This window comes from Dermochelys coriacea, chromosome 1 (genome assembly GCF_009764565.3).
Source record: "Dermochelys coriacea isolate rDerCor1 chromosome 1, rDerCor1.pri.v4, whole genome shotgun sequence".
Lineage (NCBI taxonomy): Eukaryota > Metazoa > Chordata > Testudines > Dermochelyidae > Dermochelys > Dermochelys coriacea.
Genome location: NC_050068.2, coordinates 210,078,586 through 210,366,943, shown reverse-complemented (window position 1 = coordinate 210,366,943; position 288,358 = coordinate 210,078,586). Strand labels below are relative to the sequence as shown.

The 288,358-nt window shown below is 44.1% G+C and overlaps 3 protein-coding genes, 5 long non-coding RNA genes and 1 pseudogene across 18 annotated transcripts; 4 read left to right on the top strand and 5 right to left on the bottom strand.

Annotated features, from left to right (window-relative positions):
- Nucleotides 1–5,735: 5,735 nt before the first annotated feature.
- LOC122457296 lies at nucleotides 5,736–18,884 on the bottom strand. Its single transcript, XR_006276782.1, has 3 exons — nucleotides 18,717–18,884; nucleotides 17,132–17,249; nucleotides 5,736–5,755 (listed from the first exon to the last, which is right to left on the bottom strand). It is a non-coding gene; the product is annotated as an uncharacterized LOC122457296 (long non-coding RNA).
- Nucleotides 18,885–39,749: 20,865 nt separating this feature from the next.
- Nucleotides 39,750–65,725, bottom strand: FBXO40 (F-box protein 40). Its single transcript, XM_043506067.1, has 5 exons — nucleotides 65,656–65,725; nucleotides 65,048–65,142; nucleotides 46,705–46,734; nucleotides 43,732–45,618; nucleotides 39,750–42,044 (listed from the first exon to the last, which is right to left on the bottom strand). The coding sequence occupies exons 1-5, from the start codon at nucleotides 65,723–65,725 to the stop codon at nucleotides 41,847–41,849; spliced, it is 2,280 nt and encodes a 759-aa protein (XP_043362002.1). The 3' UTR covers nucleotides 39,750–41,846.
- A 20,572-nt stretch (nucleotides 65,726–86,297) lies between these two features.
- LOC119847229 lies at nucleotides 86,298–87,494 on the top strand. The gene is made up of 3 exons (XR_005290074.2): nucleotides 86,298–86,447; nucleotides 86,911–87,014; nucleotides 87,205–87,494. It is a non-coding gene; the product is annotated as an uncharacterized LOC119847229 (long non-coding RNA).
- Nucleotides 87,495–88,854: 1,360 nt separating this feature from the next.
- Nucleotides 88,855–92,550, top strand: LOC122458271 (annotated as a pseudogene).
- Nucleotides 92,551–106,211: 13,661 nt separating this feature from the next.
- KPNA1 (karyopherin subunit alpha 1) lies at nucleotides 106,212–240,357 on the top strand. Of its 11 annotated transcripts, none has more exons than XR_006276698.1 (17): nucleotides 106,216–106,351; nucleotides 125,601–125,724; nucleotides 126,789–126,839; nucleotides 128,639–128,780; nucleotides 138,475–138,582; nucleotides 142,844–142,943; nucleotides 151,908–152,002; nucleotides 167,264–167,395; nucleotides 182,727–182,815; nucleotides 198,461–198,560; nucleotides 200,181–200,344; nucleotides 203,954–204,032; nucleotides 204,791–204,916; nucleotides 226,137–226,264; nucleotides 227,675–227,853; nucleotides 229,567–230,165; nucleotides 231,343–232,000. XR_006276698.1 is itself a non-coding variant. In XM_038387433.2 (16 exons), the coding sequence occupies exons 2-16, from the start codon at nucleotides 125,663–125,665 to the stop codon at nucleotides 238,752–238,754; spliced, it is 1,743 nt and encodes a 580-aa protein (XP_038243361.1). In that variant the 5' UTR covers nucleotides 106,218–106,351; nucleotides 125,601–125,662; the 3' UTR covers nucleotides 238,755–240,357. The 11 variants fall into 11 exon arrangements, 8 of the variants coding, with proteins under 8 accessions (XP_043356964.1, XP_038243378.1, XP_038243361.1 ...); XR_006276699.1 differs by having other exon boundaries at nucleotides 106,217–106,351; nucleotides 229,973–230,165; XM_038387433.2 differs by lacking the exons at nucleotides 229,567–230,165; nucleotides 231,343–232,000 and adding an exon at nucleotides 238,567–240,357 and having other exon boundaries at nucleotides 106,218–106,351.
- LOC122457236 lies at nucleotides 184,387–192,095 on the top strand. Its single transcript, XR_006276711.1, has 3 exons — nucleotides 184,387–184,397; nucleotides 184,616–184,617; nucleotides 191,883–192,095. It is a non-coding gene; the product is annotated as an uncharacterized LOC122457236 (long non-coding RNA).
- LOC122457235 lies at nucleotides 218,143–220,639 on the bottom strand. Its single transcript, XR_006276704.1, has 2 exons — nucleotides 219,806–220,639; nucleotides 218,143–219,071 (listed from the first exon to the last, which is right to left on the bottom strand). It is a non-coding gene; the product is annotated as an uncharacterized LOC122457235 (long non-coding RNA).
- A 21,129-nt stretch (nucleotides 240,358–261,486) lies between the features above and the next one.
- On the bottom strand, nucleotides 261,487–285,969 carry LOC119849997. The gene is given in 7 exon segments (XM_038387545.2): nucleotides 261,487–261,741; nucleotides 267,316–267,424; nucleotides 270,134–270,242; nucleotides 273,804–273,935; nucleotides 282,973–283,072; nucleotides 283,075–283,317; nucleotides 285,661–285,969. Coding segments are annotated over 7 exon segments (1,098 nt in total). The 3' UTR covers nucleotides 261,487–261,645.
- LOC122459817 lies at nucleotides 280,990–282,861 on the bottom strand. Its single transcript, XR_006280761.1, has 2 exons — nucleotides 282,551–282,861; nucleotides 280,990–282,461 (listed from the first exon to the last, which is right to left on the bottom strand). It is a non-coding gene; the product is annotated as an uncharacterized LOC122459817 (long non-coding RNA).
- Nucleotides 285,970–288,358: the final 2,389 nt, after the last annotated feature.

Below are 288,358 nucleotides of genomic sequence, written 5' to 3'. Positions count from 1 at the left end.
TGACATAGAGATGCCAACAAAACCTGCAGTATAAACACAGCTATGCTGACAGAAGGCTTCTGTCAATATTGTGTAAGCCTGTAAGGGACATATAGAACAGTTATGGCTTGAATGATTAATAACTACTGATTCTTTCTGGCCCTCAAAAATTGGAAAATATATCCACTGGAAACCTACTGACCGCTATTCCTACCTACATGCCTTCAGCTTTCATCCAGACCACACCACACGATCCATTGTCCTCAGCCAAGCTCTACGATACAACTGCATTTGCTCCAACCCCTCAGACAGAGACAAACACCTACAAGATCTCTATCAAGCATTCTTACAACTACAATACTCACCTGCTGTAGTGAAGAAACAGATTGACAAAGCCAGAAGAGTACCCAGAAGTCACCTACTACAGGACAGGCCCAACAAAGAAAATAACAGAACACCACTAGCCATCACCTTCAGCCCCCAACTAAAACCTCTCCAACGCATCATCAAGGATCTACAACCTATCCTGACGGGTGACCCATCACTCTCACAGATCTTGGGAGACAGGCCAGTCCTTGCTTACATACAGCCCCCCAACCTGAAGCAAATACTCACCAGCAACCACACACCACACAACAGAACCACTAACCAGGAACCTATCCTTGCAACAAAGCCCGTTGCCAACTCTGTCCACATATCTATTCAAGGGATACCATCAGAGGACCTAACCACATCAGCCCCACCATCAGGGGCTCGTTCACCTGCACATCTACCAATGTGATATATGCCATCATGTGCCAGCAATGCCCCTCTGTCATGTACATTGGCCAAACTGGACAGTCTCTACGTAAAAGAATAAATGGACACAAATCAGACGTCAAGAATTATAACATTCAAAAACCAGTTGGAGAACACTTCAATGTCTTTGGTCACTCGATTACAGACCTAAAAGTTGCAATTCTTCAACAAAAAAACTTCAAAAACAGACTCCAACGAGAGACTGCTGAATTGGAATTAATTTGCAAACTGGATACAATTAACTTAGGCTTGAATAGAGACTGGGAGTGGATGGGTCATTACACAAAGTAAAACTATTTCCCCATGTTTATTTCCCCCCCCCCCACTGTTCCTCAGATGTTCTTGTCAACTGTTGGAAATGGCCCACCTTGATTATCACTACAAAAGGCCTCCCCCCTGCTCTTCTGCTGGTAATAGCTCACCTTAAGTGATCACTCTCGTTACAGTGTGTATGGTAACACCCATTGTTTCATGTTCTCTATGTATATAAATCTCCCCACTGTATTTTCCACTGAATGCATCCGATGAAGTGAGCTGTAGCTCACGAAAGCTTATGCTCAAATAAATTCGTTAGTCTTTAAGGTGCCACAAGTAGTCCCTTTCTTTTTGCGAATACAGACTAACACGGTTGCTACTCTGAAACATATCCACTGCTGTTTGTGCCAAAATAGGATCCACTCAGGAAGTCAAGACAATAAAAAAATGGGTCACATCATGCCAGACATTTTGTCTAAGGACCCAGAGATCAGCCAAGGTTGGGAGTTCCTCTCTCCACTAATAGAAACTAAAATGGCTAAATGAGAGTATTGTTAATCATATCACCTACACAAGAATCTCTCATAATTTGCATATAGATAGACTGTCTTTTTCCCTCCCAGTCTAGCTAAAAAGAACTACAAGTTACCAAGGAAAGGTGACATCCAGCTTTGCTATGCAAACATTGCATAGTGTTCCTTGTGAGTGGATCAAGAGATGGGTGAGGAAGCTGCAAGTTAAGCGAATTAGAAAAGTAAGTTTGAAGGTCAAATTGGGCAAACTACCTATTACACCAAGAAATCTAAGCCACATGTTTTCACCCCAAATTGTAAGATATATATTGTTTTTCTTGTAAATCAAATATACCATGGATAATCTATCTTTCATCCCAAATTAGAAGCTGCATATTTGCCTTGTGAGTCAGATCTACATCCTTCTGTATGTAAATACCGCTTGTACTGTTGGAAGGCCTAAATAATGTGAAATGCTTATGTACAATCAATGAATGTATGGAGTACGTCCTCCAAATTTAGAAGACTATAAGAGATTTTATTGGTTTCATTACAAACAATTGTTGCACTCCAGAAGTAATAGGAATTTCCTGGTACAAGGAAGAAGGAATGTTGAAAGATATAAACCAGGGTGTAACTTTGAAATATGAAGAGAAATTACTTGAAACCAGGGATCCCAACTGATATTAGGGGCTAATAATGAAATACAGTCCTTGAAATGACTCTCATGAAAAAAGCCTCTGATAAGAAAAAGAACTGTAGATATTTGCAGTATACCACCTGCTGGATACCAATAGAAGCAGCAGACAAACAGAGCTGAAATCTGAACAATCACTTGGCACGTGTCCAGTAGAAATCAGAGGCTGGCCCCTTACAATGAGACCTGAAATTAGGGTACTGTATATAAAACCGAGTTCACCATGTGCAACTGGAGAGCTGACTGTCACTGAACTTAATAAGAAACCGCAGCCTCCCAAGTGCGACAGATTCCTGGACCAGCCATGTGAAAAGGACTCTCCCCCATCCCAGTGTTAAGAGGATAAGAAGTGGTAAGATCATATTTCAAATACTGTATTTCCCCTTCTATTAGTTAATATAAATAACTATAGGTTCTTCTTTGAGTAGCGTCCCTATGGGTACTCCACTTCAAGTGCCCATGTGCCCTTGATGGGAGATTTTCAGTAGCAGTGCCCATTAGACCTACTCATGTGCCATACACATCTTTGTACCCCTTATTGAGGTATATAGGGCGTCATGTGTAAGCTGTCCTCAGTTCCTTCTCAATCACCTTTGGCCTGCACAACCTGCCTGTTTCACTTTTATCTAGTTGTAGTTTAGATTATTTTAGTTGTAATTAGTTTAGTGGATTTGTTTGTTTGTTCCTTCCCCTCTGAGGGATTGTTCTGGACTTTATTATCTGGGGTATGCCGAGATCCCCAGGCTTTAAGCATTGTCTTTCCTACCAGGAGCCATTTCCTGATGGACATTCTCAGTGTTTGCAGTGTTTGGGAGACACCCATGTACAGATCAAGTGTAAGACCTGCTCCTCATTCAAGAGCAGATTTTGTAAAAACAGGGAAATAAAGTTCAAACTGTTCATGATTGATCAAGCCCTACAACAGGCTTCCAAACCAGGCTCCAAGAACCCCCTTGTACACTGGGCTGTGAGCACATTCAGTGCCCTGCCTGCATCAGGATCCTGGTCACTGAGACCCTTGAGGGATGCAATGGCTGGTACCCTGTCCACCTTCAGGTCACACTCACCGAAAGCCTTGGGAGATGCAGCACCTATTGCAGCCATACCCATGGTACCAAGAGCCCCGCGCATTAAGTCTGTGTGTACCAATAAAAGGAGCAGAAGTGTTAGATCTCCTTTCAAGAAGTATTTGTCACTGACTGCAAAGAAGGTTCTGGAGACCTCAGGTCCCAAAAGGAATACTATTGAGGTTCTGAGTCAGTCCGGTACCGAGAAAATGTCTCAGGTTTCCTCTAAGAGCCATGCTTCTTCTAAATAAGACTTGGTACTGAAGAGCCCTTCTGCTTCAAGAACTCATGTCAATATGAGCAGAAATTCCTCTTCAAAAAGGTTGGCAGCATCAGATTAATCAGTAGCCTCTGTACCTATATTGGTGCCCCGGATCACTACATTGGTACCATCTGAGTCAGTCTGGATGTACTCACTGAAAGTATTTAGTGTCTGCTACACTGGCACATTCTGGATAGGTCCGTACCTCAGTACCGACACAGCTCTCCACAGAATTGCAGCCAGCTCACATTTACATGGCAGTACCATTGGTGTTTAGATATTCAAAGGTTCTTGTTGTGTCGAATCAGCCAGACTCTCCATTACTTACTGGTACTGGACAGCTCTCCATACCAAAATCTTCTGGGTCACTGACTCTGAGTTTTTCATTGAGACCTCCTTCTACCCAGACATCAACCATCCAGGGTGAACACTTATCTTTCCCTGCAGAATATGCTGGCAATGAGTCTTCTTATAGTATTGTGATTCAGGTGTCTCCTGTCTATTCTGCAGGACACCATTCTTCTACCTATTCTGAGATAATGGAAGACAGATAAATTTGTCCCCCAGCTATCTGGGGTGACCAACAGCAGATGCCTCCTCCTTTGCCATCTGGGCTGTCCTCCCCCCCTTCCGCCCAGTGGACTTATTGGGACCCCTGGGCCTTGCACCACCAACAGTTCCTGAAGGCGGTAAGCCATTCCTACAGGGAGTATAGAAAGATCCATTATCACAAGCCCTCATTCCCACCTCCCCAGCCAGAGCTGGTAGCAGAGACCTTTGAGGAATATGAGGCAAGGGCTCACTTCATACAAATATTTCTTTGTCATCGCTGGGTGAGGCTGTAAATGCCTTCACTGCCTTTCATGGCAGATGACTTTAGACAATTCCAGGAGCTGATGAAGCGCGTTGCTGATACATTTCAAATCCTTTTAGAAAAGGCCCAGGACTCCTCAACATTTTACATACTTCAGCTTCTGCGTGGGTGGCCATTCCTGTAAATGAGGCTTTACTAGAGCCTGCTAAGACCATTTGGCAGAGTCTAGCTAGGGCAGAGGTGGGCAAACTATGGCCCGCGGGCCACATTCGGCCTGTGGGACCATCCTGCCCTGCCCCTGAGCTCCTGGCTGGGGAGGCTAGCCCTGGCTCCTCCCTCTCTGTCCCCCCACCCCCGCAGTCACACCACCATGCAGGCAGCAGGGCTGCGAGCTCCTGTCGCTCTGAGCAGCATGGTAAGCGGGTGGCGGGGGTGCGCGCGTGGAGTGGTGGGGGGGTTGGGTAGGGGGTCCCGGGGGGCAGTCAGGGGACAGAGAGCAGTTGGATGAGGCGGAGGTTCTGGGTGGAGTCAGGGAACGGGGGGTTGGATAGGGCGTGGGAGTCCTGGGGAGCCTGTTGGGGGAGGTGGCTAGGGGCCAGGGGAAGTCAGGGGACAGGGGGCAGGGCGAGTTGGATAGGACGGGGGCTCTGAGGGGGGCAGTCAGTGGGTCGGAAGTGGGAGGGGGCAGATGGGGGCAGGGGCCAGGCTGTTTGGGGGGCACAGCCTTCCCTACCCAGCCCTCCATACCATTTCGCACCCCAATGTGGCCCTTGGGCCAAAAAGTTTGTCCACCCCTGAGGGCATCTCCTGCTTGAAAACATGCTGACAAAAAATATTATGGTCTGGCCAAGGATTTGGAGTTTTTATTTTCACACCTATCACCCAATTCTCTGGTTGTAGAAGCAGCAAGAGTGTGGTAGACAGCACAGTACAAAACTTATCCCATTCAGCAAGGACCAGAAGCGACTCAATCTCTTCAGTTTCAAGAGTTACTGCTCTGCAATGTTGCAATTCAGAATAGCAAACCACCAAGCGGTCAGGTCAAAGTATGACTAAAAGAATTATAATAAATTCAGCACCTTTATTGAGCATTTGCCAGAGGAACACTGCAGACAATTTAAGGGCAACTCTTAGTGAGAACATCATACTGGGCTCCTTAGATGCAGCCAATACTACAGTCTGGTCCATTTCCACTGTGATCATGATGTGATGAGCATCTTGGCTCCAGCTGTCCAGCTTCCCAAGGGAAGCTCAGAGTACTGTTGAGGACCTCTCTTTTGATGTCACAAGTTGTACCTTAGTCAAATGATGAGTCACTTCACACTTTGAAGGACTCGAGGGCTACGCTTAGCTCCCTCGGGATTTATATCCCTGTGAATAAAAGAAAATTTAGCAGGTCTCAAACAGCTCAGAAATCTTGCTTGTTCCATTTCTTGAATTTTCATAGGCTGCTTGAACCATTGGGCAGGAGACCAAAATACTAATAAAGAAGTCAACAATTGTCACAGATATTTAATCCCAGCCATCCCCATCGTCTAAATCAGTGGTTTTCAAACTGCAAGTTGCGACCCAGTACTGGGTCATGGAATGTAAGGCACTGGATCACAGCAGCTCTGGTCAGCATCGCCAACCAGGCTGTTCAAAGCCCCATTGGCGGTGCTGCCCGGCTAAGGCAGGCTAGTCCCTACCTGTTCCGACACCACACTGCACCCTGGAAGTGGTCAGCAGCAGGTCTGGCTCCTAAGTGGGGGGCCACGGGGCTCCGCATGCTGTCTCCACCCTGAGCACCGGCTCCGCACATCCATTTGCCAGGAACCAGCCAATGGGAGCTGGGGGGGTGGTGCCTGCGGGTGAGAGCCGTGTGGAGCTGGTTGTGCACCTCAGCCGAGGAGTCAGACCTGCTGCTGCTGCTTCCGGGGAGCAGCGTGATCCGCAGTGCCAGGATAGGCAGGAAGTCTGCCTTAGCACCCCCACTGACCGGGAGCTGCCCAAGGTAAGCCCGCGCCCTAAACCAGCACCCTAATCCCCTGCCCCAGCCCTGAGCCCCCCAAACCCAGAGCCCCTTCCTGCACCCCAAACCCATCATCCCTGGCCCCACCCCAGAGCCTGCAACCCCAGCCCAGAGCCCTGACCCCCTCCCACACCCTAACCCTGTATCCCAGCTCTGAGCCCTCCCACACCCCAAACCCTTCATCCCCAGCTCTACTGGGTCGTGGGCATCAACAATTTTCTTCAACTGGGTCGCCAGAAAAAATGTTTGAAAATCACTGGTCTAAATACCAGTCCTGATAGCTTTGTTGAGGGTTGAATCATCTGCTCCACAGGAATCTACTGTTGCACTATCCCTCCAACCTCCCTTTGGATACTGTCTTTCCCATTTCCAATGGGCATGGGAGAGAATAGCCTCTGCCAAATGGGTTTTGGAGGTCATAACATCCAGTTATTCCATTCATTTCACTTCCATCCCTGCCTCTTACCCACTTTCTCATCTCTTTTCAGGGACCCATCTCATGATCAGTTGCTGAGACAGGAAGTTGCCTCTCTTCTGCTTTTAGGGGGCATAGCACCAGTTCCAGTGCAGCAAAAGGGAAAGGGTTTCTATCCCAAGTAATTTCTGGTCCCCGAAAAGAAGGGGGGATGGAGACTAATATTAGATTTCAGATATCTGTGTGAAACAGCAGATAATCAGTCTGATGACCCTTGCAGCTATAATTCCCTCCCTAGATTCTGGGAATTTGTTTGTGGCTCTTGCCATTCAGGATGTGTATTTCTATGTCATGATTTTTCCTTCTTTACGAGAGATTGCTTTGTTTTACAGTTGACCACGATCACTTCCAATACTGCGTGCTCCCTTTTGGCATCTCCTGTGCCCCAAGGATATTCTCACAGATCATGACTGTCATAGTTGCACACCTATGTCAGCTAGGGATAATTGTCTTCCCTTATCTTGACAATTAGCTATTCAGAGGTCAATCTTACCAGGAGTCCTATTGGCAATACAAGCAACAAGATCTCTGTTTTACAATTTGGGCCTCCAACTCAATCTCAAAAAGTTTGCTTTGACTCAAATTTTATAGGAACTTCTCTGGATGCTGTGACAGCCAAGGTTTACCTGCCTACGAGTAGGCTTGTGAGCCTAAGAAATCTAATTTTAAGGATTCAGATAAATCCTCAAATCTTGGCAAGAAATTGTCTTTGAGTGCTATGTCATAAGGCAGCATGTATCTTCATAACCCAACACACCAGATTACATCTTCAGTTCTTCCAGGGAGATTCAGGACAGTTTATGTACCAAACAAGCACAATCTGGAAAAGCAGGTGTCTGTTCCATGTAGGGTTCTGGAGTCATTCAGTTAGCAGAAGGACCCCTCCAGAATTTGTTCAAGCCCTTCCCACCATCACTATGAGTTCTGTCAAGGTGCACTTGGCAGCTATAACAACTTTTCATTCACCTGTTGAAGGCTTTACATTTTTTTCCCACCCCATAATGTCAGGATTCTTCAGAGGACTGATGAATCTTTTCCCACAGATTAGAGAACCTACTCAAATATGAGACTTGAACTCTTTCCTTAATTGCCTTAGGAAATACTCTTTCGAGTCATTAGCTCCGTGTTCATTGCTGCATCAGCTGTCCATGAAAACAGCTTTCTTGGGAGCCACCACTTCTGCCAGAAGAGTTGGAGAGCTGGGGGCTTTAATAGCAGATTCCCCCCTTTAAAATGTTTTTCAAGGAAAAAGTCTCATTATGACTCACATCCTAAATTTATGCCTAAGATATCTTCTGAATTTCATATTAACCAGACCATTCATCTTCCAGTTTTTTCCCCCCAAACCATATTAGACTAGGCAGGAAGCTGTCTTGTTACCAGATGTGCCCGTTACTTTGGGGTATGCTCATTTATTAGGGTTACTCTTCTGGGTGGCAGGGGGTGTTCTGTAATTCTATTAATGTCCTTCTTATGTCACTTGTGTGTTCATATGGAGCGCTACTCCTTCCTTCTGCAAGTCCCCACCCAATGGAGCTATCCTGCAAGACCTAGGTTCCCCGGGACTGGGTTCCTCCAGGCCTAGGACTAGATGAACACGCGTACACACACACACCACTAACAGAGCAAGTCTGAGCAGACCGGGTCAATCAGCACTCTCAAGCTGATCCCCTTATATGTCCCTGTACTCAATGGGCTGGTTAAGCAGCACTTTCAAGCTGTCACCCTTATTACCCCTGGTCTCAATAGGCTGGGCTGAACAGCACTTTCAGCTGCACTCCCCCTGATATGCCACAGGTTTAATATATCCCTATCCCACTTTCACATCACAATTGTACTGGTAGTAACCCACTTGATGAGCAAACCCCACAGTATTTTTGGGTGCTACAGGGATCTTTAGCTTATGTAAAAGAAGCATTGCTGCAGAGTAAATGAGGGAAGAAACACAAAAGAGTAAAGTTCAGAGAGAGAGAGAGAAGCTTAACCATAAAAGTTATTTGTTGAATAATAGTGATAACTACACAAGGAGAGCTAAACAAACATAACAGTTACATTATTAAAGGTTAATACCTGAGGTAGAAAAGAAAACAGAGAGAGAGAAGAGAGAGAGGAATCTCACCCACTCCATGAAGCTTGAACTGGTTGGGGTTCCCAGGTGATGGTGGTAGCTCAAGGTGCTGAGTGCTGGAGACAGGAAGAGCCCCCAGCACCATCAGTTAGGAGATGGAGTCCCAGTGAAACTGATGCAGTTTGGATCCATGCATCAGAACACTGACTGGAGGGTGAGCAGGGATTTTTGTAGAGAAAATACAATGGTTCAAGGGCGAACACTAGATTTTGTTTATAGGTAAACTGATGACTTAAGGGTTTTCTTTAGGCTAGACAATAGGAGCTGATCACTCTTGGCTATGGGTGGTGTTTTCTTCCAGGGAGCTCATAATGCAACTAGGCTGCTTCAGCATTTTGGATATCAGTCAAGAATTTGTTACTAGAATTGGTCTGATAATTGCTGAACTGGGTGTGTGCAGGCATAGGTTCTTTAACATCTGGAACAGATACCCATGATGCAGTGCTTCCCTGCTTTTCTGGTCCTAGAGTTCAGTGCGGTTCTGTTCTTCATTCTTTAGGCTAATCCCTGTCCCATCTTTCATGCAGATGAGGCTAGGGGAGTTGTCTCTGTTCTTCATTCTGTATGCTAATGGAGCTGTCTTATCTTGTCACCCTTGTCAGGGGGGGTCTAGGTGTGTCTCCCAGTGCTCTTCACTGCTCTCTGCAAGCCTTTTCTCTGATCGGTTTTGGTTCAAGCAGAGACTGGTGGTGGTGGGGTGTCTTTCATGAGTCAGAAAGGCTAGATACTGTGCCCTGGTTCCCCAAAAACACAGAGCTGACTGGTATCAGTCTTCCATAACTTGGATGTAAAAAGGGTGTTAACCTTCTATCTGGACAGAACCAAACAATTCAGAAAGTCTCCCAGACTCTTGATTTCAATTGCTAACAGATCCAAAGGATCACAATCTCCACCCAAAGACTCTTGAGGTGGATCTCTGGGTCTATTATCGTGTATTATGAGTCTGTCAACATTCAACCTCCTCCTAGAGTATTAGATTGAGATCTTGTAGAATGGGCTACTTCTATGGCACTACTCAAGAATCTTCCATCATGGAAACTTGCAGAGCTGCAACCTAGACTTCAGTACATAGTTTCTCTAAGCACTGAGCTATGGTTTATGCCTCTAGATCAGATGCTTCAGTTTTCAGTGCAATTCTGTCTTCATATTACACTCTGCTCTGAAGCTTCCTCTTCCCTGTGAGCACACTGTTCAGGAGTCACCTGAAGAGGAGTGCCCATAGGGACACTATACAAAAAAGGAGAGGTTGCACGCCATGTGCAATAACTGGAGTTCTTTGAGATATGTGTCCCTATAGGTGCTCCACTACCCACCCTCTGCTTTGAAGTTTCCTCTGCAGGGCTTTTCTGTAGAGAAGGAAATGAGGGTGAATCGCCTGTGCATCCCTATATAGCCTCAGTATGGGACATGAGGATGTGTAGGGCATATGCATGGGCCACACAGGCACCACCATTGAAACTCTCTGATCAAAGGTGCATGGGGGTACATGAGTACCTAAAGTGGAGCACCCATAGGGACACACATCTTGAAAAACTGCAATTATTGCACAAAATATAGGTGCCGACTCTGTGGGTGCTCCAGGGCTGAAGCACCCACAGAAAAAAATCAGCACCCAACAGCAGCCGGCTCCCCCCTCCCCCGAGCGCCTCCTGTCTGCCCCACCAATCAATTCCTCTCCCTCCCTCCCAGCACCTCCCGCCCACTGTGATCAGCTGTTTCACAGCGTGCTGGTGGCATGGGGTAGGAGTGGGGACGGGGCACACCCGAGCGGAACTGGGCAGGAAGAGACAGGACGGAGGTGGGGACTTGGGAGAAGGGGTCAAGGGGCCTGAGGCGGAGAGAATGTTTGAGCACTCCAGGGGCCCAGAGGAAGCTAGCGCCTGGAAACCACTCCTTCTTTGTGTAAAGTATCAGAGGGGTAGCCGTGTTAGTCTGAATATGTAAAAGCGGCAAAGAGTCCTGTGGCACCTTATAGACTAACAGATGTATTGGAGCATAAGCTTTCGTGGGTGAATACCCACTTCATCGGATACACGTGACATGCATCCGACAAAGCGGGTATTCACCCACAAAAGCTTATGCTCCAATATGTCTAAGTCTATAAGGTTCCACAGGACTCTTTGCCTTCTTTGTGTAGTGTCCTTATAGGTATATCCTCTTTATCTTACCTCCCTTGTCTTGCTAAGTCTACACTTTCTAGTGAGACCTCAAGTAACCACATTTTAGATTTTAACTCCCTTATCAGTCCAAGCAAGTTGGCCTAATAGAGATTGTAAACAATAACTTTAAGAGATTGCTTTTGATATTCTAAACATGTGCCTTTTGGATCAGTCCATTCTAACACTCCTAAAAGTGCTTTACAGACAAGTGCACCTTTCGCAGCATGATAAATGTGTTAGGTATTAAAGAATTAAGAATCGATGATCATAAGTAAATGTAATAAGAACTCTTGGTAATTTGTATTGTTCCTTGATATAACTTCTGAGTCTTAACTCTAGTCTGTGAAAATTTGCCCGCCAGACTTCTCTTATGTGAGTCCTCCTTTCCTGGAAATTTAGGGTGGATACAGCCACCTAGGACCAGTTCTGGGTTCCTCTTCTCCTGCTCCTGCAGCTCCTTGGCCTACAGGGAGGACACCCAATTATACAAAAGGAGTAAGCAGCAAGCACCCAGAAAGAAAAAGCCCCACCTAATTAGGTTCAGCTGAGGGGTTCATGCTGGGGGTAGTTGCCAGCTTCTCCCCATCTGGGGCCTTGGTAGGGCTGGGTTAAAACAATGTATTAATGTTTAACTGTGTGCTTTGACAATGTGTTGTTAAATCTCCAACTGAGGTAGGTCCCACCCCCTTTGGTAATTCCACATGCCTGGGCAATGGGCCCAGGAAATGCTGTTCATTTTATCTCTCATTTGCTCAGCTCTGCAGTGGGTGCAGTTCTCATTCACTGGAGATACAAGGCAGAGATTATGTCGAAGTGAAAGGGAAATATTCACGCCTTAAAGGGACAAATTCAACTATACATCCCCCAGTTTCTACTTTCCCCTTCAGAGCTGTAGCCCCCTTGACTGGCTCAACAGAAAAGGGATGGTGTTGAAAAATTTCAGACTAAATTTATGTAGCTTTTCCTCAGCTATTAAGGGTTAAAAATGGTACATGAAATCTTTCATCTCTACAACACTGTTCCAATACAGCTCCAGGTTGGAGGGCAGGAAACAGGATGGGCTGGCTTAGCTAGCTAGAGAATGGGACATGAGCTCTTCACTTCTAGGACAATGGCTCCAGGTTGGATTTTACTGGTTGATTCAGGGAGTTTAAGGCCAGAAGGGACCATCAGATTATCTAGTCTGACCTCCTGCATATCACAGGCCATCAGATGTCACCAATTTCTCCCTGTGTTGAGCCCAATAACTTGTATAATTGTAGCATACCTTCCTGAAAGGCATCCAATCCTGATTTGAAGATATCAAGAGAGGGAGAATCCACCACTTCTCTTGGTACTTTGTTGCAATGGTTAATCACCCTCGCTGTTAACAATTTGTGCCTTATTTCTCATTTGAATTTTTCTGGCTTCAGCTTCCACCCATAAATTCCTGTTCTGCTGGATTAAATAGCCCTTTAGCATTGAGTATTTTCTCCCTGTGAAGGTATTATACACCTTAAGCAAGCCACATCTCAATATTCTTTCTGATAAACTGATTGAGCTCTTGAAGGGAATGTCTACACTGCAGTTGGAATGTTGCTTCCCACTGCGGGTAGACAGACACGTGTTAGCTCTGCTCAAGCTGGTGCACTGAAATAGCAGTATGGTGGCCACAGAAGCACAGGCTAGCCACCTAAACACATAGCCAGGGAGCTTGGGGTGATTCTTTGTGGGCAGCTAGCCCAAGCCACAACCTGAGTGGCTGCAGTTGTACTGCTATTTTTAGCATACTAGCTAGAGCAGAGCTAGCACGTCTGTCTACCACACTGGAAGCATGCGCTCACCCAGCTGCACTGTAATCATACCCACGCTCTCTCACAGTACGGCATTTTCTCCAGCCTGCAAATAATTTTTGTGGCTCTTCTCTGTACCCTCTCCAGTTTTTCAACATCCTTTTTGAAATACAAACACCAGAACTGGATGCAGCATTCCAGTATTGGACTCTCCAATCCCATATACAGAGGTAAAATCACTTCCCTACTGCTATATACTACTCCCCTGTTTGTACATCCAAGAATGTCATTAGTTCTTTTTGCTACAGCATCACATTGGGAGATCATGTTCCATTGCTTGTCCCCTATGACTCCTAAAATCTTTCTCAGTCACTGCTGTCCAGGATACAGGTCCCCCTCTCCATAAGTATGGCCTGCATTTTTTCTTCCTATAGATATAACTTTTTATTTGGCGGTATTAAAACACATTTTGTTTGAATGGGTCCATCTTACCAAGTGATCCAGGTTGCTCTGCGTGACTGTCCTGTCCTCATCATAATTTACAACTCTGGCAATTTTTAGCTACGCATTTTATCAGTGATGAATATATATTTACTTCCAGATCATTGATGAAAATATTGAACAGCATCAAGCTTAATATTGATCCCTGTGGAACCCCAGTAGAAGCATTCCAATTCAATGACGATTCCCCACTGACAACTACATTTTGAGATCTGTCAGCTAGTTCTTAATCCATTGAATGTGTGCTCTATTGATATTGTATAGTACTAATTTTTTAATCAAAATGCCGTGCAGTACTAAGTAAAACACCTTACAAAAGTCTAAATCTGTTACATCTACACAAAAAGAAAAGGAGTACTTGTGGCACCTTAGAGACTAACAAATTTATTAGAGCATAAGCTTTCGTGAGCTACAGCTCACTTCATCGGATGCATTTGGTGGAAAAAACAGAGGAGAGATTTATATACACACACACAGAGAACATGAAACAATGGGTTTATCATACACACTGTAAGGAGAGTGATCACTTAAGATAAGCCATCACCAGCAGCAGGGGGGGGAAAGGAGGAAAACCTTTCATGGTGACAAGCAAGGTAGGCTAATTCCAGCAGTTAACAAGAATATCAGAGGAACAGTGGGGGGTGGGGTGGGAGGGAGAAATACCATGGGGAAATAGTTTTACTTTGTGTAATGACTCATCCATTCCCAGTCTCTATTCAAGCCTAAGTTAATTGTATCCAGTTTGCAAATTAATTCCAATTCAGCAGTCTCTCGTTGGAGTCTGTTTTTTGAAGCTTTTTTGTTGAAGTATAGCCACTCTTAGGTCTGTGATCGAGTGACCAGAGAGATTGAAGTGTTCTCCAACTGGTTTTTGAATGTTATAATTCTTGACGTCTGATTTGTGTCCATTCATTCTTTTACGTAGAGACTGTCCAGTTTGGCCAATGTACATGGCAGAGGGGCATTGCTGGCACATGATGGCATATATCACATTGGTAGATGCGCAGGTGAACGAGCCTCTGATAGTGTGGCTGATGTGATTAGGCCCTATGATGGTATCCCCTGAATAGATATGTGGACAGAGTTGGCAACGGGCTTTGTTGCAAGGATAGGTTCCTGGGTTAGTGGTTCTGTTGTGTGGCCATTTACACTCATTTACCCTCTGATCCCACTGAGAGTTACCAAAAGAAACTACAGCATTTGCTCAAGAAACTCCCTGAAAAAGCACAAGAACAAATCCGCACAGACACACCCCTGGAGCCCCGACCTGGGGTATTCTATCTGCTACCCAAGATCCATAAACCTGGAAATCCTGGACACCCCATCATCTCAGGCATTGGCACCCTGACAGCAGGATTGTCTGGCTATGTAGACTCCCTCCTCAGGCCCTTCGTTACCAGCACTCCCAGCTATCTTCGAGACACCACCGATTTCCTGAGGAAACTACAGTCCATTGGTGATCTTCCTAAAAACACCATCCTAGCCACTATGGATGTAGAAGCCCTCTACACCAACATTCCACACAAAGATGGACTACAAGCCGTCAGGAACAGTATCCCCGATACTGTCACGGCTAACCTGGTGGCTGAACTTTGTGACTTTGTCCTGACCCATAACTATTTCACATTTGGTGACAATGTATACCTTCAAATCAGCGGCACTGCGATGGGTACCCGCATGGCCCCACAGTATGCCAACATTTTTATGGCTGACTTAGAACGACGCTTCCTCAGCTCTCGTCCCCTAATGCCCCTACTCTACTTGCGCTACATTGATGACATCTTCATCATCTGGACCCAGGGAAAAGAAGCTCTTGAGGAATTCCACCATGATTTCAACAATTTCCATCCCACCATCAACCTCAGCCTGGACCAGTCCACACAAGAGATCCACTTCCTGGACACTACGGTGCTAATAAGCGATGGTCACATAAACACCACCCTGTATCGGAAACCTACTGACCGCTATTCCTACCTACATGCCTCTAGCTTTCATCCAGATCATACCACTCGATCTATTGTCTATAGCCAAGCGCTACGATATAACCGCATTTGCTCCAACCCCTCAGACAGAGACAAACACCTACAAGATCTCTATCATGCATTCCTACAACTACAATACCCACCTGCTGAAGTGAAGAAACAGATTGACAGAGCCAGAAGAGTACCCAGAAGTCATCTACTACAGGACAGGCCCAACAAAGAAAACAACAGAACGCCACTAGCCATCACCTTCAGCCCCCAACTAAAACCTCTCCAACGCATCATCAAGGATCTACAACCTATCCTGAAGGACGAGCCATCGCTCTCTCAGATCTTGGGAGACAGACCAGTCCTTGCTTACAGACAGCCCCCCATCTGAAGCAAATACTCACCAGCAACCACACACCACACAACAGAACCACTAACCCAGGAACCTATCCTTGCAACAAAGCCCGTGCCAACTCTGTCCACATATCTATTCAGGAGATACCATCATAGGGCCTAATCACATCAGCCACACTATCAGAGGCTCGTTCACCTGCGCATCTACCAATGTGATATATGCCATCATGTGCCAGCAATGCCCCTCTGCCATGTACATTGTCCAAACTGGACAGTCTCTACGTAAAAGAATGAATGGACACCAATCAGACGTCAAGAATTAAAACATTCAAAAACCAGTTGGAGAACACTTCAATCTCTCTGGTCACTCGATCACAGACCTAGAGTGGCTATACTTCAACAAAAAAGCTTCAAAAACAGACTCCAACGAGAGACTGCTGAATTGGAATTAATTTGCAAACTGGATACAATTAACTTAGGCTTGATAGAGACTGGGAATGGATGAGTCATTACACAAAGTAAAACTATTTCCCCATGGTATTTCTCCCTCCCACCCCACCCCCCCACTGTTCCTCTGATATTCTTGTTAACTGCTGGAATTAGCCTACCTTGCTTGTCACCATGAAAGGTTTTCCTCCTTTCCCCCCCCCTGCTGCTGGTGATGGCTTATCTTAAGTGATCACTCTCCTCACAGTGTGTATGATAAACCCATTGTTTCATGTTCTCTGTGTGTGTGTATATAAATCTCTCCTCTGTTTTTTCCACCAAATGCATCCGATGAAGTGAGCTGTAGCTCACGAAAGCTTATGCTCTAATAAATTTGTTAGTCTCTAAGGTGCCACAAGTACTCCTTTTCTTTTTGCGAATACAGACTAACACGGCTGCTACTCTGAAACCTACATCTACACAGTTTCCTTTCTCAATCAAACTTGTAATCTCATGAAAGAATGAAATTGGGTTTGTCAGACAAGACCTTTTTTTAGTAAAGCCAAAGAAATTAATTATACTCCTATCCTTTCGTTCTTTACCAACTTAATCCCATGTCAACTTTTCCATTATTTTGACCAGAATTGATGTCAGGCTAGCCTGTGTCATAGGATGCTGCCCTCCAGCATGCCACCCTGTCACCCCTCATGGTCCTGCAACTGGGGTAATTGACAGAACCACTCATCATCATGCTCGGGTTCTTTCAATTACCCCAACTAGCCTTGTTCAAAACATGCAACCCCTTTGTGGTATCTGAATTATTATGACTTTCTACAAAGTGTAACTCACTTCATTTATTGCCCCAGTTCTCGCCCACTCTGGGTCCACATAAAAGTCTGGGTCAGTTTTCTTTCCCCTGTTCAAGAGACACCCAGCTCCCTTGGGCTGTACCTTCAAATGGTCACTCTATCAAAACAGTAGTCCCCAGCTCTCCTCCTTGGAATTGCATTGTAGGACTGTAGCCAGTTTCTTTTTCAGCTGGCTCTGTGACAATCAGGCTCCAGGCACCCTGAGGTTTAAACCCCCAAAATTAGTAGTTGAACCAACTGATTGTATACTGTATTATTGTACTATAAAAGTATATCGAGTAAGGTCTTTTATGAAAGATTGTAATGTTATAAACTGGATGGTCATTATGAGCTATCTATATAGACTGTGGTTATGAATTTTTCTTTATGCATACAGAAAACTGGTGCTGATAACCTTTACTGTAACTTCAACTACACTGTACAGCAGAGAGGAACATCTCCCAAGCCCATTGTGCAGTCCAGGAAAAGACAATGATGGGCCAGTAGAATTAATTGGAAAACATTGAGCCATCAAGTCAAAAGGGAATTTCTCCCACTCTGAATAATGAGTGGTCACCATGCAGCAGCAGAAAAAGGGGGGAAGGGCGGGGAGAGAGGAAAAAGCCTTTTTAAAAGGAGGTTTGAAACTGGGGTTTTCACCCAGAAACTTAGGGACAGTCTCTGGGCAAGAAGCTGCCTATGAATGCTCGGTCCACCCGTGTGGCTAGGTGATATGCTGGGAAACTCTTCAAAGGCAATAGGTAACTTGTGTTAGACAAGGGATTTTTATCTAGTTTGGAAGTGTAAAGCCTGAGGTTGTATCTTTATGTTTATTTTCTGTGTAACTTGTAGGTATTTGCTTTCCCTTCCTATGTCATCTTTCAGAGTAGCAGCCGTGTTAGTCTGTATTCGCAAAAAGAAAAGGAGTACTTGTGGCACCTTAGAGACTAACAAATTTATTAGAGCATAAGCTTTCCAATGAAGTGAGCTGTAGCTCACGAAAGCTTATGCTCTAATAAATTTGTTAGTCTCTAAGGTGCCACAAGTACTCCTTTTCTTTATGTCATCTTTGAATCTGTGGGTTTTCTATTAAATAAACCTTTTTTATTATATAAACCTTTTTAATTTTTATCCCAAGCAGGTCTCCGGTGTGCAGTCCGTGAATGGCAAAGTGAACTGAATACTGGGTGCCTGGGTTCACGGCATTGGGGGGTGACACATCTGATGGGAACAGTCCAAGTGTCTGGTAATTAAGAACTCAGGGAGGACAGATTTGGGGAGACTTGGAACTGGAGGGGCTGTTGGTGTCACAAGTAGTGACTTAGCTGGTGAGAACCAAGGTGAGACCTTATACTTGTGGGCTGGCTGCTGGCATGAGGGCTCTGAACTATACCTGCCTGGCACCAAGACACCTCAAAGTTACAGGTAGGGTTGCCAACTGTCTAATCGAGCAAACCCAAAGACCCCCGTCCTGCCACCTTCACTCACTTTCACCAGGCTGGGGCAGGGAGTTGGGGTGCAGGAGGGGGTGTGGTATTGGGCTCTGGGAGGGAGTTTAGGTGTGGGGAGTGGGCTCTGGGGTGGGGATTGGGTATGGGGGGGTTGAGGTGCAGGCTCTGGGAGGGAGCTTGGGTGAAGGCTCTAGGCTGGGGCAGGGGGTTGGGATGCAGGAGGGGATCAGCACTTACTTTGGGCAGGTCCCGAAAGCGACTGGCACATCTCTCTGGCAGCAGCTCCTAGGTGGGATGGCCATGGGGTCTCTGGTCACCACTCACCACAGGCACCACCCCCGCAGCTCCCATTGGCCACAGTTGGGAGCTGTGGAGCCAATGGGAGCTGTGGAGTCGGTGCTCAGGATGGGGGCAAAATGCGGAGACCCTCTGTCCCTCCCTCCCCTGCAGGGGCCGCAGGGATGGTGCTGGCTGCTTCTGGGAGCGGCACAGAGCCAAGGCAGGTAAGGGAGCCTGCCTTAGCTATGCTGCTGCGCCAGATGGTTAGTGCCAAAAATCTCCTGGTTTGGCTAAAGTAGCCTCCGCGAGATAGAGCGTGATTCCAGGAGACTCCCAGCAAAAGTGGCAGGGTTGGCAACCCTAGTTACAGGGCAGTTGGTGACAGAACCTCTTATTAGTCTCCCAAAGGTGACACAGGCTCCTTTTCTCCAGTTAGTCCTCAGAGGGTTCAGCAGCCAGCTTCTCCTGCTGTGGTGGGTGTCTGCCCCCTCCTCCCAATTGGTTGGGTGAGGGGAATCTTGCCATGCCCTCTCTGCAAGGCTCCTGGCCTCAGGCCTTAAAGAAACAGGGATGGGATTTCCTCCCCAGCACCATAAGTGCTTTTTAGTTATCATCTCTTTTCCCCATTCTAGTTCTTAGTGACCTGGTGTTTCTGCACCCACTGTCACACAGCTCTTATCCTCAGCTAATTGACGTATCCCCAACAGTTGGATATGGGACACTAGATGCGGAGGGTTAGGACTGGGGCAAGTAGGGCTCCCTTTGCTAGGGTTGGGGTTGCAGCAGGTATGGTACCCTAATTTAGGGTTAGATTTAGGGGAGAAAGGGCAACCAATGCTAGGCTTAGGGTTGGGGCAGGTGGGACCCTCTTAGGATTCAGGTTAGGAGAGTTGGAGCACCCTTGTTCATGTTAGGTTTGTAGCAGATATGTCCCACTAACAGTTAGGTTTGGGGCACCTAGAGCCCCCTTGTTAGGGTTAAGGTTGTTGCAGGAAGGGCCAGCTGACTTTGGGTTAGGATAAGAGGATGTAGGGTACCCTGTTCTAGGCTTTGGGTTGAGGGAGGTAGGGCCCAATGATTTAGCATTAGGGTTAGGGGAGATAGGGCACCTGGTGCTCGGGTTAGGGTTGTGGGAGGTAGCCACTCTTCGTCATGGATCCACATGTCCCGTGCTCTGGAACAGCTCTGCAACCATCCCTGGGAGGACCTCCTCAGCGTGCCACACCCTATTAGTGTCTCACTCATTCATTCAGCTTCACCACCTCCTTGGACCGAACCTTGGAGTCTTCGGCACCCCTGCTTCACAATCTGAGCTCCCTTCAGCAAATCCACCTGAGATGGGCACCTGCGGGAGACTAATATGCCCAAAGAAAGCAATGCGCCCACACATTCAGCATCTGCAGTGGCACTCAGCCACATTGAAATAACATGAGGGTTTATCAGATGTCTGGAAAACAGCATAGAAAGTCCTTGGTGCGCAATGAGAAAAGAAAGTGACAGCATGGTCCATTCTGGTTAGTCAGAGCCCCAGCCAAGCTGTGTGTCCTCCCTTGATTCTCACTCGGTCTCTGAGTCCTCTTTGTTTAACTTCCTGGGGCAGTTTCACTTGGCCCCTCCTCAGTCCTTTGTTGTCTAACTGGTCAAATGCGCCTGGCTGCCTGTGGTGGGCTGGTTAACATGATTGTTAGTTGCTAGGTACCAAATGTCCCAGAGATTGGATTTGCCATTGTCTTCAGGGACTCACCATTGACCTGGGCCCCAAACCCAAGACAGTTCACTCCTGTATCTCTGGGCCTTTGCGGAGAATTAACAGCCCTTTTCCATCCCTAGGTGACAATACATCATATGGGGAAACTGAGGCACGCAAAATATTCATACAAAATATTTACAGAAAATTCCCATTCTATCAGACACCCTTGCTAGGCTTAAGGTTATGGCAGGGAGCGGCCCCTGACTTTGCGTTTGGTTTCTGGGCAGGGGTCCTGGAACTGGGAGGGTCAGGGGTGCTCTGGCCCCCATCCCACTTTTAACAGGGGCATAGTTTGGTGGACAGGGAACCGCATTCCCCCCAAACTGCAAGCCTGTAATATTTTGTATGAATATTGTGCGTGCCTCAATTTCTCCTGTGTGCTGGATTGTTAACTAGATGGTGGGGAAAGGCTGTTTGCTCTTGGGCAGGCTATGACAAAGGTGTGAATGGCACCCAGTTGCCTTGGCTTTCGGGCCCAGGTCAGTGGAGGGTCCATGAAGACAATGGCAAATCCAGTCACCGGGACATTTGGTACCTAGCAACTAATGACCATGAATGGCCCATCCTGCCACAGGAAGCCAGCCAAGTTTGACCAGCTGGGAACAAAGGACTGAGGAGGGGCCGGTGTCACTCACCTGGGAATTTGGACAAAGGGGCACAGAGGGACAGAGGAGGGAGCCAAAGGTGGACACCACTTGGTTGGAGTTCTGGACTAACCAGAATGGACCATGTTGTAACTTTCTTTTCTCTATGCTAACCAAGGACTTTATACGCTGTATTCCAGACATTTAATAAACCCTTCTGCTTTTACAACGTTGGTTGAGACTCATTGCAGATGGTGAAGGTTGGGGGGGGCATTGCTCCCTTAGGTACCCATCTCAGGTGAACTTGCTGAAGGGAGCTCAGGATGTGTAGCAGGGTTGCTGGTAGCTTAGAGGTTCGGTGCAAGGAGGTGGTGAAGCCGAATGGCTTACCCTAGTGAACAAATGTGACTATACAGGCTCTGGCACACTGAAGAGATCCTCCCAAGAACTGTTCTTAAGCTGTTCTAGAGCATCAGACCTGTGGATCCATGACACATGGCAGCTGAGGATGGTTCCTGAACGCACCAAGAGGATGGTTGGCTGCTGAATGTACCATGAGTATTTTGCAGTAAGTGACTGGCAGCGGTAAAACTAGGGTAGTTAAAGGAAGCAGCAAGAACATGGCATATAACCATTTTCCTATGAAGCACATTACAAGCCTGTGCAGAGAAGAAGGGCTAAGCATTGAGAAGCTCAACAAAGAGCAACTGATTGGCCAGCTGGACAGAGATGACTAGTCCAAGAAGCAGGTTTTAACCCCAAATGGGGAGTCAAGAAGGTTCAAGAGCAGCAGAGGCAGCAGCAGGGCATCCACAAGATCCTGTTCCCCATCCAGCAGGAAGGTCTTCACAACCTGGCTCCCAATCGACAGATTTGAAGCAATGGGACTTGGCGATGAGAGCGAAGGAGCTAGAGGACTATGAACAGCAAAAACACATGGAAGAATAGATTCATAGATACTAAGGTCAGAAGGGACCATTCTGATCATCTAGTCCGACCTCCTGCACAACGCAGGCCACAGAATCTCACCCACCCACTCCTACGAAAAACCTCACCTATGTCTGAGCATTGAAGTCCTCAAATTGTGGTTTAAAGACTTCAAGGAGCAGAGAATCCTCCCTCAAGTGACCCGTGCCCCATGCTACAGAGGAAGGCGAAAAACCTCCAGGGCCTCTCCAATCTGCCCTGGAGGAAAATTCCTTCCCGACCCCAAATATGGCAAATCAGCTAACCCTGAGCATATGGGCAAGATTCACCAGCCAGATACTACAGAAAATTCTTTCCTGCGTAACTGAGATCCCATCCATCTAATATCCCATCTCAGGGGATTAGGCCTATTTACCCTGAATATTTAAAGATCAATTAATTACCAAAATCACATTATCCCATCATACCATCTCCTCCATAAACTTATCGAGTAGAATCTTAAAGCCAGATTGATCTTTTGCCCCCACTGCTTCCCTTGGAAGGCTATTCCAAAACTTCACTCCTCTGATGGTTCAAAACCTTCATCTAATTTCAAGTCTAAACTTCCTGGTGGCCAGCTTATACCCATTTGTTCTTGTGTCCACATTGGTGCTGAGCTGAAATAATTCCTCTCCCTCTCCTGTATTTATCCCTCTGATATATTTATAGAGAGCAATCATATCTCCCCTCAACCTTCTTTTAGTTAGGCTAAACAAGCCAAGCTCCTTAAGTCTCCTTTCATAAGACAAGTTTTCCATTCCTCGGATCATCCTAGTAGCCCTTTTCTGTACCTGCTCCAGTTTGAATTCATCCTTTTTAAACATGGGAGACCAGAACTGCACACAGTATTCTTGGTGAGGTCTCACCAGTGCCTTGTATAATGGTACTAAAACCTCCTGCCTCTCCTGATGCATCCCAAAACCGCATTAGCTTTTTTCACAGCCATATCACATTGGCAACTCATAGTCATCCTATGATCAACCAATACTCCAAGGTCCTTCTCCTCCTCCATTACTTCTAATTGATGCGTCCCCAACTTATAACTAAAATTCTTGTTATTAATCCCTAAATGCATAACCTTACACTTCTCACTATTAAATTTCATCCTATTACTATTACTCTAGTTTACAAGGTCATCCAGATCCTCCTGTATAATATCCCGAATTGGCAATACCTCCCAGCTTTGTATCATCTGCAAACTTTATTAGCACACTCCCACTTTTTGTGCCAAGGTCAGTAATAAAAAGATTAAATAAGATTGGTCCCAAAACCGATCCCTGAGGAACTCCACTGGTAACCTCCCTCCAGCCTGACAGTTCGCCATTCAGTAGGACCCATTGCAGTCTCCCCTTTAACCAATTCCTTATCCACCTTTTGATGTTCATATTGATCCCCATCTTCTCCAATTTAACTAATAATTCCCCATGTGGCACGGTATCAAACGCTTTACTGAAATCTAGGTAAATTAGATCCACTGCCTTGCATAATGACAGGTTTCAGAGTTCAGCCGTGTTAGTCTGTATTCGCAAAAAGAAAAGGAGTACTTGTGGCACCTTAGAGACTAACAAATTTATTTGAGCATAAGCTTTTATCGGATGAAGTGAGCTGTAGCTCACGAAAGCTTATGCTCAAATAAATTTGTTAGTCTCTAAGGTGCCACAAGTATTCCTTTTCTTTTTAGATCCACTGCGTTTCCTTTATCTAAAAATCTGTTACTTTTTCAAAGAAGGAGATCAGGTTGGTTTGGCACAATCTACCTTTTGTAAAACCATGTTGTATTTTGTCCCATTTACCATTGACTTCAATGTCCTTAACTAATTTCTCCTTCAACATTTTTTCCAGGACCTTGCATACTACACATGTCAAACTAACTGGCCTGTAGTTACCCAAATCACTTTTTTTTCCTTTCTTAAAAATAGGAACTATATTAGCAATTCTCCAATTATTCGGTACAACTCCTGAGTTTACAGATTCATTAAAAATTCTTGCTAATGGGCTTGCAATTTCAGGTGCCAATTCCTTTAATATTCTTGGATGAAGATTGTCTGGGCCCCCCGATTTAGTCCCATTAAGCTGTTTGAGTTTCGCTTCTACCTCAGATATAGTAATATCTATCTCCATATCCTCATTCCCATTTGTCATGCTACCATTATCCCTAAGATCCTCTTTAGCCTTATTAAAGACTGAGGCAAAGTATTTGTTTAGATATTGGGCCATGCCCAGATTATCTTTAACCTCCACTCCATCCTCAGTGTTTAGCGGCCCCACTTCTCCTTTCTTAGTTTTCTTCTTATTTATATGGCTATAGAACCTTTTACTATTGGTTTTAATTCCCTTTGCAAGATCCAACTTGGCTCGACTTTTAGCCTGTCTCACTTTATCCCTACATGTTCTGACCTCAATAAGGTAGCTTTCCTTGCTGATCCCTCCCATCTTCTACTCCCTGTATGCTTTCTGCTTCTTCTTAATCACTTCTCTAAGATGCTTGCTCATCCAGCTTGGTCTACAACTCCTGCCTATGAATTTTTTCCCCTTTCTTGGGAAACAGGCTTCCGATAGCTTCTGCAGCTTTGATTTAAAGTAATCCCAGGCCTCCTCTACCTTTAGATCCATAAATTCTTCAATCCAATCCACTTCCCTAACTAATTGCCTTAATTTTTGAAAGTCAGCCCTTTTGAAATCAAAAAATCTAATTGCAAATTTATTTTTGTTAATCCTTCCGTTCAGTTTGAACTGAATTAGCTCATGATCACTTGAGCCAAGATTATCCCCTACAACCATTTCTTCTATGAGGTCCTCGCTACTCACCAAAATTAAATCTAAAATGGCATGCCCTCTAGTCGGTTCAGCAACTATTTGATGAAGGAATCCATCAGCTATCGCATCTAGAAAAATCTGAGCCCTATTATTATTACTAGCACTGGTCCTCCAGTCTATATCTGGGAAGTTAAAGTCTCCCATGATCACGCAGTTTCCATTAGTATTTACTTTATTAAAAACATTAAAAAGGGCTCTATCCATATCCAAATTAGATCCCGGAGGTCTATAGCACACCCCAAGCACTATCGTAGGAGAGGCTTTACTAGTTATCTTCCCCAATGTAATTTTTGCCCAGACGGACTCTGTCTTATCCATTGCATCGCTTCTTATTTCTTTACATTCTACCTCATCATTGATATACAATGCTACTCCACCACCTTTACCTTTATTTCTGTCTTTCCTAAACAGCACATACCCTTCAATAGCTGTAGTCCAGTCATGACTACTATTCCACCATGTTTCTGTTATTCCTATAATATCTGGTTTCACTTCCTGTACCAGTAGCTCTAGTTCCTCCATTTTGTTACCTAGGCTCCTCGCATTGGTGTACAAACATCTTAATTTTTGCTGTTTGGCCTCGCTCACATTTTGTACCCTATTAGGCACAGTCATTTTACACCCAGTATAACCTATTAGACTAGTATCCACACTGCCCTCGCCCCTTATATACATTCTCCTACCCACGGCTGTATCCTTTCTTACTTCATCTTCATCCCTCTCAGTGCTAAAATCTGGCATGGAGATTACCTGGACATCTCCCAACCATCTCCCCCAAATTCCTGGTTTAAAGCTCTCTTTATCAGTTGTGCCAGCCTCCATCCTAGAAGTCTATTTCCTTCCCTACTCAGATGAAGTCCATCCCGAGAGAACTGCCCTCTGTCCATGAATGACTCCCAGTGGCCATACATCCCAAAGCCCTCCTTATAGCACCACTACCTAAGCCGTCTGTTGACAGTGATAATCTTGTCACACCTTTGTTGCCCTTCTCTAGGAACAGGCAGGATCCCACTAAAGATCACCTGAGCCTCAATTTACTTAAGCGTCTTCCCCAGCCTAGCGTAGTCTCCCTTAATACTTTCCAGCGAGAATCTAGCTGTATCATTTGTTCCCACATGAAGGATAATTAGGGGATTCTTTCCTGCTCCCTTTAGGATCCTTTTCAACCTCAGGTCTACATCCCGTATCTTAGCACCCGGAAGACAGCACACCCTTCTATTCTCTGGATCTGCTCTGGTTACAGGCCTGTCTATTCTTCTCAGTAAAGAGTCCCCTATCACAAAGACCTGCCTTTTCCTGGTGACAGTGCTATTCTCCAGTCTCTCCCCTGTTCCCTCTGGCTGCAAGTTCTTTCCATTTCTATTTTCCCTTATAATCCTCTTCAACCCATCCTGTATCCTCCTGGGGCTCATATTTGGTGTAGTCTCCCTTGACTGTTCCCCTTTTCCTATAGGGCTAGCCTCTCTTCTCTTCTTCCTTACCCTTCCACCTTCAGCAGCTACCTGATGAGCCCCTTCTTCATTTTCCAACTCTGCAAACCTGTTCCTAAGCTCTATTTCTCCTTCACTAGCCCGTCTTTTCCTCTGCCTGGTTCTTTTAGTCACATACTTCCACTGACCACTTTCCTCACTCAGTCTCCCCTCAAAATTCCCTAGCCCTGCTTCCATCTGTAAGTCTGAGCTTTTCCCTTCAGATACCTCATGTCTTTGCTCCATCATCTGCTCAAACCCCTTCCTAACCTCAACCAGACTTTCCACTTGCATCTCCAAACCTCGGATCTTTTCCTCCATCAGCTCTATCAGATGGCATTTCATGCAGAAAAAACTCTTACCAGGTCCCCCCTCCAGGATCATGTACATACCACAGCTTCCACATCCAGTCATCCTCATTGTGTCTTCCACTACAGGAGTCACTCCCACAGCTGCCTCCGTATCCATCATAGCCTTCCCACCTAAATCCTGTTAATCTGGGAAACACAAGCCACACCAAAAAGACCACCCCCCACAGCAAAACCAAACCCTAAACAAGCACCACAATACAAACTCCCCTTTCAAACTCCCACTCAAACTCCCCTGTTTACAGCTCTGTTAGCTAGAATAGCAGGAGAAGCAGAAAAAGCATGAACTGGAGATGGAGAAGCTATGGGGCAAGAGGACCCCCCAAGTGATAAGTGGGGAAAGACCCAGCATGCTAATTCCACAAGGAACTTAGATACCAAATTGCTACCCTAGTTTAAGGAGGGGGAATATAGATGCCTACCTCACTGCCTTTGATAAGGCTTGCAATTTGAACCAGGTTGACCTTGTCAATCAGCTCCTCTGTCTCATCCCCTTATGTGATCTCAAAGTCAGAGGCTTACAGCCAAATGAATGGAATTGATAGCAGAGACTATGAGCTATTTAAAAAGGCTTTACTGCTTACATTGAAGCTGACTCCTGAGGCTTATAGGAAAAGGTTTCAGGGGGTGCAAAAGACTTGGGGTGTGACCTATATGGAACTCACCATGGTGATAGATGAATATTTCCATAGATGGCGTAAGGGAGCTAAGGCCACTACCCTGGAGGATTTGTGTAACCGGGTTGGGTCGGAGAAACTTTATGAAATCTGTCCCCAGGACCTTAAAATGTGGTTAGTGGACAGGAAGCCCATGGATTTGCATAGTGCAGGCTGGCTGGCTGATGAATTTGTGGACAGCAGGTTCTGGTATGAAAAGAGACCCTAAGGGGACTGGCCTAAGCATGGGGCTGGGGAAAGAGACCCACTCCATGGTGATATCCCAGAAGTGGAACTCAGGGAAACCCAAAGCTGCTCAGTGGGACTCAGAGACCTGAGATGTAATATCTGCAGATGGACAAAACATAAGTGAGCAGAATGCCCAAGGCTTGCTGAAATAAGGTATGTCTGCGACAGAGAGGCTGTCATACACTGTCCAGCCAGGAAGGCAGCCTGTAACTCAGGCTCCAGAGTGAACTACATGACTGAACTTTCAGAGGAAAGTAGTTACACAGCTCAGGGACACCAGCGCTGATGACTAAGGGTATGTCTACACGGCGAAGAAAAACTCATGGCTGGCCCACACCTGCCAACTCCTGCTTGTGGGGCTTGGGCTGCAAGGCTGTTGCACTACTGTGTAGACCGAGCTGCAGCTTGATCTCTGGCACCCTCCCACCCCGCAGGGTTCTAGAGCCTGGGCTCCACCCCAAGTTCGGAAGTCTACATAGCAACGAAACAGCCCCACAGCCTGCGCCTCATGAGCATGAGTCAGCTGGCACAGGCCAGCCCTGGGTGTCTAGCCCAGAGGGGTTCCAACTCCAGGCATCAATATACATGTCCTGTTGAACTCAGACACATCTGATCCCCAGGGGAGTGGAAGGTTAATGGGAAGACATTCATGGGGTGGAGAGATTCTGGTAGAGAGAGAGAATCCTTGTCAGGTCTTGGGTGGTACAACCCCATCAAATGCTGAAGGGCTTTGTAACTTGGGTGAAAGTTCCAAATGTGAAGCCATTTGCCCTGCTTATGTCTCAGATCCCTGTGCAGAAACAGGAGGGAGCAGGGTGGCTGGTAGTTGGGGTTCTCCAGGACATTAGCTTTGTTGTCCTTTTGGGAAATAACTGTGTCACATTAAAGAGATAAGGTGGGTGAGGCGACATCTTTAATTGGACCAACTTCTGTTGGTGAGGGTCCCATCTTGTCTATCTAATATCCTGGCACAGACATGGCTACAACTGCACTGCATGTGTCACTTTAAGAGAGGATCCAGTCCCTGGGCCTGTAACAGCCAAGGATTTGAATCCAGGGAGCCAGAAGGCTGAGAATGCAGGTTTCAGTGAACATGCAAATAGGTAGGCTGGCAGGGAGGAGGGGGGTTTCCCATGGCTAGTAACAAGGCTGGTAACAGCACAAGACACCTGGCTGTAATCAGACACCTGTAGCTGAATGGGATGGAGGGATGGTCCCTGCCCATCTCCACACAGGAGATGACTCACACTGTCTTTGATGCTGTCATAAAGGCAGTCAGTGCTCACTGCCTACACCCTCACTGGGAAAGCAAAGACAGAACTGAGCACAGTGGTAGCTGACCCCAGCTGAGTATTGGGAGACAGTGACACTAGCAGGGCAGGACGATTGCCAAACATGCTTGCCTTGTCCAGTGGTGAGAGAGGCCCAGAGAAAGGTGAAGCAGCTGGAAGGTTGCTGCTTGTAACAGACACACCTGGTCAGAGTGGTATGGTGTGTTTTCTTCACCGAGACCCCCAATCATGACCCTCCAGGAAGAGGGACTTGGAGGTGACTGTGTCCTGGGGTTGAGGGCAACAGATTGGGAGATGGGATGGGAGATGGGCTCCTTGCATGTACACAGCACTGGGGTTGAGACACAACTACAGAGGGGGCCTGCCAATGTGCAGGAGCACCCTGCATCATTTGACAGGTGTTGGGATACCAGAGCCCCAGAGATGTGACTGGGTTAAAAACCAGTGCTCACCAAACCACTCCCTGTTCCAACCAAGGGTAAGGACACCCCAGGCTACAGCCAAGATGGCTGACACATGGAGGAATGTGGGGTCACTGTGCTGCTCACTCCCTGGGCACACGGGGGGGAGAAGGAAGTGGCAGGACCTCAGCCCAGTTTGAAACCCAAAGGTTTTGGGGTGGCAAAAGGGCTGAGAGCTCTTCATGGGCACCCTCCGAGTGCCATCGAACAGACCAATCCTAAGGGAGGATGTAAAACTGCTCTGAGCTGGGTATTGGGAACAGTAAGTGCCATAGATTAGTAGGGTGCTAAATGGATCATGGATGTGCCTTATAGAACAACCACCAAGGAACTTGGAAAGATGCTGTGGCACCTATGGGTAGCATTGGTGGGTTTGAACTTCCCCAGGTCACTGGATAAAGTGACCCCTCTCAATTCAGTCTCAAGGGGGAAGAGATGTGGTGGGGGAAGTGATGTGATGTAGTGGGAATTTTCTGTAGTATTTTATGAATACTGTGGGTGCCTCAGTTTCCCCTATGTGCTGCATGGTTAGCTAGGTGATTGGAAAAGGCTGTTTATGCTTGGGCAGGCTATGACAAAGGAGTGAATGGCACCTAGTTGCCTCAGGTTTGGAGTCCAGATTAATGGAGGTTCCATGAAGACAATGGCAAACAAATCACTGGGGCATTTGGTACCTAGCAACTGATGACATGAATGGTCCACCCCTCTGCAGGAAGCCAGCCGAGTCTGACCAGATAGACAACAAAAGACTGAGGAGGGGCCAGGTGTGACTCACCTGGGAATTGGGACAGAGGGGCACAGAGGGACAGAGGGGGAGCCAAGCGGTCTAATCAGAGAGGCTCTGGCCTAATTAGAATGGACCATGCTGTAACTTTTTGGTCTATGTGCTAACCAAGGACTTTCTATGCTGTGTTGCAGACATCTAATAAACCCTACTGCTTTTACAACACTGGCTGAGAGTCATTGCAGATTGAGAAGGTCACAGGTGTCATGTATTGCTCCCCTTGGGGGTACTGGTCTCCCTCAGATGCCCATCTCAGGTGGACTTGCTGAAGGGAGTTCAGGATGTGAAGCAGGAGTGCTGGAGTCTTGGTCCAAGGAGGTGGTGAAGCTGAGTGCCTTAGCTAGTGAAAGAGTGAGACCTAAGGGTGTCTGGCACACTGAAGAGGTCCTCCCACGGACTGTTCCAAAGTTGTCATAGAGTACCGGACCTATGGATCCGTGACAACAGTCCCCTGACCAAGGGCTAGGGTTGTGGCAGGTAGGGTCCCCTAACTTAGGGTTAGGGGAGGTAATGAATCCATTACTATGATTAGGGCTATGGCAGGTAGGGTCCCCTCAATTAGGGATAAGGTTGGGTTAAGAAGGGCCCTCTGTACTAGGGTTACAGTTGGGAAAGACAGGGCCCCATCACATAAAGTTGGGTTAGGAGAGGTAGAACATCTGGTCCTAGGGTGAGGGTTGTGGCAAAAAGGACCCCTGACTTAGGTTTAGGAAGGATCTGCTGTTCTAGGGTTAGGGATGTGGCAGGTAGGGCCCCTTGACTTAGGGTTAGGGGAGGTAAGGTACCTAGTGCCAGGGTTAGTGTTGTTGCAGATGTTGCCCCCTGACCTAGGGTACAGGTTGTTGCAGTCAGGTCTTCTAGTCCAAACATTAAGATATACAGAGAATACCCAGTGGCCTCATTTCACGTACTGTTGTAAGCATGTACAAGATGGCTAACATGTTGGCTCCATCTAGAATTCTGTTTGAGATTTAAGGTTGCCAACATATTAAGCAGGGTCCAATTAAAATATTCAGACTGTGGATCTCCCTGTGGATGATAGGCTATTGTCCTAGGTTTTTGATGGTTTTTTTTTTTACACCTACCATAGTTACAAGTTCCTGAATTAATCGGCTCTTGAAGTCCTGTGCATCCACTTGGGTTGCCCATAATGCACACAGTAGTTTTCCGAAAGAGTTTTAGACATCGTAGCAGGCTTTTTGGTCTGGAGTGGGGAAAAGCCTGTGCCTACCTTGTGAAATGATCAGTTACAACTAATACAAGTATTTCTGCTATTGGATTAGTTGTGAGAAAATCCATATCAACTAAATCCACACGGCCTTCACTGTGAAGATGAAACAGTGGACCAGCTCTTGTGGGTAGAATCTTCCACTGTGTATACTGGGCACAGGTCTTACAATACTGCTCCCCCTCAATCTTCATCCATCGCCAGCAGAATCTGGCTCATACATGCCCATAGGTCTTATCCAACCCAAGATGCCCGAGGTTGTCATGTTTCATTTTAATACAACATTGTGAAATTGTTGAGGTAAAATGAATTGCTTTTTGATGTGTTGTTTGTGCTGGTACTAATTCTATACAAAAGTCAGTACTCCAGGGAAAGTCGCCAAAATTAATTTCTTTATAACGCTGTGAGGTGGCTTCAGGATTCCCGCCTATCCAACATTAGCACTGGGATACTGAGGATCTCTTTCACTGTTGACAACATCAGGTACTTGGGACACCAGGTGAGTGTTGCCCACTCCCGAGTAGCTCAGGAAGGAAAGGGGAATTGGATTACATTTTGGAGGCACCGCTGGATTCCCTCTGCCACCCCAACTTCTGCAGCAAGAAAGCATTCATATCTAATTTTGATGTGATTGAAGTTCTGATTATTTGTCTGAGCCCTACTGGACTTTAAAGGAGCATTGTAAGCTAATTGTTCTATGTAAACCCAACCAAGCCCTTATACCGGCTAAGGTGCCCATAGACACTGAGGATGCTACTATCTATCTGGAGTTGGGAACCATGAAAATCTTCAGGAATACCGTAATTTACAGATGGTGAGATGACCCCCCAACAAACAGAGTGTCTATATTTGTGAGAGTAGCTAATGACTCACAATGTATTCCCAAGGAAGTTGGTACTCTGGGTGAAATTGGCTGCTGGCATGTGTTTCTGGCTGGCGGTTACCCAAAGGAGGTGACTACACTAGCTGGGACCCGACTTTACAGCTAAATTGAATGCTTTGTTGAAACGGAAGGCAAGACATAACTAGAAGATATAAAAGCCATTGTTACACTAACATCTACTCCCTCAACTGCTACTAATGAGGTCTGATAACTGCACTAGGACAATTGGTAGAATGCAGTAGTTGGTCACCCTATGAGAGAGCTGGGTACCATAAACTCTTCTCTGGGATAAAACCTACCCCTTTTGGGAGTGACTGGGATCCACCCCAACATCCATGAGGCTTAGAAACACTTTTAGGGAGGAGCATCCCCACCTCTGATAAAGATGCTGATAGACGCGGCACCGTTTGGTATACACAGAGAAGGACCATCACTTAACTCCCTGGAGGTGTTTGTCAAGTAACTGGGATCCCTAAGTTCCCTCTTTGCTCTATAGATCAACTGTTCCTAGGAAATAGTCCCGTAGGAAATCTATTTCTGCATTAAAAAAATAGGACAAATATTTTTTTGAAAAAATTCAATATGTACACAATCAAAAATTAAAAAAGAAAAAGATACTGATATTTTTTTTTGCAAAAGATAGAAAAATGGTGTCTTTTTGCAAAAACTGTTTGAAAAAATAACTTTTGGAATAAAAATAAATACATATATATTTAGATATAAAATTGATTTCTGTTAGAAGTCATAAGACGAAAGTATTTTTTGAAAAAAAAATAGAAAAAGAAATTCTTTATAAAAAACTTAAAAAAATACTTTCTGCATTAAAAACAAATTTTGTTTTTCAAAAAATTGTGCAAAAAAAGAATAATTTATATTTTAGTCATGTAAAAGAAAAAAATGTTTTCTGCCATGTTAAAAATATATTTTTTTCCATCATATTAAAAATTCCATCAGTTAAAAAAAATTCCATCATATAAAACAAATTTTTCTTGTGGTTTATCAAAAAAAAATTCCTTCTTGTGTTAAAAATGATTTCCTGATCATGTTAAAAATAATATTCTGTCATGTTAAAAAAAATCTTCCATAGTTAAACAATTTTTCCTCCCTAATTTTTCTTTTACATAATATTTCCCCCTCATATAAAGAAAAAGATTTTTTCTCTTATTCTAAAACAAAAAAAATTTCTCCCTCATGCAAAAATATTTTTCCCTCATGTACAAGGTGAACAATTTTTTCCTTCATATTAAAAAATATATATTTTTCTCTCAAGTTAAAAAAATTAAATGTCCGTCCATTGTAAGAAGCTTACAAGAAGTGGAAGATTGGACAAATGACCAGGGAAGAGTAGAAAAATATTGCTCGGGCATGCAGGAGTGAAATCAGGAAGGCCAAATCACACCTGGAGTTGCAGCTAGCAAGAGATGTTAAGAGTAACAAGAAGGGTTTCTTCAGGTATGTTAGCTACAAGAAGAAAGTCAAGGAACGTGTGGGCCCCTTACTGAATGAGGAAGGGAGGCAACCTAGTGACAGAGGATGTGGAAAAAGCTAATATACTCAATGCTTTTTTTGCCTCTGTCTTCACGAACAAGGTCAGCTCCCAGACTACTCCACTGGGCAGCACAGCATGGGGAGGAGGTGACCAGCCCTCTGTGGAGAAAGAAGTGGTTCAGGATTATTTAGAAAAGCTGGACGAGCACAATTGCATAGGGCCGGATGCGCTGCATCCGAGAGTGCTAAAGGAGTTGGCGGATGTGATTGCAGAGCCATTGGCCATTATCTTTGAAAACTCATGGTGATCGGGAGAAGTCCCGGACTACTGGAAAAAGGCTAATGTAGTGCCCATCTTTAAAAAAGGGAAGGAGGAGGATCCTGGGAACTACAGGCCAGTCAGTCTCACCTCAGTCCCTGGAAAAATCATGGAGCAGGTCCTCAAGGAATCAATTCTGAAGCACTTAGAGGAGAGGAAAGTGATCAGGAACAGTCAGCATGGATCCACCAAGGGCAAATCATGCCTGACTAATCTAATTGCCTTCTACAACGAGATAACTGGCTCTGTGGATGAGGGGAAAGCAGTGGACATGTTGTTCCTTGACTTTAGCAAAGCTTTTGACACTGTCTCCCACAGTATTCTTGCCAGCAAGTTAAAGAAGTATGGGCTGGATGAATGGACTATAAGGTGGATAGAAAGTTGGCTAGATTGTTGGGCTCAACGGGTAGTGATCAATGTCCAGTAGGCAGCCGGTGTCAAGTGGAGTGCCCCAAGGGTTGGTCCTCGGGCCGGTTCTGTTCAATATCTTCATAAATGATCTGGAGGATGGTGTGGATTGCACCCTCAGCAAGTTTGCAGATGACACTAAACTGGGAGGAGAGGTAGATACACTGGAGGGTAGGGATAGGATACAGAGGGCCCTAGACAAATTAGAGGATTGGGCCAAAAGAAATCTGATGAGGTTAAACAAGGACAGGTGCAGAGTCCTGCACTTAGGACAGAAGAATCCCATGCACCGCTACAGACTAGGGACCGAATGGCTCGGCAGCAGTTCTGCAGAAAAGGACCTAGGGGTTACAGTGGATGAGAAGCTGGATATGAGTCAACAGTGTGCTGTTGTTGCCAAGAAGGCCAATGGCATTTTGGGATGTATAAGTAGGGGCATTGCCAGCAGATCGAGGGACGTGATCGTTCCCCTCTATTCGACATTGGTGAGGCCTCATCTGGAGTACTGTGTCCAGTTTTGGCCCCACACTACAAGAAGGATGTGGAAAAATTGGAAAGAGTCTAGCGGAGGGCAACAAAAATGATTAGGGACTGGAACACATGACTTATGAGGAGAGGCTGAGGGAACTGGGATTGTTTAGTCTGTGAAAGAATGAGGGGGGATTTGATAGCTGCTTTCAACTACCTGAAAGGGGGTTCCAAAGAGGATGGATCTAGACTATTCTCAGTGGTAGCAGATGACAGAACAAGGAGTAATGGTCTCAAGTTGCAGTGGGGGAGGTTTAGGTTGGATATTAGGAAAAACTTTTTCACTAGGAGGGTGGTGAAACACTGGAATGCATTACCAAGGGAGGTGGTGGAATCTCCTTCCTTAGAAGTTTTTAAGGTCAGGCTTGACAAAGCTCTGTCTGGAATGATTTAGTTGGGGATTGGTCCTGCTTTGAGCAGGGGGTTGGACTAGATAACCTCCTGAAGTCCCCCCCACCCTGATATTCTATGATTCTGTGATTCTGTGATCCAAAAAAATTACACTCTTCCACCCCCCTCTCCCCACTCGCATTCAGCCCCAGCCCCCCCTCTGCTCAGCCTCCCCCCTACTTGCTCCATGGGTTTCCTCCTTGCGCCCCCACCCCCCACTTGTTCCCCCAGCTCAGCTGCTGCTCCCAGGGAGCGGGGGGAAGGGGTATGGAAGGAAGGCGGGGAGGGACACAGTGGTGGAGAGGAGACATAGAATAAGACACTCAACTGTTTTTAGAGGATGGGGGATTGCATCTGCCTGGTGACCAGTTTCTCATGAGAATGGGGCTACCTGGGCATTTGGTTTCTTCATCTCTGGAGATATAGAGTCTGGTACATAAAAGTGGCACCACCATGTTGCCTCAATGGGACTTTTTGCCTTCTTGGTTTTGTGAGGGGGTAGTAGTGTTGTTAAAGTGGCCTTTATTTTACTGCCAGGATTAATGTCTAGCTGCAGCAGCCACTCTTCTTGGTAGTTTATTTATTGCCTGTGGTGCTTACTGCTGTTGAAACAACAAGCATAGGAAGCTCAAGCTTTGTTTGTGTGAAGAAATGAAACTGAGGTGGCAGCTTTTGCAGTCTGATTCTAGCCATTTTCTTCCTGTCAGGGTGCAAACGCCAGCTGAGAGTGAGGCCTGACACCTTGTTTTCTTGTGTGAAGAAAGGAGGAGAGAGATTTGTTAGTCTCTAAAGTGCCACAAGGACTCCTCGTTCTTTTTACTGATACAGACTAACACAGCTACCACTCTGAAAAGAGATTTCTCAATTAGCTTTAACTGCTGCTTGCCATTATATGTTTCCCAGGATCAATGAGATGGGGGGGGGCACTTGAAAAGGCCATTTTGCAGGATGCCTGCATGTCAGCTATCAGGGTATCAAAAAATCTGTGACTGGCATAATTTATTCCCAAATTTAGTGCTTTTAATTCGGTACCTTGTACATGTCCAGTCTTCACAAACACAGTTTGGCACACAGTGGAAAACATGCTCCATTTTCTTTAGAAAGAAATTGCAGAAAAATGGAGTTTTCTTCAAATGTCATTTGCTTGGTTTCAGGGATTTGGCTAGAAGGGAGTGCGCATGTGGTGAGCTGAGGGGCAGTGAACAGGGAGGGGGAGGAAAGTGAGGCGGGAGACATGCATGGCAGGAGAGCGGGCCAAGTGGGGAGGGGAAGGGGTCTGGACGGAGTGGGGTGGAGTGTGGGCAGGGCCATGGGCAGAAGAGGCAAGTCGAGGAGCTAGCGTCCCCAAGTGAAAGCTTCACCCATCGCCAATGCATGGGAGCGAGGCCATGGGGATAATTGCTGATGAGTGAGATCACAAGGCCAGTGCAGAGGAGAAGCATGAGACCAGACTGCTGATTCAAGATTTGTTTGGCACTCTGGACCATGACCAGGAGACCCTGAAAGATTCAAATGGAGGGTTCTACAGAGACTAGTCACAGATAAGTTATATGTAAGAATGTTTAAGGGATTGGAGTAAAAGCAGTAGAAGAATACCAGCCCCATACATGTGCATGGTTTCAGAGTAGCAGCCGTGTTAGTCTATATCTGCAAAAAGAAAAGGAGTACTTGTGGCACCTTAGAGACTAACAAATTTATTTGAGCATAAACTTTCGTGCGCTACAGCTCACTTCATCGGATGCATTCAGTGGAAAATACAGTGGGGAGATTTATATACACAGAGAACATGAAACAATGGAAGTTACCATACACACTGTAATGAGAGTGATCAGGTAAGGTGAGCTATTACTAGCAGGAGACCGGGGTGTGGGGGGGAACCTTTTGTAGTGATAATCAAGGTGGGCCATTTACATGCCTCCAGATTTCATCCAGATCACACCACACGATCCATTGTCTACAGCCAAGCTCTACGAAATAACCGCATTTGCTCCAACCCCTCAGACAGAGACAAACACCTACAAGATCTCTATCAAGCATTCTTACAACTACAATACCCACCTGCTGAAGTGAAGAAACAGATTGACAGAGCCAGAAGAGTACCCAGAAGTCACCTACTACAGGACAGGCCCAACAAAGAAAATAACAGAACGCCACTAGCCATCACCTTCAGCCCCCAACCTCTCCAACGCATCATCAAGGATCTACAACCTATCCTGAAGGACGACCCATCACTCTCACAGATCTTGGGAGACAGGCCAGTCCTTGCTTACAGACAGCCCCCCAACCTGTAGCAAATACTCACCAGCAACCACACACCACAAAACAGAACCCCTAACCCAGGAACCTATCCTTGCAACAAAGCCCGTTGCCAACTGTGTCCACATATCTATTCGGGGACACCATCTTAGGGTCTAATCACATCAGCCACACTATCACAGGCTCGTTCACCTGCACATCTACCAATGTGATATATGCCATCATGTGCCAGCAATGCCCCTCTTCCATGTACATTGGCCAAACTGGACAGTCTCTACGTAAAAGAATAAATGGACACAAATCAGATATCAAGAACTATAACATTCAAAAACCAGTCGGAGAACACTTCAATCTTTGGTAACTCGATTACAGACCTAAAAGTTGCAATTCTTCAACAAAAACACTTCAAAAACAGACTCCAATGAGAGACTGCGGAATTGGAATTAATTTGCAAACTGGATACAATTAACTTAGGTTGAATAAAGACTGGGAGTGGATAGGTCATTACACAAAATAAAACTATTTCCCCGTGTTTATTCCCAACCTTCCCCCCCCCGTTCCTCAGACTTTCTTGTCAACTGTTGGAAATGGCCCACCTTACCTGATCACTTACCGCTCTCCTGCGTGTAATAGCTCACCTTACCTGATCACTCTCATTACAGTGTGTATGGTAACACCCATTGTTTCATGTTCTCTGTGTATATAAATCTCCCCACTGTATTTTCCACTGAATGCATCCGATGAAGTGAGCTGTAGCGCACGAAAGTTTATGCTCAAATAAATTTGTTAGTCTCTAAGGTGCCACAAGTACTCCTTTTCTTTTTGCGAATACAGACTAACACGGCTGCTACTCTGAAATCTACGCTAGATGTTTCTGTGGCACAGCTACAGCACCATAGCAGTAGCTGCTGTAGCATCTGTAATGTAGATATAGCCTATATTGCAGTGGTTCCCAAACTGTGGGTCACAGTGAAGTAGCGCTATCAGCAGATGGGGTTGTGGCAGTCCTGAGTATGCAAAGGAGGCCATGACATCCTCCACACAGCATGACATTACACACACCATATGTGTGAGGTCAAGCCACACAGAGGATGCTATTTTGCTCTATAAAATGGTGCCATCCATACAGTGTGACCTTGCATGCAGCATACATGTGCAAGTTCATGCTGCACAGAGGATGCCATTTTGTAAAGCAAAATGGCATCTTCTGTGTGATGTAACCATGCACAGATGGTGCATGCAAGGTCACATAGAATGGAGGATGTCATTTTTAATGGCATTTTCCATGCTATCTGCGATCATGGGAAGCAATACATCTGAAGATCTGAAGATGGGGTCATGCAGGGAAAATGTTTCCAGCACTTACAGAGAAAACATACATAAAACAATAAAAGAACCAACATACACACTAAAAGCTTACCAGAGGTCATCATAGAATCATAGAATATCAGAGTTGGAAGGGACCTCAGGAGATCATCTAGTCCAACCCCTAAATCCTCAGGGCTTTGGTAAAGGTCAGTCTATTAAACCCCATAGCTAGGTTTGCCCCCTTGGTTACAAGTTCATGTCAATTTTTAGATCAGGCACCAGAACCCCACTTGGACAGTTCAGCTGTTTTTTTATACAGGTTGGGCCTTTGATCACCAGTCTCCGGGAACAGTTAATCACCAGTTGATGGCCCTCTCCTCGGGGGTAGCTTGAAAAGGCAGAATTTTGCATAACTGCAGTAGTTGAATTTATATTAACCACTTCTAGCTAACACCTAGAAAAGTGGGTTTGTTACAGCAATGGAAAAAACCCTCTTCTATTGTTGTAGTAAATATCTATACTAGACGCTACAGTGGGATAGATGCAGCTAACACCTAGAAAAGTGGGTTTGTTACAGCAACGGAAAAAACCCTCTTCTATTGTTGTAGTAAATATCTATACTAGACGCTACAGTGGGACAGATGCAGCGCCGTGGCTGTGCCACTGTAGCACCTGAACCATAGACAAAGCCTGCATTGCCAGCAGTTACAAATCACCACACAGCTCTTTCTAAGCAAGCACATTTATTTTTAAGGTAAAAAGCATTACAGAGAAAACATACAAAAGAATAAAAGTACCTACATGCATATAAATAACTTATTAGTGGTCACCCTAATTCCAGTTGGGGGCTCTGGTAGGGGTCAGTCTCGCAAAACTCACAGCTGGGTTTGCCCCCTTGGTTACATGTTCATGTCAGTTTTTAGATCAGGCACCAGAATCCCAAATGGAAGGTTCAGCTGCTTCTGTATACAGCTTGGGCCTTTGATCTCCAGTCTCTGAGAACAGGCAATCACCAGTTTATGGCCCACTCCTCAGGGCATAGTTTGAAAGGACTAGGCTTTTGCATAATTCATGTAGTGGAGTTTACATTAACCACTCCCCAGGGATTCCTCAAGAAACCCACTTAACACTTATTGTTCCAAAAGTCCATGCTTGTCTCATGCGTTTAAATATATTTCTTATACTTCCCAGGTCTCAGCTATGCCATAATTTCAGTGTAGGGTACTGGGACTGACACATAGTCTGTCAGTCAAGACCCAGAGTAGAATGTGACTTTTACTCTTTGGAAATAATATAGGCAACTAAAATGGGGCCCGGCCATGAAATTCAAGTATGAGATCTGGATCCAAATATCCTCAGTATTAGAGAAGGTTTGGATTCAGTCTTCCAATTTGAGCTTCTCTGTAGCAGACAAGTTGTTTTACAAAAGCAACAGGTACCCAGCTTCTCCTAGCCAACCCCCTCAGTATCCATCTTTAAAATGTATCCATGTTGTGTTCATTAAGATAAATAGGGCAGGATCTAGCTCAGACGAGTTCAGTTATCAAATCAGTTAAAGAAAGGAGGCTTCCAGGTTAGACCAGCTCAGCATATCTCTTCTGATTAATTAAATCCTAGCTAGTGCCTGGTCACCAGTTAACAGGGACAACATCCTGCAGCATCAAATGAAGGGAAGGGAAAGGGACCACTGTCAAGATGATCTCTTCTCTAATTCATACCCTGAACTGCCAAAATTAAAAATGTTGCCCTTTCTCTCCAGTCTGATTCCAGGACCTGCTTTCACGGACAGAATAAAGGAAGAGTCAAGATGACAGGTATGGAGGGGGGGTGAAACTGATGTCATAATATCTCTTTCTATATAAAGAGAGCTAGAGGAGCAATTTTCTCTGGACTTGACGGAAGCAGACCAGAGCACCATTGGGACAGGTACTAATTGTAAAATGGGCCAGATCCTCAGCTGGTATAAACTGCCTTTCATGGTGCTATTCCACTTTGCATCAGCTGGCCAATGAGAATTGTTTAGAAGTTTGAGTTTGAAGCCAATAATGTTTCTGACTCACTACATGACATTGAAAACAGTGTCATTTAGGGCAAATTTGTCAAAAAATGGTCTTTAATTTTGGCTGTCATTTTTGACAAAGAATTTTTTTATTTGAACTGTTTCAACGATCTCTACTTTAAGCATGCACTTAAATGCGGTCCAGAATAGAGATACTTTCATGAATCAGGGCCTAAAGCCCTTTTCCCTCAAATACCAGTTTGTTACTGTTTGATGCATTCCTGTTTCCTTGATAAAACATCTATATAACTGTAACTCATCCACCAATTTGGGGCTTGTTCTCCTGTGCCTATGTACACCACTACCCTTGCTATCTCCACATCTGTCAGTTTTCAAGTAATCTAGCAAATGCACACTCTAGGAATTTTTCTGTGTGCTAGTAGTTGTCGATGATTCTGCTTACTGACAGGGATAAGATTCATCTAAACTCGGTACTCTAGCTGCTCTTTCCTCCCTCAGGGAAAAAGTATGGTGACAGTAGCTTTTCCCTGATTTCCAGATTGCCAAGCTGGCTGCTATAAACCAATACTCTTATAATTGCTTTTTCCAGGTGGCTCTAATTATGAGCAGGCATGATACACAAAAAATAAACAGAAAGCCTGTGATATCAGCAATCAGCTGAATGAAGTACTGATTTTTTTATTTTTTTTTAGTATTGCTAAAATACTGAAGGAAAATGATGCAACATATTCCAAACAAAACAGCAAAAGGTTGATTTTGTGTTTCCAAAGGGAATTTTCTTATGGGGTGCCCACATAATAATCTCTACAACCCAAATCCCAGTACTCCTCTGAGAGACCTGGGGGAGGAAGCTGGGGGATGTATTCAGGATCCATGCCTGAAGGTTGAGACCAAGCTATCTTGAGCCCGCTTTCGGGGTCCACACATGCTGGCAAGCAAGAATGGATCCTTCTTGTGCTCCACATCGTAGAACGGACAAATCTTCAGGTGTTCAGACATGGAGGGAACATCACCGAACTGCCAGTTGTTAACAGGGGAGAACAGGCTGCTAAACTGCCAGATCTAGTATGTGGGAATAAAGAAGAGAAGACTGGAACGTTAATTAAAATGCAAAGAGGTTTTACAAACACATCAATGTTCTGATATTACAATGGACTGTCATTACTCTTAATTGATTGGACTGACTAGTGGATAGCATAGGATGCATCCGATGAAGTGAGCTGCAGCTCACGAAAGCTTATGCTCTAATAAATTTGTTAGTCTCTAAGGTGCCATAAGTACTGCTTTTAAGATGCAGTCCTCCATCCTGTATGACACACACTCTTTGTCTCTGCGTGTATGACCTTGTATATGTAGTCATATTAAAGAGCTTGTCTGCACAATGTGTTAATGTGCACCAGGGGGGCATAAATTCTACTGTGCACCAGCATGTTTGCACACTGACTGGCTCATGTGGACGCTGTTGGGACACACTAAAGTTCTCTAGGGCACACTGATGTAATCCCATTTCAAACAGTAATATATTAATGCACATGAGAGAACTTTTAATGCACACCAGCAGGGGCAAAAGACATATCTGGCTTCAAGACTAAGCTTGATAAGTTTATGGAGGAGATGGTATGATGGGATAGCCTAATTTTGGCAATTAATTGATCTTCGACTATTAGCGGTAGATATGCCCAATGGCCTGTGATGGGATGTTAGATGGGGTGGGATCTGAGTTACTACAGAGAATTCTTTCCTGGGTGTCTGGATGGTGAGTCTTGCCCACATACTCAGGGTTTAACTGAGCGCCATATTTGGGGTCGGGAAGGAATTTTCCTCCAGGGCAGATTGGCAGAGGCCCTGGGAGGTTTTTGCCTTCCTCTGCAGCGTGGGGCATGGGTCACTTGCTGGAGGATTCTCTGCACCTCAAAGTCTTTAAACCATGATTTGAGGACTTCAATAGCTCAGACATAGGTTAGGGGTTTGTTACAGGAGTGGGTGAGTGAGATTCTGTGGCCTGTGTTGTGCAGGGGGTCAGACTGGATGATCATAATGATCCCTTCTGACCTTAAAGTCTATGATTCTATGATTCACACTGGCCAGTTAGTGTGCAACAAGCTGGTGCCCATTAGAATTTCCATCCCAGCTGGTGTGCACTAACATACCATGTAGACAAGCCCAAAGTCTCCGAAAACCATTCAGTTCTTGACTTCTTGTGAGAGTAACAGCAAAATCAGTGTCAGTTGTGATGATGAATGTGTAATGCTGACACCCACTGACTCAGAGCTGGAGTTAGACCTGTCAACACATTTCACTTAGACCACCAAAAGTCGCCAGCATATGTAAGTAATTTTCAGTCATTACCAACCTGGCTAGTTTTAAACTTAGAGGTGAAGGGCTTCCTATCCCATGCCTGGTACCTTAAGCAGCCAAGTCCCAACAAAGCAAATTTTCATGAATACCATGTAAATTACCAATCAGTGAACATCAGGAGTTGATGTGAAAATCTGGGCTCCCTTCACAGTCACAGTTATTTGCAAGTATTTCACTTTTGCCTGACAAAATAGGATGTGGTAGTTTCAGGCTATCTTTAAGCACTGTACAATACAAAGAGATACAAGTCCAATTTCTAAAAAGTTCTGTGTGTGACCTTTAAGTGTCAGGAAAGCTCAGTTCACATCAAACAGAGTCAAGTCTTGTATTATATTTTTAATTTGATGATCCTGCAAATACCTTTTGTTTTCCAAACACCACTGTCACTTGCCTTTTTGCGAGCTCTCCATGAAGTACCTCCATGGGAATATCTTTTTTTCTCCCACAGCAGGAGGACCATCCCTCTCTCTTGAAGTAGAGTGGCACAGATATCCCTCATCAGTACAGATACTTGGGACAGCTGAGACAAGCTGAAGCTGTCCAAGAACCCAGCAATATACTGTAAAAGTTCCAATGGAAGGCTGCTCAGGGATTCTTTACTTTTTCCTTGATTACTTGTTGTAAAATTGCATTTCTGTATTTCAGAGAGCACAGGGTCAACTTCTGGTTTGATAGCAAATGTATCAAGATGCTGACTGTAGATAATCTTTGCTTTATGACTAGCAGGGTAGAAGCGGTTTTGAACAAAAGTACATCCCAAGTAGGCAAGTGGACAACGATGTTGGAACCATCCATTTAGAGAGGACTGGATATCAGCATGAACATTCTTGAAATGTGAAGGAAACTCATCCCTCCTGAAGAAGTGATTGCAAGTGAATGTGAAGGCTGAGCAGCTTTTGTTATGTCTTCTAGTCACACACTCAGTATGAAGCTCTACATGGAGTTCTGGTGGGCTTTTTATATCCAGAACATCCGCTAGAACAGCTCTAGAGGAGAAGGGTTCCACCTGAAAGCTGTATGTCTGTGTCCCAAAATCCATGAACAGTCCATCAATATTCTTTGCTTCCGAGATCTCATGACCTTTCAGTTCCTTTTCCAATGCACACAATAGTGTACTTCTGGCTGTATCTGATTTAGGAAATTCCTCAAGGCTTATTTGCAAATCTGAAGTATCCACTGACTTGTCCATCATTGCTATTTTGTATGCCAAGGCATCTCGAAGTTGTGCTCTTTTGCCACGATAGCTAACTGGCACTCTGAAGGTGCACACAGTCTTCACCTCATGAGCCTCCAAATTCCCATACACAAAATCTTTCTCTCTTGGTGTGCAAGCAGCTAGCTGACCAAAATGGATGAGCATTCTCCCATGATGCACCAGGTACATGTTATAATCCCCTACGTTAACTTCTTTTTTCAACCTCTCCAGGATCCCATCTTGCCAAGGAGCCAGACCTGTCTTTTCTGCACCTGTAATCACTTGATTATTTTTGTTTTCTTTTGGCTCTTCCACAATAGCTGCTTCCTTTGTCTTCTCTTTGGGATTGCCATCACAAAGAATCTGTCCTGTTTTCTTGTAGCGATCTCCTTCCTTTTTTTCTGAGTTTGCTGAAACGTCTGTTGCCTTCAATGCTGAAAGCTCTTTGCTAAACATGTTCTCCCAGGCTTTGTAACTTACTAGATCCATTCCCTTCTTATCCTTTGCCAAATCCTCACGCTCCTGTTGGGTAAGCTCAGCAACTTGGCCATCAGCTTCTTTAGAATCACATGCTATTCCTCCAACGGCTCCTTCTTCCAAACCTGCTATTGGCTCTTCTGTGTTATCATCTTCTCTCCATTCTGGAAATAGCTCAACCATTTTCAGAGTCCTAAAAAGAATCTTCTGATCTCTGAGGGCTAGGGCTGTATCTAGACACTGCTCATTATGTGGCTCCTTCATAATGTTCTTATGTAAAATGGTTTCTGAGTCTACATTTGGCCAGCGATTCCATTCCATAGAGCAGTGGACAACACTGGCTGGACAGACCTGAAGGTGCTTTGCCAGCTTAAAACGGGCCATGGAAAAAGGGCAGCCATAAACTGAGTTGAGACATGAGACCTGCTCTAGGGGACATAAGAGTTGGTGGTCTTCCTGTTTACACATATGAAAGGCAGCCCCACAGCGTGAATGGCAGTTGATCACTACACAGGAGATGGTGAGCTCGACTGGGACTTGGCATTGCCGGTTGAAACATTTCTCACAGTGCTTGTGCTGTCCAGGACTGGTTTTCTGAGCCCTACCCTATGAACATCATAGATAAGAGAAAACAAAAAGAAAATACAGTTATTGCCTAAAGAAGCATATTGACCACAGGTGGAAGTTGCTTGACTCCTACATGCCAAGTCTAAAATGTCATTTTAGTCTGAAAAAGTGATTACATAAAAATGACACCTGCTTACATATCAGAGCTGGTCCTTGTGTTTATCAGAGTCATATCTGTTAATAATGGTGATATAAATAAGCCATTACTGCTCTTTACTCTTCTTATTCCAGCGGAGCAGCACAGTTCTGAAAGAGTGAGTCGGATTCTAGTCTTCCTTGTGCATCAGTAACAGAGTTGTTTATTAAATTCCAATCAGCTGGAGGTAAGGTGTGAGAAAGTTCACAGTACACATTTGAGCTCTACAATAAATCTTCCAGCGAAACCAAGGAAGGCCATATTTGACATTTCCGAAACGGCTAATCATGGCTGCTTTTGCTCAGGCTTGCTTTATTTTTTAGAACTTACAAACACCAAGCAGGTTACTAGGCTGCTAGTTTTGTATTAAATGAACTGCTTACCTACCTTTCTTTTATGATTGTGGTTTCAATTAATCTCTTAGCTGTAAATTAAATGAGTTTAGTCATAAATAATGATTTGTATTTGCGTAAGACCTTTCCAGAACAGTTTTCAAAGTGTCTTGAAAACAATTAATGGAGCATGAAAATAATTCTGGGAGTCACCTATTATTATGCCCTTTTACAGATGGGGCAACTGAAGCACAAAGATTAATGCTAAGCACAAACAGGCTCCATTGATGTCAGTGACTTGTCCCAAGGAAGTTGCTGAGACAGGAAGAGAATGCAGGACTTCCCTGCTCTAGCCACAAGACTACATTTCAACCTGGTTCAGCCCCATATTTCATTTGTGGAGGGAAAAAGCCAATGATCAGAAGGAACTGTAGTTAAATCTATAAACAGTTCCCTTCTCCTTTTCCTTTGATATACAAGAAAAAAAGATACAAAGTGGGGGGACCTTTTATGTTGTCAGGATGAAGAAAAGGATATGGACAATTTTACTGGTAGCGTCTTACAAGGAAATCACACTTCCTTCCCAAAAGCACCTACCATAATTCCAGCAGACGGTCTTGTTTGTCTCTGAGGAAAAAATGCAAATAATTAATAAAATAATGAAGACTCCTGGGTTTCAGTAAACTAAAAAATACAATGGTGATAGTGCCCCTCAAGAGTAGTGCTAGCCTTTTGGCTGTCCAGGGGGGAAAATGTTTTCAGCATCCAGAAACCGAGCCATAATAAACAAATAAATAAATAAATACAAATTATGAAAACTGAGCAGCACAGAGGTCCACTGCCCCCTGGAAATTTGGGCCCAGGGCAACCACGGTGGTTGATCACCTATACAACCAGTGCTGGTGCTGAGATGTTAGTGTTTTGCATTGCTATGCAAGAAACTCAGTTTCTACCATCCTATCCCCAAGAACAGCAAGATGCCTCACAGAAAGTAAGCTCAGGCCCTGTGGGAAGAAATGATACATATTGCTTCTTCACTCACATTCTTTGAATCCTGTAGTTGTGTCCTTCCCCATGAAGAAGTGACATTTTCACAATTAGCAAGAGGGTATCAGTAATACTACTAAGGGAAGGAAATTGATCTAGATAGGACACTACTTGGTGGGATCTCTAGTCACTACAGTACATATCTACAGTAAAATTTGGCATACATTGGTCCCTCAACACCTCTTCGGCTTAGATTCTCAACTCTCATGGGATCTGCAGCACTGAACTAGTCCGTTGTCTCTGGCAGTGACTAATACCTGTTGATTCAGAGAAGTGAAACCGACACTGCATGCTAGGAGAAAAAATTCCTTTCTGACCCTCTGCCTTGTAATCAACTTACAATCTGAATCATTAGTCTTGTTTACCCAATCTGTATCAGCACACAGGGAAAGAGCCAGTTTTAGCAGATTTATAAATTTATGTATAGCTTATTAATATCTTTTCAGTCCTACAAAAGTAAAGATAAAATATTTCCCTCATTGGCAGATGTCACGGAGCCAATGGCCCTTCAGGAGAATTAGGGCCTAACTGGCGCATGACAACCCTGTGGGCTACAACTGGAAGCCATCAGGTGCTCCACGTGGTGCCCCTTTAGCTAATTAGTAATGGAGCAGCTGAGCTAGAAGCAGAGGCAGCTAGAACAGTATAAAGGAAAAGTTGCTGAGAAGGAAAGGGGAGAGAAAGGAGCTCTGTTTGGAGAAGTGTTGTAGCTACTGCAGGCTGGAAGCGAGCCATTATGTAAGTGGGGGAATGGTCCTGCTATTGTGGGGAACTTTCTTGGCTTATGCACTACCTTGGTGAAATGGGCTAGCAAAAGGATCTGAGTCCTCGCTCCCACTCCCTTTACCCAGAGGCCTGCCCGACCTCAAGGGCTCCCCTTCCACTCTCCTGTGTGGCAGAGTCCTCGTAACCCCAACAAGGCTGGCCCAGGATTCTGGGGGGGCTTGACCCCCAACTTTGTTGTGGTCACTTAGCGCAGGGGCTAGGGTGTCTCCACTCTGGGGTGCTCTCTCTGCACTGGACGCTTCCCTGACCCACTGATCATTACATATAGTTTAAAGCAAATACAATTTATTAAACAGCAATTAAAAAAAAATAAGGAAAAAATGGGAAAGGTTAAAGGAAAACACATAACCTGCCATAGGTGCTGGAACTAGGAGTGCGGAGGCTGCTGCAGCACTCCCTGGCTGGAAGTGGTTTCCATTACATACAGGGTTTACAATTAGGTTCAATGGTTCTCAGCACCCCTGGCATTCTCAGAGACACTGGTTGTGGTTCTCCTGTGCCCATAAAGTGGGCACAGGAGAACCACAACCAGTGTCTCTGGAATGTCAGGGCAGTTCACAGTCTGTTCCTTGTAAGTCCCAGGCCTTCTTCTCAGGCCCTGGCTGTGCTGTAGGGATGCTGCGGCTTGGACACTTGCTCTGGCGGTGGCCACACACTCTCAGGCTCTAGGTGGCAGGACCTTTCTTCTCAGCGTCACCCCTGCCCCGTCGTGGTTACGATCCCCCTCCAAGTCTGGCCTGCATGGCATCTTGGCTGGGGGCAACTCCCGGTGCTAGGCCCACTGCCCAGGGTCCTCCCTCACTCTCTCCAGCTGCTCACCACATCTGGCTCTGGACTGCTCCAGCTCCTGCCTCAGCACTGCTGCTGCTCTGCCTCCAGCTGCCTGGGCTGCTCCTCTGACTCCTCTGGCTCTGGTTGCTGCAGCTCTTCTCCCAGCACTGACCCAGGGCTGCTTCCCTGGCTCTCTCTGTCTGGCATGGCTCTGCTCCCCAGCTCATCTTGGGCTCCTGCTCTGTCCTTAGCTTGGACCCTCTCTGTTCCAGACAATTCCAGCTCACACAGAGGACAGGACCCCCCTGACCTCCTGACTCTATCATTAGCCTGCCACCCTGTCAATCAGGCTGACCTGGAGCATTGGCCTCCACTATTGGTAAAGATTTTCCATCAACCCTTCCCCCTTTCTTTTGGTACTGGGAGCTAGCCAATCAAATCCCCTCCCCCCCGCCACTGAATTTTAGTAAGGGGCCAACAGTCCCCTTACACATAGTAAGCAGGGTAGGCTGCTGTGGGGTCAAGCCCTGAAGGATGGCTTGGAACTGACAGTGCGAACCCCAAGAGAATTGTCAAGATCCCTGGAAAATGGAGACAGTGGCAGAGCTCTTCTCACTAGCCTCTGGGAAAAGAGCTGGCATAAGCTTCCAGACCAGAGTCCTACAGGTGGAAACTGGCTTTGGGGAAGGGAGCAAGACAGATAGAGAAAGATCTGGTAAAGAAACCCCAGGGGACCAGAGTAGACTCCTCTGGAGGAAGCCCTGAGTTAAGGCCCATGATGGATAGAAGAAACCCACAGGGAGCAGGTTAGTCTCCTGGGGGAGAAATCCTGAGATAGAGCTTGTAAGTGGGAACAACGAGACCCCCCTTAGGTAAACTGCCAGAGTCCCTGGAGGAGGTAGGCAGTATGGGGAATCCTGCTGTGAAAGAACTAGCCATTAGTTTGGCCCAAGAGGGGCTGAAAAAGAATCATCACTTTGGATTTGTTAGGATTTTTGTTTGGACCTTTTTGTTACCATGGAAGGAGACTGAACTTGGCTGGAGGGCTGAGCCCCAGAAAACATGGTGAGAGAGAGATGGCCTCCAGGAGGTGCAAGAGACAAGGGCTCCTTGCAACATCACAGCCTGACACAAGGGGGTACTACAGGTGGTGCGCAGACCACTTTACAGCTGATTATTCTGTAATTGTCCATTATGGAGTTTCCTCCACCTTCCTTTGAAGCATCTGGTACTGGAACAGGTGGACCACTGGTCTGAACCAGTTTGGCAGTTCCTATATTCATATATTATAGAAGATGAGATCTTTCTTTCTTGGAATTTAGTTTTATCTACATTTGAAGTACTCACAGGAGCAAGAGACACCAACCCATTTATATCTTACTGGCAGCTGCACTGCTGTGCTAATTCTTGTCGTATTTCGCTGCAACTGTAATCTCTGAAAATAGTCTCAGCCATGACTTGCGTAAGGTCACAGGAGGACAGGTGTTGTTATACACCAATAAAAACAAACATATGAACAATGCTTTCCACTGGGAGACTAAATCCAGGACAGAAATAATTGATAGATACATATATAACTGAATGGGGACCAAAGCACATAAGCATCTATGTCAGTAATAACCTATGCAGGTCTCATCCTGTCCCCCACCAACACAGAAAGTTCTTTTTGAAACATTTCTGGGCCTGATCTTGCTCTTACTAATACTAGGGCAAATCACAACTCCATCAAAGACACTGGTGTGAAAAATTGATGTAAGATGTTTTCATTAGAAGAAGTGGAACTGAATCAGATCTGTGTTTTAATTTGGGCCCATCCCTAATTTTTGTGCTTTTCTATCAGAAAAATTATTTTACATATCTTTCAGTGAATATCAATTGTTTTTCAATTTACAAGACAAAAAAGGATTTTTTTTATAATTTAGCCGCAAACTCCACCAGGGACTTTCAAGGTTTTTTTTCTCCCTGTCCTTGGACATCATTTTATTAGTAATAAGAAGCTCCATATGCAGACGTTAGCTGATGATGTTATTGCTGATACCCAAGGCACAATAGATCTCAGCTCATTCTCCAGTAGCTATATGAGCTCTGAAATGCTAACAGGAGATAAAACTTTTTTTGTCAGTAAAGTCCAAAGATAAAATTATAAGGCAAACATAAAGCACCAACCCAGGAACCAAACCCTGCAACAAATCCCGGTGCCAACTCTGTCCACATCTCTATTCAAGGGACACCATCAGAGGACCTAACCACATCAGCCACACCATCGGGCTCGTTCACCTGCACGTCTACCAATGTGATATGTGCCAGCAATGCCTCTCTGCCATGTACATTGGCCAAACCGAACAGTCTCTATGCAAAAGAATAAATGGACACACATCTGACATCAGGAATCATAACATTCAAAAACCAGTCGGAGAACACTTCAATCTCCCTGGTCACTCAATAACAGATCTAAAAGTTGCAATTCTTCAACAAAAAAACTTCAAAAACATACTCCAGCATGAAACTGCAGAACTGGAATTAATTTGCAAACTGGACACCATCAGATTAGGCCTGAATAAAGACTGGGAGAGTTGGGTCATTACAAAACCTAAACCTAATTTCCCCAAACTAATTTCCCCCTACTGCTACTCACACCTTCTTGTCAACTGTCTGAAATGGGCCACTCTCATTACCCCTTCAAAAGTTATTTTTCCTCCCTTGGTATCCTGCTGTTAATTGAATTGTCTCCTTTTGTTGCTGCCAGAAATTTTGGGTTCAGTTAAAGGTTCTGGAGAGGAGTGTTCTCTTTAATGTTATATACCCTTTTGCCTCTATACCCCAGCTTCCATCCCTGTTTCTATTCCTCCTTATTCCTCTCCTTTGACTCCTGTTCTTCCTTGGTTCCTATTTCCTATCCCCAGCTTTTGTTCATGTTACCATAGCCCCTATTATCCATTCCCCTCAGCTTATGCCCTGTTTCCCTTCTACTACTATTATTTCCAGCCCTACCTCTGTTCCTCACTTCTCATTAGAGACAGGCTGTGCGCTCCTTGTCTTCCATGCTGCTTGGGCATTGCCAGGATACTGAGAGCACAGAAGAGATAGGTCTCAGTTCAGGTGCCTGAGTAGTAAAGACCTCCGTACGTTCCACCACCATATAAATTGACAGGTTTCCCTGCTCCCTTTTTGGTTTATGTCCTGTCCTCTGATCTCATTTCTGGACATTTACACATTTGATGTGGTGACCATTTTGAAAATGTTTTTTATTTTTTAATAGGAAACATTAGGACTGCTTGGGTGTTTTTCACATTTCGAGACATTTTAAAGGTTAGAATAAAAGACTCTTTTTTTAAGGAGAAAAGCTTTTTACACATTTTTAAATAGTTTAGCAAACAGAAATAAAGTGTAAAGACAAATATGTTAACAGGCCTTTTTAGAGAAAAATATTTTTATACAGTGTAACAATGCTGGTTCTGGCAGGACCCAACTGAGAGTGCCAGTTCAGGACAAATTGCTTAAAGCAGGGCAGTTACAGCCCAAGGCTGGGGTTTCTTTGCACACCAAGGCAAACCAAACCAGCCAAACAGAGAAGACTTTGGTTTTACCCCACTGGCTAACCACAGTCACACAAGCAATTCCCTTAGACATTCCAGTTTCCCAGTATCACCACCAGTGCCACTCATTATGGGGACAAATGGTTATGAAAACCAATACCCTAGTAAAAAAAAAAAAGGTTCTCTTGATCCCAAAGGACCAAGCCCCAGACCCAGGTCAATATACAAATCAGATCTTCCCCACAAATCACACTGTTGCCAATCCTTTAGAATCTAAAATCTAAAGGTTTATTCATAAAAGGAAAAATATATAGATGAGAGCAAGAATTGGTTAAATGGAATCAATTACATAAAGTAATGGCAAAGTTCTTGGTTCAGGCTTGCAGCAGTGATTGAATAAACTGCAGGTTCAAATCAAGTCTCTGGAGTACATCCACAGCTGGGATGGGTCTTTCAGTCCTTGGTTCAAAGCTTCTGTGTAGCAAAGTTCCTCCAGAGGTATGAACCAGGACTGAAGACCAGATGGAGGAGCTGCAGCAGCTTTTTATATTCTCTTGCCATGTGGTCTCTTTCTTTGTCCCAAGGACAAGCTGTCCATCACATACATGGAAAAACCTCAGAGTTCTCTCCATAGGCATGTCCCTGCATACCTTGCTGAGTCTCAAGGCATGTCTGCCTTCTTTCAGTGGATCAGTTGTATAGCTGATGGCCCTTAATGGGCCATCAAGCAGGCTAGGCAGAGCTGACACCAACTTGTCTGTGATGTCACCCAGAAGCATAGCATAAGTTTGAAATACAGACAGTATAGAGCCAATACTTATATCTTTAAATACAAAAATGATACATGCAAACAGATAGCATAATCATAACCAGCAAACCATAACCTTGTCTTAGACACCTTATTTGACCCCCTTTATAAAAAATTTGGTGCCACTACAGAACCTTGGTTGCAACAATGTTCTATACAATCTCAGTTCAAGTCAATAGCGTCACATACAGTTTTTGAAATAAAGGCTTTAAATTAGTTATAGAACATGTATTTTTAGAAAAAATAAAGTTGGGTTGGATTAAACAGCACAAAGTGAGAGAGGCTGTAGAACAGCCGAGAAAAGCAAAAGCCTTTCAGCCTGTTACAGAAAGAGAGAGAAAATCAAGTGAGAGAGGCTGCAGAGAGTCTTAAAATTACAGGAAAGGAAGAAAAGCCTGTGTCCCTGACCAAGCGCCAGAGACAAGAGAAAATCAGTTTACCCCTTTAGCTGCCCCTAGTCAAATGCTAGGTTTCAGAGTAGCAGCCGTGTTAGTCTGTATTCACAAAAAGAAAAGGAGTACTTGTGGAACCTTAGAGACTAACAAATTTATTTGAGCATAAGCTTTCGTGAGCTACAGCTCACTTCATCGGATGCATTTGGTGGAAAAATTTTCCACCAAAATTTTCCACCAAATGCATCCGATGAAGTGAGCTGTAGCTCACGAAAGCTTATGCTCAAATAAATTTGTTAGTCTCTAAGGTGCCACAAGTACTCCTTTTCTTTTAGTCAAATGCTAGTAATTTCAGGACAGTCAGCCTTGGACAAGCCACACCCCTTGCCTGAGTCAATCAGAAGCTATTCTTTAGACATGTTCCAAAACTGTATTTTTCTGAACCAATTACAATGCACCAAGGGGTGGGGCTATGGACCATTGGCCTGTTTTAAAAAAAAAAGCATCTCTTTAAAGCAGTGGTTCCCAAACTTGTTCCACCGCTTGTGCAGGGAAAGCCCCTGCCGGGCCGGGCCGATTTGTTTACCTGCCGTGTCTGCAGGTTCGGCCGATCGCAGCTCCCAGTGGCAAAGGTTCGATGCTCCAGGCCAATGGGAGCTGCTGGAAGTGGCATGGGCCGAGGGACGTACTGGCCGCTGCTTCCATCAGCTCCCATTGGCCTGGAGCAGCAAACCGCGGCCAGTGGGAGCCGCTATCGGGCTGAACCTGCGGAGGGGGCAGGTAAACAAACCAGCCTGGCCCGGCAGGCGCTTTCCCTGCACAAGCAGTGGAACAAGTTTGGGAACAACTGCTTTAAATGAATGAATGAAAAGCCTGACACAGTACAAAACAGAACTTTTTGTAGAAAGATACTAGCCTTTTAAAAAAAAAAAGTGTTAAAGTTTTGCCTAAAAGAAAACTACTCTAAAACTTATTACTTGTAAACTGTAAAGAAAGCTTTAAATACTTTCTAGAATATGTACACCCAGGCTAACTTAAAAGAAAAAAACCTGCTTATGTGAAACAGTTGATAACACTTTTTACCAGAGATAAGAAGGCTATTTCTTCCCCACACCCTTTCTTTCCTAAATTTTTAAAAATCAAAATGCTGTTAAACTAGGCAAAGTTTTTGTCATAAACATACAGCTAAGAGTAGCATAAAATCCCTCCTTTACCTGTAAGGGGTTAAGAAGCTCAAATAACCTGGTTGGCACCTGATCAAAAGGACCAATAAGGGAAGGTGATCCTTTCAAATCTGTTGGGGGAGGTTTTGTTTGTGCTCTCTTTGTTCTTTCTCAGGACAGAGAGCGGGACCAGGCAGGAAAAAAACCCTCTCCTAAAACCCTACCTGAAATAAACATCTAGAATTACAAAAATTGTAAGGTTTCAGAGTAGCAGCCGTGTTAGTCTGTATTCACAAAAAGAAAATCCGATAAAATGAGCTGTAGCTCACGAAAGCTTATGCTCAAATAAATTTGTTAGTCTCTAAGTGCCAAAAATTGTAAGTAAAGGCAAGGAAATGCGTTAGATTATCTTTTGTTTCAGTTTGTGAATTTTCCCTATGCTAAGAAGGAGGTTTATTCCTGTTTTTATAACTTTGAAGTTGAGCCTAGAGGGGAATCCTCTGTGTTTTAAATCTTTTTATTACCCTGTAAAATTACCTTCCATCCAGAGATGCTTCTTTTACTTGTTTCTTTATAATAAAATTCTTCTTTTAAGAACCTGATTGGGTTTTAGTGTCCTAAAAACCCAAGGATCTGCTCTGTGCTCACTTTGTTAACCTATTGGTTGGAATATTATTCTCAAGCCTCCCCAGGAAAGGGGGTGTAGGGGTTTGGGGGGATATTTTGGGGAAACAGGAATTCCAAGTGGTCCTTTTCCTGAATCTTTGTCTAAATCACTTGGTGGTAGCAGCAATACCATCCAAGGACAAGGAAAGGAAGTTTGCCATTCCCATTTTGCCTTGGGGAAGTTTTTAACCTACCCTGGTAGAAATAAGCTTAGGGGGTCTTTCATGTGGGTCCCCACATCTGTACCTCAGAGTGAGGAGGGAACCCTGACACTTTTAACAAACTTTTAAAAGTTTAACATGGAAAAAAACTGCATTGGTCATTTTTGACTGAGATGAAAAACCCTGCGACATGACATAAAGATCTGTCTTTATAATCTAAGGGATGTTTTGTGGAGATTTAGTAGAAAAAATATTTAAGATACACTACCCTAGCCTTTCAAAAATAGTGTTTGCTTAGTTTTAAAATGATGCATTTTAATCGTAGGACTGGAAGGGATCTCGAGAGGTCATCTAGTCCAATCCCCTGCACTCATGGCAGGACTAAGTATTCTAAGTAAGGACCAGTGGTTCTCAAAGCCAGTCCACCACTTGTTCAGGGAAAGCCCCTGGCGCACTGGACCGGTTTGTTTACCTGCCGCGTCCACAGGTTCAGCCGATTGCAGCTCCCACTGGCCGCAGTTCGCTGCTCCAGGCCAATGGGGGCTGCTGGAAGGGCCGCCAACATGTCCCTTGGCCTGCGCCACTTCTAACCTGCTCTTAAAAATCTCCAACGATGGCGATTCCACAACCTCCCTAGGCAATTTATTCCAGTGTTTAACCACCCTGATAGTTAGGAAGTTTTTCCTGAGGTCCAAACTAAACTGTTCTTGTTGCAATTTAAGCTTACTGCGTCTTGTCCCATTCTCAGAGATTAAGGAGAACAATTTTTCTCCCTCCTCCTTATAACAACCTTTCAACAACAATCAAACAAAAATTGTTCAACTTGTAAATTGTAAAGAAAGCTTTATATACTAAAGCATAATACAGAAATCCTCCCCTGAGTGGGCTTATAACAACATATTTTTTAAAACAGTGGGGGAAATTTTGCTGTCTGGAGTGGCTTACGACTATGAATGCCTATCTCAGGGCAGGCTGTCAAAAACAGGGCAGACACCCCAGACTGGTAGTCTGTTCTGTAATTAGATTTCACCAAGCCAGTAACAAAAGTGAACTCTTGGATGTACTCTATCAGTCTCACCTTAGAGTCACAGACAAAGTAAAACTATTTCCCCATGATTATTCCCCTCCTCCCCCTACGGTTCCTCATACGTTCTTGTCAACCACTGGAAATGGCTCACCTTAATTATCACTACAAAAGGTTTTCCCCCCCCCCGCACCCCTGCTGGTAATAGCTCACCTTACCTGATCACTCTCTTTACAGTGTGTATGGTAACACCCATTGTTTCATGTGCTCTGTGTATATAAAATCTCCCCACTGTATTTTCCACTGCATGCATCTGATGAAGTGAGCTGTAGCTCACGAAAGCTTATGCTCAAATAAATATGTTAGTCTCTAAGGTGCCACAAGTCCTCCTTTTCTTTGCATGTAGCATTTTCAAGGTGTAATAGGGCCATTAACCAATCCTTTGTATTATGATTTACCTTGATGGCCCATCTGATTTTGATAGTCTTTCTGGATGGGGAGGGGGATGATTCCCATGCCTGAGCTCACAAATTCAGAGCAAACATTTTCAAAGCAAAATTTACATATTTTCTTATAGCTTGGAATACCACCATTATAAGTGAGATTAATGCATGCAGCAACTTACAAACCATAGAGTACAAACACTAAATACATTCTTATAAGACTATTTTGAGCAAAACTAACATCCAGGTGAACTGGGCTGGTCTCTAGCTATGAATTTGTTAGTTCTTAGCTAATGCCTGCAATCTTGGCAAAAGCAGACACCTGGTCTGTCAGTGTCACAGTTATGATAGATAACCCACATTTACATACGTCTTCCAAAAAAAAAAGTAAAGTTTAAAAAGACAAAAGCCACATGTCAGCATGAAGGACTGAATGCCACTGGTAAGGAGAGAGATGAGCATGTTTTCCCACAGTTCCTCTTGCTTTTTTCAAAAACTGTTCACTTTTGCAACAACATTTTTATTAGAAATAAAACTATATTAGCATGCTTTTATAGTGGATCTACACATGACACTAAGGAAACAGCATTTTGCCACAAAAAAGCACCCATTTTTCATGAAGCTATACTTTTGTAACTGCATGAAGAAGTAAGATAAAGACTTACGCAGCTTACCCTGGTTATCAGAAGAAACATATCCCCCACACTCTCTCCCCATCTTTTTTTAAAAAACCTGTGAACTTTTGCAACACAAGAATTTTTTAAAAATAAATATATGGTTTTAAACATCACACTAAGAAAGAAGCATTTTGTAACACAGAGGCATTCTTTGGTTTCAAGTCAGAGAATTTTTAGTGATTTTTTTGAACAAATGAATATCAGTTTCATTTACAAATATGTGCATTATCTGAAAACCCACAGATGCCCAACTATGAGAGAGAGCCTAGCATCTTCACCAGGAGTTGGAGTTTTCAGACCAAAAAACAATTGGCTTCACTGATGTGAGGTCTTTTGAAAAGCATTTAGACATGAGTATTAAAGTAGTGTATCATGTAAGACTGACACTGTACATAACAGAAGTTTTTGTAGACGTATACTAGCCTTTTTTTTTAAAAAAAAAAGTTTTTATTTACTTTTTAAACTTTTGCCTTTTATTATATGACAGGTCAGGAACGGTGCCCGAAAATCCTGTTTTTTTTGTTACATGACAGACATTACAGCGTCCAAAATATCAAAGTGTTTATAGGAGCACTGTATTTGTGTAAGTACTGGCATGCCACATACAGCCACAAAAATTAGCATGCCTGTAAAACCACTGGTGTACATGTATTAGTGAAGAATGCCTTGAAGTGTATGGGGAAAGAATGAGATGTCCCAGCTGTAAACTGTTTTGCAGGTTGAATGCCTGTTTAGAAAGACACAGAGCTCTGTCAGCAGACAGTAAAATTGACTGAAACTAGAAGTCTTTTTGATAAGTATGGTTTCTATGATGTTAAAAGTCATAGGTGCAAAAGCAAGAAGTGCCCCCAGTGTTATCAGAAGACAGACAGCATATATAGCCACAAATGTTATATGTGTAACAATTGTTCTCCAGAACAGGGGGAGGATTATGTCTTTTATGATTTTGAATGCATGCAAGAACGGGGTACACGTACCAAATTATGTCTTCACCATGCATTTAAATAAAGAATCCAGATGGGAATTTAAAGGGGACAAATGTATCAACAAGTTTGTTCAAACTTTTGTAGACAAACATTTTAAGGGTTTGACTTTTATTGCTCATAATGCTAAAGGTTACGACAGTTGTTTCATACTTAGACAACTGATTAAGGAAAAAAATGACCTTCAGCACTGTCATGCAGGGTAGAAAACTGTGTGATGGGGTGGGGGAGACGTAGAAATCAGATATATAGATTCTTTAAATTTTCTGCCCATGAAACTCAGCAAGTTACCTAAGGCTCTGGTGTTCGAAGGAGACAAGGGGTACTTTCAACATTTTTTAACACCACTGAAAATCAGAATTATGTGGGCCCTTTATGCAGGGTAGAACACTTTGTGGGTAGAACACATGATGTCTAGAGAGAGGGAGAGAGAAATTTCTGAACTGGTACCAACACACTCACCAGAATGAATTTGATCTCCAGAAAGAACTGAGCTATTATTGCCAGAAAGAGGTTGACATTTTGTGAGAGGCTTGTGATCAGTTCAGAAAAAAAGTCTTGAAAATGACAAGGATGCAGCTTGTTAACAAATTGAGGTAGGACAGTGAGGAGGTGGTGACTAAGTGTACAGACCCCTTTAAATACACTACAGTAGAGTCAATATGCATGGCCATGTTCTGGTTTAATTTTTTAAAACTGAGAACCCTTTTGCCACCATAAGCAGCACAAGAGAGATTCCACGCCTGCCATTCAATAACTGATGTAAATGGCCCACATAGAGAACATCCATATCCAGCATGTTTTGCAGGGTGGGGAATTTAAAGTAGGGTCCTATTTTTTAGATCGTTATGGTGTCATAGCTGGTAAGCCTACAAACTTTGAATGGCTGCTTTTTTCACAGCTGTCCCAACTACTGCTGGGAGAATGACTGCAAGCTGCTGCTTAATGCAACATATGGACATCTGTACAGTTGAACCCTCATTAAGTCTAATTTCTTAGAAATCAGGAGTATGAGGTGAGGATGATATGGAACATGGATGGAAAGCCTCGTTAGCTAGTAATAATCAGGCTGGGGATTTATTACTTTGAAAAAAAAACATGTCACAGCCTTTGGTTCCTAGACACACCCTTTACAGAGGAAGTCTGTCTTGCAGTGTCCATTTATGCCTGCTGGATGCTGCAAGCTTATATGAGTTCATCAATTTAACAAAGAAATTGATCTGTACCAGGCTTGTTATCACAAGGGGAGTCTCTGACACACTTCAAACCAAATGCACTGCTTCAGGTGGAATAAACAAACAGATTTATTAAGTATAAAGATAGATTTTAAGTGATGAGAGAGAGGAGAGGTAGATACGCTGGAGGGTAAGGATAAGATACAGAGAGCCCTAGACAAATTAGAGGATTGGGCCAAAAGAAATCTGATGAGGTTCAACAAGGACAAGTGCAGAGTCCTGCACTTAGGACGGAAGAATCCCATGCACCGCTACAGACTAGGGACCAAATGGCTCGGCGGCAGTTCTGCAGAAAAGGACCTGGGGTTACAGTGGACGAGAAGCTGGATATGAGTCAACAATGTGCCGTTGTTGCCAAGAAGGCCAATGGCATTTTGGGATGTATAAGTAGGGGCATTGCCAGCAGATTGAGGGACGTGATCATTCCCCTCTATTTGACATTGGTGAGGCCTTATCTGGAGTACTGTGTCCAGTTTTAGGCCCCACACTACAAGAAGGATGTGGAAAAATTGGAAAGAGTCCAGCGGAGGGCAACAAAAATGATTAGGGGACTGGAACATGTGACTTATGAGGAGAGGCTGAGGGAACTGGGATTGTTTAGTCTGCGGAAGAGAAGAACGAGGGGGGATTTGATAGCTGCTTTCAACTACCTGAAAGGGGGTTCCGAAGAGGATGGATCTAGACTGTTCTCAGTGGTATTAGATGACAGAACAAGGAGTAATGGTCTCAAGTTGCAGTTGGAGAGGTTTAGGTTGGATATTAGGAAAAACTTTTTCACTAGGAGGGTGGTGAAACACTGGAATGCGTTACCTAGGGAGGTGGTGGAATCTCTTTCCTTAGAAGTTTTTAAGGTCAGGTTTGACAAAGCCCTGGCTGGGATGATTTAGTTGGGGATTGGTCCTGCTTTGAGCAGGGGGTTGGACTAGATGACCTCCTGAGGTCCCTTCCAACCCTGATATTCTATGATTCTATGATTATAAGTCAAAATATAACAAGTCATATTGGTCAAATGAAATAAAAGTAAAACGCATTCTACGCTGATCTTAACCCTTTCAATGCCCTTACAAACTTAGATGCGTCTCACCACAGGCTGGCTGGTTGCTCTTCAGCCAGGCTCTCCCCTTTGATCAGTGCTTCAGTCGCTTGGTGTGGTGTCTGTAGATGTAGGTAGAAGAGAGAAGTAGAGTGTGGCAAACGTCTCTCCCTTTTATCATTTTCTTTCTCCCCTCTTGGCTTTGCCCCTCCCACTTCAAAGTCAGGTGAACATTACCACATTGCAGTCTCAAACTGACCAAAGGAAGGGGAGTGACTCACTCAAAAGTCCAACAGATCCTTTTGTTATTGCCTTTTGTTGCTGCTAGAGTGTTGGCTCTGAGATGGGGCGGGGGATGAGGGGCTCAGGGATGGAGCAGAGGGTTGGGTGCAGGGGGTGAGGGCTCTGGCTGGGAGTGTGGGTTTTGTAGTGGGGCCAGGGATGAAGGGTTTGAGATGAAGGAGGGTGCTTCAGGGCCACAGTGGGGAGAGAGGACTCCTTCCAGCTCTCTCTCCCTGCAACAGTACCTGGGATGGGGTGGGGGGAGGTGCCACTCCCCACCTCAGCAGCTCCAGGGCTAGGGCTGCAGAATAGGTGCCCCTTCCCCGGCCCCAGCAAGTCTGGGATGTGCCTCTCTGGCAGTGCCTGGGGCTGGGCTGCTCTGGCTGTGCCTGGGGCCTGGCCAGGCCACTCCGGCTGTGCTGCACCGGCTGCACCTGGGTCTGAGCCACGCCGCCCCGGCCACAGCTGGGTTGGCCATGGCAGGTCCGGGCCACAGCAGAGTTGGGGCTGATGGAGTGGTGCCCTGGCCACGGCAGGTCCCGGCTGCCCTAGCTGCAGCAGGTTGGGGGCCAGGCTAGCTTGGGGCCGGGGAAGAGGGCACCCCTCCTGTAGCTAGTCCCCGTTTGGTTCCCTGAGCCCCTGTGGGGTGCTAAATAGGCTGCTGCACAGCTGTGCAGCTTACAGGGAAATTAGGTGTTGTCTGTACTATGATACTGATTCTGTGATTTTTGTGAGTAAGGAAGGGGAGTGGAACCCACGCCTAGGGGATTATTTAGGTGATCTGACTGGCAAGATACCACTAGATGAACACATTGTGGACTATGTATCTGCAGGGCCTAAAATATACAGATACACACATGCCAGAGGTAAGTCCTGTACAAAAGTAAAAGGCAGCATGCTGAACTTGGGGAATATTGAGAAAATTAATTTGGGGTGTTTAAAGCTCTCATCCAGGACTACTGTTTGAACCCTGAAGGGGAGGACCTAAAAGAGCTTGTGATACAGCAGCATGGGATTCTGGGGTGAAAAAATACTGGTTGATAGAGACAAGAATTCTTTAAAATACCCAGAAAGTAATTTACGATAAAAGAACCCTGAAGACAGATTTTACAACCTTGCCATATTGATGTAAGATGCCCCCATACTTCCCCCCAGGCTAGGAGGTAAACTCTGCATATGAACTTCTGAACTCTTGGGGCTGCACTGACCAAGGCATTTATTATTATGCAGAATCACACACACCTAATTTGTCCATCCTTTTTTCCTATTTGCTTTGTGACCCTTCAGAAAATTGTTAGAAAATAGTAATAGGCAGTTTTGCATGCCTGAAATGCCTGTGAGGAGTTAAGAGTTGTTGGCAACAGTTGTATAAAGAGTTGTTACATGTATTTCCATATATCAAATTTTGTAAGGTTTACCTGATACTTTTAAGAATGAATGCTTATTTCCTAGTGTAACCTTTCTGCCTGTTAGAGTTGGCAGCAACAGGGCTGGGTTCAGTATCTAGGGGTTCCATTTTAATAACACAATGCAAAACCGGCTCAAGCCCCCACCCAGTGACCTGGAACAATTACATACCACCCCTGTGGATGCCTCTAAGAGTCAATACTTCCCCTCTCACAAGCACAGGGTCTGAGTGTAGCAAAAGCCTTTTAATAAAGAAAGGAAGCAATGCGGCATTCTGTTGGGGAAACATCACAAACAGGATTCATAACACAAACCATGAGCAAAAGACCCACCCCCAAGTAAGTTTGGCAGTGTCCTTTTCCCCTCAGGGTCTTAAGTCCAGCAACCCAACAGTCACCCCGCCCACAGTTTCTGTCTTTGGTCAGTGTAGCCCCAAGAGTTCAGAAGTTCATCTGCAGAGTTTATCTCCTAGCCTGGGTGGAAGAGGGGGGAAGTATGGGGGCATCTTACATGCTCTGCTGCTCGGGTTGACAGCTTATTGCCATGCCTCTCTGTGGGGTTCTGCTGCAGTCTTCACCGCCAGCTGTCCTCCTGGATGCTCCTCTCCGCTAGCCATCCTGCTAGCTGCTTACCAACATGTCTTCAGTCTCCCCCTCAACTTAACACAGATCTCAGTGATTTCAGCTCTTAGTAACTTCAGCTCTTTAACAAGGAGTCTGGTGGCACCTTAAAGACTAACAGATTTATTTGGGCATAAGCTTTCATGGGCTAGAACCATTTAATTAGATGCATGGAGTGAAAATTACAGATGCAGGCATTATTATACTTTCATTCCAGGTATCCAGTGAAGTGGGTTCTAACCCACAAAAGCTTATGCCCAAATAAATGTTAGTCTATAAGGTGCCACCAGACTCCTTGTTCTTTTTGTGGATACAGACTAACACAGCTACCCCCTGATAGTCAGCTCTTCAGTGATTTCAGCTGTTAACAGGAGAGCACCAGTGCTGGCACACTCAGAACCCCTAGCCCAAAGTAGGTCTAATACTTAGACCTAGAAATCAGTAATTTCAGCTCTGCAGTATATAACAAGACTCCCCATAGAGTCAAAATTAGCTCTGCTATTACACAATAGAAAAAGCCAGGATCAAAGTGACACTAAAAAGCAAGAACACACACACACTCTCACTGGGCTTTGGAACTCATGTCCCTTGCCTAGCAAGTTCTAGGTGGTTGAGGGCAAGTCTGTCCATCATAAAATGCCAAGTACAGTTCGATTGTCCTTGATTCACATAACCAGGATAACAACACTTTATAACTCTTGCCCCAGTAACAAAGAGACTGGGGATCCTACAGCAGCCAAAGTGACCATTTGGGCAAGCAGTCCCATCATGCTAGGCATGGTGGGTGTGCCCATGCAAACAAGATCGGCCCCTGAAGTCCTTTTTCACAACTCACCACCAGATGTCAGGGTAGAGCTCATTCTGACTCTGCTTACACTAGTAATAAAGTGAACATGGTGATTATAGATGTCCTGTTGGAATCTGCTTCCGAAAGCAATGAAATCAAGAAAGCCTTTACAAAATACATAAGCCACAGGAACCTAAATATTATGTACATTGTGCAAAATGTGTTTTTCCAGGGAAAAGAGAGCCATACAATTAATTGAAATATAAAATACATGGTTCTCTTAAAAAATCCACTAAATAAACAGCAAATTGCCATGTTGGCATGTCAAATGTACCCTGGGTAAGGCACATTCTTTTCGGAGGCTTTTAAGGATGCTACTAAAAAACCGTAAGGGGACATATTGGTGGATATAAATGCTTCAACCGTCAAATCCTACAGTTTGAAAATAGGCCTTCACCCTCCCGAGTAGCCCTGTGTAAACATTTTGAAAACAGCACATAAAAAGTAATATTTTTTATCAAGCCCCTACCATTTTAAGAAAGGTCATATGCCTTACAAGTATGTTTCGCCATGTGCGGAGAAAGCTGGCACTTTTAAAACTGCTTATCAAAGCCAGACTGTCAATCTTCAAACTCCCAACATGAAAGACAGGTCTGGTCACATTGAAACGTGTTTAGGGCACCTCTGGACATGCCTGACTTTTTTCCTTTTGCAAACTACACCATGCTATGGTCATTTTCTGGTAAGTCATCTGTATATAATTTTAAAATCTGATCAACTGGTAACCCCTTATTATATTTCTTTAAAAATATATATACAGTGACAACCACCAGTTACCATGAGGGGGTCTATAGGTGTTTCTGGCGAAACACAATATTATCAGAGTTATAATTCTAAAAAAAGTCATGGTAGTTTTAGGAAAGAAACTACTGTCTGGGGAAAATCCATAGGAGTCAAAAAAACTTGCCTGGCCTGTGTTTTGGTACATAGAGAGCCAGCCAGTGTTCCCCTGGTAAGTTGTGGGTATGTGTGTTCATAGGCACCACAGGGAAAAATTAGTGCGTGCTCTGCACCCACTGGCAGCCAAGCTTCCTGCCCCATACCCCTGTCCCACCTCACCTCCTCCTCCTTCACCTCCTCCCCTGAGCGCGCTGTGTCCCAGGTCCTCCACCTACCTCTCAGCACTTGCTGCCGCCAAACAACTGTAGCAAGCTCTGGGAGAGAGGGGGGAGAAGCAGGGACACAGCGCACTCAGGGGAGGAGGTGGGGAAGAGGCGAGGCTGGGGCGGGGATTTGGGGAAGGAGTTGAATAGGGGTAGGAAAGGGGAGGAGTTGGGGGGAACTTTGGGGAAGAGGTTGGAATGGAAGCAGGAGGGGGCGGGGCAGGGGTGGAGTCAGGGCAGGGCTGGGGGCAGTGGGGGGTTGAGCAGAAGTCGGCGCCTATGTGTGTGTTAACATATGTGTGCGTTAACAATCAGCCCCATGGGTCTGGTGGCCACAGAACCCTTCAGGAGTAGGTTTCTAGCAAAAACATCTAAAAATGAAGCATCCTTTGGTAAAATATGTGCTAACTGCACAGTGTTCATAATCACATATACAGTCGAACATCAAAAATAAAAACACCAGAGTTATGGACTGACCAGTCAACCGGACACCAAGTGAAACTGGAAGTAACCAATCAAGCAACAGCAGAGACACGCTCCCGCTCCCAAAAGCAAAAACTGTACTGTGCCCGTATTGCACCTTAAAGGTAGGCACATCTACCTTTGTAGATAGGAAGAGGCTGCCTGTCCCCATCCGCGATCCCCATCCCCACTCATGGGGCAGCCATGTACAGTAAGACGCTGGAGCCGGAGCCAGCTAGCAGAGCTGGGGTCTGCACCACTTTCACCCCTCCCATTCCAGGAGGGAGACATCACACACACACTCAGACACAAAAAGAAAAGGAGGACTTGTGGCACCTTAGAGACTAACAAATTTTTCTTCTGAAAAAAATCTTTTTTCTTCCAACCTTTAAAATGTTTCTAAATATGAAAAAACCCAAACTCAAGCAGTTCTAATGTTCTCTATAAAAAATAAAAAAAGCTTCAAAATGGCCACTGCATCAAATGTGTATATGTCCAAAAATGAGACCAGAGGGTGAGACATAACCCAAAAAGCGGATATGGAAACCTGTCAAAATGTATATGGTGATGAAAGGTATAGAGGTCTTTACTACTTGTCTGGCACCACAACAGACCCCCCAGCTTGCAAGGACCAGTTGCAGAAAAAGTCCTGGTCAGTTACTGGTCAGCCCCAGTAACCCATAGGATACAACATGCTCAATTGCTATGTGGGACTATCACATGTACGGCACATTAGGAGCTTTGTGGGGATAGAGTATGCTCAGTGTAGATAGAATCTTTGGCAAATAATGCTCCCAAACTCTAACAAACACCTGAGGCCTGGTCTGCAGTACAAAGTTAGGTTGACTTAATTACATTGCTCAGGACTGTGAAAAATTTTGTCCTGTGAAATGTAGTTAAGCCGACTTAATCCTCAGTGTAGACACCACTAGATTGATGGAAGAATTCTTCTGTTGACCAAGCTACAGCCTCTTGGACAGGTGGATTTACTATAGCAATGGAAGACACCCTTCTGACACTATAGTACGTGTCTACACTACCGCTGCATCTGTGCCACTATAGTGTTTCTAGTGTAGTCATAACCCCAGTGTGTGCAAACTGCTTTTTTTTCAGAGGCTTATAACTTGACCAAGTTTTGGCAGATTTTATAGGGATGACAGAAGGCAGACCTCTTATACCAGGGTGACCCCCTCTGTCAAATGTAAAATTCCTGTTCTACAGCATTCAGGGACTTGAGCTTCTCAACAAAACAGCAATAAGAATTTTTTATTAACATTTATATGAATCTAACAAGAACATCACCAAGAATTTTTTTAACCTTGTTCTAGGGAAGGGCTGACTGGTTTTGGCTGAAACAAAGAAAAAACAAAAACAACTTAGCCTAAGCCAGATACCAACATGGAAAAGTTTGATACAAACAGTTAAAGTTTGGCAAAGTTATTAACAACTTAAGAAGGTCTTACAATGGAGAGTGCACTGTTAACCAACCCTAACTATAGGTGGTGCTACTGGCTTTGCCTATATTTATTATGTTACCTTTAGAATCACATTTGAAGTTGGGCTACAAATGTGAGGCTTTGCATTATGGATATAGAAATGTCTCCCAGACAGAAAATAACTAAAATGGATAAATCGTATGAACAGCTTGCTCCAGGGCATCACAAAGCTACTCCTACAGAGGAGCCAGCCAGAGTCTGTACCTGATAGGACTAGAAGCAGCCAAAGCAGGGATTGCTGCTCTGTGAGGAAGGGGTAAAATGGGCCCAGCCGGTGCTATCCATCCCCAAAACACCCTCCTGGACTCAAAACTGTGCAGGGGAGACCTCCCTTTCCACTGTGGGGGCACTAGGACCCAGGCAGTGCCTCCCTTCCCCAGCACCATGTGAGCTGCAAAGAGGGGTCAACCAAAGACTCTGTCCTGTAGGGGCAGTAGCAGCCAAAGCAGAGACTTTTGGTCCCCTGGACATTCCAGTCAAAACCGCAGAATGTTCTGACTTTCTCTGTCCTGTGCTGATTGGCTGTTTGCTCCAGCCCTCCCCTTGAGTCTGTTCACTCCACATCTTTCCCTCTTACTCTCCCCTCCCTTTCCTTTCAGCTGACCCCTTCTGAAGTAAAATCACCCCATCCCCTAAAAAATCATGGAAGTGACATGATTTTTGCTGCCATCGCATTGCTCACTCTGCTTGTGTGTTATACCCTTCTCCCATTCTGTGTCGGCCTTGTCTATTTAAATATTATTGTCTTACTGTTTCTTTGTACTCCACCATCAGTCAGTATCCATCTGTTTTCTCTTGTCTTACACCTAGACTTTAAGTGCTTTGGGACAGGGTCTGTCTTTTTGTTCTATATGTACAGAGCATAGCACAATGGGGTCCTGGCACTACAATAATACAAATAAATAATAATAACATTCCTGATGCTTCTCCAGCTCCTCATGTATCTGGATGTTTTCTAAAATTACTTTTGCAAAACCTTTTGAAAATTACAATGCTTGAAACTCCAATGGACCCTTCATCCGTCTGCTTCTGCAACTTCATATGAAAATTCGAATTTAGAGAGGGTTTGGGGGTTTTTTAAATCTCAATTATTGTTGTAACTCCAGAGTAACTCTACTGACTTAAACTGAGCTAATCTCAATTTACACCAAGGTAACTGAATTCAGAATCTGACCCTTTAGAAAGGAAAAGTGTTTTGCCATACACAGCTGTTCCACTATCCAGCACTGTTCAAGAAATGGTGCAATTGTTCTGATCCCTTAAAAATATTCAAAATTTGTACAGATCATGAGAAAAAAACAATAAAACTTAAGACCAATATTTTCAGAAGTGTTCACTGATACTGGGTGACTCTATAATGTGAAATCCAACTTGAGCCATCTTATACTTGATTTTCAGAGGTATAAGAAATCAAGCACAAGGAGCTAGATTCACAAAGGAATGCCTAAATCCAACATTTAGGCACCACTGAGATCCTCAACCCCCCTGCTCAGCTGCCACCTAAACTTGGAGGCAACAAATCAATTTGTTAGTCTCTAAGGTGCCACAAGTACTCCTTTTCTTTTTGCAAATACAGACTAACACGGCTGCTACTCTAAATTCCCTAGGTGTCACTATTTCTGTGATAAAGTTCCCTAGGTGCCTCAACTTCCACAGGTGGTTCTCAGAATATGCTTACTGGTTCAGGCCCCACACTAAAGATGGCTTGAGGCAGCCAGAGCAGGAATATTGGCAACAAAGTGTGTGTCCCAGAATACCCAAAAGCTCAGGTTTACGGCGCTCACCCAGGACATGGGAGACCTGTTTTCAAATCCCTGCTCTGTCTGGTTTGGAGCAGGGACTTAATGGGTCCCTGGGACCCACCCAGGTGAGTGCCCTAACCACCAGGCTCCTGGGAGTAGATCTCTCTCCTCTGTTGCAGCTGTTCCACTTTGTGTTAAAGAGTTAAAATATTCATTGGGCCAAAGAGAAAGAGACTGACTCAATATCCAGATGGCTAGGGCACTCAGGTGGGCCATGGGAGACTCAAGTCCTTGCTCTAATGAATTATTTAATTATTTATACAAAGTGGAACAGCTTGAACAGGAGAGACTGAGAATAACCTGGTGGCTAGGGCCTGGGGATATAGGGGACCCCAGTTCAAGTCTCTGCTCCAAATCAGGTAAAGCAAGTATTTGAAAACAGGTTTCCTACATCCCAGGTGAGTACTCTAATCATCAGGCTACTGGCTATGACAGCAAGGAAATCTCTCTCTGTTTATTCTTGAGAAAGAGATGGCCTGGCTTAGGTGCCTATCTCCAGGAGAGGGTTCTTGGCTGTGAATCCTGGCAGAAGTAGGCACCCAAAGACCTATGTTGTATCTAACACTGATTAGGCCTAATCCCTCTCCTCAGTATTTTCTACTGGCTATCTGAGGTAGCTACCCACTCAGCTTGCTGGCTGCTGTGAATCCCATTCTTAAGCACCTAACTCTCCTCATACACTGTGTAGGGAGCCTGCACCTCTCATGCAGGGCAAGAAGTCCACTAACCAGCAAATTACCTAAAAGTTAGGCACTGAGCTTTGCAGTGCCTAAGTCTTTGTGGATCTAGCCCAAGGTACCTCACATTAATCATCCAAAAACTGGGACAGAAAAGCATTAGTGAACACTTTTGAAAAATTTGGCTGTGAGGGTTTTTTGTTGTTTTTCTTTTTTTAACTCTAGTCACTGAGATTGTTTTGTAGATTTCAACCTTGATTTAGGCTTGGCTGTGTAGATATTAGCATAAGCTTTGATTAATAAAAAAACAAGACTCTTTCCTATTTGTAAAGCCTTACCTTGATCATACAGTCGCTGTGATTGTATCCAAGACACTTGTTCTCTTGGTTTTTCTCAGCTGGGTTGAAGTGAGGTGATTAGGGATAAGTAGAAGGCGAGAATGGGGGACGAAAGAGCAAGCCCAAGTAGAAAGGTATATCAAGTGATTTTGAATGTTAAAAATAAAACCAGCACACTGAGCAATGTGACCACATGGCTCAGCTTACAGAGCTGTCCTTCCACTGTATTTATTAACAGTGTCATTGCTGGAGTGAAATTTAATAAAGAAAACAGGAGAAGAGCTGACTCATTTCTTCAGTACTGGTTGCTTAGAGAAATGGACAATAACTTTCTCGGAGCTTTCTAAAACACTGTACTGTAACTGTTTCATGTTTCCTGGAATTCTTCAATGAAGATCCCTACTCCTACACCTTTAGAGCTTGACTTCCTACTGCCCATATGATACTGTGCCTTTTACTGGCCTAGTTATCACTATATCCTCTGATCCTATTGCCATGAACTCCAGTAATAGACACTAAAGGGCTTGTCTACACTACACAGTTTTGTCGACACAAGTTACACCAACAATCAAAAACTGGTATAATTACATCCCTTATGCATGTTCACACAATGCTCCTTCTGTCAGCAGAGCACGTCCATAGTTGGTACTCTAGCATTGACAGTGAGCGCAGTGCATTGTGGGTAGCTATTCCAGGGTGCTACTCGCCACCTTCTGCCGCTAGGAGTTGTGGGAAGGCGGAGTGGATGACAATGCATCATGGGTGCAGGATCAATGTCCCATGATGCAGTTTTTTCCATCCCATCATTCCATGGGCTTCCGACTGTATGTCATGGCATTTTTCAGCAAGCCATCTCTGTCTGAAAGGATGGATCCCACATGGCTCTCTATTGTTGTGGTCCCTGTTATGAACACATTGTGGGTGGTCATGCAGTATATCATGAACTCCCAATCTGAACAGGAATCAGAGTTGCCTGCTCTGCTGTGAGTCATGGAAAGAAACAACACCAGATTACTTCTGGTATTCACCAAGCAACTGAACATGGTGGATTGTCAGTTCTGGGCTCAGGAAACAAGCACTAAGCGGTGGGATCACATTGTTATCCAGGTCTGGGATGACAAGGAGTGGCTACAGAACTTTCGGATGTGGAAAGCCACCTTCCTGGAACTGTGTACGGAGCTTGCCCCAGCACTGTGGTGCAAGGACACCAAAATGAGAGCTGCCCTCTCAGTGGAGAAGCGCATGGCGATTGCAGTGTGGACCCTGTGACTCAAGACTGCTACCAGTCAGTCACAAATCAATTTTGAGTCCAGAAATCCACTGTTGAGGCTGCGTTAACACAAGTGTGCAGGGGCATTAATTGCATCCTGCTATGAAGAACTGTGACTCTTCTCAATGTGCATGAAATAGTGGATGACTTTGTGGCAATGGGATTCCCTAACTGCAGAGGGGCAATAGATGACACGCATATTCCAATTTTGGCTCTGGACCATCTTGCAACCGAGTACATCATTAGAAAAGGGTACTACTCCATGGTATTGTAGGTGCTTGTGGATCACTGTGGGTGTTTCACTGACTCCAACGCAGGGTGGTCCAGGAAGGAGCATATGACACTCATTTTCAGGAACACTGGCCTGTACAAAAAGCTGCAAGCATGGACTTTCTTTCCAGACCAGAAGATTTCGGTGGGGGATGCTGAAATCCTCATAGTGATCCTGGGAGACCCAGTATACCCCTTACTCCCATGGCTCATGAAGCCTTACATGGGAAACCTGGACAGAAGCAAGGAACACTTCAACAATAGGCTGAGCAGGTGCAGAATGACCATAGGATGTGCTTTTGGCAGATTAAAAACATGCCGGCACTGCCTTTATGGCAGGTTAGACCTAAATGAGGAAAATATTCTCATGGTCATAGCAGCATGCTCTGCACTCCATAATATTTGTGAGGCTAAGGGTGAAAAGTTTCCCTCAGGGTGGAGCTCGGAGGTGGATCGCTGGGCAGCTGATTTTGAGCAACCAGATACCAGGGCAATTAAAGAGGCACAATGGGGGGCTATTTGAATCAGGGAAGCTTTGAGGCAACATTTTGACAATGAGCACCAGGAATGTGCCATGCTTTGTTAACTTGCCACCTTGCATGAAAATTGTGATTATTCCTGACTGGGATTTGTAGTCAGCAAATGATCAAATTGCCACTATGTATTACTACCAGCAGCAACCACCATTTGTAGGAGACAAATAAGTTGGTTATCTTTCAGAGAGTTTGTTTTTATTCAGTTCCAATTAACAACACATACAAAAGGCTTGGTGGGAAGGGAGATAAGAGTGCAGGGCAGTGTAGGCTCTCATAGCTGTGTGTAAGTTTAGCTATCATTTTGGAAACTATCCAAAGGGTTGGAGTGAATGGGGTACCGAGACATTTCAGGAAGTTGCAAGGAATATGAGGGAGGAGTTTGGGGAGAGAATGTAAAGCAGTTCTGTATGGATTGAGGTGGGGAGATGGGGGACGAGCAGGTATGTGTTCTGCCTGGAGCATGATCAGGGACTTCAGCTTCTGTGCATCTACTCCTGGTCCTTTACAACAGAGGTTCTCAACCTTTTTCTTTCTGAGCCTCCGCCCCCCCCCGCCCACATGCTATAAAAACTTCATGGCCCACCTGTGTCACAACAATTGTTTTTCTGCATATAAAAGCCAGGCCAATGTTAGGGGGTAGCAAGTACGGCAATTGCCCAGGCTCCATGCCACAAGGGGCTCCGAGAAGCTAAGTTGCTCAGGCTTTGGCTTCAGCCCCAGGTGGCAGGGGTTGGGACTCTGGGCTTCAGCCCCATGTGGTGAGGCTTCGGCTTTCTGCCCTGGGCCCCAGCAACTCTAATGCCGGCCCTCCTCACGGCCCCCCAGGGCCACCATTGCTTTACTGTGCACTCCTTGCTCTCCTTTCTGCCCTGCCTGTCTATTTTAAATTTTTCCTTATGGGTCTCTCTCCACTCCGTGTTCTCTTTTTTCAGCCTCTGAGGATTGGAACACCTCTCGGAACATGTCCTTCTTGCTCCACCTTGGTTGCTTCCTTATTTGGCAGAGGTGCTCTGCCAGTGTTTAGGGGGTTCCTCCAAAGGCTACATCTGCAGAAGTGCAAGAAACAATAAACAGAAGCATGATTGTTAGTTCACACACAGCATTGAATCATTAAAGTAAAATATACCTTTTCTGACATACAAATCACTTTCTCACTGTCCTTTGGCAAGCACACATTTTGGCGAACACCCTAAACATGGGGAGTTCAGCCCCGGGGGGAGGATGTTTGTGTGCTCAAGAGGGGGCAAAGTGTCTAGGGTTTTTTTTAAGGGGATCAGTGAAGGCGACTAAGGACAATAATATAAATTCCTCCACCATTTTCCACAGGTGGGGGGTCATTGAAGCTGATATATCACTCCTGAGGGGAAACAAGGATGCAAGGGTGCATCTCTTGCATGAATGTAGCTTCTGACCTGGTCCCTATGCTGCTCACCTGTGTGCCACTTGCATAAGTGATTGCCGATTGGCACAGGAAAGTTTCCTACAATGGTGAAGGAACAAAGCAGCTCTGCCAAGGACCCTTCGGCACAGGATTTGTGAGTACCTCCAGGAAAGTTTCATAGAGCTCTCTCTGGAGGACTCCTGTTGGGGCTTATTCCTTCACCCACTTACTTCCCTGGTCCTTCTCGCATGAACAGAGAGCAACAATACCCGAAGTCCAAAGGTGCAAACAATTCGATGTTTATTGGGGTGAACTTCCAGCAAGCATGATTCCAGTTTCCTTCCTTAGTGTTCCCCTTCCCAGCTCTGACACCACAGAACCTTACCTGTGTCCCTGTTCCCATTCCCCTCCCTTAGCAAAACATGATTCCAATTTCCCCATCCGCATTCCCTGCTCCCATTTCCCCCTTTAGCAAAACATGATTCCAATTTCCCCACCCCTATTCCCTGTTCCCATTCCTCTCCCCACTCACTCACTTCCTGATTGACTGCAGACTATATAATAAAACTTGGGTTCTGCTTAGCTATACCTTAACCAATCATTTTACTGCAATTTAACTAACCAATCCTAACATATTGTAACATGATTATTTAACCAATTATATCCCACCACCTTAATTAGTTTACACCGAGCAAAATTAATTATACAGCAGACAGGAACAATCACAGAACCAGACAGAAATTATGCGGACAAACAATAGGGAAATGGGGACTACAGTGATAGAACAACAAAGAAATGAGGATTTCACATCCCAGCTATTGATAAGTGAGTTCTTGCCAGACAGGATGCTATCAGACTAAGTTTCCTTTTACATCTTCTAGGCACCTCCCTTTCTCTGGAGGCGATAGGCATTATCAGGACAGGATTTTATTTCTAACAGCCCAATAGCACCTTATTTCAATGTGACTAGTTTGGAATGTGAGGAGGTGAGCGGTCACTTCCCAGCTTATGGCTGCCTCTGTTGCTTAGCCAAAGGCCTTAGCCTAAGAACAGGGCCTCAGACTGTCACAGTAAGAGAAGGCCCTTACACCAGCAGACAGTGATTTTGATTCTTTCTTTTATACCTCTATAACTAGCTAAGTGATAAGAATACACCTACATTCTTAGAGTATAGGCCTTTACAGACAGGCCTGAATATCTATATCCTAACAACTCCTGTCAAATCTCAGTGTGCATCAACACACTGTTCTGCCACACTGCTTAGCTGTACAGGGGAAAGTGAAGCACATGCAAACACAGTTAGTCTTGTACATTTCTATCCTTTCACCCAGTTCTAGAATATACAGAGGAGAGTATAGCTTTACCTCATATAATTGAGCAGCATCAACTCAAAAAGATCGCTTACCAGGGCTCTCCTCTCCTGCATCATGCGTGCCAGAGATGGACTGCTGGGACTGGCTAGACCTCTCTCAAGTGGAAAAGAGGTCCTGAGTGGCCATGTCACCAGATGACCCTGCTGTGTGCTCCACATCGTCCTCATACTCAACCTCCTTGTCCACAACTTCATCCTCAGGGTTGAGTCCACTGTCCGCCATCTCCAGCCCCACCGAAGTATCCAAAGGGCTCTTGGTGGTAGAGGTGGTGTTGCTGTTGAGGATGGTGTCCAGCTCTTTATAGAAGTGGCAGGTCTTCAATACAACACCAAAGCAATGGTTTGCCTTCCTTGCCTTCTGGTATGCCTGCCTCAGCTCCTTTATCTTTGCATGCCACTGATGTGTGTCCTGTTCATAGCCCTCATCCAACATGCCATGAGAAATCTGACCATAGGTACTGAAGTTCCTATGGTTGGAGTGGAGCTGGGATTGCACAGCCCCCTCTGCCCACAGTGCTAGCAGATCCAACAACTCAGGTGTGCTCCAAGTTTGGTGCATGGAGCTGCCATGGTCAGCTGGGAAGATGCGATGTGAACTGTCCATGCCAAGCAAACAGGGAGTGGAATTTCAAAAATTCCTGGGCCTTTAAAGGGGGAAGGGCAGATGCCTGTGTACCTGGGTGCAGGGCAGCAGAGTTTGAATTGCTGACCACTATGGTCAGGATGGGCATTGTGGGACAGCTCCTGGAGGCCATTTACAGCAATATAACCAAGCACAGTATCTACACTACCACTTTGCCAGAAAAAGCTCTACGCCTCTCGTTGAGGTGGTTTTATTTTGTTGGGAAAGCTGGAGAGTTTTGTCAGAAGAAGGAGCATTGAAGTGTGTACAACTCCACTGTTTTTTGATGAAACCTGACTTTTGTTGACAAAACTGAGTAGTGTAGACAAGGTCTAATAGTGATTGTTTGTGTCTGATCCACTGCAGACTAGTCTTATCGCTGCACTGAAGAGATCCCTCCCATTCCTAGAAGGGAGATGCCAGATTGGTGGTGAACCAGAAACATTCTGTTAAAATCCAGGTAAAGAAGGCCTATATACCTATTTTCAAAAACCAAGTGTTACTATTAAAACTGGCTTAGCAAAACAAATAGTTAATAGATAGGTGCCAATAGATGATGCACATGAAGATGCAATATTATTTCTGGGTTTTGTATGATGAATACAACTTCTTGTGTCCAGGACTGCAAAAGGAATAAAGAAACAAGAACCAGGCAACTGTTCTCTAAAGTTCATAAGTGTCACATGAAACTGGCCAAAACCGTGAGGCATTTTAACTGTACTGTCTATGGGTCAGATCCTTGTAGGTTTCACTCAGGCAAAACTCCCATTAAATCAGCCTTAGTTTGCCTGAGTAAACACTGCAGGATCAGATTCTGTATCTTGAGTTTGTCTGTTCTCTGTTCTGTATAGTATACTTTACTTATTCATACAGTTAGACTGTAAGATCTTCCAGGTATGGATATGTTATGGATATATCATATATGATATGACAGCACACACACCATGTTACAGATCACCATTGCACAGCTGACTAATTTCGTGCAGCTCCATGTGCCATTATTTGCGAATGTATAAATAAGTGCAAGAAATAATACATATGTTTGCAAATAATTTGCATATGGCCACAAACTTCATCCAAGGTCCATACACCTTGTCCTAGGCAGCAACAAGAGTAAGTCCTGGAGCTGCACAAACCTTGGTAGCTATGGGAGGTGGGTGGGTGCTAACGAGTGTCTGGGGAGTTAGTGTGTGCTGGGAAGCTTTGTTTGTGGGAGTGTCTGGATGATAGATAGGTGTGGCTGGGGGGCTACTGGAAGGACTACATGGGTGGAGGTGGCTGTGGGAAGTTGGACAAAAGGTAATGGAAGTTGATTTTGTGGGGGTGTCAGAGGAAGATGGGGATGACTTTGTGGGAGATTGAGCGGGTGTTTTGGAAAAGATGGAGGCAGTTGAGTGGGGTGATAGGCAGCTAGGAGTTAGGAGAAAGCCTTGTGCCAGTACTAGGCCCCCCCACCTCACTTTTTGTCTATTGCCTCCACTGCTTGCTTTTCCAGCAGGGGAAGCAATGAAACAGAGGCCACTTGTCTGCCTACTCAGCGGGCACCACAGTGGCTTCTGGTGGTTTCTGCAATCCAGTTGAATGTATTCAGTGTGATCTGCTGGAATGCATAAGGGATGGCCTGCATGCATGAATGTCACATGAAATGCGTGACATTTGGCAAGTTTATGAGTGACTAGGAGAGTTAAGATTGTTAATTGGTTTCTAGTACTGTTATGCCAGGAGCCACCAGATGACGCTATTATATACAGTCTTACAAGTTCTTTTTCTTAAAGTGCAAGTAGCGTACAGTCTTTGAAAAAAAATGTATAGGGCACTCCCCTATAGTTAAGGTTGAGAAGCCCTTTTTGTTTAAAGGACAACTCCTCTAAGCCCTCTAAAATCCATACTGTTATTCAAATTGCCTTGAAATTTGGATTGCTGCATGGGCTATAGTTAGTGAAAAAACCAGACACCTGACTAACATAGCTATGCCAACCTAACTTTATGTGTAGACCAAGCCTCAGTGTTTGAGCATAATGCAAGTACAGGTACCATCTGTCCATTACAGTGAAAAGGCAGAGTATGAGTACATGCGTTATGGGTGTTGTGGAGCATTGCTCAAAGAGGGGTAGAGTTAAGATTGCATGGGCCTTAGCTTAACTGTGCCTTTCCTAGTTTCAGAAGTTTGAGTTTTGCTGAACTCAACATTCTGAAAGGGTACAAGCTACCACCAGGCACTCTTAACTCTGTGTTAATGAAGTTTTTTGCCATTTAATTAATTTTGTGACGCAGATTCATTTGGGAAAACCTATTGCAAAACAGCAGAAACACTCGTATACTATTTTTTCATTTTTCTCTGAAGTAAAACATTTAGCAGATATTTCCATTCTTATCCTCTGTTATACACAATTCCTTAACTATGGCTTTGGTGTTACCACTCCATTATAATGTTAGGTTTCAGAGTAGCAGCCGTGTTAGTCTGTATTCGCAAAAAGAAAAGGAGTACTTGTGGCACCTTAGAGACTAACAAATTTATTTGAGCATAAGCTTTCCACCAAATGCATCCGATGAAGTGAGCTGTAGCTCACGAAAGCTTATGCTCAAATAAATTTGTTAGTCTCTAAGGTGCCACAAGTACTCCTTTTCTTTTTCCATTATAATGTTGTAAGTAGTAAGTTGACAGATATGGAACCAGTAGATAGCACTCATGAAGATTCAGTATTGTTCTTGGATTTGGTAGAACCAATAACATTTCTTGTTATTGTGCATGGCAAATCATTTCTTGTTTGCAGAACATAGTGCCAGAAGTAAAAGTATTTTTACTGCTTTATTCTTCTTTGTAGCTGACCAGAGGCATTGAGGGCTAGTTTCACAAAAGTATTTAGGCATTATAACTAAAATACAGAAAATATAAAGTAAAAACACAGTTGCAGAAAAATCCAAAGGTGTTACAGACAAGTATGGTAACAACGTACAAAGGTATTTAGAGACTGAAAAATCTCAGAGATGGGATGGAGACATATCACACAGGCCTCAAATGAACAGTGACATTGAGGAAGCTGTTAAGGCTTGTTGCATGTGCCAAACATACAGGCCAAATTGAGCAAAACTGCTCATGTTGGTGGCAAAGAAAAAAATTAGCCCCTGTAGCAAAGTAGGCATAGATTGATTTACATTGACTGATTATGTATTTGTCCTAAACTATTATTCTCACTTCCCTAAAATAGCTTTATCAGAAGATACTACAGCGAATCTATTTTTGCAACACATAGCATACTTGACATAGCAATGTGTGACAATAGGCCACAATTTAGTGGGCATGAATTAAAGCATTTTGCAATGAAGTACAGGTTCAGGCATGTAATTGTTAGTTTCCATTATCCCCAATCCAAGCAGCTGGTGGAAAACTGTGTGAAAATAATGAAGTATCTACTAAAAAAGGCTGCAGATTTAGACTCTGATCTGTATTTAGCACAGTAGAATTACAGAATGGACAACCCCATACATCATTGGTGCACCTGCTGACATTTTCTTCAACAGACAACTGAAAATAAGAATACCAGCAGTGTTAGAAACTGATGTCACAGTCACCGGGGACTTCCAGATGTATAAAGGGACAGACAAGATAAACAATAAAATAAGATAATAATAATATGATTTGGTGTCCTGCGAGCTGCCACTACTTCATGAAAATGATGCTGTGTGTATCTATGATCGGAAACAAACAGCAGTAGTATTAGAAAAGATAGCCCTGTGGTCATTAGAGGTTATCATTCCCAGATTGACACATGCAAAGAAGGAACAGATGACAAATCCCAGAATGGAGGGGGCTAAGGGGCACTGAGTCAGCTGTTTTGCCAGAGCCAGTCTCAGACAAGCAACAATTGCATGACATTGAGATAATTGAGTCCGAGGACATGAAATAATGAAAACAAGTAGATTTGCCACCTCCTGACAGCAGTAGTGCTGATGCTCCTGAGGAGCCCCACAGATCCAAATGACAGTGCAAGGCACCTCAAAAACAAACTGAATATTTTAGTAAGCTTAGCTATTAGGTTGGTAATAAGTATTTGTGTGTGTTATATTAATTTTTTTTGTTATTAAATTTTGTGTTGGAAGGCAAGATGTGATATTGGGGATTGTTGCTTTAAGAGCTGAGCTTTTCAGACAGGGAGTCTGGGCAAGGTGCTGTGAAGCTCTTGCTGCTATACACAGCCAGCTGGAATCTGACTCAGGATAAAGAAATGTTCTTGCAAGCACGTAAAGTGCTTTGTGATAATAACTGAATACCATAGGACATGAGTTATTCCCAGAGATTCTCAGCTTTAATTATTTAAAAAAAAAAGTTTCTAGCCCTTTGTGATTGTAGAGAAAAGCTTGAATATGTGAATCCTAAGCATGCCGACATTAAAAGGCAAATAAAGAAAAGCCAACATTTAATTTTTAAATCTCGTTTTAAGGCAATATCATGATTTTTTTGAGGGCTTGACTCATGATTTTTGAACGCTGGGGTTTGCTATACTCCTGCATGCAAGCTACCCTCATGAGTTTCTGCAGACCTTAATATCAGCTGATCAGCTGGACTGCAGAAATGACCTGCACTTGTAGTTCATAGCCACCAGAGGCCGCTGTGTTTCCTGCAGAGCAGACAGCCCACTAGTCTCCAGATCACTCATTTTTGGTTTCAAACAACTTTTTGTTTAGAAATTTAAGCAAATTATAGTAAAAAATTAAAAATGGTATAAAGTCAAAATCTAAATAAAATATTTCAATCAACTTGAATCAAAACAGTTTTTGGACTGTTAGTTTGTGAAATTTTTCAAGATTTTGACTTTAATCTCAGTTCAGACTAGGACAATTTTTCAAAATCTCAAACATTTCCCTGAGATGGGAAAACCATTTCCTACCCAGTTATACTCCAGGCTGACCCAGCCAGCAACCAGCCCACCTCAGGACACTCCTGTCCACCCAACAATCCCAGCTACCCGGAGCTCCCATCCAGCTGCCTCTATAGCCTTGTCCCTATGTGCATCTTCTCCTGGACACAATCTCCGAACCCAGCCATCCCTAGCCTCTCCACAAAGCTATCCAGCTACCCCTGGACATCCCCACAAACCTAGGCACCCTCCAGCTGCCCCTCTGGACATGTGTGCAATCCCAGCCTCTAACCATGCCCCTCTTCTCCCTTAGACATGCCTACAAAACAGTTCCTCCCCCAACTATCTCATGATTACCCTACAAACCTAGCTTTCCCGCAGCAATCCCCCCAGATAGCCACACACTCAGCCCCTCTGATAGCCACCAGCTATTTCCAGTTTCCACTCCCCCCAAACCCAACTCCCTCAATTACTCCCCTGGATACTCTTGCAAACCCATATTCCCTCACCTTTCACCCAACTTCCCCCAGCCAAAGAACATGTGTCAGACCTCAAAATATCATAAGGTTGGTTTATAAATCCTGAGAATTTTTTAAAATGTGCGTGTTTTTCATTTGAATTCTCCTTTTTTATCTTTAAAGTTCATGTTTTCTAGCTTTTCTCTTAAACCATGAGAGCTAGAAACTTTTTTTAAATGAAAGTTGAGATTTTCCCATAGTTCAGGAACTGAGGCTATAAGAAAAAAAAAGCAAGACTTGTGAGAAAATCATGAGAGACAGCAACATTATATGTGTAGTCCTATTAAATTCAATGGGACTACTCAGGTATATGTTTTTGGAGGGCTGGGGCTTTCTCATTCTACATACTCAACTGTTGATATAGACAAGCTACGCAGGTATAAATTTTTTTATTAAAGCTAATGTTAAAAATATATATTACACAGCTTAAGGAAAGAGTGTCTGTAACTCTGGGTAAAAGGCTTAAATTATGCAAAAGTACAAAGTTTCGTTTAAAAATCATACAATACATATAGTACATAATCTGCAATAACCCAAATTTATGTGAGGTTTTTCGTAGGAGTGGGTGGGTGAGATTCTGTGGCCTGAGTTGGGCAGGAGGTCGGACTAGATGATCAGAACGGTCCCTTCTGACCTTAGTATCTATGAATCTATGAAATTTAGATTAATACATTTAATGATACAGTTTAGATATTAGCATCCAAATTCTCGGGTACATCACTAATAAAAGTTTATACTTGGAGTTGGTTGTGGAAAGCAAATATTGCAATGAGTGTAGATAGTCCCTCAGTAATTGAGCATTTAGGATAGGTTGTCCCTCAGTTGATACAATCCATCAGAGAAGCATTCCAGTTACTTTTCCAACTTTGCTTCTCAACGGCACTCCAACTCATCTCTTCTGGTATTGCTGATGTCCGGTAATGTGTTGTAAATAGATGTCCCTTGACCACCTGATGTGATATCGACAAGTCCAGGCAGTGCTCTTCTTAACATTTCACCAAAAGGGGTCACGTGGGGTCTCTGCTGAAAGCTAAGAACTAGCTGGTTATCATGGTTCTTGTGGGATGTTTGTGTGGGAAACAATCTGAGAGTTTTGGAACATGTACAATATTGTGTTCCAAAACTGTTGGAGGTAAAACATGTCACGTGAGGTAGGGTGAATCTCAGCTGATTCAATCAACACTGAGAACAACTGACATACTTTGACCAATTCCAATCCTGTGTTTACAGTCTGGACAAGATGCAGGCTCAAGCATTTACAAAGACAAAAGAACCCCAGGAAACGACTGAATCGGGGACCCCCAGGGTTGAGCTAACATTAACAAATCACCATGATGATGAAATGAGACAAAAGTCTGGGACCACATAAGAGAAGGAGAAAGGGCATAAGATGTTATCCATTATGGAGGAGATGCTCTGCCAGTGAAAAGTATCAGGGGGTAGCTGTTTTAGTCTGTATCCACAAAAACAATAAGGAGTCCAGTGGCACCTTAAAGACTAACAGATTTATTTGGGCATAAGCTTTCGTGGGTAAAAAACCAGTTCTTCAGATGCATGAAAGCTTATGCCCAAATAAATCTGTTAGTCTTTAAGGTGCCACTGGACTCCTTGTTTTTGCCAGTGAAAGTGTATCATGGACCAGCGCTGCATGGACTGACCATTGGGTGAGAAACACCTTATTAGACAGGAAAATAACTTGTTAGTAAATACAGGCTATAGATAGTTTTATGTGTTTCTTTTATCTGTAATCTCATTTCCAAATCATTAAACTTATTTTATCTGAATCTTTATCTCAAGCTCAATTAAATAAACTTCAACTTGGTTTTACTGTATCTACATCTAAGAGCCTTGTGCTAAGAAGAATGTTGAACTGAAGAGAAATTAATGAATGGGGGTGCACTGCTTCCACAGAGGCAGTGGATCGGTGTACACGGTGATTGATCAGAAGACAAGGGACTGGGTAGCTGAGTTTAACAAAGCGAGGAGTATAAATTGCTAACCTACAAAGGGAAAGAGTGGAGCATGCAGTAGCCCAGAGTGGAGTGCTTGTGTTGCCTGCAGACAGTAACTTTGGGAGAATTTCCTCTGGTGGCACAACATTCCCTCATGCTGTAAGAAGGTGGCAGCGACTTTATGCCGGACACCTCAGTTAATCCCGAAAGTGTCACAGAGACTATCATTTTTCAAGGAGGCACAGAGCTCCCCAAATTCACACATCTGACCTTTAGAACTTTCAAAGTCAGTCTTTTGCCTTTGACTACAAAACTTTGAAATACCTCTCATAAGTAAGATTTTTTCTAGAGTAACCAGAGTTGGTTCAAGCAAAACTGTTTTTTTTCCCCCAACAAGACATTTGACTGGGGGCTACTTTGTCTTTCTTTATCCGCTACTTATAAGAGCTGGCAAATTAGGATGCAGTCCTTATCCACTCTGATAGCCATGCTTTCTTTGTCCAATCTTGCAGCTACTTCATAGTTTGTCCATGAAGCCCAGAAGAAACTCCATGTGTTAGATATCCCTGCGTGTTTGCAATACAGCAGGGATTGGCGTGTTACTCGCTGCCATTGTTGGAGTGACTCAGGCTAGATTCACAAGGGTACTTAGATGCCTAAGTCCAACATTCAAGTGCCAGTGACATTCTCAAAACCACTTCCCAGCTGCTGCCTAATCCTGTCAGTACCTACATTTCCACCAGCAGGCCATGTACAAAGACACCTAAGTCCTCACACTTGCCCACAGCTAAATAAGCTACTCAGAGCCCCAGCTGAAGCCAAAGCCTAGGCACCCCTTGCCTGTTTCTCCAGTGGGGCGCAATTCTGTAAGCGTGCTCAGAGTAAGCCTACAGGATTGGAGCTCTGCAGAAAAGATAAGTGGGGGCAAGAAATCTGAGTGTGTCCTGCTACTATGGGGTTCAGAAAGGACAAGTGCAGAGTCCTGCACTTAGGACGGAAGAATCCCATGCACCGCTACAGACTAGGGACCAAATGGCTCGGCGGCAGTTCTGCAGAAAAGGACCTAGGGGTTACCGAGGACGAGAAGCTGGATATGAATCAACAGTGTGCCCTTGTTGCCAAGAAGGCCAATGGCATTTTGGGATGTAAAAGTAGGGGCATTGCCAGCAGATTGGGGGACGTGATTGTTCCCCTCTATTCGACATTGCTGAGGCCTCATCTGGAGTACTGTGTCCAGTTTTGGGCCCCACACTACAAGAAGGATGTGAAAAAATTGGAAAGAGTCCAGCGGAGGGCAACAATAATGATTAGGGGGCTGGAGTACATGACTTATGAGGAGAGGCTGAGGGAACTGGGATTATTTAGTCTGCAGAAGAGAAGAATGAGGGGGGATTTGATAGCTGCTTTCAATTACCTGAAACGGGATTCCAAAGAGGATGGATCTAGACTGTTCTCACTGGTGGCAGATGACAGAACAAGGAGTAATAGTCTCAAGTTGCAGTGGGGGAGGTTTAGGTTGGATATTAGGAAAAAATGTTTCACTAGGAGGGTGGTGAAGCACTGGAATGCATTACCTAGGGAGGTGGTGGAATCTCCTTCCTTTGAGGTTTTTAAGGTCCGGTTTGACAAAGTCCTGACTGTGATAATTTAGTTGCGGATTGGTCCTGCTTTGAGCACAGGGTTGGACTAGATGACCTCCTGAAGTCCCTTCCAACCCTGATATTCTATGATTCTATGACTCACATATTCAGTGTTGGAAACCCTGAGTTCAAATCCCTTATCTGGAGCAGGGACTTTAACCCAGATTTTCCCCATCCCAGGTGAGTACTCTGAGCACCAGGCTATTTGTTATTCTGGTGCAAATGTGATGCTTCCTCAGAGTTGTGAGACACCTCGCTACCACCTGTCCTTAGCGTGAGAAAGCTTTGTCTATGCCTGCCATGAGTCAGCTCTCCAACTCCTCCTGCCATGGACAACACAAGCACTTACAGGCCCCACTGTCCCTCTACAGGTTAGTGATAGGCACACCCCAATCCTCAAACCCTCTAAACATCCCTCTGGAGTGTCCAGCCCTTGATCCTTGATCCACTGGACACTCACCGCATTCACATTTTCACTGCTTCCAAAGAAAAAGAACACCTCAGTTTACCACTTCTGCCTCAGATCACTGCTCTGCTTAACAGACAGCACTCAGATATGTTTATAATGAAAACAAGAAGTGCATTTAACAAAGAACAGGGATTCAAATAGGAGCAAGTGAAAGTATTGGAAATAAACTTGTACATATAAAGTAAAATCATAATACACATTCTATAGCCTAGACCAAGGGTTCTCAAACTTCATTGCACCGCGACCCCTTTCTAACAACAAAAACTACTTCATGACCCCAGGAGGGGGGACCGAAGCCTGAGCCCGCCCGAGACCCACTGCAAGCAGTGTGGGGGCCAAAGTCCTGTCTCACTGCTCTGAGCAAGGGAGCCAAAGCTGAAGCTCAGGGGCTTCAGCCCTCAGGCAGCCCTCAGGCTTTAGCTTTGGCCCTGGGCAATGGGGCTCGGATTTTGGCCCTGGGTCCCAGCAGGTCTAAGCCAGCCCTGGCGACCCCCATTAAAAGGGAGTCGTGACCCACTTTGGGGTACAGACCCACAGTTTGAGAACTGCTGGCTCAGACAATTAAGAAGATACCCTCATGTCTAATAAATAGAGCTCACCCTATGTATTTGCAGTGTTTTTCAACTTGCCTGGCTATGACCCTTTTTCATAAGACAAGACGCTGTTAGCTTGCCTCCTCTGTGACAGATCCAGTGTGTACGTCCGCATCCCCAAACTATCCACTGTCTTCACTCATAAACAGGATCCCCTCCTGCTGTTTACTTCTTCCTGTAAATTTCCTTTCTTGAAGATTTCATAATCTCTTGATTAGCAATTGGCTTAGTATGTACACAGGCATCCACTGTGCAGCATATCATACACAAATCGCTGGACATGGAGATACATTTCTGTTACTTCCTGGTGACTTGCCTTAAGCCCCAGTCCTTAAGAACATAATTTTCAGTACAGATACATAACTTCTTAAATATTATCCGTACATATATTTCACAGTGATCATGATGACTAGTGGGCTACTGGATCTCAAAAGAGACCTCACATGCCACAGTTTGGTGAAATATTATACAGCTATTTGATCCATGGGATTCCTGTAAAACTCTATGCATCTCCTGTTGCACCAGTTGGCACCAAGGGGTTGCTGGGTCACAGTAGGTCTTTTTCAATCTGCTTAAGATGTTCCACTTTGTATGAATACTTACATCATCATTGGGCCACAGAAAGCAAGAGGTTGACACAATATCCCAGTAGTTAGGTCCCACACCTGTGATGTGGGACACACAAGTTCAAGTCTCTATCTCAAATTAGGCAGAGCAGGGACTTGAAAACAGGGCTCCCACATCCCAGGTGAGCACATGCCAATGGTTACAGTTAATATAAAAAGATAAAAAATATATTGTACCATCCTGGTGTCTTAAAACAAAATCCCATGTAATCCTATGAGCACCTTGCTAAATCGATAATAGGGGTTGAGTATAGGCTGCCCTAGACAACCTATGATAATAGCCTTAATTACTTTCTGCAGACTCTCATCCTGAGCAGCAGCTCTGGCAATCACCGTCCACATTTCATCTGAGACTGGACAGTTTTTAAAAAAAAAATGAGATTGACGTATACAAAAATCTAGCTTTGGACTTTCCACCCCTGATTTTAGTCAAATGCTTTAGAGAATGTCTGAAAGCATCAAATCTCTCCCAGGTTTGTATTCAATTTGCAAATCATACATTTGTAGCTGCAAAAATAATCTGTGTATTCTTGGGGTGGGGGTGTTTTCCAGGCTTCTTTTGGCAATGGCAGTAAGTGGTTGTGACTGAATGCACGCTTGTAGTCACACCCAACATACTATTGCAATAATTGTTGTGCAAAATATGCCTTTTGAGGTATCATTTGAAAACTAACAACTTGCTGGTCAATAATATTATGGTCAAATTTTGGGATATGTAAGGGTTAAGTAAAGACCTGGGTAACTGCTAGCATGGTATTAGGGAGGAAGGCACGGGCAGGCACTCTCTCTTCATTTGATAGATAAAGTGCTATATCTCTCCCATCCCTTCTGCTTGTTAAGGATTGATAAGTATTGCGGCTGCATAAGGAATGTGGGGGTCTAAAGGATACTCTTTGTGTAAAGCAGTGTTATCTCCCCCCTCCCTTCTTTTCCCAGCTACATAAACGAGCTCAGGGTTATGGCCCCTTCCTTCCTACCCTGTGAACTGCTGATTAAGGGAACTTGTGGCTACAATTACTGCAAAGAAATGTATCTTCAAGGTAAAAATGTCTGCAGAATATGCTTAATGCTGTAAACATTAAACAGGAGCAGGGATAATTATATTCAGTATATGGGCGTTCATATTACTAAATAAGGGTTTTGCGGGTGTTTCAGTAAATGTAGGTATTTACATATTAACTTAGATAAAAGAGTGTGATGTGATTAACTCAGTGCTTACTCAACAATTAGGTCGAGGGGAACAAGTACCGCAATAAAGAAGCCTATTTACTTAATCCGCCTCTGGGTCCTCCTGCTCCTTCTCTAACAGAAATGTATGTAGCAACATTATATATAATGTTATGAAATCCCCCTGTATGATGTTATTAGCACAAAAGTTGTTTAACAGGTCTATCCTAAACAAAGGAATGTGTGTTTATCTCAATTTACATATTAGTAGTAAACAGGGTCCTTGAGACAGCAAAAGGGGGAAATGGTAGGAGAGAAGGCAAATCTACATTTCAGCATATACAGGGGAGGAGAAACAGCATGGAACTGTTGGGGATACCGGGCATGGCCACTAGGTAACTCAAGGGGATGGAAGACCTAGTATGCTAAAGAATGAATGTATAAAATATGTGTAACTGCTTGCACTGGTGTGCAGGATTTGAGATTGTTGTCTCCCTGTACCGCTTGAAGCTTCAAATAAACTTTTCTACTTCTCCACCCCGTTGTGATTATTGGGCGACGCACACCGGGCAACGAATCCAGCTGTTGTCTGCCTCAGGCATTTTGTGCCAGCAACAGTTTTTGGCGTCCCTGGGTGGGCAAGAGGCTACAACACAAGCCTTGCCTGGATCCTTTGCGGGGACCGGCGGGTGAGGACTCCGACCAACGCCCAGTGCACACCGGTGTGATTCCCGGGGGCCTCGGAGGGGCATAGCCCAACCGGCCCTGTAGGGCACAACGGTGCAACGCGCCTGATAAGTGGAGAAGTGCCACGGGCGATGGTGGGGAACCGGCCCTTCAGATAATGTAGGAACTTTTTGAAATCCGGATTGTCTGCTCTGTTTTGAACCTGGGGACGCCCAGAGTTACCCTCTAGGCATGGGACAGGGACAGAGCTCGGGAGGGAGGGCACAGTGTACGCCCCAGAGTATATCCTAGCAAATTGGAAGGTATTTGGATCAGATCCGATGACTAAGAATAAATTAAAATGATACTGTACAGTTGACTGGCCTCAATATCAACTAGAGGACTAGGAGCGGTGGCCACCAGAAGGGTCAATTAATTACAATACGATCCTCCAGTTACTTTTGTTCTGTCAGCGAACGGGGAAATGGAATGAACATCTGTATGCGCACTTGTTTTTGGCTTTGTGTAATCGATCAGATGTCTTACAGCAATGTAATTTGACTCTGACTGGTTCGGTAGTGGCTAATGTTAGTCCCCAGACCCCCACCCCAACTATGATGGCAGGTCCGGTGTCCCCTTCGGCCCCCATATCCCCACCTGATAGGGCCCCTACAGTGGGCTTATATCCTTTACTTACTGAAACTAAGATCTCCCATACTGGCACGGGTGAGCGTCCGGCCACGACTATGCAGGTCTATACCCATGTGCCCTTTAACCCTATGGATTTGGCTGCTTTCAAAGTACAAGCAGGGGAGTTTTCCACCAACCTGAGTAGGTTTATTTCAGTTTTTGAGGGCTATCTTAGCAGCTATAAGCTGGATTGGGACGATTGCAATGTCCTCCTTTGCACCTTATTGTCTGAGGTCGAACGACAACAGGTCGTGTCCAAGGCAAGGGAGGAGGCACAGAGACGGTATGAGCAGGATCGTAATAATGTCCCTGACCCGGATGAGCAGGTCCCCCGAGTAGACCCCAGGTGGAACCCGAATGATCCTGCAGGTATGACCTGGCTTACCACCTATAAGCAGTTGCTTTTGCATGGACTCCATCACTTGGCTGTCCGACATAATAATTGGGCAAAACCCAGGGGCCTTCCTACACTGTATTCGGGACGCTATTCGACAGAACACCAATGCAGACCCCGATGATCAGGAAACTGAGGCAATCATTAAGAGAATTTTCACGAGCAGAGCAGCCCCTGATATTAAGAGAAAGTTACAGAAAAAAGAGGATCTAATGGGCATGACCATGGCACAAATCTTAGAGACTGCAAACCGAGCTTATAGTCTAAGGGAGGCAGAAAAGGAGAAAAAGCAAGTTAAAATGATGGTAGCGGTCCAGGCCGGCACTACGGGAAGTGGCCGGGGAGGAAGGGGCCGTAGATGCGGATGTCCGTCCCGCAGGAGAGACGACTGGGTCGCAACCAGTGTGCCTTGTGTAGACAAGAGGGACACTGGAAGAATGAGTGCCCAGAGAGGAATGGAAAGGGGGCACCCCTATGATGGCAATGGAGGAACAGGAATAGGGGTATCGGGGGGACGGACCGCCCTGCCCCTGGAACCCCGAGTAAAGATGCGGGTGGGAAGTTCGGAAATAGACTTTTTAGTGGACTCTGGAGCGGCACGAACTGCCGTGAATCGACCCCTTCAGTTGCCGGTAGCAGACTCCCTTATCGTGGCGGGTGCCACAGGCAGAGGCACCAAGTGCCCAGTGTATGCTCCAGCGGATGCGCTTTGGGAAACAGGACTATATCTCACAAGCTGGTCTATGTCCCCGAGTGCCCGACGCCTCTGCTGGGACGGGATCTGCTTTGTCGCCTAGGCGCCACCTAGCAGTTTACTCAAGACGAAATAACCCTTATCCTACCCCCTGAGAATGCATGGATCATGACCCTTACAGTTGAGCCCTCAGCTATGCAAGCCCCAGAATGGAGCCTGTGGGAAGACCGGGTGTACCCTCTAGTGTGGGCAGCGGGGGTCCCAGGAAAAGCTACCCATCAAGTCCCTGTTAAGGTTCAGCTCCTGCCAGGAAAAGGACTGGTGAGAGTTAAACAGTATCCAATTGCGAGGGAAGCCAGAGAAGGTTTACAGGACACTATAGATCGGTTCTTAACATATGGAATCCTCCGGGAATGCCAGTCAGCCTGGAACACTCCCATCCTGCCCGTATGAAAACCTGATGGCACGTATCGCTTGGTACAGGATCTGAGGGCAGTTAATGAACGGGTTAAAACTCTGCACCCCCTGGTTCCGAATCCGTATACCTTACTGGCTTCTGTAGGAGGCCAGTATACCCATTTTTCGGTCCTCGATTTGAAAGATGCGTTCTGCGCTATTCCCGTAGAAACCTCATCCCAAGAAATCTTTTCTTTTGAGTGGGAGGACATGAAAAGGGTTAAAAAGTAACTATGCTGGACAGTATTGGCCCAGGGATTTAAAAATTCCCCCACCCTTTTTTGGCCAGGCTTTGGCCAGGGATCTGGAAGAGTGGAACAACGAGGAGGTGGCTCTTCTTCTTTAATATGTAGATGATTTGTTAATTGCTACAGTGGGCCTAACCCCATGCCTCAAAGCCACTGTGGGTCTCCTGAATTTTATTGACCTCCGAGGATATCGGGTATCGAGAAGCAAGGCTCAAATTGCCCTCCCGATGGTACAATTCCTGGGGTTCCACATAAGGCAGGGGGAGTGTCAGCTTTCCACTGAAAGGAAGGAGGCTGTCTGCCAGGTTCCCGTTCCCATTAATCGTAAACGCCTCAGAGCCTTCCTGGGCATGGCGGGGTTCTGTCAGATATGGATCCCGGAATTTGGGTTGTGGGCTAGACCCCTGTATGATTGTGTAAAAGGAGCAGATCATGACCCCTTCTATTGGACCCCAGAGGCTGACAAGGCATTTAAAATCTTGAAAAGGAAGCTGAAAGCTCCTGGAAGCTCCGGCTCTGAGCCTCCCGGATCTCACTATGCCATTTCAGCTGTATGTATGAATGAAATGCATGAATGAAAGGGGGTGGCCCTAGGAGTGCTCACACAGTTGTTGGGAGCATGGAAACATCCCGTGGTCTATTTCTCTAAGCAGCTGGACCAAGTGGCAAAGGGATGGCCAGCGTGCCTGCGGGCAGTTGCAGCCACAGCCCTGATGCTGGCTGAAGTTGAGAAACTAACTTTGGGAGGGACAATACAGATATATACCCCTCATATGGTCCCAGCCTTATTGGATGCAAAGGGAGGCCTTTGGCTCACCCAGGCTCGGATGGCTAAGTACCAGGCTAAACTTCTAGAGAACTCTGAAGTCACCTTACAGTCTTGCCCCTCCCTTAACCCCACCACCCTCTTACCGGAGACTGAGGAACAGGAACATGATTGTTTAGAGATCATAGATGCCCAATACTCTAGCCGTTCGGACTTAAAAGATATACCCCTCCTAAATGCAGATCATGAGTGGTATACTGATGGTAGCAGCACTGTGATAAATAGGCAAAGGAGGGCGGGCTATGCTGTCATAACCCTCCATGACACTATGGAAGCCAAGGGTTTGCCCACTGGGACCTCTGCCCAGCTGGCTGAACTAGTTGCTCTCACCCGTGCGCTTGAACTGTCAAAAGGAAAGCGAATCAATGTTTTTACCAATTCAAAATATGCCTTTGGAGTGCTACATGCTCACGCTGGCTTATGGAAGCAAAGGAGAATGCTGACAGCTCAAGGCTCCCCAGTTAAGTACGGGCCCCAAATCCTCCGGCTCCTAGAAGCCGTACAACTCCCCTCGGAAGTGGCGGTGGTACACTGTAAAGCCCATCAAAGGGAAGATCAAGATGTGACCAGGGGTAATGCCCGGGCAGATAGAGAGGCTAAGCATGCTGCCACTCTGATATCCCCTCAGACTGAGAATGCCCATATGCATGCCCTTATCCCATATGTGGGGGAGCTTCCAACCCCCCAGTACTCTGGAGAGGAGAGACAGCTAACCGACAAACTTGGTCTCCAGGAAAAGGAGGGATGGCTCCATTTCCCGGAAGGGAAGGTCCTTCTACCGAAGGGCCTGATCCAGCCAGTGTTACAGAAATTACATCAAACCACTCATGCTGGCAGGGAAGCACTTATCCAACTGATGGGAAAATACTTTATAACTTCTAGACTCCGACCCCTGGCTACCCAGGTACAGGCGGACTGCTTAGTCTGTCAAAAGAATAACCCCCGACCAGAACATCCAGGGCCACCCGTTGCTCTGGAACCCACTCCGGGCCCCAGGCAGGTGTGGCAAATAGATTTTACTGAGTTTCCTCGGACCCAAGGGTACAAATATCTCCTTGTCTTAGTGGATTGATTCAGCGGATGGCCAGAAGCCTTCCCATGCCACAATTGCACTGCCAGGACGGTGGCCCTTAAGTTTGTTAAGGAGGTCATTCCTCGCTTCGGACTTCCCCAGTGGATGGAATCTGACAAAGGGACACACTTCATATCAAAGATCGTCCAAAGCATCTCGAATACCTTGCAGATCCCCTGGAAACTCCATACGCCCTGGAGACCACAAGCCAGCGGCATAGTAGAGCATACCAATCAGACCCTTAAACGACATCTTTCAAAAGTGTGCCAAGAAGCCTCCCTGCGATGGCCTGATGCCTTACCCCTCGTCCTGCTCCGCATCCGCGCTCTCCCAAAGGGTAGATTAGGGCTTAGTCTCTTTGAAATTATGTTTGGGAGGGTATGGCCTATGAATGGCACACCGGTTCTGTCAGGGGAGTGGGAGCTGGGTAATGGTTTTTTTTCTCAGTATATGTGTTCCCTGTCTGCTGTTCTCTTGTCTCTTCACAGGTATACTAAAGACTCCCAGCCTCTTCCCTTGGACTCTCCCATCCACTCCTTACAGCCCGGCGACTCTGTGCTTGTTCGCACCTGGAAAGACGAGCCTCTCCAGGAAAAGTGGAAAGGACCCTACATCGTCCTGCTGATCTCCCATACGGCGACAAAGGTCGAGGGACACAAGAACTGGATCCATCACTCACCTTTGAAGGCAGTACCCACCCCTTCATCAGCAGAGCAGTGGACCGTCCATCCCGTTGACTCCTCATCTAGTGATGATCTCGGGCTAAAGTTACTGTTTAAGAGACACAAACAGCGGGCACCTTAGCAACAAAATGGGCCCACTCAAAAACTGAAAACCCTGGACCGGGAGGACCCCAGTAATAATTAATCGTGTAACCCCGTTATTTTCTATGCTGTTATTTCTAAACTGTGCACATCGGGAACATAATTCCTTTGTTTTACTTGCGCACCATGTTGCTACTTTAACAAACCAAACTGATTGCTGGGTGTGTGCTCCGACTCCACTTTCCCCCAGAACAGGAGTGCCCCTTGTCCTGCTGTCCTTAACCCTAGCAGAATTAGCCGCCACCAAAGAGCAGGAAAGTAGAAATCGAACGGACTCACCGTTCTGGGATAAGATCTCTTTGCAGCAAGCTACCTACCAGGATCAGGAGTATTCAGTTGCAGTGCTCACTGAGGGAGTGTTTTGTTTTACCCGAAACCAATCTGATCACTATAGGCGTCCTGTGGGAAGGAGCTCCTGTGTTATTACACAGTGGGCCGATGGATATTGGATAAAAACCGAGAGGGGAGGTCAACAGTGTGGATGTAATGGTTCCTCCCCTTTTGGGGAAACTCTTACAAATGATCCTTCCACAAAAAGACGGTCAGGAAATATAAATTACCGTTCAGTTAATATTTCCACTATAGCAGGCCAATGGTGGGTTTGCAGCGGTCCTTATGGTGAGTGCAATTTGAACGGCACAATTAGGAATACCCCCCCTTGTATCCACTCGGGAGGATGGAAAGCCCCCCTGGGAGCATATGAATTGTTTGGAAAAGCAGCCTTAAATATCTCAGGAATCCCTCTAAGAAACAGTCCTTACTGAGCCCTACAGGGTCAGTATTTTGTTTGTGGCCGAAAGGCTCACAAGGAATTGCCAGCCAATTGGACAGGTAGCTGTTATATAGCTTATGGAGTTCCTCATCTTTCAATAACCACCACACTGCCCAAAGGAAAGATTAGGAATACCCGAGATACCTTTGTTGAGTCACAAGAAGAAACCCTGCGGGGACTCAATGCGGCCTTGGAGGGCAATGCTAAGAATCCCCTCACAACTGAAAAGCTTACAGAGTGCTCCATACTGGGAATTGTGCCACTGATTACCGGGCCAGCCATAGCATGCATAGGCCACTATATTGTAAGGCTTCAAATGGTGCTTGAAAAAGCAGCCTTAGAATTAGAGGACTCGATTCGTGATCTAGGGTCAGCAGTAGTAACATTAAATAAAGAGGTACAGCAGCTCAGAACGTATTCCCTCCAAAACAGGCTAGCCTTGGACTAGCTTTTGGCATCACAAGGGGGTGTTTGTGCCCTTGTCGGGTCCCGATGTTGTGTATATGTAAATGACAGTAGTTATGAGATTTATGATAAGGTAGTACAGGCTGAGGCCCATGCCTGAGCCGGAGCACAGGCTGCTTATACTACCCACGAGAGTGATTGGTTGCAAACCTTGTTTTCAGGCTGGGGTTTGTCATCTTGGCTTGGTGGTTTATTTATTCTGTTGTTGAAAAGTTTTCTTCCTGTCTTAATCGTACTAATGGTGTTATGTTTTGCAATATCATGTGTCAGAGCCCTTGTAAAAAACATGGTAATGCATTCCCTTCAGGGCTACCACAAAGTGCTTATGCAAAGTCCCCTTATAAAAAGATAAGAGCCCAAGTGAGAAAACTCAGAGACAAGGCTGTTGAGTATTCTCAAAGGAGGGAGTTGTTGGGGACACTGGGCTTGGCCACTAGGTAACTCAAGGGGATGGAAGACCACGAGTGTCGATGAAGCCCCCTCGCTCTAGGCCCAGATGGCTCCCCCTTCCCTTTTCTGCCTGGAGACACTCACAGCGGTCATGCTGAGAAATTTGAAACAGTGTACTGCAGGCACAGACTGGCTGGAGCAAGATTAGGTCAAGCAGGACAGGAATGTTAGATAGCAAACAACTCCATATATGGGGGAATAGATGATAAGAGGAAAAAGGGGAACTGGCTGGTATATCGGATTGGCTATATGGATACTTAGGGCAGCTTGCTATTGGATAAGTATGCTAAAGAATGAATGTATAAAATATGTGTAACTGCTTGCACTGGTGTGCAGGATTTGAGATTGTTGTCTCCCTGTACCGCATGAAGATTATTGGGCGACGCACACCGGGCAATGAATCCAGCTGTTGCCTGCCTCGGGGAACATTTTGTGCCAGCAACAGAACCTCCTTCATCCCCAGACTCCAGGCCTCCTTCTTTACTTTTTGCATAAACTTTGCTTTCAAGGGTTACTCCTCAGAAGAATCCACTTCAAAGGGTGACTGGACTTTAAAAGCCAGGCAAAAACACCCCAATGCATCTCTCCCTCTCTTTTTCACTGAAGAAGACAAAAGAAACACCCATGGGACTTTGGGGGGGTGGATCCTGACCTGAGAATTTGGTCAGCCATATTGCTGGGAACCAGGGATGTACATATCCTTTAAAAAGTTAACCGTTTAAACTATTAAAATTATATCATTTAAATGGTTAATTGATTAAAGGGAGAGGTTGCTCCGGCTGGCGAGGCGGGGGCTGCGGTCTGTCGTCCGGCTGGGGTGGGGGCTGGGGTCAGCCAGCTGAGGTTGGGGCAGGGGTCCAGCCAGCATGAGTGGGGCGGAGGCCCGGCCAATGCGGTCAGGGCCTGGGTCCAGCTGATGCGGCCGGGGTCTGTCGTGGCACGACTGGGGCCTGGCGTGGCTGGGTCCATTGTGGCATGGCTGGGGCTGGGGTCTGGCCCGTGCGGTGCTGCACAGCCAGGGGTTAACGGTTAAGGTTGGTTAACCAGTAAGCCTAATGTTTACCGGTTAACATTTTACATCCCTACTGGAAACATGTGGTAAAGATCTTACCTTCAACTAAGTCTAGCTTGTTAAGTTTTAGCTACTAGGAAGCATTTTATCTTTATTTCTCTTGTAAACGTTTCTGTCTTTAATTCCCCATACTTGTACCCACTTAAAACCTCTCTCTTTGTAGTTACATAAATTTGTTCTATTTTAATCTACACAAATCCAGTGCTATGTTTAAATTAAACTGTTTGGTAACTCCATTTAAAGTAGCAGACTGTTGAATATTGACCAAGAGCAACAGACCTTTAATATCTGAACTGTCCGAAGAGAGCTGGACATTGCAGAACACCTGTTTTTAAGGAAATCCAGGACAGGGAGTGTTTTGGGGTCACCCTGCAAGTAGTAACTGTTGCGAATTATACCTGATCGGTCACGCACGGTTCAAGTTTTTAGGCTGAGGCACCAAAAACCAGGTCCAGATCTGCAGAGTTTCCAGTCTATGTTTAATGTATTACGCTCGAGCGTGGTGCCCCCCCGCTAGTCAGGAGGGGACACCGTATACAGTTTATGCAAAGCTTATATACCATCTGACATCGTGTGCTGCCCTCATGCATCGGCACCCTAAACCAATGAATTCCATCCTCACCCCATCCTCAGCCACTCTCTGGTGAGTGCTTTCTCGTGTTCTGAGAATGTCAACAACTTTATCATTAAAACGGAACATGCAGTTACACAACGTGCCTCGCATACCACAAAGACAGGAAGGACAACAGTTTCAAGGCCCGAAACGATTCCCCAAATGTGCTGCGGTCTGTGCTGCACAGACAGTGGCTGGCGCCAAAAGGTGCCAGCTCTGCACATATTAGCTTTTCCCTCAACAGTCCTCCCTTTTTTTTTTGTACGTCAGTTAACACTATATAGGAGCTGAGTAAACCACGATGAAGGACTAATAACTGCGAATAACACATTTTACAACATTGAAGGCATACAAATAACACGGCAAAGAAAACAGCAATCAATATGAACATGTACAGAGCACGTCTTCCCCAGACCCCGAGATCCGGCATCCATGATGTGAGCCAATTCCATACTTCCTGCAATCCAGTACTGGTATTATCAAGACTGATATGATGAAATAAAGTCGCCTGTTGCTTGAGGATATGGATATCAGTTTCTACCCTATGATGTTGATTTATAAAAACACAACAGCTGGAGTTAACTAAAGCGCATACCCCACCCTGATTAGCGAGGAGGTAATCTAATGCTAAGCGATTTTGCAGGGTTGTTTGAGATAATTGTGTGACTTCAGTTTGGAGGGCAGATAAAGCATCTGCAGTGGCATTGGCCATCTGCTCTGAGGCAGCAGAAATATTAACTATAGCTTTTTCTAGCTCACTTACTCCTAACCATGGCAGAAACCAGCGCGCAAAGGAATGAAAACCCGTGGGCCGCTCGATAAGGGAATTAAAAGGGATACTTCGCCGATCCCTCCATACTATATTGCGAATTTCTTTTCGTGTTAGACTCTGATAAACTGTTACAGCAGGGATTATTGCTCCTAGGGTGCAGGTACCATACCATCCTACTGGAAGAACTTTATAGGCTGTGTGGTTACACAACCAATACCACCCTGATCCTTCAGGGATGGGCCAAGGGGCCCTTGAATAATTTGAAACGGTTGCCATCCCCGAACTAATTTTGATAGTACGATTGCACCCCATAAAAGTTCCTACAAAATTCCCATTTTCAGGATTCCAATTTCTTCTAACACAGATTGCATAATTGCCCTGGGCCACCATGTCAATAGACCATGTTTGAATAGTGATATTCCAATGAAAGGTAGTATTAGCCCATAATGTAGACAACCGCGTTTCATTAGTAGGGATAGGGACCCCCACCAATGGAATTCCCTGACTAATATATGTGGGGGTATGGATACATATCCAACATTGTGTTTGATTTATATTCTGCGTAATAGCCTGAGTCAAATTCAAAAAACTATTACCTGCCCACCCTTGTACTGGACTTGGGAGTAGGGGGAAAAGCCCCCGGGCCAACCATACCAATAATAACATCCGCCCCGGTACCATACAAAAACCCCTATTCCCAATATACAAGTCCAAAAGAGAAATACAAGAAGTCCTGGTGGGCTGTGAAGATTCCAGTAATTGGAGGGTTCGGTCCACGGTTTGGTTGTAATATTCATCCGTGGAATGGCTCGTACGCTGGATCACTCGGGTCCTGGGGAGGCGCTGTCGCTGCTTTAACGTAGTTGTGGTGGATCCACGAGCTCTTTCCTGCAACCTTTAAAGCAGAATAAGTACATAACAGAACTTGATATGGCCCCTCCCACCTAGGTTCCAAGGGGTCTGTGCGGGGAATCCTTTTTACCATAACCCAATCCCCTGGCTTAAATGAGTGAATTTGCAATCCCAACGGTGCAGTTTGACACAATTGAGCTTTAAATTGATTATCAATTAGCTCCTTTTGTAACCTAGCAACATATTTGGCCAGAGTTTCGTCACCATCCAAGAGACTAGCATGTGCTGGAACGTAGGTTCCTGGAATTAAAGCGGGTCTACCAAATAACACCTCAAATGGGGACAGGCCCAGGGGCATGCGCAGTGTCCGCCTTATATGCCATAAGACGATTGGCAGGATTTCCGGCCATTTAAGTCCAGTTTCCTTGCAGAACTTTGCTATCATTGTCTTTACTGTTCGGTTCATGCGTTCCACCTGACCAGCAGACTGAGGGTGATACGGAGTATGTAATTGTCGAGTGATTCCCAAACATTTATACAGTTCCTCCAAAATTTTCGCAGTAAAGTGCGAGCCTCAATCTGTATCTATAACTTCAGGAACACCAAACCTAGGTACAATATCCTTCATTAGAAACTTAACTACAGACCTCGCATCTGCTTTCCTCGTCGGTACCGCTTCAGGCCACCCAGATAGCTGGTCCACTATAACGAGAAGGTGATGGAATCCTGAACACTTAGGCATGTCTGCATAATCCATTTGCAGACGCTGAAACGGAAAATTCGCCCAAAATTCGCTCCCCCCCCGCGAACTGGCATCAGACCGAGTCATAGCAGAGAATGCCAAACAAGTTGAACAGGATCCAAGAATACGCTTCACCGCAGGATAAATGTGTGGTGCCGCCCAGGATTGGAGTATGGCAGCCACTGTGCCTTGAATACCAGCATGGCCCAGGGAATGAAAATAATGAGCAGCTGCCAGTAAATAACGACGGGGAAGAATAGGTTTGCCCCCGATTCGCCAAATTTTGTCCGCGCCCTCCACACCCTCCCAACGTTTCCACTCGCCCAATTCTTCCAAGGATACATCAGTGTACATTAATGTCCAATCCGCAGGTGGGAAAGACCCATCCAAAGGGAGGGTAACCGACACAGAAAGAGGTTGTAGAGCTGCCACTTTTGCGGCTGAATCAGCTAACGCGTTACCTTGAGAAACAGCACTATCGGAGTGCTTGTGTGCATAGCAATGTACCACTGCCACCTGGCGTGGAACTAAAATAGCTTCTAGCAACGCGGCAATCAAGGGACCATTAGCTATTTTTGCACCTGATGAAGTTAGAAATCCACGCTGTTTCCAAAGCTGGCCTGTAGCATGACAAACTCCGAAAGCATATCTTGAGTCTGTGTAAATGGTAGCAGTTTTTCCCGTGGACAATAAGCAAGCTCTCGTGAGCGCATACAACTCTGCACCCTGGGCACTAAATGATGGTGGTAAAGGAACGGCTTCTATAACATCGGTCTGGGAAGTCACTGAATACCCCGAAACCCGATAGCCATCTAAATAATATGAGGACCCATCTGTGAAGAGAAGCAGATCGGACTCCATTAAAGGAGAATCTGTTAGATCTGGGCGGGGCTTACCATTCTGGGTGACGACGTCCATACACACATGATGAGGGGTGCCATCCTCTGGGAGGGGTAACAAAGTCGCTGGATTAAGAGTGTTGCAGCGGCGTAGAGTGATGTTATCAGCGGCCAACAAAATTAGTTCATATTTATGAGCTCGTTGTGGAGACAACGCCTGGGTAGAATGCTGTTTTAAAAGAATTTCAACCTCGTGGGGGACCCAAACAGTCAGGGGATGTCCCAGAACTATGGGTCGCGAACGCTCAACCATGATTGCCGCTGCGGCAATCGACCGCACACAGGAAACAGAGCCCCGGACAACAGGATCCAGCTGTACTGAATAATAAGCTATGGGGCGTGGGCGGTCTCCAAGATATTGTAGGAGGACTCCACTAGCCACTCCCTGTTGTTCATGACTAAAAAGAAAAAATGGTTTACCGTAGTCCGGGAATCCCAAGGCGGGTGCCGTAACCAAAGCCTTTTTAACCGCTGTAAAGGCAGTCTCCCTCTCCATAGTCCAGGAAATTGGGTCGAGGGTTGATGACGTGGTAGCTTGGACCAGGGGTTTTACCAGTTCTCCAAACCCCACGATCCAAGGTCGACAAAAGCCGGCAGCCCCTAAGAAAGCCCGTAACTGTCTTTTTGTTGTCGGGCGCGGGTAATCCTGGATTGCCCGCACTCTATCGGGAGATAATAAACGCTCCCCAGGCCGAATTACAAAACCCAGATATATTACCTGATTTAGGCACAGCTGTAACTTGGATGGGGACGCACGATGACCTTTATTCGCTAATGCAGTAAGTAAAACGACAGAATCAGTTAAACATGTGCTATAGTCCAAAGAGGCAATCAACAAATCATCTACCTACAGAACCAAAACCGAAGAACCGGGCAAAACAATGTCCTTCAAATCTGCTATGAGAATGCGAGAAAAGATAGTAGGGGATCCAGAGAATCCCTGGGGGAGCCGCGTCCATGTTAATTGCTGACCTTTCCAGGTAAAGGCAAATAGATATTGGGAATTCGGGTGCAAAGGGATACTAAAAAACGCGGCACACAAATCGACTACAGTAAAACAAGTGGCCAAGTGAGGAGTTAATGTCAAAATAGTACTCGGGTCAGGAACAACTGGATGCGGGGCTATAACGTAGTCATTAATAGCGCGTAAATCCTGAACAAACCGATAAACCGGGTGCCCGTCAATTCCTGGTTTAGGTTTTCTTACCGGAAGGATGGGCGTATTACAGGGTGAACTACAAGGAACCAGAATTCCTTGTGCCAAGTAGCTGTCAATAACACGTGAGATATTCTCCTCCGCTTCCCTTGGCAAGGGATACTGCTTCACGGAAGGGGGCGGCCCATCTTTAGTTGTTAGACTCACCGGAACCGCAGATTTAAGGAGACCCACATCAGTGGAATTTGTACTCCATAAAAAATGGGGAACACTAGACAATTCAAAGGGTACACTGGGAACAGACGTAGTCAATGTCATAAGAGAGGCAACTGTCGAATCTGGAACAATCAGACGAAGCCCCTCAGGGGCATAATATATATGTGCTCCTAATTTGCCCAGCACATCTCGTCCCAGAAGGTTTGCTGGGCCCTCCGGCATTATAACAAACCTATGGGATAGCTTTAGAGAACCAAGCTTAATGGGGATAGGGTAAGATAACCGAGCCGGGCAGGGGTTTCCTTCTATACCTTGCACCCACACCTTAGTATTAGACACGGGCCCTGGCACAAACGTTATAGTGGAAAGGGTAGCTCCTGTATCTACCAAGAAAGGCACTAAACGTTCCCCAATTTGCAGGTAAATTTGTGACTGCATTCCCAGGTCCCACTCCAACTCTCCGAAAATTCCCAAAATCTCTGCCTCCAGTCACTGGGGGTCAATTTGATTCAAAGGGTTGGTGGGAGGATATCCTTGAGAAGTCTGGGAAAAACCGGACAGGCCATTGTGCACTGGCTCCTGCCAAGGGGCCCCCTTGGGCGGAGGGGACATTCCCTTTTCCAGTGTCCTGGTTGTTTGCAGTAGTTACAAGTGCCAAATTTCGTATTTACCCAATTTCCTCTGGCTCTGTTCGTCCCCGCCCCCTGCCTCTCGCCCCGCCATGCTCCCGCCAATTCTGACTCCCAACTGGGACCTGCAACGCGGCTGCCAACATACTTACGTCTTCCTTCTTTTGTTTACGCTTTCCTTAGCTTTCTCCTCGTCCCTGCCATTAAACACGAAAGTGGCCAAGCGGACTACTTCCTGGAGAGGTTTCCCTGGCCAATCAGGCACATGTTTAGAGAAATATTTTCTAATGTCTGGGGCTGCTTGATCGACATAAAAGGAAACCATCATTGGACGGTTTGTCTCTGCTTCTGGGTCGACGCCGCCGCCGTATATGCGGGCTCGTTTCGACAAGCGGGCTAGGAAGGCAGAGGGATGCTCAGTGACCTCCTGCTGACATTCACGAATTTTAGACCAATTAGCTGACTTACTACCTGCTTTACACACCGCCTCTAAGAGACCGTCCCTGCCTGCTTTAAGGAGGTCCATTTGGGCAGAAACATTAGGGTTCCAACCAGGATCAACAAGGGGCCAGGCAGTATGGACATTATCCTCTCCTGCCCAGCGCCTATTGGCATCCAAGATGGAATACTTCTAATCGGGAGTAAAAAGTGTGTCCAAAATTACCTGAACATCCCCCCAGGCAGGATTAAAAGCAGTAAACACAGATCGAATCGTTTGTAATACCTGTTCCGGATCATCACGCAGGCGAGGCATCTGCTGTTGCCATGTTATCAAGTCGCCTGGGCCAAAGGGGCGGTGCACATAGGGGGAAAACAACTTGTTCACCTCCGTCCACCGTATGGGAGACAAGAGGTTGCTGAATAAGAGGGGCTTGCAAAGCAATCGGTGGATCCGGAATGGGTCCACATAAGCAGGGAGGCTGCGACCGGGAGGATTGCGGGCATGAATCAGAAGGCTGAGAATAAGCTGGAGGAAAGGGAGAGGAAGTAGGCAGAGGATAGGGTGGGGCCAAAGACCCCTGGGACAGATAAGAAAAAGAAGAAGTAAGAGGACATCCTTTCGCACGCACATAAGCCCAATTGTCCCATACATACCAGTAATCCATCTGGGCTGGAGCCTTATCTTCCAGCCTCTTTCTCAACGCAGTCAATATTTCCACTGCAAATGACCCGTCAGGTGGCCATTGCATAGATACCTGAGGAAGGGCCTGAATTACTGGCCATTCTACTTTACATAAAACAATAGTTTTCTTCTTCTTTAACCCATGGGTGCCTGAAATATTCTTCCAATTCTCTAGAATTTCCGCCAAAGGGGTCCCCTTCTTGATACTCTGCCCAGAGCCCATAATTGGGCAACCGAGGGACACCTAATGTGCCACCTTATCGTCCGAGCGACTGTTCGTGTTTCCCCCCGTCGGAATTCTCCAAGGTAAATTCACCTTTTGCCGGCTAGAGCTGTCCGCGAGGAGGAACGCGACCTCAGTACGCCTTTCGTGACGAGCCTAAAGTCCCATCTGGGTCGCCAAAACTGTTGCGAATTATACTTGATCGGTCACGCACGGTTCAAGTTTTTAGGCTGAGGCACCAAAAACCAGGTCCAGATCTGCAGAGTTTCCAGTCTGTGTTTAATGTATTACGCTCGAGCGTGGTGCCCCCCCGCTAGTCAGGAGGGGACACCGTATACAGTTTATGCAAAGCTTATATACCATCTGACATCGCGTGCTGCCCTCGTGCATCGGCACCCTTAACCAATGAATTCCATCCTCACCCCATCCTCAGCCACTCTCTGGTGAGTGCTTTCTCGTGTTCTGAGAATGTCAACAACTTTATCATTAAAACGGAACATGCAGTTACACAACGTGCCTCGCATACCACAAAAACAGGAAGGACAACAGTTTCAAGGCCTGAAACGATTCCCCAAATGTGCTGCGGTCTGTGCTGAACAGTTTCAAGGCCCGAAACGATTCCCCAAATGTGCTGCGGTCTGTGCTGCACAGACAGTGGCTGGCGCCAAAAGGTGCCAGCTCTGCACATATTAGCTTTTCCCTCAACATAACCAAGGATGGTGGAAGCCAGAATGTGACTGGAGTGCTGCTAGCAAGTGCAGATATACACAGACATACAGGGTGTTACCTGCATGCTTTCAGGCTGTTTATGAGTGATCCAGGTTGTGAGCTACAACAGCAAAGCATTGTGAGGCACCCCAGATTGAAGGACAGGTAGTGACACAATCCCTCATTAGCCTGGATTGCATCACAGAATGTGACAGTGGTTTATGGTCAATTTCAGACAACACAGGGCTCCTATAAATAAATAACAGAAACTTTTTACACCCATGCACTAAAGCCAAAGCCGCCTCCTATATTTGAGTGTATTGATGGTCAGTTTTAGCACGGTGATGCGTAAGCCACTGGTTTCCAGTAGTGACCATATATTTGTAAGATGACTGCACCAATACTCTCCTTAGTGTCATCCATGGACAACTTCATCCATGGAGAGGAAGGTGATCAGGAACAGTCAACATGGATTCATCAAGGGCAAGTCTGATTGCCTTCTGTGATGAGATAACTAGCTCTGTGTATATGGGGAAAGCGGTGGATATGCTATATCTTGACTTTAGCAAAGCTTCTGATATGGTTTCCCACAGTATTCTTGCCAGCAAGTTAAAAAGGTATGGATTGGATGACTGGACTATAAGGTGCATAGAAAGCTGGCTAGATTGTCGGGCCCAACGGGTAGTGATCAATGGCTCGATGTCTAATTTGCAGCTGGTATCAAGTGGAGTGCCCAAGGGGTTGGTCCTGGGGCCCATTTTGTTCAACATCTTCATTAATGATCTGGATGATGGGATGGATTGCATCCTCAGCAAGTTCGCGGAGGACACTAAGCTAGAAGGAGAGGAGATACACTGGAGGGTAGAAATAGGGTCCAGAGTGACCTAGACAAATTGGGGGATTGGGCCAAAAGAAATCTGATGAGGATCAACAAGGACAAGTGCAGAGTCCTGCACTTGGGACAGAAGAATCCCATGCACCGCTACAGACTAGAGACCGAATGGCTAGGCAGCAGTTCTGCAGAAAAGGACCTGGGGATTACAGTGGATGAGAAGCTGGATATGAGTCAACAGTGTGCCCTTGTTGCCAAGAAGGCTAATGGCATATTGGGCTGCATTAGTAGGACTATTGCCAGAGGATCAAGGGAAGTGATTATTCCCCTCTATTTTGCACTGGTGAGGCCACATCTGGAGTATCGAGTCCAGGTTTAGCCTCTCCCCCCCACTACAGAAAGGATGTGGACAAATTGGAGAGAATCCAGCGGAGGGCAACAAAAATGATTGGGGGCTGGGACACTTGACTTGTGAGGAAAGGCGGAGGGAACTGGGCTTATTTAGTCTGCAGAACAGAAGAGTGAGAGAGAATTTGATAGCAGCCTTCAACCACCTGAAGGGGGGGTTCCAAAGAGGATGGAGCTAGGCTGTTTTTGGTGGTGGTAGATGATAGAACAAGGAGCAGTGGTCTCAAGTTGCAGTGGGTGAGGTCTAGGTTGGATATTAGGAAAAACTATTTCACTAGGACAGTGGTGAAGCACTGGAATGGGTTACCTAGGGAGGTGGTGGAATCTCCATCCTTGGAGGTTTTTAAGGCCCGTCTTGACAAAGCCCTGGCAGGGATGATTTAGTTGGGGTTGGTCCTGCTTTGAGCAGGGGGTTGGACTAGATGACCTCCTGAGATCTCTTGCAACTCTATTCTTTTATGATTCTAAGCCGTCCGGTCTAGACTGTAGTTTGTGGAGGATGGGGCTGTGCCGACACTTTGGGCATAATAAAGGAGGAAAATACTGCAAGAAAAAAGATTATGCAGGTATGCGGAACTCAAAGTTGGGGTGCAGCAAAAAGAGCACAGGGAGCTGCACTCCCTATGGCAAATAACATAAGCCAAGACAATGCCCTTCATATAGGAACAGATGCAAAAAACTTATGGGTTACATTTCTATTGGGGAGTTTGCACACCGCAGCACAGCACACATGGCCTAGACAAAGAGTCTGACCATAGCACCACTAGCTCAGAAGTCTTCATAAAAGCAATAGGCAGCTCTTCAGCAGATGATGTAGAAGCTGAAAGAAATTGAGGCATTTATTGAGTTTAAGTTGGGCATAGGTGCCGGTCAACATGGTGCCAGAAACTGAAAAAACGCTACAGCTAGTACATGTAAATGGGTGGAAGTCAGGGCTTACTGTGGTGAGCTTATCCCCACTAATGAGAGTATTTGAATTAAGTGTATGGGTAAATAACAAATTAGAAGAGATACAATTGTAGTGCCAGGGAAAGCAGCAACCATTATTAGAATACCAGCACGTGAAGCACTTGGCTTCCACTAGAGCAAGGGCGTGTAAACTACAGGCCGCAGGCGCGTTGCATTCTGGGAAGCTAGTTGTCTGGGCCCGGACATTCCGTGCGGCCGCCTTCTGTGGCTCTCGCGGGGTGGGGTTGGCTGGGACTCCCCACCCGGAAAGACTCTATCCCCCAGGGGGCCGTGCGGCGGGGCCGGAAACTACGCGTCGGGAGGACAGGACAGGAGAGGACACGACACCCGCGCGCAGCCGCAGTGAACGCTGCTGCGGCCAGCTCGGGGCGGCGGGAGGGAGGGGCGCCCGCGCGCCTCGGGCCCGAAAGGAGAGACCGCGGGCTGGGCCGGGCAGAAGGTACTGGAGCGGGCAGGGCGTTGGTCCGGAGCGGGGACCCGGCGTCGTGGTTGCGACCCGCTGGCGGGGCGGGGCTGGACCGGCCCGGCCCGGCCCGGCCCGGAACGGGGGAGCGAGGGGACCCCGGGGCGGGGCAGCCGTTGAGTGAGGCAGGGAAGAGCCAGGGAGCGGGGCCTGTCTTGCGGGGCGTGCGGCGGGCAGGTTGGGGCAGGGGCCCTGGAGCAATTTGTGTAGGGGGAGGGGGGGGCTGAGAGCTTTTGAATCAAACAGTAAACCCTGCATAGGATGGGACCCACTGCGCCCCCGGGACCCCTAGTTCCAGCACCTATGGGCTGGCGGGGGGGGGTGATAAAGGGAATGACTCCACCCAGTGTTGCAATGGGGTCATGCTGTGATGGCCCCTAGGGAACCAGCCGCTAAAGACTGGGTAGGCTGTGGGTGCTTAACTTATGCCCCTTTCAGGTACAGCGTGCGCTAGTAGTGGGTTCTGTCAGGTGGGATGTGTGTATGGTGCCATAATAAATGGGGGAGATCTGACATTGTTGGGTAGACAATAGTTGAGGTTGCAGCAATATTCTATGGTAAAGTTTGTGTTTAGCTGCCATATAACTTTGGCTTGCGAAACTATTAAGGACATAACATTGCCAGATTTATATCTAAGTTTGATGAGAAGACTTTTGCTAAATTTGAAGAACGTTGCTTTTAACTACTTTTCAGTTACGGGCCATTAGATGTTTTTACCGTAGGATTGGATACTGAAAGATGGGTTTCAATTCCTTGCTGCCATTTAATTCCAGAATTCCAGTTTTTCACTTTCAGATTATTTAGTTTAACTTTGAAAAGCTGAATCATTTTGGTGAAAGTGAAGGAAATTGACTAAATGCTTTTTCAAATTAAAACTTGCAATTTTTTTTTTAAATGGAATATGTAAAAAAAAAAATGGTTTGGTCCATATATCTGGTGACATGTTCAAACTCTTTCTAGATTGGTAAGGAAAAATAGTCACCATAACTGTCTCACGTTAGTGTGGTTTTCAGGATCTCGCACACATCCGATGAAGTGAGCTGTAGCTCACGAAAGCTTATGCTCAGATAAATTTGTTAGTTTCTAAGGTGCCATCAGTACTCTTTTTTTTTTTTTTTTTTTTTTTTTTGCGAATACAGACTAACACGGCTGCTACTCTGACACCTAGCAAAGGAGCCCACCACGTTCATAATTTACATTTCAAAGTTAAGTTTGAGTTTCTATTTCAGAGCTCACCATAAAGACAAGGTTGCATGGAGAATATTAAGTACAACCGATAGAGTGCATTGAATGAATGCAGGAACTCTAAGATGAAAAGATAAGTGTATGCCATAGAATGGAAATATTTGGCTCAATATTCTGCAGATTTCACAGCTGGTACAGGAGGATTGGGATCAATAGTCTCCCTTACTTTCTTTGCTCAAACTTCAGTTTCCTGGCAACTTTCATAATGAGCAGCATTTCTCTTGCTTTGGTCATTATTGTTAATAATGCGAAGCACCTTTGGAAGTTAGACAATGGGAGGATGCAGTAGCAGGACCCATAATACCATTGAAGAAGGCACGAGTTGAGTATCTCCTGAGAGGTGGCTATCTTAATTCTTGCCTTATCTTTTCACAAAGATTCAGCAATAGTTTATTTCCTAGTGGAAAGCAACAGCTGTCTCTGGGGATTAAGGAGAGCATCTGTTTTCTATTTATTTAGACTTCCTAACAATTGTTTTTCTTTTACCAACCCTGTTTAATATTAAGTGCCTTTTCTTTCCACTAACTATCTACATGTCTTCCATTTGTATTTTGTTGTTACTGCTCTCATTGTAGATGTATTCATGCTCAACCATGCATACTAATTGGTGTCTGCTACAGACCACCAAATCACAGTAGAGAACCAGGATAACCGCCTCCTTATGTACCTATCTGTAATGTGCAGGAAATAAAAACTGTCTGATTATGGGGGTCTTGAATTTGAGTGGCATATGGTGGAGTCTCATGCTGCCAGTACTAGCATATCCTTGGAGTTTCTAAACATTATAGATGACAATTTCCTAACTCCAAAAAGTGTTGCAGTCAACAGCGGGGAATTCTTTATTAGACCTTGTCTTAACGGATAAAGAGGAACTGATCACAGGACTAAAAATTGTTGTTAGCTTAGGTACAAATGATCCTGACTTGAACACATTTATAATGCCCAAGCAGAATGAAGTACCAGAGTTGGTGCTTTAATAGGGCCAATTTCAGGAAGCTGAGAACAAATATGAGCCAAATCAGCTGGGAGGAAGAACTTAATCAGAAACATTTAAATGATAATTGGAAATCATTTAAGAACATCTTACTAGATGCCCCAAAAAATACAATCCCACAATTGAGGAAGGCTGTGCTGGTTAAAAAACCAATCTGGTATAAAATGGAAGTGAAGGCCATAATACAAAAATTTATATATAACAAATGGAAGACAGGGGAAGCTGATAGTAATGAATATAATGGATAGTTATGAATTGTAGAAAATTGACAAGGGATGCAAGAAGAAACCTATGGTCAGCAGAGTTAAGGACAATAAGGAGTATTTAAAATATATTAGGAACAAAAACTATCGTGAGGATGGTGTTGGTCCCTTACTAGATGGAAAAGGTGGAATTATCAGTAGTAATGTGGAAAAGGCAGAAGTGCTCAATAAAAATTTGTTCTATATTTGGGGAAAAACAGAAGATATCATTACCATCTGATGAGACTATAACACTTTCCATTCCACTAGTATCTTTGGAGGGTGTTAAAGTTACATATTTTTAAATCAGAGGGTCCAAAAGTTTTAAAAGAGCTGGGTGAGGAGCTTGCTGGACTGTTAATGTTAATTTTCATAAGAACATAAGAATGGCCATACTGGGTCAGAACAGTGGTCCATCTAGCCTAGTATCCTGTCTTTTGACGGTGGCTGGTGCCAGATGATTTAGAGGGAAAGAACAGAACAGAGTAGTTCTTGACTGATCTATCCCCTGTTGTCTAGTCCCAGCTTCTGGCAGCCAGAGGTTTAGGGACACGCGGAGCATAGGGTTGAGTCCCTGACCATCTTGGCTAATAGCCATTGACTGACCTATCCTACAGGAACTTATCTAATTCTTTTTTCAACTCAGTTATAGTTTTGACCCTCACGCCATCCCCTGGCAATGAGTTACACAGATTGACTCTGCAGTGTGTGAAGAAGTACTTCCTTTTGTTTGTTTTAAACCTGCTGTCTAATAATTTAATTGGATGACCCCTGGTTCTTGTGTTATGAGAGGTGGTAAATAATACTTCCCTGTTCACTTTCTCCACAACACTCATGGTTTTATAGACCTCTATTATATCTGCCCTTAGTTTCCTCTTTTCTAAGCTGAATAGTCCCAGGCTTTTTAATATCTCAGATGGAAGCTGTTCCATGCCACTAATCCTTTTTGTTGCCCTTCTCTGTACTTTTCCCCATTCTTTTATTTTTTTATATATAAAGTTTTTTTTTTTTTTTTTTTTTTGAGATGGGGTGACCAGAACTGCATGCAGTATTCAAGGTGTGGGTGTATGATGGATATATATAGTAGCACTATGGTATTTTCTGTCGTCTTATCTATCCCTTTCCTGATGCTCCCTGGCATTCTGCTAGCTTTGACCTTCGCTGTCCATGGAGCAGATATTTTGGAGAACTCTGCACAATGATTCCAAGATCTGTGTTGAGCGGTAACAGCTAGTTTAGACCCCATCGTTTTGTGTGTATGGTTGGGATTATGTTTTCCAATATGCATTACTTATCCAGTATACATTACAGCAGGGATGGGCAAACTTTTTGGCCCGAGGGCCACAGCGGGGTTGCAAAATGGTATGGAGGGCTGGGTAGGGAAGATTGTGCCTCCTCAAACAGCCTGGCCCTGGCCCCCGCCCCCTATCAGCCCCGTCCCACTTCTCTCCCCCTGACTGCCCCCCTCAGAACCCCTGACCCATCCAACCCCCCTGCTCCTTATCCCCTGACCACCCCCTCCCAGGACCCCCATCCCTAACTGCACCCCGAGACCCCACCCCCTATCCAACCCCCCCTGACTGCCCCAACCCTGATCCACACCCCTGCCCCGACAGACCCCCCTGGGACCCCATACCCAACCCCCCCCACTCCTTGTCCCCCGACCGCCCCCTCCTGGGACCCCCATCCCTAACTGCCCCCCAGGAACCCACCCCCATCCAACCTCCCCCGCTTCCTGTTCCCCCCCCCACCCCCTCCTGGACACCCCAACCCCCTGGGACTCCACCCCCTATCCAACCCTCCCGTCTCCTGACAGCCCCCATCCCAAACCTCCGCCCCCTGACTGCTACCTGGGACTTCCTGCCCCTTATCCAACCTCCCCACCCTGCTCAGAGCAGCTGGACAGGCTTATTGGAAAGCCTGGGAGGGGGACAGGTGCAAGCCACGCTGCCTGCGCGGCGACGTGGCTGCAGGGGAGGGGAGACAGCAGGGGAGGGGCCGGGGGCTAGCCTCCATAGCCGGGAACTCAGGGGCCTGGCAGGACGGTCCCATGGGCCATAGTTTGCCCACCTCTGCATTACACTGAATTTCATATGCCATTTTGTTGTCCAGTCATCCGGTTGAGCGAGATCTCTTTGTAACTCTTTGGAGTCAGATTTGGACTTGACTATCTTGAGTAACTTTGTATTATCTGCATATTTTGCTACCTCATTGTTCACCCACTTTTCCAGGTCATTTATGAATACGTTGAACAGCACGAGACCCAGTACAGATCCTTAGGGGATAGTAAGTCTTGAAGCATTGGGGAAGTTCCAGAAGACTGAAAGAAAGCTAATGTTGTGCCAGTTTTAAAAAAAGGGTAAATGGAATGAGCCAGGTAATTATAGGTCTATCAGCCTGATATCATTCCCATGCAAGATAATGGAGCAGCTGATAAGGGACTCAATTAGTAAAGAATAAAAGGAGGGTAATATAGATAATGCAAACAAACATGAGTTTATGGAAAATAGTTTGACATCATCCAGCTTGATATCTTTGTTTTTGGTTGCTGAAAATAATAGCATTGAGGTAATAGACTTCTGTATGGCGTTTGACTTGGTACCATGTGACATTTTGATTAAAAAAAAAACTAGATTGATATAAAATTAACATGGCACACATTAAATGGATTGAAAACTGGCTAACTAATAGGTCTCAAAATATAATTATAAACAGGGAATGGTCATCAAGCAGTTGTATTTCCGGTGGGATCCTGCAGGCTCTGTTCTTGGCCCTATGCTATTTAACGTTTTTTATCAATGACCTGGAAGAAAACATAAAATCATACTGATAGTTTGTAGATGACACACAAATTGGGGGAGGGGTAAATAATGAAGGGGACAGGTTACTGATTCAGAGTGATCTGGATTGCATGGTGTACTGGGTGCAAGCAAAAATATGTTTGAATATGGCTAAAATGTAAATGTATATACCTAGGAACAAAGAATGTAGGCTGTACTTACAGGATTGGGGAACATTATCCTGGGAATCAGTGACTCTGAAAAAGGTTTTGGTTGATAATCAGCTGAACATGAGCTCCCAGTGAGACACTGGTCAAAAGAGCTAATGTGATCCTAGACTGCTCAAATAGGGAAATCTCAAGTATGAGTACAGAGGTTATTTTACTTCTATATTTGACATTCAAGAAACAGTGCTGGAATACTGTGTCCAGTTCTGTTGTCAACATTTCAAGAAGGATGTTGATAAATTGGAGAGGGTTCAGCGAAGTGACCCGAGAATGATTAAAGGATTAGAAAATGTCTTATAGTGATAGACTAAAGGAGCTCAAATCTATTTAGCTTAATAAAGAGAGGGATAAGGGGTGACTTGATTACTTTCTATAAGAACCTGCATGAGTAACAAATATTTAATTATGAGCAAAATTTCTCGACACTTTAAATGACTGCTTCTTGGAGCAGCTGGTACAGGAACCCACAAGGGGAGAGGCAATTCTCGATCTAGTCCTCAGTGGAGCGCAGGATCTGGTCCAAAAGGTAACTATAACAGGACCGCTTGGAAATAGTGACCATAATATAATAACATTTACCATTCCTGTGGTGGGAAGAACACCTCAGCAGCCCAACACTGTGGCATTTAATTTCAGAAAGAGGAACTATGCAAAAATGAGGAGGTTAGTTAAACAGAAATTAAAAGGTACAGTGACGAGAGTGAAATTCCTGCAAGCTCCCTGGACACTTTTCAAAGACAACATAATAGAGGCCCAACTTAAATGTATGCCCTAAATTAAATAACACGGAAAAAGAACTAAAAAAGAACTACTGTGGCTTAACAACCATGTAAAAGAAGCAGTGAGAGATAAAAAGGCATCTTTTAAAAAGTGAAAGTCAAATTCTAGTGAGGTAAGTAGAAAGGAGCATAAACACTGCCAAATTAAGTGTAAAAATGTAATAAGAAAAGCCAAAAAGGAGTTTGAAGAACAGATACCTTCTGAGTTTTTGGCTAATAAAAAAATGTTTTTTAAATACATCAGAAGCAGGAAGCCTGCTAAACAACCAGTGGGGCCCCTAGATGATCGAGATACAAAAGAAGCACTTAAAGACAATAAAGTCATTGCAGAGAAACTAAATGAATTATTTGCTTCAGTGTTCGCAGCTGAGGATGTTAGGGAGATTCCCAAATCTGAGCTGTCTATTGTAGGTGACAAATCTGAGGAATTGTCACAGATTGAAGTGTCACTAGAGGAGGTTTTGGAATTAATTGAGAAACTTAACAGTAACAAGTCACCGGGACCAGACGGCATTCACCCAAGAGTTTTGAAAGAACTCAAATGTGAAATTGCGGAACTGTTATCTATGGTTTGTAACCTATCCTTTAAATCAGCTTCTATACCCAATGACTGGAAGATAGCTAATGTAACGCCAATATTTAAAAAGGGCTCTAGAGGTGACCTGGCAATTACAGACCGGTAAGTCTAACGTCGGTACCGGACAAATTAGTTGAAACAATAGTAAAAACATAAATTGTTGCGCAAAAGTCAACATGGTTTCTGTAAAGGGAAATCATGTCTTACTAATCTATTAGAGTTCTTTGAAGGGGTCAACAAACATGTTGACAAGGGGGATCCAGTGGACATAGTGTATTTAGATTTCCCAAAAACCTTTGACAAGGTCCCTCACCAAAGGCTCTTACGTATATTAAGTGTCATGGGTTAGAGGGAAGATCCTTTCATGGATTGAGACTGGTTAAAAGACAGGGAACAAAGGATAGGAATAAATGGTAAATTTTCAGAATGGAGAGGGGTAACTAGTGGTGTTTCCCAAGGGTCAGTCCTAGGACCAATCCTATTTAACTTATTCATAAATGATCTGGAGAAAAGAGTGAACAGTGAGGTGGCAAAGTTTGCAGATGATACTAAACTGCTCAAGATAGTTAACACCAAAGCAGACTGTGAAGAACTTCAAAAAGATCTCACAAAACTAAGTGATTGGGCAACAAAATGACAAAGGAAATTTAATGTGGATAATGTAAAGTAATGCACATTGGAAAAAATAACCCCAACGATACATACAATATGATGGGGGTTAACTTAGCTACAACTAGTCAGGAAAGAGATCTTGGAGTCATCATGGATAGTTCTCTGAAGACGTTCATGCAGTGCGCAGCAGTAGTCAAAAAAGCAACCAGGATGTTAGGAATCATTAAAGTGATAGAGAATAAAACGGAGAATATCTTATTGCCCTTCTATAAATCCATGGTACGCCCACATCTTGAATACTGCATACAGATGTGGTTCTCATCTCAAAAAAGATATACTGGCTTAGAAAAGGTTCAGAGAGGGCAACTAAAATGATGAGGGTTTTGGAATGGTCCCATACGAGGAGAGATTAAAGAAGCTAGGACTTTTCATCTTGGGGGAAAAAAGGAGACTAAGGAGGGATATGATAGAGGTATATAAAATCATGAGTGGTGTGGAGAAAGTGAATAAGGAAAAGTTATTGACTTGTTCCCATAATATAAGATCATGGGGCCACCAAATGAAATTAATGGGCAGCAGGTTTAAAACAAGTAAAAGGAAGTTGTTCTTCACACAGCGCACAGTCAACCTGTGGAACTCCTTGCCTATGAGATTGTGAAGGCTAGGATTATAACAGGGTTTAAAAGAGAACTAATAAATTCATGGAGGTTAAGTCCATTAATGGCTATTAGCCAGGATGAGTAAGGAATGGTGTCCCTAGCTTCTGTTTGTCAGAGGGTGGAAATGGATGGCAGGAGAGAGATCACTTGATCATTACCTGTAAGGTTTACTCCCTCTGGGGCACCTGGCATTGACCACTGTCAGCAGACAGGATACTGGGCTGGATGGACCTTTGGTCTGACCCAGTATGGCCATTCTTATGGCTCTTCAGTCTAGCAGAGAAAGGTAAACAGCATCAGGTATAACAGGCTGGAAGTTGAAGTTAGACCAATTCAGACAGGGAATAAGGCATACGTTAACAGCGAAGGTAATTAGCCATTGGAACAATTTTCCAAAGGTTGTGGTAGATTCTCCATCAGTAACAACTTTCAAATCAAGATTGGGTGTTCTTCTAAAAGCTCTGTTCTATGAATGATTTTTAGGAAGTCCTATTGCTTTTAGAAAGGGAGTACTTGTGGCACCGTAGAGACTAACAAATTTATTAGAGCATAAGCTTTCGTGACCTACAGCTCACTTCATCGGATGCATCCGATGAAGTGAGCTGTAGCTCACGAAAGCTTATGCTCTAATAAATTTGTTAGTCTCTAAGGTGCCACAAGTACTCCTTTTCTTTTTGTGAATACAGACTAACACGGCTGCTACTCTGAAACCTACTGCTTTTGTTATACAAGAGGTAAGACTAGATGATTACAGTGGTCCCTTCTGGCCTTAGAATCTTTGAGCTCTGTTGTTTTTCCTTAGATAACTGAGGGATTGTCTACACTGGCCCACTGTTCAGACTGTTTGGGGTGTGAATTATAGAATCATAGAATATCAGTGTTGGAAGGGACCTCAGGAAATCATCTAGTCCAACCCCCTGCTCAAAGCGATGCACATCAAACTGGCGGCGCACAGCAAACTGCTGCACTGTAACTTCCCTGGGTGGAAGCTGCAGGTATGAACAAAAAGGTTCCTAGTTTGTGTTAATGTAGTCCTTGGTAAAAAGCTTAGTTAACACAGAGATAAGGATGCCTGGTGGTAGCTCATGCCCTTCCAGAATGTCAAGTTCAGCAAAACTCAGACTCCTGAAAACCAGGAAATACAGAGTGAAGGTAAAAGCCCATACAGTCTTAACTCTCTCTTCTTTGAGTGATGCCCCACAATGCCCATATCACACACTCTGGCATTCTGCCTTTTCACTGAAATGGACAGGTGCCACCTGTATTATGTCTGTGCACAAACACTAAGCCTACTTCTCCCACAGAATACCACACTTGTAAAATTTAATAACCACTTCATACCCTTTATGACTTCTTCATATTTGCACCCAGGTTACCACTTAGCCCTTTGCTGTCCCCTGCTCATCTTTAAATCCACAGACTTCTCTCATATCATACCTCTCTACTGACAATACCCATTTCAAGATGACTCCAATGCACTGCTACTGACACAACCCACACAATTCCATATTGAAATTACCCAGACTGGAACCTCAAGGTATACAAGCACTTCTTTCTTTTGATAACATGCGGGGGGGCGGGGGCGGGGAGGGAGAGCCTTGGACCCAGATTTCCTCATGACACAATCACAGCTCTTCCAAGCTGCTTCAACTTACTTCTCCATCATTCAATACAGCTACACTTAACACAATGAATGTAGCTGGAATGCATGCAGATAGTTCCGAGTGGATATTGGCAGCTCCAGGATGGGCAAGTTACGATTGTGTGGGTGTTTACTTTAACACTGTATTTCCTGTTTTTTCAGAAGTCTGTTATGCTGAATTTGGTGTTCTGAAAGGACATGCACTATCACTGGGCAACCTTATCTCTGCATTAATGAAACTTTTTCTATTTAATGTAAATAGCTAAGCCCTCAACTAGGATACTGTTGGAAGTTCTAGTTGCCCCAGCTGTGAAAGATGTAACAGAAATAGAAGTGGGTCCAGAGACAGATGAGTAGTGACTGACAAGATTGAGACTGGTTAGAAGGAAGGCTAGTTAAAAGGAATATGATAAAGGAATATAAAATTGTGTGTCCATGTTTACCCTTTGTCAAAATACAAGAAAAAGGTGGAATTCAATGGAATTGAAAAGCAACACATTTAAAATTCAGAGAAAGGGAAATACTTCTTTACATAATTAATAATATATTTATAGAACTTGGAGTCACAAGAGAGGGAGACCAAGATTCAAACAATAGGATTAGACACTTATTCAGAATAAGATTGTCATGGAAGTCATGGATTCCGTGACTTTCAGAGACGTCCGTGACATTTTCTGCTTCAGCCTTGAGGTGTCGGGACTGGAGCTGTCAGCCATCAGGGACCCTGGAGCTGTCTGGTGGTGGTGGTGAGGGCTTGAGGCATGGTGCGAGTGCTGACCCCCTTCTTTCCTCCCCCCCCCCCCGCTCTCTTCCCCAGCTCAGGCTTCTGTCATCCCTTGTCAGCCCCTTTCCCCCCTTATTTTAGTAAAAGTCAGGTCATGGTTTCCATGAATTTTTGTTTGTGATTTTTACCTAAAAGTAACTGTGACAAAGTCTTAGCTTTAGCATTTATAGGGAAATTTATACAGATAAATATAAACAATGTTTTTAAGTAAGCCCTGAATGCAAGGAGATTTTGCTGACTTCTAACTGCTAAGAGTTCTTCTGTGAGCAGGTTATTTTATAATTTTCCCTTTCCTCTGAAACACCTGGTACTGGCCAGTACCAGAGACAAGATATTGACTAGGTGGACCCCTGGTGAGTCCTGATATTGGAATTCCTATGTTCCTGTTATCAAACACTGGTTAGGTGTTTCAGTCAACAGTCAGTGCTACTCCTTTTAGTGGCTTATTGCTACATCAGTGAATATACTTCCTGCATTTTTTTTTCCATTTAGAAAAGCTCAGCCTGAAGCTGAGACACTGGCTGTAGCTGGTGGAGTAAGCAGGCTGTAGCTGGGTATGGATACACAATGCATCACTTCTGAAACAGCTTCTTGTCAATGCATAAAACCTTTCTAATTCAAGAGATTGGAGCTTCCCAGATTCATGAATTCCAGGGCCAGAAGGGACCATTGTGGTCATATAGTCTGACCTGTATAACACAGGCGATGGAACTTCTCCAAAATAATTCCTAGAGCGTATCTTTCATATTTAGAAATTGCCAGCAATGGAGAATCCACCATGACACTTTGTGAATTGTTCCAATTACTTGTAATTACTCTCACTGTTAAATATTTAAGCCCTCTTATTTTTCAGTGTATTTCTGAATTTGTCTAGCTTTAACTTCTAGCTTTAACACTTGGATTGTGTTCTACTGTTCTTTGCTAGGAAGGCAGCATATCATCCCATTGTCCACCTCTCTGTTGCAGAATGTTCTTTCAATTCTTCTGAGTATTGAATCTTCAACAAGGATTTTCTGTCTTCCTTGGATAGTTGGAGAACTCTTTGTGGGCAAGCTTGATTTTCTTACAAATTGGGCTGAACTGCCATCCATGTATGTGCCCTGTACATTCCTCCGTTCCCTTGGACCTGCTGGATCTTGAGAGGTATCTTCCAGAGTTTCCACATTGAATACCTGGTACTGATTTGAAACAAACTTCTAGATGTGTGGAATTCCTTCTAGTCCTCTTCTTTAGGGTAGCCACAGCTTGTCCATCGTCTTCTGTCTCCAACTGGGTAGAAAGGTGCTGTGACTTCCTGCCTCTGGTGGTTACAAACCACCAGGCTCTCTGATTTCTGGGTGGTCAGCTCCATTCTTCCTTGAACTGTGGGTACTGGTTTTTCCCCAACCTGGCTGTCGTAGGAACTCCTCAGGTTGATTCTCAGTAGCATGTCAACTTGCCCCTCCAATCCAAGAATCTTGGCCTCCAGCACATCCACCAGCTTGCAATTCAGACATACGAAATCCTTTCCGTCTTCAGGCAGGAAAGAAAACATGGCTCATCCATTGCAGGTTACCCCCACTGGTCTTTTTGATATCACACACAGTGCTGAACCTGGAAGGAAATTACCACTCATCAAGTACCACTGCTTTCAAGCACAGAGTCTGCTGCTGCACCCTCTGAAACTCCTATTAGCTGCCTCTGTTCACAACTTTCTCCATGCCTCTACCTACATGTATGCTGGTAACAGATACCTTCATGCAGAAATGGAGTGATGCATCTTTTTCCACTAAAAAATCAAGAGGGTTGGTCTCCCCAAAAGGCCTGCCTACGCAAACATTTTAGAGCTCAGAACCATATGCCTGGTGTGCAGGGCTTTCCTACGCTTTCTTGATGTCTCGACACTGAAGTTACTGACAGACAACATCACAGTGATACACTACATCAGCAGGTGGGAGCAAGATCTTTTCCCATCTGCAAAGAAGCCATACATCAGTGGGAGTGGTGCATCTGACATCTCATCACACCAGTAGTTTGCCACCTTTCCACTTTCCTGTCTACCCTAGAAGATTACATCAAGAAGGATTTTTCCAAAAACCACATGGGGTCTCTCAAAGACTCAGTTTTGCAGCGGTTCTTTTATGTGTAGGGACTACCAAAAGTAGAACTTCTTGCACATGTCACAACAACTATCAGACATTCTGCTCTAGAGGGGGCACAGTGCCAGGTTCCCTGATGGACACAGTCCTTATCCCATGGACATTAATTAATGTATGCCTATCCACTTATATCTTGCTACCCAGAGTACTAAGGGAACTGAGACAAGATACAGGTTGCATGATCATGGTTTGACATTCAGATCAGCTGAATCTCAGTGCAACCATTGACCACCTTACCCATTCTATCTGACACAGTCTCCCAGATCCTGCACCTGACATCCTGGATTGTATGAATCCCACTCAGAGAGTTATTAGCTGAGGTTCAGAACATTCTCCTCCAAACAGGAAACCTTTGATCAAACTTATCTACAGAGCTAAATGGAGAGGTAGTTCACTATCTGGACATTTCAGCCCATTTTCTCCACTGGCAGCATCAGTCTCGGCAGTTATAGCCAATATTTTCTAGCCCCTGAAGCAGTGGGGATTTTCTGTCAGTTCAATAAGAGTCCACCTGGCAGCAGTATCTGCAAATCACCCTCTTATTCAGGGCCAAACTGTTTTTTGTTTTTTGTTTTTTTTTTAACCTTCCAGTGGCAAAATTCATGAAGGGACCCTCTCCCCCAATTAGGGAGCCCCTTTGTTTCTGGGACCTTAATATAATTCTAGTTGGATTGATGGAACTTCTGGGAGCTCTTGCTCCCTTAATCACTTGTTAATTAAAAACATTTTTTTGTTAGCCATTAAATCAACTAGGAGAGTGTAATGGATTTACAGAGGCACTGTGTCCTGGCAGTCAGGCCTACTGGTTGGAGCAGATATCGAAGTTGGATATAGGGTCCGGACTGGGCCAAGGGTGGCACTTGAATTGAGATCTGGTGTCAGAGCTGATCAGAATCTGTAGACAAACCAGAATCAGTACACAGCTGGAGTCTAGGTGTAAGCCAGGGGTCAAAGCTTGGTGGTCAGAGTTTAGGGGTCAAGCCATGTCACTAGAGTCCAGACACAGGCCAAAGGTTGAAGCTGGGTAGTCTGAGGGTCCGGGGAGGGTCAGGAAGTGGAAGCAAGGCTGGAGCTTGTCAGTAACAGGACTGGAGCGAGGTTAGAGTAGGGCAAGGACAAGACTGGAACAGGGCTCAGGCAAGGCTGGGACAGGAACAGGAATGGGATCAAGAGCAGGCTGGGAGTCTTGAGAGTCTGATATGTTGCAAGGAGGGTTCAGCGAGGTAGTGCTGTTACACAGACTGATCTGCAGCTCTGGCAGGATTGGCGGGAGATACCTGAGCCTGGGGGTCATCTGACCCAGGTTTGGCTCAGGATTAGGCTGCTGCCACATGCATGCAGGCTCTGTTGGAAGGGTAAATGAGTGCAGCTGGGTTGTTGCTGCATGTTTGAGTGATGATTCACTGCAGCTCTGTTGGAGGGGCACCTGTGTGAGCAGTCCTGGTTTGGCTGAGGGTTTGCCTGGCACAGCCTTTAATGTGCTGAACTCTTCTGAAAAGGCAGGCATGTGGCCTCAACAACTCTGAGATTGGGGCTTGGGGCTCCAGTACTCCTGTTTTCCCACCATGAGGTCCTATAGTGAGTCCAGCTTATTTCAGTCTCTTGTGGAGACTTTATCTTTTTAGGGAGGAATGCCACCCAATAAGTATTTGTAGTGCCACAGGGCAGCCTTTTCAAAGCAAGTAGCATTCGTTAGTCACCTGGAATATACTGCATGAGAAAGCCCTTAGTTTAGCGTGGAATACATGTGCTTAAATCAAGTGCATATTGGTAGAAGTAATGGTTTTGTAATGCCTTGAGTTTGAGGTCCATCTGTACTCTTTCTGTCCCTGTCTCTCTCCGCTTATCTTCTCAGCAGCACACTTGAAACACAGTCTGTTCACACTCTTGGGCCTTTGTTCTTCAAACTCAGCCATGCTGTATTCACATGCCCAGCCTGTTTGGGCTTCTCTGTAGTTGAGTGTTAGTGGCTTGGTCCTCGGCCCTGTCATTGTTGACACAAGGTCTTCCATACATGTATATAGACTCAGCTAGTTCTTGTTAAGCTATTTGGGTTAGAACCAGACAGTTTGTGGCTCAAACCCTTAGCCCGTACCGCTGGGAAAGATAATAGCTTTCCTACCAACAAGTAGCAATGCAAAATTGGTAGGGACCCTGAGTTATTTATTTATCTCATAAAATATTAAACAGTTACCATGTTCATCATAAAGGATAGGTGAAATGCAAGCTCTCGTGGTTGGTTCCACATACCTGGTGTTTCACAAGGACAGTGTTACTTTTGGATCTTATCCAAAGTCCTGCTTCAGTTTGTTTCAGAATTCCATATAAATCAGACCAGTCTCCTCCTGGTTTGCTCTCCCAATCCGTATTCTAATCTGGGGGAAGTGAAGCTTCACATGGCAGATGTAGTAAGAGCATTATCATTTTATTTAGGTAACCTAGGTGCATTCCTGAAATATTTTATGCTATTTGTAGTATTTGCCAAAAGACTTGAGGGAAAACATATATCCTTTCAGAGGTTATCCAAATGGGTTTCTGATTGCATACATTCTTATTAGCTGGCCAAGAAAGATCTCCCTGGTCATATTAAAGAATGCATTTCAATATGGCTGGGCAGCTTCTGCTGTCTGTTTGGATAAAATCCCCCTACCTGCAATATGTAAAACAGCTACATGGAGCTTGATCCACACAATTAGCACTCTCTATTCCCTAGTGCAGGCTTCCAGATTGGATGCTAATTTTGATAGGGCAGCCCTGCGATCACTATTCAAGTAGGACATCTCTTACTTACCTCTGAGCAATTAGACAACTGCTTATTAGTCACCAAGAGTGGAATCTGTGTGGACGGTATATTTCAAAGATTCATTTACTGTAGAGTAAGTATCCATTCTTTTCTGTCAGCACTGCCAACTGCAGTGCTCTGGGTAAACTTGATCCAAGCAGATGAAGACTTCAGTTTGGTTTGGAAATCATTGTCACCGAAGTTGTAAAGGGGGGAGGTTCAGTGGAAAAGAAACAGGAAAGAGTAGAAACTAAAGAACAGACATTTGTGACCTACAGAGGCAAGAGAACCAGGAGACATTCAACCTGGCTGGTAGTATCTTATCGCTACCAGGCATTTAGCGAGGCACTTAGAGAGAATGTCTCTGAATGCTCATGCAGAGGAACGGAACAGTGAGTTACTGGGGACAGTGAGTGAGAGTAGCTGCTTGCTTTGTACTACAGGGATGTGCAAGAGCTTTTTCTCAATCATGTAAAGAAATCCCGTAATCCTTACCAGCATATGAAGTGGCCAAAGAGTTCAGTAAGGGATGCAAGGACAGCAGGATGGTGTGCTACCCACCCAATGAAGACCCAAGATGTAACTGCAAGATTGGATGGGATTCTTAAGTCAGCTGGCAAGTCCCATTGATTCATAGAGTTTTTAAGACTGAAAAGGATCATTAGATCATTTTGTCTGATGTCCTGTGTATCTCAGGCCATTTAATTTTATTCTGTTACTCCTGTATTGAGCCCAATCATTTGTTTTGTTAAAGCATACTCCAGAAAGGCATATTTTTCATTTGAAGACATCAAGAGATGGATAATTCACTATTTGGGTAGTTTGTTCCATGATTAATCACCCTGATTGTTTGAAATTAGGTATGAATTTTTACTTTGAATCTGTCTGGCTTCAGCTTCCAACCATGTTATGCTTTTTTGTGCTAGATTAAGGATCCTTTTTAGTTATCAGTATTTACTCCCTGTGCAGGTACTCATACACAATAATGAAATCACCTGTTGATTTTTTTATTTTGAGAAGTTAAATAGAGTTTAACTTTAAGACTTTTTCTCCACCCTAGCATAACTTTTGTGGCTCTTTCGAGAGATTCCAAGCGCAGAAGGGACCATTGTGATCTTCTTGTCCAATCTCTTGTATAACATAGGCCATAGACCTCCCCAAACTAATTTGTTTTGAATTAGAGCATATCTTAAATTGCCAGTGATGGAAAATACACCGTAACACGGGGTAAATTGTTACAATGATTAATTACACTCACTTTTTTAAGAATTTACACCTTATATTCAGTCTGAATTTGTCTAGCTTCAACTTCCAGCCATAGTACCTTTATCTGCTACATTGAAGAGACCATTATCAAATATTTATTCCCCAGCTAGGTACTTTTAGACCAGGGGTAGGCAAACTACAGGCCAGATCTGGCCCCTAAGGGCCTTGGATCCGGCCCCGCAGGATTGCCCCCCAAGATGCCGCAGACCCTGCGCCGCGCTCAGAAGCAGCCAGCAGAACGGCCCTGGGGGGGATTGGGGGTGGCAGAGGGCTCTGTATGTTGCCCCTGCCTCCAGGCACCGCCCCCCCCCCACAGCTCCCATTGGCCAGGAATGGGGAACCCCAGCCAATGGGAGCTTCGGGGGAGGTACCTGGAGGTGTGGCAAGGGCAGTGCGTGGAGCCCTGAGCCCCCCCACCTTCCCCCAGGGACCGCACAGGGACGTGGTACTGGCCGCTTCCCAGAGCGGTGCGGTGCGGCATGGGGCCAGGGCAGGCAGGCAGGAAGGTTGCCCTGGCTCCGATGCGCGCCGCTGCCACTCCGGAGCCGCTTTAGGTAAGTGGTGCCGGGCCGGGGTCTGAACCTCTCCTGCCCCCCAACTCCCTGCCCTAAGCCTCCTGCCTGCACCTCGCACCCCTCCAGCACCCCAACCCTCTGCCCTGAGCCCCGTGCACCCCAACTCCCTGCCCTGAGCCCCTGCCGCACTACTCCTGCCCCCCAACCCCTGCCCTGAGCTCCCTCCCGCAGTCCGCACCCCTCCTGCACTCTGCACCCCAACCCCCTTTCCTGAGCCCCCTCATACATCCCACAGCCTTGCTCTGAGCCCGTTCCTGCACACTGTACCCCCTCCCACACCCTAACCCCCTGCCCCAACCCTGCATACAGTTTCCCCACCCAGATGTGGCCCTCGGCCCAAAAAGTTTGCCCACCCCTTATAGACTATGATGAAATCACTCCTTATCCTTCTCTTGGTTAAGTTAAATCAGCAGTTTTCTACTTTTTTTTAATTTGTGGATCCCCTAAAAATTTTAGTTGGAGGTGCGGACCCCTTTGGAAATCTTAGACATAGTCTGTGGACCTCAGATTGAAAACCACTGTTCTTTGGTAACGACAACCTTTCACAGACTCCTTAGACATAGTCTGCAGACCCCCAGAGGTCTGCAGACCACTGATTGAAAGCCACTGAGCTCCTTGAGTCTGTTACTATATGGTATGCTTTCTAATCCTTTAATCATTCTTATGGCTCTCTTCTGCACCAAAACTTGACTTTGGTGAGGCTCAAACCCACAACCTTTGAATTGCCCTGATTTCTCTAGAATTCCAGTGCACGATTCGTTATGCTACAGACACAAGTACTCTGTGTCAGAATTTGCCAGCATGGAAATTTCAAAGATTTATTTTAATTCACATGGAGAACTTATTTACAAAATTGGTGAAGGAAAGAAATGTTTGCAAGGGTATCACAAGAAACAAAGTAACTTTAAAAAAAAAAGCATTTGAAAGTTTTATTCATATTTTTAAGACTTCAACATTTTGTATGGAAACAATGTTGAAGTTTCTGAATGATCTGTTTGTGGAACTTGTATTTTAAAAAAATAAAATTCCCTGAGGAATGTGAGCAGAGTGAGCTGGGAGTCTAGTCATTAATGGTGGTAAATTCAGGTCTTATGCTAAATTCAGTCCAATTTATGGCTGACCGTTTAGTAACTGGGCTTCTGATTCGGGCTGTGGCCATTAAGCCTAGTCACCTCTGCTCCAGCCAGTAGACCAGCCTCCTGCTGTGACCATTAGGCATAACTACCCATGATCTGGTCCTTAACAGAAGCCACTTCTGGTTTCTGGAATTTTAGTATCATTACCAAAAATATTACCGGGTGTTTTCACTAGAGCCCCTTAAGTTACTGAGAGCCGCCTTAATCTGTTTTTAATCAAGTTATGTTAACATCCTCATTGTTAATTGAAACATGCAAAGGTGAGAGTAGACTTACTACTGGCTGGATAATATTTGTCATGTGCTGAGGTGGAAAATGAACTTGTCTTGCACAGGGATGGGAGATTTTCAGAACCTCCACATAACAGTATACTCTTATTCATTTTAATTCAGTCAACATAAGATCACTCCACAGCCTGCAATATCTGTGCTTGTGTAACTTTTTGGATTTTGGGAACAGATTTGCCACAACAGATTAGGCCACTGGACAATAACTGGCGCTTCAGAGAAGGTTTATAAGCTCCCTATAATAAGGGCCAGTGTACTGTGTAACATGACAAATAAATTCAGCATCAAAGCCACCTTGAATTCTGCAGTACAATGCTGTTGAAATCTGTGGCATACTGGAAATTTTACATCTGTATGAGATGCATAGACACATTCAGTGAGAATTCTATGTTTACCATCTCAAGATTTTAAGTGAAATGTTAGAAGAGAGAACAGCAATGCAGATATAAGATCTGATTCACAGAACAGTGTTTTAAATGGAGTCTCTCCACTGATTTCAGGATTTTGGATCAGGCTCAGTAACCCCACAGTTCAGCAAATGTATATGAAACTCCAATAAACAATGACCACCGCCAGACTGATGCCATTACTGTTGGTCTTCTCTATTACCCAAGAAGAGAGTATGTATGTGTGCTTTGATATCATAAACGGTAAACTTCAAAGCTACTCACTGGTGTATTTTAGTGAAATACAGCTTTATTTCTTCCTAGCTTCTTTCCTACAAACTGTATCCCCAAAACTTTAGAGTGTAACAGCAGATTGAGAGAAGGGAAAGAGATGAAATTCAGCTGAAATTTGAAAAGTTGGAGAATTAATGAAATGGAGAGAAATGGGAAAGCTACCCTAGAGTGCAAGGTTTATAGAAGAGAAGGCATTTGTGCTGTGAGTGGGGAGATTGTGTAGAGAGACAGATGTGACGGAGAAATTAACGTAAGTTTTGTGTAGTTAGCTGGGGCAAGTCCTTCAGTTTTTAAAAAGGAGGGAGGACAAACTAAGCCAGAGAATTTCAAATAAACTAGTACTGACTAGGGGCCGTGCTCCTCTTGACCTGCTGCCTACAAACAGGGAAGAATTGATAGGGGAAGTAGAAGTGTGTGGCAACCTATGCAGCAGTGACCATGAGATGGTTGAGTTCAGGATCCTCACAAAAGGAAGTGGAGAGAGTAGCAAAATACGGCCTCTGGACTTCAGAAAAACAGACTTAGACTCCCTTAGGGAACTGATGGGTAGGATTCCCTGGGAAGCTAATATGAGGGGGCAAGGAGTCCAGGAAAGCTGGCTGTATTTTAAAGAAGCCTTATTGAGGGCGCAGGAACAAACCATCCCGAAGTGCAACAAGAATAACAAATATGGCAGGTGACCAGCTTGGCTTAACAGTGAAATCTTCAGTGAGCTTAAACTCAAAAAGGAAGTTTACAAGAAGTGGAAATTTGGACCGATGATTAGGGAGGAGTATAACAATATTGCTAGAACATGCAGGGATGTAATCAGGAAGGCCAAGGCACAATTGGAGTTGCAGCTAGCAAGGGATGTGAAGGGTAACAAGAAGGATTTCTACAGGTATCTTAGTAACAAGAAGGTGGTCAAGGAAAGTGTGGGCCCTTTTCTGAATGGGGGAGGCAACATAGTGACCGATGATGTGGAAAAAGCTGAGGTACTCAGTGCTTTATTTGCTTTGGTCTTCACAGACAAGGTCAGCTCTCACACTGCTGCACTGGGCAACACAGTATGGAGAGGAGGTGAGTAGCCCTCAGTGGTGAAAGAACAGGTTAAGGACTATTTAGAAAAGCTGGACATGCACAAGTCCATGGATCCAGATCTAATGCATCCAAGGGAGCTGAGGGAGTTGGCTAATGTGATTGCAGAGCCATTGGCCATTATCTTTGAAAATCTATGGCAATCGGGGGAGGTCCCGGACGATTGGAAAAAGGCAAATAAAGTGCCAATATTTAAAAAAGGGAAGTAAGAGAACCCGGGGAACTACAGACCGGTCAGCCTCACTTCAGTCCCCGGCAAAATCATGGAGCAGGTCCTCAAGGAATGCATTTTGAAGCACTTGGAGGAAAGGAAGGTGATCAGGGACAGTCAGCATGGATTCACCAAGGGCAAGTCATGCCTGACCAACCTGATTGCCTTCTACGATGAGATAACTGGTTCTGTGGATATGGGGAAAGCGGTAGATGTGATGTATCTTGACTTTAGCAAAGCTTTTGATACAGTCCCCCACAGTATTCTTGACAGTGAAAAAAGTATGGATTGGATGAATGGACTAGATGGATAGGTGGCTAGAAAGCTGGCTAGATTGTCAGGCTCAATGGGTAGTGATCAATGGCTCAATGTCTAGTTGGCAGCCGGTATTAAGTGGAGTGGCCCAGGAGTCGGTCCCGGGTCCGGTTTTGTTCAACATCTTTATTAATGATCTGGATGTTGGGATGAATTGTACCCTCAGCAAGCTCGCAGATGACACTAAGTTAGGGGTAGAGGTAGATACACTGGAGGGTAGGGATAGGGTCCAGAGTGACCTAGATAAATTGGAGGAGATTGGGTCAAAAGAAATCTGATGAGGTTCAACAAGGACAAGTGCAGAGTCCTGCACTTAGGATGGAAGAATCCCATGCACCGCTACAGACTAGGGACTGAACGGCTAGGCAGCAGAAAAGGACCTAGGGGTTACAGTGGACAAGAGGCTGGATATGAGTCAGCAGTGTGCCATCATTGCCAAGAAGGCCAATGGCATATTGGGCTGTATTAGTAGGAGCATGGGAAGTGATTATTCCCTTCTATTAGTCACTGGAGTATTGCGTGTAGTTTTGGTCCCCCCCACTACAGAACGGATGTGGACAAATTGGAGAGAGTCCAGCGGAGGGCAACAAAAATGATCAGGGGGCTGGGGCACATGACTTACTGGGAGAGGCTGAGGGAACTGGGGTTGTTTAGTCTGCAGAAGAGAAGAGTGGGGGGGGGGATTTGATAGCAGCCTTCAACTACCTGAAGGGGGGTTCCAAAGAGGATGGAGCTCAGCTGTTCTCAGTGGTGGCAGATGACAGAACAAGAAGCAGTGGTCTCAAGTTGCAGTGGGACAGGTCTAGGTTGGATATTAGGAAACACTATTTCACTAGGAGGGTGGTGAAGCACTGGAATGGGTTACCTAGGGAGGTGGTGGAATCGCCATGCTTGGAGGTTTTTAAGACCCAGCTTGACAAAGCCCTGTCTGAGATGATTTAGTTGGGGTTGGTCCTGCTTTGAGCAGGGGGTTGGACTAGATGACCTTCTGAATTTTAATGTTAGCCTGAAGTATGTCAAGCATCCCCTGTACTAGTACTTTCATGCTGTTGTGAGAGTGACATATGAAGTGTATGCAAGTCCTGTGAACTATTTCTGCCTTCACCTAATAGTCTCTCCTTCTCCCAGAAATACTAGTCAGGGTGGGGACAGTGCCTGGAGATGTAGCTAGCTACAGCAGTAATAAAGTAGAACTGGAAGCGGTGTGTTCCTGAAGAGAAATCTTTCGATATGGTCCACCTCTTTTTATTTGCAGTATTCTAGAAATCATGACAACCTCAGGAAAAGAGAACTTCCGATTGAAGAGCTACAAGAACAAGTCTTTAAATCCTGATGAAATGCGTCGTAGACGAGAGGAAGAGGGCCTTCAGTTGCGGAAGCAGAAAAGGGAGGAACAGGTACTGCAGAAGTTTTCTCTTGTAACTATAGCCACTCCACAAAAGAAGGCTTTTCTTGAAAATGTCTGTCCCCCTGGTTATCCCTGTCCTAATAAGTTCATTCATGCTAGCATACTGGTGATTAGAGAGCAGACTTCTTTGACAGTGGAAACCAGTTGTCCTGGTGCCTGGTTGCTCCTTGATCTACTGAAATCACATATGTGTGCTAGAGCCCTGGTTCTGCTATGATTATGATGATGTAAGTTCACACTCTGACCCTGCTTATTAGACTGATATGTTGAATAGGGAGTTTAAAGTTTTTTGTGTCCTCAACTGATTGAGAATCAAGAGAGATGCTGAAAACAACCACTGGACTAGTGGTTTCCTGTTGTTTCAGGAGAAGGCAGCCTGGGAGCAGGGACAGTGTTGAGAACCTTTTCTTACCAGGCAGTATGTTGAGTAGTACCAGAGCTCTTTATCCTTTGGATCTTGTTTGGTATAGTTGGCCGACCCTCAGCTTCAGCTCAGCCATTGTATCTTTAAGTCTCTTGTCTCTGGGTCCACTATAGGAGCTCCAATTCCTGTGCAATCTTACTGTCCTCGGCGGGAGTTTAGCTTACGTCAAGGGTCTTTTCAGAGCCCAATTTGCAATCCTTTTGCCTCTAGTCCCTGACGACTTCCCTGCTCCTGGTCCCACTCTCACCAACTGACTCCATAGAATCTCACCAACTGACTCCAGTAATAGACCCCATAATCTCTGGCTGAGTTACTGAAGTTCTCAGATCATGATTTAAAGACTTCACATTACAGAGAATTTACCAATTACTCTAGTTCAAACGAGCAAGTGACCCATGCTGCAGAAGAAGGTGAAAAACCCACATAGTCTCTGCCAGTCTAACCTGGGGGAAAATTCCTTCCTGACTCCACATATGGCGATCAGTTAGACCCTGAGTATGCAGTGAGATCCACCTGCTGGACACCTGGGAAAGAATTCCCCGTAGTAACTCGGAGCCCTCCCCATCTGGTGTCCCATCTCCAGCCATTGGAGGTATTTGCTATTAGCAGTCCCAGATGGACCACATGCCATTGTAGGCAATCTCATCATACAGTTATTAATGATGCTATTTGCCTCCACTGCTCGGCTGGGGAGGCTGTTCCAGAACTTTACTCCTCTCATGGTTAGAAATCTTCATCTAATTTCAAGCCTAAATTTGTTAATTTTACGTCCAGTTATATCCATTTGTTCTTGTGCCAACATTGGCCCTAATTTAAATAACTCCTGTCCCTCCCTGGTGTTTATCCCTCTGATTATTTATAGACAGTAATCGTATCCCCCCCAGCTTTTGTTTGGTTAGGCTAAACAATCCTGGCTCCTTAAGTCTCCTCTTGTAAGGTAGGTTCTCCATTCCTTTGACCATCCTAGTAGCCCTTCTTTGCACCTGTTGAACAAACTGGAAACTTTGAGATGGATTATGTTTAAAGCCAAATGAAACCACTTTGCATGATTGAGATTTTTGGAGCTAGGTTAAGGGCTGAAAGTAACACATTGGATTTGTAATATCAGATCAGGTCGTCAATCCATTAAGACCAGAGAAAGGATACTGGAAGTGCCAATATCAGAAGCTTCATAGGAAAGTGTAGTTGGGGTAGGAATCCATGCAAATGCACCTAGTTGATTTGTGTTCATGCGAGATTGGGAAGAGGAAATCTTTCCTGACCTCTACATCATGACATTGATCACCTCATTCATAGATTAGGACATATCACTAAAGATGTTAAACCAGAAAACAAATGCACTCCTCTTAAAAACCCAGCCCGCACCTTTGATTCTGATCTCTTTAGTGATTAGCCAATCTGTGGCAGTCAAACACTGTGTAGTATAATTTCTTTTTGATCCTAAATGGACTGGCTGCTGAAATCACTTCATGACCACTTGTTCTTGTATTAATAAATATTGGGTAACACAGTAGTGCAGTGGTGCTGGCACATTTTGCTATAATAGTTTTTCAGGTTCTTTTAGAAAATTCCAAGAAAATTCCATTTCTGAGGGGTTCACAATTGAAATGTTAAAATTTCTGCTGGGCCAAAACTTATCTCAAAGCCTTCACTCAAGAAAAGTCTAACCCAGTGTTAACCTGCCAGAATTCTTCCCCATAAATCTTAAGAGCAAAGTGGTGTTTCTGTACTATTAAGGTTTTTTCCCCATTTTTTTTCACCCAGGGATATATCAGTAAACAAAAATAAATATCTTTATTGATCTCTGAAACATTTTGTCTAGAATTTTCCTAGTTATAAAATCCAGTGTGGTATGTTTTCTGACATTAATGAAAATCCTTTGTGTTACTAACATCTTAGGCCTGGTCTACACTACAAATATAGGTCATGTGGGGTAGCTTATGTCGACCTAGTTGAGCATATGTCTACATTTAATTTGGCTACCCACCAACATAACTGCCATTTTTGAAACTCTTTTCCTGATTGCCCGGTTTGATGAGCACATCTACCAGCTCTCCATTGTTGAATGCAACTTCCCAGTTGACTATGGAGCAGACAGGAGATATTGGATCTCCTGGGCCTGTGGGTAGAAGAGGCTGTGCAGACACTGCTTCGAACCAGCCGTAGAAACTGTGACAACTGGAGCAATCTGCTCACAGAGATGCAGGAGAAGGGATATGACAGGGACCAGCAGCAACACTGTGTGAAAGCTGAGGAGCTGCAGCAGGTGTACCAGAAGGCCAGGGGTACTGATACGGCGCCGAGCTGCAGACCTACTGCTTTTACGCAGAACCACATGCCATACTCAGTGGAAATCAGATCACCACCTGCCACAGCACCCTGGATAGTTCCAAGGAGCCCAAGTCACCAGCCTCTGCTGTGAGGAGGTGGTGAACAAGGAAGAGGAGTATGTTGGACAGGTGACCAGGGAATCCAGCTGTGCAGTGAGCCAGTACCTCTTTTTACTCCACTGCAGTCTAACCAGTCCTGCCAGATGAGCATGGGTGAACCTATACAGGTGAAGGAACCTCAGGTGAGCGTGTCGTTTAATTTTAAATTACAGGGATGGCACCCCCAAAGTAGCAGGACACTCTTGTTATCATTAATTTACTCATGGTAAAAGAGGTGGTGTTACAGTCGAGAGAGAGAGAGTTGCTATCTGCTTTTCATTCCCTTCTGGAGTTAGGTGGGGTGTGGGAGGAGGGCTGCAGAGCAATTTGTTTATGTTCATGGGGATGTTCGAATCCTCCTGAGAGATCCTGACGAAACTTTTATGGAGGTACTCTGCAATCCTCTGCCGAAGGTTTCTAGGGATGACAGCCTTATTTCTTCCTCTGCAGTAGGACACTTTCCCATGCTAGTCAGTGATAATTGTAGCAGGCACCGTTGCAATACACAGCCCAGCAGCATATAGTCCTGGGCTGCTTTGTGACACCCATTGCAGCTGTTCTCTTTCTGCCTTTGTTACTCTCAGGAGTGAGATATCTGCTAAAACAAATCACCACCACCACCTGTTGAAAACAGTGCCAGTATTCAGTGGCATTGCCCTATACTTAAGTCTCTTCCTTTTCAGTTTAAACTGATTTTTACCAAAAATTTTCTGGGTTTTACAAAAAGTATTATTCATTTTTTTTCTCTGATTTTTTCACCCTACTTTTGTATCATTCAAATACATAAAAAATTCCTTTCTATTAGGAAAATACAATACATTGCATGAGATCTATGTATTACGAGAATCATAGAATATCAGGGTTGGAAGGGACTCAGGAGGTCATCTAGTCCAACCCCCTGCTCAAAGAAGGACCAATCCCCAGCTAAAGCCAGGGCTTTGTGAAGCCTGACTTTAAAAACCTCAAAGGAAGGAGATTCCACCACCTCCCTAGGTAACACATTCCAGTGGTTCACCACCTTCCTGGTGAAAAAGTTTTTCCTACTGTCCAACCTAAACCTCCCCCACTGCAACTTTAGACCATTAGTCTGTATGTGTATTAGTCTGTGTACAAATATGTATTATGTATATGCAAAGTTGCCTGTTGAAGTAAGGCTATGTATTAGTCTAGAAGCTACACACAATAAACAATCAGGCATGCACACAAGTTCTGAAGTGCATGTGCATCTGAACATACTGATGAATCTCATGCTCAGGTATACATTTCAAGCTGTGAGCAGCTTTAAACCATAACTGTTTAAAGATTTGACACCCTAAAATGGGAAGAAAACGAAAATCTGTATCAGAATCAATTTCAGAACACAAGGAAGCATTTGAAAGTTTAAAAGGATGAAGTTGAGTGTATGCGCTGCAAATAGTGTGGCCCAGTTATTAAAAGCAAATATTTATAGACTAATAGTTCTAACTCTACAATAGTAAACTATTTATTCAAATGAAAAGTTTTATTTGGGGATTAGAGATGTATTGTTTTCTTAAACTCAGAGGTGGCATTGTGTTTTGAGTAGGGCTGTCAAGCGATTAAAAATATTAATCGCGATTAATCGAGTGATTAAACAATAATAGAATACCATTTATTTAAATATTTTTGGATGTTTTCTACATTTTTCTAATATATTTGTTATATCACAGAATAAAAAATGTATGGTGCTCTCTTTATATTTGTAATCAAAAATAAATATAAAGTGCTAGTATTTTTCAATCCCCCATTACAAGTACTGTAGTGCAATCTCTTTATCATGAAAGTTGAACTTACAAATGTAGAATTATGTACAAAAAAGCCTGCACTCAAAAACAAAACAATATAAAACTTTAGAGCCTACAAGCCCACTGTCATAGCCGGCATCTCAAGATATTTACATGCCAGATGCACTAAAGATTCATATGTCCCTTCATGCTTCAACCACCATTCCAGAGGACATGCGTCCATGCTGATGACGGGCTCTGCTCGATAACAATTCAAAACAGTGCGGATTGATGCATGTTCATTTTCATCATCTGAGTCAGATGCCACCAGCAGAAGATTAGGGGTACTTGTGGCACCTTAGAGACTAACAAATTTATTTGAGCATAAACTTTCGTGAGCTACAGCTCACTTCATCGGATGCATTTGCATTCATCCAAATGCATCCGATGAAGTGAGCTGTAGCTCACGAAAGCTTATGCTCAAATAAATTTGTTAGTCTCTAAGATGCCACAAGTAGTCCTTTCTTTTTGCGAATACAGATTAACACGGCTGCTACTGTGAAAACTACTGTACTTGTATGAGGTGAATTGAAAAATACTGTTTCTTTTGTTTATCATTTTTACAGTGCAAATATTTGTAATCAAAAATATTAAGTGAGCACTATATACTTTGTCTTCTGTGCTTAATTGAAGTCAGTATATTAAAATGTAGGAAAAACATCCAAAATATTTAATAAATTTCAATTGGGATTCTATTGTTTAACAGTTTGACTAAAACTGCGATTAATTACGATTAATTTTTTTGAGTTAATCATATGCATTAAACTGCGAGTAATCGACAACCCTAGTTTTGAGTTCTGTTTTAGTTCTGCAGCAAACCACAGTGGTGATTGAAATTGAAAGAATTAATCTACTGAAATTTTTCCCGTCTTTTTGTCCATCAAAATAAACCCTGATATTTACCCAGGAAAATTAATAGGTTTTTAACTGATTTTCACCTGTTTGTTGTTGTGGTAATAAACACTGATAAATTCCTGGAAAAAATAAAATAAAATAAAAACTGAAAGTGAAGGCCTGACCTATATTTCTAGAATCGTGCAACTGAGCAATTCCTTCCCCATTTTCCCAACCCCCAACAGGCCATACTAACTGGTGCTGTGGCTGGCACTGTGCACAGGCAACCCCAAGCAGAAGTGAGAATGTCGTTAGTCCTTAAAACTTTTCCGGAGGAAGGGGACTGAGTTCAGCATTTTTGAGTTTCACTTTCCATAGTGAGTACACTGACAATAGTACCTTTTTCCACTGAATGCATCCGATGAAGTGAGCTGTAGCTCACGAAAGCTTATGCTCAAATAAATTTGTTAGTCTCTAAGGTGTCACAAGTACTCCTTTTCGTTTTGCGAATACGGACTAACACGGCTGCTACTCTGAAAATAGTACCTCTGTGTTTTATCTGCAGGTGCTGCCATTGCAGCCCTCACGGTCTCTGCACACCCACGGAATGCTGAGGAGGAGAAAGAAGAGGACTCAGGATGACATGTTCCAGGAGATCCTGTAAGCCAGTGCTGCAGTGGACAATGAGCACAGGGCCTACAGGATGAACACTGGGGACAACCTGGAGAAGGAAAGAGCGGAGAGGAGAAAGGCGCAGGAAAAGGACAGGGAGATTCATCAGGATACAATAGAGATTCTCAGGCAGCAAACACAGATACTGCAGACTTTGGTGGACTTGCAGGTTCAACAATCCCATGCTTACCTCCCTCTGCAGCCCATTTAAAACTCAATATAAGAACCTCCCATGACCGCTGTCCCCCCCTCCACCCCACCCCACCATTCAATATGACATTAGGGGCTGCTGCACTAGGCTCCCCCAATCCCCACCCCAGGGGACATTAAAGACAATCACAGCTTCTCATACACTGACATGTGAAAGCTACGATTGCTGTAGGTGTAGCTGAGATGGACAAGAATGTTCTTTCCCCTTCGTTAGTTCTGTTCTCTTAGTTTATTAGGTTTTTTATTAAGTTTTTGAAGTATGTGTTTTTAAATTACCTGAGGTTTGTTTTTGGTTTTATTTTCACTGATTTTGTTACAGAATAAAATTATTTGAAACATAATTCGTCTTTATTAGTTCATAACATATGCTGGCTGGTGCTTAGCTGTTCTGAAAATGACTAATTACCTATTTCTGCACAGTGTCACACAACTCAAGATCATTCACAAACAAAATTAATAGATGCTTTGACAATGTTAATGCCTACGTGTACAGCAATCAACACAATTCATACCAGGCCGCAAAAAAGGGCATGGCCAGATAGAGCACACAACAACTGTCGCTACTGTTGCCCACTATTAAAATGGTCTTTCAAAGACTCCCTGAGCCGTATGGCTCCATATTGAACTCTACTAGTAGTCCTTGTATCTGGCTGTTCAAATTCAGCAGAGAGCTGCTCCACCTCCACCTGGATGGAAACTTTCCCCCTTTGCTTCACAAATATTATGCAGAACCCAGCAGGCAGCTATAACCATTCAACTGTCATTTTGCATTTGCTGAGCCAATAGTAAAGCATTCCTTGGTGGTGGTGAGATGTTTGGATCACTTCAGCATTGCCAATGGTAACCTGCTGGTTAGGAAGAAAAGTCCCTGCTTGCAGCTTTGAACAGTCCTTTGTTCTTAAAGATGTGAGCGTTGTGCATCTTCCCTGACCAGCTCACATTGATGTCGGTGACGCATTCCTTGGGATCCACCAGCATTTGCATAACCATAGAAAAGTGACCCTTTCTGCTGATGTACTCTGGCAAGGTGGGCTGGTGCCAGAAATAGGGATATGCATGTCATCTATTGATCCATCTCAGTTTGGGAACTCCATTGCTGCAAATCCATCCACTATATCCTGCATGTAGCTGAGAGTCAGTCCTGTATAGTAGGAGATGATTAATGGCCCTGCACACTTGCGTGACAAAGGCCCTCCCACAGTGGATTTCCCGACTCCAAATTTATTCTCAACTGACCAGTAGCAATCTGGCGTTGCAAGTTGCCACAGTGCTATCATCACTCACTTCTCCAATGTCAGTGCAGCTGTCATTTTGGTGTCCCTGCTCTGGAGGGCTGGGGCGAGTTTGGCACACCAATCTAGGAATATAGATTGCCACCACTGCTTGTCATCCCAGACCTGCAGTATGATGCAATCCCACCAGCCAGTGTGTGTTTCTTGGGCCCAGAAGTGGTGCACCACCATCTGCAGCTGCTCTATGAATTCGACCCACAACTTTGAGTTGGTTCTCGCAATGGCCTACAACAATCTGTCCTCCAAGGAATCGTCATGTTCTCTATGGCTCTTCTTTTGACTCTGCAATTATTACAGCATTGTGCACCTTGTGCTTGCAGCACTCCTGACAACGGTGCAGAGCTGCGCAGGTTCCATGCGTCTGTTGGAGATGGGAGACAGCAAGGACGATCATGTTGGATTGTGGGATTTTAAAAAAAGGTGCAAAAATTATGGGATACAGATGACATTATGGGTTGGAGACTGTTGCAAACTGGGAAGCTGATCATATACTCCTGGTCACCCCTGCACGACTCGTTTCGGCTCCGTCATGCATTGCCAAAACTTCTCAAAAGATAGTGCTGTGGATGCTGGCGAATTGGATGTGGGATACCTACCCATGGTGCACCACATTACATCAGTAAAAGTGATCCTGGTGAGTACAAGCACCCACTGACACAAGGCACCAAGTATGTAAGTGCATGAGCGATGTACTAACTGTGGCAACTGTAAGTTTTTGACACAAGTTTGTAATGTACACAAGGCCTTAGATTAGTCAGATGAATAAAAGTTTAGAATGTAATCTGCTCATCATAATGCGCTTCTTTTCTTTTGCATTTGACTTTGTTTCTGGTCCATTTCTGATGGGAACAGTTTGTTCTTTTCTGTTACAGTCATGCTGTTGGGTTTGCGTTTCTAGCACCTTCAGGGGAAGAATTGTTTTTTTTTTAATTTAAATGAAAATGTGTTTAGCCTTTTCTTACTAGGTTTTGTTAAATCCTTTTTAATCTGCTACTAACCTTTGGTTTTAAATTGAGTTTGACTGTTTCCTCTAGTGACTCAGAAGTCTATTGACTGACTTGTTCTTTTGGAACCACAATTTTTAGCATATATATTTGTCTCAGTTCCTGAGTTAATTGCACCTCTGTCCCCCTTATGATCTCCATGAGGGCATCCCTCTTAGTCTTGGGTCTGTAGTTCTTACCTTTCTTAGGCCAGAATCCCATGATCCTCTCCTTCCAGTCTGGAGTTTAGGCTGCAAACTCTTGCAATTAACTGTGATCACCTCAGCAGATCTGACTTCAGTTCAGCATTTGCAGTTGAGTTCTCCCAGGGGCAATAACCAACCAGCTGTCATAAATCAAAGTACTATTTATTCAGAACAAAAGCATTTTAGAAAAACATCTTAAAAACAAACAGATTATATGCATGCCTTGTTTACTAGATGACAGTCTATCTTCCACATGGAGATTCTGGGAGATTTAAAGTGCTCCGGGTCTTTTCCATAGGGCCTGCCTTTCTTGGTCACAGTCTCATGTTAGTTCTTGGAGCAAGGGTGAGTGAACAAGTCTTCTGGTCAGGGCTGATATTTTATCAAGGTTCAAATCCTTAAGGTCAGGCCATGTTAATCTGTGTGGTGTTTCCACCAGGGGGCGGGTGAAGCTTCATAAGGCTTGTTACTTGCATTGATTCAGCATTAAAGTTTTGCATTAATAACCCCTTAGTGCTTTTAGTTCCTGTAGAAAGCATCCTTGAGCTCACCCATTGAACCAGGAATGCAATTAGTGGCAAGCCCATAGAAGTACATATCATTTATAAATTTAACATAATGTCTTTGGATATTCTAGTGTTCCATAGCATCTATCACATCTCAATATAATAGTCTTGAAATATTCCATGTGCAACTGTCGCAACTTGTTTCTGCACAGCGATTAGGCAATCATGGGTGTCGGAGCTATTGCAGCCTACTGTGCTATTCTGAACGTAAGCTAGCCTTGGATTCTGTACTGCTGATGCTAACTTCAAGTCTTTTCCTCTTTAGTTATTTAAGCGCAGAAATGTTGCTACAGCTGAGGAAGAAGCAGAGGAGGAAGTGATGTCAGATGGAGGTTTTCATGAAGCTCAACTGAACAACATGGAGATGACGTCTGTAAGTGAGCATGATGCTTTCAGAATCTCTGCATACATATTCTCTCTGGGTGTGTTTGTGTATGTATGTAAATAAAATAGTTGGTAGGTAGATGGATCGTGGTAGATAGTGCCATAGGCAGGATTGGCATCTTACAATGTATGGACTAATCCCAAAGAGTTTATATTCTAAAATGGACAGATACAACATACATGGTAATGGATCAGATTGCTCTAGAGAAACATGGTGGAAAGAGCGTGGGTTTGATTGGTTGGTTGTTTTCTGAGAAAACGCTGGGTAAAATGTGCTGTCTGAAATAACTCTTCATGGATTTTGTTCTTGAGGCTGAGTGATGCAGAGAAACTTGCCAATATGTAGTAGTAGTAGTAGGAAGGAGGCCTGAAACTTAAGCCCTTGTATCAGAGGCCTGGTATTAGACGTGAGGCCTGGGCTAAAGTAGCGGTCAAAACTTTGCAGCTATAAAGCAAAGTGAAAAGAACAGGAGTACTTGTGGCACCTTAGAGACTAACAAATTTATTTGAGCATAAGCTTTCGTGGACTACAGCCCACTTCATCGGATGCATGCAGTGGAAAATACAGGACGATTTTATATAAACAGAGAACATGAAACAATTGGTGTTACCATGCACACTATAACAAGAGTTATTTGATTTGAGGACTTCAATAGCTCAGACATGGGTGAGGTTTTTCATAGGAGTGGGTGGGTGACATTCTGTGGCCTGCGCTGTGCAGGAGGTCGGACTAGATGATCAGAGTGGTCCCTTCTGACCTTAGTATCTAAGAGTGATCAGTTAAGGTGAGCTATTACCAGCAGGAGAGGAGAAGAAAAAAAGAAACTAACCTTTTGTAGTGATGATCAAGATGGGACATTTCCAGCAGTTGACAAGAACATATGAGGAACAATGGGGGATGGAGGGGGATAAACATGGGGAAATAGTTTTACTTTGTGTAATGACACGTCCACTCCCAGTCTCTTCAAGCCTAAATTAATGGTGTCCAGTTTGCAAATTAATTCCAATTCAGCAGTCTCTTGTTGGAGTCCATTTTTGAAGTTTTTTGTTCCAATATTGTGACTACTAGACGCTCCTTCATCCTGCACTAAGAAGTAATCGGGCAGTGCAATTCCCATTCATGAAAATGGGATTACAACTAGCCTTGGTAAAATTAATTACTGATCTGGAGGATGGTGTGAATTTCACCCTTAGCAAGTTTTCAGATGACACTAAACTGGGAGGAGAGGTAGATACACTGGAGGGTAGGGATAGGATACAGAGGGACCAAGACAAATTAGAGGATTGGGCCAAAAAAAATTTGAGTTTCAACAAGGACAAGTGCAGTCCTGCATTTAGGACGGAAGAATCCCATGCACTGCTAAAGACTAGGGACCGAGTATCTAGGCAGCAGTTCTACAGAAAAAGGACCAGGGGTTACAGTGGATGAGAAGCTGGATATGAGTCAACAGTGTGCCCTTGTTGCCAAGAAGGCTAACAGCATTTTGGGCTGTATAAGTAGGAGCATTGCTAGCAGATCGAGGGATGTGATCATTCCCCTCTATTCGGCATTGGTGAGGCCTCATCTGGAGTACTGCGTCCAGTTTTGGGCTCCACACTACAAGAAGGATGTGGAAAAATTGGAAAGAGTCCCAGCGGAGGGTAACAAAAATGATTAGGGGACTGGAACACATGATTTATGAGGAGAGGCTGAGGGAACTGGGATTGTTTAGTCTGCAGAAGAGAAGAATGGGGAGGGATTTGATAGCTGCTTTCAACTACCTGAAAGAGGGTTCCAAAGAGGATGGATCTAGACCAGGCATCGGCAACCTTTCAGAAGTGGTGTGCCAAGTCTTCATTTATTCACTGTAATTTAAGGTTTTGTGTGCCAGTAATACATTTTAATGTTTTTAGAAAGGGTCTCTCTATAACTCTATATTATATAACTAAAGTATTGTTGTATGTAAAGTAAATAAGGCTTCTAAAATGTTTAAGAAGCTTCATTTAAAATTAAATTAAAAGGCAAATCTTATCAGTTGATTGTGAACCTTGCCCTTGCTTTTCCTTTTTGAGTTTTCCAATGTCCCCAGGCCGGCAGCGGGCTGAGCGGGGCTGGTGGCCGGGACTCTGTCTGGCAAGGGGCCAGCGGACGGAACCCCAGACCGGCAGCTGGCTGAGCGGCTCATCGCACTGCCGGTCTGGGGTTCCGTCAGACGGCTCCTGCCAGCCAGGGTCCCGGCCGCCGGCCCTGCTCAACCCGCTGCCAGCCTGGAGTTCCATCCATCCAGGCCGGCAGCGGGCTGAGCAGGGCCGGCGGATGGATGGAACCCCAGGCAGGCAGCAGAGTGCCACTGAAGACCAGCTCATGTGCTGCCTTTGGCACATATGCCATAGGTTGGTGACCCCTGATCTAGGCTGTTCACAGTGGTAGCAGATGACAGAACAAGGAGTAATGGTCTCAAGTTGCAGTGGGGGAGGTTTAGGTTGGATATTAGGAAAAAAATTTTCACTACGAGGGTGGTGAAGCACTGGAATGGGTTATCTAGGGAGGTAGTGGAATCTCCTTCCTTAGAGGTTTTTAAGGTCAGGCTCGACAAAGCCCTGGCTGGGATGATTTAGCTGGGCATTGGCCCTGCTTTGAGCAGGGGGTTGGACTAGATGACCTCCTGAGGTCCCTTCCAACCCTGATATTCTATGATTCTATGAAAATGATGCAGAGGGCATTCGGGGTGAGATAAATTTCTTAAGACAGAATGTTAGTCTATTCAGTTTAGTCTCTAGAAATCACGTTATGATTTTGTTGAATATGTAACCTTTTGTTTTCATTATCCTTACTCGCTATTTCTTGAATCTTTGATGATAAACTTGTTTTCACTATAAATATATGTAACTGTCTGATATTAAACTAGGGGCTGATCCTGAGTTGAACCATACAAGCTGGCATGTTCACTGGTCCCTTAGGAACAACCAATCTGGTTTTTCTGTGAATGTTCAGTGGATAAGGGATTGGACCCTATAGGGGAACGCTTCAAAGGGGCTCAGGGACTGGGGCACACGTACCATTAACCTCAAAGGCAATGTAAGGGCTGGCATAGGCCAGAGGAGGGTGCTTGAGTGGCTCTCAGACTGGTAGTGTCAGGGAGCTGAAACAGTTGAGCACAAGCAAGTCTTTCTCACACTGGATGCTGGGGGTATTAAGGTGACTCAGTCTTGGGACCCTGAGAAGAGTTACTGATTTTCACCAAAATCACTAGGGATCTGCCTATTGATGTTTAGAATGTTCCCTGACATTTTGGAATTCAGTGGTTGTAGTTTCAAAAGTTACTGCATTACATACAGAGAAATGCCATTGAAATGAGTGTGCAGAATTGCTTTGCTCTGCCAAAAACTCATTAATGGAGTAACCTGGATGGCTCAGTGGATCCATAACGGGATATAGAGACTCGCATAGCTAGCTCTCCTAAAATGTATCCCGTGTCAGTAGTGACAGAAATCTGTAACGGTTTGTTCTAATGCTTATGTGAAATGAACCAGGAATAAAGCATAGGAGGATGTAAAAAAGAAAAGGAGTACGTGTGGCATCTTAGAGACTAACACATTTATTTGAGCATAAGCTTTCGTGAGCTACAGCTCACTCCGATGAAGTGAACTGTGAATCCATTTTTTTTCTTGCGGTAGACAAAGACTCCAGGTCAAAATTGAAGGACACGGATCAGAGAAGCGTGGGAAATATAGGACTGCTGCTGTGATGATCATGCTCAGGAATTCAGTCATCAGGGTTGTCTGTCTTTCACCAGAACTAAAACCATTTTTACTTTTTTAAAATTACAGGTTGTTTGAATTGTGGTGCTACAAAAATGGCTTGAAGCAAACATAACTGACAGGTCTAGACAATAACTTATCCTAGCCAACAGAAGCTGGTCCCTCATACTCACAAACACCCATATATCAGTATTTCAATCCTCAGCTTCCTTCTCCTGATAAGAGACTGCCAATTATATGGTGGTTTTGTGATGTGGAAAATGTCTGCTAATTTTGCTCATATAGTTTAAAATAAAATTTGGATTCTGGAGATGAAAGGTTCACAAATTAGCACGCTACCATCTAAAGCCCTTTGAGTGATCACACTAACAGTCAATAATATAACTTTTATTAGCTAGCTTCTTACACAGTAATAAACTCAATAGCACAGTTTGGCAAATGTTGTTCTAATCTTTTCCCTCTGAATTCGATCCAAAATTTACTAGTTTCCTTTCCCTGTGTAATCCCAGAGTGCCGTCATCACCTCTGATATGATTGAGATGATTTTCTCCAATAGCCCAGAGCAGCAGCTCTCAGCCACTCAGAAATTCCGGAAGCTACTTTCAAAAGGTGAGTACTGAAGCTACTTAGAGTTGTAATGTTGAGTGGGGGGATATGTTTTATATTCCAGCTAGTATCATAGAAGATGAGAGTTGGAAGAGACCTCAAAGCAGGACCAACCCCAACTAATCATCCCAGCTAGGGCTTTGTCAAGCTGGGCCTTAAAAACCTCTAAGGATGGAGATTCCACCATCTCCCTAGGTAACCCATTCCAGTGCTTCACCATCCTCCTGGTGAAATAGTGTTTCCTAATATCCAACGTAAACCTCCTCCACTGCAAGTTGAGACCATTACTTCTTGTTCTGTCATCTGCCACCACTGAGAACAGCTGAGTTTCATCCTTTTTGGGAACCCCCCTCACCTCCCTCCTTCAGGTAGTTGAAGGCTGCTATCAAATCCCCCCCTCACTCACTTTACTAGTAACAGGGTAGTGAACTCTCTTTGTGACCTGAAAGATATCTTAGCCCCACACTCTTCAAACCCCTGACAGTCTCACTACATATTCTAGCATCAGGGCAGTAATTCCTTCACAACATGTATAGGAACTTTCCTGAACATGCTTATTCAAAAACAACAACCCTACATCTTGAGCAGATGCCTCTGCAGATTCCTGTTAGATCATGCCCATCAGGGAGTGCCCAGCAGAGAGCCTTTTAGAAAGCATTGATTATTAAGACGACTTAAATGCCCCAGCTCAGAACCAAATTTTCAGTACGATAGATAAAAAGTATCTGTGGGTCTGACCGTTCCTGTCTTGCTGCTGTCTTGTCTGGTTTGGAATCTATAATCCTCCACCATCCTCCTTTTTTTTTTTTTTTCATTTGTTGTGCTAGTTCTTTATTATTTTAAAAGAAAGGTTTGGGGTTTTTATTTCTAGTTCCTCCTTGTGTGGCTCGCTCTGTTTCATGGCATTACCGTTATGGATCCTCACTGTAAACAGTGTTGTGTGCTTTTTTGGAAACTAACCCATTTCAGGGTCACAGTCAGCTTCATAGCTACCGATACCCTCCACCTGAGAGTCTAATCATTCATTTATTATTGTGGTAGCACCTAGAAACTCTGATTAGGCCATTAGACTAGGCATATGTGACAGAACAATCCCTGACCTGAAGAGTTTATAATCTAAGGGGATGTCTACACTACGAAATTAGGTCGATTTTATAGAAGTCGATTTTTAAAAATCGACTTTATACAGTCGATTGCATATGTCCACACTAAGTGCATTAAGTTGGCGGAGTGCGTCCTCATTACCGTGGCTAGCATCGACATACAGAGCGGTGCACTGTGGATAGCTATCCCACAGTTCTTGCAGTCTCCGCCGCCCATTGGAATTCTGGGTTAAGCTCCCAATGCCTGATGGGGCAAAAACATTGTCGGGTGGTTTTGGGTACATGTCGTCAGTCGCCCCTCCCTCCGTGAAAGCAACAGCAGACAATTGTTTCGCGCCTTTTTTCTGTACAGACGCCATACCACGGCAAGCATGGAGCCTGCTCAGCTCAGCTCAGCATCACCGCTGCTGTTGTGTCCTGGGTGCTGCTGTCAGCAGACGGTGCAGTACGACTGCTAACCATCCTCATCCACCACTTCCACTGCAACTCTGTCTCCGGCTCTTGTAAATGAGCTCAGACTCTATAGCAAATTTCTCCATGTTGTCATCCACCGCTTCCACTGCAACTCTGTTCTCCTGCTCTCCTGGTGCTATGAATCCACCTTGCAGGTCCTCTCGTCATTCTGTATAAATATCTATTCTCGTGGCATCCGTCATCCACTGCAACTCTGCTCTCCTGCAGATGCCATATCAGAGCAAACATGGAGCCCGATCAGCTCACCACTGCTGTTGTGAGCATTGTAAACATCTTGCGAATTTTCCTGGAGTATATGCAGAATCGGGCTAAGAGAGGCCAGCACAAGGATGATTGTGAGGAGGACATGGACGCAGATGTTCCTGAAAGCACGGGCTGTGGCAGTTGGGTCATCATGGTGGGGCTGGTTGATCCAGTGAAATGCTGATTCTGGGCCGGGCAAACAAGCACAGACTGGTGGGACTGCATAGTCTTGCAGGTATGGGATGATTCCCAGTGGCCGTGAAACTTTCGCATGCGTAAGGCCACTTTCCTGGAACTCTGTGATTGCTTTTCCCCGCCCTGAAGCGCAGGAATACCGAAATGAGAGCTGCCCTGACAGCTGAGAAGCCAGTGGCGATAGCCCTGTGGAAGCTTGCTATGCCTGACTGCCACCGGTCAGTCGAGAATCAATTTGGAGTGGGCAAATCTACTGTGGGGGCTGCTGTGATCCAAGTAGCCAATGCAATCATTGATGTTCTGTTATCAAGGGTAGCGACTCTGGGAAATGTGCAGGTCATAGTGGATGGCTTTGCTGCAATGAGTTTCCCTAACTGTGATGGGGCGATAGACGGAACGCATATCCCTATCTTGGCACCGGACCACCTTGCCAACCAGTACGTAAACCACAAGGAGTACTTCTCAATGGTGCTGCAAGCACTGGTGGATCACAAGGGATGTTTCACCGACATCAGCGTGGGATGGCCAGGAAAGGTGCATGACGCTTGCATCTTTAGAAACTCTGGGCTGTTTGAGCAGCTGCAAGAAGGGAATTACTTTCCAGACCAGAAAATTACCGTTGGGGATGTTGAAATGCCTATAGTTATCCTTGGAGACCTAGCCTACCCCTTGCTCCCATGGCTCATTAAGCCTTACACAGGCAGTCTGGACAGTAGTAAGGAGCAGTTCAACTATAGGCTGAGCAAGTGCAGAATGGTGGTAAAATGTGCCTTTGGACGTTTAAAAGCTCGCTTGTGCTGTTTGTTGATTAGGTCAGACCTCAGTGCAACCAGTATTCCCATTGTTATTGCTGCTTGCTGTGTGCTCCATAATACCTGTGAGAGTAATGGGGAGACATTTATGGCAGGGTGGAAGGTTGAGGCAAATTGCCTGGTGGCCTATTTTGAGCAGCCAGACACCAGAGCAATTAGAAGAGCACAGCTAGGTGCGCTGCGCATTAGAAAGACTTTGAAAACCAGTTTCATGACTGGCCAGGCTATGGTGTGACAGTTGTGTGTGTTTCTCCTTGATGCAAACCTGCCCTCTTTCTTGATTTTAATTCCCTGTAAGCCAACAACCCTCCCCCCCTTTGAAATAAAGTAACTATTGTTTTGAAACCATGCATTCTTTCTTTCTTTCTTTCTTAATTAAAAAAAAAATGTGAGAGAACTAACAAGGTAGCCCGGGTTGGGTGGGGGAAGATGGAAGGAGAAGGCCACAGTACAAATCAAAAGTGTTTGAATGACAGGCTTCTGTTGCTTGGACCATCCTCTGGAGTGGTGTGGCTGGGTGACCGGAGCCTCCCCCCCTGCGTTTGAGAATCTGGGAGAGGAGGATATGGAACTTGGGGAGGAGGTCAGGCGGTTGTACAATGGATGCAACGGGGGTCTGTGCTCTTGTTGGTTTTCCTTCCGCTGCAGCAGATGCTTCATCATGTCCGTTTGCTCCCCCATTAGCCTTAGCATCGCCTCCTGCCTCTGCTCTTCGTGCTCACTTAATGCTATTTGTAGCCTCTAACACTGAATGCCTCCATGCATTCAGCTGTGCCCTATCAGTGCGGGAGGACTGCATGAGCTCGGAAAATGTGTCATTGCGAGTGCGTTTTTTTCGCCTTCTAATCTGCAATAACCTCAGGGACGGAGATGATAGCGGGAGCCTAGAAACATTTGCACCTGGGAGGAGATAAAAAGGGAGAGTAAGATTTAAGATGATACTTTTCTGAGAATAAAAGGGAAACTCTTTCACAGTGAATCAAGCAATTCACAGCTGACAGCACATGTGCTTTAGATACAAGGTCACATTTTACCTTTTATATTGAGCGCCTGCCGGTATGGTGACACATCACACATGGCTGGGCAACAGAATTTGGTGTCCATGCAACCATGATAAGGCAAAGGGTATGCGGGGTTGGCTTCTTCCACCTTCATAACATGTGGGAATGGTTTCAAACTGCAGCGCCATCCTTTCCCATAGCAAGCAATACCATTTGGGTTTCGCATTTAAAAGGAGGGGCTGTGTTTTTCGTGTGTATGTGCAGCGCACACCTCCCCCCACCCCACTGCGTGGCTATTCTCCGGGATGATCCCTTTTAGCCATGTGCAAACAACCCAGCATGAACGGGGTCCTTTTACTGTTCCCTTACAAAAATTCCCCTATTTCAAACAGGTGACCATGAATGATATCACTCTCGTGAGGCTAACACAGAAAAATATAGACCGAATGTTGCTTGAATGCAACCAAAACCCAGGACCATTCGCTGCCATGCTTTGTGCTGCAATGATTCTAGAATACTTTTTATGGTACTTCCAGGAGAGCTTCATGGAGATGTCCCTGGAGGATTCCCGCTCCATCCCCAGACATGCGAACAGACTTTTCCAGTAGCTGTACTAGCTGCGAATGCATCCCAATTCTTCAGAGAAAATCAAACATTAAACATTATTTTTTTCAAACCCTGTACTGTAGTTACAAATGTGCACTCACCAGAGGTGCCTGCTCCAGCTTCAGGGTTGGGAATCCCACCTTCGGAGGGTATTGGCTCCAGGGTGATGAAAAGGTCCTGGCTGCCAGGGAGAAGGATTCACCACTTGCTTGCTGCACATTCCTCCTCCTCCTCCTCAGTGTTGCTTGAGACTCCCCCTTTGCAAGTGTCCATAGACAGTGGTGGGGTAGTGGTAGGGTCCCCTCCTAGAATGCCATGCAGCTGATCATAGAAGCGGCATGTATGGGGCTTTGATCCAGAGCGACCGTTTGCCTCCTTTGTCTTTTGGTAGGCTTGCCTGAGCTCCTTAACTTTCACGCGGCACTGCTGTGTCCCCCTGTTGTAGCCTCTCTCCAACATGCCCTGTGAGATTTTGGCAAGTTATATTTGCATTTCTTCTTTTTGATCGGAGTCTGGCCTGCACAGATGCTTTTCCCCATACAGCAATCGGATCCAATTTCTCCCTTTTGGTCCATGCTGGAGCTCGTTTGCAATTCTGGGGAGACTGCATGGTCACCTGTGCTGCTGAGTTCTCCATGCTGACCAAACAGAAATGAAATTCAAAAGTTCCTGGGGCTTTTCCTGTGTACCTGGCTAGTGCATCGGAGTTCAAAGTGCTGTCCAGACCGGTCAAATTGGAGCACTCTGGGATGGATCCCGGAGGCGCATACTGTCGATTTGTGTCCGCACTACCCCAAATTCGACCCAGCAAGATCAATTTTAGCACTGCTCCCCTTGCCGGGGAGGAGTACAGAAGTCTATTTTAAGAGCCGTTTAGGTCGATGGAATGGGCTTGGTTGTGTGGACGCATTCTCTTTAAAATCGACCTAACCCCGTGGTGTAGGCCAGGTCTTAAATAGAGAACAAGTGAATAAAATAAAGAAATAGATGTAGTTCGGGAGGCAAGATAAAAAGTGAAACAACATTTAATCACAATATTCACTTATGATGGTTTTGGGGGCCATATGGATATCCTAGAATCATAGGCTTTTAGGAGAAAAGGGAACTATTGTGATCGTCTGTTGCAATCTAGATTGACCGCTTGTATAACATAGGCCATATAATTTCACTTTGTAATTTCTATGTTTAAACTCAATGTCCTCTAGTTGAATTAGAGCCTGTCTTTTAGAAAGACATATTTTCTTGATTTAAATATTTCAAATAGAGAATTGTAAATGGTTTCACTTAATCTGCACCACCTTCCCAGTTTGAGTTTGCGAAGCTTTAATGTCTAACCATTGATTCTTGTTATGCCTTTGTCAGGTAGATTAAAGATCTCTCAACTCTCAAATATTTTCTCCTCAATTATAGTCCATGATGATGTAACTTCTTACATTTCTTCAATAAACTAGGTAGCGGTCATTGATGGAGCTATCTAAGAGACGCCATAGGCAACACAGGTTTCGGGGATGTTTTGTAACTATTGGGAAAGTCTGAACTTGACACAGGAATTGAAGGGCTGGTTTGGATTATAGTTCTGTTGGTTTTCAGCATAGAGTGTACTCTCAGCTTTGATGTCTTTTTTTTTTTTTTTTTTTTCCCCCCAACATAGTGTCTTTGGCATGTGCCAAATTGGTTCTGGCTGTAAATCCAAATGAGACTGCTCTAGTTCTTCCCTCAGGGGTTAGAGTAATAGATCATCATCTGCCCTGAATTGTCTAGTCTCCCAACACTTCTCTGCATTCTTCTCTAGTCAGAGTATATGATTCATCAGATTAGAGGGCTCGGATCCAAAAGTCTGCAGGAAGTGACCCTCCATTCTGTAAAATGGAGTCAGAGGTTTATTCTCTTGATTTGCATTAGCTGGATATCTGTTTTGAGAGAGCAGTCCTGAAACATTCAGCACTACTTGCCCCTCCTCCTGGGGTTCATTCTTTTAATTAGTTTCCCAGAGAGGGAGAATGATGGACATTTCTTAAGGGACACAGAGAAGGATTACTTACAGTGGAACTGATGGCTATTACCATTGGAGATTCACAGAGCCCACCTTCTTTGGAATCCTATTCTGGAGCTTCAAGTAGGTGGAAATTGTCGACAGTCAATGATACAGAAAAGGCAGAAGAATTCATTGAACTTTTCTATTCTGCATTTGGAAAGAAACAAGATGATCATATCTTAGAATAAGGAAATACTTTCTATTCCATCAGTAACAAGGGAGAATGCTGAACAGCAACTGCTAAAGTCAAACATCTCTGAATCAACAGAACTCGATAACTTGCAGCAAAGACTATTTAAAAAATTGGCTGAGAAGTTCACTGAACCACTAACATTATTTTAAAACACATTTTAGAGTACTGGGAAAGTTATATGAACATAAGAACGGCCATACTGGGTCAGACAAAGGTCCATCTAGCCCAGGATCCTGTCTTCCAACAGTGGCTAGTGCCAGGTGCCCCAGAGGAAATGAACAGATAATCAAGTGATCTATTGCCTATCACCCATTCCCAGCATATGGCAAACAGGCTAGGGACATCATCCCTGCCCATCCTGGCTAATAACCATTGATGGACCTATTCTCTCTGAATTTATCTAGTTCTTTTTTGAACCCTGTTATAGTCTGGTTATTGTTCCAGAGGACTTGAAAGAGTTAACATTGTACAATATTTCAAAAGGGTAAAAAGTATGATCTCAGTAACTATGATCTGGGGAAAAATCATGGAAAAGCTGATAAGGAATTCGGTCAGTGCATTCTATAACAGGGAGGTATGGTAACATCATTAAAACTATATTGATATTATGGAAAATAGGTTTTGTCAAACTTTTTTTAATAAGATTATAAATCTGGTTGATAATGGTAACTGACATAATATACATACCTTTTGGTATGGCATTTGATGTTGTTCCACATGACATTCTAATTTAAAAAAATTATGAAAGCTCAGTGTAGCCTATATTAAATAGATTTAAAAAGTGGTTAACTAATAGATCTCAAAGAAATTGTAGAATGGGAATAATCATCCTATGTGGCTATTTCTAGAGGGATGCCCCAGGGATATATTTTTATGCAGTGCTATTCAATATCTTTATCAATGATTTGGAAGAAAATAAAATCATTGCTGGTAAAATTTGTACATGACAAAAACTGATGGAATGGTATATGATAGGGACAGATTAGTTCTACACACCAATTTAGATCACTTGGTAAAGTGGGCTCATTTGAACAACATGCATTTAAGCGCTGCCAGAAGAATCTAGGAATAAAGAAGGGAGATCACCCTAGAAGATGGGAGGTGGTATGCTGGAATACAGTGACACTGAAAAGGACTTGGGGATAATAGTAGATAACCAGTTGAACATGAGCTCCTGATATTATGCTGTATCTACGAGGGCAAACATGATCCTTGGATATGTAAGAAGTAGAATGTCAAGTAGGAGTAGGGAAGTGTTATCATCTCTGTATCTGTTGTTAGACTATTGCTATAGAATAGTCTGTCCGCTTCTGGTGTCAACACTTCAAAATGGATGTTGAAAAATTGGAAAAGATTCAGAAGGTGCTACAGGAATGATTTGAGATCTGGAATACCTGCCTTATCGTGAGAGACTTAAGAAACTTGGTCTATTTTAGTTTATCCAGGAGAAAGTTAATTGACTTGACTATGGGCTAAAAGTACCTCATGGAGAAGAGATTTTTCATAGTAGATGGCTCTTTATGCATTTTCTGCTAAATGAATGAGATCCAAGGTTGCAAACTAAAGCTAGACAAATTTAGTCTAGAAATAAGGTGCAAAATTCAAATGAGGGTAATCAAACGTTGGGACAACTTTCTTATGGGTGTGCTGGATATCTTGAATCACTTGAAGTCTTTTGATTTAAAGACCAGATCTTTTCTAAAAGATAAACTAAAGGGCAAAAAGAAGTTATGCTCTTGATGCAGAAATTCCTGTGGGAAGTTTTATGGCCTGTATTATTCAGAAGTCAAGCTCATTGATTGTAATGGTCCCTTGTGGCCTATAATCTATGAATATTAAATGAAGAAGAGATGGTTTGCTGTTTTATACTCAACAATGAACAACAAACCTTTGGACGTAGGCGATGCTTGGCCCCAACATGCTGCTTTTTGGAAAATTGTAAGACAGCTGCTCCACATGCACCTGTGTCAAAATGACTGCAGAGATAGTAGTCTTTCTTTTTCATAAATGAGCCTCTTGGTTTTATGAATCAGCTTCTTTTCCTGTGTGTGTGTGTGTGTGTGTGTGTGTGTGTGCGAGCCTGCGCATTCTCCCCCACTCATCCCCAGAATCATGGTGCTGGAATCCACATTCTATGGCTGGAATCCATTTTCCTTGTCCTTGATATGGACAAAGTAATGTTGGTGTAAAATGTAATTTTGTTTGACCAAGAGAGAAATTAACATAATGGGATTTTGGTGTAGTCACTTGAGAATTTCCGTGCAAAGAGATTCTTGTACTTAATGTCACATTCTATTTTAAACAGAGCCTAATCCACCAATAGATGAAGTGATCAGCACACCAGGAGTGGTGGCCAGGTTTGTGGAGTTCCTCAAACGAAAAGAAAATTGTACATTACAGGTGCACAATATTTTTCCCCCCTCTATTTTATGAATGGAGTTGGTGATCATGAAAATTAATGTTGGGATGTTAGTAGCTAAAGCAGGTACACATTAAGCAAGCTACCACCTTCCTCCCAGGCTATGACAATGAAACTGAATCTTAACTCAAAGGACTCCTGCGATTTCAGTTTTAGACCTCTGAGAAGAAGCTGAGTACGTCGTATCATAGTATGGTGGCTAGGATGGGACCATGACATTGACTTTCTTCTATATCAGAAGCAGGATTTGAATGCCAGCCTGGAAAGGTGAAATACCAGTGAACTATCTCACATTGTCTTGTTTGTCCTTCATGTGATTGCACATGTCCATTCCACTTCAGATATGTGCATGCCCAGTGCACCAGAGTTTCTTTGGCGTGACCTGTCAAGGTGATGCATGCATCGTCTGCTGCCTTGTGTTGCTGCATAATTGAATACAGTGCGGAGCCATCCTAGGTCCCCCTAAGTTCCTTCTTGCCACCTGTGATCAGTAGTTGGAGCATGTCAGATTGCTCTGCAAGTTTTTGTCCCTTACATGGAGTGTCTTATCTTTCTGTAAATAGTTAATGGTACTTGTTAGTTAAATTAATATAAATTTAATTTTTTTCTTTATTTTCTTTTGGCATTGGTTCACTATTGTTATGGGGTGCCAGAGCCCAGTACCAAGATATGCCTTGGTCTCCAGTGTTTAAACCTTGTGCTGTCTGCAAAAAGTTTGAAGCTGATGAGCGACCCTCATTTAGAGACTGCTGCCAAATTTGCAGAAACTTTAAGCCCTGGATGAACAAAGACAGACGCAAGATTACACCACATCTTTATGAGGGCCTCCCTGTGTCAGCCTTCTGAGTCTTCTCTCTTGGGGCATGCACCAAGTACTTCGGCATAAGTTGAGAATGGCCCCACTGGACATTGCCTTGGAACGCCTGCACCAATCCCCTTCCCTAGTGACAAAGAAGAAGCACAAGAGATTAGAATCATCCAAGGAGCTGAGACTTAGCTCCACTAGATGATTAAAGTCCTTGGTAAGTACTCAGGAGGACAGGGAGTATGTCCTCTGGCAAGAGATGTTCTCTGGTACCAACCTCTTCGACTACTTTTGTGCAACAACATCAGCAGCAAAAAAGCCCCTTCGTACCGATGATGCTGGAGGCCTACGCAGCAGCGCAAGATCTACTCTGCCTTTCAGTACCAGACTGCCCAGTGGTGCAGGAGATACTTCGGTACCAGGTGAGCTATTTTCAGGCCCTGGGGATGGACTTATCTCAGGCTTGGGGTCAGTCCTTGGTACATTGAGTGTCCAGCGTTTTCTCAACCAGTGCCGTTCAGGTATGAACCTACCCTGGTACTGTTATTGCCATATCAGGAATGGCACCCGTAGACGTTGGCAATGCTTGATGCAGCGCACCACCGGGGTCAGCTGCCTCAGGGTCATCCTCAGAGTCGGAGTTAAATTCTTGTGCCCTTCCCTTCCGAGATAGACGATGACACTCCCCTTCTTCACTGAGTTTCATTACTGGTGCTCATTGCATGGCCCAAGACAGTCCAGATTAAGGGAACCTTGGAGCACTCATGGCTGGGGTCCTATGCCGTACCCATGGCCCTATTAGAACCCTTGGGGCATGCCTCCTGCTTCCAGATCCTCCCCTTTTAGACCTACTGCCAGGCGGCATGCTAACTCACGTGATGAGGCCAAGAAGTATCTCTTCGGTACTGAGCAAAACACACTAAGCCTCTGAGCTATGGATCATCCGCTCACTACAGTGCAGGAGGATCAGCCTAAACTTCCTTTGCATTTCTCTTTGTCATTGCCTGATGAGATTGTTGCTCCTGGAGATGCATCACTAGTCTAAGATGACAACAAGGCTTAGCAAGACCTTTCCGAGAGAGTAGCTACCTCTCTTGTTATCCCTGTTGAGGTAGTCCAGGAGAGTCCTCATGGACTTGTGGACATTCTGGAGTTAGCAGGGCATTCTAGAGTCTCTCTCCCTGTCAACGAGGCCATCCTAGAGCCTACAAGGTCTGGCATATGCCATCCTCGCTGCCTCCAACAGTCAAGGAACAGAAAGAAGGTACTATGTCCTTTCTCAAGACTATGAGCATCCCTTGTCAGGTTCCTTGGTGTCCTGGAAGTAAAATGAGAGTGCGTCAGAGTTGTCCCTCTCCTACCCCAAAGGACAAAGATGCAAAGAAATTTGACATATTTGGTAGGAAAATGTATCTCACGTCTGGCCTACAATTTCACACTGCTAACCAACTGGCGTTGTTGGCCAAATATGACTTCTCCCTCTGGGATAATATGCAGAAGTTCTCAGATAGGTTGTCAAAGGATGCGAGACAGGAATTCCAGCCCCTGTTAGACTAAGGGCAAGCTGGTGGCTCGGACCTCTCTGCAAGCATCGTTAGACAGGGCAGGTTCAGTGGCTAAAGCCATGGCATCTGCAGTATCTATGCACAGATATTTATGGCTTCAATCCTTGGGTTTTCTATAGGAGGTCCAGCAGAGGATACAGGCTCTCCCCTCCGAAGGTCCTATGTTCTTGTAGAAGCTGGATGAGATGTTACACAGTTTAAAAATTTGAGGACCCACATTGAAAGTATTGGGAATTTACACGCCATTCCTTAAAAGAAAGCATTTCCACCCTCAGTTTCTACATTTCTGCAGATACCTGCCTTTCCCACTGAGACAGCCTGACCAATCTAGAAAGCAAGGAAAGAACCACGGGAGAAGACCAGTTCCTTATCAGTTTTCTTTTTTGGCAAATTCTTCCAGACAAAAGGGAAACCCAAACTGTCTGATGAATGGTCTTGTCAAGCACAGAGTACCAGATCACATCATTCAAGTTTCTCCTTTCCGTATTTTTTCCAACAGAATATCCTGCTTCCTATTTGCTTGCTCCCATATTACAATAGATGTTGGGTCTTAAGTACTGTGGAATAGGGATATACCTGGCAGTATATTTCCATCTCTTCCTCCCCCTTCCCATTCCTCTTTAGGGACCATTGTCATGAGGGTGTCGTCCTCTGAGAAATGCAGTCTCTTCCCTGTTGGGAGTTCTAGAAGAGGTTCTCACCCTCCCCCCCACTGAGGGAAGGGTTTTTAAATCATATTTCTTCCTAATTCCAAAGGCAAAAAGAGGTCTCGGACCATCCTCCATGGGACATTTGAACAAATGTATAAAGGAAATAAGGTTTTGCATGGTCGCCCTGGCCACCATCATCCCCTCCCTGTATCCCAGTGACTGGTACACTGCCCTTGACTTGAAGCACAGAGTACCAGATCACATCATTCAAGTTTCTCCTTTGCGTATTTTTTCCAACAGAATATCCTGCTTCCTATTTGATGCATCCGATGAAGTGAGCTGTAGCTCACGAAAGCTTATGCTCAAATAAATTTGTTAGTCTCTAAGGTGCCACAAGTACTCCTTTTCTTTTTTGCGAATACAGACTAACACAGCTGCTACTCTGAAACTTGACTTGAAGGACTCATATTTCTGTGTGGCAATCCATCCAAGCCTCCAAAAATTCCTAAGACTTTTGATCAACAACATCTATTATCAATTTACAGTCCTACGCTTTGACCTGTCTGCTGCCCTGCAAGTATTTACAAAATGCACGGCGGTGGTAAGGAAATAAGGTGTGCAAGTATTTCCTCACCTACATGACTGGCTGTTATGAGATCTATCCAGGATCTGTTGCCTCTTCGGAGTTCTGGATTTGTTATTTAATGAGGACGAGCCAGTCTTCTTCCCAGTTCAGAGAAGAGAATTATAGGAGCAATCCTGGATTCTGCAGTAGCCAGGGCATTCCTAATCTCAAAACAGATTCCTGACAATGTTAAACATTTCCATAGATCTAAAAACTCATCTCATGGCTATTTGCTGCATCTCTCTATGAAAGTAGCATTTTTGGCAGCTATTACCACTGTGGAAAGAGTGGCGGAGTTACGAGCTTTGGTAGCTGAACCTCTTTCACAGATTTTTATAAGGAAAAGTTATACTTTCATCCACATCTGAAATGCCTGACTAAAGTAATATCGTAATTCCACCTCAATCAAGCCATATATTTACGAACTTTCTTTCCTAAGTCCCATTTTCATAAGGATGAGGAGAGACTGCATAGCTTGGATGCTAGAATTGTTGACTTTTTACTTAGAATGAGGTCTTTCAGATCTTCATCGCAGTTGTTTGTGTTCGTTGCAGACAAGATCAAAGGCTTTCCAGTCTCAATACAGAGGATTTCATCCTGCATTACGTATGTGTTTTGACATTCCTGATATACCCCCCTCCAGGCAGAGTGGTAGTGCCCGCTACAAAATCTCAAGCAGCTTCTGGAGCTTTTTTTGGCCCAAGTGCCTATAGCAGATATTTGTAGAGTTGCAAGTTGGTCGTTGGTACATACCTTTACAACTCATTATGTGATATCTCAGCAGTCCAGAGATGTTGCCAAGTTCAGATGAGTAGTTCTTCAATTCTCTTTCAGGTAGACTTTGAAACCTAGCTCTGGATTGAACTGCTTATGAGTCACCTGAAGTGGAATGGCGTGTGCAATCACATGAAGAAGACAACACGGTTACTGACCTGTTCTGTAGCTGTTGCTCTTCAAGATGTGTTGCACATGTCCATTCCACAACCTACCCTCTTTCACCTCTATATCAGTGTGTCCAGTAGGAAGGACCTGGGGAGACAGGGTCTCTGGTGGCTCCACCTGTTATACCATTGGGTAGCAGCATGAGGCAGCAGAGTGTGCATGCGCCATCCCAACAGATATCACTGATGGAAAAATCCGTCTCTGGTTAACTGGATGTGTGCACACCTGAAGTGGAATGGACATGTGCAACACATCTCGAACAACAGTTACAGAGTAGATTAGTAACCGCTTTTATGCCAATCTAGAATGAAAAATTTAGACCTGAATACAGATAACTTCCAGGGTGATTAAAGGTAGGAAATCTGCAACTTGAGTTGGTTTTGGAAGTGTGATTATGGTTTAAAATAGAAGTTAATCTCTTTGTCACAAGCCAATCCCTTTGGAATTCCTTTCACTTTCACTTTGGTTCATTGTAGCTAGAATTTTTTCCTGGCCAGTAGAAAATAGAGGGAAAGGAAGGCCTAACCATACCAAATCCACACAGATTAATGGTAGTTTAATTTAATTAAATAAGTGGGGTAGAATAAATGTTCTTTCAAAATTCATAAAATAACAGGTACTTTGTCAGTGCATGTGCAGGTTAGATGCTGCCTATGGAGTTCTTCAATACAGGCCAGGATTTCTTTCCTCTGAAATAGAAGGGTGTGATATATTATCTCTTCACACAATACTCTTGCACTCGGTGGCCTCCACTCTAATGGGAAACACTGCTTCTTCTTTGAGTAGTGTCCCTATGGATGCTCCACTGTAGGTGTATCTGCGTCCCTCCGCTGCTGATTGGAGAATTTTGGTAGCAGGGTCCATTTGACCTGTGCATGTGCTATGTGCTCTCTCTCTCTCTCCCCCTCACCCCCCCTCTGTGGTCTGCCATGAGGCTAACCAGAGTTGCCCATGTGAACCCTTCTCAGTTCCTTCTCGACTGCCCGTGGCTAGAGATGGAGCTTTAGCTGTCAGTTAGTGGATCATTACATTCTATAGAATTGCTAATTGTTTAATCTTTTAGAGCTCCCTTTTCTGTTTTCACTCTTTTTTATCTTTTATTTATTTATATAGCTTAAAAAACCCCTTTGTTAAACTTTGTTTTTCTTTGCCCTCCCCCCTTTCATGGACAGAGTATGCCTGGTTTACTGGGCTTCAAGAAGTGACTCGTTTGCAAAGAATCTATCCAGTGACTGACTGACATTCACAGTGTGTCTGCTGCCTGAGAGAGAACCACATCTCACAGAAGTGTAGTTTTTGCCAACAGTTGAAACCCAGATGCAGAAGAGATAGAGAACTGAAACACAAGCTACTCCTAATGGAAGTGGCCCTCCAACCACACTCAAAGCTGCGCCGAGAATCCTCACCACAATCCTCTATATTTAAGGGAGGTGAGCTTAAAATGTCAACCGTGAGCCACTCTCATAAGGCCTCTATGAAAAGGGCTGTGAGTCCCCACAGCAAGCCCCAACCGAGCCGAAAAGTATCTCTGGCTCCCTCGGTATCATCGGTACCAACAGCATTGAAGTCATCTAAATCTGGTACCTGACATCATGTTGGTACCGTTGTCAGCATGCCGTGCAATCAGGATGGTATCACCAACTCCTTCATTGCATATGTCTCAGTTCTGCCAAACGCTACCGGTTCCGATGACTGCAGCACTGTTGGACTTCCGGCATGCGAAACACCTTTCAGCATCTGACAAACTGGATTCACCTCTGCTTGGTACCAGGGCCCCGCTGTCGAGTCCACCCCGAGGTCCAGACTTGCCAGTGACATCATGCCATGCACCCCCGTTTTTGAATGCTGAGTCAGACAGTGAACAGGAGGACATAATCTCCCACCACTCCTCTCATCTACTGTACAGTACCCATTTCCAGCAGGGAACTCATCTGTACCACTCTTCTGACCCCCAGCCTCCTTGGTATAGGCTGCCATGGTACCAATCTCTGCGGCCCTTCTAGGGTTGCCATCCCTTCCAGTTTTGCTGGGAGTCTTCTGGAACCGGGCCCTATCTCCTGGAGGCTCCTGAAGCTGAACTGGGAGATTTTAGGTACTAAAAATCCAGCAGTGCAGGGGGGCTAAGGCAGGCTCCCTGCCTGCCCTGGCCCTGTGCCGCTCCCGGAAGTGGCTGGCACGTCCCTGTGGTCCCTGGAGGAGGTCAGGGGGCTTCATAGAATATCAGGGTTGGAAGGGACCTCAGGAGAGCATCAAGTCCAACCCCCTGCTCAAAGCAGGACCAATCCCCAATTTTTGCCCCAGATCCCTAAATGGCCCCTTCAAGGATTGAACTCACAACCCTGGGTTTAGCAAGCCAATGCTCAAACCACTGAGCTATTCCCACCCTGAGCGCTGACTCCGCAGTTCCTATTAGCTGGGAACTGCGGCTAATGTGACCTGCGGGGGCGACGCTTGTGGGAGCAGTGTGGGCAGGGCAGGCAGGGAGCCTGCCTTAGCTCTGTTGTGCTGCCGCCTGAGGTAAGCGCCTCCAGGCCAGAGCCAGCACCCTGCAGCCCCTTCTGCACCCCTACCCCAGCCCAGAGCCCCCTCCTGCACCCAAACTCGCTCCCTGAGCCTGCACCCCTCACCCCTACCAACACTCCAAGCCCCTTGGCCCCAGCATGGTGAAAGTGAGGTGAGGGTGGGGAAGAGCGAGCGACAGAAGGAGGGGAGGGGGGCCTTGGGGAAGGGGGAGTGGCAAGGGTGTTTTGGGTTTGTGTGATTAGAGAGTTGGCAACCCGAGGCCCATCCCACCCTCTCAGTGGTCTTACTGGGACTCTTGGCAGGCATGTAGACACCGTGCCTCCTGTGGCTCTAGCCTGGCCTATCAAGAGCCCATGAAGACCCCTCCTTCAGCTGCTGTGTCAAGGATGTCCAAGCTCCCTGAAGAGTTAGGAGAGGAACAAGAGGCTGAAGTCGAGGAGATTACCAGCCAGACCAACTTCTCATCTTCATTGCCAGATGAGAGAGTGATGACCCCTCCTCTGTCGTTGGCAGGTGACTTTTCCAGGAGCTAGCTCAGAGGGTGGCAGATGCATTACAATTACCATTACAAGAGGTGACCAGGTCACACCATAAGCCTATTGGACATTCTACACTCCTCTGCATTGTTCAGAGTAGCCCTCCCTATTAACAAGGCCTCCTTGGACCCTGCAAAACTCGTATTTCAGACACCAGCGTCGGTCCTGCCAACACGCAAGCAGGACAATAAAAATTACTATGCGCCAGCAGAAGATACGGACTTTCTCTTCTCTCAGCTGCACGCCCCCATCCCTCCCAATTTGATCATTGTGGATGTGGTGAATTCAAGAGGCTGTCAGCATCACCTGAAATCCACCTTCTATGACCGGGACTGGAAGCACCTTAATCTTTTTGGGAGAAAAATATATTCAAGATGGTCACTTTGGTGATAGTAATTCTAATGTTAGAAAAAGGAGACTGGTTCATGGCTTCGACTTCCAAGATGCTTATTTCCACATTTCGATCATACTGTGTCACAGAAGTTATTTCAGATTCACACTTGGCCAGGACCACTACCAGTACAAGGTACTCCCTTTTGGCCTCTCATCGGCCCCAAAAGTGTTCTCCAAGGTCCTCTTTGTGGTGGCAGCCCGCTTACACTCCCAAGGCGTTATGATCTACCTTACCTGGATGATTGTCTCCTCAGGGTGCATTCCTTCATCGAAGCCCAGCGAGTTATCCATACCACGCTGGATCTATTCAAGAATCTGAGCCTATGAATCCATGCACAAAAATCAACATTAATACCGATACAGAGACTAGAATTCATAGAAGCTGATCTTGACTCTGAGCGAGAGCGCTCCTCCCACGACACAGATTCCTCAGTCTCTCCACGCTTATAGAGACAGTGCAACCCAGCCCTTTAATGTTGGCCAGACATTGCCTTCAGCTTCTGGGGCACATAGCCATGAGCACATCAGTGATCACTTATGTGCCCCCCACTCCCCGTAAGCACCGTCTTGCATCCCAGCTCTGAGTCCCTCCCGCCCCAACTCTTCCTCCTGAGGGGAGCCCAACACTGCCCCAGCAGCAGCCGGTGCGACTGGCCCAGGAGCTGCCGGAGCTGCTCAGGCGGCTCCCGGGCCATCCGGGCTGCTGCAGAAGTTACGGAAAATCACGGAATCTGTGACCTCAGTAACAAACATGGAGCCTTAGTTATGACAGACAATATAGCATGCAAGTATTACATAAAACGTCAAGGAGGCGCCAGGTTGCCCTCTCTTTGTATGGAAGCACTAAAGCTCTGTAACTGGTGCATTTCCCTCAATGTTGCAATATCAGTGGCTTACCTACCAGGAGTACTCAACAGTGGACAGTCTCAGCCACAAATTCCCACATGACCACGAGTGGGAGATAGACTCAGTGATACTCCATGACTTACTCCGACACTGGGGGACACTGATGTTGTTTGCTATTTACTAGAACAACAAATGTGCATAATACTGCTCCAGAGTGGGCTTCAGCCAGCAGTCTGTGGCAGATGCTCTCCTTCTCTCATGGGAGAAGGGTCTTATTTACGCCTTTCCCCATTCCCTCTATTGCTGAAAGTCTTGTTGAAAATAAAAAGAGAAAAAGCAAACTTCATACCGATTGCTCCCACCAGGCCAAGACAGACATGGTACCCTTAGCTGGCATAACTGGTGCTGTGTCCACCGATAACTCTTCCAACCACTTCTTACCACCTCTCCTAAAATGAGAGATGTACTCTCCATCCCAGCCTACAGATATTATGGTTCAAAGCCTGGCTCTTTCATGGTTCCAGCACATAGAAACATCATGCTCTGAAGAGGTACAGTAAGTGATATTATACAACAGGAAAGTGACTACCCCTTGTATTTACCTACAGAAGTGGACTGGATTCTGGACCTGGTGCCACTCCAAAAGTGTCATCCTGGATATGGTCACTCTACCTGTAGTCCTAGTCTACTTGCTGAATTTCAAGAAATCAAGATAGTCTTAGCTGGCTGAAAGTACACTTAGCAGCCATAGTGACCTTCCATCAGTAGGTAGAAGAGTACTCAATTTTTTCTCACCGACTACAAAGAGGTTTTTCAAGGCCATACCAAACTTCTTTCCACAATCTAGGCTTCCTACCCGACAATGGGATCCCAATCTAGTATTAAAAGGACTGAATAGACCGCTCTTTGAACCCATGGCCACTTGTTCTTTAACTCACCTTTTCAGGTGATCACCTGATCAGGAAGACGGCATTCCTGATCGCCATTACCTCGGCAAGAAGGATAGGGAGACAGCGGCCCTGATGGCGCATTCCCCCTTCACAGTTTGTTTCCTGACAAAGTCGCACTTAGACCACATCTGAAGTTCACCCCCAAAGTCACTTCCTCATTTCAAGTGAACTAACTCATTCATTTTCCAACCTTTTATCCCAAACCTCTCCAGGATAATAGGGAAGCCATCTTCCATATGTTCAACGTAAGGCGAGCCTTGGCCTTTTAGTTGGACAGGACAAGAGTTTTTAGAAAATCTCCAAGTTTCTTCCTTTCCATTGTGGACAGGTCTAGAAGCATAGCGATTTCAGCTCAAAGACTCTCTAAATGGGTCTTGGACTGTATCAAACTCTGTCAGATTCACAATTTAGCACTCCCATCTACAATCTGTGCACATTCTACGAGATGGGTTTCCTCATCCGTTGCCTTCTCCAAGGGTATCCCTATATCAGAAATCTGCAGAGCTGCACATACATTTTGCAGAACACTATGACATCCTGGGGGAATCTGCTGCAGATGCCAGATTTGGTGCCACGGTACTATCATCCATCACAGACTCGACTCCAAAGCCCCAGCCTCCAGTGGGGGATATTGCTTGGGAGTCACCTACAGTGGAGCATTCATAGAGACACTACTTGAAGAAAAGTTACTCACTCTGTGCAGTAACAGTGGTTCTTTGAGATGTGTGTCCCTATGGGTGCTCTATGACTCACCTTCCTCCCTTCTACTTCAGAGTTCTCATCCGTACAGTACAATCTGCAGTAGAGACGGAACTGAGGAGCGTTTGCCTGCACAATGTTGATTAGCCTCGTGGCAGACCACAAGGGGAAGGCAGTGCATGCACGGGCTGAACAGACACTGCTACTAAAATTCTCTGATCAGCAGTGCAGGGATGCAGATACTTCTACAGTGGAGCATCCACACATCTTGATGAACCATCATTACTGCACAAGGTGAATAACTTCATATTAGAATTTGTAGTCTCCATGGACCACTTTTCTGTATGCAAGATGAGAATAGGTGAAATAGTGCTCCATTATGCGTAGATGGCAGTTCTCCAGGTCCTGACACGCCGTCAGTGCAGTCCTAATTAGGCAAAATTTTGGCTCCCTTACTGTGTCAATTACATCACCTGTGATTAAATCTATATTGAGAATTGAAGGGCAAAATGCAAACTAAGTTAAGCCTATAAATGTGTCAAACATCCCATGAATCAGGCTGTAGAGGGCAGAGATACGTTTTTTTCCCTGTGAGGCATCAGGAGCTCCATGATTTATTACACCTGGGTTATTCCTCCTCATCTTCTGAGCAGGGAGCTCTTTTCTTCCTCCCTCCCCCCCCTCCCCAAAAACAACCAAACATACAAGAAAACTTCCCTCTAGCTTCACAATGTAGTTAGTAGCAAGAAAAGCTATTCAGATAAATGATTGCCTCACTTGAAGAAACAGGAGGTTTCACTATGCCTCTCTGTCTCCAGGCAAGAGCTTTTTCCGTTGTTGTTGTTGTTACTATTATTATTTTGTCATCTTGATGTCCCCCATTGTCAGAGGGTCTTTGAGAACAGGGTCTGCCAGACATTACTTGTTTTGTCCTCCTTCACAGTGTAGCAGATCCAGCTAAGATCAAAGGGACTTCTGCTTGCAGCCCAGCTGTACAATAATGCACCGCCTTTCCCACTCTGCAGTAATGTGGCAGGCAAGCTTTCAGTTACTTGGGACAGCTTTGCAGAATCTCCAAGCCAGTAGCTCCTTGCTACTCAGTGTCCCCCGCCAAGGTGAAACCTGGCAACAAGGGCTGACTTAAACAGCAGCAACTGAGCACGCAAGCCTTTAGTTGCTTGGAGTGGAAATTAAGTAGCAGGAGCTTGTTTGTTTGTTTTTTCAAAATGCCATCTGGGATGAATTATGGTATCCAGGAGTTGTAACCCATTGCGCAGGATGCCCTATCGATTTCAGCCTGCCATAGTAATTGGGTGTGTTGCCCCAGGTGCTCCAGAAAGGGTACGTCTACACAGCAAAGAAAAACCCATAGCTGGCCTGTGCCAGCCGACTTGGGCTATGGGGCTGTTTCTATGCTGTGTGGAATTCCAGGCTCGGGCTGGAGCCCGAGTTCTTGGACCCTCCCATCCCACAGGGTTCCAGAGCTCGGGTTCCAGCCAAAGCCTAGAAGTCTACACAGCAGAGAAACAGCCTTGTAGCCCAAGGCCAAGTTGTCTGGTATGGGCCAACCATGGGTCTTTTTTGTTGTGTAGACATACCCAAAGATCCTTAGCTAGTCCTTGTTGGTATCTTGAACTCTCTCCTCTTTGCTCTGAAATGGAAACCATAGTTTAAAAGAAACAAAAAAAACTCCACACTTGAATGGCTCCATTCCCCATATTTAGTACCAGTTACCATTACATTAGGGCAGGCTGAGGGTTATGTGCACAGATATTTGTGCCCCTGACATCTCCTTCAGAAGTGGGTTTGTGCAGCATGGCCTAGCCTGCTATTTCTCCATTTTTCAGTCACTACTTTCACTGGTTTTGACTGATTGAGTCAGCAGAGCAGTCTGTCCTATACTGCCAACTTGCTGGTGACAGTTAACCCTCTATTCCCCTGGCACCCTAATGGGGATGTATCTGTGTGGCCTAGTCCTCCATTTTACGGTTGCTTTTGCTGTTTTTTATTTTTCATAATATGCAGCAAAGTGACCTAGCACACACTGCTAACCTGTCAGTGCCAATAGATCTTCTAAAAAAATAAAAGGAGTACTTGTGGCACCTTAAAGACTAACAACTTTATGCTCAGATAAATTTGTTAGTCTCTAAGGTGTCACAAGTACTCCTCCTTTTCTTTTTGCGGATACAGACTAACACGGCTACTACTCTGAAATAGATCTTGTTTCTGTTTGGCCTCTCATAGGACAGTGTAGTCTAACCTAGACTGCCTGCTTACCACACCTACTGATTGCTTTTCTTACCAATCAACCTAGCCCACAATGTCAGCCTGCATGTGCCAGTAGACCACCAAAACAGTTGAACTCTTCAGGTTGAGGTGCATCTCCTGCCACTTTCATTTCATGCCAGATCAGCTTACCCTGCGACCTTATTGAATCTGACAGTAGCTTTCATCAAGTGCTATTGCTGACTGTCTAGTTCTTACACCATCAACCTGAGTGCTTCAGTGGACAAGTCAGAGGACTACGATTCTGCACTAAAATGTCAGCATCAGGGGAGGAGAGTGCACCATTTTGTTGCAAGATGTAAAACCAATTCAGCAAAGTTTTAAAGCACACACAGCATTACTTCATGCTCATGCCCAACTCTGATGTTCATCATTGGTATCATCCCCTACATTTTTAAAGGTTTTTTTTGTTTTTTGTTTTTGTTTGTTGTTTTTTTGCAAGGGGTAGGGGGGGTGGTATGAGGGGGAGCATTCCTGTTTCTTCTGGAGGCAAATCTTAGGCTGGGCCACTAGTAATAGATGTAGCTGCCTAAAGTATCAAATTCTTTTCTATAGAAATATGGAAAATCTTGGGATTCCCTCATACTGGGTTCTGGCTTTGTTGTAAGTCTTTTCAATTTTGTTCTACAATAAGTGAATAAGTAAAAGTACTTTTTTCTAGGAGATGGCTTAATCATTCATAATGTTTGTTAGTCAGCCCATATAACTTCTCAGTTTGTGCATTTGGTGGTGGAGTTGGAGAGGCTATCAGTGCTGTGAACAGCTCCACCCGATGGCTGTACATTGTAAAGCTAGAGGGTGGGGTGTGTTTGTTTTTGTTTTTTAAAAAAGAGGAGAGTCTGTGCTTGGAAGATGAGGAAAAATAATCCAGTTGTAATAGATCATGGAGCACCAGGTGCCCACTTCAGAGAAGAAAAATTACAGGAATGTAAGTAAATTTTAATCTTAACTGTCTCTTTTTAAAGAAATTCTCCTCCCCTGTTCTGTAAACTCTCCTTATTACTTCCTAGTTCACCGAAGATATCTGTTGCAGTCTGACATCACAAATACCAGAAGCCTTGTTGCAGCCTATCCTGTTTGTCTTGTCACAAAACAATGCACATTTATTTTAAAAAGTTGCAAATGCAAATTATTAACATAAAGTTAAAATTGTCAGTTTGAAAACAGACCTTCCTCTTACCTGCTGAGCCCTGATTTTATCACCTTAAGGTTCTGTGTATGCCTTTACTATATTTGATTTAATCATTAATTCCTATGTGCAGGTTAGTGATGATTGCAGGATAGATATGTAGTCCTGAAGCCATGAACAGTAGTCTTGGCAAGCAAATTAACCTTTTAAAGAGATATAGTTGGATAAAGAATAATTTATATATTTAAAAATTCATTACTAATGTTAAAATTGGAACAATTTATAACTTCTAGTTTACTGTCTCCTTTTTTGCATTTCAACTTTAATTCTTTGGTTGTACTGTAAATTGGTTTCTAGATAATCTTATTTTGACTCTCACATGCTAGCATATTGTAGCAATATTTCGCTTTTCGTATGCCTTTGGAAATCCAATCAAATTACGATGGGTGGGATGTTTCCATTGACACTTAAAAATAAACATTTCTGATAAAATATGTTTTAGGAAACCATACATTTTAACCTAAATAATGACATTGTTTTTATTTAAAATATTCGTAATTTTTAAATCATTATGTGGATTTTGTTAATTCAAGATCTTAATTTAACTAAAAGTATGTCTGTGTTTAAATAAATACATCATGCACTAATAAATCCTAACAGTGATACAGAACACAGGGGTAACTAAAGAAATATTATGCTCCTTAATGTAGAGTAATATCAGGTTGTAATTAGAAGGAAACACCATAGAAAGAGCTTAGGAAAATCTTAATATTCATTCCTAATGGATTATAAAATGACACCCCTTTCTTTCATGTTCCAATAAGTTTGTGTCAAGCAGACTATTTATCCATCTCTGGTTCTGAGTGCATGTTCGGTTAGACAGCTGACCAGTGCATTGGACAGGGAGACTAGGGGAGACTTGAGAGGCTCTGAGAATTATCAGTGTGAAAACTCATATATAAGGATTCCACTCTTGCGTATAGGTCTCTTTGGCAAAGAGGAAAGGGAATGGAACAAAGTAAAAGCTTTGTGGAACTTCATAACAAGAATAAATGGTGGCTGAGATGCCATGGAAAATTTGATATTGTTTCTGTAAGTCGTATCTCATATTAATGTCTTTAAATTACTTTCCTATTCTTTAAAATGTTTGCAAATTTAGCCCAGTTAATTTGTTTAGCTGCACCATAATTTTCTGTAATCTTCATTTTTTATAGAAGGTGTTTACACTTCCTGCTACTTGTGTATGCTGCTGAATGCTCCTAGTGAATGTTGCCCCTGTATTTCATGTTCTAGTTTGAAGCTGCTTGGGTGCTGACAAACATTGCCTCTGGAAATTCCCTTCAGACTCGGATTGTGATTCAAGCAGGAGCTGTCCCTATCTTCATAGAGCTTCTCAGCTCAGAATTTGAAGATGTACAGGAGCAGGTAAAAAACTAGGATATTTTTGTGTCTTCCTAGGCAAGGGAGCAGGAGCTAACCTAGAAGGAAAATCAGATGCTTCTGGAGGGAGGAATGAATTGGGAGGACAGCTCTGTATAATTGCCTGTATCTGTGATAGATGCTAGCATATGCAGTTGTAACTGCTCCCTCTTACTTTTTCAAAATGGTACGTTTGACAGTCATATGCCTGTTGTCAATGAATGAATGTATGTCATCTATAAAAATGTATAACTCTTTCCTACCTTCCACGGAGATTATATTGCTTTGTTTATATTTAAATTGGTACTTTAGAAATGTACAGTTTTATCATTGTTTTTCTCCTGTAGGAATGAGTAACATTAACCAATGTTTGCTGTGTATCTATTATATGTCTTAGGAGAAACGTTGTGAAACAGAATATAACTTTAAGGAGATAGTAATGCTCTTTGTAGGATGAGACTAAAATGGAATAATTCAGTATTCAATCTTTATTCTGAACATGACAGTTAAGTATTCTGCAGACTAAATTAATATATTTAAAGTCTATAAAGGGTAATTATGATAATCTAACTTGACTTCATGCATAACGTCGGCCAAAAATTTCACTCAGTTTCTGCACAAGCCCATAACTTGTGTTTGAGCTAGAGCATATATTTTAGAAAGACATCCAATCTTGATTTGAAGACTTCACGTCGTGGCAAATCCACCACATATCTTGATAGGTTGTGCCATGGGTTAATTAGTGTATTTTAAAAATGTGCACCTTATCCCTAGTCTGAATTTATCAAACTTCAGCTTCCAGACATTGGAGGTTACTTCTTTGTCTTCTCAATTAGTCTTCTATCTTCCCATGTAGCTACTTATAGACAGTGATCAAGTAACCTCTTAACCATCTCTTGAGTAAGCTATATAGATCAAACGTTCCTAACTCTTTCACTATAGGGTATGTTTTCCCACCCTCAAATAATTTGTCCCTTTTCTGAACCTTTTCTAATTTTTAAAAATTCTTTGTGATTTGAGGCCTCAAGATCTGGAGACAATTGCAGTAATGGTCTCTCTCACCAATGTATATAGAGGTGATACCACTTCCCTTCTTATACTTGATATTTCTTTGTTTATTGTATCCAAGAAATTAATTAAACCTTTTAGCTACAGTATCTCTCTGGGAGCTCACATTCAGCTGATTATCCACCATGGCCCATTGTTCTTTTCAGAGTGACAGTTTTCCAGGATATAGTTCTCCATTCTGTATGTGTGACCTACTTTCTGTGTTCCTAGTTGTATGACACTGCATTTGGCTGTATTTAAAATGTATGTTCAAATGAGCCCATTTTGTCAAGTGATACAGATCACTTCGTATAACTAACCTGTTCTTCTTATAGATGGTGTTGGTAGTACTGCATATAATTAAGGTTGCCTAACACTTTCCATTAGAAGACCCTTTTTCCAGTTGCTTACAGCTTTGTCAGACTTAAGCTGTGCTAAAAAAAATTTCATGGTAGAAAGCTATCTCCAGGTGAATTATTCTGGAAAGTTTCAGGTAAAACAATGTAGCTGATTCAGAGAACAAGATTAGGGAAAATGTTATGTTAAAAACCCTTATAACCATTTCACTGAAAAACTCCCATGCCTCCAGTTTTTTGAGCAGCCCCTGGAAATTTGTCAGGGAGTCTGTCCTAATGTCAGGCCCCTGCCTTCTGCTTTCCCTATGAAAATCCACCCAAATTTGGCTAAGTTGTAAGCCTTTGAAAATCAGTTTGCACATACACCGTGGTTCGTTAAAGGCTAATGGCATTATTTTCCAAAATTCCATCTTCACTAGCATGCACCACCCCCACGGAGCAGTTTAGCATACTACAACCCCTGTAAGCTGAGCAGCACCTTCCCTGCAATTGTTACTCGTGAGATTGAACACAGGAACTAGGGAGATTGTCTCCAATGCTTTCAGTGCCACCCCAGCTGGCACTCAGGCACCATGGAGGAAGAGAAATCAGCCCAATTCATATGCAGAGAGATGAGTGGTGGTGATAGATGAGCAGAGGGGGACTGGGCAGGACTTCGAGGAGTGTAGGTAGTACAGAGAGCAGCAAATGTAACGGAAGCTGTTGGGGAAGTAGTGTTAGAGCAGAGAGATATGGGGCAAAATGATTTATAGGCACTAGAGCAAACACCCATCCAGGGTGAGAGAGAGCTCAGTGGGTTGAGCATTGGCCTGCTAAACCCAGGGTTGTGAGTTCAATCCTTGAAAGGGCCATTTAGGGATCTCGGGCAAAAATTGGGGATTGGTCCTGCTTTGAGCAGGTGGTTGGACTAGATGACCTCCTGAGGTCCCTTCCAACCCTGATATTCTATGAACTTGGAATTGAACCAGGATTCTTGAGTTTCTACATTTCTCTGAACATAAAAACAGCCCTACTGGATCAGACCAAGGGTCCATTTAGTCCAGTATCCTGCCTTTGAACAGTGGTCATTGCCAGATGCTTCAAAGAGAATGAACAGAACAGGGCAATTATAGTGATCCATCCCAAGCATCTGGCAATCAGAGGCTTAGGGATACCCAGAGCACAAGGTTGTATCCATGACCATCTTGGCTAATAGGCACTGATGGATCTATCCTCCCTATACTTGGCTCATTCTGTTTTGAATCCAGTTATTGTTTTGACCTTCACAACATCCTCTGGCAATGAGTTCCACACGTTGACTGTGTATTATGTAAAAAAGTATCACAGAATCATAGAATATCAGGGTTGGAAGAAACCTCAGGAGGTCATCTAGTCCAACCCCCTGCTCAAAGCAGGACCAAAGTACACCAGACCCTCGCTAGAACGCACGTCTATATAGCGCGAATTCACATATAATGCGATCGCGGCCGTGGATCCCGAATTTAATTACTTTAATTGCAATTCATTTTAACGCGGTCCCCGCGTTAACGTGGTTCCACATGTGGATCCCAAATCCCGGGTTCTAGTGAGGGTCCGGTGTATTTCCTTCTGTTTGATTTAAACCTGCTACTTATTAATTTCATTGGATGACCCCTGGTTCGTGCGTTATGTGAAGGGGTAAATAACACTCCCCTATTCGCTTTCTTCACACGGTCAATAATTGTATAGTCCGCTATCATATCCTCCTTAGTCATCTCTTCTATAAATTGAACAGTCTCAATCTATTTAATCTCTCCTCATATGGAAGCTGTTCCATACCCTTAATTATTTTTGTTCCTCTTCTCTGTACTTTTTCCAATTCTAATATATCTTTTTTTGAGATGAGGTAACCAGAACCGCATGCAGTATTCAAGATGTGGGTGTACCGTGGATTTATATAGTGTCATTATAATATTTTCTGTTTTATTATATGTCCCTTTCCTAATGGTTCTAACTTTGTAAGGTTTTTTTGAATTCTACTGCACATTGAACGGATGTTTTCAGAGAATTATCCACAATGGCTGCAACATGTCTTTTTTTGAGTGGTATCAGCTAACTTAGATCCCACAACTTTATATGTATAGTTGGGATTATGTTTTCCAATGTGCATTATTTTGCATTTATCCACATTGAATTTCATCTACCATTTTGTTGTCCAGTCACCCAGTTTTGTGAAATCCCTTTGTAACTCTTCACAGTCTGCTTTGGATTTAACTATCTTGAGAAATTTTACAACATTTGCAAACTTTGCCACCTCACTATTTACCATTTTTTTCCAGATCATTTTTGAGTATGTTGAACAGCACAGGTCCCAGTACAGATCTCTGGGAGACACCACTATTTACCTCTTTCCATTCTGGAATTGAATGACAAGGGATGGAGCTTATGTTATATTATGTTGTTAGCAAGTATCTGTGAGACCCATTGGTAAAGTCTCTTGTCAAGGTTCCTTCCCCACTGTGAACTCTAGGGTACAGATGTGGGGACCTGCATGAAAACCTCCTAATCTTACTTTTACCAGCTTAGGTTAAAACTATTTTACCTTTTGCCCTTGGACTTCCACTGCCACCACCAAACGTTTCACCAGGTTTATTTTTGAGAAAGCATTGTTTGGAAACGTCTTTCCCCCCAAAATTCCTCACCAAAACCTTGTACCCCCCTGCCTGGGGAAGGTTTAATAAAAATCCTCACCAGTTTGCATAGGTGACCACAGACCCAAACCCTTGGAGCTTAAGAACAATGAAAAAAGCATTCAGTTTCTTACCAGAAGAATTTTAATAGAAGAAACAGTAAAAAGAATCTCCTCTGTAAAATCAGGATGGTAAATACCTTACAGGGTAATTAGATTTCAAACATAGAGAATCCCTCAAGGCAAAACCTTAAGTTACAAAAAGACACAGACAGGAATATCCATTCTATTCAGCACAGCTTAATTTTCTCAGCCATTTAAAGAAATCATAATCTAACGCATATCTAGCTAGATTACTTACTAAGTTCTAAGACTCCATTCCTGTTCTGTCCTTGGCAAAAGCATCACACAGACAGACACAGACCCGTTGTTTCTCCCTCCTTCCAGCTTTGAAAGTATCTTGTCTCCTCGTTGGTCATTGTGGTCAGGTGCCCGCGAGGTTATCCTAGCTTCTTAACCCTTTACAGTTGAAAGGGTTTTTCCTCTGGCCAGGAGGGATTTTAAAGGTGTTTACCCTTCCCTTTATTTTTATGACACCTCACATATCCGTCTCTTGTGGCTGGTGAGAACAGCCTACTAGTGTGACCACTTATTCTGTTAGCTCTAATGATACAGATCTGTGCTGTGGGTCTAAATGTCCTAACCCTGCTGATGACCTGTGCAGAAGTAGTCATGTTTCAGCACAGTGGAACTTTTGGTGTGGGGGGGGGTTCAGTTTACTAAAAAAAAAAGAACAAAAATAAAACCCCTCCCAACCCACCCCACACACTACCAACCAAAAACTGGACACCACATTCCAGTAACAGCTGCACTAGTCCCAAATATAGAAATAATATAATCTTTCTACTCAAGATTCACCTATTTACACATCCAAGCAATGTATTTGCCTTTTTAGCTACAGCTCTTCCAGATCATTGACTGTTAAATAGTGTAGAATGAAGAGCCGATCTCTGAGGGACCCCACTAAGGGTATGTCTACTATATGAAATTAGGTTGATTTTATAGAAGTCAATTTTTAGAATTGATTTTATACAGTCGATTGTGTATGTCCCACTAAGCGCATTAAGTCGGAAGAGTGCGTCCTCACTACTGTGGTTAGCATCGACTCACAGAGCGGTACACTGTGGGAAGCTATCCCACAGTTTCCGCAGTCTCTGCTGCCCATTGGAATTCTGGGTTATGCTCCCAGTGCCTAATGGGGCAAAAACATTGTCACGGGTGGCTTTGGGTACATGTCATCAGTCTCCCCTCACTCCCTCCGTGAAAGCAACGGCAGACAATCATTTCGCGCCTTTTTTTCTGGGTTATGCACGCAGATGCCATAGCACGGCAAGCATGGAGCCCACTAAGCTCACCCTGCTGTTGCGAGCATTGTAAATACCTCGTGTGTTGTACTGCAGTATGTGCAGAACCTGGCTAAGAGACGGCAGCACGAGGACGATTGTGATGAGGACATGGACACAGATGTTCCTGAAAGCACAGGCTGTGGCAATTGGGACATCATGGTGGCAGGGGGGCTGGTTGATACAGCGGACCGCCGATTCTGGGCCCGGCAAACAAGCACAGACTGGTGGGACTGCATAGTCTTGCAGGAAGGAGATGATTCCCAGTGGCTGTGAAACTTTCGCATGCATAAGGCCACTTTCCTGGAGCTCTGTGAGTTGCTTTTCCCTGCCCTGAAGCACAGGAATACCAAGATGAGAGCTGCCATGACAGATGAGAAGCCAGTGGTGATAGCCCTGTGGAAGCTTGCAATGCCTGACTGCTACCGGTCAGTTGAGAATCAATTTGGAGCGGGCAAATCTTCTGTGGGGAGTGCTGTGATTCAGATAGCCAATGTAATCACTGACATTCTGCTATCAAGGGTAGTGACTCTGGGAAATGTGCAGGTCATAGTGGATGACTTCGCTGCAATGGGTTTCTCTAATTGTGGTGGGGCGATAGACAGAACGCATATCCCTATCTTGGCACCGGACCACCTTGCCATCCAGTACATAAACCACAAGGAGAACTTCTCAATGGTGCTGCAAGCACTGGTGGATCACAAGGGACGTTTCACCGACATCAGCGTGGGATGGCCCGGGAAAGGTGCATGACGCTCACATTTTTAGGAACTCTGGGCTGTTTGAGCAGCTGCAAGAAGGGACTTACTTCCCAGACCAGTAAATTACCGTTGGGGATGTTGAAATGCCAATAGTTATCCTTGAGGACCCAGACTACCCCTTGCTCCCATGGTTCATGAAACCATACATGGGCAGTCTGGACAGTAGTAAAGAGCAGTTCAACTATAGGCTGAGCAAGTGCAGAATGGTGGTAAAATGTGCCTTTGGACGTTTAAAAGCTTGCTTGTGCTTTTTGTTGATTAGGTCAGACCTCAGTGCAACCAATATTCCCATTGTTATTGCTGCTTGCTGTGTGCTCCATAATATCTGTGAGAGTAAGGGAGAGACATTTATGGCTGGGTGGGAGGTTGAGGCAAATCACCTGGCTGCCAATTTTGAACAGCCAGACACCAGGGTGATTAGAAGAGCACAGCTAGGTGCGCTGCGCATCAGAGAGGCTTTGAAAACCAGTTTCATGACTGGTCAGACTATGGTGTGACAGTTGTGTGTGTTTCTCCTTGTTGCAAACCAGTCCCCTTTGTAGATTTTAATTCCCTGTAAGCCAACCACTCTCCCCCCTTTGATCACAGCTGGCAAAGGAAATAGTCACTATTGTTTTGAAACCATGCATTCTTTCTTTATTAATTAAAAAAAAAAAGGGAAATAACTGATAAGGTAGTCCAGGTGGGGTGGGGGAGTAGGGAAGGACAAGGGCACATTGCTTATGGTAGCCACACTACAAATCAAAAGTGTTTGAATGACAGCCTTCTGTTGCTTGGGCCATCCTCTGGAGTGAAGTGTCTGCGTGTCCAGAACCGCCTCCCCCACCCCACCCCACCCCACCCCCCGCGTTCTTGGGCATCTGGGTGAGGAGGATATCTAACTTGGGGAGGAGGGCAAGTGCTTGTACAGTGGATGGAGCAGCCATCTGTGCTCTTGTTGCTTTCCTGCAGCTGCAACAGACGCTTGAGCGTGTCCGTTTGCTCCCCCATTAGCCTTAGCATTGCATCCTGCCTCTTCTCATCGTGCTCACTTAATGCTTTCCTGGCCTCTGCAACTGAATGCCTCCATGCATTCAGCTATGCCCTATCAGTGCTGGCAGACTGCATGAGCTCGGAAAACATGTCATTGCGAGTGCATTTTTTTTCATCTTCTAATCTGCTATAACCTCAGGGACGGAGATGATGGGGGTATAGCAACATTTGCACCTGTGGGGAGATAAAAAGGGAGAGTAAAATTTAAGATGATGCATCTCTGAGAACAAAAAGGAGACTCTTTCACAGTGAATCAAACAATTCACAGCAGACAGCACATGTGCTTTAGGTACAAGCTCACATTTTACCTATGATATTGAGCGCCTGCTGATATGGTGACACATCACACATGGCTGGGCAACAGAATTTGGTTTCCATGCAGCCATAAGGCAAAGGGTATGGGGGTTTGGCTTCTAACGCCTTCATAACATGTGGGAATGTTTTCAAACTGTAGAGCTATCCTTTCCCATAGCAAGCAATTTCGGTTGGGTTTGCCATTTAAAAGGAGGGGCTGCGGTTTTTGGATGAATGTGCAGCACACACCTTCCCCCACCCCACTGCATGGCTATTTGGGATGATTCCTTCCCCCTTCCCCCTGCCGTGTGGCTATGGGATGCTCCCTTTTAGCCAAGCACAAACAGCCCAGCATGAATGGGGTCCTTTTACTGTTCCCCTACAAAAATTCCCCCATTTCAACCAGGTGACCATGAACGATATCAATCTCCTGAGGGTAACACAAATAGATAAAGATCGAATGTTGCTTGAATGTGACCAAAACCCAGGATCATTCGCTGCCATGCTTTGTGCTGCAGTGATTTCAGACTACTTGCTACTGGCTTGGCATGGTAAAGTGTCCAACTGTGGAGGACGAAATAAGGGACCCCTCCCCAGAAACCTTCTTCAAAGGCTTTCAGAGTACCTCCAGGAGAGCTTCATGGAGATGTCCCTGAAGGATTCCCACTCCATTCCCAGGCACATTAACAGACTTTTCCAGTCGCTGTACTGGCTGCGAATGCATCCCAATTCTTCAGGGCAAATCAAACATTTAACACTATTGCTTTTAAACCCTGTACTGCAGTTACAAATGTGCACTCACCAGAGGTGCCTTCTCTGCCTTCAGGGTCGGGTATCCCGCCTTGGGAGGGTATTGGCTCCAGGATGATGAAAAGTTCCTGGCTGTTGGGGAGAACGGATTCATCGCTTGCCTGCTGTACATTCTCCTCCTCCTCCTTATCCACTAAATCCTCCTCTGTGTTGCGTGTGACTCCCCGCTTGCAGGTGTCCACGAACAGTAGTGGGGTAGTAGTAGGATTCCCCACCCCAGAATGCCATGCAGCTGATCACAGAAGCGGCATCTGTGGGACTCTGACCCAGAGCGACGATTTGCCTCCTTTGTCTTTTGATAGGTTTGCTTGAGCTTCTTGACTTTCACACGGCACCGCTGTGTGTCCGTGTTGTAGCCTCTGTCCATCATGCCCTGTGCGATTTTTGGCATATATATTAGTATTTCATCTTTTTGATCGGAGTTCTGCCTGCACAGATTATTCTCCCCATAGAGCAATCAGATCCATTGTCTCCCGTTGGCTCCATGCTGGAGTTCGTTTGCGATTCTGGGGGGTACTGTATGGTCACCTGTGCTGCTGAGCTCGTCACGCTGAGCAAACAGGAAATTAAATTCAAAAGTTCCTGGGGCTTTTCCTGTGTACCTGGCTAGTGCATCGGATTTGAAAGTGCTGTCCAGACCGGTCAAATTGGAGCACTCTGGGATGGATTCCGGAGGCGCATACTATCGATTTGCGTCCGCACTACGCCAAATTCGACCCAGCAAGGTCGATTTTAGCGCTATTCCCCTTGCCGGGGAGGAGTACAGAAGTCGATTTTAGGAGCCCTTTAAGTCGACGGAACGAGGTTGCTTGTGTAGACGCAATTCATTATTATATCGACCTAACATGGCTAAATTTGACCTAACCCTGTAGTGTAGACCAGGGCAGCACACATGCTTGTAGATGATTTCCCAGTTACAGTTACACTTTGAAACCTATCAGTTAGCTAGTTTTCATCCACACTGATTTTGTATTATTCTAGTTTTTTAATCAGAATGCTGTGTGGTACCAAGTCAGCTGTCTTACAAAGCTCTGTTGCATGGATACCAGAGTGGATTTGATTTAAATTAGTGATTTAAATCAGTTCAGTCAGGAAGACTCGATTTAATCATGGATTTGTACATAAAAGTGCATTCTTGTTGGTTGTTATATCCTTAATACATATTCTTCACAACTAAGAGATAAATGTAGATTTCATTTTTAGAAGTTACACACTATACATTTTTAAAGTGATTTATTTTGAAAACTTTTCAGATTAGCTTTTACAGCTATATCTGAAAATGAATGATTGTTTGGTTATTTGATTTACCAAGGGTAATTAAAGCAGTTATTATGAAGTCATTGGGAGGTGAATGTATAAAATGTTTAAAATTTGTTTTTGTTAAAATTGTTTTTAACTAAGATAGTTAAATGAAATATTTAAAAAAAAAAACAACAAAAATTAATTCGACCATCAGCCAGGTCAACATGAGAAACTTAAAATATTGGCTTCTCCAGTTAACTCAGTCGTCTTCACATTTGTTTTTCTGTTTGTTCAAAATCTGGAAAAGAAAAACAAGCTTTCCTGCTTTTTCATGTCCCAAACGATTTCTCAGTTTGGAATGAATTAGTCCAAAGGAAGAAAATATTGTAACACCACCGGCAGAAAAAGCTACTACTGTTTAAAAGTGAGATTATCACTTCAATAATCTCTCTGAATCCAAGTGCTTAAGTGATTTTCACAAGTTCACTGATGTGATTTTCTTTAAAACATCATCAGCAAACATATATATTTATTGAATGGTTCGTATTCCTAAACTGGGTCTCTTGTAAGGCCTGTTGCCATTATAGGCTCTCCCTTCTATTGAGAGAATGGTATGGTAGATCTCAGATCAATGAAGGCTACACTCGGAAAGACCTCAAGACTTCTGGAATATGCTGCTCACAATTTCACTTTTTTTTTTCTACTGCCTGTCCCTCCCTTCTCACGTTTATCTCCAGATTTCTTCTCCTTGTCCAGATCTATTCCGCTCCCAACAATCTTCTATTCATTGTACTTTTTGAAACTTTGCGCTTTTAGAGAGAGGTAAGGGATTGATTCTGTGTAAACAAATTTGCAGAGGGACAATAGGGTTGAGGTCTGTTGTTTCTCACCTCTATATTTATTTATTTTATTTATTTATTTAAAACCATTTTTGCTGTTAACAAGCATGTTATGTTATCTCTGGAGACACAAATCCACAGTTTGAGAACTGCAAAACTAAGCATCTCTGATGATATCTTCTAGACTGAGCACTGAGTCCCATTGGGTAGATAGAAAGATTAACCTAAATAATCTATACAGAAGCCCCTGGAACTCCATAAAATTGGGTCCCTAATCCATGAATTATTGGAACTCATTTACAAAACTTTTCTTAAACATTGCATGAATATATTGTCTCATACTATGAAATTAAAATTTATAATCCCTATTCCATATCTTTGAGCTATAATGTATATTAATATCTTTAGAAAGGTTTTTTCCCTCAAAAAGCATTTTATCAAAAAAAAAAATCAGTTTTTTAGGGTGAGGTTTTTTTTTAAAAAAATCTTCAATTTTTATCCACCCTGATGGACACTATTACCTTTATCAATCAGACTGGTAATCTCATCAGAAAAGTTATCAAGTTAATTCCATAAGCCCATGTTTTTAGTACTGCGATGAATTCCTCTTTATCTGTCAAGATGACATCTAATATAGAAATCACCTTGCTGGATGCAACATTTCTTGACTTAGAAAACTGTTATCTGTAATGTTTAGAAATTCCAGGGAGCTTTCAGTAGTGGGATCATGAGACCTCCAGCATTTGCCACTTCAACTGAAGTCCCCCATGATAATGCAGTTTCTTTTCCTACATATTATATAGCAGCTTAAGGAGCTGGTTACTCTATTCTCTAGTGAGATTTGGTGATCTGTAGGTGACACCTACTGGTACACCATCTTGCACTTTATCTGTTAAAACGTTGATTCATAAACATTGAAGACCATCCTCTTCTGCATTGTCAGTGACTTGGAAACAGGTAATGCCGTTTTTGGCATAGAGAGCCGCTCCCGCTTCCAATTTTGCCCACTCAATCCTTCCTAAATATCCTAATTTGTGAATCCTCCTACCAGGTTTCAGTAATACCAGCTAGATTAAATGTAATGTTCATAAGTGAACATTTCCAGTTCCTCTTGTTTGTTCCCTTCCTAACATTGGTGTATAGGCAATTTAAAGAACTACTTCTCTTCACATTCTTTGGTTTCTTGATTAATTTTGTACTCAGCATTTTTATGTTGTCCTAAACAAGTGCTCATATATTCCCACTTTTCACCCTCCCCTTTTGTTATTAAGGTTCTGACACATCAACTACTTCTGGGCAGAGCAAACATTCCTATCTCTATCTGCACTGCCATCACATGGGAGAAATTTGATTAAGAAGAGTGGAACACCCAGAAGTGTCCTCATACATTGTCAATTTGATGGGCTGGTGATCTGGAAACAGCAGTAATGTGTCCTGCGGCTTTTCCTTGTGTCAGGACCTAGGATGTGAGGTGGAATATGACCTCGTGCAAAGTTGGACAATCTCTCTGCTATATGCCTTCCAGCTTTTGTATGGTTCTGGGGAGCAGTGGAAAAGACAGGAACAGGAGATGTCAGGAATATTGTTATAGCCTTCCTATATGAAGATGCTATGACTCTCAAACCTGATGAATCTAACACTGGACCTTCAAGTGTATGTGGCTCACAGAGGAGATATGCTATTGCAAAATACAGTCCTCCATCCAGGACCAGAGTGATTCAAAATGGATACTTGGATGATGTGATTATCACTCTCATGGACTCTAAAAAGAAGATAACAAATAAAACTTATTCTGTTGGACGAAGCAAAGTCCATGGTTTAACTACCATATTTAACAAGTGAATCATAGCTTTGAATTCCTCCAGGAGAGCCTTAATGTTGGATGTGTAAGCATTTCAAAGCAAAATGTCAAGTCTTTGCAGTGTAATATTATCAGTATGTTCAAGAAAAGGAAGTTGGGTACAAATCGCATTGTTAAATTGTTTCTTGGGAAGCAACCCTTATTCCAATCCCACAAGATCATAGAACACAACATTGGAACCTCATTGTTGTTGTTCATTAGTATAGCAGCAGCATCTAACAGCCCCTGTTGTGGAATGGAATCATAGAATCATAGAATCATAGAATATCAGGGTTGGAAGGGACCCCAGAAGGTCATCTAGTCCAACCCCCTGCTCAAAGCAGGACCAAGTCCCAGTTAAATCATCCCAGCCAGGGCTTTGTCAAGCCTGACCTTAAAAACCTCTAAGGAAGGAGATTCTACCACCTCCCTAGGTAACGCATTCCAGTGTTTCACCACCCTCTTAGTGAAAAAGTTTTTCCTAATATCCAATCTAAACCTCCCCCATTGCAACTTGAGACCATTACTCCTCGTTCTGTCATCTGGACATTGTGCTAGGCACTGTACAAATGCAGAATATTCTGCTTCTTACAGCCCTACCCATATTGAACCCTTGCAAAAGATGACCTTATACTTCCATTAAAGTAGACTTCCCAATAGCTACAATTTCCAGTCAAATGAGTTTATGAAGTTGGGAGCTTTTTTGGATGAGACCTAATATTGTGCTTTTAATTTAGACAAGTAGACCTCACAACTGTCATAGCATCATTCCCAAAGTAAATTTAAAAGAAAAAAAGCCGGTCCTTGGGAGTATTGATAATCTCAGGACAGAGAAGTCGCATCTCTTCTTTTGACATCTGCTAGTGAATCACACGGAATCAGAAATTTAGGGCTGGAAGAGATCTCAAGATCATCTAGTCCATCCACCCATACTGAGGCAGGATTAAATATATCTAGACCATCCCAGAAAGGTGTTTGTCTAACTTTAAAAACCTCCAGTGATGGGGATTCCACAACATCCTTAGGTAATCTGTGCTAGTGCTTAACTATCCATATAATTAATAAATTATTCCTAATATTTATCCTGAATCTTCCTAGCTGCAAACTAAGTCGATTGCTTCTCATCCTACCATTGGTAGATATGGAGAACATTGATCACCAACCATCCTCTTTATAGCGTTTTATATATTTGAAAACTATGCCCCCCCTCCACCTTTTCCTCTCTAAACTAAATGTGACCTGTGCTTTCAGACTTTCCTCAGAAGTCATTTTGTCTAGGCCATATTTCCTAGTTTTCTTATGAAGATGTCACATGGGACAGTTTCTAAAGACTCACTACATTTTAGATATATCGTGTCCGCTTCTCCCCCTACACATCCACTAGGATGCTTACCCTGTCGAAGAAGGAGATTAGGTTAGATCATTATGATTTGTTCTTGACAAATCTATAATAGCTATTACTCCAGGACTGAATAAATTGTTTAATAATTTGTTCAAGGATCTTTTTGGGTATCAAGTTAGGCTGACTGGTCTATAATTCCTCAGGTCCCCTTTTCCACATTTTGGTGATAGGTATTATGTTGTCCTTTCTCCAGTCCTCTGGGATCTCACCCATTCTCCATGACTTTCAAAAATAATCTCTAATGGTTCAGAGATTGCTTGGGCTAATTTAAGTACTAGGGTGAATTTCATGACGTCCTTCTGACTTGAATACATCTAACTTATCTAAGTATTCTTTAACCTGTTCTTTCCCTATTGTTAATATTGTTTTAAGCATCTGGTCTCAATTAACTTTTTAGTGAAAGCTGAAGTGTAAAAGGAACACATCAGCCTTCTCTGTGTCATCCATTATTTGCTCTCCTGCTCTAAGTAATGGACCTACACTTTCCTACATTGCTCTCTTACTTCTAATGTATTTATAGAACCTGTTCTTACGTCCCTTGCTTGTTGTAATTCATTTTGTGCTTCTGTCTTTCTGTTTTTGTCTGTTCTTTTATACTCATCCTTAGCAATTTGTTCTTGTTTCCACTTCGTGCGTGATTCGTTTTTGATTTTTAGTTCCTTAAAGAGTACCTGACGAAGCCATATTGGTCTCTTACTACTCTTCCCACCTTTCCTCCAGATCAGGTTAGTTTGCCGTTGTGCCTTTAATATTGCATTTTTAGAAACTGCCAGCTCTCTGGAACTCCCATTTCCCTAAGATTTCCTTTCCTTGGAATCATAATTATGAGTTCCTTGAATGTGTTGAAATCTGCTTTTTTGAAGTTTCTCTCTTTACTTTGCTGCTCTCACTCCTGCCATTCCTTAGAATCAGGAACTCTATAATTTCATTGTCACTTTCACCCAAGTTGCTTTCCACCTTCAGATTCGCAAGAGTTCCCTCCCTATTAGTCAGAATCAAATCTAAAATAGCCACCCGCATAGTTACATCCTCCACTTTCTGAAACAAAAAGTTGTCCCCAATACATTCTAAAAACTTGTTGGACATCTGTCTTGATTTTCCAACCATATATGTCCAGTGTGCAGCTTGTAGGCAATATTTTGGTTCTGCCTCACCTGGCTTTCTTTCCAAGAGTATATGCCAAGGGACTTGTAAATTTCTTGAGGCTTGGGCTCTGAATATTGGCTTGGCTATGCATTTGGGTCTTGATTCTTTTCTCCCACTGTTGCTAATGTGGTTGTGTACAGAATGCATCCCCTTGTAATTTTCAGGAAATGCTAATATTGTTAATATGCATCCGATGAAGTGAGCTGTAGCTCACGAAAGCTTATGCTCAAATAAATTTGTTAGTCTCTAAGGTGCCACAAGTACTCCTTTTCTTTTTGCTAATATTGTTTTGGCCCTTGTTAGTAAGAACATCCCTTTGTTGGTATTTCCAGATGAGCCAGGCTGTATATCCATACCTCACAACTGGAATATATTTCCCCTCTGTAAGTTAGCTAGGATGTCAGCATTAGCACAGAATATCTTGTACTCCTACACATACACTATAAAGGAAAACCTTGCTTGAGTTTAAAAAAAAAAATAAAATAAAAGCAGGTATTTTGTTTGTTCTTTCTTCACAGGCAGTATGGGCACTTGGCAATATTGCTGGAGACAGTACCATGTGCAGAGACTACGTGTTGGACTGCAACATCCTACCCACTCTATTGCAGTAAGTCTGTTTTGGTTTACTTTGTATCTTGCTCAAGATACTGGCAATAGTACTGAAGGACCTACATTGGCCAGACATGACAAGACAACCCAGACAATTATATATAATATGTAGTATGTTTAACCTTGCAGTTACACATAGTAAGTTTAGACCTTGATTTAGGTAGACATAATTTGAAGTTTAATTCTATATAGGTTTATTTTTAAAGAAAAAATGTATTTAAATAAAACCATTTCATTTAAGTAAAAAATCAGATTTTATTTAAAAAAAAATTTTTTTTATCCATCTTGGTACCAGAGTTTAGGTCCAGCTTCTGTGAATGTTCTTGTGTGTCTTCCCTGTTGGACAGCAGTTCTTGTTACAGTGGATTGCAGGAATGAGATTTGGAACGGAATTGTATTTGATGGGCAGCCAGTGCAGAGACCAGAGCATGAGCTGATGTGTGTTGCTAAACACATGCTGCTGTATTTTCTACTATTTGAAGCTTTTTCCCAATCTCCCGCTCCAGAGAGGGGACGGAATGCCTCTACTAGACTCACCCCTCTCAAAGTCTTAAGGTGGACTCCCATACCAGTGCTATGTTACTGAAATCCAGGTCAGTACAGACTCTCTCTTCTCATCCAAGAACAGCACTGCATTCAGTACTTCTAGGAAGATGTCATCTTCTGCACCAGTCATTCTGGTACCAAGCATTTCGGCACCAGGAGTCACGGCACTGAATGTTCTCACACAAAGATCCATAGCACCAACGTTCATCTCAGTGCTGTTGGAGTCTTTGGTTTGGGTAGCACATACCCACACATGGATACTGGATTATGCCTAAGACACCAGGATTCAAGCTCTGTGCCTCTTGCCCATGTTTGTTCTCTGTCAGTGACAAGCACCAACTCTGCCTTTACTGCTTAGAAGAAGTCCACATTTCATCCAGGTGCAGTATCTGCCAGTCCTTCCCAAGCTGTACCTGAAAAGGCAAGGCTCTCTGCCTCAAGAAATGCCTCATGGAAGTTGACATGGGGCCTCAGTTGGATCCAGGCCAGGGAAGCCCCCTGTACATCAGCCTGAGAAAGCCAGGAGTGCACCTCCGGCTCCAGAGATAGTCCGGCTCTGGTAGTACCACTGCTATGGACCCCATGCCAGTGCCTAGTTGGGAGGCAAGGAAGAATGCACGTAAGCATGGTAGTAAATCTTCCTCCAAACTGAAGGATGATGCGCCTTCTACAAGTTCCAGCATGGAGGGACAGAGTGTTCCAAGGCGCACAAGCACAACAAAAAATCCTGCAAACCACTGGATCCACCAATATCGAGCCCCGCACGCCATCAGTGTTGGCCTCCCTTAAGACAAGGATTCTTTAGTTCTGGGACAGTCCTCTGCTTCGGCGCTGGCTCCAGCTATGGAATGGGTATGATTAATGCTGAGGCAATTGGAGAACGCACCAGAGCCACATGAGCAGTTCATCCTAGGGGAACAGAGATGTCCACACCTTCCCCTGCCATCTGCACCTAGAGAGGTCCGATCTCCTATCCAGGACTTGTGTCAGGTGACGCTTTTGCTTGTCCTCCTGTGGTTCACACTCTTCCGACCGTACTGCCATTGGAACCGGGATCCGAGTTCTTGTCATCGGAGCATTCTGATGGTGCACAAGGGCTGCCTGTTCCCTAGTGACAGTATGAATACCTGAAAGGACTGCCAGCAGCATGGCAGTACGTTCCTCTCCAGCAGTAGGGAAGTCGCTGGTTGCCCTTTCCATGGGATCCTCTGCAACATCAGCCAGCTCCATCGCTCCATCTTGTTGGCCCGAGTGGTGATCCTGGCCCCAGCACCCACTCTTGTAACCCACCTGTTTGTCAAGGAAGGCTTCACTCCTTGTCCCCACTTAGGGCATCATTGAGTAGGCGCTCCAAACTGGTTGTGGAGGGCGAACCACTGGTTCTGATGGTACTACCAGAGCAAGAGCATTTCCCATTGTCCTCTCCAGATGCTTCAGTAACTTCAACTTTCCCCTTACTCCCAGATGACTTTCGGCAATTCCAAGAACTCCTGCGAAGGGTGGCGGATGAGCTTCATGGTCTAATGGAGGAGGTACAAGACAAACAGCATCAGCTCCTGGACAGCCTTCATTTCTTGGTACCATCAGGGTTGCTATTCTCTAACCAGCTTGAACAGTTTGGCATACCCTGGCCACTTACACGCCTATCCCCCAAGGGGGCAGAGAAGAGGTACCAGGTGGGGGGGGGGTCAGAGTTTTTTTTTCTCACACCGCCACCCAGTTCCCTCATGGTGCAGGCAGCAACGGAACGGTCCAGACAGCAACAACTGCATTCCACTCCGACAGATAAGGAGGGCAAACGCTAAAGAGTATTTCTCAATGGTGCTGCAAGCACTGGTGGATCACAAGGGATCTTTCACCGGCAACAATGTGGGATGGCCAGGAAAGGTGCATGACGTTCACATCTTCAGGAACTCCGGGCTGTGCAAGCAGTTGCAAGAAGGAACTTACTTCCCAGACCAGAAAATTACCATTGAGGATGTTGAAATGCCAATAGTTATCCTTGGGGACCCAGACTACCCCTTGCTCCCATGGCTTATGAAGCCATACACAGGCATCCTGGACAGTACTAAGAGGCAGTTCAACTATAGGCTGAGCAAGTGCAGAATGGTGGTAGAATGTTCCTTTGGATATTTAAAAGCTCCCGGGCGCTGTTTGCTGACTAGATCAGACCTCAGCGCAACCAATATTCCCATTTTTATTGCTGCTTGCTGTGTGCACCATAATATCTGTGAGAGTACGGGAGAGATGTTTATCACGGGGTGGGAGGTTAAGGCAAATCGCCTGATGGCCAATTTTGAGCAGCCAGACACCAGGGCAATCAGAAGAGCTCAGGAAGACGCGCTGCGCATCAGAGAGGCTTTGAAAATCAGTTTTGTCGCTGGCCAGGCTATGGTTTGACAGCTGTGTGTGTTTCTCCTTGCTACAAACCAGCCCTCTTGGTTGATTTTAATTCCTTGTAAGCCAACCACCCTCCCGCCTTCGATCACAGCTGACAAGGGAAATAGTCACTATTGTTTTGAAACCATGCATTCTTTCTTTATTAGTTTAAAAAAAAAAGTGAGATAACTGACAAGGTAGCCAGGGTGGGGTGGAGGAGTAAAGGATAGGGACACATTGTTTATTGTAGCCACACTACAAATCAAAAGTGTTTGAATGACAGCCTTCTGTTGCTTGGGCCATCCTCTGGAGTGGAGTGTCTGGACGCCTGGAGCCTCCCCCTTTCCCTCCCCCCCCCCCGTTCTTGGGCATCTGGGTGAGGAGGATATCTAACTTGGGGAGGAGGGCAGGCGGTTGTACAGTGAATGGAGCAGCAGTCTGTGCTCTTGTTGGCTTTCCTGCAGCTGCAACAGATGCCTGAGCATGTCCATTTACTCCCCCATTAGCCTTAGCATTGCATCCTGCCTCTTCTCACGCACTCACTTAATGCTTTCCTGGTCTCTGCCACTGAATGCCTCCATGCATTCAGCTGTGCCCTATCAGTGCGTGAGGACTGCATGAGCTCGAAAAACATGTCATCGTGAGTTCAGATTAGAAGATGAAAAAAAACGCAATAACCTCAGGGACGGAGATGGGGGGGCATAGCAACATTTGCACCTGAGGGGAGATAAAAAGGGAGAGTAAAATTTAAGATACATTTCTGAGAACAAAAGGGAGATTCTTTCACAGTGAATCAAGCAATTCACAGCAGACAGCACACGTGCTTTAGGTACAAGGTCACATTTTACCTTTTATATTGAGCGCCTGCCAGTATGGTGACACATCACAAATGGCTGGGCAACAGAATTCGGTTTCCAGGCTGCCATGGTAAACCTTTTGGTATGCAGGGTTGGCTTCTTCCACCTTCATAACATGTGGGAATGTTTTCAAACTGTAGCGCTATCTTTTCCCATAGTAAACAATTTCAGTTGGGTTTGCCATTTAAAAGGAGGGGCTGCAGTTTTCAGGTGGATGTGCAGCACACACCTCTCCACATCCCACCATGTGGCTATTCTCTAGAATGATCCCTTCACCTCTCTCCCCACTGCATGGCTATTCTCTGGGGTGATCCCTTTTAGCCAAGCACAAACAACCCAGCACAAACGGGGTCCTTTTGCTGTTCCCTTAAAAAATTCCCCGATTTCAACCAGGTGACCATGAATGATATCAGTCTCCTGAGGCTAACACAGAAAGATATAGACTGAATATTGCTTGAATGTGACAAAACCCAGCACCATTCGCTGCCATGCTTTGTGCTGCAATGATTCCAGAGTACTTGCTGCTGGCTTGGCGTCGTAAAGTGGAGGACGAAATAAGGCAGCGCTCCCAAGAAACCTGCAAAGACTTTCAGAGTACCTCCAGGAAAGCTTCACGGAGATGTTTCTGGAGGATTCCCGTTCCGTCCCCAGACACGTTAGCAGACTTTTCCAATAGCTGTACTGGCTGCGAATGCATCCCAATTCTTCAGGAAAAATCAAACATTAAACACTATTCCTTTTAAACCCTGTACTGTAGTTACAAATGTGCACTCACCAGAGCTACCAGCTCCGGCTTCAGGGTCGGGTATCCTGCCTTGGGAGGGTATTGGCTCCAGGGTGATGAAAAGGTCCCGACTGCCGGGGAGAATGGATTCACCACCTGCCTGCTGCACCTTCTCCTCCTCCTCCTCTTCCTCATCCACAAAATCCTCCTCCGTGTTGCGTGAGACTCCCTGCTTGCAGGTGTCCACGGACAGCAGTGGGGTAGTAGTAGGATCCCCCCCTAGAATGCCATGCAGCTGATCATAGAAGCGGCATCTGTGGGACTCTGACCCAGAGTGACCGTTTGCCTCTTCGTCTTTTGGTAGGCTTGCCTGAGCTCCTTAACTTTCACACGGCACTGCTGTGTGTCCCTGGTGTAGCCTCTCTCCATAAGAACATAAGAATGGCCATACTGGGTCAGACCAAAGATCCATCCAGCCCAGTATCTTGTCTACCAACAGTGGCCAATACCAAGTGCCCCAGAGGGAGTAAACCTAACAGATAATGATCAAGTGATCTCTCTCTTGATATCCATCTCCACCTTCTGACAGACAGAGGCTAGGAACACCATTCCTTGCCCATCCTGGCTAATAGCGATTAATGGACTTAACCTCCATGAATTTATTCAGTTCTCTTTTAAACCCTGTTATAGACCTAGCCTTCTCAACCTCCTCAGGCAAGGAGTTCCACAGGTTGACTGTGCGCTGAGTGAAGAAGAACTTTCTTTTATTTGTTTTAAACCTGCTGCCCATTAATTTCATTTGGTGGCCACTAGATCTTATATTATGGGAACAAGTCAATAACTTTTCCTTATTCACTTTCTCTGCACCACTCATGATTTTATATATCTCTCTCATATCCCCCCCTTAGTCTTCTCTTTTCCAAGCTGAAAAGTCCTAGCCTGTTTAACCTCTCCTCATATGGGACCCATTCCAAACCCCTCATCATTTTAATTGTTTCTGAACCTTTTCTAATGCCTGTATATCTTTTTTGAGATGAAGAGACCACATATGTATGCAGTATTCAAGATATGGGCGTACCATGGACTTAGAGAAGGGAAATAAGATATTCTCCATCTTAGACTCTATCCCTTTTTTAACGATTCGTAACATCCCGTTTGCTTTTTAGATTGCTGCTGTACACTGCGGGGATCATAGAATCATAGAATATCAGGGTTGGAAGGGACCCCAGAAGGTCATCTAGTCCAACCCCCTGCTCAAAGCAGGACCAAGTCCCAGTTAAATCATCCTAGCCAGGGCTTTGTCAAGCCTGACCTTAAAAACCTCTAAGGAAGGAGATTCTACCACCTCCCTAGGTAACGCATTCCAGTGTTTCACCACCCTCTTAGTGAAAAAGTTTTTCCTAATATCCAATCTAAACCTCCCCCATTGCAACTTGAGACCATTACTCCTCGTTCTGTCATCTGCTACCATTGAGAACAGTCTAGAGCCATCCTCTTTGAAACCCCCTTTCAGGTAGTTGAAAGCAGCTATCAAATCCCCCCTCATTCTTCTCTTCTGCAGACTAAACAATCCCAGCTCCCTCAGCCTCTCCTCATAAGTCATGTGCTCTAGACCCCTAATCATTTTTGTTGCCCTTCGCTGTACTCTTTCCAATTTATCCACATCCTTCTTGTAGTGTGGGGCCCAAAACTGGACACAGTACTCCAGATGAGGCCTCACCAGTGTCGAATAGAGGGGAACGATCACGTCCCTCGATCTGCTCGCTATGCCCCTACTTATACATCCCAAAATGCCTGTCTTCAGAGAACTATCCACGATGACTCCAAGATCTTTCTCCTGAATAATTGTAGCTAAGTTAGCCCCCATCATATTGTACGTATAGTTGGGGTTTTCTTCCCCAATGTGCATTACTTTACATTTATCCACATTAAATTTCCTTTGCCATTTTGTTGCCCAATCACTTAGTTTTGTGAGATCTTTTTGAAGTTCTTCACAGTCTGCTTTTGTGTTAACTATCTTGAGCAGTTTAATATCATCTGCAAACTTTGCCACCTCACTGTTTACCCCTTTCTCCAGATCATTTATGAATAAGTTAAATAGGATTGGTCCTAGGACTGATCCTTGGGAAACACCACTAGTTACCCCTCTCCATTCTGAAAATTTACTATTTATTCCTACCCTTTGTTCCCTGTCTTTTAATCAGTTCTCAATCCATGAAAGGATCTTCCCTCTTATCCCATGACAACTTAATTTACGTAAGAGCCTTTGGTGAGGGACCTTGTCAAAGGCTTTCTGGAAATCTAAGTGCACTATGTCCACTGGATCCCCCTTGTCCACTTGTTTGTTGTCCCCTTCAAAGAACTTTAAGAGATAAGACATGATCTCCCTTTACAGAAACCATGTTGACTTTTGCACAACAATTTATGTTCTATTTGTCTCACAATTTTATTCTTTACTATTGTTTCAGCTAATTTACCCGGTACTGACGTTAGACTTACCGGTCTGTAATTGCCAGGATCCCCTCTAGAGTCCTTCTTAAATATTGGCGTTACATTAGCTATCTTCCAGTCATTGGGTACAGGTTTAAAGGACAGGTTACAAACCATAGTTAATAGTTCCGCAGTTTCACATTTGAGTTCTTTTAGAACTCTTGGGTGAATGCCATCTGGTCCTGGTGACTTGTTACTGTTAAGTTTCTCAATTAATTCCAAAACCTCCTCTAGTGACACTTCAATCTGTGACAATTCCTCAGATTTGTCACCTACAATGGACGGCTTAGGTTTTGGAATCTCCCCAACATCCTCCATCATGCCCTGTGCGATTTTGGCATATAGATTAGCATTTCTTCTTTTTGATTGGAGTCCGGCCTGCACAGATTCTTCTCCCCATACAGTAGTCAGATCCAGTATCTCCCTTTCGGTCCATGCTGGAGCTCGTTTGCAATTCTTGGGATCTGCATGGTCACCTGTGCTGCTGAGTTCACTACGCTGACCAAACAGGAAATGTAATTCAAAGTTTCTTGGGGTTTTTCCTGTGTACCTGGCTAGTGCATTGGAGTTGAAAGTGCTGTCCAGAGCGGTCACATTGGAGCACTCTGGGATAGATCCCGGAGGCCAATACTGTTGAATTGCATCTGCACTACCCCAAATTCGATCTAGCAAGGTCAATTTTAACACTACTCCCCTCGGCTGGGAGGAGTACAGAAGTCGATTTTGAGAGCCCTTTAGGTCAACGGAACGGGGTTGGTTGTGTAGACGCATTCATTTTAAAATTGACCTAACACGACTAAATTCAACCTAATCTCGTAACATAGACCACGGCTTAGACTATCCAAGTGTGTCTTAGACTGTCACTGTTTTATCTAAGAAAAATCCACCTGAACAGATTAAAGCTCCTTCTACAGGCTCAGGCAACCTGTATGGCCCGTGTAGATAACATTCCCATATCAGAGTTGTGTAGGACAGATCCACACCTTTAACATTTATTGTTCCCTGATGCAAGCATGCATGTTGGACACTTTTTTTTGTAAGGCATTCCTATACTCACTCTTCCTGTATGCCTCCTGTGGCCTGCCTCCTACTAGTAGGGATACTCTGTTTTAGTCACCAAGAGCAGAATATATGAACAATAAATAAACAAAAACCAACAGTTACTTACCTTTCAGTAATTAGTTCCCTGAGATGCTTTAAAAGAACTGGCTGAGGCACTTGCTGGGCCGTTAATGTTGATTTTCAGTAAGTCTTTGAGCACTGGAGAAGTTCCAGAAGTATAGAAGAAAGCTAATTTTGTGTCAGTTTTTAAAATGGTACATGGTAAATTATAGGCTTGTTAGTCTGATGTTGAAAGCTGGCTGTATTTTAAAGAAGTGGCGCAGGAACAAACCCTCCCGATGTGCAGAAAGAATAGCAAATATGGCGGGTGACCAGCTGGGCTTAACAGTGAAATCTTCAGTGAGCTTAAACATAAAAAGGAAGCTTACAAGAAGTGGAAACTTGGTGAGATGACTAGGGAGGAGTATAAATATATTGCTCAAACATGCAGGGATGTAATCAGGAAGGCAAAAACACAACTGGAGTTGCAGCTAGCAAGGAATGTGAAGGGTAACAAGAAGGGTTTCTACAGGTATGTTAGCAAGAAGGAAAAAGGTCAGGGAAAGTGTGGGACCCTTACTGAATGGGGGAGGCAACCTAGAGACAGATGATGTGGAAAAAGCTGAAGTACTCAATGCTTTTTTTTTTTTTTTTTTTTTTTTTTTGCCTTGGTCTTCACAAGGTCAGCTCCCACACTGCTGTTCTGGGCAGCACGGTATGGGGAGGAGGTGAGCAGCCCTTAGTGGTGAAAGAACAAGTTAAGGACTGTCATAAATATAGAGAGAAGGGTAGCATAAAATCCCTCCTTGGCAGCTATACTAAATTGCCTTACCTGTAAGGTGTTAAGTAGTTCAAATAACCTAGTCGGCACCTGACCAGAAGGACCAATGAGAAAAGAAGATACTTTCAGATCTGCGGGGGGGAAGGTTTTGTTTCTGCTCTGTTTGTTGTTCCCTCTTTGGACGGAGGAGAAGCCAAGCAGGTACAACATCTCCTGAAAATCTACTTGGAATAATCCATCTAAATATCACACAAATTGTAAGTAGGGCAAGGAAATGAGTTAGGTTATCTTTTGTTTTAGCTTGTGAATTTTCCTGTGCTACAGAGATGGTTTTATTCCTGTTTTTGTAACTGTGAAGCTGAACCCAATGGGGAATCCTCTGTGTTTTAAATCTTATTACCCTGTAAAATTACCTTCCATCCTGATTTTGCAGATGTGATTTTTATTTTTTTCTTTCTAAATAAAGTTCTTCTTTTAAGAACCTGATTGATTTCAGTGTCCTGAAGACAAAGCGTCTGGTCTGTGCTCACACTGCTAAGGCAACTAGTTGGTAGTTTATTCTCAAGCCTCCCCAGGAAAGGACATGAAGGGGCTTGGGGCGGATATTTTGCAGGGACAGGGATTCCAAGTGACCTTTCCCTGAATTTTTGTGTAAATCACTTGGTGGTGGCAGCAATACTGTCCAAGGAAAAGGAAAGGAATTTGTGCCTTGGTAGTTTTAACCTAAGCTGGTAGAATATAAGCTTAGGGGGTCTTTCATGTTGGTCCCACATCTGCACTCCAGAGTTCAGAGTGTGTTTGGGAAAACCTGACAAGGACTATTTAGAAAAGCTGGACATGCACAAGTCCATGGGTCCAGATCTAATGCATCAGAGGGTATTGAGGGAATTGGCTGATATGATTGCAGCTTACCTTTGAAAGGCCATTACCTTTGAAATCTCGTGGCAATCAGGGGAGGTCCCGGAGATTGGAAAAAGGCTAATATAGTACCCATTTTTAAAAAAGGGGAGGAGGAGAACCCAGGAAGCTACAGCCATACCTCAGTCTCTGGAAAAATCATGGAGCAGATCCTCAAAGAAACCATTTTGAAGCACTTGGAGGAGAGGAAGGTGATCAGGAACAGTCAACATGGATTCACCACGGGCAAGTCATGTCTGACCAATCTGGTTGCCTTCTATGATGAGATAACAGGCTCTGTGGATATGGGGAAAGCGGTGGATGTGATATATCTTGACTTTAGTAAAGCTTTTGATACAGTCTCCCACAGTATTCTTGCCAGCAAGTTAAAAAAGTATGGATGGGATGAATGAACTATAAGGTGGATAGAAAGCTGGCTAGGTTGTTGGGCTCAGTGGATAGTGATCAACAGCTCGATGTCTAATTGGCAGCCAGTATCAAGCGGAGTGCCCCAGGGAGTCCGTCCTGGGGCCAGTTTTGTTCAACGTCTTTATGATCTGGATGATGGGATTAATTGCACCCTCAGCAAGTTCGCAGATGACACTAAGCTGTGGGGAGGGGTAGATATGCTGGAGGGTAGAGAGAGAGTCCAGAGTGACCTAGACAAATTGGAGGATTGGACTAAAAGAAATCTGATGAGGTTCAACAAGGACAAGTGTGGAGTCCTGCACTTAGGACAGAAGAATCCCATGTACAGCTACGGGCTGGGGACCGACTGGCTAAGTAGCAGTTCTGCAGAAAAGGAGCTGGGGATTACAGTGGACGAGAAGCTGAATATGAGTAAACAGTGTGCCCTGGTTGCAAGAAGGCTAATGGCATATTGGGCTGCATTAGTAGTAGCATTGCCAGCAGATCGTGGGAAGTGATTATTCTCCTCTATTCGGCACTGATGCCACATCTGGAGTATTGCGTCCAGTTTTGGTCCACCCATGTCACGTTATTGATTTGAACTGGGACCATACAGAACATGGTTGCAACCAAGGTCCTGTAGTGGCACCAAATCTTTTATAAAGGGGGTCAAATAAGGTGTCTAAGACAAGGTTATGGTTTGCTGGTTATGATTATGTGATCTGTATGCATGTATCATTTTTGTATTTAAAGTTATAAGTATTGGCTCTATACTGTCTGTATTTGAGACTTGTGCTATGCTTCTGGGTGACACCCCAGACAAGTTGGTGTCAGCTCTGCCTAGCCTGCTTGATGGCCCATTAAGGACCATCAGCTATACAATTGACCCATTGAGAGAAGGCAGACACGCCTTGTGACTCAGCAAGGTATGCAGGGACATGCCTATGGACAAAACTGAGGTTTTTCCATGCCATGTGATGGACAGCTTGTCTTTGGAACAAAGAAAGAGAGACCACATGGCAAGAGAATATAAAAAGCTGCTGCAGCTCCTCTATCTGGTCTTCAGTCCTGCTTTTTACCTCTGGAGGAACTTTGGCACTCTCAGTTGGGTCCCACCAGAACCAGCATCTTTAAACCCCACTACAGAGGGGATGTGGACAAATGGGAGAGTCCAGCGGAGGACAACGAAAATGATTCAGGGCTGGGGCACATGACTTACAAGGAGAGGCTGAGGGAATTGGGGTTATTTAGCCTGCAGAAGAGAATAGTAAAGGGGGGATTTGATAGCAGCCTTCAACTACCTGAATTGGGGTTCCAAAGAGGATGGAGCTCAGCTGTTTTCAGTGGTGGCAAATGACAGAACAAGAAGCAGTGGTCTCAAGTTGCAGTGAGGGAGGTCTAGGTTGGATATTAGGACACACTATTTCACTAGGAGGGTGGTGAAGCACTGGAATGGGTTACCTAGGGAGGTGGTGGAACCTCCATCCTTTGATGTTTTTAAGATCAGGCTTAACAAAGCCCTGTCTGGGATGATTTAGTTGGGGGTTGGTCCTTCTTTGAGCTGTGGGTTTGACTAGATGATCTCCTGAGGTCTCTTCCAACCGTAATCTTCCATGATTCTATCCCAAGCAAGATAATGGAGTGGCCGATAAGGGACTTGATTGATAAGGAATTAATGTCAGGTGATGTAATGCAAATCACCACGGGTTTATGGGAAATGGATCTTTTCAAACCTTATCTTTTTTTGATGAGGTTACAAAATTGGTTGATAAAGGTAATCGTGTTGATATAATATACTTAAACATTGTAAGACTTTTGACTTGGTACCACCCTACATTTTTATTTAAAATCTTGAACAGTATAAAATTAACATGGCACACATTAAATGGATTAAAAACTGGCTAACTGATAGATCTCAAAATGTTTGCAGTGTTGTTGTAGCCATATTGGTCTCTTTCACCAATGGAAGTTGGTCCAATAAAAGATATGATCTTACCATCCAAGTCTCAAAATGTAGTTATAAATGGGGAGTTATCAAGGAGATGTTTCCAGTGGAGTCCCACCAGAATCAATGCTTGGTCCTTTGCTATTTAACATGTTTTGTCAATGACCTGGAAGAAAATGTAAAATCATCACTGATAAAATTTGCAAATGACCCAAAACTGGAGGAGTGGAAAATAATGAAGAGGACAGATCAATGATTCAGAGCATTGTGGATCACTTGGTAAACTGGGCACAAGCAGTATACGTTTTAATACAGCAAAGTGTAGTGAAGATCCACGAGAATGGTTAAAGGATTAGAAAACATGCTTTATATGATAGACTGAAATAACTTAATCTATTTTGCATAAGAAAGAGACGGTTAAGGGGTGACATATTTACAGACTGTACATCTACATGGGGAAACAGATATTTAATAATCTCTCTAATCTAGCAGAGAAAGGTATGAGATGATACAATGGCTGGAAGCTGAAGCTAGACAAATTCAGACTGGAAATTAGGTGTAAATTTTTAACAGTGAGAACAGTTTACCAAGGATCATGATGGATTTTCCATCACTGACTATTTTTAAATCAAGTTTGGACGTTTTTCTAAAAGATCTCCTCTAGGAATTATTTTGGGGCAGTTCTATGTCCTGTGTTATACAGGAGGTCAGACTAGATGATCACAGTGGTCCCTTCGGGCCTTGGAATCTGTGAATCTATATGTTGTCCACACAGATTCCACAACCTGCCTTCCATACCAGCTAACAGGAGTCCTGCTTCTAACCTATGGAATTCTTATAGGTGAAGGAACGGAGTGCAGATTCCAATCACCCCGCTCTAAATTGTCCTCTGCTATGGGGAACAAGAGGGCACTCAGGCCACATGCATATAAACTGCTGTTCTAAAGAATCAGATCTTCCTGCGTGGGGCATATGCACACCCAAGAGTGGAATGACCACACATCTCGAAAAACCACATTTACTATTGTTTTGTATTTGAGAGAGCCTAGGCCAAGCCACATATGTTAGAATCATAGACTTTAAGGTCAGAAAGGACCATTATGATTGTCTAGTATGACCTCCTGCATAACACAGGCCACAAAATCTCACCCGGCCACTCCTGTAACAAACTCTAACCAATGTCTGAGCTATTGAAGTCCTCAGATTGTGGGTTAAAGACTTAGAGGTGCAGAGAATCCTCTAGCAAGTGACCCCTACCCCATGCTGCAGAGGAAGGCTAAAAACCCCCAGGGCCTCTGCCAACCTGCCCTGGAGGAAAATTTCTTCCTGACCCCAAATATGGCAGTCAGCTAAATCCTGAGCATGTGGGCAAGACTCACCAGCTACCCAGGAAAGAATTCTCTGTAGTAACTCCGATCCCACCCATCTAACATCCCATCACAGGCCATTAGGCATATCTACCGCTAATAGTTGAAGATCAATTAATTGCCAGAATTAAGCTATCCCATTATATCATTCCTTCCACAAACTTATCAAGCTTAGTCTTGAAGCCAGATATGTCTTTTGCCCCCACTGCTTCCCTTGAAAGGCTGTTCCAGAACTTCACTCCTCTGATGGTTAGAAACCCTCGTCTAATTTCAAGTCTAAACTTCCTGATGGCCAGTTTATATCCAGTTGTTCTTGTGTCCACATTGGTACTGAGCTTAAATAATTCTTCTCCCTCCACGGTATTTATCCCTCTGATATATTTATAGAAAGCAATCATATCTCCCTTCAGCCTTCTTTTGGTTAGGTTAAAGAAGCCAAGCTCTTTGAGTCTCCTTTCATAAGACAGGTTTTCCATGCCTCGGATCATCCTAGTAGCCCTTCTCTGTACCTGTTCCAGTTTGAATTCATCTTTCTTAAACATGGGAGACCAGAACTGCACATCAGTATTCCAGCTGAGGTCTCACTAGTGCCTTGTATAATGGTACTAACACCTCCTTGTCTCTCCTGGAAATACCTCGCCTGATGCATCCCAAGGCCGCGTTAGCTTTTTTCACAGCCATATCACATTGGCGGCTCATAGTCATCCTGTGATCAACCAATACTCCGAGGTCCTTCTCCTCTGTTACTTCCAAGTGATGTGTCCCCAGTTTATAATAGAAATTCTTGTTACCCCTAAATGCATGACCTTGCACTTTTCACTATTAAATTTCATCCTATTGCTATTACTCAAGTTTACAAGGTCATCCAGATCTTCCTGTATGATATCCCGATCCTTCTCTGAATTGGCAATACCTCCCAGCTTTGTGTTATCTGCAAACTTTTATTAGCACATTCCCACTTTTTGTGGCAAGGTCAGTAATAAAAAGATTAAATAAGATTGGTCCCAAAACCGATCCCTGGGGAACTCCACTAGTAATCTCCTTCCAGCCTGACAGTTCACCTTTCAGTGTGACCCGCTTTAGTCTCCCCTTTAACCAGTTCCTTATCCACCTTTCAATTTTCATATTGATCCCCATCTTTTCCAGTTTAGCTAATAATTCCCCATGTGGAACCGTATCAAATGCCTTACTGAAATCGAGGTAAATTAGATCCACTGTGTTTCCTTTGTCTAAAAAATCTGTTACCTTCTCAAAGAAGGAGATCAGGTTGGTTTGACACAATCTACCTTTTGTAAAACAATGTTGTATTTTATCCCAATTACCATTGACCTCAATGTCCTTAACTACTTTCTCCTTTAAAATTTTTTCCAAGACCTCTTTGAAAAGGAAACACATTTTTCTCTTCCCCCAGCTAACCATTACACATAAGGATGTAGTTACAATGAATAATGCTGATAGATTAAAAGTGAAACTTTGGCACAACAATGACTTGTTTAATGAAAACAGATCCCACTTTCATAAAGATCCTGTTTGTCAAAGTAGCGGTTCAGTTGCAGTTCCTGTTCTTTGTGAAATTTTTTAGCTGGCTCAAGCTCTTTCAAAGATCTGTTTTCATGAAACTGTTCAGCCGGTTAAAGAGCATAGTAGTTACTTTCACAAAGACCAGGATTAGTATATAATTGTTCATATTATTTTAGGAGTAGTAGAGCTATTGAGCCGGCAGAACTGTTTCATGAAGAACTAGATCTTTGACACAATTGATATTGCATTTTTTTAAAAGATCCTGTTCGCTATAAGACCATGAAGTCAGTTGTGGAGCAGAGCTCCTAAACCAATTGAAAATTTTCATGGAGATCCTGATCTTTAACAAAATTGCTGTTATTTTTCAAACATCTTCTTTGACACATCACAAATGCAACTGGAGTAGCAAAATCCACAGGGAGGGGCTCTGCAGGCAGGGAGCATGCATATGATTCTTATTTCACCAGTGACACATGTTTAATGTAAACTTTCTAAGCTGGACTTTGGGCCACCTTAAATGCTTCATGCACCTGAAATAACAGTACTATAGTGTGCTTTGTTCTTGGACTGAGTTTAGAAGTAAAGACCATGACTGTTTTTGTTTTTTGTTTTGTTTTTAATGTTCAGATTACTTTCAAAACAGAACCGTCTCACCATGACCCGAAATGCTGTGTGGGCTCTATCAAACCTCTGCAGAGGGAAGAATCCTCCTCCAGAGTTTGCCAAGGTAAGAAATGTGTTAAAGAAATCAAGGATTTGAGAGGTAGTCAGATGATGTCCATGAATAAGGAAGAAAGAAAGGCATTGTGGTGTTTAGTGCGAAGCAGCAGAAATGTTTGGGACTTTCAAAATTTCTGTTTGAACAGACTTCTTACAAATCAGGATTGTTTTTAAGTGTGCTTGGTGCTGTTGAAATGTGTATAGATTGCCAGCTTTGGAAGTAAAGTTCTTGATTCATAGAATCAGGTCCAGCATATAGTCAGCTGCATTGCAGGTTTCTCCCATGTGTATTGCCCTTGCCAGTATGTCTCACCTCTAACATGGACACCACCTCTAGAAAAGAGAGGGGAGTTCATTTTTCATGATACAGTTACTCTTTGCCTTCTTGCTGAGACTATCAACAAGCAAGGGAGTGAATTAGCACCAACTGAAATGGTAGGGTTTTTTTTGTGATGTGGAGAGCTCTCCACAAGGAACTAAAATGGTACCTCCAGGTCCACCTCTTAGACAACTGATAGAGGTGGGGTTTTTGAATGGTTAGTATTTTTCAGAGAAAGGTATTTTATGAAAAAATCAGTTTCTAAACCGGTCTTTCTAACCTAGTACATGGAATGAAGACTTATCTTCTGGAGATCAGTTATGTATACTTAAAGTACAGAAGAACGTTCGTTCTTCCACAGAGAGTTTGGGTACCTTTCCATGATTTTGTGTATTCTCCTGACAGAACTCTGCCTCGCTTGTAACAGTCAGTTCTGTGGAGCCTGGTTGCAACTCTCAAATTCCTTAAACTCGAGTCAAGCTTCTCAAGCAGAGCACCAATTATATGAGTGTCTGATGAATATCGGGGGAGGGGGTGGGCGTTGGTGATAGAATGGGAAGTATTGAACAAACTGTCTGCAATCCTACCCATTATGTCTTCAATACTGTGCCATACCTATTTGCACTGAGCAAGGTCTGGCCTTTACTATGCACTCATAATAATAATTGGTATGTACACAGTATGCATCTAGTTTGAACCAGGAGGAGCAATCAATATTGGCAGGGCTTCATAGGGCACTGCCATAAGTGATACAGGCAGGATAGTTGCTGAGTTGCTTAGTCTAACATCAGGAAGTTGTGGGGTTCTGCATGGATATATTTAAGACCTCTCTCTAATGCCACACTGCTTTGAGCTCATGTCATTTTACTTACGGTCACGCAAACTGGCCCAAGTCTGAAAGCGGGTGGGACACGTATACTAGTCTGGAGACTTTGCTGCTGGATAGTTCAGGGCCTGACAAAGCATTACGGGGCACTATCGATAATAGCTGCAACTTGTGCAGAACCAGAAAGCATATAACTGATTCTGAATGTCACACTGCTCCCAGTTTCTCCTGTGGTGATATTTGCTGCTGCATGTCTGACCATGTCTGCACTTCTGAGGTTGAAGCAGAATTCACTCCTGCTTCCCCATGAAGATTGGACACTGCATGGAAGTATTGATTTAGGTTCTCCACATTTTCCAGAATGAGTACCTGTATATTCTACTGCTCAGTAGTCAAAAACAATACTTTTAGAATACTTCTCCCAGCTGTCTTGGCCCTTTGAATTCAACTGTTCATATATCTGCTTTTTCTACTGAATGTAGGTTGCACCCTGTCTGAGTGTGCTGTCCTGGTTGCTGTTTGTCAATGACACAGATGTGCTAGCTGATGCCTGCTGGGCCTTGTCATATTTGTCTGATGGACCTAATGATAAAATCCAAGCGGTGATTGATGCAGGAGTGTGCAGAAGACTTGTTGAGTTACTGATGTAAGAACTTCACTTTTAACAAATGTATTACTCACTGTTACCCCTTTACACTTTCCTCACAGCTCAGCTTCCTACAATAGTAAGGTTAGGTAGAATTTCTGGAACAGTAGGGTTAAACAGTAATTTTCCTGGCTTAAAGCCAGCTTGTTCACCTATTGTACAGTCCCTGCTCTTCTCAAAGGCTGCTGCAGGAGAGCCATCAATAGCAAGTGGGTGAACTTGAGGACTACAGACCAAGAGCAATTCCCAGACTTTGTTGCTACTTTTCTTGTGCAAGAAATTGGGGCATGGGAGAATTGGGGGGATTAGGATTTGAAATCAGCTTCAGAACAAAGGGGTTAAAAATTGGGATCAACATTTTCAATCCTTGGTGCCCAAAGTTAGACTTCTAAATCATGTTCTTCAGACCCCTAAGTAAAAGAAGACTGATTTTTTTTCTGAAATGCAGACTTCCTGCAGCTCCCTTTGGCTTTAATGGGAGTTGTGGCTGATCAGTAATTGTATACATTTTGACTTTTTATTTTGGTACCTATATATGGACTTAGGAGTCTGGTATTAGGCATCCAAGTTTACAAATTTATGCTGAAATTTTCAGAAAAAGGTTTAGTCTTTCATACTGAAACAGTTTAACAGTTTCTAGGGTATAAACAATATGTTTAAAAAAAACTTGATTTTGAAAAATAGCTTTAAGGTTCTGTTAAAACTGAAATTTGATACAACAGTTTATTTTATACTGAAGTTACAAAAATGGGACTTAAGCCAATTCAGTCCATACACATGTTAGTCTATTCTCTAACCTTCAAGACATGACTGCATTAATACAAAGCCCTACAAAACGTGTAAAGAAAGAATGTACAACTCTCTTGCTAAAATGGCTAGAGGGTAACCCAGTAATAAACAGAACCTAATAATCACTTATTAAGAATGCAATATGAGAGAAAATGACTGAAAAAGATGCTACTTACTATTTTCTTTTTAATGTCTTGTAATTAGAAGAAACAGCACCATTTCTACTTTTGCTCAGTTTGATCTTCAATAAAATGGTACCATTGATCAATCATAAATATAAAAAATAGTCTGTGAAACATCTGGAAAAACAAGTATAACTTGTTCCTTAAGAATGATCTAAAAGTTGACAAGGTAACCTGATTTCCAGTCATGGTACATGCCAAAATTGAACTGAACCAATAGTGTGTCTTTAAAAAGGAACATTGGTTCAGGAAAAGAAACAAAGCAAAATCTCCTCTTATGGAAGCAATAGATGCATTAAACTTAGGGTAAAGAATAATTAAATTGTAAACTGCTTAAAAATGTTCTTGCTGCAGCTCTCATCTATTCTTAAACTTTTCTCAAATATGCATGATATGTTTTCGATTCACTTCTCCATAAATACATATGTGGTAGTTGGTAAAACCCTGATTTAAATACTTTAAATTAGTTTCCTGATTTTTATATTGAGCAGACACACAAAATGGCCAGGAATAACAGCAGACAGCTCAGCCTGTAGAAGTGTAATATTATACTAGTTTCATCCTTTCATAGAAAGGATATTGATTTTGCATATCAGAGTCTTATACAATTAATCTCTTAGGAATTATAAAATATTTCCTAGAATTTTCTCCATCCTATTAGGGGCCATATCTCCATCCTCTAATGATGGAATCACTAAAGAATGAGAGAAGAGATACAGAAATTTGAGAATTAATCAAACTTTATCAGAATTAACAATTTCAGGTGATTTAGATGCAGATAATTTCCGAAAGTCCCTGCCACTCCAACAGAAATTCTGTTAATAGGAGGACATTTTGCTTGCCAGAATGTGGTCCACTCGAAGATATATTCATGAGTCATTTATTTTTTGTGTATTCTGAGTAATTTGTCTGGTGTTAAGGGGAAGAGGGAAATTCAGTTTCCTATTAAAAGGAAATTCCAATTTACGCTCCGTGACTAATAAAAGCAGAAATAAAACCCTCCTGACAATTTAAAAAAAAATTTCAAAGGAATTAGTGACCAAAAATTTAAGTTGCCCTTAGAGATTAGATTTTTTTTTTTTTGTAATTAGTTTATTTTGTGCATTTGGCAGCAGTTTGTGTGCAGTCAGTTTGTTTCCCTTTTATAGCTAGTAAGTTATTTTCAATGCTGTGAGTATTTCATACAGCAACAGAGGAGAGAAAAATACTGTAAATAATGAGAAAAAAACTGACTGGAGGACTTGGGGTCAGGTATAATATCTGAAACTAGAATCATAGGACTGGAAGGGACCTCGAGAGGTCACTTAGTCCAGTGCCCTGCACTCATGGCAGAACTAAGTATTATCAAAACCATCACTGAAAGGTGTTTAACTTGCTCTTAAAAATCTCTAATCATGGAGATTCGACAAACTCTCTGGGCAATTTATTCCACCTGGACAGTTAGGAAGTTTTTCCTAATGTCTAACCTAAACCGCCCTTGCTGCAATTTAAGCCAATAGCTTCTTGTCCTATCCTCAGAGGTTAAGGAGAATAATTTTTCTGCCCCTTCCTCCTTGTAACAACCTTTTATGTATTGAAAACTGTTAGCATTTCCCCTCTCAATCTTCTCTTCTCTAGCCTAAACAAACCCATTTTTCAGTCCTCCCTCATAGGTCATGTTTTCTAGACCTTTAATCATTTTTGTTGCTCTCCTCTCCACTTTCTCCAATTTGTCTTCATCTTTACTGAAATGTGGCCCCCAGAACTGGACACAGTACTCCAGTTGAGGCCTAATCGGCGTGGAGTAGAGCAGAAGAATTACTACTTGTCTTGCTTACAACACTCCTGCTAATATATCCCAGAATAGTTTACTTTTTTTAATAAAAGTAGTGTTACACTATTGACTCATATTATATAAGTACTTTAATTACACTTTTAAAATTAACTAGATTTCAGATGACTGATTTTCAGGGCTTCTGAGCAGCTCCTATCTGTTAAAGCTGGATGTTCAGCACTTCTGAAAATCAGTTCACAAGCTAACAGGGTTCCTTTAAGATTTTCACCCCCAAATTTTTGAGACACGTTTAGAAATTTGATTTAATCTTAAGTCATTATCAGTTTCTGGAAATTTCCTTTTGGTTTCGATAAAGTTGTCAAGGAAAAATACCCCTACCCCAGTGAATTATTCTTCACCAAATTTATATGTATTAGATTTTAACCTCTGAGAGCTATGTTTCATCATCATATGCCTACATTGCAATGGATTAGACAGCAATCGCCAAGAACCTAAAGTTAGGTTCTCAAGTCAAGGAGAGGAGCCTGGGTGCTTGGTGTTCTTTGAAAACCAGGCCACTTTTTCAGGTGCCTTTAGAGTTTAGAATGAATAGTCTAAATGGAGGCACTTAATTTTTAACATCATGGCCAATGTGTTGGTGGTTGTGTTTTGTTTAAAGCCTGTGCTCTAGTTAAGTGTCAGACATTTAAAAGCTATTAGTTTCAAATCAAAATGCATTTTAGCTTGCCTCTAGCTCTAAAACAAATTCAGTAATTTCGGCAGGAGAATTCTCCTAGGGCTAGCAAAGAGGCCATGGGTCCTGCTAAAGTTGGAGGTGCAGATACTTTTGGGCTGCTTAATCTAAGTCTTTGCTTTGAATTGTAGGCACTGTGACTACAAAGTGGTATCTCCTGCCTTACGAGCAGTCGGGAACATTGTGACAGGGGATGATATCCAGACACAGGTATGGCTTCCATTGCTACTGTCTTGTTATACCATCTTTCTTTCTCTTAGTTAGCAGGGGTAATTTATATAGTCACAAGCCTCTGTTTTCTTTATCAAAAACTGTCATTTTTTGAGCTCAAAAAGGGACCTGATTGCAGCAGAACATGGTTTTTCAAGCTCTCACACAAACCTCCATCACTGCATTCAGTCCTGATCATTCTGTTCAAATCCTGGGTTCCCTGGTCAGTCTTGACCTGCAGCACCCTCTAAGTATTCCTGTTTTAGTTCTGTCCCAAGCAAAAACTACCTGTTATGCTGAATTTTATGGTGGTTCTACGATGTGGCCTAATGTCCTCCAAGTTCTAGGTTGAAAGCACTAAATTCCTTTTTCTTTGTGGTCTTCATCACCTAGAACCTAATCCCCCCTATTTACATGAATTCTTATGGGGAAATTGGATTTGCTTAACATCGTTTTGCTTAAAGTTGCATTTTTCAGGAACATAACTACAACGTTAAGTGAGGCGTTACTGTACATATTGAACACATGGTCCCCGTACTGAATCACTTAATTTTTCTGTGCATCAGTTTCCCTGTCCATAAAATGAGGACAACACTTAACAAGGGGATTAATTACTATTTTGTGAAACATTTTGGAAACATCTGGTGAAAAGTGCTAGATAAATGTTAGTAATTGTCTTTTCCTTTTAGGGATTACCTGTTTCAAATGGCTGTTTATTCTAGACACAGTCTAAGCACACTCTCTCTTTCTCCCTTCAGGTAATTCTGAATTGCTCAGCTCTGCAGAGTTTATTGCACTTGCTGAGCAGCCCTAAGGAGTCTATCAAAAAGGAGGCATGTTGGACAATATCCAACATTACAGCTGGAAACAGAGCCCAGATCCAGGTAACCTACCCAGCTATGTTCCTTTAGTGATCTTTGGCCCACAGTCTAGGAGTTTATTTCATCAACAATCAGGTGGCATTGCACTTACAGTTTATATGAGTAGAAGCAAGCTCATGACCACCCTGTATTTGTGGAAGGCTTTAACAATGCTGCCATCTTTGCTATAGAATTTGTTAGCTTAAAACATTTTAAACTTTTTTTTTTCAAATTCAAACACTTGAGACGAGAGGAAAAGTTATGCCAGAAGAAAGCAAAATGCTATTAAATGCAATAAAACAACATGGCTACAAACAAACAATCTGGGAGAAAGCCTGATCAGCAAACAAAACAAAAAACACCAATCCCCTACATAATGACAGGTTTCAGAGTAGCAGCCGTGTTAGTCTGTATTTGCAAAAAGAAAAGGAGTACTTGTGGCATCTTAGAGACTAACATTTATTTGAGCATAAGCTTTCGTGAGCTACAGCTCACTTCATCGGATGCATTTGGTGGAAAATACAGAGGGGAGATTGATATACACACACACAGAGAACATGAAACAATGGGTTTATCATACACACTGTAAGGAGGGTGATCACTTAAGATATGCCATCACCAGCGGGGGGGGGGGGAGGAAAACCTTTCATGGTGACAAGCAAGGTAGGCTATTTCCAGCAGTTAACAAGAATATCTGAGGAACAGTGGGGGGGGGTGGGATAAATAACATGGGGAAATAGTTTTACTTTGTGTAATGACTCATCCATTCCCAATCTCTATTCAAGCCTAAATTAATTGTATCCAGTTTGCAAATTAATTCCAATTCAGCAATCTCTCGTTGGAGTCTGTTTTTGAAGTTTTTTTTGTTGAATAGCCACTCTCAGGTCTGTAATCGAGTGACCGGAGAGACTGAAGTGTTCTCCAACTGGTTTTTGAATGTTATAATTCTTGACGTCTGATTTGTGTCCATTCATTCTTTTACGTAGAGACTGTCCAGTTTGACCAATGTACATGGCAGAGGGGCATTGCTGGCACATGATGGCATATATCACATTGGTAGATGCGCAGGTGAACGAGTGGCTGATGTGATTAGGCCCTCTGATGGTGTCCCCTGAATAGATATGTGGACAAAGTTGGCAACGGGCTTTGTTGCAAGGATAGGTTCCTGGGTTAGTGGTTCTGTTTTGTGGTGTGTGGTTGCTGGTGAGTATTTGCTTCAGATTGGGGGGCTGTCTGTAAGTAAGGACTGGCCTGTCTCCCAAGATCTGTGAGAGTGATGGGTCGTCCTTCAGGATAGGTTGTAGCTCCTTGATGATGCGTTGGAGAGGTTTTAGTTGGGGGCTGAAGGTGATGGCTAGTGGCGTTCTGTTTTCTTTGTTGGGCCTGTCCTGTAGTAGCTGTAGTAGACTCCAACGAGAGACTGCTGAATTGGAATTAATTTGCAAACTGGATACAATTAACTTAGGCTTGAATAGAGACTGGGAATGGATGAGTCATTACACAAAGTAAAACTATTTCCCCATGGTATTTCTCCCCCCCACCCCGCCCCCCCACTGTTCCTCAGATATTCTTGTTAACTGCTGGAAATAGCCTACCTTGCTTGTCACCATGAAAGGTTTTCCTCCTTTCCCGCCCCTGCTGCTGGTGATGGCTTATCTTAAGTGATCACTCTCCTTACGGTGTGTATGATAAACCCATTGTTTCATGTTCTCTGTGTGTATATCAATCTCCCCTCTGTATTTTCCACCAAATGCATCCGATGAAGTGAGCTGTAGCTCACGAAAGCTTATGCTCAAATAAATTTGTTAGTCTCTAAGATGCCACAAGTACTCCTTTTCTTTTTACCAATCCCCTGCGATCTCATCCCCTCAACACCCAGTGTGGTTAGATACTCCCAAGCAAATGTATATAATAAATTTTGAGATGAACAGCCAAATTTTGGTTAAACACACAAACACTTCTTTACTTCACCACCTTATCTGGAAATCCACTCTGTCAAATACTTCCTTAATTTCTTCTTGTCTACATTCCCTCAAAATTCATACCAATGACCATTGTACCTAGTTTTAGCCTATCCAGCTCAACTAAAATCAAAATCAGTTTTTACCAAGATATTGAAAAGTACTGACCCTCAAGCTGAGGACATCCCCTTCCCGAGTCTCAACTTTTATTACCATACTGTTTTCAGTGCTACTGTGTAGGAACAAATGTCATTTAAAGGCCATGTCTACACTACAGAGCCTGTGCTGGCAAAGTTTTATCAGCATAGCTATGCTGGTATTGGCCCCCTCCCCCCCATGTAATTGCAGCATATACCAATAGGAGGATAAGTCCTGCTGGTATAATACCACCTTCTCAAACAACATCAGCTATGGTGACAGATGCACTCTTCTATCAGCATAGTTGTGTTTACGCTGGTGATTCTGGTGGTTTTAAGCCTGGGGTTAGGGCTGGCCCTCAGGAAGAACTCTCCAGAATTGTCTGCCTCCAGTCTGCACATGTAACAGACTGCAGGTCTTGCTTCGGTTTTAAAAAATATTTTAAACTAAATGTCTCAAGTTTCCTCATTGGCTTTGAGGTTTTTGTCTCAAAACTGCCTGTGACAGATGGCAATATTCTGCAGTATCCTGAATAAACTTTATTGAATTAGGTTTAATACCTCTGGGGTCTATTGTATTAAAAATACAATTGTTTGTGGTGTTGTAGGATTGTATGCAACTTTTCTAGGGACATGACTAATGTAAATGTTAGGAATGTCAGAGGACTGTTTGGGACAATATGTGTGAAGTGGGTTTCCTAGGAGGTACTTGGGAAGCCTTTTCAAGCTATGCCCTGAGGAGGAGAAGAACCCATTATATACTGATTACCTGCTCCTGGAAACTCCAGATCAGAGATCCCTGAACTGTATAAAGGTGGACTAAACTTTTCATGAGTATGCTAGTTCTGAGCTGAATCTGTTCTGGACTCTCCATCCTTAGAGGATTTTAAGGCCTGGCTTGACAAAACCTGGCTGGGATGATTTAGTTGGTGTTGGTCCTGCTTTGAGCAGGGGGTTGGACTAGATGACCTCCAGAGGTCTCTTTCAACCCTAATCTTCTATGATTCTATGGACTTGTTGACCACAAAAGCAACCCCCTTTTGTGTTTGAAAGACTCACCTGGAAGAGCACATGTTGGAGGCAATTGGGGTGATCTCTGGTAAGTTTATTAGTATGCGTGTAGATTTTTTTTATTTTAATGTGATTTCTCTAATGGTTTTTACCTTAAGAATAAAATAGACTTGCATAGGAAGTGCTGGGTGGTAATTTATAACTGTTGGCAATTACACTGTGTACCATCTCTGAAGGGAGAAGCAAACAGGCCTGTTTAGGCAGACTATCTTTTGCTGGGAATAACAAAGAGAAGGCAGGGAACTGTTCAGCCTGGGAATACTCAGTCAGAAGGGAGAGAGATGTGGGTCTCAATCCATGAGAGGTGGCAGCCAGGGGAGCCTGAAACTGGGTGTCCTTGTTGAACCACTAAGGGGAAATAAAGGTGTAGTTGCCCTCAAAAGAAAGTCAGTGGGGGGCGGAAGAAATACCTTTCTTTCCATGGATGGTTTGCAGGACAGCACTTTCAGCTTCTCCATCAGAAATGGCAGACAGCAGGTGGTGGTATGTGGATGAGGTCCATGCTGAGACATTTGAGCAGGCTGCATGGAAGCTCCCTCCTCTGAGACCAGGCCAAAAGCCTGCTATGGCTTCTGTAGTCAGATCAGCTGAAGAAGTATTCCCACCAAACCTACAGAGGAGAATAAGATCACTTAGACTAAATATGGATGCAGTAGCTTGAGTCCTGAGAGTTTTGGCTGCGGTTTCCTATTGCGCAGTTCTGTAGTGAATAAGGAGCCAATTGTGAGCATCAGCGAAAAAACCCAAACCCTACATAAAATCATAGAATATCAGGGTTGGAAGGGACCTCAGGAGATCTAGTCCAGCCCTCCTGCTCAAAGCAGGACCAATCCCCAGTTTTTGCCCCAGATCCCTAAATGCCACTCTCAAGGATTGAACTGTTTTAAAATAGATTTCCCAAGCAACATTTTCAGGACTGGTGCTTTACCTGACTCCAGTTTGCTGTACATTTAGGTGAGCTGTAGCTCACGAAAGCTTATGCTCAAATAAATTTGTTAGTCTCTAAGGTGCCACAAGTCCTCCTTTTCTTTTCCCCAAAGTCAGTTACAGTAAACCAACACATCAACAAAACCATTCATATTATCACAGGATGAAGGGTGCAATAGTCCATCTCCTAGACATTGAAACAACAGAAACAGTTCCGTGCAAAGACAGATATTTTAGACAATGCACAAGATTTTTTGTGATAGAAAGAGAAACTGGCATGTGGCCAACTTTAGATCTCCGGTCTCAACATGTCCTTAAGGAGATTAATATTCTAGGTGGAAATACTTAAATCCATTATTACAGCAATAAGAATACGAAAATACACCTCTTGGAGATCTACTGAACATCTGATCAGGGAGAGTCACCATAGATACCTTAGCTTCTGTTACAAGAAGCATTTTCTAAAATGTCCAAAAAGGAGGTACTCAGCTTCTACATGGATATTCACAAATTGTCATTTTGTCCCTTCCTTCAAGTGAAATGGATAGATATCTACCCTTGTCTGGACAACCTTCTCATGTTATGCTGGGTCCAGCAGCCATTGCAAAAAAAATTCAGAGACATAGCTTTGAGTGAATATGTGGAAGGAACAATTACAGCCCAGGTTAGGCATATACTCCAGGTTGAGTATAATCTCTCATGATATGGACCATCAACATGTCTCCATTTCCAGTGGATGATTCTTCAGAATAGTGGTGTGTATATCGCTGTTAAGTCAAAAACCTTCAGCACTGTCTTATTGATGTCCTTGGCAAAAGCTCAAAGTCGATTACCCAGGGTTCTACATCAAGAAGGAAAGACGGGTTCAGCTGACTCAGCAAGACACAAGGGAATGCACTCTACATCATCTAGCCTTTAGGTGCCTCCCAGACCAGGCTGGAAACCTATTGATATTTGCATTGAGGTCTATTCGGAAAACCAGAAGAGGTACGGATATGAGATGTGAGGAAGACATGCAAAAGCAGATGCTGTGATCCCCTATCTTTAACTGGAACCTCCTCTCAACACAACCAAAAAACATAGTGCAACAGGCACATATCCTAAACCAATATCCAGTGTTGTCCAACCCATTATCAGGGAAGCTGAGAGTAAGGAACCACCGTCGCTTACTTTAAGAAGATGATAAACATCTTCCTAGCATCTCTGAGGAAACATACAAATGTCTATGTATCACTTGATTTTAGATGATGATACAGGGAGTGCACATCAGGACAAAGGACATTCTTGTGTTTTTACATGATGGTCTGAGCATGGGAAAGACAAGTCAGTGATTGCAATCATGATGCATTATAAGAAACCTGTGAGAATCTCTCATAACTGCCACGTAACAGAATCCCGAGTTCATCACACACATTGGTCCTCTATCAATATGCAGATTCTTAATCTACATATCCTAATATCCACCTTTCAGCTTCACAGTTGGCAGATCTCTTCCTCTTCCTCTTCTCACTGAAAGCATCATGCAGAGTCGACATCTTTGTCCTAGACAGTTTTGGCATGCTCTCAGTGAATTCTCAGTTATATATTCTGTCAAACATGGTAGTTCTTTGAACTAGGTAGGCCTCTATTTCCAAGGCACCCCAGTCTTCCTCATATAATAGGAAGTGGTAGTGCTGCCCTTCTGCTTAAATTCAAACATCCTGAAGAAGTAGAAATGCATATGTTAGATGTGAACAGAGCCTGCAGAGGAATAAAGGTGTATATAGCAGAGGTATTCAAAGTCTCAGGCACAGATCTTCTCATTACTATGCACTCTGCAAAAAGCAGCAATTGAGGGGAGTGGGGGATGTTGCAGAGTGATCACATACATTTTATAAGGAGGTCTGTAAGGCTACTTCAGGGTCTTCCATATCCACACTTCCTCTGATGCTATAACATAAACATCCTCTCACTTGGTGATGCAGTGTTTGGTAGAAGGATGTTAGAGCACAGGATGCTGCCATAACCCTTAAGTTCCTTTTCAGTTCTACAGGTATAAATTGAATCCTCCCTCCTTAGAGATGACTTTTACTACTTCTCACATCCCACTGTGAAGACTGTCTTATGTGGAGGAGACTGAGAAAGCAAAAATTCTGTCTTACCTGTGAATCTTTATGCTAAGATCTTCTGTCAGTCTGAACCTTCCTCAGAGGATTGCATTATGTCCAGAATGTGAAGGGTTTTTTGGTTGGTTGATTTGGTTGGTTGATTTGGTTTGTTTTTTTGGCTATTGCTCACTTGTTATATTTGAAAAGAATGTGTGTTTCTTTACCAAATCCCTAAATTTCATGTTAATGCTTTGCTGCAAATGGTTTCAGTTGCATAGCACTTTTATTATAGTAAACATTTTTTAGCTTTGGAGGCTGTCATTCTGGAGAGATCTTCCCAAGGGGCAGCCATAGGCCAGGCTCCTAGCAAAGATCTGGTCTGCCTCTGGTTGTCATGGAGACAGGAAATACCCCATTGTGAAGGCTGTCTAAAATCAAAATTCAGAGATAAGACAGAATTGTCCGTTTTCCAGCTTGATTTAAATAGCCCTCACAACTTATGGTGAGTTTAAAATTATTCCGTTTCTGGGATTTGGTTTTATTCACAAAAGGAACTCAGTGAAACAAAAAATCCATTCCAGACCTCCTCCTTGTCACTCCCCAAGTTTACCTGCTCAAATGCTTCCTTCCACAGGACTGCTCAGCCTATACTGTGGGTCCAACCTGGAGCCACTCCGACCTCACTTTATATCCAGATGTGATAATGAACCAACTTCACTATTAGCAAAACTCACATAACTCTTTCCTAGCAAGAATACCTGTTTATAGAGATGGGGATTTCAGGCAAACACTGCTGACCTGATTTTTAAAGAGAGGATTGTAAAAGTGTCCCTGTTCATTTTATTTGTTCTTAATAGGATTTGACTCTTGGGCAAACTTTGCAAAAAATTCATCCTGGGCAAAAACCAGGCCTAGAAATTTTTAGGCTAAAAAGATAATTTTTCACAAAGTCGAGTAACTGAATGCACGTTTGTTGTGCTGGAGATCTTTATTACCGGTGTACCAGGTTAAACTGCACTGATACAAATTTACATGTGGCTAATATCTCAAGTATGAACAAGGCCTTAGAAACATTTAGGCATGCCTTAACTAAACTTTTGCTAGCACTATAGAAATAATCCCTCTCAATGCAAAACAGGATATTTTAGCAATCTTCTCTGCTGTTGCACACTGAGAGAATTAAATGTATCAGTAAACCCAACATCCAAGCAGCTATACCTCAACCATATTAATTAACAAACAAAAACTACATTTAGTGACAGTTAAGAAGACATCAGAACACATCCAATCCATCCAAATTCTTTAAAGCATGGAAATATGAAGTTAAGAGGAAAGACTCCTGCATTCATGTCCACTTTCATGTTGCCTACAACACTGTCAGTAACACACTCCAAAGGCTTTCACATCCCAGCTTGAAAAGATACCAGAAATCAATACATACACCAACTTCATCAAACTAACACTATCAAAAAATCTTAATATTGACTTCATCAGTGTTTAAGGTAAATAACTTCCAACTGTGACAGTCACATGTACCTATATGTATAATTGATATAACAGCATACGAGGTCACAGTTAAGTCTTATGTTGGAGATGGGAAGTGAATGCCTTTTGGAGTGTTCTGATGGGTTATCAACAGTATTGTAGGCAATCTGAAGATGGAAAGGAATGCAAGAATTTTTCCCTGTTTTATTTCCATGCTTTTAAAGTTTTCAGTGGATGGGGTGTGTCCAGATGCAACCTTACCTGTCATTAAGCATTGTTTGTGTTTGTTAATTTCTTAATTTTTATGCAGCTTTAGGTGTACCTCAGTGGATAGCTCCCCAGAGTCAGGGAGAAGGGGAGCTGCACCTGCCTGGGAATCAGAAGGCGAAACTGCACTGCTGAAGCCAATCCTGACTGTCGACCCTTCTGAAGGGTATGAGAGGCTATAACATGCCTCTAAGTGTTTCTATAAACTTTTATTCCCATTTAAAAATTACGGCAAGTAAGTACGCCAAGAGCAACCCTACTGTATTTAGCAGTGATGACCTAACCTGTCACTCTGTCATCACACGCATCCTGAAACCCACCGTAGCTTCTTATTGGACTTCTGGAAACTGGATACAGCTAGGTGCGGCTGCAGCAGCAGGGTACCTGCGTTACACCAGCAGGTCCACCTACTCTGTTCCACCTTCCTCTAGGTGCTCCATCCCTGCCACCATGACAGCATCCTTGTCAACCCTCAGAATTTAAAAGCACGATTTTTTAAGTTGTGCTAAAGAGCAAGGCTGTCAATCCAAGAGTAATAACAGACTCGTTTTCTGAATTGGGTTGGGGGGGGACCCACAGCGGGAGCAACACAACCTACAATTTGACCTGTGGGTTATACAAGTAAAATGTGTAACAAATGACTGAAATGTGAAAAGCGTGTATTTTGGGGATTCTTGCACTATAGTTTACAGATAATCAATATAATAAGATTCCATGAATGTCACTGTGTCACACTGACGACTTTTATGTCTATAGAGTCAATGTGAAGCATGGAAACAGCTACAAGAATGTTTGAGGGCTCTTTCTGTTCAGAATATCACCAGGTTGAATCATCACTGGGTTTTGTGCTCTGTTACCATCCCAATTCTAAGTTCTCAGCCATTTTGGCGTCACAAATTATACTTTTGCAGTGTACAGTTACAGTAAGGCATGTTATATCTGTGCCATGCCAAGAGTCCTAGACCATGTTGATATCAGAGATAACAACCAATCACTGCTCTTACTCTATAGCTAATTTGCATACAGCAGTTTCATTGGTTGTATGAGGGAGACTGCACAGATGGTTGATTACTTAACCGAACTGCCACACCTATAATGGCCGTCCACACAAATCAACACATCTTCCATTGCAGCACCCTCCCGCCCTGAAATAAATCATCCAACAGCCCACACAACAAGCAGATACAATAATTCCAAACACACTTTAGCCTCCCAAGGCAGCATGCCCCTTATTCACCACCCATGGAATTCAATATAAATTTCTCAGCACAATCCCGCTGCCAGCACCAGACACAACACATCTCCCAGCGCAACACACACACACTTGCCAACCATCACTCATACTTACCATGAAATCACAGATGTGAGAGGCAAAGCCATGGGTCATCACTAGTCACAGTTAAGTACAAAACCTGTGTGAGATCTTCTCACTGTGAATCGCATGCAACCATAACATTCCCCACATAGCCAAGTACCAGGGTTTGAATCTCTATTTTCCATTCCCTAGCATAGATTCTTACTACTTGAACTACACGAGAAGCTTGTATTGCTAACTCCTTTGTAGACAGCCAATGGAGAATTTGATATATACTTCCTCAGTGGGTAACACAACTTTTTCTAAAAAGAAAAGGAGTACTTGTGGCACCTTAGAGACTAACAAATTTATTAGAGCATAAGCTTTCGTGAGCTACAGCTCTCTTCATCGGATTCATCGAAATGCATCCGATGAAGTGAGCTGTAGCTCACGAAAGCTTATGCTCTAATAAATTTGTTAGTCTCTAAGGTGCCACAAGTACTCCTTTTCTTTTTGCGAATACAGACTAACACGGCTGCTACTCTGACAACTTTTTCTAGTCAGTGGTAGAATACTGATGATCAGGAATCCTGGATTGTATTCCTGGCTCCTGGAGTGTGGTGAAATGTGGTACCTAAAACTGGTTAATTCAGTCTGAAAGGCAGTACAGTGCAGTGATGTCATATATCATGTGTACAGGCCTGGGTTCTATTCCTGGCTGCCTGTAGTGATCTCGCATAAGTTTTTTAGTAATTTACTTTTTAAAATGGTTTGGGGTTCATGGGTTTAGTGAATAATAAGGTGTCAAGACCAGGATGTGGGCAGTCTTACCTAGTGGTCGGAGCAGGAGTCAGGCCGGATCCAATATCAGGAGGTCAGAGTCTGAGACAGGCCAGAGGGCAAACCAAGGTCAGAAGGCAGGCAAGGTCAGGTTACCAGGAGATCAGCAACGGTTAGTAGGAGCAGGTATTACAAGGGAAGCAGTCTGAAGCAGGGAGAACTGAGTTGTGTGGACAACTTTGTGTTTCTCTTCTGGGTTTATATTAGGGCTGTTGATTAATCGCAGTTAACATGCGATTAACTCAAAAAAATTTAATCGCGATTAAAAAAAATTGCAATTAATCGCTGTTTTAATCACACTGAAACAATAGAATACCAGTTGAAATTTATTAAATATTTTGGATGTTTCTACATTTTCAAATATATTGACTTCAGTTACAACATAGAATACAGAGTAGACATGCTCACTTATATAGTTATTTATTACAAATATTTGCACTGTAAAAATGGCAAACAAAAGAAATGCTATTTTTCAGTTCAACTCATACAAGTACTGTAGTGCAATCTCTTTATCGTGAAGATGCAACTTGCAAATGTAGATTTTTTTTTTACATAACTGCACTCAAAAACAAAACGTAAAACATTAGAGCCTACAAGTCCACTCAGCCTTACTTCTAGTTCAGCCAATCGCTAAGACAAACAAGTTTGTTTACCTTTATGGGAGGTAATGCTGCCCGCTTCTTATTTACAATGTCACCTGAAAGTGAGAACAGGCATTCGCATGGCACTTTTGTAGCCAGCACTGCAAGGTATTTATGTGCCAGATATGCTAAACATTCGTATGCCCCTTAAAGCTGGGAACCTGCAGAAAATGTACATCTCTCAGTGCTTGTACAAACATCCTATAGGAAGCACCCTGAAAGCTTGGTCCTACATCGCTATGAGAGTGCCCCTTGGGGAGGGGTGATGTCAGGGCCTGAAGGTTAGTCTGTATTCGCAAAAAGAAAAGGAGTACTTGTGGCACCTTAGAAACTAACAAATTTATTTGAGCATAAGCTTTCGTGATCTACAGCTCACTTCATCTTCTGGAACAACATTTAAGAACTGTTCCATTTGCATTAGGAAGAGCATCCGATGAAGTGAGCTGTAGCTCACGAAAGCTTATGCTCAAATAAATTTGTTAGTCTAAGGTGCCCCACGTACTCCTTTTCTTTTTACAAACAAGTTTGTTTACATTTGCAGGAGATTATGCTGCCCGCTTATTTACAATATCACCTGAAAGTGAGAACAGGCATTTGCATGACACTGTTGTAGCTGGCATCGCAAAATATTTAGGTGCCAGATGCACTAAAGATTCATATGTCCCTTCATGCTTCAACCACCTTTCCAGAGGGCATGCTGATGATGTGCATTAAAAAAAATGTATTAATTAAATGTGTGGTGTAACTCCTTGGAGGGAGAATTGCATGTCTCCTACTTTGTTTTACCCACATTCTGCCATATATTTCATGTTATAGCAGTCTTGGATGATGACCAGCACATGTTGTTTGTTTTAAGAACACTTTCACTGCAGATTTGACAAAATGCAAAGAAGGTACCAATGTGAGATGTCTAAAGAGAACTACATCACTCAACCCAAGGTTTAAGAATCTGAAGTGCCTTCTAAAATCTGAGAGGGACAATGTGTAGAGCAAGAGTCTCAAACACAGGGGCTGCATGTGGCCCACAGAATTATTTTCTGCGGCCCGCCAGCTCCCTGTGGCCCCCCCACCCCCTCAGCATTTACCTAGAGCAGCTCTGGCCCGGCACACACCAGGGCCAGGGCAGGCTCCCTCCCTGCCCTGCCCCTGTGCTACTCTGGGAAGCGGCCAGGACCTGGGGGAGTGGGGGCACAGGGGTCTATGACTTGCCCTGGCTGCGCCTCCAGGTACATCCCCCAGAGCTCCCGTTGGCCACAGGTACCCGTTCCCAGCCAATGGGAGCTTGGGGGGTGGTACCTGGAGGAGCGGCCAGGGCAACACACAGACCCCTGTGCCGCCCATTCCCCAGGTCCTGGCCGCTTCCCGGAGTGGCGCGGGAGCAGGGTAGGCAGGCAGGGAGCCTGCCCTGCCATCGCTGTGGGCCAGGCTGGACTGCCCCCCTGATGTTCCTCGATGTGGAAACTACAAAACCCGAACCACCAAAAAAGAAAATCAACTTTCTGCTGGTGGTATCTGACTTGGATGATGAAAATGAACATAAGTCAGTCCACACTGCTTTGGATGGTTATCTAACAGAACCCGTGATCAGCATGGATGTACTGGGGCATGTACATTTTCTGCAGGTTCCCAGTTGTGCTCCTCAGACCATATACCACATTTATGTTTAGAGTGCAGGATTTTTTGAGCCACACCTTCCTCATGGCCCTGCACCAGTACCGCGTAAAAATGGCCGGGTCCTGTGAGGGAAAGAGTCAGATTAGCAGGAAATCAGACCCCGAGACAGGCCAGAGGGCAAACCAGAAGTCAGGAAGAAGGCAGGATCACGTTATCAGGAGATCAGCAGTAAGAGCAGGTATCACAGAGGAAGCGGTCCGAAGCAGGGAGACCCCAGTTATATGGACAGCTTTGTGTTCCTGTGATGTTTATATAGAAGCTGTGAACCAATAAGGACCCCAACATTTTGCCAACCGGATTCCAGGGCTGGGATCCTCTGTCAGAGTTCATCATCTATTCTGATGAAAATTTTGAAGGTTACTGTGTGGCAGGTTGGAACTTACTGCCAAAAAGGGTTGATCCTGCAGGGTTCAAGACCTGCAGTTCCTTACATAAGGATAATGAAGTGCCTGGACAGATAGCCATTAGAAGAGCAGAGATATGAACTCCTGTTCTCCTCTTTCCCAGCTCAAGAAAAGCTAAGCTTCTGTCTTGTTCAGCCATTTTTTCTAAAAGTTTATTAAATGCTCTATAGACACATGCTCCTCATGTGCTGGCTTCCACTATATCAATTATATATAGGTGGCAACAATGTGGACAAAGATGAGAGAATCCATTGAAAAATTGCCAGAAAGGGTGATTTTTGAACTCTTATTATTCTGCCAATCCATTTTTATCAAATCACCATGAAAAATTCAAATTTTGATTTAATTTTTGCTGTGTCCAATGACCTTCTTACAAAATCAAGAGTTTAAAACTCTTGTTAAACTTAAATCTGTATGCAACTTTAACTTTGATTCGTATAAGAGAGACTAAGTGGGTGAGGTAATATCTTTTATATTCCCTCACCCACTTTTTGTCTCTTATATCCTGGGATCGATACAGCTACGCTACTGCATTTGAATCCTGTAGAAAAACACCATTGATGTGGGTGATTTAATATATCCTCTCTACACACATGCACATCATACGGCATTTGAAAGCTTATGTCTACTTTAAGATGAGATGGTGTAGATCCTTTACCATACAAATAGGAATAAACAATGACCTCATGAACATATTAAAATGACTGCTTTGAAATTTATTTGTATTTATTTCTGTAAGTTTAATGTCTGTGTATTATTTCAAGACCTACAATTGGGTTTCTGTCATCTCAGAGCATCACAACAATATGAAGGGTAAAACAATCTAATTTTGTACAGATATATACACAATGTAATAAGCACTAGTGCCATTGCTAGTCAACATCATTATCAACTTGTTCATCAATATGATCTTGTCAAGAGTGCATGGGTTACCACAGTCTTCATTGCCTTGGCATGTACACAGTTCTGTGCAGGGAAAATACTGTGAACTACAGACCCAGTTGATTGTGTAGTGACCTCTTCCTGGTACAGGCACAAATAAGGGCTTGTTGAAGCTCAGGTGCCTATGGGCCCTTCAGGAATGCCAGAAGTAGTTCATCATCCACATTTTGCCATCCATATTATAATCGTGATCCAATATCTAGTTAATTTATGTGCGAAGGCAACCAAATCTTTGTTTACCAAGATGCTCTTTTGACATGCTCTTCAGAACTGTCCTCACATGATGGGAGTTTGTCCAATGACTTGCCCTTTTTAATGACTAGATTGAGGCACAAGCAATGTGTGGGTCCTCCTTTTCTTTCTTGCTCTGGTCATACAGCACTGCTACCAGCTTCCATGCTGCAGAAATTGCAGCTTTTATGTCCCTCTCTCCCAACTGGGCAAGATCTCTGAAACAGTAAGCTCCCTTTATTTTGGCAACATTAAACACAGATTCCCCCCCCCCCCCCCCGTACCAAATAGGCATTACACAGAATCACATCCAGTTAATGCATGGTTTTCACAAAATTGTGAAGAGACCTCTTTTTAGGAGGTCAACTTCAGGGTAGGCCCTTAATCTGGGAGTCAGCTACTTGGAAAATTAACTTAACCCCTGTATAGACAGTGCTAGGTTGATGGGAGAATTCTCCATTAACCTACTAACACCCCTGTTGCTATAGGTAGCATCTTCACTGAAGCGCTATTGTGGCTCGGCTGTAGCAGTGCAGCTGCACCACTGCAGCATTTTAAGTGTAGACAAGCCTAAGTCTTTAAACTTAAATGGTTAACAGGGAAGGGTCTTTAAGAAGAAAAGTTCCTTGAAAAGGTGGTGGTTTCTGAGTATGGGAAAGAAGTTAACTCAAATATAAATCATATTAAAATGGCATTTTATATTAGTAAGTAGTTACAGCAAGGTCATTTGAGTCTGTATTTCTACATATAGCTCTTGTGACAAAATGGCCAATGTTGGTATGGTGGATCTCACACTTCTTGGCAGGGGAGCTAGGACACCACTCCTTGCCCCTGCTCATGGGGCGCTGAGGGCCCTGCTAGTTGCCAGGGAAGGTGGTAGAGGAGGGAAGCAGGGAAGGGATCTGGGTTTGCTCCTCACTCTGACCCCTCTCAACCTCTGCAAGTTTCTTACCCTCTTCCCCCTTGGGTAGGGTTACCCTTGGTCCTTGACGCTGGGAGAGGGAGTCTCTGCCCGCCTGTCCTCCCTTCCTTCCTCTCTGATCTTTCAGTTCTCAGCAACACACCTCCAAACTCCAGTCCTCTCTCTTTGCACCACCTTGTCTGCCTGAAGAAGGGGTTTTTTATTAGGTTCCTGACAGGTCCTTAACTGGCTACAGGTGCTCTAATTAACCTGTAGTAGCCTTCCCTAGTCAAAAGGGAACCATGCCTTAATTAGCCCAGGGCTTGTATATCTCCCCTCAACCACTCACTCATAGGCCGAATCCTTGAGGAGCGGGGTCCTCCCTTTGTCCTGCAGGTGAGCCATGCTCGCCTTGCTTCTGAAGGAGGGGGACCTCCGCGACCTCCGGAACTGGCATCCCATCTCACTCCTCAGCACAGACTATAAGATCGTAGCGAAGGCCATCTCACTGCAGCTGGGGTCCGTGCTGGCGCGTGTGGTGCACCCAACCAGACCTACACTGTCCTGGGCTGTACCATCTTTGACAATCTGTACTTGGTCCAGGATCTCTTGAAGTTCGGGTGTGGGGATGGATTGTCGTTCGCCCTTCTATCCCTGGATCAGGAGAAAGTATTCAACAGGGTTGACCATGGGTCTCTTGGGCACTCTGTGGGCATTCGGTTTTGGGCCCCAGTTTGTGGGTTTTCTCCAGATACTGTACGCCTCTGGAGTATCTGGTCATGCTCAACTGGACCCTGACAGAGCCGGTCAGCTTCGGGCTCAGGGTTCATCAGGGGTGTCTGCTGTCAGACCATTTGTATGCTCTGTCAGTTGAGTCCTTCCTCTGTCTTCTCCATCAGAGGTTGACGGGGTTGGTGCTCTGTGAGCCAGAGTTGCGGCAGGTCCTGTCGGCATATGCCAACGACATGCTCCTCATGGTCCAGGACCTGGGCGATCTGGTGTGGGTGGAGGCCTACCAGGCCATCTACTCAGCAGCCTCCTCCGCCTGGGTCAGCTGGGTAAAGAGCTCTGGCCTGGTGGTTGGGGACGGGTGGCAGGCAAGCTCCCTCCCACCTGTGCTTCAAGCCATCCTGTGGAGTGCGGGTCCACTGTTCTATCTTGGCATTTAACTTTCTGCCACTTATCCTTCTCCAGTGGAGAACTGGCTGGGGTTGGAGGGTAGGATATCTGAGCGGCTGTGAAGGTGGACAGGACTACTCTGGTGCCTCTCCCTGTGCGGGAAGGCACTGGTGCTCAACCAGCTAATCCTGTTCATGCTTGGGCACCAGCTCAACACCCTGGTCCCAGCCCCGGATTTCCTGGATGATATCCAGAAGCTGGTTCTGGAGTTCTTTTGGCCAGGGCTGCACTGGTTCTCTGCGGGGGCTCCTCTTCTACCCCTGGAGGAGGGAGGACAGGGCCTGACATGCTTGCGAACTCAGGTCCATGTCTTCCATCTCCCGGCCCTGCAGAGACTCCTCTATGGTGCAGGTAGTCCGGCTTGGAGCACGTCGGCGCATACCTTCCTGCGCCACTTCCGAGGGCTCCGATATGACTTGCAGCTCCTTTAGCTCCATGGGAAAAGTCTTCCGCAAGACCTCTCCGGGCTGCCAGTCTTCTACCAGGACCTACTCCGGACCTGGAAGCTGGTTTCGGTGACGAGGTCAGTGGCAGCTACTAAGGGGGTGGATCTCCTTGTGGAGCCCCTGCTGCACAATCCCCAACTTTGTGTGCAGGTGGCAGGTTCCCCCTCAATGCAACAGAGGTTGGTCCTGGCAGAAGTCACCAGAGTCGGAGACTTCCTGGACTACGACTGGGGAGACTGGGTGGATCATCCCCAGACGCTCGCTCAGCACATGGGGCTCTCCATCCTTCATACTCCGCAGCACGTACTTCAGAAGGTGAGGGCAGCCTTACTGCCCACTGCTCAGGTTTATCTCGACCAGGTCCTGCGGAAGGGTTCTCCCTGCCCACCCTACTCTCCAGATCCTCTGGACCTTTTCATCAGGTACCTGCCCCGTGAGACACCCCCTCCTCCCTCCCCGTCCCACCCGTACACCATGAGCCGACTGCACGATTTGCAGCTGGTTCGTTCCGGACCGTGCCGAGGAAACATCTGTACACGCTCATGCCTCACATCCTTCATTTCCCCACCTTCATGTCCCACCCCAATATGAAGTGGCAGGACCTATTGCCACCTGTTGAGGGTGGGCCAACCTATATTCTACCCCAGTCCCAAGGCCGACCTGGGATATTAGTTGGTGGCTCCTCCACAGAGCCGTGAGCATGGGTGTGTACTTGATGCGGTTCACCCCTGTTCCTGCCGCCTGCCCCTTTTGCAGCATGAGGGAGACCCTGGTGCATGTATACCTGGCTCCTCCTGACCATCCTTTTAAGTTTCTGACTGCACTTTTCCCCTCACTTTTTCCATATACTCACACCATATCCATGGCCCCACAAAGTCACGAGACCTCCTTGTCAACCTCCTCCTAGTGCTGGTCAAAGTAGCCATCTATAAGACCAGGGAGGGGAGGTTCACTAAGCGGGTTTCCTGTGACTGTGGGACCTATTTCCGATCCTGCCTTCACTCACATATCCAGGCAGAGTTCCTCTGGGCGGCGTCCGATGGCTCCCTTGACACCTTCGAGGAGCAGCGAGCGCTGTCCGGGGTTCTCTGCTCTGTGTCCCCTTCAGGTTCCCTTTGTTTGACCCTTTGACTTTCACACCTGCCCGTTACATTTTTCGTTCCCCCCCCCCCGTAATAATTTGAGTTCCTGGACCTTGTGGATCCTCCCCTAAGGCTGGGGGAGGGCCCATTACCAATGTGCAGGGTCAATTGGCCGGAACCCAATAGGGCCACTCTCTCACTGCTCCCTGGATCTGCTATATCACACTGTTCACATAGCAATATCAGGGAACTGTCACATAAAATGTTTTCATTTAAATACAGAATATTTACAAATAACTTAAAAGCTAGTTCTATTTTAAATATTTGGAGAATAAAGAGAAGTTGTCACCTCTCAATGGAATCATGAGTTAAATAATAACTTCTATTAAACATTTCCCAACTATCAGTTTTCTCCTTAAAGTATTCATTCTTTTTATGATCGTGTTTATAAAAAGTTAATTTTAATAAGAATTTCTAGGAATATTTGTTAGTGAGATATGTTTTTAAACAAAACTAAGGTTCTCTTTGCAGAGAGGAGGGAAGGGGATGGAGAGTTTAGAAAGCAATAGAGGCCCTTAGCTTATGTTTTATGGCTTTGGTAATATATCCAACGCACCACTCCTTTTTGGGATACCTTAAATAAATCTTTGCCTTATGTTTTAGAAAGAAATCTGCATATGAAAATAATTATTTTAGGATGTTTTCTTGAAATAGAGATTGTGTGCCTGGCAAATTGGAAGTCTTTAAACAAGGAAAATGTGTCCTGGTTTTCAAGACTTTTTTTTTTTTTTTTAAACTAGATTGCGCCTATATGTATACCTTATTATTTGTAGTAATTACCTTAAAAGTTTGCAGTTAAAGACTCCTATCAAATATTCTGTGAAAGGTACAAATTACAGTTATTTATATGTATTTTTTTAAATGTAATATGTATGTTAGAAGCAAAACTGAAGTTGTAAAGTTGCATTCTAGGGTCTGTGTAAATGGATTTGGAGGTCACAAACACAGATTTTTTTTTTTCCCTAGAGCATTTTCATCTTTGATACTTTCAAAGCCTTGGATATATGCCTGCAACTCAAGATATGTCTGGGTATGTCTACACTTCAAACTTGTTATAATTCTCAGCTCAAGGAGACACTCGCACTAGCTCTGATTGATCTAGTGCACTAAAAATAAAGTGTAGCCACAGAGATGACCTGAGTCTCATGGTCCCATGGTCTCCAATAGGATTGCAGTTTAGACATACGCTCAGTTACAGAAAAAGGATTCGTAAGAATTTCTTTCATTAGTTTATACCCTTTTATATCACAGAAGCAACCAGAAAAAAACCCAAAACATGGGCATATGAGCCGGCATGGTTTGAACATAATTTCAATCAACATAATTGAAAGTATAAAATTCAGTGAAGGCAAATTTATAAATGTATAAGACTATAATAATGTTACTAACCGTTTTTGCATCAATATTGATTCAAAACATTTTCAAGAATGTTGCTATTCACTTCATGAAAAGAACAATGGTATCATGGGCAGAGATCTTACAGTGAGATCTGCAGGACCACTGTATGGTCTTCCATCCCCATTCTCTCCTTTACAGATGCAGAGATTGGCAGAAGGGTGTTATGGAATGTGGTGCCCTAGTAACCCTTAAGTTCTTTTTCTATTTCTGCATGGTTAAATTGAATCCTTCCTCCATCCCAGTAGATGATTTTACTGCTTTCTGCTATCCACTATGAAGGCTCTCAGATGTGGTGAGGATGGAGAATGAAAAATATCAGTCTTTGTGAATTTTCTTTCTAGAATGTTTTGTCAGGCTCCTTTGTATGACTGCATTTGTCCAGAGTTTTTCTGATTATTGCTCACATGTTAAGTAATTTTGAAAGGGAAGTGTGTGTTCCTAGAGGAAATATTTAAATTTCTTGTCAAGGCCATACTGCAAATGGTTTCAGTTGAATAGTACTTTATAACATGTATGCGGTTAGTATTTTTCTTCTTTGAAAATTATTCTTTTAGAGTGTTCTTCCTGAGGGACACTCCTAAGCCCATGCTCAGAGTCAAAGATCTGGTCTGCCTCCAGCTGTTGTAGAAATGGGGAACATCTCCCCTGGGAAGACTCTGACATGAAGGATTCCAGACAGAAAAGTCAGAGCTAAGGCTGAGTTTTTCCATCCCTCAGCAATCCACTGGATTTGAGTGTGCTTAGTTAAAAAAAAAAAAAGTGAGTAGAATTCCAGGTTTAGTTTGTAGGGTTAGGTGGAAATAGTCTCTGAATATGTGTATGGAATGAAGCAAGTGCTCCTGCCTCAATGATTGGTCATGCTGTGTTGGATTCCTAGAAAATTCCAAGCAAAAAATAATTTAAAAAAAAAAAAAAACACTATGCTTCCACTGTGAAACATCTTGAGGTGGAAAATGCTGGAGTTAAGGTGTAACAATTCTGCTCCCTTTTTGAATATGTATTATGATAGCCTTTACATGGTTTCTTACCATGGTTTCTTACCATTGTTACTCCAGGACCACTGATTTCCTCATTCAGTGCACAGGTTGGATGGTAAATGAAGCAGTGTTCCACCTGACCCGTGACTCATTTGCTACAGGGGATGGCTGGTGAAAAGTGAGTGAGATACGATGCCTCATATTAAACAAACGGTAAAAATAAATAGAGGGGTCTGAAGAAGAGCTCGGAAGCTTGTCTTTCACCAACAGAAGTTGGTCCAATAAAACATATTGCCTCACAAACCTTGTCTTTCCAACACAGGGACCAACACAGGTAAAAAATAAATATTGAACAAGCTGCCCCATTCACTGAGTACCATGCATCCAGTGCACTGAATATAGCTTTTTTTCTTCTTTTTTTAATGCAGTATTAAACATGTTGGGATCCCCTATACGTAGATCTCTGAAAAGGAGTTAGGTTTGTCTGAGATTATTTCCCTTTCACAATTCAATGCTGATTTACATTTTTAGGTGGTAATTTTGCAAATGAATCCTAAGTTGCTGCTCTCACTTAAAAATCTATACATAAGTATTTCAGAGACTTGTCCTAATGCTTGAGGTTAAACCAGTTTCCAGCTGGTTTCTTTTTTCCCCCAGGGAAAATTACCTGAACTTTGAATTACTTACAAAATATATGGGTGACCAATGTTAGTTTGATGTGTTAAACAGTTGACCATCATAATGGATAAGTATTGCTTTGCCTTTCAATCATGAGAGAATCTATTGATATATATTCTCCTTTTGTGTGGGTTTTTCGTCTAGCAATACGTTTTCTCTATGCTCTATTGTCTCACCCTATGGCAATTTTGTGTGACACAAAGATGTATTATTCTCTTTCTCCTGTATTTGTGGTATAATGACTTTACAGTTGAATGGCTTGCCACCTGGAACAATAATGTAAAATACAACACTCCATTGCTAATAAGGCCTGATTCAGTAATACATCAGGTAACAGTTATTTCAGTTGCATTGGTTTTGAAAAGCTGGTAGAATGAGCATAGATTTGAACGATAACTGGGGTTATGAATGTAAGGTTGAAGATTGCTGATTGACCCTTAAGAAGGCATCTTGCATGTTTACTGCATTGTACTGAGCTTTGAAAGTAGATGTCTCAGGGCAAGAAAGTTGTATTTCTATTTGTAGTTGACACACTTAAGTTGTGTGTCATTTCCTTTTGCAGACAGTCATAGATGCCCACATTTTCCCAGCCCTCATAAATATTTTACAAACTGCTGAATTTCGGACAAGGAAAGAAGCTGCTTGGGCAATAACAAATGCAACATCTGGAGGCTCTGCTGAGCAGATCAAGTAAGTAGCAGTGAAAATTGCTCTGAACATTTAAATGGATGTAATGTCTATGTGAAAGGTACCATACTAAGAGCTTGGAGCTGGAAAGCCTTTCTTGAGAACAGACAGTTGAGGTCCCAGTTTCCCTATGCTGTCTCTTTCCAATGTATCTCACTCCTCTGGAGTGGTCAGAGGTCACTTCTGGAGTTGAATTCAGTTATGAATGGTCCATTCAATCCTTGGTCTTGGCTGAGAGTCACCCATGAGAGAACCAGTTGTGAGGCTGGTGCTTGTAACAGAAATCTCTCCTTTCACCTTCTAGCTCATTTCACAGAGCCCATCACAATCTGAATGTAACAACTTCCAATAAATCTGCACAAGACTCATAACTGGTGAGCTGGAGAAGAATGGTTCAAAGGCCTATTTCCAACCCCCTGAGCCTGCCAATCCCTGGTACATTGTTCTTCCTGGTTTATGTACATGAACAAACCCTGCTCAAATGCAATCTCGTTTTCTACATTTTTAAAGCTGAGTTGATGGAGGCCCACATAGATGATACTTTACCCAAGTGAGTTAGTATCTTACCTAGTGTGATAGTGCTCCGACCTTCTCCCTGTGGGTCCCGTGCTTCCAGGCGGTTTATGCTAGCTTCAGAGGCTCACTGCAACCGTCCACATAGCCCTTCTCTCTCTGGGGCCAGGGATACAGTCTACTGAGCCCTTTTCATCATAAGCCAGCACGGAAGTTGGTGAGAGAACTCCCACAGTCTCTGTTGCTCCTACAGCCTCATGCCAAAACAGTTTAGCCTCTTGTCCTGACAGGGGCCTGTTTTCCCCTCCTAGGAAGTGTTTCTGTAGTGGTGAGTTGGGGGAACCCGGGCCCACCCTCTACTCTGGGTTCCGGCCCAGGGACCCTAATGGTAGCAGCTGTTAGCAGCCAACCTTTCACTGCCAGAGTTTCTACATTTCCCTGGGCTACTTCTCCACAGCTCTCCTGATTCTTCCTTCTTCACCCTTACCTTAGGGCTCCCTTACCAATAACTTGAGGGTGTCTTCATTAACTAGCCCTTCAGCCAGACTTACTCTCCTCTGCCTGACTGGAGTGAGCCCTTTTATAGTATCAAAGGGGACTTAATTAGAGTCAGGTGGTCACATTAGCTTAATGGCCTCACCTGACTCTTTGCAGATTAATTGGAATCAGGTGTTCTCATTAGCCTGGAGTAGCCCCTGCTCTGGTCAGTCAGGGGACAGAAAACTGTTAATCCAGTGGCCAGTATATCTGCTTTTTGCTGTACCTAACTGGCCTGGGTCTTTCACACTAGTTGATTTGTTCTCAGTCCTCTACACTAAACACTTGACAGTATGGCCTCATATATTACACAGGTTACCTTAATCCAAATGATTGACCACGTTTGTATATGGTGTTTTTCAGATACTTAGTAGAACTGGGATGTATCAAACCGCTTTGTGACCTCCTTACAGTAATGGACTCAAAGATTGTGCAAGTAGCACTGAATGGGCTGGAGAACATCCTGAGGCTCGGAGAGCAGGAAGCCAAGCGCAGTGGCTCTGGCATTAATCCCTACTGTGCTCTTATTGAAGAAGCATACGGTAAGAGCATAATCTCTGTAGAGGATAGGTGTTAGATGGCAGTAATCAGGAGCCCTTTGGGTATTCAGCAGCCCGGGAGCTGTGCTTTTGAGTACTTCATTATCACTTGTTGTAACCCCCTGAAAAAGAACTTTTCCTAGACAAGTGTCCATCCATCATTGTGCTCCAATTCCTAGTTTAGCTCTGCCCACATACAGCTTGGAGGAAGTTGTGACATAGCCATGGTACAACCTATACTAATGAGTAGCTTGTCACTCCTGCCTTCTTACCTTGGGTGCCCATTACACCTCTTTGCTGCTGTAGCTTCCAATCTGGACTGATCATAAACAGCATCCAGCATGTAAGTCACTCCCAGCTGTGTCTGTATGTGAGCTGCAGCCAGCCGCCCCACCTTGGCTCTTACCAGTCTTGGGTATAGTACAGGGTGACCCCAACTCACTCCCAATCTTAGATTTTCCCCCAGAAATATATGTCCTGTACTGCCCAGCCCACTCCTAGACAATACAAGTACATTAAATCCATTACTACTTGAAGATAATAATATGCCAGTTTATTATTCCAAATAGATCATCAGACACTTCAATTTAAACACACTGGATTAGATAAAACAGTAAAATAAGTTTAACTACAAAGAGAGATTTGAAGTGAATACAAGTAATGAGGCATAAGTTACAAGAAAAATAAAGGTAAAACAAAACTATTGCCTAACTTAACAAACTGTTACATTCAAAGCAAGGTTTTTCTCACCACGTGCTCTCTCAGCAGTCTTACAGGCCAAACTTCATAGATCAGGACCCCTTCTTCTGTTTAATGGCTGCTTCATTTTGTCTCGTGGTGAATTGATGGATAGAAAGAGAGAAGGGGGTTCCTTGGGTCATTGATTCCTCCTGGTTATAGTGTCAGTCCCCCTCTTGGAAAACATTTTCTGCTGAGATTCAGAAGACTGTGTGTCTATGTGTAAGGATATTCCCTGCAAGTTTTCCCATCTGTTTGAACTCCCTTCCTGCTTGATGACTCTGTTTACTGCTTAAATGCAAATTAAGCAGAACACACCTTCTTTTGTTTGAGACAGGCCTGTTTACCAACCTTAATTTGGAATATGTGTTAATAACATTGTACAGGGAAATCTTATAACTTCATATACACTTTTGCCACACGTTTTATCAGGACAGTATTGTCCAGCAAATTATGAGTTTTCAGATGATACCTTACAAGACCTATATTATACAAAGATTATTACAATAGCGTGTAGGGTGTGGACACAGATACATTCTGTCACAGCGGTATATGCACATTAACTTTTTACTCTGTTTGTGCCAATTATGGGTACATCTATACAGCACACTAAGTTAGATCTCAGACTTAGATTTGAAGCCAAGCCCCCCTTCCGTCCACCCAGAAATTAGTTTGGCTTGAGTCAATAACCCTTCTTGACTCAGTCCAGTGGACACTGCTGGGGCGGAGAGGGGGAGGTCAGAGCCTGAATCCCACTGTGATCTGGTTCAGAGCCCAAGCATTTTGCAGTGTGGACACAGCTCAGGTCTGGGTCACCAGACTTGTATCTGGAGAGTTTGCCAACACTATCCCTGAATCACCTGGGGCTGTGCTTCCAAGCTCTTCAATTCAGAAGCAACTTCCTGGTTTAAAAACAGCTGCTCTATGTTTAACTCTTCATTTCCATGTGGACTGCTCACCTGGAAACAACAAACACAGTCAGAACTCATGTATATTTGCTGTGGCCAGCAGCAAGATGAAGTCCTGCATCAAGTGCGTGGATAGCTGGCCAGAGGAACACAGACGGATTCTAGTTAACCTCTGACGTGAGGCAAACAAGACATTTGACTTCAGTAAAAGCATGAAAAATAGCCATGTATAAAAAATAATATACGAGCGACTGGCAGCATTGGAGATCGACTGGACGGCAGATCAATGCAGAGGGTGGATCAAGAGGCTGAGACAGACTACCAGAAAGTCAAGAATGCTAATGACAATTCTGGGACTTCTTGTCTTCCTGTCTCTTTTACAAGGAATTTGGCCATGTACTGGGAACTGCTCTGAGCCCCAGTGGTGCATGACACTGCTGAGTGACAATGGCGACCTTATAACCCCCATGTTACAGGCACCACCTGAGGAGAACAAGCTGCCAGATAAAGAGCAAGAAGTCACACTGGAGCTGAGACCGGTAACTGAAGAAGCCATGGTGCTGGAGCAGCTACAGCATATTGTGTGTCCATACTCAGAGGACCTTTTTGGGGACAGCCCTATGGAGCAGTACCCTGCAGAACTGGTATCAGAACAAGTGCCCGAGCCTGGTAAGTTTCTGCTGCTATTTTGTTTTTATTAGTATATGACAGGGAAGGATTTCCAGCTTATGAGTCTATTAAATTATTAATACAACCCAGGATTTCTGTGCATTTCAATCAGGATGGGACCCATGCCGTTCCACTTAGGGCCCACCCCCCCACCTTCTCCCCATTGCCACATTGGAGTCAAAATGGACACAGCAAAAGGAGGAAAAATTACACAACCAGTTATGAAATTTTTACTAGTTACTCGCTGATTGGTGTATGTATGTGGGTTGGTGCTTCACAATTCACAGCCTCACAAACCCCTCCCATGTAATACAGCACATCTTATAAATCAGCCATGTACAAACTATTCCCAAATGCCTGTGAATTGATTCCCAGAAAACTGGGCTGTTATGTATCCAACCAAAACTGTGGTGTGTGTTTGGTCCGTTGCGGGCTTTAACGCATGAGTCTAAACTGCAGCAGAGCCATGTCAGTCTTAGGATTCCTAGTTAATGGCAGCGAATTGGGTGTTTGCATGGGTACAGGGTGCTAACAAGGAGGCTGTACTGCATCTTCATGCAAATTCAGTGTCTTGTTGATTTTTAACACAAATTTTCACCATTTCTGGCTGCTGATGAAAGTAGACTTCTCACAGAATAGGAACTCCAGACAGTCTGTTACATTCCAGGACAGGGCATACTTATTAGGTCCCGCTCTATAAGTTATGAGCCCCCTCCCCCCCCTCCATTCTGCAATGTGGTATTCAGTCACTAGATGCTGAAATAGTTGCTTAGTACAGATGGCTATTATGACCTCTAGAGCTTGCCCTGCCTGACAGGATTGAACAATCATTGCTTATAACTAGAGCACTCATAAGTCGTCTCTCCCCCCACACCCCAACTTCCCCTCATAGACTCCACCATCCCTCTACAAAAAAGGGGGATAGAGAAGTAATTAGAATTGAGTTTTGTATGTGTGTCTTAACATGTCTTCTGGTTTTCATTGCTGTTCCAAAGGATTTCTGAAGTGGACAGTGTTTTGTGTAAATAGAGTAGAATACAGCCCATTGATTTAAAAGTATGCCTCTTTTGACCATAAATGAAAGTAGTAGTTGTTCCTTTAATAAACTGTGAAATGTATTTTTTTTAAAACCATGTTCAGAAAATAATGTTCTGTCTTTCTCCTTTCAATGCCACAGGGATAACACATGGCACCAGGAGCCTGGGTCTGCAGACCATCTATAGCAGGGGAAGAGAAAAAGAGCCCAAGATGAGCGGATAGGAGACCTGCTCAATAAAAAAGAATTAGCAGATCCAGGTCAAGGAGACCCAGCTCGACTACCAAAAAGATAAAGATGCTTGCAGGGTGGAAAGACAGAGAGAAAGGCTGCACAGCGCAAGGAAAGAATAGCAGACAGATTCATGAACCATGATGGCCAGTTGAGGAAGGAAGATAGCGCGCAGCAGAAGTAGATGTTCAAGTACTTACTGCAGCTGATGGCTACCAAACTGCAGGCTCCAATACCAACCAGTGTCTTCTGCTCCAGACCCACAGCCTGAGTCCCCTTACCACTATCAATCCCTGCAGAGCATCCATCCTTTAGACAATTCAGGGGTGCCTGGAGCATGTCGCAGGCAAGCACTGGCACATGGAACAGACATATGCACCCTGTGCACTCATCCTCTCCTGTCCAGGTGCAGCTTGCACATCCAAAATGTGCCAAAAAGGCCAACATGGACCTTTTGAGTGGGTTTTTTGGGGTCAAAGTTAGGTTATACTATTGTGCTGCACACCATAATGGCAGCTGGTCTGCATTATTGATTGTTGCAACATTTAAATACCTGTGTGAAATAAAATGTTGGATTGCGTAGAGCACAGCAAGCCACAATAACACAGACTGTATTAATGACATTGGCACCCAGATTATTTTGAAGGCAGCACCAATGGGATTTAACTCTGTCAAATACATATTCTACCACCATCCTACAACAATTGAATGTGCAATTGAACCTTTTTTTGCCAGATCCTCTGAAATTAGGGCATGATTTTATAAGATATGGCAATAAAGGGTAAGCAAGGTTCCCTAGAATAATCATGGGGACAGTAATTTTATTTATAACAATAAGAAAAGGAGTACTTGTGGCACCTTAGAGACTAACAAATTTATTTGCACATAAGCTTTCGTGAGCTACAGCTCACTTCATTGGATGCATAAGGTGGAAATGCTCAAATAAATTTGTTAGTCTCTAAGGTGCCACAAGTACTCCTTTTCTTTTTGCGAATACAGACTAACACGGCTGCTACTCTGAAACCTGTCATTTATAACAATGTATTTGGTGGGAATAATGCCCTATTTTCTCAATTAAGGTAAAGTCCCAATCTCTGGAACACCCTGGCATCATGCACCCTGCTAGTGCATCCCATATTAGTGTCCATGAATCTGCCCTGTGGTCAACCTGCATAATGTTGGAGTAGCGTTCCTTGCAGTGGGCAAAGTATAGGCACATAGAATATCAGGGTTGGAAGGGACCTCAGGAGGTCATCTAGTCCAACCCCCTGTTCAAAGCAGGACCAATCGCCAATTTTTGCCCCAGATTCCTAAATGGCCCCCTCAAGGATTGAGCTCACAACCCTGGTTTAGCAGGCCAGTGCTCAAACCACTGAGCTATCCCTCCCCCATCTCATCAGGGCCCCAGCAGTTTGAAAACGCCATTCTCTGAAAACCAGCAATTATTTCAGGAATGTTTGTTATGCCCACCACCCTTGGGTAAATCACACTCCTGATGGACTCTCAACAATCCCCAGAGTTGATTTGCCAACTGCAAACTAGTTAGCCATGGACCTGGAGCAGTCTGGGGTAGCCAGCTTCCAGATGGCTATAGTGACCTGCTTCTGGTGTAGCATGGCTGTCCATATGTGGGTGTCCTTGTGCTGGAGGGCAGGGACAAGCTGATCACAAACCTCCAGGAATGTCCACTTCTTCATGCAAAAGTTCTGGACCCACTGCTGGTCATCCCTAGTCTGTATGACAATATGACCCCACCAGTCTGTGCTGGTGGCTCTGCTCCAGAAGTGCCAGTCTACGTAGAAGGAATCTGCACCTAAGGCAACAGTAGACATGAGCAGCATCAGCTGGTTTGAAGCTGGCATGTCAGTATCCTCCGCCGAGAGGTGCCTCCCACAGTTCAAAAACTGCCACTGAAATGTCATCAGCATCTTGCAGATGCTTTGCCTGTGTCCCGAAATAGGACTGAGAGCATGAGATAGAGAAGTTTTTCCACCTGAGTGGGATCCATGATGGCTCCTGGCTGCAAGAAGAGTGCAGACACAAAATGGCTTGTCTGGATGTGTTCCTCGGCTAAAACTACCCAAAACACTCCCAGCCAACTCCTGCAGGATGGGCAGACAAGTTCTTTCACAACCCCTTATAGAGAAAACCACAGAACAGCTTAGGCTGATGAGGGCACAGGAACTTGGGGATACGATAGTATATGCCTATAGAAGCTGAAGTTTTGAGTCAGGTCATGTAGTGCAGTATGGATGCTCCAGCACAGTTGTGAGGTCTGAATGCGAACGCTCAAGCACGGGCTTGGAAACATGAGCCCACAAGCCTGGGTCCCACAGATCTGGGCTTCATGTCCTGTGTAGACATACCCTATGAGTTTTGTTGGTGGCACTCAACAGCAATATTTTTCCTTCATAAGAAGACACAGTTCAGGATCTCTGCTCCCGTTATTTAATCCTACAATTACAGGGCCTCTTTCATTTGTTCTAATCTCCTCCTTCTCCCACTTCTGGTCTGTGGAATCCAGGCAGCAAACAACTCCCTGCCTTGCTTGTAGCATAGCTTATGATCTGCTGCTCTTATTGGGGGGTTCTGGTGGGTGCTGATACCACTTGATCCTGGTGCTGTAATAACAGCTCCGTAGATTCAGTGTGGCTTAGTCTTTGCCACCCTTCAGCTGTCTTCCTTATTGGGGGATCCTGGTACCTTCTAGCTCAGGTCCAGCCATCTCTTGTCTGCAGCTGATTCCTCACCCCCCTGGGCCAAGGTGAGAGATATTCTGGGGTCTGACTGTCTCCTACAGTTGTAGGAGGGCAGGGATATGGGAGGGCTTGTAAATTATCTGGCCTTTAATACCAGCTCTCTGCTTCTGGGTCTTCCATATACCCTCCTTTTCCACAAAAACAATGAGGAGTCCGGATCATACACCCTCATTTTCCATGTGCCCTCATTCAGGCAGATATTCTAGTTTTCTTCCTATTCCCTCAGGCTCACAGGGACAGTGGGGTACTACCGTGTGCCTGCTTACCTCACTATCAGATGTAAGAGGTTTATGTACTTCAATGAGGTCCTTAATTCCAAGCCTTTTTCATCAGTTGCATGAAGTCAAGGTCCCTCTTCCATCCAGCCTTCTGCTCTGACTTGATGCATTCTACAGTGTCTGCCTTGAATATCCTTCCCCTTTAGATTCCTTTGTACTCCCTAACAGGATGTCTAAAACTCCTCCACAACATTGAAATGCCAAAACTACAAAGGGGCAAAGGTGTTGTCCTCAGGATGGAGAACTCACCCCACTCCTCTGAGTCTGATACTAGTGAAGAGTAGGCTTTGATCCTAATGACCTGAGGGGGGCTGTTGGACAGGGTGCAAAGCACTGTAGATAGCTTGGAGGATGAATGAATCGCTACTTTGCTTCTTGGAAAAGGGCCCTCTCTTTCTGTCTGGAACACAGTCACTTCCTGTATGTGATCTTCTTTTTTTTTTTTTTTTTTAAGCCTATTCTCTTTTCTGAGGCTCTTTGAAAATAATATGGGCACACTCACAATAGCTGTCAGTGAGGGGAAAAGGATCCGTATTTTCCAGTATTTAGCCAATGTTTAGTATTCCTGGAAGCTTTCCAGGTGACATAAATGAGTAGTTTTGGTGCCTCAAGTTCCAGACAGTATGTTGGGAGAAATGTTCCCTGACCTTTTACTCTACTGGGCAATCCATTTCCTTACCAGCCAGGACTTTTTCCATCTGACAAGTTTGGAGTTGCCTCCATTGGGTTTCTGAACTGTCAGAATTGGGTTTAGAGAATTTGGACCATTCTAATTGAACCAGATTTATCACAGATGGTTCAGTATATTCACATTAATTGTGTTAATCCAATGTTAAGGGCATCTGCAGGTTTGTTTTGTCTCCACATTAGTACTGTTCTAATTGGTTTCCAGTGCAGTGCCTGTCTTTTAGTTCCTGACAAGTCTCTGAGAAGCTGAGTGCCGTCTGTGTATTGCTGGCATTTTAGTTCATGCTGTTTCCCTGCCTCTTAGCATTAAATGTTGAATCTCATAGGTGAGCAATTTGAAGTTGAAGGAGTTTATGCCATCAGGACAGTCTGGATGAAGCCCAAGAGAAACAGTTGAACACATCACAGTCCAGTCCCACTAATCCCTGCCATATTTCTGAGACTGAACAGCAGGATTCCATAGCCAACTATATTAAATGTTATGAAGAGGTCCAGCCGTATGAATTTGCATATCTGGCCCTTATCCTCTTCAATCTGCCATCACCAGTATTTTTTTCTGCCTGAGGCCTAACTAGTAATGGTCCAGGATACTAATAGCATGTAAGTGAAGTTGGAGGCAATTTTTGCTGAGCTTCTCAGCTTGCTTATTAGTGCTTAGGTACTATGGTGATGGACTCTATAAAATGCTAAGGTAAATGATACTGGGATATTAAATACTGAATGATAGCTGAAGAGCTCAGTTGTGTTGAGCAATAATTTCTTAAACAATAGCTGGATTGTGGTCTGCTTAGGGAAAGGCTGTATTCAGAGAGGGAAAATATCATCTTCTAGAATTGTAGAAATATAGGGCTGAAAGGGAACTTGACAAATCATCAAGTCCGGTCCCCTGCACTGAGACAGGACCAAGAAAACCTAGACCATCGCTAACAGATTATTATCTAACCTGTCCTTAAAAACCTCCAGTGATGGGGATTCCACAGCCTGTTCCAGAGCTTAACTACCCTTATAGTTAGAAAGTATTTCCTAATATCTAACCTTAATCTCCCTTGCTGCAAATTAACCCCATTGCTGCTTCTCCTACCTTCAGTGGACATAGAGAATAGCTGATTCCCATCCTCTCTTTAACAGCCCTCAACGTATCTGAAGACTGTTATCAGGTCCCTGCTCAGTCTTCTTTTATCAACTAAGCGTGCCCAGGTTTTTTAGCCTTTCTCCAGAGGCCAAGTTTTCTAACCCTTTTATCATTTTGTTGCTCTCCAGTTTGTCCACATTTCTCTTAGTGTGGTGCCCAAAACTGGACACAGTTGGAGTCTCCTGTCCTAGTCAATGTATGAGAGTCAGTTTGTTTCAGTGTGTCTTCTGTATGAATGTAAACCAATGAGGGCTCTGCAGATGTATCCACACATCAAGCAGAGATGTCCATGTGCCCCAGTCTGCTTTCTTTGCTCACGCTTCTCTTTGGCTTTTTCTGTTCTGCTATTCTCGATGGCCTTGACTGCAGACCAACAGCTCTACCCACCATCCTGATCTGACAGCAGCTTCTCATGTGTTTGGATTAACCTGAGCACCTTTTAGATGAACTTTGAGAGAGTCCTTATATTGTTTTTACATTGGCCTTCCAGTATACGAGAAGCTGGATATGAGTCAACAGTGTGCCCTTGTTGCCAAAAAGCTAACAGCATTTTGGGCTGTATAAGTAGGAGCATTGCCAGCAGATCAAGGGACGTGATCGTTTCCCTCTATTGGGCATTGGTGAGGCCTCATCTGGAGTACTGTGTCCAATTTTGGGGCCCACACTACAAAGAGGATGTGACAAAATTGCAAAGAGTCCAGTGGAGTGCACCAAAAATTATTGGGGGCTGGAGCACGTGATTTATGAGGTGAGGCTGAGGGAACTGGGATTATTTAGTCTGCAGAACAGAAGAATGAGGGGGGATTTGATAACTGCGTTCATCTACCTGAAAGGGGGTGCCAAAGAGTATGGATCTAGACTGTTCTCAGTGATGGCAGATGAGAGAACAAGGAATAGTGGTCTCAAGTTGCAGTGGGGGAGGTTTAGGTTGGATATTAGGAAAAAGTTTTTCACTAGGAGGGTGGTGAAGCACTGGAATGCGTTACCTAGGGAGGTGGTGGACTCTCCTTCCTTTGAGGTTTTTAAGATCAGGCTTGACAAAGCCCTGTCTGGGATGATTTAGTTGGGGATTGGTCCTGCTTTGAGCAGGGGGTTGGACTAGATGACCTCTTGAGGTTTCTTCCAACCCTGATGTTCTATGATTCTATAAGTGCTCCCTTTTTCAGCTGTCCATAAAATATGGCTTTGGGGATCCCATATCATCCATACGTACAAGGTGACCAGCCTAGCGAAGCTACTCCTGTATGATTAGTTACTCAACACTAATCATGCAGTAGTGGTTCAGGACTTTGATGTTTGGTATCCTGTTCTGCCCGCTTGATGTTACACATAACATGCAGACAGCACTTCTGAAAATGCTGTTGTGGCTTCCAGACTACCAGGCCTGATTTTGTCATGCCTCTGTGTGCAATGCACATTTTTAATACTGCCCTAGGGAACTGTTCCTCTGCTTAGCTGCTTTCCCAACTTGCCCAGTTCCTGGGGAAGAGCAGCTAATCAGACCTACTGCACAAAACAGCCAGAGTTTTCCTCTGGAACTAATACCATTCTCACAGGAGAGGAGGAGGGAGCAGAAAGAGCCCAGCAATTCTGCTCCCTTCTCCCCACTCTCCTCCTGTGAATGATGGGACAGCTCCTCTATTCCTCTCCTGGCCTTGGAAGTGGGAGAAGGGGACCACCATTGCAGTCCTTCCATGCCTGGGAGAGGGAAGTGAAGTACCCAGGAGCTGCAGGAGGAGCAGAGGTGGGGCTGTTTAGGGCTGTACTGATGAGTGCAGGAATGGAGGGAGCAGAATTGATGTGAGGATAGCATTGATTTGGGGGTTGGTTAACAGAATTAATTGCTGAGCTGGAGGACAGGCAGATGAGAAGGTGACAAACCCACACATACACACTTTTTTTCAGACCACTTTAAACGCTGTTTGCAGTAGTTCAGTTGCATTATACATGCAGAGTAATGGGTCCAGCACACAGAAGGACTGTGTGAACACTACTACAGCAAGCATACCCCCGACACAGTCTAATCATGAAAATGTTTCCAGGCTTTGCTATTCAGACCCTCAGAGCTTCACTTCTTGATTTGGTTGTACAATGGGAGACAAAGAACTTATGTAATGGAACTTGGTCTTTTTGGTTGTGGTGGGAGAGAGAAGAGCTTCTGCAACAGAGCTCTTTCTGGAGGTGCGGAAGCTTGTTATCTATAGCGGGTGGGATGGGGAGAACATGTCTGTCTGCTGTGGACTGACCTTTGCTTTTTGTCTGCTTCTTTCCCATATAGGCCTGGATAAGATTGAATTCTTGCAGAGCCATGAGAACCAGGATATCTATCAGAAGGCCTTTGATCTGATTGAGCACTACTTTGGGTCAGAGGACGAGGACAGCAGTATTGCCCCACAAGTGGATCTCAACCAGCAACAGTACATCTTCCAGCAGTGTGAGGCTCCCATGGAGGGCTTCCAGCTCTGAGGTGCCCCATCCTAGCTGTTCCTCCACCAAGACAGTCCTCATGTAAAGCCTTGAGTCACCGTTAGAGTGATTTCAATGTTTTCCATAACCCCTTACTGTCCCCATCTACCTGAGTTCCCTTCCCATATTCTTCCCTGGGTGCCTCCTTGGATGCCCTTGTGAGGTGTGTTCAGTCCTGACACAAAATGTATCTGATTGATTACTTTGCTTAATGTGCCAGCCTGGGCCATTGGCATATGGAACACTTCACAGATATTGGAGTAAATTCTCTGTCCCTGCAACTACAGCCTCCAGTGGACATGCTTTCTAGTTACTAGGTACATTGAACACAACTGAACCTGTCCCATTACAAAACAGCTCCCAAATTGGTCTCTACAGGCCACTTTGGAGATCTGGACTCTGTCATTCTTTCCTTTCAACCCAAAAAGGACTTGTGAGTAGGTCAGTCTTATCACCTCCCTAAAAGCGACTTTTGTAACTGGCTTCTAAAATGGAGAAACTACCACATTGCCCAGTCCCTAATACAATGTGGCCTCTGTTAAAGTTGAACCCTTCCTCACTTCGTGCTCCTAACTCTGGTCCTCACTAGCTTAGTGACAGATGATATATCTCTACCCCTTTACATTTTTCTATGCAGCTTAACTTGAACTGGTTTCTGTTCTGTAAATTACCATTTGATGTAAAATCTTAGTGTGCTAAACTGTCAGTGTGAGGAGGACGCTGTAGTGATAGCTCTCCGTACTACTTTCAGTCTCATGAAGTAGAGCTTCCTGTTTAATGCCCCTACCAGCCAACTGATAAAATAGAAACATCCTGATCAGGGTCTGTTTAACAAGTATACTGTGATACTACATCCCATCTTTCCATTTCCCCCTCACTACTCCCATGGCCCCAGATGAATTAGCATGGAATAAATGGTTCCTATAGGCCACATTTGTAAGGCATTGCTGAGTGCACGACAGCTGTAATTTACACCTATAGTCAGCCCTTCTTCTAGTAGCGTGTTTTTGACTCCGCAGCCTGTTTGGATCACAAGCATCTAATGCAAAGGTGGCAATTCAATTTCTGAATGTAATGGATTCTTTGGGCTACCTACTCCTTCCTGCATTGGGCTACATTCTCTCAAGCCATTTGGGACCTTTGAAATACACCTTTTCCCTAGGGTAAATGTTTTCAAAGTTGCCCCTACTGCATTGTCATGCATCTGTGGTAAATCCTACTGGCAGAAATGTCTACAAGATCTTTCTTATGGCTTCATTCAATGACAAGCCCCTGCAAAAGCTTCAACAACTCGAGGATACAGGTTTTAAAAAAGCATTTATCAAACTGCTGAAAGGCCTAAGCATCAGCTCTGTGTGACCCCTTCTTTAAACATAGTCTTCATTTGAGCCTGTGCTTTAGGATGGAAACTGACCTGTGTGGGCATTGAAGAAAGCCACCTGTTGCCTCCCTTTCTAATCCAATCGGTCTCCACCTTCCCTGTTACTTTCTCTAGTGCTGCTTTGTACTCAAGGAACATTTAGTTTACTGCACTTGACCTGTAAATTGACTTCAATTATTTGTAATTTTAGAGGTTAAATTAGGTGATTAATTTAAAAACAAAGCAAAAACCCTCTGTGTTGCCTTTACATCGTATGATAAATTACTGTTTCTCTTTCTTGAAGGGTAACTTTAACTGTTTCTCTTTCTAGAAGCACTGATTAGTAGCAAAATCTTGTTTTGTCATTTGGATTTTTTGTGCTAGATTTTAAGTGTAAATTACCAATAACGTCATCTATATAGAATTTGTTTAAAATCATGTACTTTTTTTGGATGGTATGAAAATGCTACATATTTTGTAAACAAATCTAGGCAAAGTGTGTGTGTGTGTATATATATATATTGTGTATATATAGATGTATTATTCTGTGTGTGTATACACACACACACACACACACACACACACACACACACACACACACACACACACACACACACACACACACACAGAGTGTTTTCTCCCTCAGGCTAATGAAAACAACGTGGTGCATTGTTGTATATCCTCGCCCTCCACCCCACCACCACCCTAAGGAAATAATTACAGTTGCCTCTAAATTAGTGAATTAAAACAAAGTCCATTTAAACTGAGTGGCTTGCCTTTCTATGTAAGGAACTTGGCTAGTATTTCTGGTACTTATGCCAGTGGGTATGTGAATTCAGAGCAGAAAGGGATCCATTTTTAATGGGCGGCAACATAGTCTAATGCATGGAGGAGGGGACTGAGAGTCAGGACTCTTGAGTTCTGTTCCCAGTTCTATCATCTAGTATGTGTCGCTTTGAGGAAGTTACTTTACCTGTTTGCACCTCTCTTTATCTATCTGTAAACGGGGGTACTCACGTTAGAGATCGTCATCCGAGTACCTTCATCAGCCTATGGTCTTATTTCAGCTCTGCCTCACTCTTTGGCCTTGCCACTATTGCTCACCTTCTAACAGTATCAGTGCTTTAAGCTGGACATTAGCTCCACTTCACAGAAGGGAGAATGCAGGGCTGCCAAATGAAAAGGAGTACTTGTGGCACCTTAGAGACTAACAAATTTATTTGAGCATAAGCTTTTGTGAGCTACAGCTCTCGAAAGCTTATGCTCAAATAAATTTGTTAGTCTCTAAGGTGCCACAAGTACTCCTTTTCTTTTTGCGAATACAGACTAACAGGGCTGTCACACATTGGGTAACTTCGTCCTCATCCCTGCAGCTCAGCATATCACACACTTGGCTGAGCTATAGGCAGGAGCTGCATTTCCTCCTCCAGCCACTAAAAGCTGCTGTGGAACCTGGCAGGAAAATAGGCCCCTGTTTGATCCAAGCAGGGAAGGAGCAGCAAAGGCGACGATGGTTGTGGTGGGTGGTTGGCAGGGACAGAAGGTGAGGGGGACTCAAAACTACTCACAGGCTTCAGCCAGCATCCAACCTCCTTGCTGGAGCACAGGCCCTCCAGCTCACATCTTTTTAAGACCTTCTCTGCAATTTGATCTGTTCCAGGACCAGCACAGGGGCCCATCAGTGCCATCTGGAGTGGGTTTTCTGGGGGGACCCCATGCCAACTTTGGCAATAGGACAGTCTTTTCCCTCTCAAATGCCTGGGACCTGGAACGATGGTACGCTCTGGCTGTATTTGTGGCCATAGGCACAGGGCTCCTAGATCGAGGCAGCATGGTTCAAGCCTTTAGTTCTTCCACCTCATATAGCTCTGGAAGACACCTGCTACCTTCAGCCAGACTGGGCTATGGGACATATGCTGTGGATGATTATTTTATTTCTTCAGGTAATTGTGACCCTGAGCCTTGTTATGGACCAACCAAAGAGCAAAATGGATATGAAATAGCATTCTGTAGATGATCTGTTCTCCCCTTAGTCAGTCTTGATTTAGAGTTGTAGGCCCAGATAAGGGGTTTTGTTGGGGTGTATTGAGGGGGCCTCCAATCAGCCAAACCAAGTATCTAGGCCAGAAACCCACTTTCCAGCTCTTAACCATGGGTTGTTGAATAACACTGCCCTGGAAGCCATCACAGCAGGAGAGAGGCTGTATTGTTTGGAGACTACATCTGGAAACATGGATTCCTTCACTACCCCCATGAGAAACATGGAGTTTACTTTACCTGTGCTGATGCTCAGGTGCCTACAAAAACAACACTAAATCAGCAACAGTTCAGAGGAGGAGCATAAGGACAGCCCTACAGCCCAACCCTTGTTTGAAACTCTAGAACCCAACCAGGACTAGAACAATGTAAATATAAAATGGTAACATCTTCTACATTAACATTAATTGTTTGTAAACTAAAATTGGCTTTGCATTATTTTTGTCAGATACAAGAAAACATATTGGTATGACTACTTGTGTTTCAGCAAAACAATAAAATAAACTTTATACCTTCAGCTGAAGGTCAGCACCTTGGTTTTACATTAAGCTGGTACGATTAAATGTTGATTGTACATAGAACATCAAATCAAATTCATTTATCATGTCTTAAGGGTAAACTATTTTAGACACTTTTATTGCAGGGTTGCCTAAAACAGAAACACAGTAAAACCCTTAAAGCAAGGTTGCAGCATACCCACAATTTCTTGTCAGCTCATTGAATTATTGCTCTGTAGGTGGTGTTCCCTTAATGGTAGATTGAAACTATGAACCACTGGGGCCTGAAGATCCAGGCCACATGTTTTTGCCCTTTTTGGCTTTCGAATGTGTAGGTTTCCAATGAACAGGGAGGCCCTAGGTGGACCAGAAGCGTCTGACTATATAGACCCAGAAATATCTGAGATGCTTGAAGGGGATCCAAGGCCTCCTATGAAGGTAAAAGATAAGGATAGGCCATAGACATTGGATATTCATGGTGTATGTGCTGGATAAATCACAGCTCCTAGAGATGCTCCACATAATCTTGGGCATCTCAAGGTTGAAGGTGCGAAAGATGCTACGATTGAAGGGAATGTTGGCGCATTTGTTGTTGTCTCCTATGTCAAAATGAACTTTATGCCAACTTCTCTTTAACCAGATATACCCGAAATACAATAATCAACCTCACAATCATAAGTGTTAACTACAGTTAGAATAGCAGCAGCCATACCCCAATAATAAAAATAATCGTGTCTTAGGGTCTATGAGGCCTGGTCTACACTACGGGGTTAGGACGAATTTAGCCATGTTTGGTCGATTTAAAAATGACTGCATCCACACAACCCACCCCGTTCCATCGACCTAAAGGGCTCTTAAAATCGACTTCTGTACTCCTCCCTGACGAGGGGAGTAGCGCTAAAAATCTACTTTGCTGGGTCGAATTTGGGGTAGTGCAGACGCAAATCGACGGTATTGGCCTCCGGGAGCTATCCCAGAGTGCTCCATTGGGACCACTCTGGACAGCACTTTGAACTCCGATGCACTAGCCAGGTACACAGGAAAAGCCCCGGGAACTTTTGAATTTAATTTCCTGTTTGGTCAGCATGGTGAACTCAGCAGCACAGGTAACCATGAGTCCCCCCAGAATCGTAGAGCGTAGAATGTTTCTACGCTAACCTTATCATCTCCATCCCTGAGATTATCACAGATTAGAAAGTGAAAAAAACCGCACTCGCGATGACATGTTTTCTGAGCTCATGCAGTCCTCCCGCACTGATAGGACACAGCTTAATGCATGGAGGCATTCAGTGGCAGAGGCCAGGAAAGAATTCAGTGAGCATGAAGAGCGAAGGCAGGACGCGATGCTGAGGCTAATGGGGGAGCAAACAGATATAAAGAAGCGCCTGTTGCAGGAGCAAACAGACATGATGAAGCATCTGTTGGAGCTGCAGGAAAGCCAACAAGAGCACAGACACCCACTGCATCCACTGTATAACTGCCTACCCTCCTCCCCATGTTCCATAGCCTCCTCACCCAGACACCTAAGAACGCAAGGGGTGGGAGGCTCCGGGCACCCAGCCACTCCACTCCAGAAGGCTGTCATTCAAACAGTTTGATTTTTAGTGTGGCTACTATAAGTAATGTGGCCTTGTCCTTCCCTCCTCCCCAACCCCACCTGGGCTACCTTGTCCGTTATCTCATTTTTTTTTAAATTAAGAAAGAAAGAATGCATGGTTTCAAAACAATAGTTACTTTATTTCAAAGGGGGGAGGGTGGTTGGCTTACAGGGAATTAAAATCAACAAAGGGAGCAGGTTTGCATCAAGGAGAAACACACACAATTGTCACACCGAAGCCTGGCCAGTCATGAAACTGGCTTTCAAAGCCTCTCTGATGCGCAGTGCACCTTGCTGTGCTCTTCTAATCGCCCTGGTGTCTGGCTGCTCAAAATCTAACACCAGGAGATTTTCCTCAACCTCCCACCCCCACCATAAACGTCTCCCCCTTACTCTCACAGATATTGTGGAGCACACAGCAAGGAGCAATAATAATGGGAATGTTGGTTGCGCTGAGGTCTGACCTAGTCAGCAAACAGTGCCAGAGAGCTTCTAAACATCTAAAGGCACATTCTATCACCATTCTGCACTTGCTCAGCCTATAATTGATTTTGGAATTGGGGAGCTCGTGTGGGGGAAGATCTTGGAATTGGGGAGCTCCTGATGGCCTGCAATCATTGTCTCCTACAGAGTCACGACCAAACATCAGGCAGTCTCCGGAATGCACTGGGTGCAATGGTTTGGGAACGGGAAGTTCTCAGGGGTTTCAGCAGACAAGCTGGTGGGTCTGATGGCTTTTAGGCAGCATTTCAACCACTCCACGTTTAATAAACTGGTCTCCTATTGACGAGCCATACACCATGACCTGGAGGTTGCTAGGAGCCAGGCAGGGAAGACATTCCCAGAACCCCCAGCCAAGCGGCTAAAGACTATCTTGTGAAACAACAGCAAGGAGCAAATGGTTTCTGAAGTCATAAACAACAACAGAGGCCTTGAAGACAGTTGTTTATCGTGCGGGATTAAAAACCCATCCACATTCCAACCGCTGTTTGAGGGGGGCCTTTGCCACACTTGCAGGGATTGATTCCTGGAGCTCTTCTACATGTACAACGAGGACGGATACCAGTCCCACTGCACCGTCTGCTGTGAAGGCATGGAGCTGCTGCTGTGTAGCAAAGCCAGCTGCTGCAGGTGCTTCTGTGTCAAACGCTTGGAGGTCCTGGTAGGGCAAGGTACCTCAGTCAAGGCAAAAGAACAAGAGCCCTGGAGCTGTTACATGTGTCAACAACAGAAGTGCTATGGGGTGTTACAGCGCCAACCAGACTGGAATGTATGGCTTCAAGACTTCTTCACCAGCGACAAAGGACAGGAATATGATGCACCTAAAATCTAAAAAGGCCCCGCACATTTCCCAGAGTCACTACCCTTGATAACAGAACGTCAATGATTACATTGGCTTCTTCGATCACAACAGCTCCCACAGTAGACTTGGCCACAACAGAAGCAGTGACGATGAGCTGTGTGGGCTCCATGGTATGGCGTCTGCTCGGGTAACCCAGGAAAAAAGGCGTGAAACGATTGTCTGCCGTTGCTTTCACAGAGGCGGGGCAACTGACGATATGTACCCAAAACCACCTGCGACAATGTTTTTGCCCCATCAGGCATTAGGAGCTTAACCCAGAATTCCAATGGGCAGCAGAGACTGCGGGAACTGTGGGATAGCTACCCACAGTGCACCGCTCCGTAAGTCAATGCTAGCTATGGTAGTGAGGATGCACTTCGCTGACTTAATGCATTTAGTGGGGACATATGCAATCGACTGTATAAAATCCATTTCTAAAAATCGACTTCTGTAAAATCGACCAAATTTCTTAGTGTAGACATACCCTAAGTCTTGTGCCCCAGAATTGGAATCTACAAATTTGATCTGATCAGATTCCATAAGTAGTTTGAATCCTTTGAACCTAGCAAAACGTGTAGTTCAGAGTTTACTGGTACCTTTTGCCCCTTAAAAATATCTGCAAGTTGGACCTTACCTTTCATTGGTTTCTGCTCCAACGAATACAAAATCCTTTTCCCCAAGATAAAGCAACAGTCCCTTTGGAAGTAATCAGATATACTTCATATAGCAAGGAAATGTTACTTCTTATACCCTTTACTTTGTTTTTCATATTCATCTACTTTAAGGTTGTGCTAATTTGTCACCATTTAACCAGAAGAGAGCCCACTACTCTCTCTCCAAGAGCTTTAGCCAAACTCATTCCACCCTTTTCAACTGTGGCTTGGAAACTAAGACCACATAATGAATCATTTAAATTACCCACACATGGATCACCCTCATATATCTAATCGACTGGATTTATTTGCCTACATGCTTCCAAATCAGAACTAAATAATCCTCTGTGTTGTTCATATCGTCACAATGGGCACACTTGACAGGGGTAACCATCTTAATATGTAGGACCTTCCCACATTATGAACTATTTGGAGCAAGTAAATATTTCGAGGCTCAACATAAGGTATGCTGACAATACATGCACTCTCTAATTTTCCTTTATTAACATAAATGGGTGTCACATCTTCTACCCTGGAGGTTACACCTATTGCTTAAGGCCTATTTTCTTGGTAGTGTCTTTATTTACTATTTACTTTATCATCTCAGCCGATACCCAATATGATGGTATTCAGTTGATTTTTACATTTTTAATGCTGGTGCTGATTTGTCTTGTTAAATTCTCTGTTACACTTTTGATTTTCTCCATTTGGGTCCTCTTGGGTAAATAACCGTTGAATCATTTTATTAGCAGTGTTACTTAATGCAATATGGAACCTCTATCAGGTTCTATTCTCCAGGGCCAGAGGTGCTGACTTTCTAATGTGCTGGAGGTGCTTCCCCCTGGCTCCGCCTCTGGCCCCGCCGCCACTCCACCTCTTCCCCAAGACCCCCCCCCGCCCCACTTCTTCCCGCCCTGCTTCTTTCCTGAGTGCACCCCACCCTCCTTCTTTCCCCCTCCTCCCCAGCACCTCCTGCATGTTGATCACCGGTGCACAGGAGGTGCTGGGAGGGACGGGGAGGCACTGATCGCTGGGGCTGCCAGTGGGCGGGAGGCACTGGGGGAGGACCTGCTCAGGGGGCTGCTGGTGGATGCTGAGCAACACCATTTTTATTAGCACCCATGGAGTCGGCACCTATATCAAGGGCAATCTCTACCTGGTAAAAACCTTATTCACCAAAAGAAATGTGATGACAATAATTTCACTGGGGGCTGCGAAGCACTCCACCCATTTTGTAAAATGACAAATCACAACTAATAAATATTTGCTTTCCTATTTGGATGTTGGTACAGGTCCAATCCAATCCACCTTGTTGGGGTACATTAAAAACAACTGAATATTAAAGCCCTAAAATTGAGGCACGCTTCAAAATGGAACACAGGAAAATTTGTAATGACTTTTTTCGTAAGAGAGGCAAGGTGGGTAAGGTAATATCTTTTACTGGACCAGCTTCTGTTGGTGAATGAGATGAGCTTTTGAGCTACACAGAGCTCTTCTTCAGGTCAGTTTTTTTGGAATGATTCACAAATAAAACTGGACTTTGAATGAAAAAGGCCTTTGACAAACCTATGTTTGCAGAAGATAAAAATGATGTTGACATTAAACAATCATAGCTTGCTCTCCAAAACCCTCCTTAATAGATTAAAGGGTAGAACAGAATAGCATAATGTGATGGGGTGTATACCCCACTCCAGCCCCGATAGGGTTAACAAAGGCCTGAGAGGCCAATTAGATTACCTGCTGTCACCTGAAAGAGTAAGGGCCAACCTCAATTGAAAGTGAAGCCCAGCTGGAAATGGGCTGGGACAGCACTGTAAAGCCAGGAGGTTGAAACAGAATGATCTGCAGTGGAAGGAGGATACAGTCACTCCCTGAGAGAAGGGAGGCCACCGGGAACAAGGAGGAAGTTTAGGGGACGAGTAAACCCTGGGATCTACCCTTTCATAAGGAGTTTGGCAAGCTAGGAGGGGTGAAGCAGCCATAGGGAGCAGAGTAAGCTCCAGTAATAAATCAAAACAAGCAAGATGATAGACTGAGTAGGAAGGAGCCAACAACAGGACTGGGACTGAGCAGACCTGGATTGTTGATTGTGGGATCCCTGTGCGGGAACCTGGTGTGTTGGATGGGCCTGGGTTTCCCTGCCACCCACTGGTATAGTAGCACAGATCACTTAGCTAGGACAGAACACTGTCTGGAGACAGCATTTGGACAGTTGTCCTGTTTGACTTTGTAACTCCAGAAAGGGTGGGATAAATGGTGGTCCAGCCAGAGGAGCAGAAGAACAGAGCAAACAACGAGCACCAAGGGGGCACCTGATGCAGTGAGAGCTACCTTCCCAGACAAAGACACAAGCAGGCATGCTAGTGGTGAGTGGGAACCCCGTTATTCATTCATATACCGAAACAAAAATGAAGGGTTGCTAATGGTAAGATTGAAAGCGTTGTTAGTTCTAATTTAATGGTTTGTAATTATGAATAGTGAATGAGTTTAGGTGAGGTAACACTTAGGTCAAGGTCTTGCCTGGCTTGAGTGCGTGCTTGGAAATTCTTCTTTGATATAAATTGCTGATTTGTTTAAAATAATATTGTTATTGGCACGATGAGTAATGTGTCATGTTGGAGGCTGAGTGAGAGGTACATAAGTATGTAATGATAAATATAAAATCCCTTCTTTCTGGGAATGCGCAGGAATGGGGTAACATAAAACAACATGATTCAGAAACTGCAAAACCAGCAGGAAAAGTGCAGAAATTGGATAATGAGGCTTGTGCATGTGTAATGTACAGTTTACATAAAAAAGAAAGGGGTGTTGTGCTAAAATCTGATTGGATAAACATTATTTAATCTGTAATTTAAAAATATATAAAAGCCCCAAATGAAGATGGCCCAAATTAAAGAAACACCAGACCAGAAACCGAAGGATGGGACTGAAGGATCAGAGGAGATGATGATCATCAAAAATTGTAGGTGGACTTGCTTGTGCCCTGGAATGTGGTAACTTGGGCCATTTACCAATTCCATCTTGTCTATGCCATAAATGCCATAAATGTATGTTCACATATTATAAGTGACAGTAATTCTATCTGAAGTTGTATAAATAAAGGCAAAAACTGATTAAGCCTAAATTTGGTGGACAAAGCACTGAGATTCAAGCAGTAGGAAGTAGAAGTATTGGATACAAATGGTTATATTTAAAACAAAATCCTAACACGTATTCTAGAGCCTAGACTTAATTAACAGGATACTCTCATGTACCGTAGAATATTGCTCACCCAAAATCCTAGCAGTGCTTTACAGCCAGGGTGGCTGTGATCCTCTGTTTATGAGACAAGTACATTGTCAGCTTGATTCCCAGATGAAGAATTTGTTGTGTTTCTTTGCCACCCCCACCCTCCAGCTATATTAGTTCCAACCTTTGTTTTATTCATAAACAGGATGCCCCCTGCGGTTTGTTTCATCCCGTGGATTTCCTTTTTTTTAGATTTCACAATCTTTCATTTTGCAACTGACTTAGTATGCAGATAAACATATAATGTGAGGCATACAATACCCAAATGGCCAGATAGAGAGAGTAGGCATCTGTTACCTCCTGCCTGAAAGGAACATTTCTGAGTTATGTCATCTAGTAAGAACATAATTTTCCATATAGATACACAACTGCTTAAATATTACCCATCCATACATTTTGCAGTGATTATGAGGATCAATGAGCTACTGTGTCTCAGTGCAGACCTCACATGCCACCCTTTGATGAACTCCTATGCATATTTCTGACCCAGGGGTTCCCTGCAAAACCCTGTGCACCTTGCGCTCTCTGTCCATTGGCATGAAGGGGTCCATGAGTCACATTCTCACCTTCCTTTTTCAAGACATTAATTTGAGAGTCCAAATTAATGTACTCAGAATTTCTTTTGGCCAGTCCTTCCTGTGCCACCTTCAAAATCTCCTTCATAAAAGCCAATTCCTCACCCTTTTCTCTCAACATCCTTCCTAGTTCTGTTTGAAACATACCTACTCTTCCTCTCAACTTATAATTCTTTAATACACTGTCCAGTTCCTGAGAAAAAGATTGCAACTGATCTCTATGCATCAGGCTGATGAACAAGTATTAGCTGCCAAACCTTGCACAAACAGCAATCAACTGTTTCTCCTTTTTACACAACCACTACTTTTGCAAATGTGCATAATTACTCTCAAACAAATATAACTTTTGGTTATGTGCAAATCATACCTCAACAGAATCTGCATCTCTGGGAACACTCTCATATACACCTAGGACAAAATTTCCAACTCCTTCTCCAACAAATCCCTATTTGTCCTATCATCCCTTATAGTAGCTAATTCAGGTGGAACAGCCTCAGAACTAAAACCGCATGAACAATTTGAATAATCTTTTAAAGGGGTTACACCTGATGGTAAAGAAATCATATCTCTCTAGAGCTTCAGGAGGAGTTCCATCACTTACTTTGCTCTTTTGAGAGATCTTTCTGTAAAAGACCCTGGATTACAAATATTACACACCTCAAGAAAGCAAACAGGTTGCAACAACATTCAAAATCAAAACACGAGGGGAAAAAATCCACAGGTCATAAATAAAAAGGTGAAGACGAAATAAAACAATTTAAATAAGGAAATCTTAAAAAGTGTCAAACAAAATGAAAGTAAATCCTTGTAGCACTGATAGGAAAGAGAGTGTGTCACTCTTTGAATTCCTAATAATTTTCAACCTTTGTTTTTTCAAGCCAATTCTAAAATCATCCATCTGTTCTGTTTGCTAAGCAAACCAACTGCCAAGTATATATTAAATCTTTAAGCCCTCCCAGCAACACCAAAAATGTATTAATTTTGATGAAATTATATAAGTCCACATTGTTAAAGGTGTTAACATGACTCTGAAACTGTTCAACATTAAATAGTTTTAAACAAGGTTCAGGGTTTGGTATCCAGAGACCTTGGTTTGTTAGTTTCATTGCAAATTTTAGGAACTTATTAACTAAGATACACAAAAAGAAGTTAAAACAAGCTATAATGCAGTTTAAAAGTTAAATTAATTATGCAAAACTAACTATCAAAACCAAAGTCCCTTTTGAAGAGAGGGTATCACAGTCTCTTATTTACAAAAAGAAAAGGAGTACTTGTGGCACCTTAGAGACTAACAAATTTATTAGAGCTTAAGCTTTCGTGAGCTACAGCTCACTTCATCGGATGCATCTCAGCAGCTGTAGCTCACGAAAGCTTATGCTCTAATAAATTTGTTAGTCTCTAAGGTGCCACAAGTACTCCTTTTCTTTTTGCGAATACAGACTAACACGGCTGCTACTCTGAAACCAGTCTCTTATTTAGAAACTTCCAGGTCTGTGGGGAGGGGCTGATCTTCATCTTTGTTCACATCTATGCCATAGTGCCAGGTCCAGACTGGGTATGGTTCTATCTGCAGATGTCTACTTTCCTCAGCACTTTGGATCCTCACGAGTGCCTTGTCCTGAGTGGGGACTTTAACGCTGTCCTGGACATGCGGGACTGCATTGGGAAAGAGAAGTGCCAGGCTACCACAAATGTGCTCAAGGAGATTGTTGACCATCACTCCCTGGTGGATGTCTGCCATGACTATCATCCAGACAACTCTATTACTTTTACTTATGTCCAGGTGGAGTACACTTGGTTGTGCCACTCCCAGCTGGACTGCTTTTATGTTCCCAGTTTTAACATCTTATAGGCCCACTCCTTCAGTGTCAGGCCTGCGCCATTCTTGGTGGCCATTATGGTCTCATTGACACCTGAGAGGCAGGACTGGGCTACTGGCATTTCAGTAACAGCCTATTGGACAGGGGCTTCACGGCATCCTTCCATGAGTTCATGCGGGGGTAGAGGCAGCCCTCCTGCTGTAACTACTCTTGGGGCAGTCAACAGAAGGGCGATATCATAGAATATCAGGGTTGGAAGGGAACTCAGGAGGCCATCTAGTCCAACCCCCTCCTCAAAGCAGGGCCAATCCCCAATTTTTTCCCCAGATCCCTACATGGCCCCCTCAAGGATTGAACTCACAACCCTGGATTTAGCAGGCCAATGCTCAAACCACTGAGCTATCCCTCCACCCCCTTAAGGATCCAGCAGAGAAGCCGGAAAGGGCCAGGGCTTTCTACACCAGCCACTTCACCCTGGATCTGACTGATAATGATCTTTGTGGGGTCCTGTGGAATGAATTCTCTACAGTCAGCATGGGTGACCAAGATTGACTAGAGAACTTTCTCACACTGGTTGAGTTTTCAGAAGCCCTCATTCTGATGGCCACCAACAAATCTCTGGGTATTCCATGGAGTTCTAACACATTGGTGGAGTTCTAACACATGTTCTTGGACGTCGTCAGCCTGGACTTCACCACCATCTAGGCTGAGTCCTTGGGGAACAGAGTGCTCCCCGTGGCATGCAGGCAGGCTGTACTTGCTTTGGTGCTCAAAAAGGGGAACCTCTGCAACCTAAGAAATTGGCACCCAGTATCACTCCTCAGCATGGACTAGAGAATCATAGACTATTAGGGTTGGAAGAGACCTCAGGAGGTCATCTAGTCCAATCCCCTGCTCAAAGCAGGACCAATCCCAACTAAATCATCCCAGACAGGGCTTTGTCAAGACGGGCCTTAGAAACCTCTAAGGATGGAGATTCCATCACCTACCTATGTAACCCATTCCAGTGCTTCACCACCTTCCTAGTGAAATAGTGTTTCCTGATATCCAACCTAGACCTCCCGCACTGCAACTTGAGACAATTGCTCCTTGTTCTGTCATCTGCCACCACTGAGAACAGCCGAACTCCATCCTCTTTGGACCCCCCTTTCAGGTAGTTGAAGGCTGCTATCAAATCTCCCCTCACTCTTCTGTTCTGCAGACTAAATAATCCCAGTTCCCTCAGCCTCTCCTTGTAAGTCATGTGCCCCAGCCCCCTAATCATTTTCGTTGCCCTCCGCTGGACTCTCTCCAATTTGTCCACATCCCTTATGTGGGGTGGGACCAAAACTGGATGCAGTACTCTAGGTGTGGCTTCACCACTGCCAAATAGAGGGGAATAATCACTTCCCTCAATCTGCTAGCATTTTGGGCTGTATAAGTAGGTGCATTGCCAGCAGATCAAGGGATGTGATCATTCTCCTCTATTCGGCATTGTTAAGGCCTCATCTGGAGTACTGTGTCCAGTTTTGGGCCCCACACTACAAGAAGAATGTGGGAAAATTGGAGAATCCAGTGGAGGGCAACAAAAATGATTAGGGGGCTGGAGCACATGACTTGTGAGGAGAGGCTGAGGGAACTGGGATTATTTAGTCTGTGGAAGAGAAGAATGAGGAGGGATTTGATAGCTGCTTTCAACTACCTGAAAGGGGGTTCCAAAGAGGATGGATCTAGACTGTTCTCAGTGGTACCAGATAACAGAACAAGGAGTAATGGTCTTAAGTTGCAGTGGGGGAGGTTTAGGTTGGATATTAGGAAAAACTTTTTCACTAAGAGGGTGGGTGGTGAAGCACTGGAATGGGTTTCCTAGGGAAATGGTGGAATCTCCTTCCTTCAAGGTTCTTAAGGTCCAGCTTGAAAAAGCCCTGTCTGGAATGATTTAGTTGGGGATTAGTCCTGCTTTGAGCAAGAGGTTGGACTAGATGACCTCCTGAGGTCCCTTCCAACTCTGATATTCTATGATTCTATTCTAATACAGCCCAATATGCCATTGGCCTTCTTGGCAACAAGGGCACACTGCTGACTCATATCCAGCTTCTCATCCACTGTAATCCCCAGGTCCTTTTCTGCAGAACTGCTGCTTAGCCAGTCGCTCCCCAGCCTGTAGCGGTGCTTGGGATTCTTCCATCCTAAGTGCAGGACTCTGCACTTGTTTTTGTTGAACGTTATCAGATTTCTTTTGGCCCAATCCTCCAATTTGTCTAGGTCACTCTGGAACCTATCCCTACCCTCCAGCGTATCTATCTCTCCCACGAATTTAGTGTTATCTGCGAACTTGCTGAGGCTGCAATTAATCCCATCATCCAGATCATTAATAAAGATGTTGAACAAAACCAGCCCCAGAACCGATCCCGAGGCCCTCTGCTTGATACCGACGGCCAACTAGACATCGAGCCGTTTTCATAGTAAAAGCCATCTCGCTGTGGCTGGGGATCCACCCTGACCAGACCTACGCTGTCCCAGGAAGGACCATATTCAAGTATCTGCCTTTCGGTCCCAGGATCTTCTCCATATGGCGTGTAAAGATAGTCTGTCATTTGCCATCCTGTCCTTGGATGAGGAGAAGCATCAGACAGGGTAGATCATAGGTATTTCCTGGGCATTCTGCAGGTGTTCAGCTTCAGTATCTACTTTATAGGGTTTCTCCACGTGCTGCATGCCTCTGCAGTGTCTGATCGAGCTTAAATGGGCCTTGACCAAACCTGTCACCCTCAGTCAAGAGGAGCGTGCAGGCTACTCACTGTCTGGCCAGTTGTATGCCACTGCCATCAGTCCCTTCCTCTATCTCCTCCAGAAGAGGATGAGAGGGTTGGTGCGTTAAGAGCCAGACTTGCAGGTGGTCCTGTTGGCATATGCCAATGATGTGCAACTAATGGCTCAGGACCTGGGAGTTCTAGTGTGAGCAGAGGCTTGCCAAGCCATCTATTTGGCAGCCTTCTCTGCTTGAATCAACTGGATCAAGAGCTCTGGCTTGATGGGAGTGGATGGCAGGAGGGTTCCCTCCCATCCATGCTCCATGCCAATCTGGGAGAGTACCTTTCTGCCAGTGAATCCTCCCTGTGGGACAATTGGATTGATCTGGGAGCCAGGATGTCTGACCAGCTGCACGAGAGACTTGTGTGATGATGCATAGGAAAGGTATGTACAGACAACCATGATGCTGCCTTGCATACATTAGCTATTAGAATATTGCTCAGGGAAGCTGAAGGGGTGGACTGAGCTCTGGTGGAGTGAGCTGTTATCCTTGATGGGGGAGAGACTTTAGCAGAGTCTGACAGAGGCAGGAATCCAGTGAGAGATTCTCTGAGATGGCACAAGTTAACTCATAGCTCTTTCAGCAAAGGCTCTTGGGGAAGATCTAAAGAAACTAGTGTGGTCCAAATAAAATGTGAGAGCTCTACAAGTGTCTCCTTATCCTTAGACAAATAGGGTTTCAGGAAAAACACCAGAAGGTTATAGGTTTGACTTTGATGGAGGGTTGACATTATCTTAGGCATAAACTTAAGCCGAAGGGACATCTTGTCCTTACGAAAGCCATAAAAAGAGCATCAGCAAGAACAGCTTGAAGTTTTGAAACCCCCACGGAAGAGATTGCCACTAAAAATGCCCTCTTCAGACAGCGAAGCTGTAGACACGGTCTCAAAAGGGGGACCTATGACTCAACACCGAACAAAAGTTAAATCTCATACAAGCACCAGAGCAGATACAGGAGAGGAAGTGTTAACTAGACATTTCAAAAATCTAGAAACAAGCGGATGAGAGAAGATGGCATCTATTGGGAGATGTAATGCTAAAATAGAAGCCAGGTGAACTCACAGAACTATTTGAGAGCCCTGATTATTTCAAATATAGGAGTAGTCCAACACACCTGTAGTATCAGTGTGATGGGGTGATAATTTGTAGGATTATGCCCATAGAGAAAAAATCTCTTCCACTTTGATTTGCATGTGGACTCCTTCTGCTACTCACCAAGATGGCTTGGACCTCTTGGGAGCACAGTTTCTCATGAGTGTTCAATCAGCAATCATCCATGCAGTAAGGTGGAGACATGAGGTTTGGATGAAGAGATTTGTCCTGGTTCTGTGACAGAAGATCTGTCAGTAATGGTAAAGTTATCAGTGAACAGATGGAGAGGTGATGTAGAGCTGTGATTCAATATTATCTTGGCAATGCTGGTGCTATGAGGAGAAATAATACTTCGTCCTGTTTCAGCTTCCTGAGACCTCTGGGAATGAGATGAATTAGAGGGAATACATACAGGAGCTAATTAGAACAGGGAAGAAGAAATACATCTGTGATGGAACCTAGACTGCAGCCAGCCCTGGAGCAAAATCTCATGCATTTGTTGCTTAGTATGACTGCAAACAAATCAACTTTCAGGCACCCCAGCATCAGAAAATCTGGAGGAGGATGTCCTTCCTGATTGACCCCTTGTTATGGTCTGTGAAAACTCTGCAGAGGGAATCCACTAGTGTATTTCTGAAGGTGAATAGCCTTCAGGGAGATGTGGTGAATACACAGATTCCAAAGAAGAACAGCTTCTCAGCACAGCTGAGTTGATCTTGCATCTCCCTGTTAGTTCAGGTAAAAGATAGCTCTAATGTTGTCTATGGGAAGTCGCACCTACTGATTTACAATGGAGGGCATAAATAATGCACAGGCCCAATGAACAGCTCTGAGTTCCAACATGTTTATATGGAGGGAAACCTCCTGAGGTGACCAAAGAGCTTGTGTTTGAAGATGACTGAGATGATAGAGGCTTCTGTTACCAAAGTCCAGGTCAGTTCTGGGGACAATCCTTGGGTCTAACCACCAATCCAGATAGTGAAGCACCTGGGCAGGTGTGCAAATCCGCAAGTCCAGAAGATGCCTGAGAGAACAATTCACCAAATGAAGCCAGGCTTACATATAGCAAAGATGAAGTTTGGCATGAGGCATTACAGACATCCACAAAGTCTTATGGCAGTGGTTCTCAAATCTGGTCCACCGCTTGTTCAGGGAAAGTCCCTGGCGCGCTGGGCCGGTTTGTTTACCTGCTGCGTCCGCAGGTTTGGCTCCCACTGGCCCCAATTCGCCGCTCCAGGCCAATGGGGGCTGCAGAAAGCGGCACGGGCTGAGGGATGTGCTGGCTGCCCTTCCCGCAGCCCTCATTGGCCTGGAGCAGCCAGTGGGAGCTGCAATCGGCTGAACTTGTGGACGCGGCAAGTAAACAAACCGGCCCGGCGTGCTAGGGGCTTTCCCTGAACAAGCGGTGGACCAGAGTTGAGAACTGCTGCCTTATGGCCTAGGAGCTGTAGATATGTACACATGTCATTATAGGGCTGGATCTGAGACCACTGGAAAGGGCAGCTATGGTTTGATACCCTTCTACTAGGAGATAAGCCATGACTGTTGTGAAATCAAAGTCTGCCTCTATAAAAGGTGTGTGTGTTGAGTGGGTTGTAATTGAGACTTCTCCAGTTTAGTTTCAGGCATAGACAAGAGAATACCTGTCTTATGACCATGACACTGTCTTGGATCTGGTCTCTCGAAGCTGCCCACACCAGCCAATCATCCAAGTAAAGGAAAATATAAATGTCCAAATGGGAGGTGGGCTACTACCACTGACATACACTTGGTGAAGACCCTCAGGGCTTATGACAAACCAAAAGGGAGCACTGTATACGGGTAGTGGTTGGTGCATACAACAAATAGAAGGTATTTCCTGTGGGAGAGATGTATTGTGATATGGAATTATGCATCTTGTAAAGGCGAGGGCAGCACACCAATCTCCAGGTAAGGAATGACAGAAGCAAGGATGACCATCCTGAATTTGATCTTTTTGATGAATTGATTCAGCTTTCTTAAATCTAGAATAGGATAGAGGCCCCCCAGATTTTTTCAGAATCGGGAAGTATCAGGAATAGAAGCCTTTCCCTCTGTGCTGGTGAGGAAATTCCTCTGTTGCTCCCAATTACAGAAGAGACCGTAGCTCTTGAAATAACACTGTCTCCTAAGACAGGTTTCAGAGTAGCAGCCGTGTTAGTCTGTATTCGCAAAAAGAAAAGGAGTACTTGTGGCACCTTAGAGACTAACAAATTTATTAGAGCATGAGCTTTCGTGAGCTACAGCTCACTTCATCGGATGCATCCGATGAAGTGAGCTGTAGCTCACGAAAGCTCATGCTCTAATAAATTTGTTAGTCTCTAAGGTGCCACAAGTACTCCTTTTCTTTTTGTCTCCTAAGAGGTGTCCTTGAAGAGGAATGGGGAAGATGGGTTGGGAAGAGGAAGGAAAAGGAATTGGATAACACATTTCTCCTTTACTGAGTACCCACTTTGTTTAATATGATGTTTTTTCAAGCATGGAAAAAAGAGGGATAGGCATGATCCAAAAGGAGAATATATTGTTGGTACATTGTCCTTCATCAAAAATCAAAATGACTGCTCTGAAGTCATAAACATCTGGTGAGAATGCTTCAAACACAGCTGGTGATGTCCAGGATGTCTTGACCTCTTCTTAGGGGGATAGTGAGGTCTGTATTGGAAAGAGGAGCTACAGTGATAATGCGGCCTAAAATTGCTTTCTTTTCAAAACTGGGGTGTAAAACCCCTAAAGAGTGAAGTGTTGCACAAGAATCGTAATGTGAATGGCGTCATCTGTTTTTTCAGAAAATAATATAGAATGGTCTAAGTCCTCTATTGTGGTCTGCAGCAACTTTTGGATGCCAGAAGCTTGCAACCAGGAGGAATGCTGCATGGAGACTGCAGGGGCCACAGAACTACTGACAGTATCGGCCACATCTATTACTACCTGGAGGGATATTCATGCTGTAAGGTGGCCCTCAGACATCAAAATAAAAAACTGGTCTCAAAATTCCTCAGGTAGTTTATCAGCAAACTTGGATATAGCAGAGAAATTAATAACATTGTATTTAGATAAAAGAACCAATAGTTGGCAACTCTTATTTGGAGTGTGGCAGTAGAGTAAAGTTTACAGCCATAGAGTCTAGCTTCCTAAACTCCTTGTCGTTTGGAGTGGATTTAGGATGGGTTTGATAAGAGTGCTCATTAGCAGCTGCTGCTGCCAGAGAATCAGGAACTAGATGAGTAAAGAAATGCTTGAAAACTTGCTGTGGAGCCTGATACCAGCTATCCACTCACTCAGCAGTTGGGGGTTGTGACACTGCACCCTATAGTCATCTTAGTAATATTATTATAATATGGTTATGGCATAATTATGATGCGTTTTGTGCCAGATAATTCATGTGAGGTGTCATTGGAAAAGTTATGATTTGCTGAATATGACTATCCTATTTGTAAAAAGAAAAGGAGGACTTGTGGCACCTTAAAGACTAACAAATTTATTTGAGCATAAGCTTTCGTGAGCTACACTTCATCGGATGCATTCGGGTAATTTTGTTAGTCTCTAAGGTGCCACAAGTCCTCCTTTTCTTTTTGCGAATACAGACTAACACGGCTGCTACTCTGAAACCTATCCTATTTGTATGCATGTATCATTTTTGTATCTGAAGTTATAAATACTATGTTTTCGTACTTCAGATGTAGCTACACCTGGGTAATGCCCACTAGACAAGATGCTTTCAGTCTAGATAGCTAATTTGGAAGGGCCTATTCAGGGCAATGAGCCATTAGGGAAAACAATGGGCTTTATGAGAAGCTTATCTCCCACTTGGTGAGCCTTCCTGAGAATGCTACAGAGAGCCTTTCAGTAATGGCTGCTATGACTCTACAGGGATATGTGATCAGACCACATGATGCTGGACTCCATCTTGGGATGTCAGTAGTTTTCCACAAACCGGTCTGGGAACCAAGTTTTGAAACAAAGGGTTTCCGCCCTATGCTAAAGCTATATAAGGCAGGGAGTGACCTCGTCCACGGTTCTTTCCTCCTCCCATAAGACGACTCCTGGAAACACCTGAGGAACAAAGATTGGGCTGGGGGATATGTTGGACCCAGGGTAAAGGGATTTCTAGCCTGTGTATGAAACACCTGTGAATTCCAAGCTGCAAAGCAAGTGTAGTTTGCCCCTTAAGCATTGGTAGCCTGCCTGTACCATCAGTTAGGGTGAGAATCTGCTATTCATAGCCAATCTGTTTAGTATATTAAACTTAGTTTGCATTTTTTGTTTGCTAGGTAATCTGCTTTGCTATCACTTAAAATCTATCTTTTGTAGTTAATAAACTTGTTTTTGTTTTAATCCAAACCAGTGAGCTTTGACTGGAGTGCTTGGGGAAAATCTCTGCTTGGTTACCACAAGTGTGCATGGCCCTCGTCACATTGAGAGAGGGGCAGACCAGGTGTTAAACCTACATACTGGCCAAATTTGACCAGGGCAGGACAGTACTGCTTTGGGGTCCTAGGCTGGTAGTTAGAGAGCCTGTGTGTAACCACAGCTGGGTGTGTCCTTACCTGTGTGAATGCTAGTGAACGTGCAAGCTTGGGCTTTGCAGCTTGTCACAGCAGCAGTGTGACACACAACCAGGCTGGTGGGTCAGAGGGCTCAGTGGTACTCCAGTCCAGATGGTACTCCGGGGGAGCCAATCACAGGGGTGTCAGACCAGAGTCTACCCAAGAGTCTTCTCTGGCTCTACTTAATAGGAAAGAAAACCTTTCCTGGATCAGGAGTTTGTAGAATATCCAGGAGGGTGTGGCAGCAGCTGGGCTTTATTTCACACACCTGTTCTCTCACTTTCACCTTAAGGCAGTTGGTATTTTCCTCCTTCCCACAGGGGGTCCCTTGGCCTGGAATTGTATTTCAAGCAGTCTCTCTGCAGCTTGCCTTATGGCAGTCAGTATCTCCCTCCTTCAGACCGGAGATCCCCCAGCATGCCTGCTTTGAGCTGGGGTTTAGGCCAACTCCAGGACTTCAGCCAGCTTCTTTTTCAGCTGGCCTACTTTACCCTCCCCCTCCCCCCATTATCCCTCTTATTAGGTGGGTTCAGCAGGCAGCCAGTTCTATTGCCAGTGTGTGCCCTACTATGAGGGAGGAGAGTGCTTATAGGCAAGTCCCCCTCTGGAAGTTGATCCCCATGGTCTGGGAGAGGGGAGTCAGGCTTGGAGGCAGCTTCCTAATCATTAGGAAAGAGTGGGTGGGTGCCACAGCATGGTATCCAACCAGTAAAGAAATAAACTAAATAAATCCAAGCTCTGTCCCCAAGTCTGTTGTAGCTTCACAGTGACAGCTCGGCACCTGACGTCTCTAACATGAACATACACTGTGGGATGAAAAATCTCCTCTTGAACTTTTAAGAGGAACAGATGAAACAGACAGATTATAGGAATGAATCTCTGCCTGTAAGAGATGAAAACCTATATCTTTACTTGGTTATGACACTAGGGGAGGAGAGTAAATCAAGTCCATCCTAGAAGGATATGGCAGTATTACTACAATGAGCAAATAGAAGCACTGAACATTCTGTATGAAAAGTAACTACAGCATCTGCTCAGTTTTAGCACTTTCCTTGTTCTTTTAAGCTGTTCAAAATAGGCATTTTGGTGATAGCCCAATAAAGTCAAGACAGATTTTTAGTATTACTACAAAATAATTTATTTGTCTTTCCTAAAGCATAAGAGCAGAGGATTATAACATAAAAGCAAAACACATGAAGATCTACCACTTTCTCATCAATGAAGAAAGCATTTGTATGCTTTATATCCTCCTTCCCAGGTCTCCTCCCTCTCCTAGGGTTTGGCAGATGCACTCTGAGCAACCTCATCTCTCCAGCGAGCTTTTCTTTCCATGTTTTGAGTTGTAAGGGATTCATGCCTTCCGACAGCCTACAATAGTATGATAAAGGAAGAGCAAACATGTTACTTATGGTACTGTAGAGATGAAGTTTGAACAAGCAATGAACAAACCATCTAGTAGTCTGAGCTATACCTCTGAAGAATGCTCCCTTACAGAGAAACAGCTCTCATGCCTAGCTACTCTTTTGTAATATGTCAGCTTTAATGCTAGGAAGAGCAGAGGGTTAAAATAAAATTCTGAAGATACAAAATCCTGGAAGTTTTTTGGTTTAAATTCATTATTTCCTTAGGGCTGAATTAAGCCAATATACTGATGGCTCTGGTAGATGCTTTCCCTTTTTCTGTTCAATGGTAATAAACTTCTCTCTTCGTTGAAAGCCAGGAGAATTTGGAAATAAAGTAAAGGTAGATAAGACCATATTCTAGTAGCAACTGCTGCTACAGTTAAGAACAGCTTCCATTCTAATCCCCCTTTCCACTCACTCCTAACTCTCCCAAACGTTCACCTCTAGGGTTGAAACTGCCTTTGGTGTAAGCATATCTGAACCACTGTTCTTAGGGATCTCTTAATTGCTTAACTAAAGAAGCTGACCTGAAAGCAGAAGTTTAATTTTTGGAGAGTTTTACTGAGTATTGTTAACAGAAGCAACTAATAGTATAGGACAGCGGTCGTCAATTATTTTTTGTCAAGGTCCAAATTTATTGGTCATGGTATAGTCAAGGTCCAGAACTCCCCACACCCAGCTCCCCTCCCCTAGCCCCCATGATTGCTCTCCCAAGCTTCCCCATCACCTGCCAGCTCCCTGCCCAGAAAGTAAGGTGACCTTATTTGCCTAAACTGAAAATGGGATCCATGGGGCTGACCTGAGCTCCCTAGCATTGCTGATTGCTCTCCTCCCCCAGAAAACATTCTTCCATGCCCCCAATTGCATCAAGTAACAGATGGGAGGAGGGAGAGGAATGGGCTGGGATATGGTCAGCAAAGCAGGTGTGTGTGTGTGTTTTCAGCTCAGTTACTACTCACAGCAATCACAGGTAAGCGAAGAACTGACATAATTACAATGCTTTCTGGTGCCATAGTAGGCAACCCAAATTGCTTGAAAAGAGACACATATAAAAGTGCTATCTGAAATAGATACTTGATGTCACCAGGAGGACTCCCAGCTGGCCAGTCGAGGACCTCAGTCTTCTCCTTTCCTGGTGACTTTGGGGTTTGGGAAGTGATGTGCTGAAGGAAACAAGCAGTTTTATCCTATTTCTGCTGGGTGATCCAACTTAGTTCATCTTCTTGGAGGTCCTGCTGTGGACCAGTCAGATGGTGACCACTATTTCTTCCAAAGATTGAAAATATCCAATCAAAATAAGAATCCTCCTCTCTCACCATCCAGTCAGGGACCAAGACACCACCTTTTGAGTTCTTGCAACTGGAGCTGGAATTTTCTAGTATTTTTGTTCAATACATCTTGTTAGACCAGCTTGTATATGACAAGTTAGGGCATAGCTTTTTATACAACCATCTTGGGACAGACCTTGAACTCGCACTGGTTTGCTTTGGTCATCATCTTACTGCCACCAGTCGCTTCCCATGAGTCCCTTTGTGGTGCATCCGTTGTCCATCTTTGATGCTCTTTAAACTTGTCTCACAGTACATTTTACAACATATTCACACATTCCAAAGCCAGAAAGGACCATTGTGATCATCTAGTCTTTCTGTGTAATACAAGCCATAGAACTGTCCCAAAATAATTCCTAGAGCAGATCTTTTACAAAACTTCCAATCTTAATTTTAAAATAGGCAGTGATGGAGTATCAACCACGATTCTTGGTGAATACCAACACTGGACACTTCACAAGTACTCCACAGAACTGCTAAGTTCACTGAATATTTTCATATATCCAACAGATTAGTAAGTGGGACTGGTTTATGAATACTTCCGAAAGCCAAAACTAATTAAATTTTGGATCACACCCCGACTAGTCCTACTTCCCAGACTGTGGAGCTTGTCCCCTTATGAATGTAGGTTGCAAGTTACTCAGGGCAGGGAATGGCTTTTAGTGTGATTTTGCACACTTAATGGGGATCTGATCAAGTGAGCCGTGTAGGTTCCATAATTAATAATAATGCTAATACACTCTGATATTTTCTCCCAGACTATTTTCATCAGTGCTGTTTAGGAATAACATTACTGGATCCAAGAGCATCATACACATTTGTTATTGACATTAGAGACCCATCCAAAGCATTCTGGGTAATGGGAACATTTCTGACAGAATGATCAAAAGGAGGGAAGTGATTATTCCCCTCTATTCAGCGCTGGTGAGGCCACATCTGGAGTACTGCATCCAGTTTTGGGCCCCCCACTACAGAAAGGATGTGGACAAATTGGAGAAAGTCCAGCGGAGGGCAATGAAAATGCTTAGGGGGCTGGGGCACATGACTTATGACGACAGGCTGAGAGGAACTGGGCTTATTTAGGCTGCAGAAGAGAAGAGTGAGGGGGGATTTGATAGCAGCCTTCAACTACCTGAAGGGGGGCTCCAAAGAGGATGGAGCTAAGCTGTTCTTAGTGGCAGATGACAGACCAATGATTTCAAGTTGCAGTGGAGGGGGTCTCGGTTGGATATTAGGAAAAACTATTTCACTAGGAGGGCACTGAAGCATTGGAATTGGGTTACCTAGGGAGGTGATGGAATCTCCAACCTTAGAGGTTTTTAAGGCCCGGCTTGACAAAGCCCTGTCTGGGATGATTTAGGTGGGGTTGGTCCTGCTTTGAGCAGGGGCGTTGGACTAGATGACCTCCTGAGGTCTCTTCCAACCATAATCTTCTATGATATTTTTTTTAATAAACATGAGTAACTAAAATATCAGTTGTTTTTAGAAATAAAAACCTCAACATTTTTGCATACATCCATAACATGATTTTGCATGTTGTCTGCACTGCAAAACATGAAGCCCCTATGTATAAAACATCTGAGTGACAGGAGAGCTACAGAAACAGCTTACTATATATTTTAGTTTTCAGCTCTGAGAAAAAAAAAAAAGCAGTGACTGAATTAAAGGGAAGACAGAAATATCTACATTTCCTTCAACAATTGTTTGTTTCTATTTAAAGATCAGGCTTTAGAAAAGGGAGGGTTTTGCCAGGACTGTTGATGGCAAATATTTGGGGGCAGATCCTCAGCGAGTGTAAACTGTCATCACATCACTGCAACAACTTACTAAGGTTGTGGTGGATTCTGCATCACTGACAATTTTTAAATCAAGACTGGATGCGTTTTCTAGAAGTTATGCTCTAGGAATTATTTGGGGGAAGTTCTATGGCCTGTGTTATGCAGGAGGTCAGACTACGTGATCTCAATGGCCCCTTGCAGACTGGGAACCTAGGAAACTGCAGTCACATTCCCCCCAATGACAGGTTTCAGAGTAGCAGCCGTGTTAGTCTGTATTCGCAAAAAGAAAAAGGAGTACTTGTGGCACCTTAGAGACTAACAAATTTATTTGAGCATAAGCTTTCGTGAGCTACAGCTCACTCATCGTCTCTGTTAAGCTACATAAATTGAGTTCTTTGAGTCTATCATAACCTATATGGCATGGTTTTTAATCCTTTAATCATTCTCTTGAATCACTGAAGTCACTTCAAGAACAATTGTTCTCCAGCAGGCCAGAAAAGCTATGCAAGTTTACCATTTCCGTTCTCTTCGTTATCACAACAATGGTGGGATGCTGGGACATGTAGCTGAGCTGAGTCCGTGCACTATTAATCAAAGTTACACTTCTGATTATTCCACTCTGTGATCAAGTATCCTTATAAAAAACATACTATTTGGTTTAAGGTCCTTTTATTTACTGCCCTGGGGGGGGGGGGGGGAAGGAAAGAGGTGTGAGTGTCTGGGCCTGGGGGGGGTGGGTCTGTCTGTCTGTCTGCCTGCCCATGCCCCCACCCAGGGTCTGGTGTGGAAGGAGCAGAGAAGCAGGAACTGGGTTCACAGGGGTTTCTTTAACTATCCTGGAGAAATTTATTTCTGTGTCTGCGTTGTTATACACATACTTGCTGACAGGTATTTTGAAATAAATTACCAAAATAATTGATACTAGCGTGATTATATAGTGTTATTTTGACAAATAAAATATGCAGAATTTTAAAAATTCTGCACACAGTATTTTAATTTTTTGGTGCAGAAATCCCCCAGGAGTAAAGTTTACAATATTTTGCCCAAAGCTCTATCTTACAGTCAATGTCCCTTTTATACATACAACTTCATTTAATCATAATATTAGATTCCATCAAGTTCCCTATGTTTCCACTATTGCACTATTAATTTATTTTGTTTTAATACATTCATTCCCAGACAGGGAAAGAGTGGAAGTCTTTGGCTGCAGGGCTCTTGTTAAAGGCTGCAGTGATTGTATGTTTCCTCTGATACTTGCTGTTAGCCTTAAGGTATATTTTTTGTTTTCCTCTCAGTCCTCTGTCCTAACTTTTCTAAGCAGCCTTGATGCCTGGACAATTCTTACAGTACTAACTCATAACTTTGGGGTTTACTGCATTGGTCTCTGCCAGAAAGTGAATTTGTTTTTGGAAAGTCTAAGGAAAATCCCTTCAGTCATTTTTTAGTTTAGAGAAGTTGAACAAAACATACACTTTACCCAATATGCAAAGGTGTTGTACACCTTTTAATTTCAAGATGGAGGATACCTCAGACAGCTGGACTTTGATATTTTACAATATCAATAGTCTTCACTAAGAATGGGACTTGGTATCTATAATTTTAATTAAGTTTTTCTCCAAACTTAGCAACACCTGCAAATGGTATCCTGAGCATGCACAGTAGAATATTCTATTCTGGTGTTGTGCACATCAGTGAGAATGCACATGCTGGGCCATTTTAGGAGCAAGACCCTTTACCCATATACTGCAACTTAAATTTGGGCCTTCCTACTCTGTGACCAGGCCCCACATCCTCCCTAAATAGTATTATTTGAATGTAGGATTAAATCCAGTGTCCCAGGTTGTCTGTTTCCTCCCAAAAATACAATGGGCCCTCCAGAGAAATTTGAAGAGATGACCAACCTAATCACTGCAGCATCTAAATGACTGAGAGGGGAAACACCACCGCCCTCGTCTGCCTCATTTATCTATTGGGAGGGTCCTCATCCCTAAACTCCTCTCAGGATGACTTTTTGGAGGTACCTGAGAACACACCGCACTCTCTCTTATTATGGACCCACCACCAGGAAATGACAGGCATCCTCAAATCCCAGTGAAGTTGTAACAATAGAAGTTGCACAGCATCTCACCTCCTATGTATGCACTTCCAGGAGTGTTACCTCAGCAAAGTACACACATATGAAGGGATAAAGTAGAAGTGTGCACATTCCCACAGAGGCACAACTGCTGCATTTGTAAGAAATGTAGCTCTCTGTCTCTCCTGGGAGGGCACATTTTGGTGCTGGGTGAGTTTTGGGGGAGTTGTAGAGTGTTCATTTTAATTTTTGTTTATTGCTTTAAGTAGTATTTGTTGTTACTTCATTACTGATCTTGAGAGATCTGAGGATTGTGTGATAAGGTACAGCTCCAGTCAACTATCCAGTACTGTACTCACCCGCTTTCCTTCAATGACCATCACGATGCATCCCAGTATTGTCAGGGCAATCATCAGGTAGCTGATCTTCACACGCAATTTATTTCGCGCAGCATCGATCAGCTCAAACCTCATGAAGCAAAGGAAGGCCAAAATCATTAGACACCTTAGCTTCTAATCTATTGATATCTCTTGTCATGCTGATAAACAAGAATCCATACAATCTATTGTCAAGAAACTAGCATTTGTATCATGCCTTTCACTAGCACCTCCCAAAGCCTTATCCCCATCTTACACACAGAGGTAGCTTGCCCAAGACCACAGAATGAATCATTAGCAAAGTTGAGAACAGAACCCAGATTTCCTGACACTCCGTCCGTTGCTCTAATCACTAGACAATGCAGCATTTTCAGATCACTGGAATAGCGAATCCCTTTTGTTCTGCCTGACTGTCAAATCTTGTCTTCAGTAAGGGGGAAAGAAGTGTTTTCTTACCACTAGCTTCCCCCAGTGCTTACCGCAACCTGCTAATCCATGTAAAAACTACAAACCGCCTTCTCCACATTAGGATTTTACCATGTTAACACACGGTAAGACCACCTTTTTTCTAGTTTGGGCACATCCTGAAAGTTTTCAGGGTAAAAAGCAAGATTAAACTGTGAAAGAGTTGAGCTTTTGGGGATGGGGATGCACCAAAACTGGTTTATATTTTTTTTCATTGGGCTTCAACACTCTGCACCATAAATTAAACTTTTCAGCAAGATGGCTTCCTCCAGCACTGGGTTTGGAAATGCTAGCTACAATTAGAAACATTTTTAAAATACAGATTTCATGTCAGCTGTCTCCAATATGTTCACCAGCAATTTATGCCCCTGGAAAAATTTGAGCAGCTCTTACCTATAAAGCATGCCTTGTAAGGTATCAGGGGAAAGGTTATGATCTGTTGAAAGTCATTACTCTATCCATATATGTATATCATTAACACACATGAAGTTATGAGAATTGTGTTGTATGATTCTCACTAAAACAGGGGTGGGCAAACTATCTGGCCCGCCAGCCGATTTAATCCGACCCTTGAGTCCCTGCTTCAACCAGGGAGCGGGGTCGCTTGGCACGTGCATGCCACCACTCCACACGACTCCTGCAAGCAGCGGCATGTTCCCCGCCTGGCTCCTACATTTATGGGCAGCTAGGGGGCTCCATGTACTGCCCTCGCCCCAAGCACCGCCCTCGCAGCTTCCATTGGCCAGGAACTGTGGATTTCCAGGAGCAGCTTGAGGTAAGTGCTGCCCGGAGCTTGCACCCCTGAGCCCATCCCCAACCCCAGTCCTGATCCCCCTCCTGCCCTCTGAACCCCTCGACCCCAGCCTGGAGCACCCTCCTGAACTGCACACCCCTCATCCCCAACCCCATCCCAAAGCCTGGACTCCCAGCTGGAGCCCTCACCTCCTCCTGTACCCCAAACCCAATTTTGTAAGCATTCATGGCCCGCCATACAATTTCCATACCCAGATGTAGCCCTCAGGCCAAAAAGTTTGCCCATCCCTTAACTAAAACATGCTGTAAGTTGGGGAATCAGCCAGATATTAGCTCCCCCGAGGCAACCACAAGGAAAGTAACCAACACCCTAGTGGGGTATCAATCAACCCATCAACAACCACTGTCCAGCAAGGGAGCTACAATGCAATGACTCACCTGCATAAGGCCACACCGGGGAATTGCTCAACATTGCCTGGAGACTCAGCAACGGCTGGTGTATATCCACTTTCCATTGATGAAGTGGTGAAGCAATTAATACATCTGCATTACTCATCTTGAGCAGTGCAAGACGGTATATTCCTGACATACAACGCTGGGAGGATTTGGCTCTGGTGCCCTTCTCTGTATGATTCATGAGTGGCTCTGGGAGCATTCATGCCATCTATCTATGTGTGGGGCTCCAAATGCTATTATGCTGAGTGATAACAACACCTGGATGGGTTTTCTGCTAGTCACTAGCAAGGCATTGTGAGAGACAGCCCAGGCTGGAGAGAGTTCAGTGGGGCACAGTGGTCCCACAGGCTCTGTCACATTCCCAAAATGGTGCAAAGTTTAATTCACAGGAGGTTCACTTTTACAAAAGGATTTTAAAACAGACATTGTCAACATAACACATTTAAAAAAGAAAAGTCCTTATCTACATTATTAACGCCAGGTGTAATTATTCAAAGAGGTTTTTTTAAGTACGATTTACATTTCATCCTGCCTGGACAGAGAGTCTAAAATGATCAGTTTACTTTCTGGTTCTCACAGACGAGCACAGTGTTTGCACTGAGGCTACACTTGCTGCAGAGAAATTTTGACAATATTTTCATTAGAGGCCTAATCCACTATTTGCTTAGTTTAAATCCCAAGGGAGATATAATTGATAATATAATTATTATTTATGATCATATGGTTTATATTAGGAGTCTCGTTTCAATAATTATTGAATGATGTACTTTTCATGAAACAAATAACACTTTTCATGGACATTTAAAATCAGGAAAATATTTTTATTCATACTAGGGTTTGCAAAAGGTTTTAAAAAAAAATAGGACAAAAATAGCTGGTTCAGGGTCTCCTTTATTGAAATGACTGCTACTTACTCGTCTTCCTTTTGGGAGAATCACGAGGGAGCTAACTGCATGCTCTCTATATCAGGATATGGAGATCACAGCACTATTAGATTTCAATCATATCATGTTCCTGACGTCACACCTCTGCAGAACTGATACTCAGACCTGTATACTTTTATTCAGTAACTTGTTTCTCGGTAGGCATACATTAGTGTACTTATAATTTCAGGATTGGCACTTACGAGACAGTCTCTGGTATATCATCTACTTTTTTGAAACGGCCTGACCACAGCAGAACCTTCTTTTCCCAGTCTGAGGGCTTGTGTCCTGGCACTCTGAAGTTGGAATGCCCTATAGCAAATATGGAAGAGAAGATACAGTATATAGAATAATCATAGCTTAATGAAACTGTCAGGGTGAGCGACACAAATCTGCAGGGATGAGCTTTGCTGTAACTAAAGAGGGAGCAGAAATTTCACATGAGTACTCCTAGAGAAGCTGTAAGGGCATGTGGAACTGAACCAAGCTTAAGGTGACAGAACTTTACCCAGGACCCCAGGTACTCCAGAATTCTGAAGGCACAGAATGTGCTTCAGAACCCACAGCTTTCACAGAATCATTCCCCAGAATCAAAGTATTAATTTAAAAAAAAAAAAATATTGTGGGGCAGGTTCTCCACTGCATTGCACCTTTTATCATAATTTACACCTGTAGAAAGTGTATATTAGCTATGTTACAATAGGATAGTATTTCCAAACTGCTGAACATGAATCATAGAAGATTAGGGTTGGAAGAGACCTCAGCAGGTCATCTAGTCCAATCCCCTGCTCAAAGCAGGACCAACACCAACTAAATCATCCCAGCCAGGGCTTTGTCAAGTTGGGCCTTAAAAACCTTTAAGGATGGAGATTCCACCACCTCCCTAGGTAATCCATTCCAGCGCTTCACCAGCCTCCAAGTGAAATAGTTTTTCCTATTATTCAACCTAGACCTCCCCCACTGCAACCTGAGTCCATTGCTCAGTGGTGTCATCTGCCACCACTGAGAACAGCTTAGCTCCATCCTCTTTGGAACACCCCGTCAGGTAGTTGAAGTTCCCTCAGCCTCTTCTCATAAGTCATGTGCCCCAGCCTCCTAATCATTTCCATTGCCCTCTGCTGGACTCTTTCCAATTTGTTCACATCCTTTCTGTAGTTTGGGGGGGGGGAAGAGGGGGGCCAAAACTGGGACACAATACTGCAGATGTGCCCTCGCCTGTGCCGAATAGAAGGGAATAATCACTTCCCTCAATCTGCTGGCAATGCTCCTACTAATGCAGCCCGCTATGCCATTAGCCTTTTTGGCAACAAGGGCACACGATTGACTCATGTCCAGCTTCTCGTCCACTGTAATCCCCAAGTCCATTTCTGCAGAACTGCTGCTTAGCCAGTCGGTCCCCAGCCTGTAGCAGCGCATGGAATTCTTCCTTCCTAAGTGCAGGACTCTGCACTTGCCCTTGTTGAACCTCATCAGATTTCTTTTAGCCCAATACTCCAATCTGTCTAGGTCCTCTTGACTCTATCCCTACCCTCCAGCATATCTACCTCTCCACACAGCTTAGTGTCATCTGCGAACTTGCTGAGGGTGCAATCCATCCCATCATCTGGATCTTTAATGAAGTTGTTGAACAAAACCAGTCCAAGGACAGACGCCTGGGGCACTCTGCTTGAGACCAGCTGCCAACTAGACATCGAGCAATTGATCACTACCTGTTGAGCCCGACAATCTAGCCAGCTTTCTATCCACCTTATAGTCCATTCATCGAATCCATACTTTTTTTTAACTTGCTGGCAAGAATACTGTGGGAGACCGTATCAAAAGCTTTGCTAAAGTCAAGATACATCATGTTCACTGCTTTCCCCATATCCACAGAGCCAGTTATCTCGTTATAGAAGGCAATCAGGTTGGTCAGGCATGACTTGCCCTTGGTGAATCCATGCTGAAGGACTAGCTGGGGCAATGGGGCTCCGGAGATTCAACTTTCATTAAAATAAAAGTAAGTCTCCTGTTGCTATGGTTGAGAAGAAAACCTTTTAAAATGTGATTCAAATGTGGCCACTGCAGAAAAGTCTGTCTCAGTTTGCAGAGAACCTCAGACATGAACCGCTTTAGTCATTTTAACGGGTGCTCACATGCTAATGACAACAATTTAGAAGCCAACATTTGGTTAACTATTTCACTGTTTTTCCAAACATGTAAGGAGAGGAAGTATGTTGTGAATGGCCTACCAATGTTTTCAATTTAACAACATATGGTGGGAGTGAAAAGGATGAGATTGGTTACGTTCTCCTGAAGGTAGGCTCAGCTTTCAAGAGTCTGAGAAATACTGCACTACTGTAGCATATTGGCTAAGTGTCATCTACTACCTTTCTAAACCTGGTAGCATTTTACATCTACTTTGCACAGCTAGAAATTACTACAAAAGAATGTGAAAAAGTAGAGAATAGGGTCTTATGTTTTTAGCCCTCACATTTGTGAAGACAACCTTGGAAACATGAACCAGGAATAACTAATGCATTTTGTTATCCTTTGTCAGCAAGCAGCCACAAAATATTACCTAAGACCTGTGAGCTGCCCACGTTTATCTCAATGAGTTGCTAACTCTGAAACCTAAATATAAACTATTTTGTCACTAACAATGTCACTGCTAATCATTGTAACAGGAACATTAGAGGGATGGAAACATCCCACAGCTTCAAACTTTCATGATAAAGAGATTGCACTACAGTACTTGTATTAGGTGAATTAAAAAATACTATTTCTTTTGTTTTTTACTGTGCAAATATTTGTAATAAAAACAATATAAAGTGAACACTGTACACTTTGTATTCTGTGTAGTAATTGAAATAAATATATTAGAAAATGTAGAAAACATCCAAAGATATTTAAATAAATGGTATTGTATTATTAATAGTGCGATTAATCGCACAATTAATTTTTTTAATCACTTGACAGGTCTACTTTTTACCCATTGGCACTGACAGTCAAACCAATAATTGGTCTGTTACACAGAGGGTCCAGTATAGATTATCACTGTTCATTCTAATCTTAAAGATAAAATCTGATACCAGACCTATCACTGACTTGAAAGGAAAAGGAATCCCATTTTAAAGGATGAACTACGTCAGTGGCAAACTCAAAATGATCCTGCAGTGCAGAGGCAGCATACTTCTAGTGGATCACTGCCAGCTGTGGGAAGGGCTCTGCTAAGGAATTCTCAACACTATCACAACACTCACAAATATAAAAACAGACTGATTGTGGGAAGGACGTGATTAGCTATAGAATGCAACTGGGAGATTCTGAATGCATAAACAATCAAACAAGAACTCCTCTTAACCTACTAAGAAAAGAAGGCTGTCCCTAAAAAGAAAAAGCTTTCCTTTGATTAGGAATACAGACAGTCTTGGATTTGACATCTAAATTTAATGTTCTGTCTTTTGAGTGAGAGAGAAAACTTAAGTCCTTTTCAAAAGAGCAGAGCCTTGTATTTGACTAAATTCTTACTCAGGACATTCTGGCTACCTAAATACCTACTGAAGTTTTCATTGTGCAAGAAATTTTTCACTTTCTGAACCAACTTGTTGGCTGACATTGCTATGAGCTTTTGAACTTCCACTACCACGTTCCTTCCCAGAGAGAGCTGCATTTCAGAGTGATAATGATCCCTAGGTATAGTTTGTACACTTGGTTGACACATAAACCAAATTGTGAAGAGTATCCTTTAGAATGAATGTGCTATAGAAATGTAAGACGTTTGATCTATGTTCTTGATTTAATGATGGTTTAGCAGTTCTTTACCCTTGTTCCTCAGCCTGGTAGCTACTCTAATAGTAACATTGATACCTTTGACTCTCAGAGCAAAAAGCTTACCCCCTACTTCAGGCTTTTGTTTGCTCCCCTCCTGTGATTTACTGCAAAAACCTCTCTTGATCTTCAGATCCATTCCTTTAGTTGGTCTCAGAATTGAAGGAACATTCCTTTTCAGCATCTTGGTAGCTCTGCCTAGAAATCAGAAGACAGGGGTGGTAATGGGCTGAACAGAATCCAAAGGTAACTCAAAAATTTTCAAAGCAATCTGAGTAACCATGCAGATTTTAGAGTACTTAGAAGAGTTGAGCTTTAAACAGAAAACTGTTCTAAACTTTAATTGCAGTAGACCTGGTTATCCATTACATTGAGATAGACTTTTTTAAAATATATGAACACATATGCAAGCACGTGTTTATACGAGGAAATTAGAAAAAAATAAAAACCTAATGCATACGGTGGGACAGACTTCTGGAGTTATAACAGAAACTGACAGAAAAAAAGAAAGTTTGGTATCTCAACACTTCACCTGATCTTGACCATAATCTTACATAAAACTGCAGCATGGAAGCACTTTCCTAAACACTGACCCTATGTACCATGATTACATGCCATTAGTGCTTTCAGATGCCTCACATTCAATCCCGGCAATGCCACTTAAAGGAAGTGCACCAGGTTTTCACCAGGCTTGTCATACTCAAAAACTAAGGGTATGTCTACACTACGGAATTAGGTCAAATTTATAGAAGTCCATTTTTTAGGAAGCGATTTTATACAGTCGATTGTGTGTCCCCCCACTAAGCACATTAAGTCGGCGGAGTTCATCCACAGAACCATGGCTAGCGTCGATTTTTGGAGGGTTGCACTGTGGGTAGCTATCCCACAGTTCCCAGTCTCCACCGCCCACTGAAATACTGGGTTAAGCTCCCAATGCCTGATGGGGCAAAAACATTGTTGTGGGTGGTTTTGAGTACGTCATCAGTCTCCCCTCCCTCCGTGAAAGCAATGGCAGACAATCGTTTCATGCCTTTTCTCCATGCGGATGCCATACTGCTTTCAGCAGATGGTGAAGTAGGACTGCTAACTGTTATCATTGAACCACCGCTTCCGCTGCAACTCTGCTCTCCTGTTCTTGTCTCGCCATACCATGGCGAGCGTGCAGCCTGCTCAGCTCAGCTCACCGACACCACTGCTGTTGTGTCCTGGTGCTGCTGGCAGCAGATGGTGTACTAGGTCTGCAAAAGTGGTCATCCAAGCACTGCTTCCGCTGCAACTCTGCTCTCCTACTCATGTCTTGATAGCAAATTTCTCCATTTTGGCTGTCATGGGCTCCCCCTTCCACTGCAACTCTGCTCTCCTGAATCCATCTCGCAGGTCCTCTCGTCGTTCTCTATAAATATCTATTCTTGTGGGATCCATCGTCAGCCCCCGCTTCCACTGCAACTCTGCTCTCCTGCAGATGCCATAACACGGCAAGCATGGAGGTCGCTCAGATCACTGTGGCAGTTATGAGCATTGTAAACATCTCACACATTATCCTGCCGTATGTTTGAAACCAGAACCTGCAAAGGCAGGTGAGGAGGTGACAGCAGCGCAGTGACAAGAGTGATGAGGACATGGACACAGACTTCTCTCAAAATACGGGCCCCGACAATTTGGACATTCTGGTGGCAATGGGGCAGGCTCATGCCGTGGAACGCTGATTCTGAGCCCAGGAAACAAGCACAGACTGGTGGGAGCACATAGTGTTGCAGGTCTGGGATGATTCCCAATGGCTGCACAACTTTCGCATGCGTAAGGGCACTTTCATGGAACTTTGTGACTTGCTTTCCCTTGCCCTGAAGTGAAAGAATACCAAGATGAGAGCAGCCCTCACAGTTCACAAGAGAGGGTGATAGCCATTTGGAAGCTTGCAACACCAGACATCTACCTGTCAGTCGGGAATCAATTTGGAGTGGACAAATCTACTGTGGGGGCTGCTGTGATCCAAGAAGCCAATGCAATCACTGAGCTGCTGCTATCAAGGGTAGTGACCCTGGGAAATGTGCAGGTCATAGTGGATGGCTTTGCTGTAATGGGATTCCCTAACTGTGGTGGGGCCATAGACGGAACACATATCCTTATCTTGGGACCGGACCACCTTGGCAACCAGTACATAAACCGCAAGGGGTCCTTTTCAATGGTGCTGCAAGCACTGGTGGATCACAAGGGACGTTTCACCAACATCAACGTGGGATGGCTGGGGAAAGGTACATGATGCTCACATCTTCAGGAACTCTGGTCTGTCTGGACAGCTGCAGCAAGGGACTTACGTTCCAGACCAGAAAATAACCATTGGGGATGTTGAAATGCTTATAGTTATCCTTGGGGACCTAGCCTACCCCTTAATGCCATGCCTCATGAAGCCATACACAGGCAGCCTGGACAGTAGTCAGCAGCTGTTCAACTATAGGCTTAGCAAGTGCAGAATGGTGGTAGAATGTGCATTTGGATGTTTAAAAGTGCGCTGGCGAAGTTTACTGACTCGGTTAGACCTCAGCAAAACCCATATTCCTATTGTGATTACTGCTTGCTGTGCACTCCACAATATCTGTGAGAGTAAGGGGGAGACATTTATGGCGGCGTGGAAGATTGAGGCAAATCACCTCGCCGCTGATTATGCACAGCAGGGCGCGCTATGCATCAGAGAAGCTTTGAAAACCAGTTTCATGATTGGCCAGGCTATGGTGTGACAGTTCTGTTTGTTTCTCCTTGATCAAAATCCGCCCCCTTGGTTCACTCTACTTCCCTGTAAGTCAACTGACCTCCCCCTTTGATCACTGCTTGCAGAGGCAATAAAATAATTGCTGTTTCAAATTCATGCATTCTTTATTAATCTGTCACACAAATAGGGAGATAACTGCCAAGGTAGCCTGGGAAGGGTGGGGGAGGAAGGAAGCACCGGGTGGGGTGCTGGAGGAGGGAAGGACAAGGCAACACTGCACCTCAAAACTTACTGAATGCCAGCCTTCTGTTGCTTGGGCATTCCTCTCGGGTGGAGTGGTTGGGTGCCCAGACGGCTCCTCCCCACCCCCCCACGTTCTTGGGGGTCTGGGTGAGGAGGCTATGGAACTTGTGGGAGGAGGGTGGGCAGTTACATAGGGGCTACAGCTGTGGTCTGTGCTCCTGCTGCCTTTCCTGCAGCTCATCCATACGCCACAGCATATCAGTTTGATCCTCCAGTAGCCTCAGCATTGCATCCTGCTTTCTCTCATCACGCTGCCGCCACCTCTCCTCTTGCTCCCGCCTCCTGTCCTCGCGTTCATTTTGTGCTTTCCTGGACTCTAACATTGCTTGTCTCCACACATTTTGCTGAGCTCTTTTAATGCGGGAGGACTGCATGAGCTCAGAGAACATTTAATCGCAAGTGTGGTTTTTTTTGCCTATTTATCTGCACTAGCCTCTGGGATGGAGATGATAGGGGGAGCGTTCACACATTTGAGCTGCATACAGTTCTAGGGGGTGCCCCTACCACTGCCCCACCTCTGTACGTGTACTCCTGTAAGGGGAGAAGTCTCATGCAACAGGGATGATAATTTAGGGAACGAGGAAGATGAGGAGGAGGGTTAAACTGTTCTCCCAGACAGCCAAGAACTGTTTATCACCCTGGATCCAATACCTTCCCAACCCTCCCAAGGTGGGCTCCCAGACCTTGAAGGCGGAGAAGGCACCTCTGGTGAGTGTACCTTTGTAAATATAATACATGGTTTAAAAGCAAGCATGTTTAATTATTAATTTGCCCTGAAGACTTGGGATGTATTCGCGGCCAGTACAGCTACTGGAAAAATGTGTTAATGTGTTTGGGGATGAAGCGGAAATCCTCCAGGGACATCTCAATGAAGCTTTCCTGGAGGTACTCCCAAAGCCTTTGCAAAAGGTTTCTGGGGAGGGCAGCCTTATTCCGTCCTCCATGTAGGACACTTTACCAAGCCAGGCCAGTAGCGCATAGTCTGAATCATTTCATAACAAAGCATGGCAGCATATGGTCCCGGTGTTTGCTGGCATTCAAGCAACATCTGTTCTTTATCTCTCTCTATGATCCTCAGGAGAGTGATATTATTCATGGTCACCTGGTTGAAATAGGGGAATTTAATTAAGGAGACATTCGGAGGTGGCCGTTCCTGCTGGGCTGTTTGCCTGTGGCTGAAAAGAAATCCTCCTCGCTGTTAGCCACACGGTGGGGGGAGGGGTGAAGCGATCATCCCAGAGAATTGTGGGGGGGAGGGGTGAAGCGATCATCCCAGAGAATTGTGGGGGGGAGAGTTAGTTGGGTTTGTGCTGCATGCTAACCTGAAAACCGCAGCCCCTCCTTTTAAATGGCCAACCCAATGGGTGCTTGGTATGAAAAATGAGGGCGCTGCTGTTTGAAAACATTCCCACATGTTAAAGGTTAAAGATGTCAAAAGACTGTGGCTTACCATGGATGTCTGCAAGCCAAATTCTGTTGCCTAGCCTTGCATGTGTGATCTCTCACACCAAACCGGCAGGCCCTCAATATAAGAGGCAAAATGCGACCTTGTACCGAAAGCACATGTACTATGTAATGTTAACAGCTTGGTTCACCGTGAAAGAGTCTACCTATTGTTCTCCAAAATGTGTCTTTTTAAATACTTCTCTCCCTTTTTTTCCTCCCGCAGCTGCAGATGTTTGAACACTCCCCCTATCATCTCCATCCCAGAGGCTAGCACAGATAAGAAGGCAAAAAAAACCCGCACTTGCGATGAAATGTTCTCCGAGCTCATGCAGTCCTCCCGCATTGTGGCTGTTTGCCTCTTTGGTAGGCTTCCTTGAGTTCCTTAATTTTCACACGGCACTGCTGCGGGTCCCTGTTATAGCCTCTGTCCTTCATGCCCTTGAAGATTTTTTTAAAAATATTTTGGCATTTAGTCTTTTGGAAAGGAGTTCTGATAGCACGGATTCGTCTCCCCATACAGCGATCAGATTCAGTACCTCCCGTTCAGTCCATGCTGGAGCTCTTTTGCGATTCTGGGACTCCACGGTCACCACTGCTGATGAGCTCTTCATGGTCACCTGTGCCACGCTGGCTAAACAGGAAATGAAATTCAAAAGTCCACGAGACTTTTCCTGTCTACCTGGCTAGTGCATCTGAGTTGAGAGTGTTATGTAAAGCCTCTGCTCAAATGCAATTGTAAGATCTGTAACTTGTATCATTAGGTTCTGCAACCTTTTTGCAGACTTTGTAACTTCAGTTATTGTTAGCATAGCCTTGTAAGTTTTGTAACCTTTTCAGTTACACTCCTCCACTTTTGTCTCATCTCCCTCTTTGAATACCTGTGAAGTGGCTCTCCCCCTCCCCGGAATGCTTGTGGGATGATTGGGCTGGTTGAACAGCTGGAAGATCAGAAGAGCTCCCAGGTAGACAAGGTGTCTGGGACTCAAATTAGGCAACAGTCACACACCTAATGCACGGACCCTGCGTGGACACTGGCTGAGGTGGAGTGTGACCAACCAGATGCGGCCAAGTCATCTCTAGTCGCAGGCCATGAGGAGCAGGTCCTTAAAAGGGGAAGGGGCCATGTGCTCAGGAGTGCACTCACAAGCTTGTACCTCCCATGAAGGGCCTTCGCTAGGACCACCTGGCCAGTGGTTCGCTGCATTGCATTCCATCATGCCTCGGGCAGACTTACCTTCATTGCACCGTCCATCGCTGTGCTGTGGAACACTTACCTTGAAGAATCCTGACATCTCCAGTGCTGTGCCTGTCCTGGGAGCGCGAGTATGAGTGACCCCACCCCCGCAACAGTGGCATTGTAATAAAACAATACAAGTGTAACCTTGGGTTGGTTTCTAGGGAAATTGAGGTAACAGAGAGCGTTGTCCAGAGCTGTCACAATGGAGCACTCTGGGATAGCTCCCGGAGGCCAACACTGTCGAATTGCATTCACACTACCCCAGACTCGACCCGGCGATGTCCATTTCAGCGCTAATCCCCTCGTCGGGGAGGAGTACAAAAATTGATTTTAAGAGACCTTTAAGCCGACAAAAATGGCTTCGTTGTGTGGACGGATGCAGGGTTAAAACCATCTGATGCTGCTAAATTCGACCTACACTCATAGTGTACCCCAGGGCCAAGTCAGAAACTTGAGGCAGAGGTAGCAATAGCAAAGCAGAAGTTTACAGTATTGAGACAGTTGCCTTATTGTGTAACAGAAGAAAATTCACATCTACAAAAAATAGGAATTATTTTGGGGAAGTTCTATGGCCTGTGCTATTCAGAAGGTCAGAGCAGATGTTCACAACGATTCCTTCCAGCCTTAGAATCTATAAACTGTTAGAACAGTTATAATGAGGAAAATTGAGGAACTAAAAATCCTGTGCAAGGCACCTTTTAAAAAAAAAAAAAAAAAAAAAGTTAGGTTTAGTCCCTTTTTACTCCTTATGCTGAATTAGCAAATAGGGTTTTTTCCCTAGTTTTTTTATTTTAAACCTTAGAATTACCTGGAATGTTAAGTCTAAACTTCCCTGGTTTTGCTGTAAGATCTCTGGGAGGACTTGGGAGTGTTTACCGTGACTCCTTAAGTAAAAGGGTAAGGGTGCTGATTCTTTAAAAAAGGCTTTGTTGACCCAAAATGTTAGTCACTAAAGTTAAACAAGCGTTAAGGGGGAGGAAGAGGAAACCAAACCCCCTCCGAAAATTAAGTGTAGCCACCAAAAAATACAAGGCAGCATGACTTTCATTCTCTTGGCTCTTGTGATGTCTTGGCTCTTTCACTAGTTCTCTAGACATAACTCCTTCCAGCCATGACAGAACCTGAACATCTAAATGTAAAAAACAAGCAGAAAAAACCCTCTAAACTTTAAAAAAAAGAAACAAAAAACAACTTTTGAAGCCTTCATAAAGAAGCAAAAAGGACATAAACTCATTCCTTCTTTGCAAGTCCTTTAAGGCCACTGTGCCTGGAATTTTAGCTCACATTGCTGTACTCTAGGAGATGGGAAATGCCACCCTGTTCACTGTGTTGCCAAGCCTCAAAGTATTTGATATTTTTCTTAAAACCCCAACATGTGGAGTCAAGTGATTACATGAAATCTCAGCTTTCACATAAAAAAAGTAAATTTTTAACCCTTGTGGTTACAGAGAGCTTGAAAATTATGACCCAACTATACCCTGAAGGTTCAAAAACTAGAAAGCAAATAAGAAACCAAAATGTATTTTCATCTCATGATTTTAAGTAAACCATATTATTACTGAGGGTTAATTCTTAAATTTATTGAATGCTTTGATTTGACAATATTGCTTTTGAACAAAGCAGAAATGAAAGCTGCAGTAGCATTAACTCTCTAGCTTTTGATCTTGAAAGTCTGCAATCACAGAGTTAAATTTGTGTATTGTTGTTAGGAAACTTTTGTGAAGGTCCTATAGATAAAAGCTTCATACACTGGGGAGGAAGAATAGTCTTGTGGTTAAGGCACTGGACTAGGACATAGATGTGAGACTATGACTGGGTGCAAAACCCATTTCAGTTTAAGCCTGATGCCATGGATTTGCCAGCAACTGAAACTGAACAGCTCATTGAAATTTCCTGTGATCAAACTTATGCTCAACTTTCTCTCCTAGTTCCGGTTCACTGTCAAGAATGAATATCCTGCACTCTCAACATGCAGCAACATGCACCTTGATACTGACGGTATCATCTGCCAGCACAAATTTGTGTGAAGTTGAATTCAGCACACTTCTATCCATCAAGTTTTGGTATCAATCTACCATTGGTGTCACATCGGAGATTAGATGTGCAATTTCTATCACACAGCTGGACTTCAAGAAGCTATGTCGCAACATTCAAGTGCATGTGTCACATTAGAGTGCACTAAACATACTTAATGTGTAAACTCGTTGGTAACTAAGTTGTTTTGTTGCTGTCTGGAGTCACAGGAAACAGTAGGGCAGGTCTGTGCTAGGAAATTAGGTCAATATAACTACATTGCTCATGGGTGTGAAAAATCATGTCTGAGTGACACAGTTAAACCTACCTGACCCTCGACGTAGACAGCACTAGGTTAACGGGAGAATTCTCCTGTGGACCTAGCTGCCCTCTCTCAGGGAGGTGAAATACCTACACCTACAGGAGAAACCTTCCTGTCTTTGAAGTTAGCGTCTTCCCTGCAGGGATGCAACTATGCTGCTGCAGCGTTTTAAGTGTAGGCAACCCCATTTTGCAACTAAGGGCTTATGCAGCCAAAAAGTTCAAAAAGTTAGGGACCCCAATCTATGCCACAAATCAAGAGACTAATAAGCTGTTAGTAGGATAATCCTTTGTTGCAGTCATCGAAATAGGAGAATTGGTGAAAGAGAGGAATAGATTTTTACCTCTGAAGAATGCAGGTCACATTTTCACTTCCAGTCCTTTTCATTAGCCACTTTGAGATTTTAAATGTTATACTGAAGCACACACTACAAAATATTTCATTACTAGCAGGGACATTTTAAAAACTGCTATTAATTCATTCCTGGGTTTCACCACTTCCCATGACTGAGATTTAGGGCAGGTCTAGCATTATCTGACACTTTAGAAGTGGCGAGGGACAATGGGCCAGGGAGTCAGAATCTGGGGTGGGACAGGGAGGGGGAGGAAGTGGTGCAACATTTGCTAGACTATGCATCAAGGAAACAGATTAAGGAAGAGAGGTGAAACCCCATGGAATGAAGCTAGATAGAGAAGACTTGTCTCCACCAAAAAGGAAAGGAGGACTGGTGGCACCTCAGAGACTAACATTTATTTGAGCATAAGCTTTCGTGAGCTACAGCTCACTTCATCGGATGCATTGTCTCCACCACTCTCTGATCTGAAGTAGACTTGGCAAAGTTGGCTTTTCAGACCCTAGCTCAACGGAGCCTCTGTTCTGAATATAACATGGGCCCATGAAGTCTGAATGCATGAACCTGAGTGACAGGCGCAGTGAGGCCATGAAAACTGGAACTGAGAGAGCAATCTGCGGTCTTGAACCCGGCTTTCCCCGCACGCCCAAGTGCCACAGGCTGCTCCCACCGCCCGCCGAGGCCCCTGTGCCGCACGTGCCGCTCCCCCTTTGCCGGGCCGGGCCCCACCGGATCAGACCGCTGCCCCCCGCCCCCGGAAACCCACCAGGTCGCGGTGCCCCTGCCCGAGGCCAGGCTCTAGCCCTCCACGGCCGGTAACACGCCCCCGCCCCCGCGGTCCCCGCCGTCACCCACCGGCGGCGGCGGCGGCGGCCCACATGGCGCTGGCCCCGGGCGCGTCCAACCTCCGTCCCCGCGGGGTCGAGTCTCTCGGGCAGGGCAGGGCAGGGCCGGGCCGGGCGGGGGTGGGGGCGGGGGCTCCTCTACGTCACTACCCAGCCGCGGCCCCGAGCGACGGGCCGTGGAAAGGGTCACCCCGCGCCGAGTCCCTCCCAGGGCGCTCGGCGGCTTTGCGCTCACGGAGCGAGCATGCGCAGTAGCGTGCGGGGCGGAGTCTGAGCTGGGGACAAGGTGAGAGCGCCGGGGAGTCAAGCCCCTGGAGGCGGAGGCGGTGCAGGGGGCAAGGAGTAGTGCTGCCAACTGTCTACTCACACCTACCCAAATACCCTGCCCCCGCCCCTTTCCCCGCCCCTCCCCCTAGGCCCCGCCCCTCTCACTCCATCCCCCCCCCTTCTGTCGCTCGCTCTCCCTCCCCCACGCACTTTCACCAGGCGGGGGGGTGGCAGGGGGTGAGGGGTGCAGGCCCTGGGAGGGGGTTTGGGTGAGGGCTCCGGCCAGGAAGCGTTTACCTCCGGCGCCTCCCGGGCAGCGGCGCAGCAGGGCTAAGTCAGGCTCCCTGCCTGCCCTGGCCCCGCACCGCTCCCAGAAGCAGCCCGGGGGCGGGCAGGCGGGAGGATGACTCTGTGCGCTGCCTATGCCCACAAGCGCTGCCCCCGCAGCTCCCATTGGCCTCAGTTCCCAGCCAATGGGAACTGCGGAGTCAGCACTCGGGGCGGGGGCAGTGCTCTGAAACCCCCTGACCCCAGCCCAGGGGCCGCAGGGACATGCTGGGGGCTTCTGGGAGTGGTGCAGGGCCAGGGCAGGTAGGGAGCCTGACTTAGCCCTGCTGCATCACTGGACTTATAAAATCTCCTAGTCTGGCTTCAGTGGCCTCCAGGAGATAGGGCCTGATTCTGTGGGACTTTTGGCGAACCCCGGGAGGGTTGGCAACCCTAGGAAGGAGCTGGGAGAGAGGCGGCGGTAGTGGCAGAGGGGATAAACTTTCCAAAGGTGGGGTGAACCTTTGTCAGGGGAGCTGAGAGCCGTTGAACCAAACTGTAAACCCTGTATATGATGATGGTATGACGTGTTGGGTCACAGAGACCCCTTTGGGACTGTTATCTGATGTGCTGAAACTACCTCTGAGTCTGTTTTCCCTGTCAGCTTGGGACTCCAGAACCCTGCCTTTTTCAGCCAGACACGCTAGTCTGCTGCAACACAGACCCAGGTCTGGTCCACGCCCTCAAAGCTGCAGACTAAACAAAAACTGCTCAGCAAGTATTCCTGTCTCCAACACCCAGACACACAGTTCCCAATGGGATCCAAACCCCAAATAAATCCATTTTACTCGGTGTAAAGTTTATACAGGGTAAACTCATAAATTGTCAGCCCTCTATAACACTGATAGAGAAATATGCACAGCGGTTTGCTCCCCCAGGTATTAATCACTTACTCTGGGTTTACTAATAAACAAAAGTGATTTTATTACATATAAAAAGCAGGATTTAAGTGATTTCAAGTAATAACAGACAGGACAAAGTAAGTTACCAAGCAAAATAAAACAGAACATGCAAGTCTAAGCCTAATACATTTAAGAAACTGAATACAGGTAAATCTCACCCTCAAAGATGTTCCAATAAGCTTCTTTCACAGACTAGACTCCTGCTTAAAATGGGCCCAATCTTTTCCCCTGGTACAGTTCTTGTTAGTTCCAGCTCAGGTGGTAACTAGGGGATTTTTCATGACTGGCAGCCCTCTTTGTTGTGTTCCACCCTCTTTTATAGCTTTGGCACAAGGCAGGAATCTTTTGTCTCTCTGGGTCCCCAACCCTCCTTCTAAATGGAAAAGCACCAGGTTTAAGGTGGATTCCAGTTCAGGTGACATGATCACATGTCCTGTGAGACCCTAGGCCTCCATTCTTTCCAGCCTGACTCACAAGAACAGAGGAAGGCTTACAAGTAAACAGAGCCATTTACAACCAATTGTCCTAGTTAATGGGAGCCATCAAGATTCCAAGCCACCATTAATGGCCCACACTTTGCATAGTTACGATAGGACTCCAGAGTTATACTTCATATTTCTAGCTTCAGATACAAGAATGATACATTCATAAAAATAGGATGAACACACTCAGTAGATTACACGCTTTGTAATGATACCTTACAAGAGACCTTTTGCATGAAGCATATTCCAGTTACATTATATTTACACTCATAAGCCTATTTCTATAAAAAATATGGAGTGCAACATCACAGGTGGGAACCACTTCAAGCCAGGGGGTGCAGTAGCACCCCTAGTTTCAGCCCTTTGGCTATAGGTACTGGTTAGAGAAACAGGGTGCAGGTGGCAGAAGGGCTTTGATTTCCCCCCTCTCAGGAGGATACATCTCAGCATCTGCTTCCCAGTGCTGGGTTTGTAAATGCATCATGTCCTGGTTTGCTTCTCTATCTGAAATGAGAGATTGTGCAGGTAATAGAGATGGAATTTGGTGAGATATTTTACATGCACCTCCTACAAAAGTATATAATTGCCATAAGTGGTTTTTGCATCTGCGGACCATTTTTTGGATAGTGGATTGGATGCATATACAACTGCGCAGGGCTCCTGGTGGCACCTATCCCACGGTGTTTGGCTCAGGCAGCCCAGGGGAGGGGCAGGGCATACAGTTCGCTCAGGGCCGGTGGCCAGCAGCAAGTGGCTGGGGCTGGGGTGGAGGCCAGGGTTGGGGCTGTCTAGCACTGGTTCACTGTGCTGCTTCTTGTCCAGCGGCTCAGGCAGCACCTGCATCCACTCCATGGCCCAGCCCGGCAGCACCAGCTGCACTGCTGGCCCGCTGGCTCCTGGGCAGCAGGGCCCGCCCTCAGCCACTGGGATTGTAATGGGCGTGGCTCCAGCACCCCACCCTTCTACCCAGCTGTGATGCACATGCTGCTGCCATCGCTTGCAAGTCTCTGGGAGCAGCGTGCGATGCATTGTGCCTTTCCCCCACCCCATGCTGCCCCTTCTCCTTGGGATCCCACCTCCACGCCGCCCCTTCCCCCCAGTTCCCATGCTGCCCCTTCTGCTTGAGACCCTGCCCCCTGCTCGCTCATCTCTGCTTCCCCACCCACCTTGCTAGCCGTTGTGAGAAGGCTTGTTGCTGTGGGTGCAGATACAGGTAAAAGACGGCTAGCAGATTGTGGGTCGGATTACAGGTTGGTTCTGGCGGATGTGGATCAGATGTGGATCCACATTTTTGTATCCATGCAGAGCTCTAGTTTTAGAGTTTAAAAGACTCCCTTTCAGTGTATATACCAGCATGAAGACACCTAATTCACAAATTTAGCTTACTTGCTCTTCTGATTGCCTGAATTGGACTGCCTTGTTCTTGTAATGCACTGAAAATACAATTTCATGCCTTTAAATAATTTACTTTTTAAAATGTTATTTTTATTACTGTTAGTGCTTCATCATTTACCTTCGCTGACATTGTGCAGAGAGATGAAAAGAAAATGGAATAAACATTTGGAATTAAAAATTGTACGTTACAAAATCGCAATAAAAATAGGATGTTATACTAAAAACACTGAGATGTGACTGCTGAAGCTACTAACAGGTATTTCTATTTTAGTAGCAGATAAATATTGAAAATATTAATAGTTGCTAGTAGCTTCAGCAATCGCATCTCACAATGTTTCTAGTATAAAACTTCCTGTTTTTATTGCAATTTTGTAATTTACATTTAATTTTTTTTTATAATACAAGATTGGTTCTTTTGGATCATATGATTTCAAGGCTAACTGATTTCCTGGGTTGGTGTCAAAACTTCTTCAGTTTCCTTTGATCTGCCAATGGATTTCCTTTGTCAAGTGTTATTTTGCCTTTCTGTGCACCATGCTAGTGCTTTTTCATGTTGCCACTTGTGTATAGAACCTGATTCTCAAATATTCACTAAAGCCAACATTTTTAAAGGTTGAAAGCACCTAGATCATTTTGAAAATCCCACTAGTGACCTAAATACCATTAGCAATCTGATCCTAAGGAACCTTTCTTGTATGAAATATTTTTCAAAGGTAAACTTCTACTGTAATATTTACTAATCATAGATGTACAACTCCAAAATAAATTGAACACCACTAGAATTCAAAAATGATGAATTATGTACCTGAACGTCATTAAATTAAAATACTAAATAAATACAATTTTGTTTCATTTTATTTGCCTTTTTGTTTGAGCCTTTAGGATGCATTAGCTTCATACTTCTGCTGTTACCTTTTTCCATATACCTAAAATGGTTGTACATTCCTGTAACATTCAATACCATTTTAAACATCAAGTAACAAGATTCCCTCCCTTTTTAATTTAAATTTTATTTAAAATCCTTATTTCTGTAATCCCCCATCCTGCAAACACTGAAGCACACAGTTTATTTTTCTGTTACTTCATTTGTTAGATACATAGTTCTTGTTTTTTTCTACTGAATTGTTTATATTTCTAATTGCATATTTTAATTTTATAGCCTTTTATGTGTACATGTGATATAATACAGTTAAGTGATGTTCTTCATTCTGATAAGTTTACTGTTTTGTACAGCCAAAATCAAAGTTTTTTTTTTAAAACAAATTATTCCGTTGCTCCTTTGCATTGGTCAGGGGCGGGGTGGGGGGATGGAGAGGGATAGCCATAGTGCTTGTTAGGATATAGATATTCAGGCCTGCCTGTAAAGGCCTATACTTTAAGAATGTAGGTATATGTTTATCATTTAGCTCGTAATAGAGGTATACAAGAAAGAATCTGTGTAAGGGCCTTCTCTCACTGTGACAGCCTGAGGCCCTGTTCTTAGGCTAAGGCCTTTGGCTAAGCAGCAGAGGCAGCTGTAAGCTGGGAAGCTACCGGTCACCTCCTCACATTCCAAACTAGTCAATATGGGGCTGTTAGGAAGGTGATCCGATCTATCACCTCCAGAGAAAGGGAAGAGCCTAGAAGATGTAAAAGGAAATTTAGGTTGATAGTTTTCCGTCTGGTAAGAACTCACTTATCAATAGACACAGCTGGGAAACCCTTTTGTCTTTATAGATGTAGTTGTGAAATCCTCACTTCTGTATTGTTTTGTCATTATAGATCCCACTTTGCTATTGTTTATTTGCATGGTCTCTGTCTGGTTCTGTGATTGTTTCTTTCTGCTGTATAATTAATTTTGCTGGGTGCAAACTAATTAAGGTGGTGGGATATAATTGGTTAGCTAATCATGTTACAATATGTTAGGATTGGTTAGGTAAATTTCAGTAGAATGAGTGGTTAAGGTATAGCTAAGACTATTACTATATAATTAGGGGCAAACAGGAAGTAAGTTGGGATTTGAAATAAGGAAAAAGGAACTTGG

What these genes read in the sequence shown, in the direction of transcription:
- FBXO40 (XM_043506067.1), bottom strand. Translation starts at nt 65,725, where the DNA reads ATGGGGACAGGCAGCCTCTTCCTATCTACAAAGGTAGATGTGCCTACC. An exon ending in TAAGGTGCAATACGGGCACA is followed by an intron (nt 65,143 to 65,655) that starts GTACAGTTTTTG and finishes CCTCTCTCCCAG; the next exon opens with AGCTTGCTACAGTTGTTTGG. An exon ending in GACCGTCTGCTGGAATTATG is followed by an intron (nt 45,619 to 46,704) that starts GTAGGTGCTTTT and finishes TGATGTTCATAG; the next exon opens with GGTAGGGCTCAGAAAACCAG.
- KPNA1 (XM_043501029.1), top strand. Translation starts at nt 128,652, where the DNA reads ATGACAACCTCAGGAAAAGAGAACTTCCGATTGAAGAGCTACAAGAAC. An exon ending in GGCTCTGCTGAGCAGATCAA is followed by an intron (nt 226,265 to 227,674) that starts GTAAGTAGCAGT and finishes GGTGTTTTTCAG; the next exon opens with ATACTTAGTAGAACTGGGAT. An exon ending in TCTTATTGAAGAAGCATACG is followed by an intron (nt 227,854 to 238,566) that starts GTAAGAGCATAA and finishes TTTCCCATATAG; the next exon opens with GCCTGGATAAGATTGAATTC.